At 33.4% G+C, this 288,358-nt stretch overlaps 4 protein-coding genes across 6 annotated transcripts; 2 read left to right on the top strand and 2 right to left on the bottom strand.

Annotated features, from left to right (window-relative positions):
• Positions 1 to 31,900: 31,900 nt before the first annotated feature.
• LOC143917218 (uncharacterized) lies at positions 31,901 to 34,324 on the top strand. The gene is made up of 3 exons (XM_077438702.1): positions 31,901 to 33,634; positions 33,724 to 34,166; positions 34,210 to 34,324. Exon 1 carries the CDS (start codon positions 31,935 to 31,937, stop codon positions 33,258 to 33,260), a length of 1,326 nt encoding a protein of 441 aa, XP_077294828.1. The 5' UTR covers positions 31,901 to 31,934; the 3' UTR covers positions 33,261 to 33,634; positions 33,724 to 34,166; positions 34,210 to 34,324.
• Positions 34,325 to 53,406: 19,082 nt separating this feature from the next.
• On the bottom strand, positions 53,407 to 82,843 carry Mmp1 (Matrix metalloproteinase 1). Of its 3 annotated transcripts, none has more exons than XM_077439078.1 (13): positions 82,571 to 82,843; positions 81,388 to 81,564; positions 62,896 to 63,025; positions 59,455 to 59,562; positions 59,156 to 59,324; positions 58,990 to 59,065; positions 58,316 to 58,525; positions 58,065 to 58,227; positions 57,790 to 57,993; positions 57,356 to 57,612; positions 57,113 to 57,269; positions 54,791 to 54,929; positions 53,407 to 53,543 (listed from the first exon to the last, which is right to left on the bottom strand). In XM_077439078.1, exons 2-12 carry the CDS (start codon positions 81,538 to 81,540, stop codon positions 54,805 to 54,807), a joined length of 1,752 nt encoding a protein of 583 aa, XP_077295204.1. In that variant the 5' UTR covers positions 81,541 to 81,564; positions 82,571 to 82,843; the 3' UTR covers positions 53,407 to 53,543; positions 54,791 to 54,804. The 3 variants fall into 3 exon arrangements, 2 of the variants coding, with proteins under 2 accessions (XP_077295204.1, XP_077295202.1); XR_013261059.1 differs by lacking the exon at positions 53,407 to 53,543 and adding an exon at positions 55,295 to 55,460 and having other exon boundaries at positions 54,578 to 54,929; XM_077439076.1 differs by lacking the exon at positions 53,407 to 53,543 and having other exon boundaries at positions 54,578 to 54,929.
• A 25,715-nt stretch (positions 82,844 to 108,558) lies between these two features.
• LOC143916843 (ankyrin repeat domain-containing protein 13C) lies at positions 108,559 to 117,888 on the top strand. Its single transcript, XM_077438092.1, has 3 exons — positions 108,559 to 108,705; positions 113,285 to 116,761; positions 117,010 to 117,888. The coding sequence occupies exon 2, from the start codon at positions 113,362 to 113,364 to the stop codon at positions 114,691 to 114,693; it is 1,332 nt and encodes a 443-aa protein (XP_077294218.1). The 5' UTR covers positions 108,559 to 108,705; positions 113,285 to 113,361; the 3' UTR covers positions 114,694 to 116,761; positions 117,010 to 117,888.
• A 3,739-nt stretch (positions 117,889 to 121,627) lies between these two features.
• Positions 121,628 to 276,654, bottom strand: LOC143917278 (cyclic nucleotide-gated channel alpha-3). Its single transcript, XM_077438761.1, is given in 18 exon segments — positions 121,628 to 122,450; positions 124,128 to 124,302; positions 124,452 to 124,648; positions 124,724 to 124,838; positions 125,705 to 125,872; positions 129,692 to 129,841; positions 131,296 to 131,396; positions 134,819 to 135,011; positions 145,364 to 145,378; positions 173,143 to 173,286; positions 175,593 to 176,090; positions 177,776 to 177,912; positions 179,358 to 179,380; positions 183,274 to 183,307; positions 185,657 to 185,770; positions 188,241 to 188,352; positions 266,735 to 266,813; positions 276,610 to 276,654. Coding segments are annotated over 18 exon segments (2,388 nt in total). The 3' UTR covers positions 121,628 to 122,362.
• Between the last annotated feature and the right edge of the window lie 11,704 nt (positions 276,655 to 288,358).

Raw genomic sequence — 288,358 nt, 5'->3', positions numbered from 1 at the left:
TAAACCCAGAAGCAGACATCGAGGAATTGAACACTGTAATTAGTTCGGTTCTAACCTCAACAGGTAAGAAACTAGGTGTATTCAGGAAACAGATTAAGCTAAGCAAAATTTCAGAGGAAACAAAAAACCTAATTAAGCATAAAAGGAAGTTAGATAAAGATAATAATAAGCAATAATACAATCTAGTAAATAAGGAAATTAAAAAGAGAATAGTCAGGGATGTCAGGGATTTTAACAGCAAGCTAATAGAAAATACCATTAAGAATAACCGTAGCCTGAAAAAGTGCAAGCAATATCTTTTCTTAGGCAAAAACCAAATGATCGCAATCAGATCAGAGAGTGGAGTAATAACTAGGAATAGAGAAGAGATCATAGACAGAGTTTATACGTTCTATGCAAAACTTTACGAGAACAACAACGGTCAATTTCCCGCTCCGGAATCGACACATGATCAAAGGGTTCCTGCAGTATTGCCTAGCGAAGTAGAGGCCGCGCTAAAAACTGCAAAGAACGGTAAAACCCCAGGGGAAGATAATATTCCCATTGACTTACTAAAATGTGGCGCCCCCCCCCTAATGAATATCTTAGCTAGGCTTTTCAGAAAATGCATCCAGAACCAAGCTATACCAGAAGGATGGAATAACGCAACTATCATTTTAATACACAAAAAAGGCGACAAAAGTGATATCAAGAACTACCGACCCATTAGTTTACTTTCAGTGGTCTACAAGCTCTTCACGAAGGTTATTACAGAAAGGCTGAAGAATATCCTCGACGAGAACCAACCTATAGAGCAGGCAGGGTTTAGGACAAATTTCAGCACAATGGACCACCTCCAAGTAGTTGGCGAACTAATCGAGCGCGCCAACGAATATCAACGGCCATTGTGCCTAGGTTTCGTCGATTATGAGAAAGCCTTCGATACAGTTAGCCATAATGCAGTACTTAACGCTCTACAAACACAGGGAGTGCCGGAACCCTATGTGGGACTGTTAGCTGCAATATATAAGAATGCCACAGCTTCGGTAAAAAAATTTTCAGGTACAGATAGATTTAGCATAGGAAAAGGAGTAAGACAAGGAGATACAATCTCGCCCAAGTTATTCAATGCGGTGCTTGAGGGAGTTTTCAGGAACTTGGATTGGGACACAGCCGGAGTAAGCATCAATGGTCGCTTTTTGAGTCACCTTCGGTTCGCAGACGATATAGTTTTAGTAGCTCGTGATACAGCTGACCTACTTATCAGACTAACCCAGCTGGACAGGGAAAGTAGAAAAGTAGGATTAAAAATTAACGTAGATAAGACTAAACTAATGTTCAATAGTTATTGCATGCCTGATAGCATCCCTTTAGATGATAAACCAGTAGAAGTAGTAAATAATTATTTATATTTAGGTCAAATAATTGACATTCCTGGTAGTAAAGATGAAGAGATAAAGAGACGTATGAAATTAGGATGGAGTGCATTTGGACGGATGAATGCTGTTTTAAAATCAAAAATGCCACTCTGCCTGAAGAAAAGGATCTTTGATCAATGCGTTTTGCCAGTGATGACGTATGGATGTGAAACTTGGACATTGAACGCCAAGATGCTAAATAAAATCCAATGCACTCAAAGAAGTATGGAAAGCTGTATGCTTGGCATAACGAGGAAAGACAGAAAGCGTAACACGTGGGTGAGAAGTATGACAAGGGTAGTGGACATAGTGGATAGAGTGAAGAGATTAAAATGGCAATGGGCGGGTCACGTAGCTAGGAGGATGGACGAAAGGTGGACAAAAGAAGTGTTTGAATGGTACCCGAGAGAAGGCAAAAGAGTAAAAGGAAGACCGCAAGGAAGATGGGTGAACGAAATTAGGAAAATGTGCTGAATGAGATTGATGAGTGTTGCGCAAAACAGAGACGAGTGGAAGCGTGTTGGAGAGGCCTTCATTCAGCAGTGGATGGCGAATGGCTGTAAATGATGATGATGATGATGATGATGATGATATATATATATATATATATATATATATATATATATATATATATATATATATATATATATATATACATATATATATATATATATATATATATATATATATATATATATATACATATATATATACATATATATATATATATATATATATATATATATATATATATATACATATATATATACATATATATATATATATATATATATATATATATATATATACATATATATATACATATATATATATATATATATATATATATATATATATATATATATATATATATATATATATATATATATATATATAATTGAATATCGGTTTGTCTGTCTGTCTTGTATAGGCTCCTAAGGCACTCAAACGATTACGATGGAACTTTCAGGATTTGTTGTATGCATGTCCGGGAAGCTTACTATGAAAAAAAAGCGGGAAAAAAACCTCTTATAATAATATTCGTAATTATGATTTTACCGACGCGAAAGTTTAAAGCGCCTTGTATAGTCAAGGAAATGTGTTCGTTGGTAACCACGTTACCAGTTGGTTTATAACGACACGGCTTTGAAGAGACGTTAGTTGAGCTCCAACCATCACTTGCGTTATTGTGGCATTGCAACGCATGCCGGGTTCAGCTAGTGAAATATAAATAAAAAGGTATTGAAAGAGGAACACGTGAGTAAGAAGCGTGATAAACGAAAATATTGTATGTGGCTAAATGGTAGTACATATGTATGTATTATATGTGTATATCAGGGCTTGTGGAGTCAGATCAAAATTTACCGACTCTGACTCCACCTCCAAATTCTGACTCCAACTTGAACGATTTAATAAAAGGGACTTTTCTTGCCAACGTATAAAATTATTAAGAATAAAAATAATAGTGATTTTCAACATATAAAAAATTAAAGGAATTAAAAAAAAACAATAAAAATTGACATGTAACCCAATTTATTGAATTACTGGTAATGAAATAGGTATATAAATAAAAAGGAAGTATAGTCATAGGATACGTGTTTGTATTTCATACACAAAATCAATTTAATAAAAATAAAGTAAAAAGTATTAGACGGAGGAAACGTTTTGGTCAGAACACATCAAAATATGGGCAATTCAACGGTTTTATTTATAATTTAATTAAAATTCTTGATTTCTATAAAGGAATAATTAAAATTTCGATTTGTTTAGTCGATTTACTTCACTAGAATTAGAGATTCTAGTTGACGCATACCGTAATATTTTTAATTAAAAAAGGAATCGGTTGATCGGTTGATTGAAGACTCCGACTCCGAATGCACTTGAAATGCTTCGATTCCACGACTCCATAGCCCTGGTATATATTCAACCTGTTTTGATAATAAAGTAGTGTTTTGCCATTTGGTATTTGATAGTTGCGTATACGAAATTAATTTTTCCAGACAATCCCCCCTTCCCCTCCCGCGCGATGCAAACGAACGACATATGTACATATGAATACTGAATGCGCATTAAAACGTCAGATGTCAAGCGGAAGCTGTCGAAATTTCCAAAACAACCGATAGGAATCGTCACTGCAACTTTTAATCTAAAGCGTTTCGTTTCACATCCTAGACTAATTCCCTCAAAAAAAAGTTAATACGCCTTCCTGGCCAATTTCAGACATCGATAAACAATTATTTTTACAGGACATCATAGAGAGATCTTAAATTTTATATATCAGAAAATTCGAGATGCACGACAGCTATGGTCAAACATTGTATAAAATATTGTAAGTATTATACAAGTATCAATTAACATCTATAGAGACATCTATGGTGATATTCGCAGCATTTTATACAATTCAGCGAAATTCGCGATGATGAAAACTCGAATTTTGCAAGATATAGGCCAATAGAGCCAATTTGTTGGAACCGTTTCAATGAAATGAGATAAATCGGCAAACTCTGATGGGAAACGATCGACCTGAAGTCCAATGTCTGGCTAGGGAATGAACCCGTGACCACTCAGTTTAAACTATTAGACGCTAACCATCTGCTGCTGGTAATATAACATAAAATTAAGGAAGAGAGAGCTGTCATCTGTCGGGATGAATTGAAGAAATTTTGTGAAATGAAAAGAGACTGTCAGTGAAAGAAAGTAGAGGTGTCCCGAAAAGAATATTTATGCACTTTTTTCTCGTTTATTTTTGATGATTGAAGAAGATACATTTTGTATACATCTACAAAAATTGCATAATGAAATTCCGAAATAAGATTTTTAGTATGGGAATGTATGTACGTACATAGAGGTGCATAAAATTGTAAACAAAGATTATAAACACGTTATCCTCAGTTTCATACGCACATTAAAATCTATTATTAAAACAAGACCATTGTTATTTCTAACAATGGTCTTGTTTTAATAATAGATTTTAATGTAACATAGAACTTTTTTTTAATTGATTAAAAATCAATGCATTATTACATATACATGTGATTTATATTTAGCCTTACGATTTAACGTTTCTAGAACACAAAAAACCGTGAAATAGATGTTTGTTTCTTTTAATCTGGGTTTTCTTGACGATGCATGTGACAGGTAAGTGAGGCAGTATTAATGTTTTGGTCGTGGTTTGTTCCGTATCCATCGATCCGATATCGACCAACGATTGTACGTGGGTCCCTTCCACGCCAGAAAAGAAAGAGAGTAGGGGCTTACGAGAGGGTAACGGAGGGGAGAAGGGACAGGGATGAAAATGCCTTGTGGGAAATACGCGGCCTCTTATCTACGTCGTAGAGTGCTTCGTAGCCGCGCCGCCAGGGTGGTGAAGCTCATCCCCAGAAGTGGACTCTGAGGAGCCCTCACTTCCTCACGCCCTCTCACTTGTCTTTCTTTTGGAGACGTGCTGCAGCCGGAAGAGTCCCAACCCCATACCTCCCCCACCTACTCGAAGCCTGTTTCGTTAATAATTGACCGTAATATGCAAAGACTTCGTCGTTGGCTTAAAGTCACCCAAAGAAAGTGTAATGTAGCTTCTCAGTAAATCGAACTGAAATTATAGCAATTAGTGTCCTTCTATCATAGTAGGTGCATTCTCAGAACACCACCAAAGTTTGTTAAATCGTGAAATTGTTTGACTCGGTGAACTAACTATGTTCATAGCTCGGTGACCGAGTTAATGCTAACCACCGATAGGTTCCTCATCAAATTGGCAAAACCATCCTGAACTAACTATTTGAATATGACTTCAAATTTATGATCTATAAATTTATATACCTATGCACAAGTTTAATACAATAGTAATTTCGAAATTATTATGGTATTAAGTTCTATGGTCGGCAACCCGTAATTGCATCATCATATATATAATATCGCTATATATAATATATATATGTATATATATATATATATATATATATATATATATATATATATACATATATATAATCACAGCTAAAACAATGCTAACAAAAGTGCGTATATAATACGAATATAATAACAAAAGAAAAAACTTCTATATATATTGTTTGCTACCAATGTTTCCTCTAGGCTTATATACGGCGCTAATTCTCTGAGCATTACCGCCATCTATTGAAAATTTCATTTAATTTTCTATTGGTGTTTTATATTGTTTATATGTAGGTAGGTAGGTGGTTTTTACCTTTTTTTCATATTAAACAATTAAATATACAAATTTAAAAAGTATTTGAAAATAATTTGACCGCGGGCGGATCGAATACAGGACCGACAAATTTCTTTTAATTTTTTTTATTTAATAACTTAATTGGCCAACACCCATGCGATGATATTTCATTGGGTACAACCCTAGTCTAATATATAATTTCGATATATAACAGTGGCGTTTTCATTCGTAAATCCGTGACGTCATCAAAAAACAAAGATAAAGTAAATATAAGTTTCTATGACGACTATATCGATATCGATTTCGATTCTGATTGGCAGTGTTTAATAAATACAAATGCTAAAAATGAAAAAGAAAATTACATCTGAAATCAACAATGCAAACTAAAAATTAGGAGGAAAGTGAAATTAGTTACATTGGTTGAAAATCATAATTCCAAATATTATGCGCGTGACATATGTATGTACGTAGAGAGTAGGAAAGTTTCACTTTCCCTCCAATTTCGATTTCTCATTCGGGAAGCATTTTACTACTCACCTCGCTCAACTAAACTTATATTGTGACATAATAACTTTGACATTAAAAAGTGTTTAAATAATTTTGGAATTCTAAAAAAAAACCACTCAAAGTATTTTACAAAGCAAGCAAACACGACAAAGATTTATCAAGAGATTCCTCTACATATAACTCATTATGTGAAATGTGATTAAAAAACAATTGCCTATACTTATTTAAGAAAACATAAATTTGTTTAATTCGTTTGTGATATATTATTAAATTAAAATTTCAATTGGAAATATACATTTGTAAGTTTGTCGCGGATAACAATAATGAACTATCAGGGGCGTCAATTACTATTTTATTATTAAACACTGAATATTATCGGTCAGGGTATTAGAATGATTCGCTCTTGTGAAGCGTGGGTACCTCATGTACCATTAAATTTAAGTAATTTCTACGTTATCAATAACCCCCAAAATGTTAGGGATCGTAATGTCGGTCTCGTGACCATTATTGTTGGATTATATGACCGTTTTATTTTCGTTGAAAAAAAAATAGCAGAGCGGAACACTTCGAATTGTACGACATAAAGGGGCATGACCGTCGTATTTATACGAAGTTGTAATTAAAGTATTAAAGTATTAATGATCGCACCACCGCGACCTTAGGCTAACGAAAGTCACCCTTCGCGGTTTAAGGGTTTAAGCCTTTAATGGCTTGCAGAGAAATTGTTTCAATTGATATGTTTTTTTAATCAACGAACGAAAGACATTATTTCATGACGATTGATTTCATACGCACGCTGAATTTGTACATAGGTACTGAATTGTCCACAAAACTGAATTGATTGATCAGTTAAAATCTTTGAAGTTATCATACATATATTATATATGCACATATGCTATAGATAAATGATACATGTGTCCTCATTTTTCGATAGAGCAATTAATACAAGATGGTAAAGACGAACTCCAATGTGTTTTGACGGGACAAAATAAAAAAAATAATAGTTGGTGTAAGATTATTGGTGGTGGTTTTTGGCTGGGCTTTTCTACGTGGTTTTTTCACAGTTCTTTATCGGATGGCTACTATTTAAGAGCTATCCAACTTCTCAATGAAATAGTTGCTGTTGTACCTGAATGTGATATTTTCTATCTCAGTGAGTGTAGATTACAATAGCCTAGTTATCTGTTAGCCTGCGCTCATAATTGGATGTTATGTATGTATGTGTGAATTTTTGATCTTCTCTTCCATTTGGGCCTCATGGGACCGTTTTGTGTTCCTGGCTGGTTCTTACATACAATATATTTTGTGCTGACCATTGATGCAAGACATTCCCGATTTTTCTTCTTACTGTTATATGATATATGTTTAGTGACTACTTCTATTATTGCTTGAAATTTTGCTGTTATTGTTTTTTGATGTGTTGTATGTATAAATCTGTATATTTTATATGTAATTAATATATTTTACGTTTATTTTCTATTTATTATTTTTAGTTATTTTCTAAGTCAGTTATTAGTTATTTTCTAAGTCAGGTCAGGTATTTTCTATTATAAATTCCTGTAATGCCACAATGGTCCAAACTTTAAATCAATAATATAGTTCATTTTAAAAAATGTATTTTTTTCTATGGGTTTTTGAACCACGTACAATGTATAGATATTTCATAAATGATGCTAGCATTAATTAAATTTGGAGCCTGTAAAATCATTCTAGAAACATTCAAAACGATAAACACACATACTTAAGTATATTATATGTATGTAGAATACAACGATCAACGTAATCCGGAAATCGAACGATTTACTTTACAGTCAAATAAACAAGTAGGTACATTAACAAAATTAAAAGAGGGTATAGGATTACAGAAAATAATGAGAAAGTTATATCGAGAAAAAAAAACCGTTTAATTAAATGAATTTATTCGATATCTATTAAATGAATTTCAGCAAGAATGATAATATGCTCATATATGTACATATGTATGTATGTACATACTTTGGAGTGTGTTACAGATGAATCGCGGGCTTAAGATAACTGAGGTATTTAGGTACGTGAGAAGTACAAAGGTATTCTGTTTTTATAATACATATAAGCTTTTAGATACATAGACACAAGCCTTCGCTTTTCTCCCGGTGATTAAGCGTACAGCACATACTAGAAGAGAAGAGTAAACAAAGAGCGACACGCGAAAAAAGCGTTTACAAGTCGCCGGTCGCAAAACAATAAATTTGACGGCCATAAAAGACCGTTAATGTGCTTTTATCGCCGGGAAAATCCGGGGCCCGACGGGGGCTCGCGAGGGGGTGGCGCTGGGAGATCGACCTCGTAGGGGAGGGAGGGGGTGGCGCTCAAAAAGCAGAGCGCCCGGTCGACTCAGGGATTCCCCTAATGCAAATGCCGCAATTCAAAAATTAACCTCCAAGGTGAAGGGCGAAAGGGATTCGAGATAAGGAGGATTCCTTTGATAATTTGCATCGAAATATTACATAAGAAAAAATGTTTCGCATTCTTCTTTTGAGTGAACACGACATAATAAATTGAAATATCAGGGGCTCTCAATCTATGTATTGTACATACAATCGTGTAAAATTTGGTTGGTGAACAGATTTTAGTGAATTAAGATGAAAAATAATACATTTTCAATTCACTATCTTTGAAAAACGGGCGTTAAAAAATAGAGAAAGGGACATGTTAGATGTGGTGCTGGAGGTGGATGCTGCGCATTCCATGAAAATCTCCATACCTAAAGAGCCAACAGTTTCACATAGACTCTTCACAACATATATAAATAAAATAAGAAATTGTTGACCAAACCGCGTAAAATGCTAAGTTTCAAAACGATCGGAGGACTGTAGGACAGATACTGAATCGTTAGCGAAGTGAAATATAGAAGAGTCTTCAAAAAGGATTCATTCCTACTTTTTTTCCATATTGCCAGGAAGGAAGAGGAGAGTCTAGAATAACTGGTAGTCATCGTAACACTAGAGAGAAGGCGAGCGAGAGGACGTTCTCCTAAAAGATGGTTAGATCAAATGAAAGAACAGACGGGATCGTCCCTAAACACTGCTTTCAAATTGGCACAGGATCGAGAGGAGTGGAGGCAGATCATTCACCGGATCCCAGATGATAAAAATGACCACAGCGCTCGACATAAGAGTAAACGAGAAAGAAGAAGCTTAAAATAATAATTAATTGAAAATAATCATACATCTATAAAAAAAATAAAAAAATGGTGTAACATACAGAATAAAAATACAATAAAATATAAATAGAGTGAAATAAAAAAGATACAAATATAAAAGAAAGTATTTAAATTCCTATTAAAGTGAGCACCGCATAAAAAAATAGTAAATATAAATAAAACAATGAATTTCTTCTTCACCTTAGCTCTAAAATTACTGATAAGAGTTAGAAAATACATCAGGGCAATCATCTGTACAGTCCTAAAGACGGCATTTCCGTGCAATTGTAGTATTAAATGAGTTATTATTAATTTTGTGGATAAAAAAGATTTGAGCATCTGGTTATCCGAGTATTGCTATTAAAATTAATGTCTACCGATACAGATTTATCAAAGGCACCATTAACTACCTTATATTATATAAGATTAGTAGATCAGAAACTTTTCTGCGATGAGACAAACTTATGATATTAAAATGGGAGAGTCTGTCTTTATATGTAGGTTGGCAACAAGAGCAGGCTTATGGGATAAATGAAGCAGAATAGTCTCTAAGCGATCTATGTATGTACATATATGTATGACTTTGTTAATAAGGAGACCATGTGACCGAAGCATACTACATATTGCTGCGAACTAGACTGTAATAGAGCAATATTAGCGTATGCGGATCCTTAAAGGGTTTCGCAATTCGGCAGATAAATCCCAACAGTTTGTATGATTTAGTGACTATGTAGTTAAGATGCTCATTAAATGACAGTTTGCGATCTATAACAACGCCCAAGTCTGTGACAGTTTTTTGCAATAAGTTCTACGTTGTTAATGTTATAAATGAAATTAATTAGATGATAAGACGAAAACACTCGTCTTAGAGGTCACACTTTCAGACTCAAAAAAGAAAAAAAATCGAATAAATTAGTCAGAGATTCCTTATTTTAAAACGGAGTGGTTACAGTTTGGAATATTCTTCCTAACAATGTAGTAAATTCTGAAAATCTTAATATTTTTAAAAATAAATTAGATGTCGTTCTTAAATTTAAAGGATTTTTGTAATTCTTCTTTTCCAAGATCTTGAAATATTACGCAAGCAGGGTTTCTCAACTAAGGCCGCAAAAATTTATTTTTAAGCAGTGTTTCTAAACCGGGCACAAAGAGTATCAAATAAATTTATTCGCATTTATGAAATTATCATGTAGATATGACCGACAATTTCAATACAGTAATTATTTTTGAAAACGCATTTGAAACTTATTGAAAAAATTGATTTTGCGCTGAATAGTCCATGCGCTGAATTGTCATTCGCCGAAAGGTCGGCGCCAAGTTGGTTTGCGCTGATTTGTCGTGCCACCGTTTTTACCATTATTTTTTCATATTAAACAATTAAATATAAATATTAAATAAAATATATTTAAAAGGTTTTTGAAAAAAATTCGACAGCGTGCGGATCGAACACCGAACTGACACATTTATTTAATTTTTTTTTATTTACTTTATTATAAAGTCCTCCAAATGCTTTATTTCTATTAAATCATACAAAATACTATATTGTGCATATGTAAGAAGTATTGTTGAGTTTGCATCCCAAGTTTGGAACCCAGAGTACTCTGGTGCAAGAGACAGATTGGAGCGCATCCAGAAGAGATTCTTGAGGTACATCGGCAGCCGTTTTGGATTATCCTATACATCCTATGAAGATTCTTGTAGGTGTCAGCATCTGCTTCCACTTGTCAAAAGAAGGGAGATAGCTGACATCTCAACAATTTTGAACATCTTTAACGGCTCGATCGACTGTCCTCAATTATTGACTCGACTATCGTTGCGTGTGCCAAATAGAATGACCAGATGTAATGAGCTCTTTTACATACCTAATATTTTTTCTAATTATGGAAGAAGCTCATTCATCTGGCGTGCAAGCTCTACCGTCAACACACTAATTTCTACAATTTCTATGTTTGACTTATTTCATATTAATGCTATACAAGCTAGAGTGATTATTGCAAATTTGTTTTTCGATGATAAATTTTATTGAAAATTTATGATTGTGATTATGAATTTTTATTTTGATGTATTTATTTTGTCTTTTTGTTTTTTTGTTATATATTATATTATTTTTATTATTTCATAATTTTTATCATATTATTATTCTTATTATTTTGATATTTTTATTATACTGTTATTTCTATTTTTTCTTTTTGTTTTCTCTAATTATCTTACTCTATTATTTTTATTTTTATTTTATTAATTGAAAAATCAACAGACAGGATGTACATAGATATGTATAAAAAAACAAATAGTAAATAAATAATATATGTAACATCCGAGTCCAATAATAGATTTTTACAAAAATGAAAAAGATAAATATGAGGAAAACAAATTAAAAAGTAAAGAATAAAGGCATGACAAAATATGTAGAACAATGCATAATTAAACTATAGTATTAAAATATTTGGAAAAGGTTATAAAATAGAATATAAGAAGAAATTGAAATTTACAAATATAAAACAAATGAAAAAGGTAAATACAAAATAAACAAATGAAAAGGAAAATAATGAAAGCTATAATATGATTAAATAGCACATTACATAACTAAACTAAAGTATAAAAATATTGGAAATATTGGAAAAATAGAATAGGAGAAGAAATGAATCAATCGGTCAAGATTCTCTTGATGTTAGACCTGAATTGATGTAGGGAAATACCGAATAGATCAACCTCATTCAGCTCTCCGTTAAACATACGATAAACGCGCTGCAGATAAAAATATTTTTGGGAATTAGTATTGAAAGGATCAAGTGAAAAGAGTGCAACGCGTCTAGAGTACCGAACTGGGATTCTGAAATTAACCTTATTCAGTAAATCAGAACAATCAAGGAAACCATTTATGAGCTTAAAGAAGAATATAGCATCAGTATGTCGTCGCCTGACAGAAAGATTGTTAAAAGAAAGGATTTTTAAAATGTCGGAAACAGTAGAATGGGTATAGGTAGGAAAAAGGTTATTATCATTTTTGTTTCTTATTTTAAATGTTTTAGCTTTTCTTTTTTTACCTATATGCGAAAATTATTAATGGTTTACTTAAAATAATTATGTTTTTTTACTATCAATCTATGTAACATAATAAACTGTAAATTTTCCAAATAAATAAATAACTAAATATGCCAACACCCATGCGATGATATTTCATCGGGTACAACACTAGTACGTACATATGTAGTTACATATGTATATAAAGACGAATGTTCGTTTGTTTGTTAGTTTTCCTCGATTTGAATTTACAGTTTTCAATTTAGAACTAACAAATTTGAAATACGTACAACAATTTTGTTATACCTCCACATAAAATTTTATTTTATTTTTTTAATTTCCATTCACCCGAGCGACGCAGAATAATTCGGCTACTACGAAATATATTATGATACAATATCGTTATAAGCAGGATAATAATCTAGCGATACAAATTTTTAAATTCAATATTTCAAATATACCATACCAACACTAGTATTCCAATAAATTTAAATAGAATAAAAGTATTCAAATAAATTTAATAAAATGTTTACTATTAGATTAGCCATGTTTAGGCGGTTTATATTACAAATACCGAACGAAGCCGGGTAAAACCACTAGTACTTATGTACATACGTATATACAATGAAAAGCTTTGACAAACATTTAAATTGACGCTTACACTATCAAAGGCTCCAACGGTGGTCCAAAATCGATTGGCGATCGAGAGTGGCAGGACAAGAGAGGCTTGGCGATGCAGTCCTTACGACAGGAGCGGAGTGTAGATGTGGATGTGTGTGTAGGGGGTGTTGGGGAGGTGGGTGGGCCGTCCCATTGAGGTGCGTGGTGATAGTGCGCATGCGCGCGCGCGCGCCCATTCACCGGCCCACGCAGAGCGCGCGCCCCCACAGCGACTGTTGACCCCGTCAATGGGGGCGCGCCGGCACACACACACACACACATACACCTGCACTACATACCACTCCAAACTCATTAGCACACCTCTCCTCTCGCCACCTGCATCGCATATGCATTCTCCTATACTGATCTTACACACGGCTTAATTCAATACCCCACGAGCATGAAAACACTTCAGTCCCAAAATAGCACTTAGTTACTCGTACATGTGCTTAACCCTTTGGCTGCTACGAGGTTTTTCAATGTCCAAGCGAAAAATGCTAACATTTGTAATTATTTTGAAAAAAAAAAAATATAATATTTTTTTTTACATACTTACTTCGCCGAACACTCGTAATTTTTATAATACTTTATATACATTTTTAAGAAGCAGTCGTGAACTCGTGCTCTCTCTTTCTGTCTTGCTTTTACATGCGTGCGTGCGAAAGAGATACCTACATATATACACTAAATAAGTTTTGACGATTGTTTTCCGAGGCTTTATTCTTTTCAATAATCTATTTTTAGATATCGATGTATCCTTACAACATGCGATATATTCGAAACAGGTAGCGGTCTCTCTCTCTTTCTTTCTTGGTTTTAATTGTGTACGTATGAGCGAGACACACAAGGATGCGAAGTTTCTAATAATCAAATAATTTTTCAACATGTATCATAAACATTTTGTATGCATTTCAGTTGCATTTGATTGATTGCATGAATTCGTGACGTCTCGTGACCTATATAATTGAAAGCGGATTTCTATTGTTTTTTGCCATTTATTTTAACTCTGCAAAATGATATCGGACAGTGAAAGTGATGAAAGCGAAATAATAGCTCCTCGCCGAGGAACTCGACAAATCAGCAGCTCTACTGATTCTGAAAATGAATTTATCGATAATAATCAATTCCCAAGTAATAACTCCTTATATGACATTGACAACGAACCCGAAATTTACTTTGATGATGAACCCGAAATTGAAGAGCTTTTATTTAAAAAATTGATAAATATTTATAAAGCTTGATTGAAAAATAAATATAAATACGTATATAAAAAAAATGTTTCGTGCCACTGATGCGCTGGTGGCTCAAAGAAAGTATTGAAATACGACAATTAATGACGTCAACAACGATCGTCGTAGCAATCTTCGCCGATTTCAAAACAACGATTTATCGTTGTTGTAGCAGTCAAAGGGTTAAGAGGGCTGGATACCTGAAACCTTAATTTTGTTGCCGTTCCTTTCTTCGATATATACATATATTGAGTGAATGCGACAGTTGCGCCTCGAAGTTTCGTATTCTCCAGTTTTCGAGGTTTTGTATTCTCCAGTTTTATCCTCTGTAACTGGACCAATTTCAAATAAAATTTCATCATCGATATGAGAAAGATATTTTCTATGTTTGTGTGCTCGTATTTTTTTAAAAATCAACCGTTAAATTACCACGCTGGACTCTTTTCATGGGGGTAAAAACGAGGCGATTTTATAGATGTTTGGTGGCTCCTAGCTCTTATAAAAAATAACTAATCAAAAAAATAAAAAAATGGAAACATACCTATGGTGGATATTCATAGCATATTAAAAAATGATTTCTCTAGTGCCATAATTGAGGAAGGGAGAAGTGTAATACGTTTGTATGGACAAGGCGCTGGTGTTCAGCCCTCTTAACTTGTCACTGTGCTTAACTTGTTTAGTGGCCAAGATTTAGGGAAAATACAAAAATTACAAAATAAAGCTATGAGAGGTATTTTGGATGTGGGTAGATTAAAAAGTATTAGAAGTATGTTAGATGAATTGGAATGGATGAGTATTAGAACTAGCTTAAATCTTAGCACATTGTCTTTTGTTTATAAGTTAGATCATAAGTACTTTAATGATTATACAATAAGGAATAGAGATATACATAGTTTTTATTCTAGAAATAAGGACAAATTAGTTGTAAGTAGAGTAAGAAAAAATAAGAAAGCTGGGGGTGTTTTTCACAGGGGTGTGCTCATGTATAATGCCCTCCCTGAGTGCATCAGGTCTTCTAAGACCATAGATACATTCTTGCGAGGTGCGAGGAGACACCTCTGTGAGGTACAGTACATAGAAGTTAAATATAAAATTTTAGAGTTACATAAGTTATTAAGATGTATTTTTTTTTTAAATTTGCTAATAGCTAAAATTGTATATTAATAAAATAGATATGTATTACTAACAAGCATACCGAGAGGTTGAATGAAAGATAAATTACTAATACAACCGGTAATTGGATTATTAGTCACATCACGATCGCTCAAAATACAATTTTTGCCATGAAAATCGCGAATATGGAATATTTGGCACTCGAGTTCTCGTTAGTATGATAGTTATCGTTAGTATGATGTATTTTTTGGCTGCCAGATGTTCCGTTAAAGAGATTTTAGTGACTTTTGGAAGAGCGTTTTGTGACCAATAATGACCGTACCAATACAACCATACTAATAAGCTTGTGAAGAGATTCGGTGAGTATAACACGGTGAATTTTGGGCTGTGGAGTCAGATCAAACCAGGGCCGTGGAGTCGGATACAAATTTACCGATTCTGACTCCAATATGAATGATTTTAGTAAGATCGACTTTTCTTGTCAAAGTATAAAATTGTTAGTACTAATAAACAATTCAAATCTGACAAAGTGAGAGGGTGGCGAAAAGGGAAGTAAATACGGCAACTTACCATTAGACGTCAAGATGTTCGAAATTGTAGCATATTTTAAACGTGCCTTATACGATTATTTTTCACCATCGAACTTGTTGACCAAAGCACACAAAATGGCAAAGTATCAAGACGATCAGAAGACTGTAGGAATAGATACTGAATCGATATCGAAGTGAAACATAGAATAGGCTTGAAAAAAATTAGCGATTTTCAAAATTAAAGGAATGAAATAAATCAACGTAACCCAATTTATTGAATTCTTGGTAATGAATAGATATAAATAATAACTTATTAGTGAAGTAAAAATATATATGAGAGATAATGAGAGCCTATAATGCAAATTAGCAAAATTTTGCTCTTATCTCAAAGACTTTCTAAGACGAAATTTTTTTAATCGATTTTATACGAGCCACAAGTTATGTATCTATAATATATAGCCGGATTGAAAAACAAGAGTTCTAGCTTTACGAAAATTTTACATAAGGCGTATTTTACATAAAATTTTACGTCACACTGAGTTGTAAATTTCATAAATTCAAAATTATATTTTGCATTGGAGATATTAAAAAATGTTTGAACGACTTTTATATTGCATCATTACTGTACATATTCTTATCATATTTACTATGACAAATTGCCCCAAATCGACACTTATGACCAAACATGAACACGTTTATGTACTACATACATATATAGACATTTATAAATTATAAATTAAAAAAGGTAGGTAGCCAATTTTCTGAGAAACCATTTCGATAATTGAATTAGATATATAAAGCGGCAAACTCTGATAGAAAACGATCGACTTGGAAATATCCAAATCTGACAAGCAGCATCGCATATATATATATATATATATATATATATATATATATATATATATATATATATATATATATATATATATATATATATATATATATATATATATATATATATTATTATATTTTGAATCATAAAACGTATCACTCTTTATAATCGAGGTCTACTGGGTTGGATTTTGGATTTGGAATATTATTGATTTTTACCCAGTTTTCAGGTGTAGGTTCTCTCAAATACCAGCACTGAAATTATTCAAATCTGACAAATCAGATAGGACTCAAGTCTTATGTTGGGTGATCATTTGTAGGCAATAGAAATAGCAAGATACTGTTGATTATTATGAGTTTGTTTTCACATTCTACAGAAAATATTCACGATGCAAATATGTGCTCTGGTAGGCAGGATTACGTCTATCTTGTATAACAGTCCTTCAAATTCAAAAACAAGTCATTAATTGTTTGGTCTTTGATGAATAATCCATCTAAATTACGTATAAATTTTACCTCGGAAAATGTATGTAGAATATAAATATTATATGTACCTACGTACATACAAGATCTTACCTAACGAATAACGGTTCTGCACGTGACTTCATTGTAAATTTAGAAAATTACACAATTCAATGTTGAAAAAACAAACAATATACACGTTTTTTTCGGAGAATAGCATGTAACAATATGTACGTATAGCTGTGACATATAATAGACACTCATCAGGTCGTTCTGACGCTGACATGTGTAGGCACATATAAAAGCGACAGATTGAAAGACATAGTATTATAGAAAAATCTACATATAGTATTGTAGAAAAATGACTATGCATTTTAAAAATACATATGTACATATATACAGTGTATGTACACAATAGATAGTCAATTTTGTACCTAATAGAATATGCATTATTTATCATGTAAGTTAAAATAAACGGATATGACCAACCCATGACTTTACCTATGTATTTGTGGAATATAAGAAGTGTCAAAAACGAAATTTAATAATGACGTACACATATGTATATATATATATATATATATATATATATATATATATATATATATATATATACATATATACATATACATATATATATATATATATATATATATATATATATATATATATATATATATATATATATATACATATATATATATATATATATATATATATATATATATATATATATATATATATATATATATATATATACATATACATATACATTGCTTGAGCTCTAATGTACATTTTAGACTTTCAGTAAGACAAAAACTTAACTCAATTTTTTACTAACCTCTTCTTGTTACTACTTAAAATTACTATATGTATTATAAGCTTAAAATATGAGGAAGATAGAAATAATTTAAAAGGTGATAACAAAATTATGAAATATTATTTAAAAAAAAATACTACTTCTGGTTAGCGAATTTTAACCAAAACCGTATAAATTTTAAGTTAGTACATAAAGAAAACAAATATTAATTTTTAGCTCATTACATTTAGTAGTGTGGAAAAAGTCGTGTTCTCACAATTAAAACAATCCCACTTCTGGTTTATCATTTTTTTTATTTACATGACATTTATGCAAAGATTATCTTGGTATTTTTTTTTGAGAAGAATACACTTATTATAAGGGTTGAAAAAAATAGTACAAGAAAACTTGAACAAGAGTAAACTGCCACTTCTGGTTGACGGAACTTCTTTCTATATTATTACTTGGTATTAAGCTAATACTTGTAGAAATTTCAGTCCAATATGCTGAAAGATTTCTTCGGAGAAAACCTCAAAAACCTCGAAACTCTGGAATTTAATTTGGGAATTTACAAAATACTATTGTATGAAATTTTTAAAATTACATATATTATATTATTTTATACCTACATACATATTATACCACTCTCGGTCAACCTAAAAATTCAGATCGTAACTATAAGCATTTCAGCTAAATAGTACTAAGTTTCAGTTTGATAGAACTAATAGTGCTCAAACTATCTCCAAAATACACAGATACATATGTACATACGTATGTATGTACATAAATACATACTAAAACACACACACACACGCACATTTTTTCTAAACCATGAAAACGTGATCAGTGATTGATTTCGAGTCCAAATCAGTCAAAATCTCGAATTCGAATTTCCGTGTATTACTATGTACATACATACATACATAGATATAGTAAAAAGCAATTATAATTTTAAGTACACTTTGACAGATGCAGTCATTCTACCCTCCATTATGGATAAAAATAAAAAAAAATACAATGTACTTAAATTTCATTGATAACGTTTCAATAGTTTTAGTGATAAGTTTAGCCAGCAGTATGGTTGCGTTTATGTTAAGCACCGGGAGGTTACCGGGTTCGATCCCGTGCTAATTTTTAATACTGCTGTTCAGACTTGGATATTTGTGACTCAAAATCTGTGATTTCAAAAATCATCTTACCCACTATGTCACAAATATCTGAATTAGATATTTATATAAAAAAATATGTTTATTCAGTCTAAATTCATAGATGTTTCTATGGATTAATTCATTAATTAATTAATTGTTAATTTCGTGTTATTCAGCCTCTCGAAATACAGCCGTTTATCTAATAAAAATATGCTACAATGTTTGTAATTAATTGTCTCGGAAGACGCATTTGGATCTGCCTGTTAAACCTTTCTGGTATATATTTATTTTTACATAGATATATACCAGGAAGGCTTGACAGGAAGACCCCAATGCGCCTTCCTGGGCAATTAATTACAAACAATGCAGAATTTTATTATTACATAAATCACTGTATTTCCATAAGCTGAAGAACACGAAATAACAATTAATTAATTAATTAATTACATAATTAATCCATTGTGACATCTATGGATTTAGATTTTTGTACACAATTTTTACAAATTATACACACAATAAATACAGAAGATTTGTGACTACAGGAAAGATGACTTTTTGCCAATTTTGAGGAACCGTTTTAACAACGATCAGATAAAATTGGCAAACTCCGGTAAGAAACGATCGATTTGAATTCACAAATACCCCCAAATCTAACCAGCAGTATGGCACTAACCACTTGTTGCTAAACATACACGCTACTATTAAGCCATACTGCTGGCTATCTATGTAAAATAAAATAAAAATATCTATGTAAAATAAAATTAAAAAAAATATATATATAATGTGACTAATGTTCTAAGCTGCTTCTGATTCTTTGAGTAGACACATATTGTCGAAGAATACTTTTAATAGTCGATACAAGTTTTGAATGTCGTAACAACATACATTATTTGTTAATCCAATTTATTTACCACCAGACAAACTCTATTTACCACCAGACAAACTTCACGGACAAGCTTAAACGACAATGTTATCTATGGAGTGGTCTGAGGACCGTAGTTAGTAGGAAGGGAACATGCACAAGCACCCACAGAGCACGGAGATAGTGAGTGGCACATAAAATTAAACGCGAAATTTGCAAGTGCACGGAATCGAATGTGCTAACTGGGTCCGATCACGCGAGATCTGCGGTGCAAACCGACCGCTGTCCGGTCGGTAAAGCGGTCGCTTTATAAAGGGCTTCGCTCGAAATTGCCCGGACTTACGCCGAAAAACCGCAAACCTGACCCTTCGGAAGAGAGGAGACATAAAGGAACGGAACTGGCTCCAATCTCCTTCTCCTGCGTCCCACGCTTCCTACCCTTTGACCTCGAGACCTTCGCGTGTCATCCGCAGACCTCTTTTTTACAATGGGTACTTTTATAAATTCAAACGAGATTTATTCTCCTTATATTATTTTCAAAGTGCGAGACGTAAATTATAAACGCAACCGCATAGTCAATTATTCTACGAAGAATTGTTTTATGACCTTAGATCTATGTACATACATATGTATGTACATACATATATAGTGAATAGCTGTTTGGGTTTTCATTTCGCATATTTGAATATATTTATTTGCCATTGCTTAATTATTCATTTATTACATGTATGGAAAAAGTTGAGAATAACATATTTTTTTTTAAAACAAGCTTCTATATTTTGTATATAAAATTAAGACAATATATGTATAAAAATATAGAGTAAAAAAAGAAAAAGTTATAGGCGTTTAAACAACCAAAATCTGATATAGCGGGAGGGTGGCGAAAAGGGAAAAAAATTATCGGAATAGTGTGGATAAATCCTGCAATGTGGACAATAGTCGTCACCGAGAAAATTAATGGAGTATTTTCAAACTGTCTATTACGATTATTTTTCACCATCGTAATGCGGACTTGATTTCCACATATGTATGTATATTGATAACCAAACCGAGCAAAATGGCTAAGTTTGAAAAATCTAAAGCGAAGTAAGAAGAGGCTAGTTACTGGTAATAAAAAAATGAATGTCTCGACGGGCGTACGGAAGAGGTGCACGGGTCGCGATGAGTGTCGGTACGCACACAGACAATGCAACCAAAAAGACGATCTAGGCTTTTCGATGCACCCCGGTTAATGTGCATACTTTAACCAAAACTTCCCATGTCAACGAGTTGAAAACAAAATAAAAAGATCGACCGATTCGTAAAGCGAGATGTCAGTATCACAAATGTCACAATGGCAGATGGGTCTGGCGTATTTGGCCATAACAAGCATATCGAATCAACATTATAATATAAACATTTTAACAAACACATTATTAAACATTTAACAAACCTATGAGTGAAGTAAAAATATATGAGAGATAATGATAACCTATAATGCAAATTTTATATCATATAGTAGGTGTTTAAATAATTAAAATCTGTCAAAGCGTGAGGGTGGCGAAAAAGCATTTTACCATTTTACATTATATCAAGTACCATTCAAGCACTTCTTTCGTCCATTATTTTAGCAACGTGATCCGCACATTTCCATTTCAATATATTCACTGTCTCCGCTATATCAACTACCCTTGTCATATTTCTTATCCACGTATTCCGTTTTCTAATTATTTTCATTACGCCCAGCATACAGCATTCCATACTTCTTTGAGTGCACCAATGATAATATTAATTAAATATTCATATAATATAAATATGCATATAAGTATATATACATATATGTATACATATAACCACAAAAATCAGAGTAGCTAAAGCTTACATTGAAGCTTATATTGAACTTAGTTGAACAATAGGGATACTAAAGGGGCCCTTTGTAAAGAAGATAGTAGTGATCCATATATTGTAATTTGCGAGGCAAGTTGGCAAGTTAAATTAAAAATAAAAAATCGATTCTGAACTAAAAAGAGGTAAGTAAAAAGTATTTCATACTTGGATCGGAAATATGTAGCAGTAAAAATATAGAAAAGAGTTTTGCTCGATAAAGAGGTGATTAGGGAGATTTATTTTCAACATATGTATGTACATAATATTTGGGAAGTGTGAAAATTTGTATTATTATGGGTGGAAAACCGTTCGTTCGAATGTATTCGATGGAGTGTGGCCTCATGTTGAGGACTTACATAATTGCTCGACTTCATTGGCTTTAAAGTGGGCTTGATAACAATAGGGAAATGAAAAATTTAAGACAACTAGTTTTCGAGAAAAATATGACAAATATAGATATACATACATACATACATATGTATATACCTATACAATATTAGCTTGTTTGATAGGATATATGTATGCATGTACTGTATTGCCATTTCTAATTAAAATTTTAAATACTTGACAAATACATCAATCTCTTTGTGGAAATCTGTAAAATTAGAAACAAATGTGTTTTCAAAGGGAATACATCAAAGTTCTAAGGAATACATCTCTGGATTGTGATAAATGTTTAATATTACAGTTATTCGAAATCAATTTGAATATAATTGGTTAGTTCGGATGCATACATACGTACATATACATATATGTATGTATGATAGAATTTTTGAAAAGCTTACTGTATGGGTTTCTTTCAACATTGGTACAACAGACTGACCCAAATATGAAAAGAAAAGAAAAGCAGTATTCAAGTATGGCCTTCTGCCACTTAAGTTGAGTGTGCTTAAATAATGGCGAGTCATCGAAAACGATTCTTATGCAAATTTTGCTGATTCAATTATATATTTTATTTCTCGTATGAAATTATACCGTCAGTTACAATTTGAACTAGAGAAAACGTTTGCGAAATTTATCGTGCTCAATGAAATTTTAAATTGCAGCTCGTAATCCAAAGCAATTTGAAACTGGGCGGTAAAATATCATTGTTGCTCGTTAGGATTTAAACGAGTTACGCATTCAACAGTTGAAAAATTATCATTTGAATATATTTTATAAGCGAACGCCACGCCGAATCCAATTACAAAATTTAAAAAGAGTACACGCATACAAATATACGACGACAGGATAATTTGAAATTGCGAGTATTAAACTATTGAAAGGCACGGGACATATATCTGTGTGTAAAGTAATTTAGGTCAGTTCGTTTACATATCATACGTATTGTATATTATGTATTGGTTTTCATACAATTCTAAGTTCAGATGACATGTCTGTAAATAGCATGAATAAAATAATGGAAAATATATTGTTCTTCATTTATTATCTAAAATCGTTTATGGAAATAAGTGAAACATCTGCAAATATATGTATACATCCGGTATATTAAAATTTTCAATTTGGATATTGAATTTCTGCGAAAGAGAAATTTCATATCGTGATGATTGAACCGAATTAGTGAGAAATGTATTTATAAATAGGTCAAGATTTACAGGGATCGGATTAAGTGGAAAGCGGATTATCCGGGAAAATCCAAGTCATGTACGAAATGACAAAAAGTATAATAATATGACACAGGAACATTATCTAAACAACTTTTATACAAATGTATGAATGTTGTAGGACAAGGGTTGTAGAACCGGTCGATTGCGAAGCAACATTTGGTCGATCTTAACATAGAGAATTTTGAAAACAATAAAAATTTTCATATTTTAAAATAAGATACAAAAAAATAGTTTCTTCTATTAGATGTAAAGTGTTTCAGAGAAGAAAATTTTTTTTGGAAGAAGTTGAAACTAAGGATTGTAATACCGGTATACCGGTTTACCGGTAAATACTTCGGTACCGGAAACTATTTCATCGCGAATTAAGTACATACATATGTACATATATAGGCATAAAATTGCATAATATTATATACAATGGTTTTGAAATTTTATGCAAGTTTGTATATTTTCAGTATAAAATGCGGCAATTTCAAACTGATAAATTTCAATTCAAACTGGCAACACAGACTAATCAAATCGTAATAAATGCGGCTAGACGGTTTGTTCATGTTTACGATCGAAACTTTGAAATGGTACAAACTTTAATTAAATAAATATGATTGGTTAAAAATAAAATTTATATTTTATTACAAAATTATTAATACATTTATATGAAATTATTTACGATTCAATCTAGGTTGTCGTTTTTTGAAAAAGAAACCACATACAGTTATCTACTCAACAAGAAAAACTTTTTTTTCATTTACCGGTAAATACCAGTATACCGGTAGTAGGAAAAATTATGGTTTATGTTATAGTAGGTTTATGAAATTTGACATTAAATTTTAATCCCTAGTTGAAACACATCACTAGGATTTGATGATTCACAATAGAGTAAGGTGGTTGAGCAAGGGATATGCTTTTGTTGAGTTTTGAGAGTTATTGCCTGAAATAAGAACATTTTTACTTGAGAGAAAGAATAATAATGTGGCCTAGCTTCAAAAAAGGAATGGCTTTTAAATCGAGCAATATTGGATCAATTTAACAAAAGGTTTACTGATTTTAATGAGCTTCAAAAAATTTAAAGTTTCTTATCATCACCTTTGAATATGAATGAAAATATTGTCTAAAGCTTGCAAAACCATCGCAATTATTTTTCCAATGAATTTGGGAAATTTTGAATTGCAAAACAACGTTATGTTGATACAATTGAAACTTTCTTATACATATATAAAATATTTTGAATCCAGAAAAATACTCATATATAAGGAAAATTTATAGTAAAAATAACGAAAATATAAAAATAATTTTTTTTCCGCAGTTGTTCATAGATATTTTTCCTTTTAAAATTAATATTTTTAACTTTTAAGAACTAAAAAAAGCATCAACAAAAATTCTTACAAATCTTACTTTATTATAAGTCGATCGCCATTAAAATTTATATGAAAAGTAGCTCCCAACCTTAGAAATGTTGGATATACATTTTTGTAATAAAAATTTGATAAATGTGTATACGAAAGTATACATAAATACATAGAAGTCAAACATTTGATTTTCGTCCCACGTATTTGTTTATATGTCTATTTGAGACCAATAAAAGATCCTTCAAATAGTACATAATTTAGATAAAATTCAATACTAGTGTCATACTAAAAGCCAAGTTTGTATTTTACATATACATAAAATGATCGAACAAACCGCTTTTTAAGATACATATTTTTATTAACCATCATTTTTCATCCATCAACTAAAATCACACACTAAAATGAATTTTGTTTAATCGAAATAATAACCAAGTAAATACACATGTAGCTATCATTTTTTCCAAAATATATAGATTCAGTTAAATCTCACTGACGAATTTCAAATACTTAACAAAAGACTAGACTTAAAAAAAAAAAGTCTAAAACGAGGGGATTTTAATCGGATAATGTATTATCAAGCGATGTCTGCATACCTGCAATATTACAAGAAAATATAGGCATAAAATTTCATTACAAAAATCCACTTATCAGTGAATTCAATTCAAATTAATTAAAGCCACTAAATAAACATTCTACTATAATAATACGTACATATTTTCATATCATATACTTTGAATCCCCACAAAAATACTCGGTATTGTTATGAAAGCTCCGCGTACTACGTGCATATTATGTAAACAAAAACATGAATCGATACATTCTCAGCCCTCTGACGATTTTTTCGACACTCGTCATGAGGCAATTTTCACAGAGTTTTCCCGAGGAATTTTCGGGCGCGTCGTGCTGGCGCAGTGGCGTCCGTCAGTCGAGTGCGTGCGCCAGTGCCGGCGCGGCGCATAGAGTGCGCCGGTGGGGGTATTTTCTTGGGGGGCGAATCTCTAGGTGGGCCGAGGGGTGGTTCAGGAGGGTCGAGGGGGGTTGGGGGTGCTCATGCGCGCGAGGGGTCCGCGGTCCGCTCGGGGGCATCCCTGCCCGACCCCTCCTCGAACATCTGATTGCGGGGCGCGGATTTGGGTCGAATGTGTCAGACGGGTTTTATGAGCGCGGCGACTGTCCGTCACACCGCTTCCGGTTCCGGTTCCGGTTCCGGATTTTCTCTTCGTGCATCCCCTACGAGCGTGCGAGTGCACCCCGGTGACTCGACTCATCTCGACCGCCTTCGATTTTTCGTACACGTGACCGAAAGAGAGAGAGAGATCGAGCGCGCGTGGGCGAGGTCGCGTATATCTGTCCTTCACTCCTTACGTTTATACAAATGTAAATAACATATAACGATTATACATACATACATTAGTTGAATAACCAGTCAAAAGCTATACGTAAGATGTATTGATGTAACACAATTTTTATTTTGACGTAGAATTACATATGTACACCGATTTGAAAGGGCGCGCTCATATTACCATAATTAACCTATGCTTCACCTGTATGGAATAACGCCTCGAGTATTAATCTTTCCAAGCTCCAAGTAATACAAAATAAATCCCTAAAAATAATTTATAATACACCTATATATACTAAATTGAAAAAACAGAATGCCATAAATAATATTCCGTTTGTAACAGACATTACTAACAAACTAACCAGTAGATTCTATGACAGAGTCGCTAATAACCATACTAACACACTTGTGAAGAGTCTCGGTGATTACAACAAAATGTCTATACCTTTCAGGTATAAACACGGATTACCTAAACACAATCTGCTTTAGGTCATCGACTTTAGAGAGTCTTTAATTAATATTATGTATTAGATGTATCATGAGCATTTATAAGAATTGTAAATAGGTTTTCGTGCTCTTTTTACTATTATGCTGTGCATTAACATTATAATAATATAATACTATGATTACTAACAAAATTAAATTAAAATTGTAAAATAGAAAATTATCAGTAAATCAGTACCTAGCTATTAAAATATATATATGTAAGATGTATTGTGAACATAATTTTGTAATAATAAAAATCATTTAAAAATCAAAATCAAAGGGCGTTTTTTAAGTGTCAAAGACCAAACTTGAGCAATTAATGTACATATATACAAGAGAACATACAACAACTAAAAATTATAAAAATAAATCTATTATAGTCGAATATATCTAACTTGAGGCTTACGTAAAATGTATATGCTATCGCATTCTCCCCCTACTCGACCCGCAATGACCAATCACATTTCGTTTCAGCTTCGCATTGCATTTTAGTCGAGAAATACGACGTTGTTCGTGCGTATAGCGGTTGGTAGAATTTGACTTTTATTTTTTGTTAGTTTTGAGTTCGTGTTTCGTATTTTGAAATATTTACATGAATAAAATTTTGATATAAAATACGCAAGTTGTTGATATTATTAATTATTTATAGAATACGTATCTACATATTTTATATTAATGAAAATTTATATTTTATACAAATGAAAAATATATCACACTTAAAAATGTCAATCTGTTATAAATACAAATAATATACACGAAAAAAAATTTCGCCTAATTTTTTTTAACTGAACCTATTCAATTAAGATAATATTTTATTTCTAATTAAATAATTACGTATGGGCGCAAATTTTTCCTTTTACCTCTGGCGAAAATAAAAATAATATTATTATAACAGGTACAATGAAAAAAATCAAAATCATGTTTTGAAAATTATCGAGCGCTCCCATTTCTTAGTATTTTATAAATGAAGCCCTAATAGTGAGCGAAAATTTTGAAGGTTTATTTAGCGTGTTGTCCAATACTAAATATGTATATACATATGTATCTTTTCATAAAAATATATATTTATGCACTAAAATATATACATATTTAGATATAAAAGATTCCTACTTAACAAATTATAATGAATTCGATTTTTTGTTATGTCTTCATGACTAAGCAACGAATTCGAATGAGGAGTTTGTGTTAAAAACGGGTTCAGAAAATATTTTTCTAAATCAAATGATACTTTTTAATGTACTTAAATCTTATATAAAATATTCAAAGAAAGAATATAGCTCATAAAAATAATTACAAAAAAGTAATTTGTAACAAAAATTTAACCAAATGAGAAAAAAAAAAGTTTCTGCCTTCAGAGTCATTCTGATTTTTTAGTTCTATCAGATAAAGCTCTTCAGTGTTTTTTGCGTTAAATATTTTTTCCGTATTTATATGTTATACTTTGTAAAATTTCGCCCATTTCCCAAGTATTTTTAAAAATCAATGCCTCCAAAAGGGTTGGAACAAATTGTAAATGTTGGAAAATTTGCTATACAGTATTAGTATGTAGCATACATGTGTCATTTCATTTCTCACCTGAAATTTCTCTAAACGTGTTTAGTTAATTAAGAAACCATCAATTGCATGTATATATATATATATATATATATATATATATATGTATGTTTCTACGAGTTTTATACGATAAAAGTAATTGTCAATGTCATGTTATGGAGAGCAAAACTTACATATGTATTATTAAAGACCTTGCATTGTATTATATTGTAATAATATAAGATAGTTAAATAAGAAATTAAAAAAAATATATTATAGTTAAATAATTACACGAATGCGACAGCAGCTCGATTCTCGTAGGTCTCTCGCTACATCAGATCGATTATATACAAATACTCGAAATCATCTATAAAATACTGAGTTAAAATACTGTACTCAGAAAGCATGTTAACAAGCCGTAGCATTGAGTAGAGCAAGAATGACGATTTATAACAATATTAGTGTGTTTGCTGATTTCCTAACAAGTTAAGTCCTGTCCAAATACGCTGTTGGCGAGATTTTGTGATTATTAAAACACATATCTAAATTGTTGTGACGGATCCAATACATCAGTATCATCCACCTCAGATCGGTTTGAAACTTTGCCATTTTGCACGGTTTTGGTCACCGATAGAAATTTAAATAAATATGTACATGTGTACATTCAAAGTTATGAATGTAATTTTGTATGAACTCCCGAAAAAATTGCTAATTTCAGTGACTAGACAACTGAACACATAACAAGAGAACACATTGATATTGAACGCACAACAACTAAACATGCGACTGTTGAACACAGCAACAAATGCACATAAGTGAACTCATGGTCGACTGAACACAACCCGCACTATCGTTGTCACTATTTAAACTTGCCGCTGTGTTCAACAGCCGTGTGTTCAGTTGTCATGGAACCACTAATTACAACAAGTAAATGCACAAGACGTTAGCGACAACGATAAAATAAATTAAACTGATATTTTCATTTACGTGAAAATCCTTTTTTATTAAATATGTATATATAAGTTTGGTGAAGTGATATAATCCCAGGGGACGAACTGTCATCGAGGTACATACATATAACATGAGTAATATGACAGTTTTCCACTCGCTTCACACCGCGTTGCATCGTGTCTGCAATGTCACTTTGCACGTATTCTAACATCGTGAAAAATTTTCACTTCCTCAAAATAATCTACATAAACATACATACATATGCATGTATATACCTATACAAAGTTATTTATTTAAGTTTAAATTTGGACTATTATGGCATTACAGCAGTCCATAATGTGCCACAATTGTCGAAAAAATACAGAGATGAGAAGAAGAAAAAAAATGTATGCAATGAAAAAAATACATTTATATACATAATCATAAAAAAAACAATAGAAATATTATAAAAGCAGAAAAAGTAAAAATAGCAAATAACAAATTACAATATACACATGTAACAAGAACCAGCCGTAAATACAAAACATATCTGCGAGACCCAAATGAAAGAGAGAAGGTAAAAATTCCATTCATACATCACGTCCAATTATTAAAATAACAATGAGCGCAGCCTACCAAACAAACAGGTTAGAATAATCTCCGATAACTTACGCTCACTGAGGTGAAAAACATCACATCCAGGCACAGCAGCAAAGATTTCATTAATAAATCGTATAGCTCTTGGAATAGGAGCCATCCGATAAAGAACTGTGCATGCAGAAGTACAACAATCAAATGATGATGTCTACCACGCACATAATTATTAGGGACATAAAGTCCCAACTGTTCCAGCGACAACCAGCATGACGTATGATATACATAGGTACATATTACCACGTAGTAGTTGGAGGACAAAACGAATTAATGAGAAGTTAGATCATCGGTTCAAATTCTTCATAGTGTTTAGGACAATTGAAGTTGAATCGATTAAATTTTATTTTTATTTATTATACACATACATACATAGATACTTAATACATTCAAAAGAGATATACATGTATGTATGTATGTAAATATATATCCTGCTGAATGTCAGCAAGTATGCAGATACCCCTCTTATTTTTTACATGGAATCCAAAGTGATGTTTACGAAGTGGGAAGCCTGTAAAATGCCTGATAAAATAAATGAAAGTGGGATGGATCGTGGTATTAAACTGAAACGCTTAGCTACTCGCTACTGGTGCATGTCAGAGCTCATTTCATCATTTGGATCTAAGCCAAAGGTGCTTGCGATATATACAATGTATGTATTTTTTCTTATGATATACGTTTTTAGCTCTGAATCCAATCAAGGAAGACAACATTTGCAACTAGCAATTGAATGTAATAGTCGATTATAGAAAATTTTGAAAAAAATTTCAATTTTATTGAAGAAAACTTTCAAGGAGTGAAGTCATCAATTGAAGATTAGCGTTGAATTATTTCACACCATTAGTATAGAAGTTTCGTTCTGATGGGTAGTTGACATTTCGAATTTAGACAGTGTCGTACTTTTTTTCGATGAATATGTCATAAAGACACCGGAATGATACGCTCCAAAGGCCAAAAACATCCAAAATTCGCATCTGATTATCTCGGGCCTCGGAGCTGAAATGAAATCGCTCACGTATTCCGTTTCTCGGTCGGTCCGTCCGTCCGTCCGCCGAATAAAATATTCAACAAAAGACCCCCAAATTTTCAAGAAAGGTACACGAGCTCCGACACAAGATGAAGGGGTTCGCGCCCAGTTTCCAAATTGCCCGGACGCATGTATTATTAATATTTTCGTGAATTTTCAACAATTAAAATCCTACGCGATAAATTCACCTAATATTTGACTTGCGGACGGAAATAAGCCAATTTATATGTGTGTATGCAACTTTTAATTTATTTTTTTTGAAAAAAAAAAGACGAAAAGAAGCCGGTTGATTTATTTCACAAAGTAATAAGAAAAGTTCAGAATTGCTTTTTGTTTTAAAGTCCATTAAAAACCGCAAGTGAATGCTTGAATTATTTTATGATAGAAAATGAATAGTTCGTTGAAACAATTCGATAATTTATTCGTTTAGAAAAACTTTTTTTTAGAATATAAAATGTATTCGAACAATGTGACTTCAACCGCATATAATATGTATTACTAGTGGTTTCACCCAGCTTCGCTCGGTATTTTTAATATAAACCGCTTAAACATAGCTAATCTAATAGTAAACATTATATTAAATTTATTTTAATATTCATTTGTTTTTTTATTAAATTTAAAATTACATATATACAAAGTCCCTTTCGAAATTATATATTACATGTATGTACATATGTATATGTATGTAGAATTGATTTTTAAACGAGCCGAGATAGAGTGTGTGTGGTATGCCTGGGAAAGACCGGATGCGTGTTGTTATGGTCACTTGTTGGAGGACAAGCCCGAAGAGCGTGTACAATAAATAGTTCTGACTTATTGATTAATTATGAGCGTGTACAATAAATAGTCCGGGATGCCTGAAGACATTTCGAGTGACAGCCAGAAGCGGTCAGACGACGACGCGGAGTTTTGACAGTTGAGGTTAGGACGCGCGCGCGATGACGAGAATGCGGAAGCCCGTGACGTCGGTGACGTCACGTCAGCGAACACGCCACACGACGATGATGATATCCAAGACGATAGCGCCAATGTCAGCGTCAGTTTTACGTCGGCTAACTGTCGTGGAGATGCAGAGGTTCGCGGACTTAGACGAAGATGATGACGACGACGATGAAGAGGAAGAAGAAGACGAAGTGCCATATTTTGACAGAGACAAATTCGAGACTTACGCGCCACGGTTTAAGGGGATTGGCGGTGTGCCAATCAGCCGGTGGATTGAGCACATGGAAGAATTTGCGAAGTTCTTCCACTGGACGCCCCTGGAGCAACTGGTCTACGGGAGAATATATTGCGTAGGAACAGCGAGAATGTTCCTGGATTCAGAAGGGATAATTATATCATGGACTATCCTTAAGCAGAAACTGATAGAAGAGTTCCAGTGGGATGACGAAGAGCTCGTCTTTGAAGAACGAGAAATGCTTGCACAAGCAGGGCCCATTGACTCCGATTCAAGTGGGGCCGGTGAAACACCAGACGACGAACCCAGGGTGACGGGGCCCGTGAGAAACCGTGAAAACCGAGAAAGACTGAGTTCACGATGCTACAATTGTGGTGGACGTGGTCATTTAGCAGCCGACTGTAGGTTTAAGACGAGAGGAACTCGTTGTTTCAATTGTAACGAGTTTGGGCACATATCAGCTCAATGTAACAGCACCAAAACAAAGACTGTCTTGACAATACAAGAAGAAATAAGAGAACCAGTCAGTATTCCAATACAAGAAGAAATAAGAGAACCAGTCAGTATTCTAACACAAGAGGACGAGGCGAACATGGCTGATGGAGATGTAAACATGGCCGATGTAAGTGTGAACAGTGATGGTTTGCACAGAAAAAGACCTTTGCAGCAACGGGCTTCACGAGAGATGTCTGCTCAAAGAGAACTCATTGTTTCCAATAATGAAGAGGACGATGCGAACATGGCTGATGGAGATGTAAACATGGCTGATGTAAGTGTGAACAGTGATGGTTTGCACAGAAAAAGACCTTTGCAGCAACGGGCTTCACGAGAGATGTCTGCTCAAAGAGAACTCATTGTTTCCAATGATGAAGAGGACGATGCGAACATGGCTGATGGAGGTGTGAACCTGGCTGATGGAAGTATGGACGGTGATGGTTTGCAAAGAGGAAGACTTTGGGACTACGGAGACATACCGTTTTCAAATACAGATGAACCACCCGATGATCAATTTGGAAAAGGATCTAAGGATTATAGTCATTTGAAGAATTCTGAAGATGAGAATAAAGAAAAGGAGAAACATAAAGACAAAGAGAAAGATATGGCTAAATCACAAGAAGGATTAAGGGACCCAGTCAAAATTTCAACACCAAAAGAGACTGTATTCACTTTCAAGCTCGGTCGTAGTCGGATTGATGTTAATTCAATGGAAAAGAAAATAGAACCATGGATTGATAAAAGACTTACTGGATGTATCAGTGAGCTAGAACCAATATGTGTTGACTTCATTTATGGTAAATTACTAGCAGAATATCTGTGGGGTGACGGCAGATTCCTCGGACAGTCACAGAGAATCGCCGAGGGCATTGGATAGAATTTAAGTTGCACCGATGGAAGTGAAGTGTGCGTTTGTGAATTAGAGAATAAGTGAAATGCCTGGAGGGTTTTTAGTTAAGCCTTACTTGTAATTTGATGATTGAAAAGTGTAATGTTTTATTGCTTATTCTAGTATTTTTGGGAAGTGCTTTGTATATTGAATCATGTTTTAATTTGGTTACATGCTTAGAAGAATATAAGATAACTGTATTGAAATGTAATTCTAGTAATGTTTTAAAATGTGATTGTTTCCGATGTAAAGATTTAACCTGTCATTGTAAAGGTATTGATTTTAATGTTTTATTGCTAATTCTAGTAATGTTTTGAAATGTGATTGTTTCCGATGTAAAGATTTAACCTGTCATAGTAAAGGTATTGATTTTAATGTTTTATTGCTAATTCTAGTAATGTTTTAAAATGTGATTGTTTCCGGTGTAAAGATTTAACCTGTCATTGTAAAGGTATTGATTTTAATGTTTTATTGCTAATTCTAGTAATGTTATAAAATGTGATTGTTTCCGATGTAAAGATTTAACTTGTCATTGTAAAGGTATTGATTTTAATGTTTTGTATTGCTTGACATAATTTTAAATTGTAATTGTGATGATTTATGTGTAACTTTAATTGTGATGTGTAACTTTATTGAAGATTGAATTATGTTGAAATGAAAAATTGATTTGTAGTGAAATGTGTAACGATTAATTTGTTATAATTGTAATTGTTATGTAAATTGTAAAATGATTGATGTATAAGTGTATTGAAATGTAGTTGTGATGATGATTGTAATTGTGATTTAAATTGTAATTGTGACAATTGAAAGCATGTTTAGAAGAATATAAGATGATTTTATGGAATGGAAGATTAAACATTGTTGAGGATGATAGAGGAAATGTTTTAAAAGAATGTAAGATGATACATTGTATAGAGTGGAAAATGAAATGTAAAAGAATGTGAGATGAAACATTGTTGAGGATGATAGAGGAAATGTTTTAAAAGAATGTAAGATGATACATTGTATAGAGTAGAAGATGAAATGTAAAAGAATGTGAGATGAAATGCTGTAAAAATATAAAAGACGAAGAATGTCATCCGAGGGCGAATGACAGTCAGGAATGACCGAATGTAGAATTGATTTTTAAACGAGCCGAGATAGAGTGTGTGTGGTATGCCTGGGAAAGACCGGATGCGTGTTGTTATGGTCACTTGTTGGAGGACAAGCCCGAAGAGCGTGTACAATAAATAGTTCTGACTTAATCTGCGCGTTTCACTTGGAATCCTTCACATCCGGATCCTATATGTATTTAGGATCAAACGTATTGCTAATGGATTATATACCCTAATTTACATATAAATTTGTATATATGTATGTATGTATGTATACAATATTCATTAAAAAAATGGCATGATTTTGTTCGTATAAAATGATATAGCCAAATAAAAATAAAATAAAATCGTTTCTACTTTCACATTGACGTAATACACTTAAATAAAGTAAAACACAATTTTGTAATAAAAGTGAACGACATTTCGATCGATGAAAGCAATTTTTTTCCAAATTTCTCAGTAACACATTAAAAATACATTACATTATTTCATTGAAAATACATAGGTCTTTGAGTTAATTTTCGTATTATTTTGTATACACTAATATTAAAATAAGATAATAATAAAAATAAAAATAAGAAATAAAAAACATAATTATAACTGGATCGGTAGCTTTTAGAATAATCCTTCATTTATTGTGAACATCTAATATATAATTTCCAAAGGGACTTTGTATGTAAAGTTTAAAGGTTTGGGTGGGAGCATCGAAAACAAATCGACGATATCGATATCGTTGAATATTATTTTTTTTCGATTCAAATAAATTTAATAAAAAAAGCAAATGAATGTTTACTATTAGATTGTTTTGCCATGTTGTTTATATTGTTTATATTACAAATACCGAGCGAAGCCGGCTAAAATCACCAGTGATATTATAAATGAACAATAAAAAACTTAATTATGATTAAAATATCATGTTGATCGCCGCAGCAGCCGACTATTTCAATTTTATTTGACCAAAAAGTGCAAAATGCAATATATTATTTCTGGAACACTGCAAATAAGTACGATATACATATATGTAGGTATTTATTACTTTTTACAGCTTTCTGAAATATAAGCGAGCTTAAAATTGCATTCTTACCATTTATTTTGAAAATTTTCCATTTATTTAAGTGCTTAAATAACAAAAAATAATTTCGAATGAGACTTTGTATGCAAGTATTGTTGGTTGGGAATTGGTTGGGAACTTCGTAAAAAAGAAAAAATTTCTATGACGAGTCGATTTTTTTTTTCGATTCAAATAAATTGTTTCTAAAGTAATTTCATCGAAATTGTTAAAGAAAGTACTTCCACTTCACGAGGGCGTATTTTAAAAACTCTAACGGGTTTTATATATTTATATATGTCTACAGAAATACATCCATTTTTATTTTTAGATCTATGATCAAACATCGTATGCACAAAAGTATTGTAAAAATATTTAAAATATCTATAAATAATTGTGTATACAGTAATATACAGACATCTATAGACAAATTCGATAATACTTATGTTCCGAGAAATAAATAAATTTGACAGAGTGGGTAGCATATTTATAATATCAGCAAATTCGAGATGCTAAAAATTCAAATAAACGAGAGACAGGAAAGGTTTTTTCGATGACTAACAGCCCCCCCCCCCCTTCTAAATATGTACACAAACGATAGATAGAAGACTAGATAGACACATGGGAAGAAATTACAAGTTTGAAACGACCGTGAGTGGATCGTAACGTTTTACCGTGGTGTGGTGTGCGGTGTGACAGGTAAGTTGCGCAGCCCGAGTTAATAAGTGACACTTTGTAAATGTTTGCTCGGAAATAAAACGCAACCAATAAACCGCCTTATTGGAAAACTGATTTACAAACAACCCTTACCGCTGTCGCAATCTTGTACTTCGATAAGGGACGAGTCGACCCGCCAACGGACCACTCCTCCCCCCCTCCCCCCTCTCCTCTCCCAACTCCCACAACCCGACCCCCCCTGGAGCGATGCTGTCGCAATCAGTCTTTTTTATGTCTCGAGAATCGGCCAATATATCGAAGTGTTTCAATAAAAAATAAATTTTACAATTTTTATATTAAAAAAGTCTTTTTATATACATATATATTGATTGCTGCTCTGCCCGTTGATATTACAATGGACGATTTTGTAAAAATTGCAACGTATATAATTACATGCGGTGAATAAAAATGAACGAAATCGATGAATAAATAACCAAGTTATAAACGTATGCATAGACTTTTTCCCATGTGTGTGCGAGCGCAAAACCGATTTGTATAATTCCGAAAATACCAGACATCATTAAATATGTGACATCATTTATATGGCTTCTTGTGTCATATTCATCCCCAATAAATTTTTGAAATTTTAGCTTTCATTTTAGAGGGGAGGAATGTGAATAGTCGAACCTTACGTAAAATGTATAAGCTATCGCATTCACCCCCACTCGACCCGCGATGGTCAATTATATTTCGATTCAGTTTCTCATTGAATTTTGGTCAAGAAATAAAAGTCGGTAGAATTTGACTTTTTTTTTTTTTTGAGTTTTGAGTTCGTGTTTTGAAATATTTACATTACATTAATAAAATTTTAACATATAAAAGTTGTTGATATTATTAATTTATTTGTGGAAAACGTATATATTTTATATTAATAGAAAATTATATTTTAGACGATAAAAGTATTATGTATATGGTTTAACTTAATTGCACTTAAGTTAAACCATATACACTTTGGTAAAAAATTGTACTGTTTGTTTTACAATTTTACAAAAATTGTGAATATACATAAATATAATTTCACTCAGGTTTAAATAGTTTACACTTGGTACATAAGTTATATTCGAACAGTTTGAACTAATTTTTGGACAATTTGCACTGAGATTTGGACAAATTTGCACTAATATTAGAAAATTTGCACTAAGATCTGGACAATTTTCACTAAAATTGTAATAGTTTGCAACATAGTCCATTTATTCTAATTTAAATTAAATTCATTCTAATTTTATAATCTTAGTGCAAATTGTCCAAATCTCAATGCAAAATGTTTAGTGGAAATTTTCTGAAACTTAATGTAAATTGTCCAAAAGTTAGTTTAAACTGTTCGAATATAAGTCTCATGTACCAAGTGTATACCATTTAAACCTAAGTGCAATTATATATTCCCCATACAATTTGCAATAATATTAGAAAATTAGCACTAAGATCTGGACAATTTCCACTAAACAATTTGCACTAAAATTTGAATAGTTTGCAACATATTCCATTTATTCTAATTTATATTAAATTCATTCTAATTTTGCATTGAATAACATTGTTATAATATTATATAGTAAAAAAGAAATAATTAAAAAAAAATGTTATAACACATTGTAAAAATGCGACAGCATACTCGGTTCTCGTATATACTCTCGACTATAGTTAAGTATAATCATTTTTATAAGACGACTTTTTCATATTATTTTTATGTTATTTCGATGTTAAAAAAAATCATTAATATTCAAATCAAGTCAAAATTCTATACGATTTTATATTCAGTAATATCATTATATATGTACGCTTTGATCGAGGGTTCGATCCAATATTGCTACTATTTTTGTCCTGGACGCATGCACGTACATATGTATGTATACTTGTAGGATTCTGAGGTTCAGGTATTTTTAGATACACGGACCGGACCGTGGCGAATTCTGAACGGACGACCAAAGTTACGAGTTAGTTCACTTTTGGGTCCGCGAAAACTAAAAAGAAAAACTAAAAAAAAGCCGTCAGAAATAACGAAAAATCGAACGCAACCGCTAGAATTTCATCGTCGATAAAGCGCGTCGTTACGCTCCGCAGAAAAAGGAAATTTCCCCTAAATATTATAGTCGGACGTCCATGCCAAATTTTTCGCAATTTTTCCGCATTTCCTACGAACGACTTCCGTTTGCGGATATCGTTTTTCAAAATAGACCACTCGGTCGAACACGTCTGCGAGTTCATTTGTCCAATACATGAGCGTAACTCAAGTGTGCAGACACTTCCGCCGAGAGTGTACGACTTCTCCAGCTGGAATGTACATACATATGTACAACAGGACGAATCAAAGGAAATTTTATCTATCTAATCATATTACATACATACATATACACTGAACTTTTTTTTGCAAAACATTCGTAAATATACCTTCACGTTATAAAAAAGAATCACATATATGAAGGACATATTTTTTTTATTACGACGAGTATCTGACTATCGATAGCGTTTATGGTCTGAGTGTTTGGGAGCCATGTAACTGTGTATAGGGAATTTTCCCTTTGGCAGGCCTTACGTAAAGACATACATATAATAAGCGCCGTTTGATCTAATCCGCGTTAACCAGCAACATAGCGCAGTAATTAGCATATACATAATGCTTTCAACTCAAGGGTTTTGGGTTAATTCTCTGGCCTGGTATTGCTGGCCACACATTGGATAATCGTTTTCTATGAGAGTTTGTCAATTTATCTGATTTTATTGCAGAAATGATTCCACCAAATGAGTAACCTATCCCCGATTCTCGCAAATTTGAGTTTCTATCATCTAGAATTGATGATTATAAATGTGCTACCCACCTACAAACTGTACGTATTTCTCGCAAAAATTTGTCCATAGATGTCTCTATGATATTTTAGTGTGGGCATGTAAAGGGGTTTCCGAGATCGCAGTGAAAGACGCCGCGAGTACTGGTAGTAGAGGTACATAGTTTATTGTTCTCGATCTGTTGACGAGCCAGCTCTGAATGAATCACGGAACAGATCCGGCGAGTATTTATATACAGCGTGTACTCTCAATACAGAGAGATCATTGGTCGATGGACCACGATACCTCATTGGCTTGTATACAGCTTGTTCATACGTCGAGGCCTTTTTGGCGCGAATGCGTGGTAAGTGATGGTAAACCAGCCAACCGCGAGTAACAATTACCCAATCTCTACATTACAATATTGTATACATATAATTGTACTTGTAATGTTTGTAATATCAAAATGAGGTTTACCTATCATAAAAATAAAAAATTAAATCCCCCACATCCCGATCCTACATTTATAAATATATATATATATATATATATATATATATATATATATATATATATATATATATATATATATATATATATATATATATATATATATATATATATATATATATATATATTCAACATGCATATAGGATTCAGCTAATGAACAATTGATGTAAGAATATATTCACTAGCATTGCTGCGCTCAAAAACGCCGTTTTCTTAATGTTTGGAAGCGACATGGACTGTAGTCGCGATTTGAGCCTGATTGATGTTCTTACAGAGACTGTTAACTTAATAACTTAATAGCAAGTGTGTATATTTTGGAATTCTAAAAATATTCAACATCTTCCACAAACATACATACATAGTCATTCATCATCCACTATTGAATGAAAGTCTTTCGAGCACACTTTCATTCGTCTTTGTTTTGAGCAACACTCCTCCATCTACACACATTTGTCCTATTGCGTCTACTTATCTCAATTAAGCCTTCTATTTACACCATTTTTTCAACCATTCGAGTTTATCTATTATATAATATAACCAGCGGCGTGGACTAGGACTAGTGGTTAGCATAATATGCTTTCGAGCAGAGTGATCACAGGTTCGAGTCCCACTAGAGTCTCGCTGCTGGCCAGACCTTGGTTTGTAACTTCAGGTCGATCGTTTCTTATCAGAGTTTACCAATTTTCATTGAAACGATTCCTGTAAAAAATTGCATCTCCTTTCCTATCTCTAATGCTAATATCAAATTATTCAACGTCTTGAGGCTCGCCAATTTGATTATAAAATGCTGCAAAATCTCTCCATATACATATGTTACTGTGGACGTTTGTATGAATTCGCATTGTATAAAATGCTTATGTATACTTGTAATGTATTATGTATACTTGTATTGTAATGTATCTGTATAAGTGCACTCGTCGCTTTGAAGCGATCTGTAAAGGCAAGTGTTCATGTTCTATGAAATAAAATAAAATATATACTACTAGTTTTGTAACCTGATCATTTTCATTTCAATCTTTGACACATTAGAAGTAATGTGTATAGTCAGGTAAAGTGATTACATTGCTTGAAGTGTCTGATTACCATAGGTCAATCCACTAATGGAACAAGTACATACGATAAAAGATACATTAAATAAAAGTTCATTTGACAGCGTAAGTATTATATTTAGCTTTACGTACTTTTATACATAAAAAAATGGCTATCTACTTCACTTATTGTACCATCGAGTGATTGAGACCTACCGAGAAGACCCACCCAACTTACACCGGCTTATTTCTGACAAAATATAGAATCGAGATTCTCTACATCACATACATACATATACATACATACGTGGGCATACGAGGCCAGACAATATGAGGTGAGAAAATACATAGTTGGGTTTTGCCCAGCCCCGGATGAAACTTTTTTCATCTGAGGCCCATTAAGATTGCTCGAGTTTTAGTTAGTATTCTGTGGGCAGAGGCGACCTTGGTCGGCCGGAGGGGGGGGGGGGGTGTGAGGAGGGGAGTGCTATCCTCCCAATGATTTATTAAAGATTAGCCGCGGGGGTTGCAAAAACCCCGTTTCTCGGCCCGGGGTTGGTTTTACGGTTCAGGTGATTCACGGGTCACATATTGAACTTGCCAGTGCTCAAATATTGACCCATCATCACACGCCAGAGTAGATCCCAATCAGAACCAATAAGCTAAAGCCACACACACACACACACACACACACATATGTATGTACATATTGATAATACATGATGTATGACTTGGTGATCAATCTGAGATGAAAAAGATTGCTATTATTTTAGCGACGAACTAAAGTAATTCTTTGATTTTTGTGATAAATATTTTAAAAACACAAAATGATGAGCATCTTTGAGTAGTAAAACACTTTCCATTAACAACACTGAGCAACAAAAATCATGTTTTTGGGTTACCGGACCGGAGATTAATCAACAGCTGAACCACTGAATTCAAATATGACCGATTTTTGTTAGTTCCCTCTTGTTTATGAAAAAAAGCGTAAAAAAAAAATCTATATACTTTTTGGCTTTTACGGTCTTTAATTCAAAATTTAGTATTTCTGTGTTCAAAGTAAGTATTTTAACCAATATTCAAATGTTTTTCCTATTTATTGTGATTTTTCATTGTCTTAAAATACTTATAATTAATTATCCAGCGAATTTTAGCAGTCAAAAATAAATATTTTTTCCGTGATATCCGTTTATTTCACCAGTTCATAAGAATTAGTTTTCTTTTTCAATTTTTTTTATCTAAATGTTCTAATTTAAGCAATAAATGATTTCGTACCCAAATATGTATTGTATAACAAATTTTCACATGACTAAAATTTAATGGCCAAAAATTTCTCCTAAAAGGGAATAAGTTATTTTGAAAACATTGTAAAAACGAAAGAACTCACCACTGTTTTATCTTAAACTGAACTAAGTTTTTCGCAGTATCTTCGTGTTTATATCAGGTCTTATATTTAGTAGACGACAAACATTCATTCCTCATTCCATCAAGTGATTACCAACCATTTGTCAACCAAAGATGCCCAAAGCTATTGAATTACACATGTAAACATATGCATATTATGTATACACGATAATATACAATCTGCCGCCCTCTCAGTTAAATTGAAAATATTTTGATGGTCTTGATTGAATAAAAAGTTCGTAAAGTCTTAAAAACAATAATATTTTATTATCAAACTTTAAAGAATAACATGACGTAAATGTATTGCAATACACATGATACTAACGGGGAAGAGTTTCTACTAAAATTAACTATGGGAGAATATCACATATCACAGTGTGCATACATACATACATACGTAGGGTAGCATATTTACTGTGCATACTTGCATACCTATATATGAATCTTTTAGATATAATAAACGGTGTAAAGGTTAAAAATCGCGAACGGGTCGCACAATTATCGGACGGCAAGTGGCAGGTTGACCCTAAAAACCCGAATGAGCCGTCGTCGGTCATTAATTATTTGATGAAATACGGCAGCCGGCCCCTGACATTCGTATTATTTATGAGCCGAGGAACATACTTGTCGGCAACATGTGCCCCCCCCCCCACTCCCTTCAACTTGATCCGGCCCTGGCGCCCGAGACGATAGAAACCAACTGGGACATCACCAGAAGGCCATTGGGAATTGCTGCCGAATCTTTTTCATTATTTTCCACAGCAGTGATTTATTTTCTCGGTGGGCATTATATGATATCAATAGATTATATGGTGAGACGATTTTATTTCTATGAGATTTTTTTAAGAATTTTAATTATCTATTACGATCGAAAAACACCTACATATGTATTGTTATGTGCCATGCTTATCAATGTAGTCGACTAACCAGTAGGGATAAGGCACCTGATTTTTTTTTCGCACACCTAATTTAATAATTAGCATCATTGATTTGTGGTACACCTAATTTAGCAAGTAACACCATTGATTTAGAGCACACCTTAAACACTGACTAGCCAACATTGTACGACACGTGTCTTCAACACTTCATTGTTTTAAAGAAAAGTACATAAACTCAAATTTAAGTTAGTCATCGCCATCGAGACTCCGAGAGTGGTAGTCGACACCATCGAGACTCCGAGAGTAGCAGTCAACACATTAGCAGCAAAAAAAAGTTAAATAGTGAAGCAAAGTTAAAGTGAAACAGTTCTACGTATCTCATTTAAATTCTCCGTTCCATAATTAAATTCTACCAATAAGATAAATGTAACGTTTTAATAATAATAATAAAGAAATCTTGGTTAATTAACCAAATAGTAAAAAAAAAGAAAAATTATTTAATCTTTCATTGGAACGTGACAGTATATACATAACTTAAAAGATTAGAGGTTTGACGCGTAACGGAAAAATTAAAACTAGAATAAATATCCTCGGTTTTTCAGTACTAAATGGAAAATTTGTAGTGAATTTAAAATCTGTTTGAAATAGATTATTCACTAGCCCAATGGCTAAGCCATTGTTTGCCAGTATATATGTACATAGTTCGATTCATATATGAAAATATATTGCCCTGTGTGACACCTATGGTATTGAACTTGTATTTACATAAATACATACATATATACATACATATCTACATACATATCTACATTTATAGATTACTAGTGGGTTTACCAGGCTTCGCTCGGTATTTGTAATATAAACAGCTTAAACATGGAAACATTTTTATTAAATTTATTTGAATCGAAATAAATTCAACGATATCGATATCGTCGTTATAGAAACATTTTCATAGGTTAATACAAACCTATGACTTATATTACAAGCACTGAGCGAAACCGGGTAAAACCACCAGTACTGTATAAATCAAACACGAGGAATTGACCACTTTAACAGTCGAAAAAAAAGTTTTGTGTTTAGAATCACTAGGTGGCGCATCGAGCTTACTTTACATAACTTCCCCAACACGAAAAGGGTTACATCGTTCAAATTGCATTTGTCTAACGTGTTCGAAACCGTGAAGGAAAATCGTTCTTTATTTTTTTTTCGAAATTATATGTCGAAGCCATACGTTTTGCTAGGGAAATTTTCCGCATCAATTTTCCGCGGGTAAATAGAAAAGGAGCGTCTCGCTGGAACGAGGTCGGACTGAAATGCGCTTCAGGGGACACATTGTTGGGGTGGTGGCAGCCAATCGATCGGGCCATTGTGGGTTATAATAACACTGTTGCAGAGGATCGAGATGGTCAAAACGAAAAGTAGAAAAAATAACAAACTAATACTGAAAAAAAAAAACAGCGAGAAAATCCTCGCGGTGGCTGTTCAACCCCATATAGCACGCGACCAGTGGCAACACGCCAAACCATTACCCAGGATTTCACATCATGCGAGACCCATTCATATCATTTAAACACACGTACATATCTGTAACCATGTGTGGCGCAACCGACATTGTATATAGTGCACTTTATTCTCACAACATCGACATATAAAATATAATATGGTCAGCCAGCCGGTAGTACATTATTTTAGTAACTGTCCTGGATTGGAACAGGCATGGCAGAAGTTGATACGTTTTTTTCGAATTTCTATAGCAACTGATTTGGACTTCATTTCTCACTCATAATATTTATTCCTTCCAGAATGTAAAAAAAATCAAAAGTAAATTATTATAACCGAGAATTTCAATACATGACGAATAGTTGAAATTTTTTTCGATTACAAAGTTTCAAATAAAAATATGTAGAAATCAAAATACTTTTCGTATTATATAGGTATGTATACTAGTGTTTTTACCCGGCTTAGCTCGATATTAGTAATATAAACCGCTTAAACAGGGCCAATCTAATAGTAAACGTTTTATTAAATTTATTTGAATAGTTTTATTTTATTTAAATTTATTTGAATATTCATTTGTTTTTCTACGAACCAACAATAATTATATACAGAGTCTCTTTCGAAATTATATATTAGATTATTAAATACTGAACATTATCAGAGAATTCCGGCAATATTCACACCATACATTACAAAACGATCTAATAAATATTTACCTAATGTATAAGGTTAATAAGGTTCAATTTTCAACACGTGGAAAATCGGCTTATTTTAGTTCGAGTATGCGCCGTATAGAGGGGGGTGTGTGCGCCGATGCCTGATAGTAAAGTAAGCGTTGAGGAAACACAGATTTAGGCGGAATATTGCCAAAATCGTTATAAAACCATTAAATGATAATTTCTATGCTACGAATTCAATTCAACACGTCTGAAAGCTACGTTCAGATATCGGTGTGGGTGTGTGCTTTGTATATATGTATGTACATACATACGTACATAAATACATATATATATATATACGAATTTCCCGATAGTATTACGGTCGGTTATGGTTTTTCCGATTCGATATGCCGCATACATTATACGGTGCTTAAGATATACATCTGAAGAAATATTTCGCGTAGGTTATGTGTGCTTGATCGATCGCGATTTGTGTGGGACGTGTGGGATGAAATGTCATGTTTGAGCATAGGTCCACATATAATGGAAAGATAGTGTGAGAAAGAAAGAAAATTGTTTATTTTATTTCACTCTATGAACAAAAAGATTCAGTATAGTACATATATGCACATAGACACATGTAAGTAAGAAATGATAAATACTTAAAAGTTATATACATAAATGGTAAGAAAATTACCAAGCTTTAATTATTACTACATAATTATTACTACATATATCTATATTGTATTTGATTTTTGATTGAAATCATGGTTATATTAAATATATAATATGTACATTCATACATGATCGCTTTTATAATATTTTAACTAGTTTAAGAATGGTGAAATTTAAGTCACATCATACTTATACAATTATCCTATAAAAAATCATACATTCAATGGGAAATGTCAATTTATCATGGTGAAATATATTTATATTAGCTGTATTAAGATGCAATTTATACTAATTTACGATTTAATATCATTTATAAATACATATAACATTATGAAGCTTAGTTCAGTCGTGTGAAACGAAGTGAAGTCGGAAAATTTTCATGGAATCCAATTGGAATATTTACACTTATTTCACAAGCAAATGTTTTTATTCAAATATGTATAATGAAAATTATCTTTATAAGTAAAAAAAATCTTTTTTTGTTTTTCAAATAATATGGAAATTTTAAAGAAAATAAAACATATTCATATGCACCTGAATGAGCAACATGAAACATTTATACATTAAGAAAGTATTTTGTTGGAATACAATCTCAAAATGCCTTTAGAAAAAATGTTTTTCCCGAAAAAACGCTCGAAAAACTTCAACATTTAAATTATTATTTTTATTATACAGCTTCATGCTATATTCTATAATTAATAATTTGCAAATATTTCAATTAATTACACGGAAAAACTCACAATTTCCTCATCACATTTTCGTGACAAAAAAGATTGCTATCAAATTTTTTAAAGTAAACAAAAAAAACAAAACAATTGAAAATCAACAAATATAATAAAGCAAATAAACAATTCACTGTTCGTTATTCTTTAGGAGCCATGTTGCTCAAGCGGTGGCCATTTTTAGTGACCCCAACAGACATACATACATATATGTATATACACACACATAAACACTCCGACGTACATATACGCCAATGACCGAAACCATAAAAATCCTTTATTAAAAACCCTAACCCTTAAAGTTTCTTAGCCTACACTCAACATAGACGTGGGTTGGTGTACCTGGCAGGTTTTCTTAACCTGCATTCTACATACAAATTGTCATAGCTTTCAACGTTCAACGGGCGATTCCATTATATTACATACATTAAATCCGATCTGAAATCTACATACATACAAATTTTGGACACACGACAAATGTAGATTGACATAATGCAATAGTTTTTCACGGCTAATATAGTTTGTTCGACCATAAAATTGAGCATGGCTCCATAATAAGTCAATCCATCCAACCGTCGAGATGTTACATACAGGTTGAAAATATGAAGCCATCAAATATTCTTAAATGGTAAACAGTAAAATAATTCGAATTCAAGTGCAATTATGATATGAGACTCCAATGTATTCCAAAAACCGATGTTTTTATACATGGAAAACACTATTTTCAAATGGTTAGTTTCTAATGTTTCGAATATGACGGTTATTTACAGGTTTTTTACGTTTATTTCGCAATACTACTAACAAACTGTAAGTCACCAGGTCATTATTATCATCGTCGTGGTTTTATTCGATTTTGAAATAATATCATGGGTTGTGTTTAGTTTGAAAATCAAAGAAAATGTTGTGTTTTTCACATCAATGTTTGCGATAAAATAACATTAGGCGAAAGAAAATTCGGGGTTTTTCGTCGAACGTGTCTCATCGCGGATGTTTACGAGCGGGGTGAGTGTTTCCCACGCATGTATAGAGTAAAATTACGCTATGGAAATGTGTAGGATAGCGGAATTTGATCGATTTGTACGAGGAAAATGGTAGTTTTTCGCGTATCGGTTTTCGGAACGGAGCGTATTTTGGCGGTTGATTTTTTTAAGGGGACAACGGTGGGGGGGGGGGCGGGGAAACGAGTCGTACCTGGCAATCTTGGCAGGAGTGTATGACGGAGAAGGTCTGCCCGCAGTCGTATCTGGTGAGGATGTGGTCGAGATCGTTGGTGGACTTGGCGGCGACGGCGTCGACCTCGAGCAGGGGGCGTAGAGCCAGGACACAGCGGGAGCCGCCGCCGAGCGCGTCCCGGCGAGCCCCCGCGTCCAGGGCGAGCAACAACGCGCGCTCGCGGCAGTGCGGCAGGCGGGCGCGCCGCAGGGCCTCCCCGCCCCCCGGCTTGCACCACTCGCGCACCGCGTGCTCGCGTTCGTGCTCGAGCTCGCGCTCCTGGTCGAGGCCGGCCGCCGTGCCGAGACCCGCACCCCCGGCCGACTGGGGCTTGAGGTCGCACGCGCTCAGCCACGGGTTGATGAGAGCGAGCGGGTCGTCGGGGGGCGGGTCGGCGCCAGCCAGGCCCACCAAGCCCACCAGGGGGCTCGCCAGCGCCAGCGCCATCGCCATCGCCATCGTCGTCGCCAGTAGAAGCCGTGGCTGTGGCTGCAGCTGCACCCGAGGCCCGGTGTGAGCACGAGTCCGCGTCCGTGTCGGGGTGGTTTCCCGGGTCCGGGTCCGCTCCGCTCGGCCCCGCGACCCCCGCCCCCGCACTCGCACCCGCGCCACCGGCACCGGCAGCAGCAGCAGCGGCGGGGCGCGCATGGCGGGCCGCGCGCATGCTGCCGCCCGCCGCCGTCACCCGCGGCGCGCGCGGCGCCCGCCACACCGCGCCACGACCATCGCCCGCCCGACCCGCCGACCACACGTTACGTAATGCCGCCACCGCCACCGCCACCGCCTCCACCTCCACCTCCGCCCCACGCGCACGCGCACCGCCCCGCGCGCCTCCTCCTCACCCCTCCACACCCCTCCACACCCACACGCCCTCTCGCCGCCGCGACCCCGCCGCTCTACCACCGACTCCCTGCCCGCCCCAACGCGCTCCAACGCCGGCCAGCTACCGCTCCGCCTACCTCCGTACCTCTTCTCTTCGCCTCCTCCCTCGAACCAAACTCACTCACCAAAACAAACCAGCTCTTTTCCAGCTTTTCCGGCTGGAAAATTTACATCCACGACAAAAATATATACATACACCCTCCAAATATCCAATCTCTCTTTTTATATTTCGTTTAAAATTTTATTTTATTCGAAATATATATTTTATTTATTTAGCTAGCTAAAGGGGGCTTTCTTCAAGATGCGTGATCTCCTCTGAAATAGAGATTTCTTTCAATCTTGACCTAAGGATGAGAATTCTACACTGCTACGTTCTATCAGTACTTCTTTATGGGGTCGAATCCTGGCGAACCATGAACAGAGAAAAAGCTGGCAGCATTTAGCAAAATGTGGTGTTTCAGGAGAATGTTGAGGATCCCCTGGGTGGACAGAGTCCGAAATGAAGAAGTATTGACACGAATGAAAAGAAAACGAGAGTTATTAAGAGGGCTGGACAGCAGCGCCTTGTCCATACAAACGTATTATACTTCTCCCTTCCTCAATTATGGCACTAGAGAAACTATTTTTTAATATGCTATGGTTATCCATCATTGGGGTGCATCTATCGTTTTATTTTTTTGATGAATTATTTTTTATAGGAGCTAGGAGCCGCCAAACATCTATAAAATCGCCTCTTTTTTACACCCACGAAACGAGTCCAACGTGCTTATTTAACGGTCGATTTAAAAAAAAAAACGCCGATAGATGCACAGAAAGTATCTTTCTCATACCGATAATGAAACTTTTTTAAAATTGGTCCAGTTTTGGAGGAGAAAATAGGAGAATACGAAACCTCGATTTTGTCAATTTAAAATACGTTTTATCTGGTCGAAGCGCAACTGTCGCATTCACTCAATATATATATCGAAGAAAGGAACGGTAACAAAATTAAGGTTTCGGGTGTACAGCCCTCGGGTGTAAGCGTCGTGAAGCGCAGAAAACTCGAATACCTGGGTCATGTGATGAGAGATCCGAAATATGAAATCATGCAGCTCATATTGTAGGGGAAAATACAAGGGAAAAGAAGCGTTGGAGAGGACGCATCTCATGGATGGGCAATCTCCGTGGATGGTACCAATGTGACTCCACAACACTTTTCAGGGCAACCATGGATAGAGAGAAGATATATGGCATGATATCCAACCTCCTACGAGGAGAGGAATAATAAAGAAGAAGAAGAAAGGGGGCTAAAGACGCTCCGGAATTCCGGAGAGGTTTATCATGAGTAGGGTTGCCAGATGGTATCCAAAAGGAGGACATGTCCTCCTTTTCCATGTTTTGTCCTCCCGTCCTCCCTTACCTACTGTAAGTCCTCCTTTCGGGCGGGACTTATTTATGATGATTTAGTTTCGTGCATTGAGTTCTTGAGCATCAGAGGTGTCGAGATTGACGATGTTAAGCTTCTTCTTCTTCTTTTTTATTCCTCTCCTCGTAGGAGGTTGGATATCATGACATATATCTTCTCTCTATCCATGGTTGCCCTGAAAAGTGTTGTGGAGTCACATTGGTACCATCCACGGAGATTGCCCATCCATGAGATGCGTCTTCTACCAACGCTTCTTTTCCCTTGCACTTTCCCCGGCAATATGAGCTGAATGATTTCATATGTATGATGTTAAGCTACACGATCAATTTTGTAACTTGATTTCATTTCTTAAATCGAAATCGGATGAAGATGAAGCATATTATGTATTGAAGTTGCACGAGCAGTGGACAATCTACTTCAAAAGTGTTAAAAACATTTAATGTTTCTCAGAACTGCTCAAGATCTGCGAGTTTTATTTTTGTATAAGCGCACATAATGCAAATGTGGAAAGAGTTTTTTCACTAATTAATAGTCAGTGGAGCAAAGAGAGGAATAGACTAAGTGTGCAGTCAGTTAAATCTTTAATTCTTACTCAATACAACTTCAAAAACATGACATGTGAAGATTTTTATAATCATTTGTTAAAAAACCAAGAATGTCTTTCCAAAATTGGCAGCTCAGCTAAATATGATTAAAATAATATAAAAAATTTGTTTAATTTCTGAATGTCCTCCTTTTTTTACAGAAAATCCTCCCTTTTAGACCCATCTGCCTTCCTTTATCAAATTATCATCTGGCAACCCTAATCATGAGTAGTCACCGGACCCAGAAGGTGCCGCGTATTGTTCAAAGGTTGTAAATGCATTGTTAAAGGTTTGCCGAACCTTTTTTACAAAGGATTTACAACAATGGAACAATGGATAGCACTGTGACTATCCGGTGTCTAATCATGAGGCGACCCATGTTGACGCCGACCGTAACGTGTAGTAAGCCCGCTTTAAGGTCTGTTCATACCTATCTATGTTTTAAGTTTTGAGTGAGATTAACTTTAACGTTAATGCCCGATTCACCAGATGCACAAATCTTTTTTATCCACCAATTTGTCAAAGCAACACTTCTTTCAATAGTGCAATCATTCGAATATGCCGTATTTACGATAGCTTAGATCAGCGGTTTCCAAACTTTATGCTACTACGCCTCCCTAAAAAAATTTTTTTTTTCCGCGCCTCCCTACCTTTTATTTTTTAATAGTTATAATAATAAAGACACGTTTTAAATACCTTTATTTAAAAAAAAATACTGAACACTACAATAGACAGAATAATAAAAAGGTTTTGCTATAACATAAATTTATACGAACATCTATATTTACTTTTATATTAAATTACTAATAAAACTACGTCTAACACATCAAAATTTAGTGCGAAGGATGTTGTTGTTTATTGGCACAAAGTTTATCAAATCTTGGGGGGCAATATGGAGAGTGCCACTCGTAACTCTTTTTCGACTATTAACCTGGCTCGATATTTGGTTTTCATTGCAGCTAGTGCCGAAAAGCCCGTTTCGAATAAATAAGACGTTACAAACGGTAGAAGCACTTGCATTGCTTTGCAATACAAAGATTCATACTATCCACTTAGATTCATCCAAATTTTAATAATGGTTTAATTTTGAAACTTTTGTTTTAGTGAGCTATCGCATGATAATTCTATCAATTTTTCTTTTTCGATGGTTGTCAGCTCGAATTCGTCTTCTTCATTGTAGTTAAATGGATTCTGTATCCACAAAAATTTTGAGAAATCAAGGTCTTTGAAATAATTGGAAAAATGCAGCACTAAACCATCCAAGTGGTCAATAAAAAGATTTTTACTTGCTTCAATATTGACTGTGGCCTAGAAATCTTTGGAAAGTGAAAACATATCCAACTCATTCTTTTGTAAATTTGATTTCCATAACTTCAACTTTTTAATGAAAGCTTTTACTTTGTCTTTTTGAACAAGTGGATGTATTTGTGATTCCTGCATTGCTTTATTTAAACCGCTCAATTTTCCAAAAATTTCAACCAAATAGGCAAGTTCATGTCTCTTCATGTTGGTTTTCTTCGAGAAAGGTTGCTAAAATGTGTATATAAAAATGAAAGAAAAACAAAAATAAATATTCATGCATTGAATTTTACTGTTAAGCTACGATATGAAGTTTTATTTATTTGTAGATATTATGGTATGAAAATTATTTTTTTATTAAAAAGTTTTGGCGCCTCCCCTGGCAATAGTCCGCGCCTCCCCAGGGAGGCGCGCCTCCCAGTTTGGAAACCGCTTGCTTAGATGATTGTCCTGACCTCTTTAGTGACTCTTTTAGTATTTTTAGGACAAAGGTGAAGAAAATAATATGTGGTTGATTTGCTTCTTCACCTTCATTGTCTTTCCTTTTCTTTTTTACTTTATCTGTTTCTTTTTTTTTAAATCTTGATGTTTTTTAATTTTACTTTTTTATATCACCATGTGGTGCTCATTGTAAATGGAATATTCTATTTTTATTTATGTTTATAATTATTTTTTGTCACACTATACAACTTTCTTTTTATATTTTATTCTGTATGTATGCCTATTTAAATTAATAAATAAGTAAATAAAATAAATATCCAGCACGACCCGTATCCTGCAGGTGTCATGCAAGTGCGGATAGTATTTTTTTGTACATTATATGGACGTATTCATACTCCATTGGCGCATGCGCATTTACGCATTCATGCGCGTCCATATACATATAATGTACCAAAGAATACTATTCGCACTTGCATGACAACTGCAAGATATGAGTCGTACTGGATAGGTATGAACAAACCTTTAAAGGTCAAGGAATTTGACTCTTAAAGCCCTCAACATGAGGCCACCCCCTCCCAACGAATGCAGTCTAAGAGACCCTTTCTTTGGAGAACGAGACGGTTGTTCATGAATATCGCATAAGAACAACCGCATATCACTGTTATATAAAAAAAAACAGAGAGAAGATCAAAATTCCACTTAAAGATCACATTTAATTATGAAAATAATTATGAGCGCGGACTACCAGACAAATATGTTAAAATAATATCCGATAATCTACGCTCACTAAGGTGGAAAATATCGCATTCAGGCTCAGCAGAATCGATTTCATTGAGAAGTCGAATCTAATCTATAATTTGTATAATTATATATTTGAAATAATAATTTCATTTGTTTTAGATTTTTAGGTCGTTCGAATTGTACGATTATTTGCAAATTAAAATTCTAAGTATACCATCTCTCCTTCAATTCAGAGCTTTTCTTCTCGTTTAAAATTTATTTTTGAAAGTTGTTTTGGCGTCATTGTTATGTAATGTAATATTTTTTTGAGTAAATAAAAATAATTATTCTTATTATTAAGCTATGATTTATGTATAATATGCAGTATAAAAAATAAATATCTACCAGAAGTATTCCTTCCATGTTTTCCCGTATAAATGAAATATTTGTAAATTTAATTTCTAGTCCTTTTTTGTTTTGTTTCATATTTGGTCGAAATCTTTCTTTTCGGTAAGTATGAATTTATTTACAATACTCAGGAGAGACATTTCCGATGGACACGAGGGCTTTTTCAATTATAATAACTAAAGCCCGGATAACGACGTGGGCGAATATTTTTTCCGTCCAAACGTCAGTTTTGTAGTGCATGGGTGCGCCGCTAGGTGGTGTGCGGAAAATGGGATGAGTTTTCCAAACACGTCAAATTCCTTCCATGTCCAAATGTTCTTGTGTGTACCTGGACGAAATAATTAAAATGTATACATTTCTAAATGTGTTGAATTGTAAATTGAGTTGTGTATTTTCATACATACAGATGTATAGGTACATTGAAAAATATAATAAAATAAAAAATGATAATAATTCTGTAAAATTTTATTTTTATAAAAATAACTTTGTCAATGTCTGTACAATATACAAAATTGCTTTAAAAAAATTCGCTTATGTCACACGCACATTCTCAAAACTACCTTATAATATAAAGTATAGTAAAACACGTCAATCAGTCATACACACAATTCATTACAATATTAAGATATAAATATTAATTTTTACTCATTTTTCACATACGCAGTATAGAATAAAATGTATCATTAACTCAGCTATGCCCTCAAAATATCATTATACATATATCAACATACATATAATGAAATAAGCAATTGGAAATGTATAAATACTATTATTGTACATGTAATAAGGTCAGAACAGTATACATAAACATATGCATATAAAGGTATAATAATGTTTACTCATGCTATTAAAATTTTGCATTATAGGACAACAGGGCTATCTGAGAAAAGATGTAACAAAAAAAAAATTTTTTTTAAAGAAAAAGGTTATATAAATATTCGCATAAAAAATTAATATTAAAAAGGGATACACATTTGTATACAATCAATATGTCACATTTTAAATTTAACTAGATAGTCTCATCATTATTATTCTTAACACTATTTGTGGAAACGAGCCATATGCTGAAAGTTCTGAATGAGATCACCGTCCCAGAATTTCTGAAAACTAATTTCATATTGTTCCCGATCCATACGAAACTTCCAGCTGACTTCGTTACCACTTAGGCACATTTGATTTTTCGACAGGGACGGACTTAGATTAGTGCTGCTTGTTATTGCTCATACAAATTCAGAGGCACTTTTCATTAAAAAAAAGTATATATGTATATATACAAATATATATATATATAAATATAATATAAGGAACTATCTTTACAAACGTTGCTTTCAAAAAGAATAAAATAAATAAAATATATTTTTTCGTTACATATTAATTTGTTAAATATAATAATAATATTTTCACGTATTTATTGGCTACTTATATGTATGTATATAAAAAGGTCTATTGAAAACAGAACATTATTTTAGCGTCACGGAAGACTTAAGCCTGTCACTGCCTATCACACTATCACGACAACTTATGCATAGTTACGAATTGTCTTAAAGATCACAGCATGAAAAGTCAAGGGCTCACTATTTTGTGATTCTTCAGATGACGATTTTCGATGAGACATAGAGAACAACACTGAATATCAGCACTGATAGTCCCGTTCGAGAGTTGGAGCCAGAACTTTTGCCGGTGGACCGGGGAGAATCCCTTTCATCTGTGCCACCTGAACATATAAATTAATTAATAAAATAATCATAAACAAATATGTGTGGATTTGTTACAAATTTACAGTGTTAAAAGTGCTTGCTATGTGTATACATTAATTAAAATATACATATATAGTGTAAGTACTTATTGCATCAAATTTTACTAATATATATATATATAAATATATATATATATATATATATATATATATATATATATATATATATATATATATATATATATATATATATATATATATAATACCAACTAATATACATATGTATATACATGTACATACATATATAACACAAACTAAGTGAAAAGAAAAGTGTACAAAATATAAGTATTAATAGAAAGACAAACAAGAAAACAACCACATACATAGAGTGTTCAGACTGTACAGGATTCCTGTCCCCTTTTTGGTCACTCAGTGTAGTTTTTGGTGAATTAATAAATACTATAAATTAATGTGCATGTGTAAACTAAATTTAAATAAATAAAAAAGTGCTGGTCTATGGTTTAGTTTCCTCTGAATTAGCATTGGACACTGCAAAATCATAAAACTTTAATCAGTTTTTATGGTAAATCGCTACTGATCAAAAATATAATTCCATATTCAATAAAAATATACCTATACTATAAATTTATTTTAATCGAATTGATGCTGATCCAATCAAATTATTAAACAAACAAACATATAAAAAATAATTAAATTGTTATTTACTTTTACATGCAGTGTTCAAAATCAATTTAAGTGTTTATCCAAAATGAACAGTCTTTTAAACCATGCGACATTAAAACTAAGTATTATTACTCCCATTACTGTGTGTTGTATGCAAATTGTGTAAAAATGTGTATAAGTATGTTATGAAACAAATATTTTACTTAAATATAAAAGTGTTAGTTTCCATATACCGTATATATAGTGAGATGTATAAAGCCATGCGATAAGCAACGAATATAAAACTTATAAAAACGGTGAAACCAAAAGATAAAACGCACGACGTACAATGAACATATACAGCGCGAGAAGTTGCCTAAGCCACCGAGGTTTTTTCATCGTTTCGATGAAAACCGGAATTTGGGGGCTGATTTGGCATCTAAAAAAACAACAACAATGAACAAACAAAACAAAAAAACTGCTGTGACGGTTTCATCACTTGTTCATACATTGTGCGTTAAACGTACTGAATTGAATACAAATAATAAATAATGTAGTATCTATTTACATACAATATGTGTGTATGTATGTACATACACGAATTAAATTTTGATTCAGACAATGTGTGAACAATATGAACGTTAAGGGATGAAACTCTCGATACAAAAATTGTGGTGTTTTGATTTAATTATGCAAATCAATCAGCTAAATACTAAAGAATTCAAAACACAACGTTCATGCTGAAAATCATAATGTTGGTTCTTAAAAATTTCAGATATATGTATGTATCAAATCAGAAAATGAGAACAGTCTAACGATATTTTATAAATTAAATTTGTTGAAATCTGAATTTTTTAAGATATATTGTTATATTAGGATGCAGATTGCTTGGGATGTATTTAGTAAACCCTCATTAGTATTCCAATGGTGATTTAATTCATTTGCCGCTTTCAAGATGTTAGGGTAAAATGAGAAATGATTAAAATTATAAAAATAAAGTAATAAATCGAGATTCACTTTCAAATTAGAAGGATAAAAAGATTGACCATAATGTTTGATGTGTTGAGATTATGTTCCTGGAAAAAAAGTATTTAAGCAGTATATTTACAGCGGGTAATAAATTGATTGTTTACAACTTTATAAGGAGTTGTGTTATTTTAGTCGGAGCTAGCTTAGCGCTTGAATTTGTATCTTTAATGAAAAAAAATGTACTAATTTGATTTTAGTTGTTGCGATTCCCTGAACTAGCTCCGATTACAATTATTAGATAAAATTTTCCTCCACAAATTTGTATCAAATATTTAAAGTTTTTGGTTAACTTATAAAATTATTTAATTTGATATAAACATATATATATTTCACAATTAACAATTAACAAACAAATAAAATAACATACACAAAATTTAACATTCATACCAAACAAACAAGATGTAAAAAATATAAACAACTAAATTAGAACATGAAAGGATAATGGAAATTTGGCATTTATGAAAAATTAGCGATCAATGTTGACATAAAAGAATCCCAATCAATCCCACCTGCATCGAAGACAATATCTGTAATGTCAGAATCTTCATCTGGCGATGGATAAGCTTTTTGTGAGGACAAACCTCCGATCGTCCCTGATGGTGCTGATTTACAACCAAACCACCAAAATCCGCTGGAACGGGGGAATGCTGGATCAGCTGCATCTACCTGTTAACAATAAATGTATAATATAAACATATTTTCAAAACATGCGATAATATTTAAATCGATCGAATTCAAATAAATATGCTTACACTGAATGTTCTATCATTAAATCTGTAATATGCTCCGTCTTTGAAGAAATATGTATAACCGTTAGTGTAATGTAAAGCAGCATCAATATGATCAGGAACTCCTTCCCAGTTGGATAAAGGTTTAGGATAAGTACTCTTCACTGGAGGCCTTTGGGCAGGATCGAATCTCCAAAACTTGGATCCTTTGTAGAAGTAAATTTTACCATTTCCGGACCACACAAGAGCGGCGTCAACATTGTCAGGAATTCCAGTGAAACCTGAAATTAACAGTTAAGAGTTAATTTATTGTATGAAACTAGATAGAAACCAAAATATTTAATCTAGTATTCATTTTATAAATTGAAGGATGATTTTGTCACCGTAATAATGAACGACTTGTATTAAAGTAAAAAAACTTTATGTGCTGTGAATATATTTAAATACATGTAAATTACCATCGCTGATGTCTTTAGGATATTCTCCATCCAACCTGGTTCCTTCGAATCTCCAGTATTTAGATCCTTTGAAGAAATATGTTTTTCCATTTTTATACGTAAAGGCAGCATCAATGTGTCCCGGTAAGCTCAACCAAGTCTTTGAAATCAATCGTGGATATCCTGGTGCAACTCCATCTTCAGTCAACTTATAATAATAATCACCTGAAATCAAAATTAAACTTACAATCCAATCTCACTTGTGATCTTTGCAATGTATTTTTTAAAAAGTTTACCTTTGAAAGCATAGGTAACTCCTTCAGCACTATTGAAAAGTGTGTCTATTTTTGAATCTTTACACAGTCTCTCATCTTCCGTACCAGGGCTTTTTGCGGGAAAATTTGGAACCGGATTTCCCGGGCCACCTGAGGGAAAATCCGACTTTCTACCATATAAAGCCTAAACATAAAAAAAATACGTTAATAAAATTGTCTACTTCATAAGTATACATATGTGTATAAATATGTTAAAATTGTGAATGCAGTACCTGAATTCCTTGAATGTCATCACTGTCTAGTTGGAAAGAGGGATCAAATCCCCGGTAGAATGGAGCCATAAGTGCTGATTTCACATCACTGTGACTAAGACCGAGTGAGTGTCCGAACTCGTGAGCTGCAACTTGGAAGAGGTTTGTACCACGGTATGAATTAACACTCCATTGTTCAGCATCGTCAAAATGTGCATCACCACCATAAACCTATAAAATAAATTAATTTCATTTTATTTGGAGAGTTTTAAAATCTTTAGATGTACATACATACATATATATACAGTGATGAAATGTCAAAGAGAAATCAAAATTGCCACACAGCAATTCAACTGTAATTTATAGTATTATATGCACAGTAACTACTTCATGTGAATATTTGTCAAATTTGCTGACTATCGAAAAGAATTGAATAAAAAATTATATTTTTATTTTGTGGATTTCGCATGTCAGTGGACAAAACATAATGACAGGAAACACATACACAATAGTTGGTAGGTAACCCTTTATATTCCGTGGTAATGGCCTATTTGTACGTATGTCAACGTAGCTATGTTGAGCCGAATAAATTAAATTGAAACCACGTGATTTTATGTAACATACATACATAAATTTAAAAAAAAATCTCGATTAATATTCAATATAAAAGAAATATCACAAAAAAAAGTACTCACAGGGAAGTAAGCGTGAGCTAAAGTGCCTCCTGGTCCATCAAATGGATCACCATCACCGTGTTCACCTTTTTCGAATCTAATACAAAATAATACAAAAATTATATATATATAAAAAATAGAGGACTAATATCACAATTACAATCAAAGCAACTAAGACAATGTTTACCTAATTTCAATGTGAACCTGGCCCGTTCTCATATGAGTGAAAGTCAAGTCGGTGTATCCGCTCCACACATTGAAAGCTTTAGATACGACATCATCGACTTCTTGTTTGGTCAAAAGGCGGGGATATTTAGATATTTTGTATTTCAAATTTTTCACACGCCATCTTGATCCTGATAAATGAGATATTTATTTATGTGTTATTTAAATTTTACAAACTTTTTCATTAATTAACATTTCATAGGCATGAAGTTATTAAATTAAATTATTTTATATATGAATGAAATAAAATTTATTTTATACCTTGAAGAGCGTATCTTTTCGATCTTGAAGAGGATCCAAATCCAACTTTATCTTTCACCCCGCAACGAGGCAATGCCATAAGCTCAGTTGTTTCTTGATCCAAAGAACCTGTAAATAATTATATTTTGTATTTTGATTAAATTATACTATATTGATTTTTTTTATACAATTGTTTGCATTTAAAAAGTCTTTAAATAAATTATTTTTATGAACTGCAAAAGAAAAAGCCTAGTTTTAATTTACTTAAATATACATATCTACGAACATATGTATGTTTGTATAATTGAACAAATTTATATTATAATATGTTTTTGCTACAGAAATCTTATGTTTTTATGATTTTTCAGAACATATAATACATACATATATATATATATATATATATATATATATATATATATCATCATCATCATCATCATTTACAGCCATTCGCCATCCACTGCTGGATGAAGGCCTCTCCAACACGCTTCCACTCGTCTCTGTTTTGCGCAACACTCATCCATCTCATTCCGCACATTTTCCTAATTTCGTTCACCCATCTTCCTTGCGGTCTTCCTTTTACTCTTTTGCCTTCTCTCGGGTACCATTCAAGCACTTCTTTTGTCCACCTGTCGTCCATCCTCCTAGCTACGTGACCCGCCCATTGCCATTTCAATCTCTTCACTCTATTCACTATGTCCACTACCCTTGTCATATTTCTCACCCACGTGTTCCGCTTCCTGTCTTTCCTCGTTATGCCAAGCATACAGCGTTCCATACTTCTTTGAGTGCATTGGATTTTATTTTGCATCTTGGCGTTCAGTGTCCAAGTTTCACATCCATACGTCATCACTGGCAAAACGCATTGATCAAAGATCCTTTTCTTCAGGCAGAGTGGCATTTTTGATTTAAAAACAGCATTCATCCGTCCAAATGCACTCCACCCTAATTTCATACGTCTCTTTATCTCTTCATTTTTACTACCAGACATGTCAATTATTTGACCTAAATATAAATAACTATTTACTACTTCTACTGGTTTATCATCTAAGGGGATGCTATCAGGCATGCAATAACTATTGAACATTAGTTTAGTCTTATCTACGTTAATTTTTAATCCTACTTTTCTACTTTCCCTATCCAGCTGTGTTAGTCTGATAAGTAGGTCAGCTGAATCACGAGCTACTAAAACTATATCGTCTGCGAACCGAAGGTGACTCAAAAAGCGACCATTGATGCTTACTCCGGCTGTATCCCAATCCAATTTCCTGAAAACTCCCTCAAGCACCGCATTGAATAACTTGGGCGAGATTGTATCTCCTTGTCTTACTCCTTTTCCTATGCTAAATCTATCTGTACCTGAAAAAATTTTAACCGAAGCTGTGGCATTCTTATATATTGCAGCTAACAGTCCCACATAGGGTTCCGGCACTCCCTGTGTTTTTAGAGCGTTAAGTACTGCATTATGACTAACTGTATCGAAGGCTTTCTCATAATCGACGAAACCTAGGCACAATGGCCGTTGATATTCGTTGGCGCGCTCGATTAGTTCGCCAACTACTTGGAGGTGGTCCATTGTGCTGAAATTTGCCCTAAACCCTGCCTGCTCTATAGGTTGGTTCTCGTCGAGGATATTCTTCAGCCTTTCTGTAATAACCTTCGTGAAGAGCTTGTAGACCGCTGAAAGTAGACTAATGGGTCGGTAGTTCTTGATATCGCTTTTGTCGCCTTTTTTGTGTATTAAAATGATAGTTGCGTTATTCCATCCTTCTGGTATAGCTTGGTTCTGGATGCATTTGCTGAAAAGCCTAGCTAAGATATTAATTAGGGGGGGGCCGCCACATTTTAGTAAGTCAATGGGAATATTATCTTCCCCTGGGGTTTTACCATTCTTTGCAGTTTTTAGCGCGGCCTCTACTTCGCTAGGCAATACTGCAGGAACCCTTTGGCCGTGTATCGATTCCAGAGTGGGGAATTGGCCGTTGTCGTTCTCGTATAGTTTTGCATAGAACGTGTAAACTCTGTCTATGATTTCTTCTCTATTCCTAATTATTACTCCGCTCTCTGATCTGATTGCGATCATTTGGTTTTTGCCTAAGAAAAGATCCTGTTTGCACTTTTTCAGGCTACGGTTATTCTTAATGGTATTTTCTATTAGCTTGCTATTAAAATCCCTGACATCCCTGACTATTCTCTTCTTAATTTCCTTATTTACTAGATTGTATTCTTGCTTATTATTATCCCTATCTAAATTCCTTTTATGCTTAATTAGGTTTTTTGTTTCCGCTGAAATTTTGCTTAATTTAATCTGTTTCCTGAATCCACCTAATTTCTTACCTGTTGAGGTTAGAACCGAACTAATTACAGTGTTCAATTCCTCGATGTCTGCTTCTGGGTTTAATTTCCCGTATCGATTTCCAAGTTCGAGTTCGAATTCCTTTTTCCTAGACCTTAGTTGAGCGAAATCTGGAGAGTTACTGCATCCTTTTATTAATTTCCTACGTTCGCAATTTATATTAATGGCCATCTTGGCACGGACTAATCTGTGATCGCTACCTATATCTACTTTACTTAAAACACTATATATATATATATATATATATATATATATATATATATATATATATATAGATATATATATATATATATATATATATATATATATATATATATATATATATATATATATATATATATATATATACATATACATATATATATATATATATATATATATATATATATATATATATATATATATATATATATATCCCAAAGAATAAGATAATAATTAAGATACGTATATACATATATGTGGAAACTTTTGACTTTGTTACATAAATTATTACGATAATTTAATTTATTCATAATGGGTTGTACATATTAAGTCGTTTATAATAAGTCCTTAGCAACTAATAGATAGTATTTAATATTTGTATATATATATAATCTTTGCTAAGTTGGATATACATATCTACTATTTTTATCATAGATAAAATTAATTTAAATCACAATTTCATAAAAAAAATGACTCTATGTTGAGCTAATATTCAAAAACTCCTATTAAAATATTGATGAATCATAAAAACGTGATAAGAAATAAGTGTAATAAAAAAATTACACACTATTGTATAAAACAAAACAAAAAAAAATTATCATCAATACACAATTCAACCAGTTTCATGTAAATGTCGACGAGCAGCAACAATTATCCTATTAAATGCTGCACTTTCACAAGGTCACCATTGATGGTTACCACGAGCGTGCATGGCCCTTCCTTCCGACACCATTAGCATAATTATTGACTATCGATCTATTATACGGTGGCAACTACACGAATCTCACTTGATGGATTAGTGTCGAATGAGTGTGTCCAATTCATTTCATCAATATCCCACCTCCTTCACATTTTATTTTTTGTTCAATATAAATATTTGTCTCATATATTTCTTAAACACAAACCTGTCACATTAACACCAGCGAAACTTTGAAATTCTGAGATAGCTTTGACCAAGGCATCTGCATCCATTAATGCTCCACTTGACGGATTGCGAACGTTAGGATTTAGGTAACCAAATTGTGACAGGTACATCTAAAAGGAAAGAAAAAAACACAGTCAATATTTGTTAAGGTGCGTTAAGTAGTCAACAGCTGTTGGTAATAGCACGTAAAAATAATATATATGAAAATCGTATTGTCGATTAATGCAGGCATTTCCTTGATGCTGAATCACAGTACGCCTAGTAAATGAATCACGTTCTTAGATAAAAAAAAAACAGATGAGCTGTCTATATTGGCATATGTTTGATAATTTCTTTCAACGGATGTATGATAGATAACTTGGTAAAGACCTAAACGAATGACTCATATTTTAATTTATTATTTTTATTAACAGTTGATAACTATCTAAAAGTTATCGTAATTGAATTGATAATCCATTACAGTTACAAACCATATTATGGGTACTACTTCAGCAAATGTATGAGAATAATTGTTTTATTATAAACAATCACATGGTAAAGTCATCGCCGATCATGGGAACGGAAGTTATCCCGAATCGGGACGTTTTTGCGGTGACTTCAGTCATCAATTCCGAAGTTAATTACAATACATAATATTCGAATGTTGTGTCTGTCATTCAGCCAGACAAGTGTACAGTCCTAAAGGTTGTCGAACTGATTGAATGATTCATCGGATATTTTTTACTCGGCGACAACCGTTTGAATCATTTGCGGTGGTCATTAATAGGTGTTCCTGTGTATCTATTCCTGAACTTTGATGATTTTTGGTGTCGGTACGAACACTCGAATAAAGGAAAGAATGTCAACAAACACTTTAGGCACGTACGAAATTACTACGAAGGCCTTGACAAGGCTGTGACGATCCATTACAGCTAGATGAAGACGTATTAACATGCGGGACGATTCGTCCATCGATACGTCGACGCCATTTTAAATGTCCGATTGCCGTGTTTGGATTCGGACGAAAAATATTCATCCCTTCAGACAATAAACTTTGAATTTTACTCATCGAATATGTCCAGTCAAACTACAGCTACAATTTTATTTGATTTAATAGATTTTTAAATTCAAAGGTCATCGTATAATATTTACCTAATTGATTTGGTCTATAGTTCATAGTTGCTCATTTGAATTTTAAAATTAAAAAATATATAAGTGGATAGTTAGTAGCAGTTATGTAATCAATATATTAAAAAATAGTTTTTTTTTTATTTATTTTTAACTTAAATTCAAGTGGCTTTTTGACTTTTTTGACAGACGAATTTCTGTTCCCCCACCAATTTTGATATCTTTTTTAAATTTATAATAATTAATCTAACATTTTTGTTGAATCGTAGGGTATTGTCTATTATCAATATAATCGGTTTATTTATTTAATCGATCAGCTGAATCTTGAAAAAAAAAATGTATTTAAAATGTCACGCCACACGTCGAATGTTAAATTTGACAGGAAGTTGTCAAGTTTGACGTTTGCCGCTCGAACAAGTAGTAAATAAAGCATTTTACGCCCATTACCTGATCGAAATAATTTCACCGAAACCCTTACCACGATGGGAAATCGATTTAAAATTGGTATTCGTACTACGGGCGACGCTATAAAGTCATAAAAATAACGTGTTTTATTGTACACTACAAAGATAGAATAATAACGACAGAATGCAGAAATGTCTGTATAGATTATATTTTGTGGGAATGCATTTGTTTGTCATGCTTTCCCGATTGTTGACACATTTTATGTGTCGTATTTGTATTATACATATATATGAATTAGCATAATTTTTTTTAGAAATTCAGAAAAAGCGTCACGTCGTAGTATCACGTGCCAAATCGATTAAAAAACGATTGATATTGCGTTGATAGGAAGTCTTTGTTCTTCAGTTACACATGCAACATGGAATATTTAGTCGGGTTTGCGTCGATGCAATGACGACAAAGGAGGCACGCATGTCATCAATAATTATTGAGAACAATAAACAAGTTTATGAAAAATACATCAGAATTTATTAATGTTAACTTCGGAATGCTTGTTTTACGACCCATCGGCAGTGGAGAATTTCAAACAGGTCAATTCTATCCGAATCTTGGATTTCAATAATATCCAGAGGCAATTTTGATTAAGCAATTATATCGCCGATTAAAAAATCACAATTATTATAATTAAATTGACATCGCGATTGTGTGTTAATGCGATATTACGAATATTATCGGCGATCGATGACTGTCTGAATGATAAGGAAGTAAATTGTATGAAGGTGAAAACGTTAGTGTAAATTTATATTATTAAGTCTCTTCGTTGTTCGTGTCGTCCGCAATTAATATTAAAATTTTGATGTGGCAAGTATTATAAACACAAACAATACACGTCTGAAATTATTAAACAGTTTCAGCGGGGGAAGAGTGGGGGTTGTTTGTGAATTGAGAATTTGTTAAATTTTCCGTTGAAATATCGATTATTAATGGCCGGTCGGAATAATTCGAACCACGTGTGAATGCAAATCGTGTACACAAGCCTAAACGGTTAAACAACAATGCGAGATTTGTTTATATTCCGAGTGCAAGGTGCGGGCAATGGCCACTCGGCCTGAACAGCAAATCCCGCTGATGCGAAATAAACGAATAAACGCGGGAAATAATAATAATGAATAATAAAAAAAAGGGAAGGCAACATGCGAGATGCAAGACGAGCACAATGCATTCGAAACCGAAAGTGAGCAAGATAAATAAGAGCAAGAGGGAGGGAACGAGACATGCTCCGGTGTTGATGCACGAACAATGGCCCTGTCTTTACATACAAAACACCCGAAAAATTTGCACAGGCCCTGCTGATCGCGGAGATAGCGTACGCCATTATTTTTTTTATTTTTATTCGGGGTACGCAACGGAATTTGGAATATTAATTTTTCGATAGTGAAATTCGACGGACAATACGCTCGAGTGCTGTTAGCGGTTTGTTTTGTATTTTTTAAGAATCTCAATACTGTTGGCGGTGAACTCAGAAAGTTCAATGTATTGTTTTAACGCGTGTTTCATAATATTCTTTTGCGAACGCGCGAGGGCTGTATATTTCGCTCTTACGACCTGCGCGAAAGTGGACTATGCACGGGGATCGTGAAATTTGAATTTTTGACAGTTCTATCATATTGTTTCATGCGCATATAAACATATCAATAAATGTATTACATGCATACATAACACATTTATGCACTTTTTCAAAAACTATCTAACCCAAATAAAAAGCATACATTTTAAATCCAATTATATATAATTTACGCAATTATATATATGTATATGTACATATGTATATGTATATAGATACAAACATTAAATATTTATAAACAAAAGAATATTTTTTAGACTACATATATTTGAAATTTAAATCTTGAAAATAATATTCAGGGATGCCTTTGCTCCTTACAAAGTCGATGCACTCTCTGCATCTTTCAGTGTCCATATTTATATGGATGACACTTGTCTTTTTATTTACATAAAAATTCAACGTTCTACATGGAGAGCGACGCATGTTAATGTCCCTTTTCGTCCATTGTCACACTATGAGGAACAATGACACTGAAATGCACTCGGGATAAGATTCATACGGAGAATCCTCCTCTTTTGCGAGAAGTGTTCCTTTTTATCTCGCACAATCGCCATTTTATTTTTCACGGGGCGTTATGGTAATGCTGCATCGGCCGCGGTGCATTTTTCCCATCATCGCGACGATGACGAGAATACGAATCGGTTCGCAAAAATGCATCCCAGATTTGTGCATTCGTCACGTGATCGTCGTTAAATCATGTAATCGAAGTGTACGTAACCGCAAACATCGACATTTTGAATTTTGAGATTTTTTTTCACGCCAGAAGAAAAGGGATCGCGCTTTCGTTTCGTCGCTACGGATTTTTTTCTTCAGATTTTGACCTTCAGATGCGGAAATTAACACGATTAATCATTTGCTCTACTTTCGTGACCCTTTAATGCGGAAGCCGGCGAAATATAATGAAACTTTGGTAAGATTAAGCTGAATGTGACGCAAGTTGCGGTCAATTTGACCGCAAATGTATGACAATATGTAAAGAGTGATCGTCCCGTCAAAATTGACGTTATGTCGCTTGTAAATAATTAAAATCACATGTTAATCAAGAATCTAAAAAATAAATAATCCACACATTGTGTAATGTACATTTTTAACGTAAATAAACTTTACCAATGTAAGATAAGCACATTCCATCGATCAATGAGTATTTTAATTTTGATAATTAAGCGAAATTCCTTCGTGACAGACTACAATAAACAATAATAACTGACATTGATTAACAATAAATTTGACTTTTGTTCTCATTTTATATATAGATGCAGCATAAATTATTTTCAGTTGAATTCACCATGAACTTAAATTGAGTCATAATTAAAACGCTCGGGTATGTTAGAATTGGATGACGCGAGTCCAAAGTTGATGCACTAAGATTATTGACGATTTAAATGATTTGAGTGATTTATGTTGCATCTGCAAGCCCCGAGACAAGAACATTAATAGTGTCGGCACCACTTTGAAGAAAACGCCCGTAGAAGTCGTCAACCTTTGACAAGTCAAAGCCAATGCCAAGTGCGTTTGGCAACGGTGTCCTTCAAAAATGGCTGTTGTGCAATCGCATACCTATCATTATTTATTGTTTTTGTGTGTTTTAGCACTGCGGTCGTTGTTACGATGATGACCGCCAGCTTCCGGCGTCATCACCAATTCAGCCTGCCACTCCCGGAAGTGACCTTCTCGACACTTCGTGTCACGCAAATCACTGGAATCACCACTGTAGCAAATAATTATGAATAAATCATCGGCGCATCGACCACTTTTTATAAAGGAGTTTCATCTGAAACGTCGCAGACGTCGAGATTTAGATGGAAAATCACGAATACAATTTAAATATTCTATGGCAAGTACATATGTATGTACATATTAAGGATATTATATTACCCTCATATTAAGGCCTTAAATACGTTTCATGTATGTACAAACAACATGACATTTAAATTAAATTTCGGTAAATAAGTATCACCGAAATAAATGCGAGTGTTTGTTCTCGAACATATTTGTGCGACTCGGCGAGTTATACGCAAACAAGCGTTATAAATTTGCTAATAGGTTCAATATACTCGTTTTAACCCTATATTTAACTATACATTTATTCTTATAGTATTGAATAAAAATACCGACGTCAATATAATAATTTTGACTGTTTTAATTTAGTCAATTGATTTTCCTTGATTTTTAATGCATGTATTAACATTTGGAGTTTCCTCCTGAAGGCCCTTTCGACCCTAAGTGCTCGCATGCACCGCACATCCCCGCGTCATTGTAGTTATGCCACTGAGATGAGAGTAAATGATAGTGAATAAAATAGCTTTAATGTTTAATTGAGTTGCAAATGGGTAGTAGAGAGCTGCGTATGGATGGCTAGCTGTCATCGCTTCGATATGACACAATATTCTGATATAAACTTTAATGATTAAACTCCATTAGCTTCATGTTGGAATCAATAGCAACTTCAATGTTACCTAACCCCCCCGTATGTCGGTAAAACATTAAAGCGACCGAAGAGTGGAAGTGGTTGAAAATCAGATCATAAATTTTTGACGGGCAGAAATTTCATTGAATTAACAGAGTGAAGCTAATAAAAAGCTTGTAAACAAGGTATTATTTGGCGAATAATATCAGAATTCAAAATGTGTACAAACATAGTATTGGTGTTGCTGGATCATACATTTATATTATTCAAATCAAATTATACCTATACACGATTTCTATCATTGAAAATTGGAGCGATTGAAACGAAAGTGGGTGCTAACGATCAAATTATACAATAACATCGGATAGTTTTATGCACAGTGTTTCCAAAACACCGATTCGACTTTGTGTAAGTTGAACACTACACAGTTGAAACTATCGCGTGACTCTCAAAATCAAATATTCAGTTCGCAAATCATTCCACCGAAAACCGAGTGTATTAAACACCTGTTGCCCGTCACCGAAAGGGTTAAAACGGCGCCGCACGCTCCGAGTCTCAACACCGTTTTTCTCGCCGTACTTAAATCATTCACGAAAAGTGTACATACACACATACACACACACATATGTACATACAATATATTGGAGATAATATATATTCGAACATTGGCGAGTGACACGTTTTGCGGTCGAGAGGGTTCGAATTCCCTGGCATTCAGTAACCCCGTACGGGCCCACCCGTGAAAGCCTTAAAACGGCGCTCACGTTGTGCCTTTTCCACTCGGCATCGGCATAATAAACATGTCAGAATGTTGTGACCATCATCGTGGTTTAAGTGCATATAGGTACATAATATAGTGGCCGAAACGGCAAATAAAAGTGCCAATGTTAAAACAAGGTCGGACAGAAACCAGCACGTTCCGAGAAAATCATCAATTGCGGGTCAAATTTGTATGGGAAAAGTCAGATGCTGTGGCACAATGTACAAAATATACAAAAGAAATTCACCCGGTCTATAGTAGTTGTACGTTTGTATTTTGAAGTTTAAAGCGATTAATATCAGTGCACAGGATCAGATATTAAGTAAGGTAACGGTTTATATGTACATATGATATGATACTAGCATTGAAGTGAATTGTGCATATGATACTAGAATTGATAAATTGTAAAACTGCATTGAATGAAGGTCAAAAAAATCGCTTAGATGTATGTTATGTATATAAATAATAACGATATGTTTTTTTTTTAATTCAAATAAATATTAAAAGAAAGTACATAAATATATATCATATAATATATCAATAGTTAAACCTACATAGGTATATACAGTACGATAAGGAAACGTTGAAACGAGCGATTGTGGATAAGAAAAAGTTTTGAAGTGATTGAAATTTTCACTGTTTCTATATTTTAAAATAGCCTTTTATCGAAGGGAGATTAATTTGAAACGTGGTAATCTCGTTTGACCTCGATCGATCGCAACAAAACGTGCTTTTCAAAATGATTATTAGTCATTTGCGAAGACACACGTTTGCTGTCGCCAAGAAGGGCATCTTGTGGCGTCATTAGCGCCACCAGTTTGTAGCTAATTACAAGTAAAAGTGCTATAGAAGGTTCGAATTTGGTTTTATGTAATGTCAAAATACTCTAAACTATTAAACAATGATAAAATTGGAATAAAAAGCAGGGCTGTGGAGTCGAAGTCGGACCGTTTCAAGTGGAGTCGGAGTCGGAGACGTTAAAAATCAACCAAATTCGAATAATTTTTAATAATATTATTAATTAATATGTTTTATTAAAGTATGCGTCTACTATAAAGTCTAATTTTATTGAAGCAAACCGACTAATAAATTGAAATTTAACAATTTATTTATAAAAATCGTGAATTTAAATTACATTATAAATAAAATGGATGAATTAAACCGATGTTTCCTTCGTATCATACTTTTTTATTTAATTGATTTTTTTGTGTATGAAATTCATACACATATGATATAATTCATATACCTATTTCATTACCAATAATTCAATAAATTGGGTAAAATTTCAATTTATTTTTAGTGATTATTTTAATTCCTTTAATCTTTTATATGTTGAATATTGCTTTTATTTTCATTAGTAACAATTTTATATGCAAGAAAAGTCGATCTTATTAAAATCATTCAAGTTGGAGTCAGAGTCGGTAAATTTTGATCCGATTCCACAGCCCCGCTAAAAGGGTACGAAAAATACATTCAGAACAGTAACTAATCCTTTAAAACAATTTAGATACGGCAACTTTAAAGTGGGTATATTCCACACTTGGTTTGATTCATAAGTGATTCAAAGCTTGTTTGAGGAAAATACACTGAATATTGCGGAGAACGTTTGTCAACTTGCGGTCTAAATAGGACATCTTCATTAACTTGTTATTTTTGCATACGTGCGACAACATTTAAAAGTGTTTGCCCACTTAGATCATGAGGATGTTTGAACCCTTTATTAGGAATCGCTAATTCATTCCCGGATTTGCAATTTGCGAGAAAGATTCGTGCGCGAATCGTTCATATCGCGTGAACACAACGTCGAAAAGTTTTGAATGAAATTCATAGTTCGAAAGTATCGGATTAAATTGAATCAGGCGTTGTTCAAACAAAACTGAACTATCATTAAAACATAATCTACTTTGAATGTTAAAATTATACCTATCCGTCCCTGAACTAGCGGTTGGGATGACCGAAGCGATTTTGTATCGAAATTTCCTTAATCGCTTTTCATACAAGGCTGTGAATTAAAATAATTAGTATACATAGTTACTGTTCCAGTGCAGTGCAGTAGTGTTGTTATTATAGCTAAAATAAACATGGTCTAATCGAATTCCATGAATATCCACGTTCATACGGCGCTTCCGAACGACACTTGTGACATCATTATATCGCTATTCGCCATTATGTGATAGTGGATATACACGATAAAAATAAACAAACAGAAAAATCTTCACTGTTTGGTGATTCATTCCGTGTCTCTCCTTGGAACGAAACTATGCGCTCAAATACGAGATTTTTAGCTGTAGTAAAATAACCAGTTTTGCCAAACAGCATCGAAAGAAATTGTAATAGGATGCATGAGGTCATGACTCACACGCGTGCCCTGACTTTTTTAAATGACGTAATTTGATTTTTTATCGAACAACTAATGCATCACATCAGTAATCGTACGCCAGCTACAAATTCAATAGAACCGTTCTAAGAAATTTTGCTTGCACGGATATTAAAATGTATGCATACATATTTTATTACCAAAAAAATAATAAATGCATTAAATACGAGTTTATTCACCCTTGCTACTAATAGTTGTGCAAAGTCTAGTAAACCTAGCAACGTGTGTTTGATGCTATCGCTTTCGAGCTAAGCAGGAAACTCACTATTAAATACAGTAAGCTCTACATAGTTATTTGACTGAAAGCTTGATGTATTTCAATTGAAGTGTTCCGTCAAAATGACAGTTCTGCTGTAATAAGAATTTAGAATTGAGCAAATTGCCGAAAGATATTAACATATTATTGACAATTTGACAATGAATGGAATTGTATTATATCCAAACGGTAATTATACGATACAAGTGTACTCGGACCGAGTTTGACAGTGGTCAAAATTTGACATGTCTGACAGTGATCCCATATTTGAAGAAATGCAGGAGAAAATTGTTGAAATAATAACATCGTACGAATTAAAGATGACACGAAGACACGCCTATCACAGTTGTAGTCTACCTAGGCGTTCCATGCCGCACTTTTGGGTTCTCACCATAAAGGCGCAGACACACAGTGGTACGCGGCACGTATTTTTTTAGAGAGTTTTAAATGTAAATAAAATATATAAAAAAAAAAAACGCTAGCACGCCTGATCTATGCTATGACCAGGTCAAAGCTCACTCCCTAGATTGTTTTCTGTGATATATTATCATTGTATTGACATGGCTTGACAGTAATCAATAGCAGATATCCCATATCTGAAGAAATGTAGGAGAAACTTGTCGAAATAATAAAATTGTACGAATTAAAAATGACATGAAGACACGCCTTTTACAGTTGGAGTCTATAAGGGCGTAGCACGTTTTTTTTTAGATAGTTTTGTACACGTGACAAAAACGCTAACGCGCCTGATCTATGAATGCCAGGTCAAAACTCACACCTGGAGTGTTTTTAATGATATTTTACTTATATTAACAGTTATCGATAACGGCGATTCTCATATCTGAAGAAATGTAGAAGAAAGTTGTCGAAATAATAATATCGTATGAATTAGCAATGACATGAGGATGCGCCCATCCCAGCTGGAGTCTACTTAGGCATGGCGTGCCGTGCGATTCACTGTGTCTGCGCCTTTAGTGTTTCGTGCATCATGGATGATGAAAGGAACAGGAAAGCTCTCTTAAAGTTTGAAGAAAAAAAACATTCGGAATTTGAAGATGCTTTTCGCTGCTTTTATATCGAAGCTCATTGATAAAACAGATGGAGGAGAAGTCAAAACTGAGATGGGTGCGACTTGTTCACGATCCGTCGAATCGACCTTCATCATCAGCAGGCTGATGATCTCGAGTGCTTTAGCCAGCGGGCAAAAAGAAAAATAATCCGATTCAGAATTTTATTTAAATTTAAACTCCTTGACCCGACAAGATATAAAACTACGCATACATATGTTTACATATTGTTGTTATGTTTATTGATTGGCGCCCGCATTTTTAGCGAATCATTTAATAACCAGTTAAGAGAGGTCGGCTTCGCCGTACAAGGATAGACCGTCTGACTCACAGAAGCGATTTTAAGACAAGTGTACCAGTCATCTGATTTCCAGGAAATCAAGCAGCGGTCAATTGGGACGATCTTCTGCATTTTCGCACGGCAACTGGTCGCGAACCTGTCTGTCATACAATTCTATAAACCCACGTTTCTCAGAAGAGCGATCCTAGTATGGCACGAGTGAGTGTAGTAATAGTGTAAATATTTCATTCATAAGAAGAGACCGGCAACCGGAACAGAGTCGTTCACTACGATGAATCACTCTACAAATTGATAGTCTAATGAAAAAGTCGTTTTCTACATAATGTCTAAATTATCACCGTGTGTAATCTTTAACACATATAACGATTGCTTTTCAGGCATGGCTAATTCTAGTAGCGCTGATAAGCGAAAAAATATTTAATTAATATATCAAGTGGGTTACACGATATTTTGTAAACGTCTCGAGAAGACTTAACGGTAATCTGCACATATTATATAATATAATGAAGATTGCATATTTTTTCAAAATAATAAAATGAGAGTAAAAGTTGGTACGCGGCACATGTTTTTTTAAGTTAGTTTTGCACATGAAAAAACCCTGGCATGTTTAGTCTGTACCCTCGCAATCCTTTCCAAAACTCATCTCCTGGAGTATTTTATGTGATATATTTTCTTTGTATTGACAATGATTGATAGCGGTAATTCCCATATCTGAAGAAATGTAGAATAAACTTGTCGATATAATAAGATTATACGAATTAACATTCACGTTAAGACACGTCTATTACAGCTGGAGTCTACCTCAGCGTGCAGTGCTGTAGTTTTGAGTTTGTTCTCACCATAAGGGAGCAAAAACACGAAGGAGTACGTGGTACGTGTTTTTTTATTATGTAGAAGCACATGAAAAAAAATCTGGCATGTCTAGTCTGTACCGTCGCGATTTTTTCCAAAAGTCACCTCCTAGAGTGGTTCCTATGATATTTTATCCTTTTATTGAATAGGAAAAGTGATCGATAGCGTTGATTCCCATATCTGAAGAAATGCAGAAGAAACTTGTCGAAATAAAATCAATTGGAAATTAAGTTTTGATATATTGATAGTATTGCTTCATGTTAAGACTCGACATCAACAATTATTTTTAACATGCTGAAAGAAATCTCCCACAAACATTTAGCAATGATTTTATTGTGTTGCTAGCAAATTTTCCTCGCTTTTAGATTTGTTAGAAGCCTCCATTCAATCCACTGATGCTGAAGTTACGCATCAGATCTAACATCGCCCCTAATTGAAAATCTAAGTGTCAGTTGTTGTTATGGTTTTTTTTTTACAAATAATTTACTATAGAAAATCAACAGAAGGTCAAGATCAACTTCGATCATGCGAAAAGCTATAATTACTATCTACACAATAGTGGCACATCCCGGATAATGGAAGTATGGCGTGTACCTCGATTATTGTAAAGTGTGGACATCAAATCGACAAAAACTATACATGTATAGATTTTCAGATACATATTACCGATCGAAAAAATATTACCAATGACAACATGAAAAAAAAGGCACAGAAATTCTCAACGATACACATTTCCGATACTGAGAGGCGTATGTTACGCCCCTTTGCAAATTTTATTTCAGAGTGATTCATCGCATGTTACAAAGATTCAAGGGAAATGATTCCTTGACCTGATCTTCGTCATCATGAGTATCATTCCCACATGCACACTGCACATTCATCGATCGATCTATGTTTTTTGAATTTACAGCGAGATTTCTGACGCTCGTTAAACGGCGTGTATCGTCATCTCGGATGTTTGCCGTTCGAATTTTCTTTTTCTCGGGACTCGTACATGTTTTTTGGGATGCAATTTATGACATGCCATTTGAAGATGGTCTCGATTTCAACGGTGTTGTTGTTTTTTTTTTTGTTGAGATTTATCTGCGCGATATCGACGATACACGTGTCTCATTATTATAACAGAGTGCGACATATCCATAATATGTGTAATACAATAGGTGCAATTTATTGAAAGTGTAATTGAATGCATTATTAACCTACATGTATGGTACGAAACTTGTTTTTAAATTAATTACAAATACCTATACATAAATAACAATAAAAATAAGTGACTTGCGACGCATTTATTATAAGGTTACAGCGCACTATGCGATGCGCACACGAATCAATTTCACTTTCAAATTCAATATTATAGGTGTATTATACATATATATGTACAAGATCATAATTAAAACAATTCGAAGAAACGGTATTTGTGAAGAGACGCAAAACGAAACACAAATATTTCTCTGTATTCGAAATATCAGTGACCTTTTTCCACGGGTCGATGAGGTGGTTCCGATTAAAAAAAATAGCCAAACACGCACAATGTCGTCTAAAAGTGCGATCGATACCTCAAAATTGTACTAAAACTAATTTCTTAAATAAAGAAACGGATTTTAAAGCCCAAAACCGGGCAGGGAATAGTAACAGTGTGGACGGCAGGGTTCACCGTTCAAGGGTTAAATCGATAGCGCGGGAAAATGGGTCGTGGAAATATGTATGTAAACAACAACGCCAAATGGAACAATAATAATAAATAATAGTCGAGCACGTCAGTCAAAATGTTACATTGGATTAATTGCATGCGTTACCATCTGTTGATTGTATATAGCTAGTCTGTGCTATCGTGGATAATGTCAAATGCAATATTATTAACAATGGAAAGGACATTCAAGTACCTATAGTTCGAATTATTTAAAATGCTTGAAAGATGCATGCGCTTTTATCACGGTCAAACTACGTATAATTTCGATCATAATTAGTTAATACAATAAAAATACTTGCAAAATTAAATGAATGAAATTGTGTATGAAAATGAAAATTGTGTATGAAAACGATCCAATCCACATATATGTATGTAGAAGTAAGCTAGTACTATTATTTAATTGTTTGTTTCCAAATTGTATTGTACAAAAACATTCATGAAAATGAGGCTTTCCTTCTTGAAAAATTTAATTGCATATTTTTTAATCGTATCCTTTAAAATTATAACCTTCACATTTTAACTGATAGTTCACAGAATCAATATCTTACTACAAATCGCCAAATTTTATTTAACTTTATAACTACAAATTCATTTCGAACATGAAATACACTAAAATATATGTTTTAACTGTAATATTATGATCAAAAAACGTACATTTACCTAATCTCACATAAATCAATATAAAAGATCTAACTTTATTTATTCTACATAAAATCAAACAAACCCAATACGATTCGCAGTGAGTTTTTCACAATTTATGCACCAACGTCTGAAGGAAACGAGCACATTTCTACCATATGCCACAATCGATATCTTATAATAGCCAAAGCCTAACTTTAGAACACCGAAACAAAAATCCCTTCGAAGATTACATACAAATGAATGCTAATAAGATTCAACAAACGCAATTATTATTATTATACATACACAAGCTATACGAATAAACAAAGATCGAGGAAAAAAAACCCATGTACTTGCATAATATGTTTGCTCATAGTTAGCACTAGTCACACAACAACCTGAGCAATAATTCACACAATCGACATTAATCGAAATGCGCAATTTATCATAATTAAAAAGTGCGAACGTGGATGCATCTCGACTTTATACCTGTATACATACATACATACGTCCATCTCTCACCGTTTATGACCCACCATCATCTTCATGCGGTACCAATCGGCGAACACTTTTATGGTTCGCCGACACGAAACCTAACAGACGAAAATTTGGCGAAGGCTTTCCCTAAGCGTTTTTGTTTCTCAACCCACTTAACATATCCCTATCTCCATTTCCATCTCCTTTCCTAGGTCGGCCAGGTGGAATGGCGTGTGTCACGCGAACCCCACCATATGGAACAAACCCCCATACGCCACCACATAACCTCGTCATTCTACGTTGAAATATATGCTATGAAATTTGCATTGCGATGGACGACATTAAGGCGAAGGATCGATCCGTCTAATCGTCGGCAACAAACTCTAAAGTTCACCTAATTAACGCGAAACGACTGAGCATGAATCACGAAGAAGTTAAACTGTGTTACGACAAAACACAGACATGATTCATATAAACTATCAACCGGCTAAATTATCAATGCGCAGCAGGTTAAAGAGCTATCAATTGCTTAGATAACAATTCGAAATGATAAAACGAGTTATATATCAATATATGAAAATTTCAACAGATTCTATGGGGCTTCAATTTGAGAATCTAGTAATGCTATTGTATTCAGAAATGCTTTGTATAAGTCTAAAAGGCGATTAGAAATCTAGTATACATAATGTTTAGTTTGCAGAACTTATTTTAATGAGGATTTTGTAGGGCAAATATGAGCCTATCAGTTGTTATCGTCTTAATCTAATTTTTATCTCAACAATGTTAACTTTGCAGTTTTCTTGTCATTTAAGATGTGTGTGGGTGCAAACATATAAAAGTCGCGCTATCGATTATTAACTCACTTTAAGGATTAAATTTGTACTTGGCAAATACGCGCTTATCACCCTATGTATTTGTCTTACAAAAAAAAAGATCAAACACGTTCAAATTCATATTTATTAAGTCATTATCACGTGGTAATAACGCGACCGGAAATCTTGCGTAGTGCTATATTATTGCCGGAAATACGCACCTGTAATGCGTCAACCGTAGTATCAAGGGTTACTGTCGCAGAATGACCTTAAAATTTTCATTGTTAAAATTATATAAGCGTACGAGCAAATGTGGATTTCAAATATTCGTTTCCATTGTGCATACCTAATTTTCAAAAGAAATTAAATTTGACATTACTGTCGAACGATGCGTACAATTGTTTCGTGTGTGCGTTATCATCAGTCTTACAGTACCTACTATAATACAAACGGAGTTAAAATATTGCGAAACGTTTATCTTTATTTTTTGGTCCTTATCAGTGTTTGTTTTATCTTTCGTAAACGCTTTTGATTGTGTATTTTCAGAGTAAAAACGTGTTTAAAAAATTAAAACGGTTCACTAATCGAAGTAGCATTTCTTTATAATAAAAGTTTACTACTTTAATTTATTTATATGTTACAGTCGAAGTATGTTTTCAGTTGTAATATACATATGTATCCTAACTGCTGTCATTCATATTCGAATACAATTCAACTAGTAAATTATATCTCTACAAGTGCAAATACACTTTCAGCAATGTACGCCAGTTGTAATAATATAACAGTTGAATTTTGACAGCTCTCATGATTTTACGAACACTTTAGAATTCAATAAAGCGTTAATATTTGCTGGATATTACGAATAAAAGTAATGAGTACGATACTTTAAGAATGTGTTCAAAACAAAAATGTGACTTTCCAACTCAATTTATGTACTAGTCGAGTGACGTTTTCACGAAAACCTGACCTCTTCATTTAACCTGGAAACAACTTATAGTTCAATTGTATTTTCAGTTGTAATATATTTTGACCATTTGGAATGTAATTCGCTATTTGAATCAACATAGGTGGGTTAGACGGAATATATTCCGTCTAGTCAAAACATGTTACAACTGCAAATACACTTCATCCTTAACTGTAGTTGGTACCAGGTTAGATGGAATATATTCCAACTAGTCAAAATATATTACAACCGGAAGATACACTTCAAATATAACATACATACAAATCTGTTAAAGTTTCGATAATCAATCTAATACGATTGAATTTGAATGTTCAAAAAAAATATATATATAGTGAAAGAAAAAAAAACTTTAAATTTGATAAGCTTAAAAGGTTCGTTTCACAAGTGCTAGACACTGATTCCAAGTTAACCGCTCAGTAATAAATCGGCTGCGTCATTGTACCACATATGATTAAAACGATTTGAATACGTCGTCATTGAACCAGAACATCTCGTAACAGCCACAACAGTATTACATCACAATCATCGTAAAGTATAAGTGTAGGTATGTAATTTCGCGTAAAACGTCAATGACAGACACGAGATGCGACAGTTCGTCCGGCGATTCACAACTTAATCGCTACACTCTGAGAAAATTCCATTGCTGATTTTACCGTCGATTTGTCGAATTACGACAGCTGGCTATTTTTATTGTGATCTATCTGCGCGTTCAAATCTCCGCTACGGTCGCGGTCCATCGGTTTTCGTCGATGGCGCCAAAAGGGAACTGTTTCCAGCTCAGTGGATTATTGGGTCAAGTTGCATCAGATGTGACAGGTGTGTCTTCATATGCAATGGATGCTTCCTGGACACTTCAGGTGTCATAATTATTTCAGAACCCATGAAAATAATGAAGAAAATCGACACCTTTAACGAATTCATCAATTTTGAACCCACATAGGAGGCAATTTTCGAAGTGTTTGCAAAAGTTTGAGTTCGAAATCTGAAATTCTTTCAACCGGAAGTGATTTTAGCGAGCGAGACGAACCTTCAGCAGCTTACAGAACGGTCCACGCTGAATAGTGATTGCGTTTGATACGATCGCTGATGGCGGAGACGACATTTAACCAAGGCGAGATTGTGGTCAAAAGTCAGTGGACTATTCGGCTTTAATGACGTCATCGGATCCAGCAGCTGGTAAGCTGTCAGTGACTCGCCAATGACACTGCCGTGACGTCAAGGTGATTCGATACGTGTTTAGCCTACCTATCAGGTACAAAAGCAAACGAACTCGAACTCGAACTATTACTATTAAATTAAATCGAATCTAAAGTGGAATAAAGATGTGGTTTTCGATAGTAATTTTACGTTAAAAAAAATCTGGTCCAAAAACATTGGGATCGATTCGATCTCTCATAAATATTCAGTAAGGCTCGAAAGGCAAGGTCAAAGTTTTCTCGATACTTTTACGATTCTTTGTTGTGTGCCTTTTCAAATAATCAGTTCCTTTAATTATATTACATTGTATCCGATTTATATTATGCTATTTATGAACGATCCGATCCGGTGCATGGCATTCTATGAGCAATCAAGGTAAAAAGAAATGATGGCATGCAATCTTGTTTGAATGACAAATTTATTACCGGACACAGGAGAACAAGAAAAAATGTGCATACAAAGTTTATGATGCATTTCAGATGCATCAAACCGATTGTTGCAAACGAAAGGAAAATCTACGAGCACACGTATCGTTCGTGCTATAAACTTTATAGACGTGTTGAGTTAGCCTTTGATAAGTTTAAATATGCACAACGTCATGTCCTTTTGTTTGACGATCATTATTATTCAATTTCCAATATTAACACCATCAAGTATTAAATTTTTATATAAAATTAGACTGGCGAAACTTTGAGAAAAGATTTTATGCTTTTTCATAATCGACAAAAAACAACCAACATACATATATTTTAAATAAAAAAATTATATATTATAAAACATAAATATGCAAATTAGCAACGAGCCGTCCAAACAAAAAGAAACTTACTTCAATGATAGCTAACCAACGTATGTACATATATCAGTAAAATATCAAAGCGATCTGAAGACTGGTTCAAAATCAGATGAAAAATTTTAACGAGCAGGAATTTCATGAAACTAACAAAGACAAGCTAATAAAAGGCTTATTAAAAATAATCTATCAAATAATGCATCAAATTCAATGTTGATACAATTTAAAATTGAGATAAAATTTTAAACTAACGCTTTTATATAAAATAATATAGAGAAGTTACACGTAGTTAGTATAGTTGTAAGATATACAATAAAGTTTAGAACACGAAATTGAAGAATATATCGATATATTTGATATAAAACGAACGATCGTATACAGAAAATATTGCATAACTAACTTTAGAATCTGATATTTATGTATTATATATTTGATTTTGTACGAACGTATAATTTTAATGTATTTTTTATGAATAAGCAAAATTTTAAATCTCATCAAATATAATATTATTATAACATATTTCGATGGAATTTTATTCAACACCGCATTGATACGGTTTATCGTATTTATTATGCGATGCGTATGCGTATTTTTCAAATTACAATTGTATATGTACATTTTAATATCGCCATTGACGTAGCTCAATTTGAGTCATACAATAGAATCTCATTTTTTTTATTATTACCGGAGCGACTGAACGATTTTCATACATATTACAAATTTTTTTTTTTTTTTGAAAAGTTATCGAAGAAATAATAAACTCACCATGGCTTGAGTGTCTGTAGTAACCGGTGCAGAGTTAACCATGTATGGCAAACACAATATTAAAGCGACCCTCATAACTGCCAAAGGACACCTCGACCGTGTCCTCCACATCTTCTGGGTCTCCTCTTTCGACTCTCGTCTGTGATCGGCCATCGTCTACTATGTAGTACTGTCTACCTGAAAAAAACGACGAAACTCAATTATCTAACGATTTCTCGCCGATTCGTTTATTTTCGATCGCCATTTGTCGCAACGATCAATTGCGACAAATGCACCGATTTACCAAACCGTTTCGATCTATTTGTCGTGTCGTCGTATCCCCCACTGTCCCAGCGATTATCAACGGACACACGACTTCGAAATCGATTACGATACTACATTATGCAAATTCGTACCGTTTTGTGGAAAGAAATTTCGCAAATATGTTTAAAAAAAAATGTAGCTACCAAAAAATTTTACGGCGATGTATAGAGAAAGCTATACTAACATTTCAGAAATTTATTTATTTTATTTATTTCCCTTAAAGAGAACAATGAAAATTTTCAGAAGAAATAATCAAATCAATAACCACAGTAAAATATATTGAATGATTGCATAAGTTGGTGCCCGTTCAATCAACAACCATAGAATAGGAAAGCTTTAAAATTATATATGTATTAGATCGGTGATTCATTTTAACACGCTCGCCATCACATCATCAAAAAGTACGTGTTTTTTTTTATATAATATAATGTTTTTTAACTTAAAATTAAATTTTCATTTTCACTTATATATTTGACGATATGCTCACGAGTGCAAACAAACGAATCAATTTAATACAAATTCATTGATCACTAGTTAATTTTTTGTTCCATTCTCATCATATATAAACATATGTGAGTCATAATTTATAATTCATTTGATTAAAAATCCTAATAAATAAATATAAAAAAAATAATTGAAACCATCGAAACGTCTATGTTGTTATCTATTTTTATCAATTAATGAACAATTTCTCTTATCTGTTTTAATACAGTTGTCAGGTGAGTTATATTTGAATTAAAAAAATATATATATATATAAGAATATACATTTTATATAAAAAAAAATAGTCGAAAAGTGGACTTTTCAAAAGTATATAATTGGAGATTGGAACAAAAAAAAAACACTTAAGCTAAAATTAATATGGAACAAAAACACTTACTTAATACAAATATATCACAGATGTGTTAAGTATAAAAAAAATCACAACTGAAACGACGACGCGCGGTTGATTTTTCGAAGCACTTGCACAACTTTATCTAATTTCAAAAACCAAAACGAACTTGCGCTACCCTCTTCGGTCGGCCCTTATTCAATATAATTAAATTATAATCAAAATCGAAGCGAAAAGGCGACCGTTACGATAGCGGGTGCGAAATTGCAGTGTTGGCGGCCAACCTGCACGCTCAACTCGCGAGCGCCACTGTGACTGAATGACGGAAAGACCGTGGTCTGTGTTTTATACTTCCGACACACCAATGCGTACATTCACACACACTCACCCAACACACGTGTCGTATATATGTATGTACATACGTATGTACGTGTTTGGGTCTGATTCTCCGAGAAAAAGACTACGATGGAAGACATGGAAATTTTTCCAAGAGCCGGAAAAATAGACGAATTTTCAATCGGGATGAATTCTCTATAGACTTCTATTATTTTGAGGTGCAATACTTACCTAGCATTAATAACAATATCGAACATACATATAATTGCATTTTTTTTCTTTATACATACATACATGTGTATATAGGAGCACTGCGTATTTTCCACGAATGAATAGCACTATTGTTTAATTTTAATCAATTGAAAAAGGGACGTTATTTTTTCAACAATTTTCTTCTACCAAACTATAATACTAAAAGCTTTTCATATGAGAAAAAGAAAGTAAATATACTTATTTAACCATTTAACTATGTATTTAATGACTAAGCTATATGTACGTACAACATGAAAATATCATGAAAAAGTATCAATAATTTAAATAACTTAATTATCTATGTATATATTATGTATATGTATAAGAAAATGTATTAATTTCAATCAATTGAAAAAGGGACGTAACTTTTTCAACAATTCTCTTCTACCAAACTTTAATACTAAAAGCTTTTCATATGAGGAAAAAGAAAGTATACTTATTTAAACATTTATGTATTTAATGACTGTAAGTTATACGTACATACATTGTTCATAGCTACAAAATATTGTATTATAACTTTTTGCCTTTCATTTACCTACAATATCTACATTTTTTCAACATGAAAATATCATTAAAAAGTATTAATAAGTAAAATAACTTAAAATGTATATACCCTTCAGGTATAAACATATGTAGATTACCTGAATACATTCTGAGTTAGATCATTGACTTTAGAGTCTTTAGTTACTATAATATTGTGTATAAAATGTATTATAATGTGTTATAAGGAGTATAAATAGGTGTTTGAGCTATTTTTCCTATTATGCTGTACATTAACATTAGAATAATATAATGCTATAATTACTAACAAAAAATAAATTAAAATATAAAATGATCAGTAGTTCAGTAGCTATTAAAAAAAAAAAAAAAAAATATATATATATATATATATATATATATATATATATATATATATATATATACATTTATATATATATTTTATACATTAACTTATCTCATTTAAAAGTGAATTTATTGACATTATGGATATACAATACAGCTGGAGTTGGATATGGATATACAATACAGCTACTTTTTTATAGATAAAATACGCACGCATGGAGTTAGTTAATACATAAAAAGCGTTATTTCCATCTTTAAGTCCTTAAATATTTACATTCAATGTACAAATAACATATATAAAATGTCACGAATAATGAAAATCTAAAAACATTTTGAATAAAAAAAAACTGCTATGCCTTATCTAGAACAGGCACAATAAGATAGTATAAGCTAGTTTCATTGAAAATAAAGTCACTGTTGGATAACGTCCAATATTTTCCAGCAGGGTGTGACAATACCAGGAAGGGCTCGAGCGAGCCTTTGAATGTCCTCAAATGCTAATTCGAAATTTGCACGACTTCTCGTTAAAAACTCGAAAAGAAGCTAATTAGCAAATAAACACGAGGCGCTCTCCTGCGGCCATCATTATGTGTATGCGGTGTTTAAACAATAAACAAAGGACATTATTCATCATTTTTTCACCGAGAAATAAGGATGTTTAAATGCGGAAAATGCGCAAGTTGAAGGACCTGCCCTCCGACGATTGCAGCGCTCTGAAATTTCAGCACATTTATCTATCGAAGTTTAATCTAACAAATATTATGTGTATCGCACGCAAGATGTGTACCTTTGATTTAACCTCGGGCTATTGAATATTTCCACGTTTTAGTACTGAGAAACGATTTTATCCCACATGCAAAGCATACGTCTACTGAAAACTACATATATACATAGAAAAATTCAACTTTCCTAGAACGTAATAGCTATATAATGGGTTCACACAGGAGGCTCATCACAAAACTACATACATATGTACATATGTACCAACAAACAAACGATCCTCTATGCACACATCGATTCCCATCTTTGATCAAGAAAAGACATTAAATGATATATTAGATTTTATTATTCATCATTAATGGGGATTTCCATCCGAGAATTTTCATACATGCATATATGTATTATGCTTAAAAACTTGAACTGCATATTCTGAGAATGCATTTGTGACGTAAAAAGTGGATCAAACTTGAGTAGCACGATTGATTATACTTATACATATACAGGACGTCCTTTAATATTATTACATCCACGTACATATATTAAACGAAAATATTATTTTTTTAATATAGTGTATCTTTTTAACAATAACGTAAAAAAACTAACAGGATAAATTCAACATGTTCCAGAAATTTTCCTTTTCACAGTTTGAATTATACTAGAAATCTGTTGAGTTAAATTTATTACACTACGTTTTCTAGAATAAACAATCTTTTAATACTCAAGTATAGTAATGTATGTATGTACGTATAGTCGTGCAAAGATTTGCCGACATAAATGCTCTATTAGCAGTAGTAATCTGAAAAGTACTTATTAATTGGTTTGAATCCAATTGAGTGTTATCTTATGATATAGAGACGTGCCAAATATGTATTATTGTGTAATAAAAATCATCACTGAATCCTAAGTGAAAGGTCATCCGTCATAAATATAAGTTCCTAGTATTATTACCTCGTAGAATATGAATAAAAATTTATCTAGAACTAGGATTGTGAAATTATAATTGATCTATTTTTAAGAAAACATAAATCATCATTTTCTTTTCATCTCAAACACCCCCCCCCCCCCCCCTTTAATCAGTGGTAACGAATCGATCATGCCAAATATGGAAATTCCGAAACTTTGGATTATTTAGTGAGTCACAGGATAAAATTTGATTAGTTTTTAGTCGTTTATTATTTGTAAGGAAACCCCCCGATGTTTCTCAATTCATTTCAAAGGAAATTGTCTCGGCGCAAGTGGAGCTCGTGATGCGAATTTTAATTCGGCGCCTTTCGCAAAAATGCGGTAAAAAGGAATTCCTCGAGCACTTTCGGGCGCTCGTCATGCACTTTAAAATTGTCACAAAGAATGGCACTCGATTTGCATTTCAAAAAAAAGTGCATATGTATCATCGAACGACACCGGTGAATTCAACTGAGGAAGACTTTGTTTTAAGATTGGAGGTACTATGGCTTCCTGTGATTCAACGTCGATTCCTAGTATCGAAAGTGTGAAAATCCCCAAATATGTAAATACAATAGTATAATCAATATACGGACGCAAAAAAAAGTAAAGACATATATCACTCACATACGTACATATTATATATACACATGCATTTTCCTGTGAGATCTAGTTAATTCTTATTATTTTTATCAATTTTCTTCGAATCGTCAACCGCTTGTTAGCTTCGAAAATTTAACACTTCATCAAGCGAAGGCTTGTCATATGCATGTATGTATAGGTACATATGTGGGTATATAGAAAACCGGAATATAAGGAAAACTAAAGCGCAAAAGACCTAAAAATAGATCATATCAAACTGGAAATTTGCTATTCTTATTTTTTTAAGATCAATTGCGTTCAAACTTCTACATGTTGTGAGAATTTTTAGAAGAAATTAAGCTCTGCCCAGATTATATAAATTAAAACTTTTGATTTGTGAAAATTAGGTATATGTTTAAAGCCGTGCGTTGTTTAACGCCTAAGCTTGTCTCCCAATGAACCAAACAAACAACAATATGTATACATAAATTTTGAAAAAAGAAAAAAAACCAATGTTGAAACTTCTTTTCATTGCCAACTACACATGTATATTTACAAATATGTGGTTGGTAATGTATTTACATGTGTATACATTAGATTAGGAATACCCAGAAAGCTCAAGTTGTGGTTTTAATTTATATTTGGGAAATTCTATTGGGTTAAGGACGTCGTAAAAATTATCTAGATATTTAAGGCATCACAAACTGATATAAATCGGAAAGTCGGGTAAAATCAATAATATTTTATTTATTACATTGAGCAACAAAAAAAAAGATATCGGAGCGAAAACTAATCAATCTTTACTAAATTTGACCAACCAAAATCCAATATATGACAATAATTTTTATTGGTTTATTGTTGCTTATGAAAAATGCACAATTTTTACAGTTTTTTCGCTTTTGCAGTCATTAACTCAAAATATAGTATTTCTGTGCCAAAAGAGAGTATTAAAATCAATAGTCAGATGCTTTTGCTATTGATTGTGAATTTTTTATTCCTCTAAAGTACATTAAAATTAGAATAATATAATACTATGATTACTAACAAAATTAAATGAAAATTGTAAAATAGAAAATGATTACTAGATCAGTAGCTATTAAAATAGATATAAGATGTATTGTGAACATAATTTAGTAATAATAAAAAGCATTTAAAAATCAAAATATAATTTTTTTGTCTGTCAAATTATATTTCTATGATGTATCATGAGAACCATTTTTGTATTATACATAATATAAATAAAAAATATGATTTCTATAAGGAAATCAAATTTAAATTCATAAGATAATTTAATCGAAATCAATCAATAATTTTGAGCCATTAGTACACCGACTCACAAGCTTGCATAATTTGATTCGTGTAGGTTAATCAAAAGGTTACTAAAGGTACAAAGGTACAAAAAGTGCATTTTATACAAACACTTCACTATAATTGAATCACACTAAAAAAATGGGCGTTTCCTTCAACACCAAATTAGGAAACATTTTTTTTCGTCGTCATACACTTAAATGATAAGATAACAATGTGTCTCAATACGTTTCCATCATTTTTATACAAATATTGAATGCGTCGTTTTTGACGGCATGTACGAAATAGTAATTATTGCCAGGTTACCTATGTACGCTATCGGTCATCAAAACTCTAGTCAATGTCAATATCATTAGGACAGCATTGTATTTGCCTATCAGATTCGATGGACAGATTACCGTGAAAACACACTATGTACAAATTCCACCGGAATATTTATGACCTTTTGTATAACACATACAAGTTTTACAACACAAAGTAAAATTACATAACATATGACGAAATAATTTAGATTAAATCTTATATATTGTATATGAAAATTTTCTCATACATAGTTGTAAGATGCGTCCAATGTTTTCACGCAGTTGATGCAACGAAATATGAAATGCAACCACTTAACGACTAATTAGACCGGAAAGGGCGAACGATTGCGATGTTTCGATACCAATGTCACTGTTAATCGATTGTTTACGTTACGATAAAAATGTTTCTCACGATTGAGGAAACTCGGAAGATTTTTTTCATTGCTATACGGTTTTCTTCCAATTGTTTTCCGATCGGTCTATGAAAGAGGTGGCCTGCTGCCAGAGAATTTCCTCGCTCTTCCGCTTTTGCTGTTGTTGTGGTCACAAAGAAAATCGATCGCGTGTCGCAATCGAATTTGAATAAATCAATGTCGACCATGTTGCATTTTCCGTTGCGGTGATGAAAATCGTGGAAAATGCATGCGGCGCGAGCGCACACGAATCGATAACGACAAAGCTCACATTGTGCAAATCGAACCTTGGTGTAATTAGGCCGACCCGTCAACACAATATACATACAAACCTAAATTATAACATGTCACAGTCGATGTAGTGTACGTTCAATCAAAACATTCCAACATAATGCTCGCCATTTAATCATCTTGTATATTTACATCTTAAAATTGTCCCATCTACGATATTTTCATCTTTATTTCTGTTAAGATTTTTTCCGTAGCTCCTTATCCATAGCTCAGAGTTACAATTCGATTGCTTTATTTCTCTGAAAGTAAGTAGAGGGGATAAACGTGTATGGAATATGGCTGTTGATAGATTTAAAGCGGAATCTGTAAAACAGGCTGTAATTCAAGCGCTGCACGGTCGATCGTTCGTCAATGCTTTAATCCTGACATATGGTCTTGATACTGAAATATATAGTTATATTACTATTCAGTGAAAAAAATAAATAAATGAAAACGATTTCGTCAGTATGGTATAAGCCATGCTTTATTTTGTCAGGGTGCTTTATTCAAATCACAAACATTTTATTTAATCATCACTTTCGATCAGAGTTTATACACATCTTAGTGGGCGTAGATTATTTTAGCTTATCTGTCTGATAGCCTGCGCTCATCCCTATTTTCATAATTGAATGTGATGTATGAGTGGAATTTCGATCTTCTCTCTTTTATTTGGGCCTCGCAGAGCTGTTTTGTATTTGCAGCTGGCTCTTACATCACACATAACACACACATTACGCAACGTGTCCATATAAAATGTACTCAAGAATATTTTTCATAGTTGTTAACGAACCTTTTCTTGTTTGATCTCTCCCAGTTATTTAAAGCATTATATATGATACACACTTTCATCGATTTAAGTTCAAGTTTCATATTTTTATGATTTAATAAAAATTGGAACATGGAGTAATTTTTAATATTTTATTACAGTTAGTCATACGTATAAACTAAAGACCTACTTTCGTAGTGTTTTCATTAGAATCACTGTATTACGTAGTGTGCCACATTTTTGTGCGTCGTTTCAGTTTAGTTATGTTTTATATGTATAATATTATAAATTGAGAGAGTTGCTGTTCGTTGAACGATTTTCCACACAAATTTATGGCATTCTAAATGTGTATTCAGTTCGTAAACATATGTTATTCAGATAAAGCCCAAATGTAATGTCATTTATTTATTTTAAAAACAGAAAAAAAAGAATTACAACGTTCATAATATTGACACGAAAAAAGTTTCTAAAAATTTATAACAAGAATGAAAATAAAAATAAAAACAAACAAGAAAAGCATTGAATAATATATGTAGACATGGGGTGTACATATGTATGTAAGTATTTGTATGGGATACTAAGAAAGATGATCAAACAATAGAAATTTAAAACAGGAAAATGATTAATATGAGGGGGAATATTGTGAAAAGAAGAATCACAGGAATAGTTGGTAGAACAGGGATTAATGTAAAATTATGAAGGCTTACAAAGGGATCTGATTGGATAGGATCTTAATAAATGAGGACTATTTTTATTATAGATTTTATTGATTTCGGTGATGGAGGCAGATGTTGCTTATTCCATGGAACTGAAAAGTTTGAGTGGAAAAAGTATTCATTCTTACTTTGGCCATATTGCCAAGAAAAATGTGATGAATATCAAGAAGCTGGTAGTTATCCAGGAACGTAATTTAAAGTTTTTCTATTGAAAGTTGGCTATTTAGACCACTTTTTTTGGAAGAAGCTTCTGATCGACATGCTTAAACTTGTTGCAGTTTCTACTGACCTAAACTTTTAGCAACGAATAATTGATTTGATTAAGATTCATAGTAATTCAAATGACATCTATGGGGGCGAAATGCTCTCCTCAAAGTCCTCAAATGAGTCTGGAGAGGCTAGTAGTCACCGGAACACCGGAACGGGGGAGGACAGTCTCCCACAAGATGGTCAGATCAAATCAAAGAATTGTCGGAATCGTCCTTAAACACTGTATTTAACTTGGTACAGAGCCAGATCGTCTACCAGTACCCAGATCACAGGAATATCCACGAAGCTCAGCATTGAGCAATACGAAAAGAACAATTGATTTGATTGATAAAATGCACCAATGGAATTTTATAGCAATTATCAAACATAAACATAAAAATTTGTAGAAAATGCAAAACGATTCTTAGAAATTGTCATCATGAATAATGGATGCATTTCGTTCATTTTTGTGAATGCAGGAAAATTTTTAAGAAATCCTTCGCCTTTTGTCAAGGTGTAAAATAATACACCTTACATACATTTGTACATACAAGCAGTGCGTCAATTTCGTTTGAAATATTATTGATAATTATCTTTTATTCATTTATTTACCTTGGCAAGGGTTTTTGCCTAAATGCTAAACGTGCATGCAAATAAAACACACATAAGCGTATTGTTATTGATGCTATATTAATTTGTATCGTATCATCATTATCATCATCATCATCGTCCGTGGTCATCGCTCCACTAAACAAAGGCCATTTGCATTCGTTTTTTGCCCTGATGCATTCGCCGTGAACTTTTTACTGTCGCTCGATCTGAAGGTCTGGTCTCATTCAAACCCCGTTTTTAATAATTGCAATTTTCCTCTTTCATTAAAACATAATTTCGTAATTATATGGATTAAACGCCTCACATATTGATTAAAAACACACACGAGGTTTATGACGAATTTCCACCTAATCAGATTTCCCCGAATTGTGTGAGGGTTGTGTTATAGTGGAGTCGCACGACCCCAATTCCCATCGGCCTTCAACAAAGTTGACCTCTCAAATGAGTCAACCCTTAGCATGCATTTGTTAGTACTCGGAAACTGGCGAGTATCGCTCGAAGGGGTGAATTCGCCGAAAGGATAACGTCATTGTCAATAATTGTGTCATGGCTTGAGGACTGCCATGATGGGTGACGGAATTGTTGAATATACCCTACACCGATGAATATACATACATACGTAGGCTATGTTATCATAACTACTGGAGTATTCTAGATCCAACCATGATATACATTCATATGTATGTAGTAGTATTATATTAAGGGTCACGATTCTTCGATAGAATTCGCTAATTGCTAACTACATACGTATTTATGGCGCATCTAGTATAGACGCATAATCTATTATATAAAATAAATTTACATCGATTGAAATGTTGTATTATGAATATTTGATACGTTCATAGAGATGTCTCATATAATATAATATGAGCCCTTAGGCCAAAGATATATTTCATCTTTTTGTGCAGGTTGATTATAAGCGTTGACGTTAAACGACCATTAAATTAGATTAGATGCAAACATTTTTGATGAGATCAGTATTGATAGAAAAATAAGGATACAATTCATAACGGACTGAAGCTTGCCTGGTTTTTTTACATTACACATATTTATTTATAAATGACTGAAGAACGTATACAACATATTTGTCCGTTTATTTACTAGGAAAATTTGCTTTTGTTAGACCTACATACATATGTACATACATATATACCTTTCAATTTGATTCTTATGGTTTTGATATTTAATCAAGATAGTTAGGATAAATCCAGGATAAAAAATTTAACCCAATTGATCAGCTATCATAATAATGCGAAGTTTATACCTCTAATTTATAATGAAATAAAATGCTAAAACTTCAAAATTTGTCCCGAATAAATGACTAACCCAATTAATTGATAGCTAGAAATTTATTGAAACATTATACATTTTCGAATATACCGAATAAAATAATACACATTCCATTTAGTACCAAAAGCTATATAGTATGCTCAAACTTTTGCACAGTATGTACTAGAGGCAGTTTAAAGTTGCAAGTACGTACTACAGCGAATGGATTAAAGTATTTGAATGAATTTATGTATATTCATATGTATGTTGAAAGCTTGTATGTTATTTAAAAAGCCTGTGGGGGAATAGTATACTGTTAGTAATTCGATCATTACATCAACACCAATACGTGTATTCGAAATTTAAGAGATGATGTACGATATATAACAATAAACAAATAATTATTGATTAAAAAACATAATTGAGTCCCTAGCTATGTACTTTTTATTATACTCATAAAAAAACCTCTTTTATCTTGTTTAAATTTCATAGTATTCCACACATTTTTTATAATCAATCAGTCCAACATTCAATAAACTTTATTTAATCTTCGGAACCATTAAATCAATTCCTATATTTATATATACGACATTTTTCTGTCTGATTTGATCATGTTGGTGGCTCTACTTTACTTCCTTCCCCCCCGTCAGCGTGTTTAAGACAGTACCGTCATTTTATTCCATTCACATACGAATTGTACACACTGTGTTGTACCTTTTTCTATAATTCGTTATATCCAGGGCCATAGCGTGGGGGAGGGGGGGGGGGGCAGATGATCTCGGGCGCAAGATTGAGGGGGTGCCAAAACGTGATTGTTAATATCGGGGATATTTTTACATGATTTTTAAATATTGATTATTTTCTGAAATTTTGCAATTTATATTTATTTGAAATGTAGATGAGGGCCATTCGCCCCCACCTATTATGAAAATGGCAATATTTTCCTTTAAATTAAATTTATTTGTTGTTAGCGTGATAGCCAGCAGTATAGCTTTGTGGCTGTTTAATACTAACCACCGAAAGCCTCCCAGGTTAAAGCACAAGATTGACCTCGATTGAACAGAATTTATTCGGAGTATTTCTGAAGTGTTGCTGGTTAGACTGTTGACTCCAAATCGATCGTTTACTGTCAGAGTTTTCCAATTTTTCTAAACTTCATTGTTGAAACGGTTCCTCGTCAAATTGGCAAAATCATCCTACCATACAAAATCATCACTATTTGAATACGATTTCAAATTTATAATCTATCAGTGGCGTTCCGTCCATGGATGCTGTGGATGCTGCACATCCCTTAAAATTTACGTCATAATTATTTTCATACCGTTTGTTTTCTGAATTTCTTAATTTTATTTCTGTTTCATTTATTTTTGATTACGTGATTATGATATATACGATTTTTTGTCTGATTGATTGATTGAAAATTTACATAAACAAGCATCCCCGTTTAAAGGCCAAAGCCGACACACTGCGCGGCCGGTGCTCGTTTCACATCAAACTCGGATACCATGGATGCTGAAGTTCTCTACAAATCTTATACGCATGCGCACAAGTGAGCTTTCACTCTTGCGTATGCGCATGAGTAAGACGACTCTACAGTCGTCTCGCTCACGCGACACTTGCTAAAGCTGTGCCTTGGAAGCAAAATCTCCTTTTGCATATGTATGGATTTGATTCGATTTTTATGTATGGACTATGCTTATACATATATGGACTTTCGCTTGATTCGTTGATTGATATTTCGTACGTTAAGTTCTAAGTTATTTACTTTTATTATTTTATTGTAATTTATTACGTCCTAAATTATTATTTATTATGGCCCTAAATATAGATAACCAAAGTAGGATTTATCGCTGTTGTTAGTAATAATTGCAATTGTTTAATTAAAAATGTACTAAAAAGGACATTTGGTTCTCTACCATATAATGAAAAAGAGAATTATTGTTGAGAGCCCAAAACCCAAACCAATATTGAATATTGGTGTGGGTTTATATATGTATATATAATAAAAAACGAAAACATATCAAAGACATTTTAAGTTTCATATTTCATTTTCACACAACTTAGATACATTGATGTCGATATAATATATTAAAAAAAATCTTATACCTATAGATAAATTTAAGGAAAAATTCACTCATTTAAAAATGGTGGTCAACGTAAAACGACGTACATACGTATGTACACATGTAATTGCATTGGTAAGTTTTCCGATTGAAAAACTATAGCGTGTGGCAAAATGGCGGAATTTCCACCAAACCTCCGATCGGAACTCGCGGCGAAACCGAGCTCGACCGTAACGATTGCCTATTCGCAGAAAAGCTCAAATCTGACCAGAATTTTTAATCAAGACCCACGCATCAACGAGGTTTCGCAATAGTGGGGATTTTTACAGCTGCATTATCGGGCGTTTCGATTCCAGGTAACGAGGCTAATTGAATTTCTCGGATAAAGCACGCGCTTTCGAAGAATTTTAATATAACGATATCGTCGAATCGTATGATATGTTCGATTGAATATTGTGACACTGGCAACGCTTAATTGTGAATCAATATTATTATTGCTGTACAGTGACTTATCGAAAACACCGGATCATGTTTATTCAATGAAAAGTCGGATGTGATTATCCGAAGTTTTCCTGTTGGCTTATCCTATGAGGCATCACTTCACATTATAAATATTGACTATCGATGATATATTTGATTTTTATCAAATTTATCGATTCAAAATAGGCAAATAAACTACCATATATGTACATACATATGTACTTAAATATATATCGTTCAGTTCAGGAAGGCCTATTAAAAAAACAACCATATGCATTTTTTCTATGTAAATCGAAAAAAACAGTTTAGACAAAATAATGTACATATATGGAATAGTATATATGTATATGTATGTATGTTACAGTCAAAGTTTTCACTCAGACTCGTTCATGAACATACTAGTTTCTTCATACAATAGCTATTGGTTTTAGTTTAAGTGCTTACAGTCAAAAGCTATCTTTAAATAGACACACCAGGTCGAAACTTCTGAGCTATCAAAACCTTTGAGATGTTAAAGCGCCAAGTATTTGAAATAGGAAATCCTATGGAAACTGCATTATCACATTGTTTTAATTTCCTTTTCCGATGTTTATTCTCTAGAGAATAAACGAGATGATCATTAGGGTGATTTTCCTTCGAGGCGTTATGGCTGTTGTTAACTTCGCAGAAAAACTTTTTATTACTGCCTTCTTGTATTCAAATTTATTTTTATTTGCCATTGCCCTAATGACCATCCGTTCTATGAAGGGATCTACCCCGGGTCGACCCGGGCAGAAACCCTAGCATAGATGCACTGAATCGTACGGCACGGCTTGCCTAGATGTGACGGGCGTATCCCCATGTCAGTGTTAATTAGTACGATCTTATTATTTCGACAAGTTTCTCCTACATTTCTTTGAATATGGGAATCACCGTTATCGATCGCGGTCAAACCAAGGATAAACTATCAATACAAGGATAAAACATCACCGAAAACACGCCGGGTTTGATCTGGACTGCCATAATTTAGATCAGGCATGCTGGAATTTTTTTGCATGTAAAAAACTACAGAAAGCTACTAAACAAAAAGCCACGTACCGTGTGCCATTCTGTGTGTCTGCTGCATTTAAACTTATGCCTAATAGTTTGTACATGAAAAAACTAGTTCGTTTTGTCAATTTGTTTTATTTTGAACATGAAAAGTAGCAAGATTGGATCGTATATTTATTTTATTTATTTAGCTAATTTAATACAACTTTCTATTTTTAACCAAATACATACATTCTTAATTACCTAACTCTTAAACTTTATATATACTAAATTTACATCCTCACTCTACCTATGTACATACAACTAAATTGTTCTTATTTCTAGCATAATAACAATGGATATCACTATTTCTTATTGTATTATATAATAATACACTTTAGGAATGGCGCTTTAGGAATTCCTGTTATGCCACAATGGTCTGTTTACAATAAAATAAATAAATAATCCTTAAAATGAACAAACTAGTATGTTCATGAGCGAATGAAATATAACATACATACATATCCATATTTAATAACAATATTATGGACATATGTAGTGTTGGCAGAAAATATAGCCATCTATCTTATTTCGGTGATTTGACCTTTTTGAAAGTTCAACATATTTTTGAATATTTTATGGACCATTTTGAGTGTTAGAAATCACGCATCAATACTTGCATTGTGTAATGAATGACTGTAAAGTCAATTTTGCTATTGCAAACTTAAATTTTAATAATAATGGAAAAATAATATGAGCCAACTAGAAACTTTTTTTACTTTTCATCGAGACTGAATCCTTTAGAAAAGTTGCATAGATAATATGTATGCAATCATAAGAAAAACAAGACACTGTAATCAATCTATTAATCAATTCATATTTCAGTCACGTTAATCAATGGGCATGGTCATCGCTCGGGAAGTGCTGGCTAAGAGCGGAAAACACGATATTTGGAGCAGGAAATTTTCATTCTGAATAACCGCAAAAATAAATCACAATGGATTAATCACGATAATTTTTCGCATATCGAAAAAAAAAATCGGCACGTGTTTTGAAACTCAAAAGATTTCAAACGAAATTTCCGACAATCATTCATTGCAGGGTATACCTACTCTAATGTTTAGTCATCGATGAATATTATAACAAAAACGTTGACTGTTTCCTTATATGGCAATCAAAATTCAAAACAATTATGGTGTAAGATACACCTGTCAGATATGATAACGATTACTAACTTACTATGCCAAAGTGCAATATTAAAAATCTAAATCGTAAAAATTGTAAACAGAAAATTCTACATCGCTATCTACATATGCACATTTGTGACGCACTTTTCTATGAGTTCCACTTCCGCTGCATGGATATACATACTTATGTATAAGTATGTACATACATAATTTGGAAATTATCCTGATTAAAATTTAGAAGATTTTATAGATATCGACAGGAAATAGACACACAGTCATGGTTAAATCAATATTAATTCATCATTGTTACCATTTCAGTTAAAGGGCATAATCTATTTGTATGAAAGTGAAAAGATAATTTTTTCGTGACTAACTCACAGTTCAAACAGATAATAATTTTTTAGTGTTTATGTAGTTCGATTTAAATTTCAATTCATTAAATTAATATAAAATATTCCATTGCTTTATATACACACATTTATGATACAAACGATATAAATTTATATGATCAATATATATAAATATTTTAAAGTCATTCCACAATTCTTGGAACATTTTATTATACAGGAATGATCGTATAACTTGGGAGCAACACGGTATATTTTGAATAGACATCGGTTAAGTGCACATTTTGCATGCGAGTAGTCAGAGCTTTTGTCGGAATGGCATTTTAACCTAAAATCGATTCTTCAAATCTCGGTGATTAATTTGTACAAATTTTCCGGCATGCAATTTTAAAGTGCACATTGTGTGTAAATTGGCAGAAAGTCAAAATAAAAATTATCGTTCATGAAGAGAGAGAGCAAGACCTCCCGTATGGCGAAGGCGATAACGAGATATCGTTTGTAAGAAGCGAGGGGGAAGAGAGAGAGGGACCGATTTGAATACATTAATCTGGTCAATGGCCGCGAGCTGGGAGCAATAATAAATCTTATGGCCAAAAGGCGCGGCGTGCACGCCGTCACTCATCCTATTGTACGGTAATGGCGAGCTTTTCGATGCCACTTTTGGTTTGCAATTTATTTATTTTCAATCGCTAAAACATAAATTTGATATCCTGCAATCGGTTCGTAATTAGGGTATCACTTTTCCTCCAAAGTATTATTCAAAATGGATTTAAAAAAACGCTTCTACATTGGGAATACCTCAGGTATTGAATAAGGAAAATTGAATTCAGTAAAAAATATTACATTATATCAATCTTATATGTATTATATGAAACAAATACCGTTTGTTATGAGTGTGTAATTTGTCGTTAAAGGAGCCGTTATATTTGAAAGTCCACTTTTCTTCATTTCGAGAAATATCATACATATCTGCTAATTGTAAATAGGTTTTTGAGCTCTTTTTCCTATTACGCTGTACATATCAACATTATAATACTATGATTACTAACAAAATTAATTTAAAATTGTAAAATAGAAAATGATCAGTAGATCAGTAGATATTAAAATAGATATAAGATGTATTGTGAACATAACTTAGTAATAATAAAAAGCATTTAAAAATCAAATGGATATCTCCTAAGACATTAAATATAATATTTTGTTTTTTTACAATATTTAAAAATACTGGTGGCCTGTAATACTTTTATTCTGCTTGTTCAAGATTCTGGACATATCAAATGAAAATAAGTGATAGAAATTTGTGAATAAGGTCAAACAGAAACATTTTTTTTGGAATTGAAAATTAGATTTCCGCCACTTCCAAATATAACGGCTCAAATATTTAAATAAATTCAATATTATTTATTCGAATACATTTAATAAAAGCAAATGAATATTATCAATTAGATTTACTATTAAACGGTTTATATTACAAATATCGGGCGTAGCCAGTTGGACCTACTTATATTATATTTAATATATAATAATTAAATCTACCTTTATAAAAGTTGCAGACCATATCAGGGGGGGAAGCTGTTATGGGCCTCAATTTTAAACTCAATCTTCGAATTTGTCTCCCCTTTTGAATTTTCAAAAATGGAAAGAAGGGGGCTCAAACATATGTATGTATCAGTCATGGGCCTTGTATTTCGTCTGAGAGACCCTGAAGAGCTGTATACTATTTTTTCTCATGATGCCGTATTTATCCCACAATTCGTACTGGTAAAAGGGCGTAACCCAACATTTTTACAATAATAGCTAATACATTTTCAATGCACACATATTTGATTTTTGTATGTTAAATTGAATTGAATTTGATAGCAGTATTGTTGGCGAGGTATACACATTAATCGTCTTTGATGACTTTTTATAAGGCTTATTGTATTTAAATGGTCAGTCAATCGTTCACCTTTTTGGACATTAAAATAAAAAAAAATTGTTAGTAATATATAAAAATGATCAGTTAGTATTAACAACTCTTTGTATCCTTTTGTCAGCATGTTTGAGATCAGTTAATAAATTAAATGGTTTGTACTTTATTTAAATCATCTTTAATTTGTATAAAATGGTTAGTTTTTAAATTACATAGACAGCGATTCAAATGAGCTTTTAAGATAATCGGAAAACATGAAAACGAAGTTCAAATACATGAAATAATATTAGAAAGGAATTTGAAGCTAAATAATTATAAGACGCAAATATCTAATTATTAAACAGTATTTTGAGACCAGTTTTATGAACACTTTGTGACCATTTTTTTTAATTTTGTTACTGACTGTTATTGTATTTGGTAACTGACCAAAAAAGTTGTTGCCTTTTTTTTTACTAACCTCTTCTTACTTTAACTTACGATCACTATTAAGGAAAAATTTTGGCTTAATAGTGATCGTAAGTTCGTAAGCGATCATTTTCATACTTTGCCATTTTGCTCATTTTGGTCATCGATATAATTGGAAATGTCATCCGCCATTACGATGGTGAAAAAATATCGTATTAGACACGTTTGAAAATACTTCCTTGTATTTCTCCCTGACGTTTATTAATACATACAGAGTTATTCCGTTGCCTTTTGCTAACCTACAATAAACTAATAGAACTAACCAAATGTTCTTTAAATTAGTTTATGAGCACTAGATTACATTTCAGGGAAAACAATTTCAAATTTACAGAAATTATTCAAAGTTAGAGTGCCATTCTATCGAAAGAGAATCTTAGAAGTGAGTAAAAATGGCAACAGAAACGGGTCTGCTCTTGAAAAAATTTTAATTCCACAATAGTATGAAAATTTTTAAGTCACTCGCCCAATATTTTACTATAAACTTGAATTTCCAGCAAAAAATCGTTGATTTCCACAGTTTTTTACTGCTTCGGTACACACACACGTACTGTGAATCGTTTAGCTGCAAACGCTTTGAACAAAGACTTTGGAATGCAATATTCAGCAAAAAATCTCCGAACGCTGCGTTCAAGAAAATATCAATGAAATTTACTTCCATACTTTCGAGACACCTGGTGCATATTGGAATATTGGAGTAATGACCGAAGAATGCTGGAGTAATGACCGAGATTCGGACACACTTCGGGAGGCTCATTATCGAAAACAGGAGTATGGTTTTATGATAAGCTCTGTGATGTTAAATGATCGGTTCGCACAGGCTTTCGCGGAGCAATCTCTCATCATAATTTATTTATGAGGCAATTATTACTTGCGCAAAAATTCAAATCGCGTGCTTATTGAACGCGTTGTTCTTTTTTGTCGAGTGCGCCGCATTTGATCACTTGCACTCTCCGATGCTCCGACACGATACTTTTTTCGGCGCATTTGCATAATTTTCCCATTTCTGGGGGTCGGGCTCGGCCACACCCGACAAAAATCTCAATTCGGAATTTTGAAAAAGGAAAAAAAATGATAAACAAATGTCGAAGAGATTGTTGATGTTGCACAAGCCTCAGAGGGCCGATGATGTTTCGAATTTAAGAGGCGCCCATACTCGGACATTGGCATCCATCACTAACAAATATCCTTTAGTCACGTACTTATGTACTTACTTGCTTACTCACGTACTTGTTTGTATATCATTTTTAAACATACTGAATGTCGTCTAATTTCGATTCAAAACAGAGTGATTATTATTCTTTGAAATCGGTACTAGAATTTGTACCCTTACTTATGATATATGTATGTACCTAGATATAGTGGTGTAGTGCTAAATAAAAAAGAACCAGGTCGGTGTCTAATTTTTATGAACCCCCCCCCCCCCCCCGCTTTTTTCTTTACTAAAAAAAAGTTGTATCCTAATATTGGTAGTTGAAATATTTATAAAAAAAAATTAAATAATAATTAACAAATATTCTTACTTATTGAAATTATGATGTATTTTTTATATTTCATAAAAACTTCCATGATGCAACCTCTTCAACAACTTTGATTTTGCAAAACTCGTGTTTGTGTATCAACAGCAACATTTGCTTTTAGCAATGCTAAAACCATGTACATATGTATGTCAAAAAACATGTATATCATGTGAATTTAGAGATGACTATTCATTTAAGCTGAGTTCCCTCATTTTATCTATCCTCAAGTGCGTATGGTCAATAGTTCAAAGAATGTTTTCTTTCGAAGTTTTGTGTGGTTTTAGATAAAAAAAATCTAATAAAGTTCATTAAACGTCTTTTAAGTTTTGAATGTGCTCAGATTACTATTCTATTGTGGTCATCGAGTGTTAGAACGAGACTCTGCTCACAATATTTGGAATACAAAATTTTATATGAAATTTTAGTCAAAATATTTTTTAACTGTACTCGAAAAACAATGTTTATTGAATCAAAGTGCCAGGGCGGCGACCTGGCTCAAAAAGAAGTACCAGGTCGATGACATGGCCCGACTACACCACTGCCTACATATGTATATATGATACTAATGTTTTTACACGGCTTCGCTCAGTGTTTGTAATATAAACCGCTTAAATATGGCCAATCCAATGGTAAAAATTTAGACTTATACATAAGTTTTTACATATTGTACATAAATCAAATTCAGATATTTGTGACAGCGGGTAGGATGATTTTTGTCAATTTGAGGAACCGTTTCATGATGAAAATCAGATAAATTGGCAAACTCTGGTAAGAAACGATCGACTTGGAGTCACAAATATTCAAGTCAAAACCAGCAGTATTAAAGGGGTGCACCTCACGGGATCGAATTAGAAATGCACGAAAAACCAAATATCGGAAGGCAAAGATCCAAAATCGAAAGATCAAAAAAAAAAGGGTGCATGGTAAACGGTGCATACTCACGTACATCGTCACTTAATTTGCGCGAGCAGGATACAACAGGAACAAGAGGAACAGGTTTTTCCTCCCGTATTGATGTGCGCGCGCAGAATATGGGAGGAAAAGCCTGTTACTCTTGTTCCTGTTGTATCCTGCTCGCGCAAATTAAGTGAGTATGTACCATTTACCATGCACCCTTTTTTTATCTTTCGATTTTCGATCTTTGCCTTCCGATATTTGGTTTTTCGTGCATTTCTAATTCGATCCCGTGGGGTAGACCCGCATTAAAGATTAGCACGGGATCGAACCCAGTAATTTCTCGGTGCTAAACATAAACGCAGTCACCGAGCCATATGTTTCCAATCTATCCTCATTATGTTGAGCGTAGAGACTTCGATACTTTTTTTAGTGTATTGGACTTTGTATAACATTTTGGGGTGACCGTAAAAAAGTCTACAGTGAAAAATTTGAAAATGTTCGTTTACCATGCATACCTACATATGAAAAACGGTTAGTATATATATCAGTGGCGTGCAGTTAAACTCTCTCTCCCCCCGTCGTATATCCTCACTTAATTTGCGCGAGCAGAATACAACAAGAACAAGAGGAACAGGCTTTTCTTGCCGTATCCTGCGCGCGCACATTAAACAAGGCTGTATGACAAAAATAAAGATAATTTCACCGCATGCCACTGATATATATGTTTACCATGCACCCTTTTTTATCTTTCGACTTAAGATCTTTCGATTTTTGATCTTTGCCTTCCGATATTTACTTTTTCGTCCTATTTGTACTTTCGGTGCCGTGAGGTAGACCCAACATTTTGGTGTAAAATGTCCAAGTTTCACATCCATACGTTATCACTTACAAAAAACATTGATCAAAGTAATGAAATCAATGAATAGTGAAAAATGGGTAGAAAATCTTATAGAATTAGACATGCTATTTATTGTTATTTGATATTATACAATACGCATCTTACCTATTGATTACTTGATGTATGAGTATATGTAGTCTGGAAATCATTTGAAAATTGAGATGATTCCCGTCGACGAAAAAAAATGTGATCTTATTATGTTTTTATCTGTGAACAAATCTATCATGTCATTAATATCCAAGTCATTAATTGGAATTTAATTAATATGCATATTATAATTTTGGTTATACAAACTTTTCACTTGAAGGTTCGTTGTTTTCGTTCGACTAGTGAAGAAAAATAAACAAAAGAAAAGAAATTCAACTCAATATATGTATTTTCAAAAAATAATATTTAAAATAATAATAGGTTAACGTAACATGAATTGCAAAATTTGAAGAATGATTTGATATTTTTGTCTTAAAAAAGGTGTGTAACTAAAGTGTTAACCCAACTGAATTTTACCCGATGATTTTAGGTTCATATACATACATACGTATAATAAATATCACATGGTTAATCATCATGATTTGCATATTATGCTTTGAATTTTCGAACACGTATGTACATATATACGTTGGTAAATTTTAATATTAAGTATTGATAAATCCGTAATAAATACACTATATTTGAGATTGACGAATTTCGAATATGATTCGATTTCACATTACGAGGTTTGGGCCATATGACGCGGTTTTTATATTCACCCAATCGATTTTTGCACTTATTGCATGATTTGCTGAAAAAAAAGACACAAACTGGTAAATGCGCTTTCGGAAGCTTGCAAAACGGAAACTAATCGATTTGTAAAATATGCGATCCACATTTTTCGCACAAAAAATCGGCAACTTTGTAAACAACATGTTTTGAATCGAATCAAAATGTATGTACATAGTTGTTTGTGTACATAAATAAAAGTACAGTAAAACAGTCTTTAGTTTTTTTAAGAACATTTTAATTTAGCTTTTGAAATTTAGTGATAGTTTGTACCATTGAAAATTTTTGGCGTAAAAAATGTTATTGAACGTTGAAAGTTTGAATGGTCGAATTTTGTTTAACTTATGTAAAATATATTTAAAAAAATTGTATTGCAACGAATTGAAAATTTGCACACACATTTTCGTTTCTTTTGTTATTGCTATCCATCGAAGGTCATTATATAATATTATTAAAACTTACATACATTCATTTTGATGCATTTCTTTAGCTTCAAACTGTCATTGACTTCTTATGTTTTGATCAATATCACACACAACTTTAATCTCTTATCTTCGTGATTATATTATAGTATTCTAAGAAGAGTTGAGTAACTGCATAGCTGCTTATCTTATTTAAGTCACACGCAGTCTGTACATAGTATGTGTAATCTTGTCACTCGTACGCAGCGCAAAAACTTCATTGGAAATGCATTATTATGAGTACGAAGGGATGTGCGTGCAATTAATTGAATCATGAATCAACTTTGTGGTTTTCTTTGTATTCGCCGTTGCGGTTGTAATCAAACGACAGTGAAAATGAAAGTCATGAATGGACAAAGAGAAAGGGTTCAAGAAATTATGCATAAAAAATTTTAGTAACCTTGTCCTTAAAAATTAATTCCGTATGACAAGACAGCACCATAGTTCCTCATGATAATGATAATTTTATTCACTCATGGAATTTTTGTATTGTATTAAAATTATGAGTTTTGCAGAACTTCAATCTGTAAAACTATTACTCGCCTTTAAACAAGATATAAACGAAAATTTCCAATTGGAAGGGTTCCAAAGACTTGTAGTCTAGTTTTTCTAATCTTTGTTGTGGGGACAATGACTATATGGACGAAAACACACCGAGTGGTTCGTGTTTTTTTTTTTAGATACTTTTAAACATGCGAAAAAAACGCAGTACCCCTAGCCCATATATCCACATATTTACATGGTACACATTCCTAAAAATCACCCCCTGGAGTGTTTTCGGTGAAATTTTATCCTTGCTTGTCAGTGATCGATAACGGTGAATCCAGTATTTGAAAAAATGTAGGTGAAACTTGTTGCATATGGATATGCAAACACGTGCGATCTCCCAAACATATACATTCTGCACGTGCAACTACACCCGAATTCGGTTTGGGTAACAACACCCACTGTTTACAAGCCAGGGACGTAACGTCCCATACCACTCAGTGTATTTTTGCCCTATGTGTACGAATGTAGATGTATTATTAACAGGTTGTGGAGTCGGAGTTGGATTCATTAAGTTGTCCTTTTTTGGTTGGAGTCGGAGTCGTTAAAAATGCGAGATACTCCGACTTTAAATCACATTATTTTTTTTACTAAATAATTGTACATACATATATGAATTGAAATAAATGTGACAGTTACGCGACATAACGCTCCCGAACCTACCGCTCAAACGACACAACGCGCACGACATAACGCTCACGCGAAAAAACACCAATGGATAAAACGCTCACGAGACTTGGTTTGATAAAACGATCACAGATAAAACGCTCATTGGTTTATCTAATACTATATATTTTATTTATTAATCTGTGATAGGATAATGTGTTGATTCGTCACGACACATTTTAATGAATTTTGCGTTTTTGTTTAAAAAATTTACACGTTTAAAAAATTGCGTTTTTGTACGTACGAATAGTTTCGTGATCGTTTTATCGCGTGGGCGTTATGTCGTGAACATTGTCTCGTTGAGTGTTATGTCCTTGAGCGTTTTGTCGTAAGACCAAATGTGACTCACAAATACGCAATGTATGCAGATCTGAATACGGTGCTTCTCTCTTTGTCTTTTCTCGGTTGAATTGAGGAGAGAGCTGATCTTTGACATAACCGTTCCACCAAATAAATACACATATTTTCCAATTTTCTTACATGTTTGTATAGTTTATATATACATATGTACATTTGAGATATTATTTATTTGAATGTCAAAAACAGTACAATAATTTTCATAATAAAATGATTTTCAAAAACCAACAAGGAAGTATAAAATTTGGTGGGCTTGATCGATAAAATCTTTCCACCTATGCTGTAGTTACATACATATTTAAAACATCAAATAATTTCTCATGGGATTACATTGACCTATGTATGATGTGTGTTTAATGTTATTAGTTATTTATTAATGTATGTATTAGTCATTTTGTGTAAAAAAAATAATAAATGCATAAATTAGAACGATTCTTCGAAAATCATCATTCTCAATAGCGGAATCAGGTCGTTTTACAAGAACATTTCGTACACAAACAATATGATTTACGCACGTCCTGAGCCTCGCTCCAGGAAAAAGTTCACCGCAAAATATCAAATTCAAATAAAAAAGAAAATCCAACCAAAAATGAATGTGTGATTAATGATTGCGACCGCACACACCAATTTATTAAAATTCGGAAACCGATTCAACGAATTGCTTTCAACAATTGGAAATAATTTGTCACGTTAATATTTATACAGTGGGCAAATAAAAACAATAGGAAGATGAGTGTCTTTCCAAATTTGTTTGAATTTTTTCCCTACAGCTGACTAAAATCTTAAAATAAACTACGAATTTACATAGGATAAATATTCGTATTAAAAACAAAGTTGGTTAATCGCGATATGTAATCAATACAGTTAAGGGCTAGGAAATTTATACATTTATCACAATATTAACACTTAATGAATCAGTCTTAATCAATTTTATTTATTTATCTTCTTCTTCTTCTTTTTTATTCCTCTCCTCGTAGGAGGTTGGATATCGTGATATATTTATTTATCTTAGTTTATTTATTTACTCTACAATATTTTTTTCCCGCAAAATTACTTTCATAATGTACAATATAAATAAAAGAAGTACGTTTTATTGAATTCTTCTAAATTGATGAGAAAAAAAGATGAGCATAAATATGTCATGGGCAGTGGCGAATCAGATAAATGGGGGGTCCCAGGCGCATTTGAAATTTGGGGCCCCCACTTCAGTAAAAAAATGCTATCATCGTTTTTTACCCTGCTTTTCAGTATATGGTTTTTCATTAGGATTTTAAAAAACTATATTTTATTTATTTATTTACTATATGTACTTGAAACACTTTTTTATTTTTAATAAAAAAAAACAGTTTTTGGAATAAAATAGGTACTTATATACAAAATAAAAGAGGTGGAACCATAATCGCATAATATAAAATTATAATTTATTAAAAATATTGTTGCGTAGGGGTGGGTGGAGGATCCAAGTAAAAGGCCAAAGTCGTGTCACAGCATTTATTGGTGATTAAGGAGATACACGCACTGGCAATGCTCCGTCCAGAATGTCTTGATATCGCCTAAGAACCGCTTTATAACGGATAGGCCGCTCGGGGCATCTTCGACGTCCGGTTATTTCCCTATTGTTTAGGCATGTACCCGGATATGTATTCCCACGACACTCAGTCCCACGGTATCGGTCACTTCTGAGAAAGGACCAATAGCGGCCAATTCGGTGGCCATTGTTTAGCTTACATGCACTTAGTCTAGAGATAATCCTTGAAACCAATTATAACGGTCACACAATCTCTGGGATGCTACTCGGCCTAATCCGATTGTACTTACTCGGCGGTGTTCGTAACAATATTTAAAGGCAACCAAAGAAATTAATACAAAACAAAGACTTGAATTAAGCATCAATTTTTCTAAAATTGTAATTATACAATTTTTCAAATTAAGTGAGGATCAAATTGTAAAATTTAAAATAAAATAACAGATTGAACACAATAATGTGTTCAATCTTATGTTTCTGTACCAATCTTCAATGTTAATCTAAATAATAAGCTTAGCTAGTAACCAAGTCGAACAAACCATATGAAACAAATAAATTATCACTTGAAATTATGATCAAATTTACGAAATTGACAAATTGACATAAATACAGATAAGGTAAATTTCAAAACTTACGAACGTATTGTGGACAATTATAATAATTTGTGAGTTGTAAATTTTTACAGCAAATTTACAGGGCGCACATATTTTCAATGTATAATATGATAAACCGCTGTACATGGGGCTATCGGCTATGCGGCCTCTTCAAAAGTATTATAAATAAATAATAAAATATTCTGCAATGTTTTTTCAATGTATGTTTGTATATTATAAATGGTTTATCTTTTGAATAATTATATTTTATTATTATTTGTAATTAATTAAACTGTAAATTTTCTAAAAATAAATAAATAAATTATACGACAGCGACTATTGTTTAGGCAGGTGAGTGATATTAAATTTTCCAGGGTTTCATTTGAAAAAAAAATGCATTCATTATAATTCCATATGGTCAATGACTGTCATGTGTAATATTTCCCTATTAATTTTATTGTTGCTACTAACTGAATATTTAATCGATTAAATTATTTGAAGAAGAGTCATTTAAAATATCAATATTGCTGACCACAAAATTGTTTATGCTTATTGCGGTTGTGGTATAGTATTGATTAAATTTAATCGTAAATGTTAAAATGCGGAATGAGTAAAATGTTTCTTATTATTTTTAAACGTGAATCACAACCAAGGCAATATTTATACGAAATTATATTTTTCAAAGTCATAAGGTTGTATGACATTTTGATAAATCAATCGAAGTATACAAATGTGAGGTTTCATATTTCGAAATATCGAGGTGCATTGGTCGTGTTTATTTGGCAGCGCGGTGTCGTGTTGTTGTGTTGTGTTGCGCGTCATGCGTCGAGCCGTGGCGTGTGGGGCGTGTGGGGCGCGCGGGTAGCCAAGGGGCCTCCGCCCCCCGCCGCCTGCGCCCCCGACACCGTACCCGCTTCGTCGACAGGTGACATAACCTAAATCGCACGCTCCTATTAGCGCTACGCCCCAGCCGTCCATCCACCTAGCATCCAACCCTCGAAGTGACACCAACCTTTAACCCGCCAGCTGGCATCCTAAAAATCATACCTACCAACCCATTTTACGTCGGCAGTAACATGACAGGCAACTACTTTTTTTGGATGATTTTTGGTCATTTTTAGCAACATGCACTTATTGCTTGACATGTTTTTGAACAAAAGATTCAAATCATGAGACAGTACATATATATTTATTTTTAAGATTGAGCAATTTTTATTGGAAATCTTTATCCATATGGATTTTTAATCTTCTATTTATATCTTTTGAATACTTAAAATTTACTTGTATCTATTGCATATTTTTCAATAATTACATAAAAAATAACATTTAAAATAAAGAGGAATGTATATTTATGTATAAGCAAATATATCTTTCTAGTCATTTTTAAAGGCTTTTTTTGTCGATTTTGAAAATATTACAAAGTCGGTGTAGTACTTCGTGTGAAGTACACATCAATATGATTTTTTTTACAAGGCTATTTTATGTTTTACATTTACATTTAGTGGCCATTAGCCTTATATTTTTGACTTTCCGCCACCCACTCGTTTTTTTTTTGAATCACTACTTAAATAAATACTTATTTCATTTTACAAAAATACATATGAGATATTAGCAAAACCGACATTGACTCAAACCATTGTCATATTAGGGGGTACAAATACAATTTCTGAAGAAGAAATAAAGAGACGTATGAAATCATGATGGAGTGCATTTGGATGAAAGAATGTGGTTTTTAAATCAAAAATGCCACTTTGCCTGAATAAAAAAATCTTCGATCAATGTGTTTTGCCAGTGATGACATATGGATGTGAAACTTGGACATTGAACACCAAGTTGCTACATAAAATCCAATGCACTCAAATAAGTATGGAACGTTGTATGCTTGGCATAACGAGAAAATACAGGAAACGCAATACGTGGGTGAGAAGTACATACATAAGATATGAGTAGTGGATAGAGTGAAGAGATTGAAATGGCAATGGGCGGGCCACGTGGCTAGAAGAATGTACGAAAGGTGGACAAATGAATCACTAGAATGGTACCCGAGAGAATGCAAAAGGGTAAAAGGAAAACCGCAAGGAAGATGGGTAGACGAAATTATGAGAATGTGTGGGGTGAGATGGATGAGAGTTTCGCAAAACAGAGACGAGCGGAAACGTGTTGGTGAGGCTTTCATCCAGTATTGGATGGTGAACGGCTGTAGATGATGATACATACATACATATGTACGGGCTTTTTGATTTTACTAGTATTTAATGCTTTGGAATTAAAAAGCAAGCTCAGAATTTGTTACCGGGTATAGATCTACGTGCCAATTATCTTGTTATTGAATTCTCAGAGGCAATCAGCGTTAGCAATCACAACACTGATGTGAGAAGAATCCTGCAACATATGTACATAATTTGTATTGATATTGAAATAGTGATTTTGAGAAAGTTACGGGCAATCATATTTCAAAACTTTTTAGTTTCATACTTACCTGTTCGTGCACTTGAACTTTTAGCATGCTTATTTTTGCTTACAATATTCCTCTTATCAATTTCGATGGGAATTTTCCTTAAAATATAATATAATGCTTATCATGTTGAAAATTTGATTTGAAACGTGTTTGTTTTCGTACTATTAAATTCCTAGAATAAATACAATTCAAAGAATTTTGGACATATTAAATGGTAGAGTACGTACACACACACGTGTATTGTGGGGGTGATTATCTAGACTAGTGGTCATCAATCAGCGGTTCCATAGCCTTTGTATATTAAAGTGCCATTACCAATATCTTCAAAATATAAAACAACCCTCAAATTTTATTCCGACTTCAAAATGCAAGTACAGTGTACTCTCGATAATCCATTATTATCCATTATTATGAACTGACGTATCAATTTTTGATATTGTTTCTATTGCCAATATCTGCATCACTATTATTTGAAAACCCAGATTATTTGAATCGCGATCAAACCACTCAATGTTCTCCCAATGAACATTTTCAAAGCATTTTAAATTTTTACTTACCTCAATCTCTCACAGTGCGATAAATCTATTTTCAAGTCAGTAAGAATTTCTCTCCACAATCGAATCAGTGCTATTGGTTTAACTTTCGACCGAGATTTGCTATTCCGTGTATTGCAGGAATTGATCTTTTCCAGGAAGTTATCTTCCTCAGCAAGGGTTATGAAAATCCATTTCAGTGATGATATTGTTGCGTAGGGGTGGGTTCAGGATCCAAATGAAAGGCCAAAGTCGCTTCACAGCATTTATTCAACGATTCAAGAGGTTCACACGGATCCACTGCTCACTCCAGAATAATCTGATCTACCGTGTGCACCTCCTTATAAAGGACAAGTTGCCCAGCACAGCTTCCTCGATTCAATAATGTGTCTATTGTCTAGGCACTTAGAGGTCTACCCTGGCGAGTCTATTGTCTACACATGCACTCGCCCAGGTCTGTGAAAACTCCAGCGTATCCTTTGTTCGGGCACTTACTGAGTCCCGTTAGATTAATCCAGGTTCTCTATTGTTTACCCACGAATGCACTTAGACAGTGGATACTCTCTCTCTCATGTTCCCACAATACAATATGACATTTTAGTCCATGGGTTGAATTGGACTTGTAATATTAGGCGATAAAAATTTAACTATCACAAAACCGTCGTTTGTTTTTAATATGTGTAGTTTCATTAGGATGACAAGTAGCATTATCTATTAACAATAATGCTTTCTGTAGTAACTTTTACTTTTAAAAAATCTCTTACATACTTTAGGAACCAATCTTCGAAGATCTCTCCATCCATCCATGCTACTTTTTGGTTATAATAATCAATATGAAGGTTTTTTATTTATGTCCCTTTAAATGACAGACTCATATTCTTATTGAAAAATAAAGAAATTAAAAATAATTTAAATTTTTTTTCAAGCACGGATAATCCTCAAACAGTACACTACACATGTACATATGTATGTGTATGCATTGTTTTGATGGATGCAAGCATTATGAGTCAACTTTGTCATAGATTCTGTCACCGTTTCTATATTTTATTGCTTTCTCTAGAATTTTAAGAGTGATTGATTCTATTAGTCATATTTCAAATGAATCATTATTCAGATCTGCTGTATTTCAAAGATTCAAAATTTGGGTCAAGTGTAAGTTGCATAACTGAGAAAATATATTGCAATTTTTGTACAAGATATTCAGACCCACATGTAAGAGGCTAAAATTTATATTGTTGCGTAGGGGTGGGTTCAGGATCCAAATGAAAGGCTAAAGTCGCTTCACGGCAATTATTCAATGATTCAGGAGCTCCACACGTAACTAACGCTCACTCCAGAATAAACTAATCTCCCGTGTGTACCTCCCTATAAAGCACAAGTTGCACAGCATAGCTTCCCCGATCTATGTATTAATATGTCTAGTGTCTAGGTACGTAGTCTAGCCTGGCGAGTCTTTTGTTTACTCATGCAATCGCCCAGGTCAGAGAGAACTTAGCGTATCCTTTGTCTGGGCACTTAGTCTAGCCTAATCCAGGGGTCTCTATTGTTCACCCACGAATGCATTTAGACAGTGGATATTCTCTCTCATGTTCCCACGTTACATTGATTAGCCTAATTCGGGGGTGTCTATTGTTCACCCTCGAATTCATTTAGACAGTGGATACTCTATCTCATGTTCCCACATTACAATATAAAACCGAATAAAATGTGAATTAATTGATGTATTGATTAAATATTTCTAAAATAATGTACTGCGGTGATTATGAATTTTCAATATTTGCGAATTTTTCCTATTCAAAAAAGGTTTCCGACCACTAATCTAGACTGTGATGTTCAATGTTGATGTAATTATTTGGTCCTTGAATCCTAAATTCTTAGAATAAAAACTGCTTAATAGAACTTAGGTAGAATCGATTCCGAAGCAGTTATTGTTTATGTCCTGAGGGCGGTTATTATATGTATGTATAAAAATTGATCTGTTATTTAGAATTCTGCGATAGTTTCTAGAATACGAAATTTTTAGAATAAAAAACAGCCATTGACATGCACAGACTCCTTATCATTATTATTTAACGTCCTTAGGGTAATAATTATTTACAGATATGGCTGTTATACACTTATTATTGTAGAAGGTCATAATATTGTATATCGAATTTTGTATTTGCAATATTATTCATAGAATTCTTAGTACTTACCAAATGACTCGCAAATGTAATGTTAAACGATCTCTGACATGTTTAAAACATTTTAAATATTTAATTAAATAGTGAAATATTTATTATATATTTTTTTTTAATTGTTTTTTTACCGCCTAATATAGAAAACATGGCCCAAATGAAATTTTTCACTGATAAAAATTGGGTCTTTTATCGATTGATTAAAATCAATAAATTGAATTGTTTATCAATATTTGTATATACTTATATATTTGTCATATTGTGTGCACTCTGTGTGATAAATAGTAAACTTTGTTCAGTTGAAATCTTATTAAAGTGTGTTTATTTCTGTTCCAGCCGTCAACATGTTTTTGAATTGAACGAATATTATTTGGATGATGATAAATTTCTGAAAAGTATTTCGAAGTTCAAACATGGCCGAACCAAGTAATGGCGACGAAGAAGATAGTTACCCTTTGCACGAAGCCGTATTCCGAGGTGATATCAAGCAGCTGTCGGCGTTGTTGAGGAAGAATGATGTGGGGAAGAAGGATAAGCATGGAAATACGACGTTACATCTCGCCGTCATGTTGGGTAGGAAGGAGTGCGCTCAAATATTGCTGGCTCACGGAGCGCCGGTCAAGGTCAAAAATTTGTTGGGCTGGTCGCCTTTAGCCGAGGCTATCAGCTATGGAGATAGGCAGACGATCTCTTCACTCGTCAGGAAGTTGAAACAGCAAGCGCGCGAGCAGATGGAGGAGCGACGACCGAATCTAGTACAAGCGTTGAAACAAATTCAAGATTTTTACATGGAGTTGAAGTGGGATTTTCAATCTTGGGTACCGTTGGTATCTCGCATTCTGCCTTCGGACATATGTAAAATATACAAATCGGGGTCTAGCATCCGTTTGGATACAACGTTGGTTGACTTCTCCGATATGAAGTGGGAGCGAGGCGACATATCATTCGTTTTCAAAGGTGACGAAATACCGAGCAAGTCTTTAACAGTATTGGACAATAAATTTAAAGTATACCAAAGAGTTCGTTACGAAGAAACTGAATTAGAAATAGAAGACGAAGTCGACATACTGATGTCGAGTGATATTTTGGCAGCTCAAATGTCAACTAAAAGCATCTCCTTTACTCGGGCTCAGTCCGGATGGTTTTTTAGAGAAGATCGGAGAGAGACTGTCGCGGGACAATTCCAAAGTGATCTGTATTGTATTAACGGTCTGGTGTTAGAATCACGCAAACGAAGGGAACATTTGTCGACGGACGATCTGCAGAAAAACAAGGCCCTGATGGAAAGCTTAACTAAGGGAAATACCCAGGGGCTCGATTCAAACGGAGAGCCCGTTCGAAGAAGCTCTCTCAATCCACCGCCTGAATGTGGAACGACGTGGATAGATTATTTAAACGCGCCTGCTGGAAGATACGTAGGATTAGGCAGGGAATTAGTATACAAAGAGTCGACGAAGAATTTCCGCGCCACTGTGGCGATGAGTAATGATTTTCCGTTGAGCGTAGATATGCTGCTGAATGTACTAGAGGTGATTGCTCCGTTCAAACACTTCTCTAAATTGAGGGAATTCGTCGCATTGAAACTGCCGAGTGGATTTCCCGTCAAGATTGATATACCGATTCTACCGACGGTCACGGCGAAGATCACCTTTCAAGAGTTCGAGTTCCGCGAAGGCATAACTGCAGATATGTTTCAGATTCCGCCGGATTATGAAGAGGATCCATTCCGTTTTCCTGACTTATGACGCTTTGATATACTAACACTGTTTGAAGTTGGCGAGCGGCAGCGTTGGAGATGGGAAGCGTCTCGCGGACGGCACGGTAAGAAGAAGACTCTCCGTCCACTGCCTGTATCTTCCACGGGAACTGTGTCAATAGAGTTTCCGATGCTTTTCGGTCTGGGAAGCTCTTATTCTAGCCACTGCGTGTTATACGTAGAGTAAAAATAGTCTCTTCATCGTTGTAAACGGTACTATGAGATTTTCAGGCTTTAAATACATATTAAGATTACATTTTATACCAGAGAATTATTTTTCTTGTTCGCTAATCGTGCCGTAAAACGCGCGACACATTCAAAATATCAAAATTCCATCGTATTTTTTTTAAACATACTCAAGTATAATATGTAGTGACATGTCACCATAGTCTATTATTTTTAAATTGAATTCATGATATGCACTTCTTCACTTTATATACATACATTTCATCACATTAGTTTATCTTTAGAGGCTTTTCAAATCCATTTTCGTATGCGGAAAATAATAATTTGATCTTTTTGTAGTACAATATCAATCGCATTGAATTTCCTCCACACTGGCATATGCTATGATGTTCATCTGCACGAAATTAGCAAATTGTATATTTTTATTTGTATATAATTATCATATTGCATAGAAAGTTAATTTAATCTTATTATAATCTTTTCATTTTCGTTTAAGACATGTTTCCGATTCGAAAATAAAACATTCCATTATTTAACGTCTCTTGTGAGGTAATCATCAATTTGAAAATCGCTGAATCGTGCAGATGTTGTAATTTCATCTCTTTGAATACATACTGGTAAATAAACCGAGTTCAGTTTATGTTTTAATGAATCGTCTGCCGATGGTTTGGTTCAGATTCCGGTATGCTTTCATCGTTACCGGTTCAATTTTTTTGTTTAATTCTAATAATGAGTTGATTGCCTGTTGTAAGTATATTTATTTTATTATGCCACTGTTGATAGTCATAGTACTGTTAGTTTTCATTAATTTATCATATTTCCTAACAGTATTCTTTGGTCACAATTGTTTTTGCATGCTGTCATTCCTTGGACACCGTCCGTGTGTTTGCGTCGGTGACAGTGTTAGTATTATATTATCATTTCGCGTCTATGTTAGAATTTAATGCTCCAGGGTGTATTGTTTTCTTAAAAAAAAATTTTCAGTGATTTATATGATATTTTATAGCGAAGAGTTCCTTTTTTTATTCACTGGTTGATGTCAACTATTTGTTGTTCGTAATGGTCGATTCGTTCCTCTACAGTTGAATGTGAATGAATATTACTCCTGTCACATTGATAGGTTTTATTGTGTGTGGATATATTGTCATGACACTGTAACTATGAGTATGATGTAACTGTCCTGCGGATCATTTTGATATTAGATTTTTTTTTATCTAAATATAATTTGAATAATGATTAATGTTCGACTAATCTTAAAATCACGTGCGAATCTATTTGATATTAATTTAACGATATTTGAAAATCATTGTTTTTCTCTAGGACTCACTAGTATCAGAAAATATTGAGGATATATTAGGAACTTTCTTTCATATGAAAAACTAATTAACCTCGACTTAGATATTAATAAATTTTACTTAAAAAAAAAATATATGTATATGTATTTGACTGTGACTTTCATTAGAAAGTTGTCGATGAGTTGTAGTGAATGAATTATACAGTTGAAACACAAATGGATGAAACTTCAGCTCTATAAATTATATGTATTTAAATTATTGTCATTGTTGCACCTCATCTCTGTTTTATTATGTCTGTGGAAGCTGTTTTTATTATTTTTTTGTGTTGTATTATTTATGAAGAATTTTTTATTATACAGACTTATAATTACTGATATAATTCTATTATTTTGTTTGAAATGCAATTTGTTTTTGTTTTGAGGTATTTTTTCCACAGAAATGAAATGTTTTGTATTAAATTTTATGCACTTTCAAATTTTGTTCTATAATACCTTTTTGTTAGTTGCCATTTAGTTGTGATGCCATTTACATAGGTTTTTGTTTTTAATTCATCTATAAATAATTTTTTGGCGAGGAGTTTTATTACCTGAGGGGCTCGGCAGTAAATAATGGTAAACGCCAAAATATTTAGTGTAAAAATGGTTATGAGACTTTTATAAAAGATATTCGTAAATTGTTCCAAATTCTCTCAAGATGGCAGTGAAATCTCAGATTATTCCTACCATCATTTATAGCCGCAAACAACGTAAACAATATTTTTAAAACGTTTCTTTCTTACTATCTCAAAAATTGACATATGTCGCTTACCATTATTTGCTGCCGAGCCCCTCACCTAGTCTGAGCAAATTGCAATGTAATTTTATTTTAATAGTGAAATTCATTTTTCCATATGTGATTTTAATGAGAAGCTATTTTACGTTATAAAGTGACACTTTACAATTTTTTTTGTAGTTTAATTATTGTAAATTAGTTATGGTTAAAATTTTCATACATATGGGTCAAACGATCGTTAGCAAAATGTATTGAATTGTTGGTGATATGATTCGGTTGACTCAATGATTGTTTTTTAAATTTGTCGATGAGCTTTTTCTATTGAACGGAAAGTTGTTTTGGCTTTATGCGAATATAAGAGTGCTGTTGGATTTGCTGTATGTCAAGTTTTGCTAAAGGTCTCTATCGTACCCATTTGTACAGAGCTGTAGTGTTGGTATTTTGTATCCGAATGACTGAATGACTATCTTCTTATAAATTAAATGTAGTGCACTGACTATAAGAATTGTTTTTGGTTGTAAAAATCATACATATGATATACATATTATTATAGATCAAGTCAATGTTGTCTACCTATAAATTATACAGTTTTTATACAGTCTTTTGACTCTAAATGAAATGAATTATTGTATGTATTTATCTTTCTCTGATTGAAAATACGTTAGTGCACTTGTGTTAAAGAATATTTATTAGTAATTTTTATTGATATCAAAATACCTTAATGTTCTGGACAAAATTGATGTTTCAATGTCAAATAAACTTATAATATAATATCTACAAGGTAAAATTCTAGATGCATAATCAGTCCTCACTCTGCAGCATGTATGTATGATATATCTATTATACTAATATACAAAAGATTAATATATGTTTGAAGTAATTGGTAGAAAATTAGAAATTTATTGTAAAATAAATGTTATTCTATATTTGTGAATGATTGTTTCATTTAACCATGGTCAATTAAAGATGTATTGAACGTTGCGCTTGGGAATCACTGAAAGAAAAATTATCAATTAATATAAAACCTTTAAAAAATGAAAGACATTACCGTATGTTTAGCAATTATTTATTAATTTCATATTAAATATTTACAATTTGACATAAAGTTAATTTCAGTTTCAGAATATGTTACAGATGACAATGATGATGATTAATAATAATAATTTCTCACTATTCATATCAATTTATTTCTTTTTAAGAAAGATCATTGGTAAATAATATGAAATAATATCAAAACTGTGCACATACATACACATTATGCAGTTGAAAATATCTAAAATTATTCCAAGACCTAAATAAATTATTACTTTATTCAAAATAATTGTATATTAATTTTGAAATACACACTTATAAGTGGAAGAAAATAAATCAACACGTATTGTAAGCATATGTATGTATGTATATGTATATGTATGAGCATAAATTTTGTTGTTTTCTGTACAAATTCTGTTTCATGGAATTGGAATAATAAATTTGTCGAAAAAAAGAGATAACATTGCTAAATAATTTCTGATATATTATACACATTTAATATTCCTTATTTTGGCGAACATATTTAAAAATGATAAGTCCATTCACATATCAATATACATGTCAATAAAATATATAGAATACATACAAATGTTTTTTTTCTCTTCATTAAAATCTTTTTCATTTGTAAAAAAAGACAACAGATAGAATCTATCCTCATTTTTCACTAATATTTTTTTTATGGTGAAGATTTGGCAGTAATATTTTGGTTATCTTAAAATTTAACGAAGACTCCTATCTATATGTTCTTTGACACTATGTGGAAGCGTACGGCCTCGGAATACACTAGACATACTCAAACTGATTTTCAAATTGGATTAATTTACAGTTGTTCTCATCGCAATATAACAATATATTCAATAAGTGAGCCCCCTCGGAAGAAAAAAAAGGGGAAGGCGTGTGAAATGCTGAATAAAGTTGCGCTCGGCGAACGTCACAGAGAAAACCGTGCCTCGCTATTGATACTGGCTTTAAAAAATGATATGATTTTACACTTGATCAATGGCTATCTCATAAACAGCCACGAAAATCTACCATCCTTCAATCAAACCTGTCGTAAAATAAATATTTACATAGTATCATCCTCTACGCAATGTTAAATTACATGTAAGTGTATTTATATTATAGTGGCATTCATAAATTGTCACATATGTATCTCAACCCGTTATAAAAACGTCTCAATTGGTTCCGGTCTGTAAGGATGTTTTAAATTTTAAAAGGACAATTCATAAAGTTGTCGCCGTGTCGATGCGAGAATTAACCGATAATCTGCTATTAAGTTATTAAGTTAAAAGACACATTAATTATTTATCTAGCAGTCCGTGTAGAATTAGAGAGACCCTGTATACTTGAGATATTAAGCGCTGTCGGTGTCTTTAACAATATTTCGTTATGTATATTTGTGTTGTGGTGTTCTCGTGACGTGTCGTCCGAGCCAGCAACAGTGTTTCTGTCAGAAGATTTTGTTTTTGGTCCCTTGCTGCAATTTCACATACCTTTTGATCGGTTCATTTGTACAAATGTGAGAGTAATCATAAAATTTGACATACAATACAGTACATGGTCACGGCTTAGCCGAAAGTATAACATATTTACATATAATCGTTTTTATATATATTATATATATATATATATATATATATAATCACATTAGCTCAAATGTAAGACGTATTCCCTTACAATTGTATAATTTGTATTCTGTGGAAATATAGGCCATATATTTTACTACATTTTTATGAATTTTGTGGCCGACATAGTCTTGTAGATATATATTATTTTGATTTATTGATTCAAACGGATAATGGTATTGTAATTCCCTAATATTCTTACTGCATACTAATTTTTTCATAGCTAATCTTCCTCTATCACAGCATTGATATAACATTTAAAGTTTTTAAATATACTATTTGATATAAAACTTGTATTATATATGTATGTTCAAATCAGAATACAAAATCTACAAGACTATTCGAACGCTTCATATTATCAAATAGTATAATATAATAATAATATATATATATATATATATATATATATATATATATATATATATATATATATATATATATATATATATATATATATATATATATAATTAGAAAAAAAAATATGTAGGGGGGGAAGTGTAAATATTGAAAAGGTATAATTGACTGTACAATGAGGAATTCCTTTTGAGCATGCAATTTTAAAATGTTCAAACTTCACTTAATATACCGTTATATATTCTACTTTGTGTATAAATATATAATATCGTTCTGTCTATTTGTAAATTAGCAAAACGAGGTGTTTTTCTTTTTTTTTTATATATGTGTATATAATAAGTATATCATTATGTGAAAATTTGTGTGCAAGATTTGGTTAACAATTCTATTGAATAGATGTTTTTGTACTAAAACTAGTGTAAAAAATCTATAGATAATAATAACAAATAAAACATCAGTGGCACTTTAAAATTGAAACGTCCTGTTGAGGGTGAGGAAGGGATAAAATATGACGATATTGTAGCGGAGCCACTGATGTACTCTACCGAGAAATCGAATGCAAGTTTCTTACATTTGAGCTATCGGAAACAAATCGGTCGGTGAAAGAAAGTTCAGAGCCACATAAACACTGAAAGCTTGCAGATCCACCATTGCCATAGAACCAAACAACAACACATTAATTGGAATTTGATCAATCATTTCGTTTATTGACATAAATATAGTTTCATTTCGTAATCAAAAAAGACATGTATCTGTCTTCATTTCGTACCACAGCCGCACAAATTTTAATAAGAATATATATGTATATATATTTTGATAATAATAATAATAATAATAATATATATGTAAATATATTTTTAAAGCACATGCATTGTGAGAATGCTCAATTGGAAATTACTCATAATAATTTTTTTTCGAATTACAATTCATAAATCTCTTACATGTTAAATATGGTACGTTTAATATTTACACGTCTTAAAACTTTTGTTAGAGTTAGTTTTATTTTTTTCTCTTCCCTTGAAACTGGATGTAATACACATTCGTTGATTAGCACTTTGATATAGCATAAACTAATTTAAAGTAAAATACATTCAGTTGAACAATTTACAGTGGATATAAATCTATAGCCTACAACTACAGCAAATGAAATTTGAATTGACATTTTCATATGTGCGAATAATAATTTAAAAAATACCAATATGTATGCATAATACCGATGCGGTGCAAACGATCGACAAGCGCCAGACAGACTGGACCACAGCATAACGACACGTGTACCTTATGCGTGCGCACTGCTCGCACTTACACTAAGCGAAATCTACCCGAAGTCCCGACATACCTACCCTGTATACGTTCTGTGCTCCTGATACTTTAGTTCCGAATTTTGCCTTATGAAACTCGCCAGAAAGATCCAACTCAATTTTAATAATTACCATTTTAATCATTGCATCTGTGCACATCGAAACGTCATCTGATGTGCAATCTATCATTCGTGAAGTCGAGAATTGCGTTTAAAGCAGCCATCCAGTTAATCTGTGGTTCAGTCTGTCTGGCGATTGTCGATCGTTTGCACCAAACCCACATAATACATGTACGGTGGAAAACTGAATCTATTATATTATAAATTAGAAAATGTGTTGATAATTTGCTAAGTGAAGACAGAAGAGCAAGGCTTGAAATATATATGTAGTATTATGTAGCTTTCAATACTTGTCATTCCTGATGTGTGAATTATCAGCCATTGAAAATAATGAAATCTCTCAGCGCTTAGAACGACAGAATGTGTTTTACATATTAGGTTATTGATTCACAACCGATAATACATATAATATATACTTCTTACAGAACTATGCTATTAATCAATTTACTTTGCAGATCCATTTTCGTTTTGTCGGTAAAAAATGAACACTTTGCTGCGTCCGATAAATATTTTTAAGTAGTGGCGCTTGGTGAAAGCTAGTTAGTTCGTCACCTCAATTCTATAATTACAATAGTAAAAATGTGCTTTTTCTAAGGTTCACTTTTATTTTTTCACATATAAACACTAAATAAACATTAATGTTCCAATATCTGTCGATAGGAGTGCGTGTAGTTCACAATTTTTTCATTATTTATATATTATATGTATATATATATATTCATTAACTAAGCACATTGCAGACAACCAACGGTGTGACTCGACGGTTCGATGGTGACAATTGCACACTCGGATGATTCTCGGCGAACGCTCCTAGTCTCTGGCGTGTTAAATCAACGATGGAAGGTGAGAATGAATCTGATGTTGGTAAGATTTGTGTATCTTTGGTCGTCGGCAATGGATGATTGGCCGCCGGGCGAACGCCTACACGACACAGTACTGAAGGTAGGCGGGCGCCGCCGACAGCGAACTCCGCTGTTAAATGATACTCTCTCGATTGCGTTCGTTGTCTTCCATTGAACTGCCCGATTGACTGCCGCATAGCTGCATTTCAATCTCAGCCATTCTAAAAAAATATATTCAAACAGTATTAGAATTTTTTGTATACAACGGAATAGCTAATTATTAGGTGCGGCAAAAGTTCCTTTACAAGTATTTTTTTATATAACTTATGAACAAGATACAACAAATAAAAAAAATCGCCTTGAATTAACAGTATTATTTGTTATTTTTTTTTACATTATGTCCAATACACTACATCAGGTAAGTGTGATTCTTTAATATATACATAAATATGATCTTTAACCCTTTGTGTGCTGACGTTTTTTCTGTTGAAAGCCCGCCACGCTGAAAATTTCCAACTAGAATTATTTAGAAATCCAATAGAAAGCAGGTATAAAATTGTAGCTAATCCAAACAAACCCTAGATAATTACCGCCTAGGATTTCGAGTTTTGTAAAGGTGTGTTTAATCTCTTTAATATATCTTGCAACAATATAAAATAAACAAAAGAAGTCTATTAATGATTGTATTTTTCTAAAACTAGTTCCATTTTCTTCATTGTTGTTAAAATGTAATGCTCACAATCTGAATGCCAAGCCACAATTTAAAATACTCAGCAGATAGGGATTTCCATCGAGAAATTCTGCTATGGTTATAAATTCGGAAATTCCGGTGTAAACCAGTCTTTATAAACATTGGCACGGATTACACAACCCATGTTCAATGCTACCTGGAAAGGCTTAGCGTGTAGTATTCTTTTTTATTTTTTACATACTCAAAAAATAACACTTATCGGCGTATTTAAGGCTGATGGACTTCTTGGCAAAACGCCGATCGACGTTGGTCAGCATTCAAAGGGTTAATATCATTTTCTAGTGATATCATTCGAGTTCTTCTTTATCTCCAACTGATTCTATGCCAGGTTTAGCACGAGGACTCACCGTTGAGGACTTTTAGGTTGGTCCTCACCGTTAATACGAGAAGAATAGATGAAAGGTGGACAAAAGAAGTGCTAGAACGGTACCCAAGAGAATGTAAAATGGTAGTAGGCCACAAGGAAGATGGGTAGACGACATTGGGAAAATGTGTGGGGTGAGATGGATGAGAGTTGCGCAAAAAAGAGACGTAAGTGTGTGTCTGTAGATCATGATTATTAAATTATTGATGCAGTTTTAAAGTCTTCAGAATTTAAAACTGCATCATACTTAATACTTAAATACCTTGTGCAAATTTTGCCATAGCAAGATTATAAATTTGATGTGTTTTGCAATCGTATATAGTTTCACACTTAAATAAAACTCGAACGTTAAATTCATAAAATAAAAATGGAAAACAATTCAAAATCAAAAAGAATGAAAATTTTTAAAAATAATATAGGGATTTTTGATTTATTTTTAAAATATAATATTTCCCATCATAAGGTTTTATATGTAGATTCATTGTATATTTTAATATTAAGAATGCATTATATTATATAATATGTACATATATAGATGAGCTACATATATTTTGTTGACACGTTCGGTCCATAGTAAGTGGTGTTGAATTTATAATGGAATATTTTATCAGACTGTCTGGATTTAAAAGCAAAAATGAAACCTTAAGAATACCAAATCGATGTCGAATGGTAAAATGATCAAATCCATTGTAAAACGTCTTGAACTCATAAAAAAGTCATACTTATCTTTGTATGCCAGCCGTTACTAGCATACGATGCCTATTTATAGGGGGAACAACAAACCTTTGCTTCATTTCCCACTCTTGCTGGTTTAATCTGACGGACATGGATGCATTCACCGATTCAATAGTTTGCAACCTGTCTTTGAGCTTTTTCATCTCTGACTCGAGCGCCTCCCGCGAGCCGAGCAACGGCGTCTCGCCGGATCCGGCCAACTGTGATATCGAATCGCACTGACCTGGAAATGCAAAACAAATCAATGAGTGTGCGAATTTCTGCACACGGTCGGACGGTCCTATGCGTAAAACGAACGTCATACATTTGGTCTTCTTCACAATTTTCGGGCTATCGAAGCGTACTATTTTGTCATGGACACTCAAGACTCACCGGTTCGTATGGCATGACCTGCGCTGTGGTGGCTGGTGACACGAGATCTACCACCGGAAGAACGAGCACTCGACGCTGGAGACATGGGAGAACCTGGCGATAGACCGCCTATTCCTCCGATACTCCCGTCTCGACCACTTTGACTTACGCCTTGCATCCTGGACAGAAGGCCTCTAGACATAGGACTAGCAGTTCGACTGAAATATAGATGTCGTATTCATCTCCACACATATATCTCAACTGCAGAAAATATATATCATTATGATCATTACCTAAAAATAGAATGTTCTCTGTAAGGCATCCCGGATGCAACGAGCATTTCCTCAATGGGAACTTTCCCTAAAGATTCTATTAATCCTGGCGTGGAATGATACCTTCCCATTGCAACTGTAAGCAACAACTCAAATAATGTCTTACAATAACAATAAGACCCTACTACATATATTATACTGAGGCTAGATAATATAGTCGACTTCCAAAATATAAAATTACCGAATTTTAATATGTTTTATGAACAATTTTGTGTAATGGATGTAGTTTTTATATTAAATGTGATATTTTGTAGTGTATCTATTCAATTAAAACCATTTTTGTGACTTTTCTTCTATAGAAGAATGTCTAAGAAATAATTAAATAACAATATATTTCACTGTGCAAACATTTGTATGTATATTTTTATTAATAAATAAAGACTATATCGAAAAATATAAATTTAATTTAATTCAAATGTAATTATATTATTACTTTCACAAAACAAAGATCAAAATTTCTCCATGTCATTTATTATTTGGTACTTATTACATTGAATAACTCTTCATTTTATGCGTTGACAATGTTTGAATTAATATTGACAGAATATTGAATATTAAAATATATAATATTATATATGTTCCTCTTAAATTTCATTATGTAATGAGTAGATTCTAATTTCAATATTGATTTGACAGAAATATCTTCTAAATATTGGTCCATTAAATCAGGATTTAACTGTATTAGTGTGTGAGTATTAGGTAGTATTAAATTTTGGGAATCGACCACTAATAAATATTCCAAATAATTTATTCTACTGCGCACTATATTGGTAAAAGCATGCTACAAATATCATAAATAACTACATGTGAAGAAGACCATTTTAAAGATAGAGAAACAAAAGCATTTAATAGTATAGTAATTATGTAAATGGTTAAAATTCATATAGACATTCAATTCAGAAGTAAGATAGAGTAAAATATATGCATATGACTAAAATGTACCTTTTTCTATAGGCGATTTCTTATATCTTTCCAGTCTTTTGACGGCTATGGACTCTAGCCGCAGCCTCGCAGCAGGATATTCCTTCAGAACATCCCACATATCCTTTTTGCTGAGTACGAACAAGTCAGAATATCCGACCGACTTTACGGACGCCGTCCTTCTATTCCCTGCGCAACAGTATATAATTAAGAAAGCGGGTTCTACAAGCTCAAGCTGCACAATATGTGAAAGAGATTGTCAGGTGTATTATAAAAAATGCATGAGTCATACAAAAAATGTTTAAAACAATACTTGGGTCTAATCAAGAGAGGGTCGGTGCTAAAAGCTTGAGGAGGTAACGATGCACACTTGTTTCAATAGAACACATGTGCACATATAATATGTATAATAGATCTCGTTACAAAACACACATATACATATAATATCTATGTTTAAATACTCGATTTCGGGAAATAAAACATGCATTTTTTACACAACTTTCCTACGCACTATCAAATTAAATGCAAGTCAAGTGAATTTGGATAATTTAAAATTTTAATTCAATCAAAATTATTTCATAGCATTTAAAGCATAGTGGAATTATTTGTTAGAAAAATATGTACAGTTTTTATTTATTATTTAAATTGTATAACCCCTCCTTATTTTTAAGTAACGATTTACATATATTGATAATTTCAATATGTCGATACATTTTTCTATACATAAGATAGGAGTTATATGTTGTAATTAAATTATTTAAATATATCAACTAAGTAGAAATATATAATTAATTAAATTTTTATTTAATATAAAATACACAAAAGCATAAAATTTTATAAAAATTAATTGAAATGTATTTAAATTTTATGGAAGTTAAAATCTGATGTTTTGAAAATAACACCCAAATTCATTGTTTCAAAATTTATATAAATATATTTTTCATAATAACAGTACAAGATAATTTTGAATTCTTTGAATCGGGTGTTATTTAAAAACATGTGCTGTTTTAGAAAAGATAACACTATTATCAATTAGTCATTGCTGATAGCATATTTATATAATTTTTTTTTTTAATAAAGCGTTATACAATTCTGAAACAATATGTATTAAATCAATGTTTATTGAAGAGATTTAATTCAATTTTAAATCTAGTACATATGCACAGCAAAGATTAAGTAATTAATAAGAATAAAAAAAATACCATGGTATTACCATGCACGAAGATGTCACGCCAGGGTTACTAATGCAAAAAGCTTTCATCAATCAAGGGAATCAGATATTATATTAGAAAGCCAAAAAATATAAGTAATAAAATAAAATATGAAGAAAAAAATATATATATAATATAAGAAGGATATTTATTAATATATAAATATAATTTAATAAGAAGGAAATATTTGACACTACGTAGTTTTATTATTTGGAAAATTGTTTAGTTGTTTTCGAGTGACAAAAAGCCACTAATTGATCAATCTACTCTACACGGCAAAATAAATCCAAACGGAAAAAGCGATCACAATCACAGTTGTTACTAAATAAACGGGACAACACGTTTACGCTTTAATTTCACGTACAAAAACAATTGTAAAAATGTAGTAAGAGACTGTTACAGGAGTTTATTCGCTTTTTATATGTGGTGCCTTGAATTGTCTCAAATAACTTACAATACATAGAAGAATGCGTACACGTCTCACATACACACAATTAACTATATACCCAATGTACTATTTGCTTATTGTACCTGTGTCGCTTTTTATACCAACGCACACATAAAATATTTTATTTGTATAGTTCTCCTATATTTACATTTTATGTTTCTGTTTTATTAACTTTTTGATATGGCGGTCAGATGTTCCCCTTTGGGAGGACCTGTGCGGCCCCTCTATCTCGAATATTGTTCCCTTCGAGCTCTTTGTCCTTTTTCATCCCTTTGAACATTTCTTTATTATTTCTTTTTTGTTTATTCGCATTTTTTTTTTGCAAGAATTTTTCAAGAGTATAAGTGAAAAATCTCTATTGTACTAACATTTTCTTCACATAAAATAATATGTATTTAAGCCAATGTACATAAAAAAAATCGTACAAAGAATTTAATATATGTATATGTACATATGTATATGTATATTAAAAACGTATAATAAATCATATTTTTAGAGAAAACCAAGGCTATAGAGTCCGAATCGGAGTTACTAACCCATCAATACCCAATGTATGCACATTTTAAACACACTGTTTCTTTATTTTTTATCATGTTTCTTTATTTTTTCTTATGTTTAGTCCAAATTGAGAAAAGGTCTGATATTTGACAAATCCATTACGCCAAATGTTTATATTTTATTACATAGTTTCATGGATGTATTCAATAAAAAAGTTTAATTAAAAGTTAATGATTTAAATCAGCTAATTTTATATGCGCTACCCTACATTTGCGCTCTAGAGCAGTGGTTTGTTACTTTTTTGAGCACAGAGTCAAATTCACAAATTTTAACTACATATATTATTTTATAAAATCAATAAATGAACTAGTTCTAAAATTGAATTTTATGTAAATTTTAGCCTCCTGCTATAATATATCTGAATATTTTGAAATCTGTTAGCAAATTTTATTGATCTGTACAAATATTAAAATATTATAGCGTGGACGTGTAGTTTCCGAGATCGGAATGAAAGACGCAGCAGTGTGGTAGAGTGAGTTTGTTGTTGTTCCGTCGACCAGCCAGCCCCGAATGTATTCTCAACAAAGAGAGTACATTGGTCGAAGAATCGCAAGATCTCAGTGGCTGTTGTATACAGCTTGTTCATACGTCGAGACCTTTTGTGGCGGGAATGTACGATCAGGTGATTAGTGATGGTAAATCAGTGGTCCAAGAGCACCAACTACTTTATCAATACGTTTTCTCAGTTATACAATTTAAGCTTGACCTCATTTTTAGAGCTTTTAAATTATAATACATATATAATACGACTAATAGTTGATCTTTTAGAAAATACACCTAATACAAAAACTAAGAAAAGTATGTTCGAGGATCATTGTTTATTTTTATTGTTGGGTAAAGAAGAAATGACGCCGAGAGCCGTATTTTAACAAGCAAAGAGCCGCATGCGGCTCAGGAGCCATCAGATCTCAACCACTGCTCTAGAGATATTCGAAAATTAACCCAATAGGAGCAAAAAATAACTAATCGGACTCGGACTGTGGGAAAATTTCAGAGTTGGAGTCGTCGTACTTTTTTTATTATTACATACCTCCTTTACGTTTCACTTACGATTACAATTCAGGAAAAAGTATGCCTCTTATCCGATCGTTTTCATACGTTGCCATATTGCTCATTTTGGTCATCAATATAAGTAAATGGATCCTCCGCCATTACGATGGTGCAAAAATATCGTGTAAGACGCGAATGAAATTTGAATTTCTGAAAAGTGACCTACGTCTATCCAGTTCTTAGTTTTAAACATAGATGGCGGTAGTAAAATAAAATTATTGGTATTTTTATTCAAAATAATAATTTAACGACTCTATATCCCCGGAAAAATGTCTCATATGTGTGTGTGTGTGTATGTAAAAGGGTGATATTACATGTCTGATTTCGTGCGAGAGACTGAAATTATGTACATCACGTGTACGCATATCTTCTACGTTACAAAACACAATAAAATAAAAAGAGCACTCCGAAAGGCATTCCATACGAAATTCGGGTTATGCAAAGATGGACAGACAGATAGATATACAATAGCATAGAGCGGCCGACGAGGAAAAACGCAATTCGAAATAGAAGAACAAACGACAAAATACGAAAGTAAAATAAACAACGAAAACAAATACTCTCATACGTAGAGCAAATATAATATATGTATGTAATATATAATCGTAAAAATGTCAATCGATATATGTATATATATATAATATATATGTATAATAATAATAATAATAATTAATTAAGTAAAAAAGTAAACTGATGGTGGTGGTGTCGACATTGGCGTGGCGTCTCGTGCCCGATATTTACCAAGTTGTTTACCTGCCGTGCCCATGTTTAATATTGAAATCTCGCCGAAATACGAGCCCGCGTTCAGGGTTGCCAACACGGTCTTGCCGTTATCGCCCATCACCTGCAGCCTGCCCCTGTTCACTATGTACATCTCCTTACCCACTTCACCTGCAACCAACAATCACACCCACATCAGTCGAGTCGACCCACTCGTCGTCACTCCGGACACAAAGTTATGGCTACATCACGAGCCTGCCAAAATAAAGGCAAACGAGTGCTCCGACCTGGGGTCACCTCACCGCCCCCTAATCTACCGGGTTTGGTGCAAAAGATCGACAAGCGCCAGACAGACTGAACCACAGATTAACTGCATGGCTGCTTTAAACGCAATTCTCGACTTCACGAGTGATATATTGCACATCAGATGACGAGTAACCTTTCGATGTGCACAGATGCAATTATTAAAATGGTAATTATTAAAATTGAGTTGGATCTTTCTGGCGAGTTTAATAAGGCAAAATTCGGAACTAAAGTATCAGAAGCACAGAACGTATACAGGGTAGGTATGTCGGGACTTCGGGTAGATTTCGCTTAGTGTAAGTGCGAGCAGTGCGCACGCATAAGGTACACGTGTCGTTAATCTGTGGTTCAGTCTGTCTGGCGCTTGTCGATCGTTTGCACCGCATCGAATCTACCGTACCCGTACAGATAAATGTTATTATATTAATAAAAGTGGCTTAAGGCGTCATATTGTTGTCAAGTGACGATTGTCCACAGACAATCCTAAATAATTTTAGCATCGGTCGTATTTGATGCTTGATAAAAAATTCTCTCTTTGTTTATATTACTCACAAGATGGGCAAGTATCGGTGAAAATTGTACAATGCATTCAAAAACACACAGCATGGAATACATTTTTATAAGTAAATTGATCCGATTGTATTCCGAGCATTGTAGCGTATTTATAGAGACGTACCGCGTAATATTGACAACAATTATTTATTTGTAAGGGCCCTTCTACTATTATTACATTTCTCTGTACCCGTACCATTACTCTTTGTCTCTTTGCTAACTAAAAATTTCACCCTAAGACCCAGGCCACACAGAGCGACTTGCGAGTGACTAGCGAGCGACTTGGTTGAAGGCGACTAGACTAATACCTATTTACTCTCTACATAATTTTAAATTAAATATCAATAAGAAACAATATGTATGACATTTAAATAAAAAATAATCTTTTTTATTTTATCAAAAAGGTTTTTGTGTCCATCATACACAATATGAAAATTCAATTCATTGTTTGGGAGGTTCAATTATGACTGTTCTTATAATAGGATTTCGTACAAATATATAAGCAATATGTAGTATATATGTGTATGTAGATAAATATGCATTTTGGTTTCATAATTAATGTATGGAACTTTGTAGTCAACCTGGAATTTTTCTCATAAATAATATTTATATTTAAATTAAGATAAATCTATAAGAAAAATTGAGTATGTAATGTTGAAATAATGGAATCATTAGCCATATTAATGTTTTGGACAACCTTTTTAAATCTAAAAATACCATAAAAATTAGTTAAGTGAAAGCTTTTCAAATATAATAAGACTGTTTATTACCTTTTCTGCAAATGTAATCTCCAGGTGAGAACAGCACTGGCCTCAATTTCAGCACAAGCTCGCACAAAAATCCTGCTTCAGTATTCTGAAAGATCTCCACCCTGCATATAAATAGAGAAAATAAATAAATAACCCAACCTGTACAAAAACGAAATTAAATATTCAATTCCGCAATTGGAATTCCATTTTCGCAGCAAGAGCATAAAGTTGTGTCGCAGAACTCTATCGCAACTCTATGGTTCAGTGCAATTTTCCGATTAAAACGTTTATCGAATCACAATGGAGTTTCAATGCTCGGATACGTACGGTGCATATTTTTGAGCAACGAATTTCACGGATAAAAGAACCTCTCGAACCAATTATTTTATAAAGAACACTCGAGCTAATATATATGTAGTTTCAGAACAACGGATTTTAATCAATACCCAAACGCACACACAAACACATATAAAACACAGACTTTGCATAGAGAAGCACAGTCTTGAGTAAATTTAATTTACTCGAGTGTTTGATGTGTTAACCTTCTCCAGGGTTGGCCGTGTTTGATATATACATACATAAATACGTAGAAGTCAGTCACAGCCACCCGATCTTGATCGTATCTGTGATGGAAGTGCAATTGTGTTTCTCAAAGAGTTTAATAAAACGCGATATGCAAAGTAAACTTCATACGTACCGTATACGTATTGGAAATTTCCAACAGTTTCCACAAAAGCTCGATATACACTGGGAATATATTATGATGTGGATATATAATATGTATATATGTACATATATTGCACATGGGGTACGGTCTCTAACAAAATTCTAGGAATAGAGTTTAAAAGGGTTTGAATAGAGCGGGATTTCCCGGCAGGTTCGCAGATGATTAGGAGGGATTTTCAACGTGTATACGAGTCGGAGAAAATCCGCGTGAAATTGATCTTCCCGAACGTTCGATACTGAAATTCAATATGCTATTCAAGAAAAGTGAATATACATGAAATTCAGCGTTTTTTATAATATAAACAAATGCAAATTACAAGGTGGCGTAGTTCATTGGAAATTTTGAATAATGTATGTACATATGAAGTTTCATCTGCTGTTTTGTTTTGTTGATTTGATTTATTGTTATGTATCATCTATAAAGAGTGTATACATATATGTATGTACATACAAGTATATTTACAAAAATTTTATCAGAGCATGTTTCATAGCAACAAATGAAATTCTAATAATAACTGAAATGTACTAATATTCTGATATCTGATATTCTCTAATACTTCCTCCACATTTAGTATACGTATTATTATGTAATACGAGTATATGGAGCTTTCTTGCATTTGTGAATATTAAAAGCTAAATTTAAACTTGACTTTACGTGAATTTGTAATGTCGAGACGAAAACGCATTCCAGGTAAAATTTAAAGGAGCGTTCTTACGAAGGCGAATGTAATTTCGCTATGCTTACTCGTATACGTTTATTCGAGAAAATTACATTCATGTACATACGTTTATTTACATATGTATGAGTAATACAGGTTATTACTTTATTTTTACTGCTATTAAACTGAATTTTTTTTAAATAATTTGAAATTTTCTGAATTTAAGGAACAACTATATTTATTAATCAAATATTTACCAATATGTGGTACAAATCATTTATTGATGTACATATATAACCAGCAACATTTGTATATAGCTTAGTGGTTAGCGTATAATGCTTTCATCTGCGGTCGTGGGTTCATTCCCTGGCCCAGTGTTGCTGGCCAGACCTTGGATATATGTGACTCCAGGTCAATCATTTCCTATCAGAGTTTGCCAATTTATCTGATTTCATTGAAGCGGCTCTATAAAATTGGCAAACTTTTACTATCATTCGCAAATTTGAGTTTATTATAAACTTCATAGCATGTAGGATTTGCTGATATTATAAATGCTACCCACTCTTGTATGTATTTCTTGACATATTGGTATTATCGAATTTGCCATTGATGTCTCTATGATACTGTATATATTATACATAATCGTTAATCAACATTTGTAATTGGTCAGGAAAGCGCATTAGGGCTTACCTGTTAATCCTTCCTAGTATATATACATATATAAAAAGTGTTTTAATTACAGGTTTGTTTTTCGAATAAGTAACACTTTTTTCAATGCCAGTTAATTTGACAATTGACAGCTGAATTGTGCTCAATTTGTTTTGCCATTTCAGTACGAATAGACTAACGCCAGAACAACGCTTGCGAAATTTGCCAATTTATTTCAAAAATTGTGGTTCAGTTCGCGAAACTTACCGTGCTTTACGTGAATTTTACGGTCGTGAATTAGCTTCCAAGATCGTATGACTTAACACCTTTGGGCTATTTTCTGTGAATATGTGTGAAGTCGCTAGTCTACGCCGATAAACTAGAGACGATGGACGACTTGGAAGCCAACATTCGCCGCGTTATTGCCGATATATGGCCCCAGCTGTGATCGAAAATTTGACTTCCAGATTGTGCTTTATTTGAACCAACCGCGGCGCTTATATGCCCGATATCATATTTAAACACTAATGGCATAACATTGTCTTCCAATAAGCTAATACCATGGCAATTACCAATTATGTGTTTTATTTCATTTTAAAGATCTACACATCTAAAAAAACACCCCTTGCATACATAAATATCTATATAACAATATAAAAGTGTGTAAGTGTGTGTCTCGAATAGGCTCCTAAACTACTGAACCGATTACTATGGAACTTTCAGGATTTGTTGTATGCATGTCCGGGAAGATTACTGTGAAAAAAAAAACGGGAAAAAACCTCTTAATAATAATATTCGTAATTACGATTTTACTGACGCGAAGTAAAGCTATCCCGTCCCGCCTTCAACGCATCACGCCGCGAGTGTGACAATAATCGCGCCACGCCTACCTCGCACTCGAATGTACTGACTATTCAGGGCTGTACCACAAACACACAGCAGATGGCCCACGTCAACAAATATATCTTTGTATACCTACATATATATAAAATTGAATGTCTGTGGAACGGGAACGAGAACGAAAACGGGAACGGGAACGAGAACGGAAATGGGAATTGCACGCGTTATTGTGGCATTGCAACGCATGCCGGGTTCAGCTATATGTATGTACATATATAAAAATATGTACTATGTGTTTATTTATTGCGCAATCGGCACTGAACGTATTTTTTTTAATATTCAGATTGATAATTATAAATAATATATAGGTACATATAAATAGTCTATACTTTTTCATCATATGTACTTCATCAAAGGCAAGGAAAATAGTATGGTGTTGTATTGAAATATTTAGCCCAAATGATAAGAGTGATGAAATTTTGTCCAAATTGCTAGTTGAGAAAAAAATCGACAAATATTATACACATATGTATGTTACAGTCAAAATGTATTACCAGTTGTAATATATTTTGACTAGTTAAAATATGTTTGTAAAATATGATTGATTGAATAAAAAAAAACGATAAATTCGTTTAATTCGTTTAATGAAATATATAAAAAAAGTATTTTACCTTTTTAATGTGTCCAAATGAACGTTAATAGCTATTTCGGCTTTAAGCTTATCGGGAAGGCAACTGACAGCTCTCTCCTCATCGGAACACTTCTGCATCAACCAAAGATAGTCGAACCATTTGATGACCTTGACTTGAAGATGTGAAGGCACTCGTCTCATCCGCATATACGTCTTTACACCGTCTAACTTGGCTGAAATCAAACGAAAAAAAATACAATTTTTTGCAACGAGAAGATATATTGAAACGCGAAGACGTACATAAATGTGACGTATTATATTAATATAAAAACGATAGAAAAAGTTTAACGTCGCCCACATATAATAATAAATAACAGTTGAGAATGAATTGATTTTACGTAATGCGCATTTTTGCAAAGTTCTAGTCGCCGAAATGGCTCATATATTTTATTCGGCGAAATTTTCCACCATGAATTGCTCCACTTGGGGTAATTTTTATGCCCACCTGGCTGTCACTAGCACGTCTGCGTGATTTAAAACCTCTCGGCTCTGGTCACCGTATACGAGAGTCATAAACGATTAATGGGCAGGTATGTATGTGTATGTAGATAGATCCCAAAAGTTGAAATTTGAAACCATTAAGAACGAAATGCTTGGAATGTGAGTGCGATCGGTCGCATTGATGACCGAATATTCCGCGTCCGTGTCGACGATAAAACTCGATGCAAAACGCATTTCCGATGATAAAATGGCGTTGCAGCGAACGAATGACTTTATGGACCTTGGGTCTTTTACGAGAATGTCGCTGGAAGAGATTGCACTCGCGCGTCGTAAAGTTGCTTCTTAAACTTCTAATGAAAGTATACCGTTCTACGTATGTGCTGGTATATATGTACGGGTATTTTATTTTTCAATTACTTTACGGTTTTATATTTTGAAATCGTTCAATTCAGGATGAAACTTTTATCGTTTTATACGAAACAAATATGAATATATGAGCCGTTATATTTGAAAGTGGCAAAAGTCCACTTTTCTTCATTTCGAGAAATATTTTGGAAAACATTAAATATAATGTTTTACGTTTAACAATATTTAAAAATACTGGTGGCCTGCTTATTCTGCTTTTCTGGACATATCGAATTAAAATAATTCATACTAATTTGTGAATTAAGTCAAACAGAAATGGTGGTTTTGGAACGGAAAATTGGACTTGTCAAATAATGGACATGTTCGGTAGTAAAAAAGAAGAAAAAAAGAGACGTATGAAATTAAGACGGAGTGCATTTGAACGAATAAATTTTGTTCGGACGAATAAATGTTGAACGAATAAATGTTGTTAGTACGAACAAAACAAAAATACCACTCTACCTGAAGAAAAAGATCTTCGTTCCAGTGATGACGTATGGATACGAAACTAAGATATTGAATGCCAAGATGCTACACAAAGTCTAATGCACTCAAAGAAGTATGGAATGCTGTATGCTCGGCATAATGAGGAAAGGCAGGAAGCGGAACACGGGGGTGAGAAGTATAACAAGAGTAGTCGAAATAGTGGAGTAAAGAGATTGAAATGGCAATGAGCGGGTTTGAATATAATTTCTGATTAAACTTGTCTCTTTTTATGTGCCAAATGTTAAAATGTACATAATGAAGTTGACATTTTTTTCTAAATTAAAGTGCATCGAGAAACTTTGTAAAAATTGCACTCAAGCTTATTTGAGATATATGCAAATTTTCATTAATCCTAGTTTCCATTATATGTATGTACATACATATTGCGTTAGTAAGAAGTACCGACGAGTCTTAATAACAAAATGGAAGATTAAATACAAATATACTATTTTGTATGATTAACTATGAGTACTATGACGTAGGCACGAGTCGTAATATGTAATAACGAGAGTTCGACTCGTTTCGATTCAGCGGTCATAAAGATAATAATGGTTCACTTTATGACTGAAATAAATTACGGATTTCTGTATCGGAAGTTACGTTTCTCGCGTACTTCTATCCCCCACCCCCAAGTTCTCCCTGTTTCATCGTATCTCCATTAATTACCAACGCCCTCCGGACGATCTCTCGATTGACTCCTCCGCAGATTTAGTTTCCACTCTGTTTTCTTTGTCAACTTGTGACGTTCGCGCATTTGGTAGATAGTTGGAGCTAGTCATGTGAACATCGTTAAATTTGCGCTATATAAACGCTGAGTGTGCTCGTCGATGTCTTAGCCAATAGCCACATTTCGTAGGATATATTCAATGATAAATATTAAAACTGACTTCAATGAATGAGTGTATGGATGTATGTAAATGGTTATTTCGAACATTGCGATCGTGAATACGGATTATCTGGTACTCAAGCTCTCGTTAGTATGATATTTCACGTGGGTACATCTCGATAGATGGAATTTTCGGGTGCCAGATGTTCCGTGGTCGAGATTTTATAATCACCAAACCAAATATAGATATGTAAAAGAATGGACGTAAAATCAATCTTAAGTAAATTTATATAAGTTTAATACCATAGATGTCGCTTAGGGACATTCTGAATATGGAATCGTGGGAAAATATGAAATTGGCTCTATCGGCCATGGCACCTTTCCAAAGTATTAAAAAAATAAATAAAAATCAGCAATCTTCATATATAATTATTATTCAATACGTTTTAAAGTTCAAAGAAGTTTAACCCATTTAACCCATAGCACGAAGAAGGGATTAAAGAATAATACATTACATTTTAGTATGTAGTCAACATTGTAAATACAATCAACTTGTGATGGTTAAAATATTGCAATCGTAACTTAGATAGTTTTATGTAAAAGAACTGCGATCAACTTTGACTATCTTAAAATGCGTATAAAAATTCAATTGATTGTCGATGCTATAGGATTGAAAAATAAATTGTCCTACATATTTCATCAATCAAAATTAGGGGATTTCATGGATATTTTTATTCATTTCACCATTGTTTACCAGCAGAGAGGTCGAAACCGGTCCGGAATCAAGTAATTATTAGATTTATATACTTTGCTGGCAAAATCTGAATGGTTATTAAATCCAAATCGACATTCTCCTATTAGGTTTCACCATTTTATCTTGACTGTCGTGACTAATCTAATATAATCAGCTTCCTTTCTCCCTCTTCGTTTCAGGCAAATTGGTCACAAATCCGAATTTGTTGATTGTTAAATGTGTACATATACATACATATGTACATTGTAGAATGTGCTAAGAATTGTTTAATACTTAAGTTTAGTCATAGGTGTCGCTTTGGGTCAACCTATGATAAAAATTAAATATTTGTATATAAAAAACAAATTACAACTATTGGTCTCCAATACATTTAAAACATGCCCAATCGAATTTGAGCCAGAAAAGGGTAGGTTGTATTTGTTATTCCTCACAGCTTTATCCATATTTGAGACAACGTACAACCAAAGGTACTAAAATTCAATTTTAAATAAAAAAAACCCACTTGATACGGTATTAAAAATACATAAATAATCAAACCCAGTTGTGGGCAATAGGCATTTCCCAGCCCCAAAAGCCGATACATAGCTACATACATACATACATACATACATACATGAAAACTCACACGCACACACATATGTATGTATAAGCGCGCACGTGAGCGTAAAATGCGGTCTGCAGAAGGAATAAAAGGTTTTTCAATTTCCTTGGTCGACGGAGGCTCGTAAATATTTACGGTCCAGAGGGCTGATGCGACCGAGAGGGAGTTAACAGTCCAAGGGCAGAATTCACCCGTCACTCCCTGTTTCGCAGATTGAACTTGACGAACGATCGGCCAACTCATCACACTGAGTGCACTCTCTGAAACGACCGGCGATGCATCTCCACGAACTTTGAAAATAAATCATAAAAATTCCTAGAGCTTTGTCATTTTATCTCACCCCCCCCTCCCCCTCCAATCCTTGAAATCCATAAATGTGGGATTTTCAGCGTTCGTCGATTTCTCCTTGGAAAAAACTCTGAAAGGGTGGATATGAGTATGTGAGGGAGAAAGGATGGAGGTATGTGGGAAATTTATGATCTACCCCCTCGAGACTGGAACCGTTTCGTACGTCAAAGGGTGTGAACCTCGAAATTAATCGCACCGGCGGGGCACCACTAGCGCCGTTCCGACAAATTATTTTTAAGATGTCTATATTGCGTCGGAGACCAGCCTCGACGTGGTGGTGATCCTCGTGAGACTGCTGATGATCGAATGCTGCAATTGCTTTGTTTTCTCATACAGCTTGTTCATGTTTCTAGCGGCGATTCAAGGTAGACCAAATGATTGCGCAAAGTTAATATAAAAAAATAGTATCTGTCTATTATTTTAAAACAAATTTAACAGTTTATATGTACATATGTATATGTATTCAGAAGAGAAGAGGACTTAGCTTGGAATAATCAGCTAGAAGCGTTTTTTTCATATATTATATGTAGATCAAATGTTTATGAAAAAAAGCCATATACAAACTACCTGCATATACATATACCTACATATGTATTTTATATGAAGTTTAATTCTATATAGCAAGCATATATCAATGGTTAGCACGTAATGCTTTCAATTGTGTGGTCATGGGTTCTATCACGTACATATGCTACTGGCCAGACCTTGGATATGTGACTGCAAGGTATGTAGATCGTTTCCTTTCAGAATTTGCCTACGAATCCGATTTATTGAAACGGTTCCAACAAATTGGCAACCATGTCCTATCCCTTTCGCAAAAATTCGAGTTATTCGCATGAAAATGCTGCAAAATTTTGTCCATAGATGTCTCTGCGGCTGTTAATCATTTGACTACAGATGTCGTGTATACCTGTTTAAATAATCTATATATATATATATATATATATATATATATACATATATATAAAAATGAATGTCTGTGTGTGTGTCTCGAATAGGCTCCCAAACCACTGAACCGATTACGTTGGAACTTTCAGGATTTGCTGTATGCATGTCCAGGAAGATTACCGTGTTAAAAAACAGGAACGGAAACGGGAAAAACGGGGATGAGTGTGATTGCAACGCTATAATTTCAAATGTTTTCGCGACGGGACCAACGTATTCGCTGCCTGCGTTTTTCCGACAAATGGGAACGGGAACGAGAACGGGAACGGGAACGGGATAGGGAACGGGAACGGGATAGGGAACGGGAACGGGAATTACATGCGTTATTGTGGCGCAACGCATGCCGGGTTCAGCTAGTTATATATATATATATATATATATATATATATATATATATATATATATATATATATATATATATATATATATATATATATATAAAGGAACGCGATGTATATTTTTGGGTATGTGGTGAATGCGTGGACAAGTATGGAGATTTGAAAAAACAAATTTTGTAATACTAGGAGTATATGTTGTGCATAGGGATGTGGCGTGACGACCGATCGTGTCAAGGAGATGCAGGGAAGTAGGGTAGCGGGGATGTGGGAACCGGAGCATTTGACATGTGCTCCTGATATTGAGCACCTCAGTTGGAATGGGCGTAGGGAGCGTATACACATAGACACATCCACGAAGGAACACACACATAAATTCATCATTTCGACGTGGGCGAACGGTGAGCGTTTAATGAGCGCACTAAAATTTTTACTATTAATACGCGCACGCGCCTATAAATTAAATTATACTTTATTTATATATAACATATAACTTTATTTTAATTCGTCTATCAATTCCTTTCCGAAGCCACCCGTTGAAATCAACGGGCACAACACTAGTTAATAAATAATTCTTAGTATGTACCTACATATATAGTACACTTGTCTCATTTGAGCAATCTGTTAGGTGAGTGTGCACAATTGATTGAATTAATAAAATAAAAATATGGACACAACCATCTGTTCCTAAATGCAGAGCATCGTAACCTGGTAACCGCGGAACTTGTAGTAGCGTAAGCATCGTTTTGATCTAACGCGAGCGAGCAAGATCGCGTGTGAGGGAGAAAACCGATGTTAGTTAACGTTTTGTCACCTATGTATGTAGGGACTAGCTAGCGACTGCCTAGCGATAAAGTACATATGTATGTTTATTTTATGTAGGTAGCTGACAAACTCTACGAGTCGTAAACAGCGTGTTTCGCGAATACCAAAAGGTTGTGTAGCTCTGCCCTAATGTACATATATGTGACGTATGTATCTGAAAAGCAGCAATTTACAAGATCTATTCATTTTATACAGCAGATCACCGAAACGTATCAAGCAGAACCGTTTTCTTGACCATTGTGGAAATATACACGCATGACGTCATAGTAGTAGCGAGTACACCCGTACTGACGAAAGTGCTGTCATGTGCATATGAATATATTCAGAAACGTCATATTGTGACAATATTGACTCGATGATACTACACAAGCAATATTGCGCCGTATCGTCGCGCTCTGTAATGTATATGTCAGCCGATTTTGCCTTGCACTCGCCCAAAATATGCAGGAACGTGCTGTATTCTATGGTATGAACATAACTGAACGTATATCAGCCTTAAATTCTATAAACAAAAATGAATATTAGTAATGAATATTTTTTAGTAAAAATAGTTTCAATACTATACCAATACATACATATGTATGTACATATTATGTACGTTGAGACAAATTTTAACACCATATTAAGCATTGTTGCCACATGTGAAAATAATCACATATAAAACATGCGACATGTAAGTGTTCATTCGTACGTGGACCAGACCAGGCAAAGGAAATTCAGCTAATAATTCTGGTATTCGATTTATAGGTCGGCACCTAAACGGTTAACGTGCGCCTATGCGATCGGTTCGCTTAATATGATTGTGGATGCGGTGCTTGTTAATGGCCCCCAATGTGTCGTGTCGACAATGGCGCTTTTGCGGCATTTTAATTAAGCGGAATATAATTAATTGAATAATCAACCGGAAACCATTATGATACAAACCACCCGCCTCCCACTAACCTCACAATGAAAGCACAATTTACCGACGCGTGGCTTAGACGGAAACATTATATGCACACGCATATTAGATTTGAATATTAGTTATCCACTCGCTATTATGATCATCAGTATGATAGTGTTGTAACATCCTCTCCTTACATATAACCAGCAGCGTGGACTAGTGGTTAGCATATTATGCTTTAGAACGGAGTGGTCACGGTTCGATTCCCACTAGTAGCTGTTAGCCAGACCTTGGTTTGTGACTCCAGGTGGATCGTTTCCTATCAGACTATGCCAATTTTTATGATTTTCATCGAACTGGTTCCTGTAAATTGGCATTTCTTTTCCAATCTCTCTTGTAAATCTCAAGTAATTTAGCGTCTTGAGCTTCGACAATTTCTATATATCATATGTATATGCTTCAAAAATCTCTTGATGGTTGTTACTGTGGATTTGAATTCGCATTGTATAAAGTGGTTGTATTGTTTGTATTATTGTATTGTACACTCGTCGCTTTGGAGCTTTTCTATAAAGGAGAGTTCGAATTAAATAAAAAAAATATCAATTATTACATGTTTAAGAAAAAACATACAATAATACCTAATATATATAATGTATAATACCCAAATTGTGTCTGTATAATATCCAAAGTATTATACAGACACAATTATTTAATGTATTGAATTATTTTCAAAAATTTAAGCCATACTTGTAAGTCTTCTATATATTTTACGTAATTTGTATATGGTTGATTATAAAGAGGAAAATATCGTGATGATATCCATAAATATATTTTTAAATGGCGTAGTTCATTTTTCTTCATTTCGAGAAATATCTCGCAAAACATTAAATATAATGTTTTACATTTAAAAATATTTAAAATACTGGTGGCCTGTTATACGTTTATTCTGCTTTTCCGAGTTTCTGGACACATATAATTAAAAGTAGTCATAATAATTTGTGAATTAAGTCAAACAGAAATAGTGGTTTTGGAACTGAAAATTGGACTTCCGCCACTTTTTAATATAATGTACATACATATGTACATAATTCCCTCGAGTCACGACGTAGAAAATATTTGGGGAAGATTTCTTAAAGTTACTGGCATTATAATTATACAATATAATATATAATTGAAATAAATAGGTTTTTAATTAAATGTTTTATTCCTATTGTGCTGTACATTAATTAACCTTAAAATAATATAATACTATTATTACTAAAATAAAATAAAATAATACTACAATGACTAACAAAAAATAAAATAAAATTGTAAAATAGAAATTGACCAGAAGATCAGTAGCTATTAAAATAAATGCATTGTGAACATTTTAGTAATAATAAAAAGCATTTAAAAATCAATAATATAATTTAATTTTTTTTTAAATCAGAATACGAAACAAGCAAGCGCATGAAAATAAATCCGCATAAAATGAAACCGTGTAATCCGAGAGATCATTGTTCATCTTTACTTAGAAATTGTTATCAGCTATATGATGTTTTCCACTATTGAACTTCAAAAACGGGCTAAATATATATTATATGAATAAAAGAAACTCCAAAATACTAGAACAGTAAATACAATATACATACACATGTACATATATATGTATACAAAAAAGTCCAGTGTCGCTACGAATGGTACTATTTTTAGAGTTGTCAATACGTATCCCATTATCACACCATATGCGATCGCATTCCATATATCGCAGAGATGCGAAACATTCGAAACACGTTCACACATTTACATAATACGATTTGTTTTAATATTTGCGTGTAAACAGGGTGAGAGCGTACCCCTACTAAGCGGTCTTTACATTATGGATACATCCGCATTGCGATTCCGACTGGGGGTCCTACGGACAACCCCTACTTCTTCTGCCTCTCATCTCCCTCGAATGCCACCTACCCTCGACAGAGGACCATTAATGTTTCAGGGTCCCGGATTTCGGAGCTGGACCCTCCGTCCGAGGAGTCCGCAGACACCTCGTCCCATCAAAAATGTATGGGAGCTCGCGGACGACCGCGACTTTTACAAGACGCCACCGAGGATTGAAAAAGGCGGGGTAGGGGGTGGGCGAGGGGACGGGATGCTGCGGGAGCGTGTTAACTAAGAAATGAAGGCTTTTATCGTGCCGTTTGTTAAATAAATGAGGCTCGTTTTAAAGCTGCCGCATCGGCAGCTTTGAACGAGCGACGAATGACGATCTTAAAAGGTTAATTTTTTTTTGAGTGTGTATATAAACATTTCGGATGAATCGACGAAAGTGAAAAGAGGAAAAACCGTAAGCGAGTTTTAGCGAAAATATGAAAGGATGATTGCTGTTCGAATTATGTATCTTTCAATTGAGTGGGATTATTTGTAACTTTTATTGAGAATTTAAGTACGCATTTGGTATACATGTATCTAATTGCAAATTACTGGGAATAGGGGCTGTTTTTGCGCTTAGAGAGACATTTAGACACGTTTGATCAACAACATAGCTCAGTGATTTCAACTGGGGGGGGGGGGGGCAGTCATGGATTCAATCCCTAGCCCGGTGTTGCTGGCCGATCTTGCATATGTATATGTATTCATATATGACTCTAGGTTGATCGTTTTCTATCAATTTATTTTTAATTTGCCAATTTACCTGATTTCGTTGTTGAAACGGTTCCACCAAATTGGCAACCTATTTCTGTTTCCATTTTCTAGAATTTCGATTTTTTTGATTATAATAAATAAGGGTACCCACCTAAACAAAAATTGCTGTAAGTATATCGAATTTGTTCATATGTAGCTATTGTAAAAATATAATTTTATTTTTAATGTAAAAATTGGTTTACATGTAATAAAATAAATCAAAAATCTAAACGTACGCTCAATACTACACCTAGTTTCATTAGATATTTATTTATTTATACAGGTATACAACCGTTTTTGATAATAGAACATTTATGGTCGACATTGTATTATTCAAGGCCTTACATGACATACATAAGTATTATTCAAGGCCTATTACAAACATCAAACATTAAAATCATCACTGATACATTATGGACTAAGTTTTGCAGCATTTTTAAATATCATCAAATTATGAAATGCTGTAAACTCAAATTTTACGAGAAATAGGACAGGATTGCCAATTTGTTGGAACCATTTCCGATGATATCAGATAAATTGGAAAATTCTGAAAGGAAACGCTCTACCTTAGAGTCACATACCCAAAGTTATAGATAGAACCCATGACCACACAATGAAAGCATTACACGGTGATCTTAAATCGAGTTCCTTTTTTTTTGAAACAGCCTATGTGTACCTGCATTTTCATACAATAAATAAACAAGTATATTATTAATATATAATGATTAATTTCTGAAGATTAATTAAATTCCTTTTTGATTTTTTCCTCACTATTCCAATAGTCGCAATCTGTTCCACATACTCTGAATTAATTTATTAGAATTCCGAAAACAGCCACGAATTCTGATATGGACCATATGCCGAGAACATATGTATGTACATATATTACAGATATCAGTACGGACAGTATAAGGAACACCTTTATAGGGGAAGCACGCATATATACGCGATTGCTTAGCAATCTTGCAACAATCTTTGAACCTTTTGCGGAGGAGAAAACGCGAGGGATGATCACTTATGAAATTGCCATCTGCGTCCGGAACCACTTTCAATCGATCGAACTGAACGAGAGCTCGTCTTTGAGCTGATATCAGCTCCACAGATCACGCCATTGCAAAGTGCTACTTTTCCACATATGTGCATACATATGCTTTTAACGAGTGTGTGCTGATTTAACCCGTCCGGGCGTTAAATGCCTCGACAGGGTTAACGGCCGAGTCGCGAGCACTAATTCCACAAGCTGGCTTCATTGTCAGCTTTAACGTATTATGTATGTATGTATGTATATGTATGTGTGTATTTTCATACATTCATTTTGAGCATGACGTGGGGGCACTAGTAACGCCATTTCGACTCGCTTTTACGTTTCACTTTCGCATGATCGAACGCTGAAAAGATTTCCGATAAATCACTATAAGCCTGATACTGTGTTCGTTCCGATTAAGCATTTTCCGCGGAAAATCCTCTTTGGGACGGGCTTTCCCGTTCCGACTCGGAATAAACTCTGGGTTTCAATGGAGAATCGGTGACGTCATGGCTATTGTGAAGTGAAGTTCTGAACATCTTTTAAAACTAGCACACCCTTTGGCAGTGTATTTCAAACTTTTTTTCAACGGCGAGAAGCCTTTTTGTTTAGTTTATCGATTTTTTTAAGAAAAGGTATTCGTATTTTTGTTTGAACAGTTTTAGAACAAAATTCAATAGTTTACTTATTTCATTATTAATTACAGTTTAATGATTGTTACTATTCGAAGCCGTAATATAATTTCATTGTACAAAATTTTGCTTAGTTACATTTTATTAATAAAAATAATATTTGTTACATGACACTTGGACATCTCATTTCAATCCTCGGATTTAATTTATGCACAGCCGTAAACAGATGTAAAAAATGCTTTTGACTGGAAATACTCGGATATTTGAAACGGCCACTACCATCATTGCATCTTACTACAAATTCCTCTATTGTTCAAACCTACTTTTTCTTCCTTGAATTGCTCTTATTAAAAAATATTTAACTGTCTCTTTTACGCAAATCAGTGTTTCGAGAGTAGTGGTTTCGTCTCGCTGTTTTTATCGTTTCCGTATCTGTTTTATTCCTTTTTGGTTTTTATTTTAAATGAAGAGCATCTTTTTTTATTGAAAAATGCCAAAACACACAAATTGAGTGAAGGGAACAGGGCTTTGATTATTTTAATACATTTTCAAGGGTCAGGATAAATATATTTTTTTAAATAACTAAGACTATCGTTTTGTGTTCTAATCCAAACAACATTAAAAGGATATAGTGAGCTTGATTCTACAAAAAATCGATCAAAAACGGGTAGAATAAGGGAGAGAACCATTATTAAGATCTCATTTAAACAACTTTATCTTTCAAAACCCCCAAAAAGGACATACTGAGCTAGCTGGAAAAGTGAAAATGGAATGAAATTTAAAATTTTCTTAGCAAATCATAAGAAAACACCTGATTAAAGTTGGATTACGGAGTTGCAGGGTCAGAAAGTTTGTACACGGCTGTAAATATGTACATGCATATCTATGTTTATCATGTACATAATGAGAATTGTATATGGTAAAATTATCATCATCATCACATCATCAACATCCATCACAGTACATCTGATATCATCATCATCATCACTTACATCCATTCACCATCCACTGCTGAATGGAAGCATGCTGAAGGCCTCTCCAAAATGCTTCCATTCGACTGTTTTATGCAACTCTCATCTATCTCTTCCTTGCGGCATTTCTTTCACCCTTTTACATTCTCTGGGGTACCATTCTAGCACTTCTTTTGTACTCCTTTGGTCCAATCTTCTAGTCACGCGACCTGCTCATTGTCATTTCAATCTCTTCACTCGCTCTACTTACATACATATATAAACTACACCTGTCATATTTCTCATCCACTTATTCCGAATTCCGTTTCCTATCTCTACAGTTATATACATACGTACATATACAGAGTAAAATATTTTGATCCTTCCAACTTGCTTCAGTGTAAAATAAAGCGCTATTCAATAGACATCAAAACTATATATAAAATATGCATAATAATATTACGAATGATTCTGAATATGAATTGGGTGTATAGTTCAGTGAACCGCTTCAAATTTTAATTATGATTTCACACATATAAGAACCCAAAAGAACCGAATCAGTGATTCGAACAACATTAGCACGCAAAAGGTTAGCACATCTGCATCCGAGCGAATCCAAACACGAAACGCAAGACGGCTCAAAAGCGTCACTCTCCAACATCATCTGTCAGACTGTAACGTTTGCAATGATCAAAGAAGTTTTCAGAATTGCTACAAACACACACACCGTGCATTCATACATATGCGAATTGATTAAACACAATATAACCGACGATGGAAGAACACGAAGAGAATAGATCGCTCTCGTATATCACGTCAGAATTTCTCAAATTATTTTAACGGGAACACACTTACATACAATTGAAAGTGGAATATACATATAATTGAAATTTATTTTTAAAAGTATTCAATAAGTATACGGAACTTTAATTTAAATGAATACTATTTTTTCTAAATAAATACTGTTCACTTAGCACAGCTTAACTTTATTTCCAATACTGATACGTCAAATACCATGCACTTAAATTTAGAACATTTTGATATATGTACATACAGAGTATCATAAACGTTAGAATTTTTGAGAAAATTTAGAAGAAAGATGATATAATTTTGTTTAAAACTGAGATGGAAAGGGTTGTCGTTTAATCTTTACCTTACGTCTATTGGGAAAAACTTCACTTGCTTGTGAAGCAAGTGAATGAATAATTTCTTAATTCAAGAAAATTATTCATTTTCTTCTATCTATGACACAATATGAATTAATCTATAATATACATATGTACATATATCGCAGGTCACTAATAAACAAATAAACTTTCAGTTTGATAAAAAAGGAGGCCATAGACACAAACGTACATAATTGGAAATATAACGTTGCCAGTAAAACACATAAGGTGTGATTTAGTAATTTTAAAATGCAAATAAATAAATTCCAGTGATATTTTTTTCATGTATTTGTTATGTATGTATTTGTTTAAATGTTGGAATACTTTATTTAATGTTGAATACATTGAATTAAAGTTGATTAATTTGTTTTTCCTGCGACATATTAGTTAAGAGAGTAAATTATTATTATGAAAGTGAAAATGGCCAAAATTGAAGTATATATCCCGAGTCTGACTGTTGGCCAGGGGTCGATCGTTTCTTATCAGAGTTTTCCAATTTTTCTGATTTTCTTTGAAACGGTTCCTGTGAAATTGGCATTTCCTTTCATCTAATTTCCTATTTCTCTTGCTAATTAGTTATTAAGCGTCTTGATTTGATTATAAAATACTGCAAAAATTTCTCCATAGATATCACTGTGGATGTTTGTTTGAATTCGCATTTTATAAAATGCATATATGTATGTATATTAAATTGATTGATTGACTGACTGTATGTCGCTTTGGAGCGTCTGTAAAGGTGAGTCTTCGTTTTCTATGAAATAAAATAAAATTATTGTATTTTTTCTATCTAAGTTCTAAGTATCTAAGTTCATTTGCATGAAGAATGTGCCCCAAAAAGTGTATCAATTAACCAAGCGATGATCAATATATGTATCATATTTACATATGTAGGTATTATGTACGTTATAATAATGAGTCGGGGAAGATTGTTATTGTTTGTCATCGGCACGTTTTCAGCACTTAATAGGTTAACCATCCGGTAACCACTGTCAAGTATAACTTATGAATATGCAAAAATTAATTAACGCACAAAGTGGCGCATTGTAGTCGTGCCGCTATTAAACGTGTTAATTATTCATCAAAGCTCCTCGAGGTATGGCGACACACATTAACCAATGATATAAGTGTTGAAAGGCACATTGAGATTATTTAGTTTATTTTTATTTACTGTTTGCTGTATTTATTAGAACTAACTGGGTAGAAGATGCAAACAAAAAAGTAAAACTTTGAAAATTCTTATAGCCTCTGAGCTACATATGTACATATGAATGGATTTATATATATGTATATATATATATATATATATATATATATATATATATATATATATATATATATATATATATATATATATATATATATATGTACATATGTATATTCAAATCCCTTTCGTACTTTTCTCATATCCTAGTAGTCCCTTGGGTAATGAAATAAACTAAATAGCGTACAACTTTATTATATTCTCGCTGAAATCGGCAATGAAACCCCACATTCTTATTTTCATATTAAAGTAAATACAAGGAGTGAACCAAGTTCTATATTTTTTTAAATACAAATATTTAGTAAGTAAATATACATATGTAGGCAACTCTGGAAATAATGTGAAGAAAATAAATTTTATTTATCGTAGTATCGCACACATAAAAACCATAAAAATGCATAGTGGATGTTGTAAAATGATACCATGACGTAGTAATACGAGTTAAATGATGAAACTGTACGACTGCTACGAATATTTTTTCTACGAAGAAAGAATTGTATGCATTTAATAAATGTTTATTCACTATTTTGAAGACTTTCAAAACCACCTGTTGGCATGCTGCCCGAAGCAGCAATCAGTCTTTAGGGATTTCAAAAACTTTCGAATCGTTATCTATGACGCACGACGAGAAAATCCTCGAGGAAAAGCTTCTTTCAAAAGCTTTTCACCGCCGAAAATGTACCTGCGGATTTGGGAGAAGATTATCTGCGGAGATAAAATTACCAATTCGAACGAATCATTTGTTATCGGAATCAACCCGTGGCTTTACAACGGGGCCCTTACCGAGAAGCTTTTTCATTATTCAAAATTAATCAGCGCATTACTTAATCAACCGTCAAGAGTTCGAAATTAAACTTTTAATTTTTTCATCGCATTTTTCCCCATTTTCGTTGATGATTTTATATTTTATTTCGCTTTTAATAAAATTATTTCATTCATTATACACTGATTAAAACCGCCGCTTCCTACTTCCCCCATCGAGTCGTTTTTCCACCCCCCCTCCTCTTTATTTTTATTATTTTGCGTCCCCTGCCCCTCGCTTCGCCTCTTCGTGAGTTGAATTCTAATTCAGCCATCCGATCCCCCTTCCAGTGTGTCCGAATTTCCCCGGGAAAAAACTTATTATTTCTAGCTGTCGTTTTCTTAAATTAGACCTCCCCGTTTCGCACAATGTGCTTGAGTAGAATTTACATATAATCTCGGACGATAGAATTATTGGGGCAACTTCCACGACCCATTTTTTCTAGGAACGGGGGGAAAAACCGCACATGGAATATTTACAGACCGTTGAATTTCGATGGCACGGCAAATTTACGATTATAGTATTCGATGCGAATTGGAGAGCCTTCCCCTTATGCTATTTCATTATTAAATTCCGATAAATTTTTTACTCGCCCCTGCTGTACAACAACAATACGATGACTTCTCGGTCTACATTCGACGATCATTATTTCTCATAAAGCACATATGAGCCGTTGTATTTATTTATTTTTATTACATTTTATACCAGGAAGGCCTTACAGGTAAACCCCAATGCGCCTTCCTGGCCAATTACAAACAACACAGCATTTTTATTATATTATTTAAGCCGCTTAATTACGAGACATCTATGAACTGTACATACATTTTATTGTACATTAATCATACTTAAATAGTGGTGACTTAGTAGGTGGGAAATATTTTAAGCCAATTTTTAATCGGGAACCGTTTCAACAATGAAATCAGAGAAAATTGTCAAACTCTGATAGGAAACGATTGACCTGGAGTCACAAATATCCAGGTCTGACCAACAGCACTACATATATACTCAGAAAAATTATTTTCAATCGAAGTCAGCTCATGGGATCGAACCCGGCGCCTCTCGACTCTAAGCAGAAGCTTAACTACCGAGCTATGCTGCTGGCAAGCTTGTTAATATGAACCATTATATTTGTAAGTGGCGTAAGTCCATTTTCCTTCATTTCGAGAAATATCTCGCAAAACATTAAACAAAATAATTTGCGTTTTAAAATATTAAAAATACTGGTGGCTTTCAACAATTTGATTCTTCTAGAGATTCTAGACACATCGAATTAAAAGAGTGAGAACGATTTGTTAATTGGGTCAAACTGAACTAGTATTTTTGGAATTGAAAATTGGACTTCCGCCACTTTCAAATAGAATGGCTCATATTTACAAGCTTGCAGCACATCACTATCAACTTCCGATTGAATTGAATAAGATGGCTGTATACGATGGCTGTATACGATGGTTGAATAAGATGGCTGTATACTTCGAATCATTCGCATACCTACTATAATTAGCAAAAACGAATAAGGTAACGAAATAAGACCACTTTCAAATATGTATAGCGGATCATATATCGAATCGAGTGAATCATAAGTAATGTCTAAATATGCATAGCACACGAGTATAAAACACTTGAGTGTGTTTCTATGTAAGGTTCAGGTGTTAAAGGTTTATTATGTAATGAATATAAAACGGGGTATGTGTGTATGTATGTATGTACAATGTAAATATGTATACTATATAAGCAAACAGTATACATATACATACTTCAATGTCTTGAATAGTAAATCTTTTTAAAAGGGTTGTATGTTTACATATAACATAAAAACGATAATGTCGAATTGAATTCAAAATAGCGATTTTATTACATATCAAATAGACTGTATGTTTGTTTTGTGACTTACATATTTGCCACATATGTACATACATAGGTTTGAAAGCAACTGAAAGGAATTCAATATGTGTTTTCCCGGAAATGTCGATTGTTTATTTTCTAATGGTTATTTATTTAAACTGCTTTTAGAGTGAATGAATGTACGTGTAGTTTATTCGGGATTAGTATATTTAAATCCTGTTCTAAAATTTAATGAGCCGAAATGAACGAATCGAAACAATCCCTTTTTATTAGCAACAACTCTCTTTAGATAAAGATGGTACATCACAAATCACATCCATTTACTAAGTCTAGTATTATTTTTGAATCGATGATGTGTTCAATGAGAACATTGTTCGAGTGATGATGATGTATATAAAAAATGATAAAATAGTAATGATATTATTATTTCACATAGACAATTACAAAAAAAACCCGAGATTCTTTCAAAGAAATTTGAGAGGAAAAATTTTTCGTAAAAGTTCGATGCTAAGTAACAATAAGCCCGCAAACAAAAGTCGACAACGATTGATTCTACGGCGATAGTAAATTCCGTCAATATTTTATATTGTGTAAAAATTCTTTGTACGCGATCAATCAAGCGTAGTTATTTCAAAGCGAGAGCGAAAATTTCAAACAAACGATCTCGTTCTAGATGGTATCGAATTAATTAAAGATGAAGGCGATATGATCCTTTTAAAACACCTGTCGATAGATCGCCAGACGAAAACCAGTCAAACGATTTTGTCACTTTGTCAACGAAAAATATCCTTTTGACACCCTGCGAACGCGCGTGTACGCATCGGAGACACAATGTCGAACGAAATCCAAAAATCACTTCGGTCTTCGTTTTTCACGTCGACGACGGGAAAAATTCCGGAAAAGCGGATGAAAATAACCGAGCTATCGCTATCCCTCGCATTCCATTCACGTCGAGACGTCACAACTTATCGGCACACATCATTCTTTCTTTTCTGCCGCGTCGTATTATATTCAAATTCGATTTTTGCCCACGTCTAAAAGGTTACTTTCACAGTACGTTGGGATCCGTCCGTCCGTCCGTCCATCCGTTCCTTCCAGCTTCCGCCGTTCGGATTTTCATCGAAGCTCGTCGTTATTCATGTTCATTTAATCGGTCGATTTTGCGAATAAAATTGAACCCCACCATACCCCCCCCCCCCCCGACCACGTCCACGTCTTCCTTTGACGTTAAACGAAAAGTAATTGATATGTATGGTGTGACGTTATAACTAGGGTTAGGGAAGCGCGTAATGCATTGTGAGTTTTTCCTGGAATTCGGAAAGTTGAAATAGAGTGAAACGTTAAAATTATAGTGAAAATTTCTTTCGAAAAGTATTTTTGCTATTTACGAAAGGAATGATATAATTTCCCGTTTGCTTTCTCGAGTGAAAATTAAGAATAATGATTTAATGTTTAGTTTGAGTATGGACTGGTAGGTTTATTTATATAATTTTGCAATATAATTTATTTATTTGCAATATATTTAATTTAATATATAATTTATTTATATAATTTAGAAGTATACATACACTCGCACACATACTAAGGTAAATGACAATAGAGATGTCGTCACGTAGACAGGATTGGTCGTTAAAAAGGCAAGGCTCCACCCACGTCAACACATACAAAAACTGGGAATAGTGTGGTGACCACTGCATTAACACAACCACCGAGCTATACTGATAAGCCATCAGGCAACATAATTTAGTAATAATAAAAAGCATTTAAAAATCAAAAATATTTACTTTTTAAATAATTAAAAAAAGTTGAAACGTCTAAGAGATCAATTAAAATTTGATTCAATTCAAAGGCTATAAACAGATTGTAATGCCATACCAGATGAAAAATTCGACCATTTCCAAAGCCTACATGGAAACAATTCGAAAAATTCCTTCCCTTTCACCGAGCACAAATAAATATACACATACATACATACATATAGATTTAATATAAATTCAAGTATAGCTTACGCAAGCATACCGAAATTCGTATTAAGCGCTGTCGACGCGTGTAAATACAATTAAATGTGAGTCGAATATAAGAAAAAATGGTACAAAGCATTTTAATACTTCGTTGGACTGGTATAGTTAGCCAGCTACATAGATTTCAGACGACGATAAAAGAAGTGGATGTTCCCGGCCGTTAGTTTGGGTTTGTTTTAACCGGGAGAAATATGCCGCCGACAATAGGGGCTGTGTTTCAGTTTGCGGACAATTTAACCCGACCCACCCTCTACTCTATCCTCTCCTGCCTCACTCTCCACATCCATTCTCCTCTTTGGGAGGTTCTCAGCGACGAAACGGAAAGGGGTATCGGGGAGGTAAAGTGAGCGGTTCAAAATTACAAGACGACGTTTGGGCTTTTGCTATCCGCGGGCGTTTTCTTCGCGGATTTATTATGCGGGAATCTTTTGAATTTTTTCCACAATAAACTCTTTGTAAACTGTTCGATTTATTTGGCTTTCTTTTTAAGAATGTCTAAGCCAGTGGCCGGGGGCTTATGTCACTCAAAAATATGTCAAGTTTACCTACAAGGCATGTACATATCTACATACATACAAACATACGTCAACTTTAACTACAGACATCCATATTTATGAAATACGGGTTTGCTGATCGTTTACATATGTATACTAAATTTGAGACTATATTACACAATGTTGACGCTCATATCTACATATGTACATATATTTCAAAATACATACTATGCCCAGCTTTATTTGAATGAATAAAAGTTGGGAAACAAGTAAGAAATTGAACTTTTTCTGAAAATGTTGAAGTCTATGATCTAACCATGAAATGTAAAATAAATTTGATGATTCTAAATTGAAAAGGTTGAATTTAAAAACAACTAAATATTCAACGTTTTATGTGTAAATATGTATGTACATACATATGGACATATTTGGAGATTCATACAATACATATGTTTTATCCAAAATGTTTCAATTTCAAAACCTAATAAGTACAAAAATATATACTCTATCGATTTTTATGACGTATTCAAAGAATTAAATAATATAATATTAATTAAATAACATAAAGAATTATTGAATAATATTAAAACTATTATAATTTGACTAAAATGAACTGGTCATATAAACGTTTTGAAAAATGAGTACAATGCGATTGAGTGAAAATTTAATTTGAACTTCATGACTGGAATTTAATTTGAAATTAAAGATTGATTGGTTTATATTAATATACATATATAATTAATCATGCATGATATTTTATGATTAACCGGATACTGAGAACAGTTGGGTACGTTTCGCTAAAGGGAAAAATAAAATTAGAACCATTTTAAAGGCCTCATAAATAATTATGATTTCATCAACATGCTACCAGACTGGATTATATCAATTTATTTCCACTAAAGTCCCAATCATGATTAACGTATTGTAGCGTGCACGTGTATAGGGGTTTCCGAGATAAGAGTGAAAGACGCAGTAGTAGTGATAGAAGTAGTTTATTGTTCTTGCTCCGTCGGCCTGCCAGCTCTGAATTAATGCATGGACCAAAACCGCCTAGTATTTATACCCAGCGTGAACCTTTAACACAGAGAGGTCATTGGTTGATGGGACGCGAAACCTTATTGGCTGCTGTATACAGCGTGTTCATAAGTCGAGGCCTTTTCGGGTGATCAGTGGTCAACGAGCGCCAATTATCTAATCTCTACGTTACAGTATTTTTTAGATTGAAGAATCCATAACGAGCAAACCGAATTAAACATTTTCAAATAGCAAAGCAATTTAATTTGCACCACAACAATAATATTGATTTTAGTCAGCTTTGAACTTTGAATGTACACATATATCATATGTATGTGTCTCTTTTTGGTGGCACCATTCGCAAGCTATCAATCTTTGAAATGGCGAAATACAAACAATAACGTACCATCCGAATTCGAATGAAATTTATAGCGGATAACATGTCAGTTCAATATGTTACAACATGATGTACGAGTGCATCGAACAATTTCGTATACTGAATAAGATTTCTTTATTAGATAGAAGCCACGAAATAAAAATCAAAAATCAATTCGATGATATGAATAACAGCATTGTACTTAATTTAATCAAACTAAACTAAAAGGTACTACCGGAAACTTCAATATCGGTTAGTATGTACATATTTATCGATATCTGGTAAGTTAGTTTTTACAATTTTGACCACGTTCAAAGGTTCATTTATACTAGCACAGCACATACCGGCAACTGCAAACAGCAGTACAAACAATATTCTTGATTACAATATATACGGTCATATTTATATGTTCCATAATATGCACATGGCGTATGTGTAACAGCAGCAACCCACACGATCTATTCCTATTATACAGCAATAAATGTCACCGAAACATATCAAGTAGAATCGGTTTTCTTTAGCCACCGTGGAAATATTCACGCATAACATGACGTCATATTGGCGAGTGCACCTTTACTAACAAAAGTGCTATCATAGGCATATGCATATTTTCAGAAACGTCACACTGACAATATTGACTCGATCATATTTTATTTTATTTTATTTATTACAATCGAACATATACACTCGCCTTTACAGATCGCTTCACAGCGATGAATATGCGAATTCATACAAACATCAACCACAGTGACATTTATGTAGAAATTTTTGCATAATTTTATTATAAAAATAGGCGAAACTCAAGACGATGCATAATTTGAGATTTGAAAGAGATATTGGAAAGGAAATGCCAATTTACAGGAACCGTTTCAATGAAAATCAGAAAAACTGGCAAACTCTGACAGGAAAAGATCGACCTGGAGTCACAAATCAAAGTCCGGCCAACAGCTACTAGTGAGAATCGAACCGTGACTACTCCGCTCAAAAGCATAATATTTTGATTTCATTTTATTTTATTTGGAAAACCAACAGTCTTAAATCAAAAACAGAAAAATAACATATCACATTTCAGAAGACCAGTTATATGTAGCTTTCCGCGGTAGACATAAAATAAAGGATAAACATACTCGTAGTCACACATAAAATTTGGAAATTAACAAAAGAAAAACAGAGAACTTAAACAATTAAATATAAATATAAAATTTCACAATTAGTAAGATTATTCAAAAAATGTCTTTACTATTGCTCGCCTTGCTTGCTCATGCGTATTATAAAAAATATCAAGGTTATGGTCGCTCGCTAATTAATTAAATGTTTTATTTGCTCGCCACAGAAAAGAGTTCTGCCTGTAATTAGTGCTCGCACGTGGAATAATTGAAATTGGGGCATAGGTACGCGACGATTTGCTCGGAATTTTAAAAGATAGTTTAGATAGGAGTAACGGACTATCGATTAAACCGGTTACTATTTTCATGAGATATGTAATATCTGCTATTTCTCTTCTATGCTCGAGTGGAAGAATGTGATGTTTTTTGCATAAATCTAAGTAATTATTGGAATGATATATGTACATATATCTTTAGTGCGATAACATAGGTAGCGTATAAATTTAATTTGAATGTTCTCAAGGTGGAATATCTCAGATTCCACACTTGAGACGTGTATTCTAAATTATGTACTTACATAGAACGAAGGCACAATATAATATTTTGATGGATTTTAAACATTTGAAATCTTTAGAAAGACGTAGGATAAAACCTAATGACCGAAGCGCCTTCGAGACGATATAGTCGATGTAAGTACGAATCATGGAGTACACCTAGGTCACGAATTACCGTGTTTCTTTGCAGGCGTTCTCCCTTTAGGATATAATCGTTCATTAGGGGATTACGTTTTCGACTGAAGGTGACAACACTGCACTTAGTGGGATTGAGCTCCAGGTGATTAAGGGTGCAGTATTTCTCTTGATTAATGAGATCAGTTTGAAGAGCCTTAAAATCTTCAGGAGATGCAAGGGCCGTAAAGATTTTCATGCCATCAGCGTAGCAAAGTAATTTAGAATGAGTGAGACAGGTACTGATGTCATTAATGAAAATTAAGAAGAGCGAGGGCCCGAGCAAAGGACCTTGGGGTACTCCACTAGGTATTTTAACTCAGCCAGAAACATAATGGTTAATAACAACTGCTTGAGAGTGGTTGTCAATATAAGAAGAAAAAACATATGCTAACCATTAGTCCACACTGCTATTGTATCTACAACGCAAGCTATATCGTACCGTATCTTCGCGTTAATTGATGTATATGTAAGCCGATTTTGGCTTGCACTCGTCCAAAACAAATAATATGAACGTGTCGAAAACGAGTGATGCTGTATAGTATGAATAGACGACGTCTTTTTCGTGCAGTGGTGTGCCAAGCTGTTAACCTCAAAGCATAGCGCACACACACACAGATATTCTGAGAACTTCGACCATGCATGTTTGCGCAACGAGCGAGTGCACACTGCACACTCTATCGCTCGGTTATTTATTCATCGATTTCGTTCATCTTTTCTATTCGTCAAATTTAAACAGTCATTGTAATATATGTGGGACAGGTTTGTGTTTACGCCTGTTATGAAATACGTTCACCCATCACTCATTGTAAAGGTCAATGAGGCGAATTGATCACGAAAGTTTAATTAGACACTCGAAGGTGGTCCCCAGTGATACACCTAGACAATCGAAGGTGATCCTTAGAGATGGTGACCGGTAAAATGCACTCGAAATAGCTGCACTCTCGAGACATCCAAACTTTCAAAGATACTCAAGGAGAACTAACGCAATAGAATTTCACAAAAAAGCGTCAAGGGGTATTTGTATATTATCCGAGGGTGCCAACCTTTTTTGTGTAATTCTATTGCGAAAGTTATTTTAGAGCGCATTTGAAAATTATGACTTCTCGAAACTGCGCTACTATTCAGTGCAATTTCGTACATCTTTACGGGAACCCACAGAGACACACCTATACACTAAAGATGCTCTTCATAGACACATCTATGAATTCACGTTTGTCTGCTGATAAGGAGCGGACCTCTTGACGTACAGCTCAAATCACCGAGGAAGCATCGAGCCGTCGGCAGTTCACCTCACTGAGCAAAACAGGAGAGTTATAAATTCATTTAAATAAATGATATACAAGAAAGGAAGAGAAGCATTTCATTCAATCAATCCGGATCCCTAAAATATGTACATAGTCCTTCGAACCGAACTACAAACCCAAACAATATGTATATATGTACATATGTATATACAGAAGGTGAGGCTTACATGATTACCACATGACCAGGATGACCGTTGACAAAACGAGCTTTTGGAGGGGTAGCACCAGACGGCGCTGCACGTCACATGAATGGAGGCAGAGGTGCAGCGAACGAACCACGTGGCGGGTCACTAGGCCACGCGGCTATATATAGCCCACCGTGGCCCATATTGATCGCTCGCATGCGCCACTCCGGGCTATATTTAGCCTGCGAGGGATGGGGCGGGAAACTGCACCACCCCGTCGACCCCACCTCGTGGTTGCAACCCTGCGTCATCTTAACGGGCTTTGTTATACGATGCTAACTAGGTAGAGTGTCCGCTCAGTGACGAAACGCGATAGTGCTGCACTATGGCCTCTCTTTGCGCCACGTTAACCCTTTGAGTGTCGTCATTGTCGATCCGCCTTCTCGTCCGTTGCACATTCTCTACCAGAACAAATCTAACGTATTGTAAAATATAAGCTCCCAATGCGAAGGCGAGCTGATTTTATTTCTATTTCCGTACATGATATTGAACATTTTAAAAGCATTTCCGCTACTTTATTTTCATTTTATCATCGAATGTACATACATACATATGTAGTACCTTTTACTGTATTATGTTTGTTTGTCCCCATATAAATTTGCGATATTATTTTAGCAACTAATGAAAGTCAAAGGTGGTTTTATGTATGGTAGAGGAAGAAAAGATCTTAATTGTATCTTAAGTCTTAGACTCCTCTTCTTATATTATATATGTGCGAACTCAGGTAACAGTATGTTATATGAGATGAAACATTCCATACTACACTTCTGGTAGTCAGGGTCGTAAACGCTCCTTAAGATGAAATGTGTTTATGTAATGTACATATATATTTTTCCATGATAAATAAAAAACATACATGTAATAATAAAAACAAATGAATATTTACTATTAAATTCGCCATGTTTAAGCTGTTTATATTACAAATACTGATTGAAGCCGGGTAAAACAACTAGTCTAATATATAATTTGGAAAGCGACTTTATATATATGTATGTATGTAAGGTTTAGGTGGTATAATCCGTGACGTATCGTAAAAATCTTACTTTCTATGAAGACGACATCAATATCGATTTCGATACAGTTATCGATTTCGATTCCTTTTTCAGTTCCTGTTCCGGATGGTTTCGTATCCGGATTCCTTTTTCAGTTTCGGATCCAGATAACTTTTTCAGTTCTGGATCCTGATTCCTTTTTCAGTTCCAGATCAGGATCCATTTTCAGCCATTTTTAAGCGGTTTATATTACAAATACCGAGCTAAATCGGGTCAAACCACTAGTTTGATAGGATGGTTTTGCCATTTATTTATGAATAACCGTTTCAACAATGAAATCAGGTAAATTGGCAAACTCTGATAGGAAACAATTGACTCACATCGAGTCACAAATATAAGTTTGACCAGCAGTAATAAAGAAATATTCGGACTAAATTATTTTCGACCGAGGTCAACCCAGGGCTTGAACTCGGGAACCTCTGGGTGGATAGCATTAACGCAACCATAGAGCTATGTTCATTAAGCCGAAGTGAAAAATCATTATAGACCTAATAAAATAGTTGAAAAATTGGATTTATTATAAAAAACGATGTATTAAAAAAAATCGTCAATTTTTTTGTCGATATGAATCGGTTGGTTGGAGGTACAGGACATTGTTTAAAATCTATGATTTTTTTTTATTTACCGGTCCCTATATATGAAGAAAGTGCATCGTTTGAAATCTAAAATTTGGATTTTTCGCTTCGACCTAATGTACAATATGAACAAAATATTTCACTTGCAATGCAGGATATTTTTTTAAATTACATTTTTTTAATTTAATTTAATTCAAAATATTTTACCTGGAAGTTAAATACCGAATTTTTAATTTTAAACAAAAACAAGAAGAGTCGTGTAAATAATTCAAATTATGAAACAAAATAAACCACGAGAAAAACTTCCTTTGGGCTTTATGTAGGTTATATTACAGTCACTATACGTTAACAAGGACTTACTTGGATTATTCTAGCCTCAGACTTAGGTCTTGGGTTTTGGGTAGATGAAAATGTCCTAATAGAATATATTAGACGAGGGGTGGTGGCCTCATCGGAGGGTCTTGAGGACTACACGTGTGGGTCGAGGTGACTCCTCAAAGCTGCCACTTAAGCTTGGGTCTTATCATTCGAGACGTGCTGTGCTTTTCTTCTACCTTGTGTTGGTTGAATTGCAATTTATTTCGCGGTAAAGTTTTACCTGCATGCGCAGTTAGCGTTGATTTACTTTTGAGCAGATACAATTAACGCTAATTGTATAAATTCTCCACAAAGACCTGAGTCTTTAATATTAAATATTATTACAACACAGGCCGTCTGTCTCAGTTGGAAACGCTGAACAATATTATCATAGCGGGAAACTGTAATATAATCACATTAACGAACGGTCGCAAATAGTCACGTACTTCGCGAATCGCACGTAGTGTGTGTACAGGTGACGATTCACATTCAATATTCTACGTTTCTCCGATGCACTATAAATGCATTGCTTACGAACTCCTAGATTTAATTTATGGAGAATCGACAATTATAAATAAATTGCAACAATATATGTATTTATATAGTTACACACACACACACACACACACATATATATATATATATATATATATATATATATATATATATGTATGTACATAGGTGAACATTTTCACAGGGATCAAAAAACGTGTAGAGAATATAATATCCGGGAAATTGCGCGAATTTGCTTAGATTAACAATTATATTTTAATCAAAATCAAATCCATTTTTCATATTTATTTATTTACACTTAAAGGTCTTTCAAACATACCTCAGGTTAAGTAGGCATTGATATGGGTTTATTAATTTTATTATGAGCCTTTTTTTCTGTTTGTGAAATTAAATCAAATGTCTTTAATAAGGAATTCAAGAAAATATGGAAAATAATAAACAAGCAGTATAATTTAGTGGTTGCGTTAATGATTACGACCGAGAGGTTGTCGGATTCGATGCCATAGGTTGACTTTGATTGAAAATAATTTATTCCGAGTATTATCAGGAGTACTGATGGTAAGATTTGGATGTTTGTGACTCCAAGTCGACCGTTTCTAATCAGAGTTTGCCAATTTAATTGATTTCATTGTTAAAATCGATTCCTCATCAAATTGGCAAAAACCATCCAACCCAATATGCCACCACTGTTTGAATATGATTTAAAAATTTAATTATGTACAAGTTTAATACAATAGATGTTGCTTAGGGACAACCCGATAACGATATCTTGGGAAAATATAGAATTGGGTCCATCGGCTATGCCACCTTTCCCAAGTATAAATAAATAAATATTAAAAGAAATTATTTAATATATAGTTCGATTCGTAGAATCCGTGACGTCATCAAAAAAATTTATATGGCAACGATATCGATATCGAAATTGATTCCGATTTCCGATAGTTCCAGATGCGATTTCAGTTCCAATTTCAGTTTCGGATCTGGATTCCTGTTCCAGTTCTGGTACTGGATTACGATTTGCGATTCCGATTTCAGCTCCGGCTCCCGGTTCCTTATTCAGTTCCGATTTCCGATTCCGATTTCGGTTCCAATTCCCGATTCCGATTTCTGATTGGCTGACGTAAAATATATTTTTATGTAAATTAAATTAGCCATGTTTAAGCGTTTTACAAATACTGAGCGAAGTTGGGTAAAACCACTAGTTTAATATATTAGTGAATTAAAAAAATAATATCAGAAGTTTTTAATACTAATTATATATGAGAAGAGAGTAAATGAGACTGAAATTTATTGTTTTAACACTGTTTTAATGAGTTGCAAAGGGGGGTGATAGAAAGAGACGTATGATAAGCGAGTTGTCATCGTTTCGATCTGTCACAAAATTCCGACGTAAATCTTAATGAGTTCGTTAATGATTAAACTCCTCTAGATTCATGTCGGAGACATTAGCTTACTTGAATGCTAGCTAACCCATGATGTCGGTAAGATATCAAAGCGACCTGTGTGGTTCAGATCAGACCACAATTTTTGACTAACAGAGCAAAGCAAATTAAAATAATAACAAAGTAAAAAGAAGTAATAATATAAATGAAGGGAGAAACGCAAGACCAAGAAGAAGGAAAAGATTGTGCGGTGTCAATTTTGTGATGCCAATATTGTGTCAAGAGTTGTGGTGTCAATTGTAGTGTTAATTTTGTATAAAACATCTATTAAATCAGATAAAATTCGATTCAGTTTGCACACTTACAATTGAGTTGAGCAGATTACAAACATCAATTTATGAATATAAAAATATAGAATAAATACACGTTATTTTTATGAGATTACTTATAAAATGTAAAATCTATTCAATTTTTGTATTATCATATACACATACCTTGTGCCCAATTACATCACACCTACCACACATACACACACACACACACACACACAAACAAAATAAATAAGATCTCACACCTAGATTCATTTCAACATCCACCCTAGCCGATCCGATAGATGCCACACATGTAAAGAGGATGAGGTGCAGAATTCGATCTGCAACCGAGGGTTGGTAAACAGAGCAGCACACTGTCAATATTGTGGATTGGTCGCAAACTTCTACCGCACGTATCGAAAACAAACAGAATTTAATCGATCGGAGACAACGCGTTTCGTTTATGGTAATTAACACCACACAGGTATGAGATGAACGTCTGAAGTGGATACCGACTCCACATATGTATAGTTTACATACATAAATGAATATATGTATGTAAACGCGTCGTATGTACTCCAAACAATAATGGAATTTTCGAGTACGCGGCGAATAACGACGTATACGCTACCGCGTATGAGCCAGAAGGTAATAGCATCAAAATCTAATTAGGCAATGAAAGGGTTAATAAAGGGAATTGTTGCGAATTTACAGAACGAATTGTGGAGCGGCTTAAAACCGAAACAAATTTAACCGATTCGACACCTTGAATTGGGTACGGTCCAAATTTCAGTTGAACCGTCATCCATATTTAATGAGATAAAACATCCCGAATCTGCACCTGTCATGTTTAAACCTAGAAAGAAGCAGGAACAAATTCCAACGTTAATCAAATATAATACATTGGGGTAATTTAGGGAAGTTTCCACGACTTTATTTTGGTGGGGTTGGTATATTTTGCACGGTGAGGTTCGTGTATAATGCAATATATCTAATGTATACAATGTATGTATGTACATATGTATGAAGATACTAGGTGCACATTTTGTGGCAGACAAAGGCAGCCAGTGTAAAACAAAAGGCCGCAGCTTCTGCAGTGGCGTCCGTGCACAACAAAAAGGCGATGAAATTGCGAAAAAAGATGAAATTTATTTTCACTGAATCGCGTCTGGTCAGTGCATCACGTGACGTCTTTTTGTGGCCGATTGAATCAATGGAATCAGACATCCTCAACTGCGCTCGTTAATTATTTAATTGATTGACTGATCATCAACTCAATTCGAGTTGCAAAGCAATTTCTATGAGCCTTAACTTTTTTATTGAACTACATATGAATCATATCGTTTATGAGATAATAAAACTTTATTCTGTGTCAAGTTTCTTTTATTACGTATTCTCCTACCAAATGAAAACCAATTTTTATCTTAAACATATAAACAGTCAACCTTTCAATAATGCGCTAGATCTGTTTCGCAATAAAACAAATAAAAAGAAATAGCAGGGAAATCCCTTTTCCTAAAAAAGGGAAATTTAAAGAAAACATTATATTTGAAACATATTTTTACCTACATATGTATATATATATATATACCAGCAAGGCCTAACAGGTAAATTTTAACAAATTATCATAGGTACATATATGGATATTTTTTGATAAAATTACATTTTCGGAGCAATATATATTTTTTAATATAAATCTTCAAATTTTGAGATGCTGTAAAACTGAAAATTTGCGAGACATTAATGGACAATTTTGCAGCATTTCTATACGAATCAGCGAAATTCGAGATGCTAAAAATTCGAAAATTGCGAGAAATGGATAAAAGTTGAAGGTTGCCAATTTGTTAAACCGTTTCAATGAAAATTAAATTAAATGGAAAATTCTGATAGGAAACGATCGATCTGGAGTCACAAACTAAGGTCTGGCCAGCAGAAACCAGTGGGACTTGAATCCGTGGCCACTATGTTCGAAAGGATATACATATGCTAACCATTAATCCACGTTGCTGGTTGATATAGATATTACGCCCTCTAACATTACATATTATTTTTAAAATTATTTTCTACTCTTTTCGTACATTTAGCCAATAAAATATCTCAATGGTTAACGTATAATGCTAACCACTTGAGGGGTCACGGGCTTGAGTCCTAGCCCGGTGTTGCTGGTTTCCGATCGGAGTTGGTCAATTTCTCTAATTTCATCGTTGAAACGGTTCCTATTAAATTGGCTACCTAACCTAATGTTTCACCATTATTTGAATTAAATTTAAAATTTGTAATAATATTATAAATTTTAATAAATAAAACGTAGTGGCATAATGGTACCTACATATATGTATATAAAAAAAATCTAATACATTTTTTTCTGAACCAATCCAAAGCGTTATAGAATAGTTAATCGTATAGGCAATTTGATATTATCGCATAATGAAAACTAATTAACGCTGTAGTTTTAAAAATCAACAGTGGCGTCTCAGCAAGTGATGAAATAGCTAGGAGAATTAGTTTATGTTATAAGCAAAATGAATTAGTAGAATTAAACAAAGCATCTATCAAAGCGAATTGGTAATTAACGCTAAGATCTAATTACAAAATACAAGTGATTTTATCTTACAAAGGCGCATTTTACAAATTATATAGGGCGAGTTTTAATATACGGGAAAAAATATGCATTGCAACTAATGTATTAATGATCAATAATTGTAAACATCTTATGTATACATATATTGGATACATTGGATAGTTAATTGAACGTCCACAGCTCGGCACCACGTGGCACGGAAAAGACTATTTCATTTCACACCATACAGCACCGCTCGTTTTCTACACGTTCATGCTTATTTTGGACGAGTGCAAAGGAAAATCGGTTTGTATATACACCATGAAGCGCGACGATACGGCGTAATATTACTTGCGTCGAATCGTCGAGTCAACATAGTCACAATATGACATTTCCGAAAATAATCATATGCACATGGCAACGCTTCCGTTAGCACGGGTGCACTCACCATTATGACGTAATGCGTGAAAATTTCCCCTATCGCTGAAGAAAACCGGTTCTGCTTGATACACATGCTGTATAATATGAATAGATCAAAATAATATGAATAGATCAATCAAATAGGTTACGTTATATAAACATTACGGAACGTAAGTTTACGCGACTCTGAGCTGTGTTAGTATAAGCTATGTATTATACATGCGATTTTACCCCGTGTGAAGCCAGATCCTTTCACCAGCTGTAATATATGTTAATATTCAACAATAAATAGAAGAAAAAATAATTTTCACCATCGAAAGAAAAAAATGAAATATCTGGAAAAGCGAGGAGGGAAAATTTAGAAAGCAGCTCACCGCACTCGCCCCAAGGTCTGGATAAACTCATCAGCTTAAAGGCCACATGCAAATTCGAAATGGAGGCTCTGGTCTTCCAATGATTAAACATTATCTTGTTTGCACGTAGTATCGAACAAGCAGCGGTTCGTAAACTTCGAAAAACAAAAAAAAAAAAAAAAACTCACCAACCAACAAGAAAATTCCCGCAGAACCATAAAGAGCGCATTGTATTCAAAGTGCCTGCAATAAAACCGATTTTACGTCAACCACACAGCCAGACCCGCATACATATATTTATATTTAAGGGATCAACTTTGCTCGCGAACCGTAGTTTGACCTCTTCTGGTTTGCTGCACCGTCGCTTTTTTGACGCGGCACTTTTCCATATTGTTGTGTTGCACAAAGACCCCGACCCACCCTTTGTCAGTCTGCGGACCACAGTTTGATGAACCTGGCCAGTGCCGTTAAAGCAAATGAACTCGATAATTGTTTCGCCGCACTTATGTACTACATACACATATTGCTTAGAGCGTTATGCCAACGAGAACTCTAATGGGACTTGAAACTCTCTCAATTCCAGGGCTTCGGCAAAGTCGAATGCTTTTGTCCGAAGTTCATCCACCTCCCAGTGGGTGATTGCGGCCGTTTCGCGTACGAGTGAACCAAGTCCGCGAGCCGTGCGTTTCCGGTTTGGTGCGCTCTTTCGCTATTAAAATATCGTATATTCGAGTCGTACGATTTATCGCGATGTACGGCGAAATATTGCCTTTTATGGTTCTTTTTACGTCTCCGAATTTACATACTCGGATGTATAATACAACCTTTACGCTGCCGCAATTTCGCCACTTTTATGCGATAACGCTTACGTAAACCCGAACCGGGCGTATTAAATGCGTAACAACTTCGGCGCGAAGGCGAAGCGCACACAAACCTTGCAGGATTTAGAGGGTTAAAACAATTTGACGCTAACTGCAATTTTCAAACTTGAATCTATCTAAGTGCCGTTTGTGTTCTGAACATTTACAAGTCGCATTAAGAACGTATTAAGTTGTAATATACCTATGTACTATTTGGAAAGTGATACGAGAGATTTTTAGTGCCCGATTTCGTTCGGAGCGAACTCCTATTTCATTCCGTGAAGATTCTATTTTCTTTGATTTCCCTTTCGATCGTGCTCTCGTAAAATTTCTTTAGCGAGCGCGGATGCGGAAGGGATGCGTTCTCGGAAATTGGCAGTAGGGCGCTTCCGGTTTAACTGGGCGATTGTTTGTATTCGTTCAATAGAAAACGCTACCTAGGCAATAATTGGGAACTTTCATGAAAGATTTTCAATAATAGGATTTCAGCGGAGATACCGCGAATTGTCATCCATTATCAATTACGTAGACGGAGGAGAGAAAATGGACCAGGTTCAGCGTAAAAGTTATAAACGAGCCCAACGGAAGTAAGTATATAAATTCCATCTACAAATACAAAACGGATCATAAGTTATTGAATGAATTTGTTTTATACTGAAAATTGTACGATAAATTTAATAGTACATACTATAATCGTGAATAATGAAGGTGCATACATATGTATGTACATACATACATACATACGTATCTTACGTATCTTATAATAAAGAACTCGTATTTGGAAATAACACCATAAACAATTATATACATATGTACGTCTCTTAAGTTCATCAACGATAGCGACGACTTGAAACTTCTCTGTAATGTCACAATGGCAAAAAAACCAACAGTCTTAAATCAAAACAGAACAAATAATAAAATACATTACAAAAGACCAATTATAGGTTTCCGCTGGTAGTAATAAACTAAAGGACAAACATACACGTAGTCATAAATATCATATTTCAATTATTATTATTTTTTAATTTCCTTTTCTTTTCAAACATTTATTACGCCAGCGCGTTTTAAAAATGTTGGCTGTATAGCATTTGAATTCTCATATGAATTTCCCAATCCAAAACAGATATTATATACCGATAATACATGTACATATGTATATGTACAGACATGTGATCTCAGATTTCAGCTGAGAATACACATTGTCGCATACAACGCATTGTCTTGAAATGATAATATAACCATCAACACACATTAATTATACACACATACGTACATATTTAATGTAATACCATCCGTACGAAACCATCGCATCGGCCGCATTGAATGGGTTAAATGAGCCCTTAATGGAATGATTGACGCATATCCTCGTGGGGCTTTCCCGGGCTTTCAACTAGTACCACCGATTTTAGTTGCACCGATACAACTGAAGCACTACCTCCAATCAAACGTCCAATTTGGAATTGAAACAATGGATTAGACATTGACGACACAATAGGACCAAATTAAATATGTATGTATGTATACATGTGTACATATACTGGATCCAAAATAGAATATCCCCGCCGTACTGTGTTAATTGTACACAAATTGAACGAAAACACTTCACAGCGTACGCAGACAATATGGAATAATTCTTGCATGAGAAGGCGAGCTTTATGATATTAATCCAAAAATAGAAATACATATTACAGCTTATGTTACAACTATGATATTATTAAATGGATTAAAATTGTAGTATATAGGTTGCTAAATATATCTGAGATTAGGAAATAAAGAGATGACGAGATAGGATGGAGTGGATTTGGGTGAATGAACGCCGTTTTTTTTAATCAAAAATGCTACTTTGCCTGAAGAAAAATATCTTCAATGTGTTTTGTCAGTGATGACGTAAAATTGGACGCTAATATGATATATGTACAAAATCCAATGTACTCAAATTATGGAATGCTATATGCTGTGCATAATGAGAAGAGATCCGAAATGGAATACATGGGTGAGAAGTATTACGAGGGTAGTGGATATGGTAGAGAAAGAGAGTAAAAATATTTATGCACTCTGTGACGAACGATGAAAATAAAACATAGATCAGTGGTTGGAGTTTAATGCTTTCGATTGTGTGGTCACGGGTTCCAACCCTGGCTTTGTTGCTGGCCAGACCTTGGATATGTGACTCCAAGATCGATTGATTACTTTCAGAATTTGCCAACTGATTTCATTGGAAACGGTTCCAAAAATTTGACTATCCTGTCCTATTTCTCACAAAATTTGATTTTACAGCATCTCACAATTTGTTGATAGGTGTCTCTATGATGATTGTTATATTTGATCATCGATGTTTGTAAGTGGCCTTTAATAATAATTATGTACAATGTTGACAAAATATGTCTTGTTAATAAAAATAGAGTATACATATATCTTATATCTGTATATAAATATCTTTATTCCACTGAGAAATTCATACCCAGTCACGAATCATTTTTAACCCCTTCCAATTACATTTGAGAAAAACTGTGAATGCAGAGTAATACATGTATTATGTATTATTCAATAATAAAAAAATCTAAATTGTAATATATATCTTTATTAGCCCGCACTCTTCACTTGTTAAATTAATGATAATAGCAAGCATAGAATTAATGAATGATTTTATAACAATCCATTTTTCATCTTACGATCAATGTATGTATGTATGTATGAATGTATGTATGTATATACATACATACATAATATCCATGTTTATTTTAACAGTATCATAAAAGCATAATAGGGTGCATAAGTGCCAGATATTTTCCTAACTTGAAATTATAACAATTTCATTTTAGTATAATATTTCATTCAATATACGACTATATATGTACATAAATTTGCATAAAAACCGAGCTGCCACACTTTTTTTACTATTCAAACGCTCCCCAATAAAATATACCGAGATGAATGGATACATATGTTGAAAAGGGGGATGATTTTTTTTTTTTTTTTTAATATCATACCAGAATTTCACATTATTCAAAAGCGAAAAAATACTCGGGGAAACTTTTATAACGCACTCACACGGGCGGGTTCGTTCGCGCGTAATATCTAAATACATATATTATATAGGCAATAAAATTTAGCGACAAGTTTTTATACCCCTACGTACTACGTATGTATGTATGTACATATATTAAATTATTTCAGTCGAAGAAATAAATAAATAAATGCAAACGTATGTACGTTTTCTCGGAATTGAAATTCGCAGGCCCTTTTTATGTATGTATGTATGTGAGTACATATGTACGTATATATATGTATGTAGATGGTCTGAGGAATTTCTTAATTATATTTTAGTATCAAAAACGCGCTTCGTATGCGACATTATTATTACACTTATTTCCAGAAAATGTATTCATCAAAGAGCGTCGCATTTAATGACACGTTTATGACTCAATAGCTTTCCACGCGATATATGTATAGGTATATGTATATTATACTTATACAATATGCCTCTAATATGTACATAGTTATGAACCTTTTCACGACTTCATAAAACCTAACTATGTGTATGTACATATGTATATCTATCTCCCCATATATATATATATATGAGAAAAACCATCATGAGCAGAAAACTTCCTTTTAGTTTTTACTTTTCCATTATATACATATGTACATACATATATTTACATATGTAGAAACGCCTAACTCGGTAAACTTTTTCTAAAAATTCTAAGGGATGAATGTCACCTTCCAGAACTTCTGCTTAGCCTAAAACTTTGGGTACCTAGAAAGCTGAGAGAATCTCGCTCCAGAACTCTGTTTCTGTCAATTTGGGCCAGAACAGTGCTTGATGACTCACCCCTTTCAAGAGCCATTTGATTGCTTAACCTGCTGTTTGAGGGTCTTGATGTTTTTATTACTGCATCTTAAAATTCTTTTTTTTTTAAAATATTATTTATGTTGTCTTCATTTTGTTATTTTATTATTTAACCCAGAGCCCCACCCGTCCATATGTGCGAGTTATGCAAATCACACAGCGGTCGAATTTCTGGAGGCGGCCGTCCATGAACCAAAAAAAATCCCCTTTCATTATTACTAAATGTGAAACAAAAATCTAAAACACGAACAATAGTAACAATAGCACTTTTTTTCTACATGTTTTCCCGAATATTATCATGGTCGCCTTTTGTATTGGTTTGTATTTTGTACTGAAAAACAATTATCGAATGCAAACAAGGGTGTGACCGCGAACAAGAAAAGTGAGCGTGTTCGGTGCAGTAAATTTTGTTTATGATGTAAAATTAGTTCGAAGCTTACAATATTTGAACGCCACTCGGATGATCTTATGACTGCCTTACAAATCTAATATCAATGAATAGCTACGAAATTTTCAGTTTTCAGTTTTCTTCGGTCTTTCCTCGGGAATTGTCGGAAGATATTTTTAAATAATAATAATGTATTTAATTTTATAATATCCTTTTCATATAATAATGTTACATATGAGATAGTTTAAAAAAAAAATAGGAATGAAAAATATATTTGACACAGGCGGCCGAGTTTCGGTATGAACACATTACAGGGCCGAGGCGAGCCTGATTTAGCATAATGTGTATTTACTGTATGAATACATACAGGGCCGTCGAGAGGAAACCCGGGCCCTGGGAAACATTCATTCCGGGCCCTATGATAAATAATATGATAATATGAACTAAAAAAAGATCTTTTAAATATATTTTTAATTTGCGAAAAATCTATCAGAACTATTAGAAAAATACCTTATGTTAGTTACTATTTTTAAAATAATTGAATAAGAAAGTATGATATAACAGGTGTGATTTCACATGGATACAAAGAATGCGTGGATCGAAAAATAATAAACATCTGTGTGTGTGTGTGTGCGTATGTTTCCATATGTTTATTAGTGGTGCTACCCGGCTTTGCGCGGTTCCACTTTTGACGATTTCTTCCGTTTAATCACGGATATAACAAAAGTATGTAACTTAAGATGGAAATTCAGTCTAGTAATGAGAATACCGAAAAGAAATAATATTATTTAACAACCGACCAATCACAAACGTCTTTGACCAATCCACCCAATAAAACTAATAAGAAACGACTTTGGCGACAGCCAATCATAAACCAATTACAGACGCCGTTCCCGGTTTTATATATAAGTATGTGTTTTTCCTCGGTAATTGGCCATATACCAGGAAAGCGCATTGGGTTTACCTGTAAGGCTTCCTGGTATAAATATAAAAATAAATAAAATATGTAATGTTGCTTTCATACTAATAGCCATTAAACACATTTAAATAAAACATTACGAATTTCTTTGTGACTATTTCATGCGATTAAGTTCAATATTTGGATCAAAAGGTGACCGTACATTTGTGGGCTTATTTACGTGTTTCCAACGTCAAACGAGCACACGCGCTAAGCCTCTTAAAGCCGTCCGCAAAACCGAGATTTCTCAAGTGGGTACATCGCATAAACATTATAAATTGACTACACTGTTCAATGCACGTACCTTGAAACTCCTTTCTGGCAGTGCTGACGGAAGTAACGATGTTCGCCACGTGGCCAAGAACGGTGGCGAACAGCAAAAGACCAAACAGCAGCTGGGCTATGACGAATATGTACTCGCCTTTACTCCTAGGTCTTGGCAAGTCACCTGAAAATTCCGTAATTTTTCTTTTATAAAATAAAACAGCACTCTTTCAACGGAGCTAATCTCGTATTTGCATATTCTTATATCGAACGAAACAGCTTTATTAGACCTTATATATGTACATATGTTGTAAGCATATGTATCTAAATATATACATAGCTCGGAGAGAGCATTATAATATTTTATACATGCGCATAAAAATATATGTACAATATATGTACATATATACGAATGCTGATTTGCATGCGAATGGTGTTTATATGTGTATGCTAAACTTTTGATATTTGCGAAAATTCGAATTTCAAATAAAAGCTTCGTATATTCACACGAACTGTATTTGTATAACATATTGTATGCATATGTATGTTTGTGTGTTTGGTTTTGAGTTAAATTGATTGTGACCGACGATAATAATTAATGTTGTGAACTAAGTTTTAATTAACAATAAGCCTTTACGATCTATTATTATTCAGTGATGCTCAATCAATAAATCGACGTTGGCACGGATAAATAGATTAATTGATGTTTATGGAAGTTTAAATTAACCCTATGTTATAACTTGCATAAACACGAGCGAAACTATCTACTATCGAAAGCTGTTATTTCAAAGGCATACGGTCAATTTGAAAATTAAACACGGTTGAACAATTTCGATACGAAAATAGAAACGAGAGTCGAATTTGAGTTAGAGTTTTAATACGAAGGTGGTAAAATCAATGTGTAAAAAAAATGTCCGTTTTTAAAACAAAAAGGCAATAAATTCATGCGGTTTTAATGATTCATAAAATTTGAATTATATAATATAATTATCATATAATGAATTCATGACTGAAATAATTCATAACACATTATTATATTTGACAAAAACCGAAACAAAGAATGTCGAGAATACGTCAAAGCAAAAGGAAAACTCTTATATATTCAAAATAAACGGAAAGTTTGAGATGCTAAAAAACCAATTTATGCCGAGTCGGAAGTGTTATAAAATTATATACCAATAGGACCAATCTTCTGTTTTATGAATACAATTTATTTTCGTCAAAAAAAAATTCCGATTCCATTCTGCGCGTCCATATTAATATCGAGTATTCGCATTTAAAACTTTCGAGTATGAAATTGTAATAGCGAAAAGTTATAATGGAATTTATAGATTATGGAAAATACAAAATAGTTTTCCGTCGGTATGAATGTAATCCATAAAGGGAAGGTACTCGAGGCTTTCACGATATTGCCTATATTATAATGATGCTATAATATTATATTGAAAATAACTGACAATAGACGCTAAAATCGTAGAAAGCTTAGAATATACCTTTATACAAAATAAAGCACATACATATGAATTCCACTAAAATAAAGCTGACACAATCAAGAATATTAATAAAACTAGCTACATATATTAGGTAAGTTTGAGCCAAAATAGTCGTAGATGAATTCGGGTGCATGTTATAAAATATTAATTGAATCGTATTTATTATTTAATACTAAATTTATTATAAAACTAAAAATATGCATATATATATATATATATATATATATATATATATATATATATATATATATATATATATATATATATATATATATATATGTACATACATATGTATATATGTATGTACAACAGGCTGGAGGAAAAATCCTAATTTTGAATTTTTATCGATGGACCTAATGGAAAATTTTATCGATTTAAGACAATGTCCTGTGCTCCAACCTATAGATTTATCTCGAAAAACATTTCGAAAAAGTAGATATTTTCATATATCTCTTTTTCAAGAGCACTTTCAATTTTTTTACTATTAAAAAAAGTTTATTTGGTTCGATTATTGTAAGTTTTGACTGATGAACGACAATTCAAAGTTGCCGTTTTGCTCGCGAGTCCCCATAAAAAGCGCACTGCGGTGTTTTTGTGTGGAAGCGTTATTTTTACTCCATAAATCATCATTTTTTTTCATGATCCCTTGATTATTTTAAAAATAAAATTCGAGATAAATCGATTGGTTCGAGATAAATCGAAGGTAATTGTTTAAAACAATGATTTGTTTTATTTAACGTTCCCTTGATACGACATAAGGTTTTCCACTAGGTCCATCGTTGAATGTCTATAATTCACATGCTTAGATCCGGTCTTATGTACAATATATTGATATATAACAAGCCTAATATTGATTTTAATAGCTTTTACTTTAGTCTACTACATACATATATATATATATATGTATAATAAATGATATATGTATAATAGAAACAGTAATAATCACTGAAAATTGATTTTAAAACAATTATAAAGATTTAAATCGAAGATAACTCACCTATAGTGGTTAAAGCGAGTGTGCACCAATAGTAGCTCTGGAGATACTGTTTGACAACATCAGCCGACTCTGTGTCGTGATAGACCCAATTCTTGCTGCCGAAACCGTTGTTCTTGTATATGATGTGGTACAAGCAGCCGTTCCAGTGGAATATGACTAGCAGATAGTGTATGAGACTGGTCGACCTGAACAGGTTCGGATAGTTGGTGTGCCTCTCGGTGCGGTCCATGAATGCCCAGAACCTATAGATCTTGACCAGTCGAAACGAGCGCAGTATCGAGTTGAAGCCGATGGACAGGTAGAGGAAGTCTAATGGCAGCAGGCACAGGCAGTCTATGTAGAACGTGGTCGAGTTCATGTAGTGATTCCTCAGCTTTCCAGAGTCCGTCTGGAGCACGCCGTCTTCTAGGTAGCCAGTTCGGAAGTGGAAGATTATGTCGGCCAAGTACAGGAAGTCGGACAGGTAGTCGAGACAGAACCACACTATTAAGGTCTCACCTGAGGATGAAAACGGACAGTGAAATTTTTTTGAACAGACAAAAATGACATCTTTACAATATCATATGAGCAAGTAAACTCGATAAGGTATATGAAATGAATCGCTATTGACGTAGAACTGACTATAAACATAGATAAAGTAAAACGTAATAAGTACTATAAATGAAACTATCATTGATTTCAATGTTTTTGAAATTAAAACGAATCTTTGTAAGTTAGCCACATTTAAAAGATATTTGAAAGACTTTAGTTACACAATGTGACGTCATATACTTTTATAATTTTTTCCCTCAACATATACATATGTATATGTACATACATACGTGTACAAATAAAGCCTTCTAATTTAAACCATCTAATGATCGTTATGAAATAATATATAAGTTCACGTATACACATACATACATATGTTTGTATATACCTGCAAGAGCTTACGTACATTTTGTGAAGTTTTTCATATTACGTGCAAAAAATCCCCAGAAGCGGAAAATCCATCTTATAAACTTTTTCCAATTATCTCCGTTTTTCAGTTGGAAAAGAACTACGACGGTGCTAATGCGAGATTACTATTCAACGTTTAAATCGACTCTTTCTACTTGAGTGAAACTATTTGAATGTTTCGAAGCTCTTTTAATGCACCAAAGCGGAAAATCATCTCGTTCGGGCGAAAATCCACACTCCGTATACGGAATTAGTGTGAAGCACAAAAAATCTTATTCGGATTTTTCGATTCACACACCCATCGAGTAAAATCGCACGGCTCTTTTCGAAGAATACTGATTTATATATTTTTGCGTTGCCTTTTTGCGATATATTTCCCCGCGAGTGCGCCGTAATTAGTTTGGTAATCCGTTTAGAAAAACCATCCATTGTTTCGTGGGAAAACTCGCTTCGTCCAGTGAATTTTTCCGAACTTAAAACTGGTGCTTATCGTGTATAAAAATTTCTTAATTAAAATACGTACCTAACTGACTGTAAATGACATTTTAACAATTCTTTTCAATTCTTTTGACAAACGTGACAAAAGAATTGAAAAGAAAAGTACAACGTTTCAATTATACATATTCAAATCAATTATTCATCATATTAAAATCGTTAGTTTATGTACGCTTAGTAAATTCATTAAATAGGTATACATTAATACAAGTTTTTCACTTTCCTAACTAACGTAAATTGTATAGTACCGAATGGATTCGACGTAGTCTAAGTAAATTTTTTTTACGACAGCAATTCGTTGGTAAAAGTTGGGTCATCATATTAGCATATTTTTAAACAACGTGCCTATTAATTGTCGGAGTTTCGAGCGTATTAAATTTCAACACGGCGTTGCGAAAAGGTAAATGAAAATCGACACAAACTTTTCTGTTATAAATTAATCCAACTTTTCCTATTTTCGCACCTAAAAGATTTTCCGCGCATCTGCTAGTGAGGTTTTCACGGTTCAATTCTCTGTCCGTTTCGTATCAATGGATAGTTACTCGTCAACGGCAGAAATACGTAGAGTTTTTGAGAGATTAGAGCTGGTACTCGCTTCACGGATGAGAAAACATCGTGAATTTTTCCATAAAAAAAACACATCACGATAACAGTTTTAGCCCAGAGAAGACCTTTTTCGACGTGAGCTTGAAATATTTTACGCTCATTTTAACATCTTCAAAGGGAAAAAGTATATTTTGAATAATTACCGTTTATTTCTTGGAAGGCAAACCGGTAGATGATCACCCAAAAATTATAGAGGAAGGCTAGCGACACAACCATGGACCAATAGTAGCAGAGCCGTCCAGCAGGGTCAAACACGAAAGACCATGATGGACCGAATCTTCTACCTGGTGTGGAGCTACGGCGTTTACTGAAAAGAAAAAAAATAATGGTTAATTTATATTCTCTCTACACTGATTGTATTCTATACTTCTCAAAATGAATTATTTTCATCTATTTTACGACTAACGTCTACGAGACTTTGTGTCTCTGTATACACCTACTTACATACATACATATAAACAGTGGGTCACATACGACGAAATTTAACAATCGCCTTTGTTGTTGTGGGAAAGGCGATGGTGAGGTTGTTTTGATCAAAGTCTCCGCTTACCTGGAATTATTTATGGTAGGAGGATCCTCTCTAAAACGGTCCCTAACGACTTTAAGTCCCCGTCCTAATTACAGGCCCTTCCGTGCATTATTCAAAGCGGTTGATAATTCGCTTTGGGCTCCTCAAACCCTCTTCCTTACAATCTTACGCGAGTCCTCTGTGATTTTTTTTGCGTCGCTTTCCCTTTCGACTTACGGTGTGATCGTGCTGTCTCAGACCGGAAGCTTACGACCTGGCGACATTTGCATCCGGCAAGGAGTTACGCCTTTCATTCCGCAATAAAAAGAGGAGGTTTTAAGATGTTTTTCTGATTTTAAAATGAGTTGAAAAGCTCGCTTTGTAAATATATCTACTTTTAATGCTAAATACCTTTTTTTTAAATGATCTCCATATTTTGCACAGATAAATACGAAGCGAAGAGCGAAGAGAGTAGACGCAGTAAATCGAAAAGTAGCGAGACTTTTAATTTTAATTATATCCTGTATTATGTATACATACATACATATGTATAAAAGTAATCAACGAAGGTAAAACATACTATGTAGATACCACATTTTCTTACTATATATGAACATAAATACATACATATGAAACGTTATAATTGAAAGTGGCATTAGCCCACTTCTCTTCATTTCGACAAATATCTCGCGAAACATTAAATATAATGTTTTGCATTTAACAATATTTAAAAATACTGGTGGGCCTGTTAAACGTTTATTCAACTTTTCCGAGATTCTGGATATATCGAATTAAAACATGTAAGTGATAAAAAATTGCGTATTAAGTTGTACAGAAATAGTGTCTTTTGAACTGAAAATTGGACTTCCATCACTTTCAAATATAACGGCTCATCATATATAATATATAGTTATTCTGTGTGTCTGTGTGTCTGTGTAAGATAACGGTTCGACATACATATGTAACGTCGCAGCTAAAACACTGCCAACTAAACGTACGAATATATATGTAATAAAGAAAGAAAAACTTTATATATACTGTTTGTTACCAATGTGTCCTCTAGGGCCTAGAGTCTAGGCTAATAGAATAGAGAAACTTTTTTTTTCTATTGGTGTTTTATATTGTTTATTTGTCTGTAGGTACGTACATACATAGATAGTTTTTACCATTTTTTTTTCATATTAAGCAATTAAATATATTTTTTTATTTCCATTCACTTGAGCGACGCAGAATAATTCGGCTACTACGAAATATATTGTGATACAATATCGTTACAAGCAGGATAGTAATCTAGCGATTCAAATTTTTAAATATAAATAATATTATTTATTAAATAATATTTCTAATAAATATATCATTTTAAATTTAGCACAAGATACTTGATTTGTATAAAACCGAAAAAAATCATCTAAATTCCTTACTGTATGTAACGGCTACATTTTAGACAATTGATAATTAATAGCATGGATAATTGCATGTAGCAGATTCTTCGATCAATATTCATATACACACAGCGAGATTAAAAAAATATCGTATTGAAAATAAAATCAAAAGACCTGTTGAAATATTCAGGCGCATTAATTCGACGTCTGAAAACGGATACCCCGAGATCAAAGAATAAGATAAAAAAAATCAATTTAAGATTCAATATTCATAAGCGATTCAGGCGATTCGGAAAAGTAAATTATAAATACACCCATCTCCCGTGTACCCTTCTTCAGAAACGATACGGCATAAAATGATAAACACAGCAGTAAGAGGCCAACCGGGGCTGGGGGAGGGGAGGGGTAAAAATGCTTTTTTTTTTATTCTTTTATATATAATTTTTTCCGTCGCTCGACCGGCCGGTGAATATTTGAAATCCTCTTGTAACACAATGACTCAATTTACATAGAAATAAATGTGTCAAATTTGTCACCGAATGCTTCCGTCTCGTTTTGCGAACGACACCCTTCTCGGTCACACGCGCTCGAAACGCCGCGAGAATCTCGACTCAATCAACAGGGTTTTGTTTGCTCATCCATTAAGGGGAGGGGCGAGGGGTTGAAAATTCTATCCCATTTTTATCTCCCCGCAAAGGTTTTCCGGGTCGCTTTTTTGTGACAGGACAGACGGCCGATATTCGATTTCAATAGAACGAATGGATAGGAAGGGGTTGAAAATGACAGGCAAAAGTGGTAGGGGAGGTGGGGGGGGGAGGTGGAGTAAAAATCAAACTGCTTATCTTTCGGTTGAGTTTCATTGAAATTCATCGAGTTCGATTCGCAATTTAATCGAGCATCGAGGTCGCACCATTCGATACTGGCGATGAAAATATACTTGAAAAGTAAAGCTTTTCGTGAAACCAAACGTTTTGATTATGATTTTTTTTACTAAAAAGGCATTGATACACTCTAATGGGACCCCATTAGTTCGTTGGAACTGGCCAAATTCGTGTCTGACCGAGCAGTTTTTCTTACAGGCCAGTTTAGGTCAGGCCGAGTTCATTCAGATCAGGCTAAATTAATTAGCGGAATTGACCCAACTGTTAAATGATTTGCAACTGCAAATGATTCAATTGGGCTCACAATCCATAATGGTGAGTTTCATTCCGGTCGTTCGATCAACCTGATCGTATGAACAGATCAAGCTAAAACTAATTGCATCCGATCATTTTTTTCTTGGTCGGATGCAATTTCATCAGACGGATAGAGGGGTTTTTTTTTTAATTTGATTTTTGAATAAGCCGTTTGATAGGTATATATTTTCTCTATTATTACAAAAAAAAATAGTACTTGAATGCTATATAATATTGGATTGTACATGTGATTTCTTCCCAATAATGTAGCTAATAGGTTCTAGGTAATAAAAGTCACCGTTGAAATTTGATGCATAAAGTGAAATATGTATATGTACCATACGACACTCTCTATATAGGAGATGTGATACAAAATTAAGATTGTCAAAACTTTTAATTAATTTAATAACTTTGTGTTTACGAGTCAGACGACGCAATTTGATATTGTTGTACGCAAAGGGGTTAATTTTGAGTTTTACAACCTAAATATAGCAAGTAAAATCTATGTAGGCGTGTGGAAATTATTATATGTATACAAACATACATATTACAATACGTATGTTAGTAATAACATAGAAAGAAAACTTGTAAACTTATGTTTTTGAATAAATTTGAAAAGTCAAAAACGTTCTAAAACAAAACCATTAGAAGTATAGATATAACTATCGAATATTTTGAGTGTAGAAATTTACAATTTTATTGTTACAAAATTAAAATCTGGCAATAAAAATGTGTTTATAAATACTTTTTAAAGTGTAACGTTTATCGGCCCGGCAAAATAGCCCTATTTCCATACATATTAGGTATTTATCACAACATTATATACGAATACCCATCTCTAGAACATTTCACCCTGCAAATAAAAAGAGTGCCTCTCTCTAAAATAGCTCGCACGAAAGATTCGGTATTCGCTCGGCAAATTAAACGTTAAATGGGTTGCCAGTAACAAAAATAAAATTTGACAAAAATAAATACCGACTCTAACAACCAAATCTTAAAGGAATAGGCCAACTCTAACTTAACCTAACCTATACTAACCTTTAAATAAAATGGCTGCTAAGATATTACGATGTGTGGATCATGAAAATAGTAGGAATGGACAGTAGTGGGGCTATCATCCAACTGTCAAAAATTATTATTTCACTGATGTGGGCCAGTGAAAATGTAATTGGATATGATTTCACTGAATTATATTTCATTGGAAACGCGTTTGACGTTTGATTTTCTGAGCGAAAGCCGTTTCTGTCGTGCGAGTTATTTTAGAGATTTTAATTTGACATTAAATCCCGTTTTAACATTTGTAGTGTAATTTATTTTACAGCCGTGCCAAAAATATTATCCCATTTTTAAATAACGATATGTTGATCTTGGCATACTTTTTAGGGGTGACTTCAAATTTTCGACTAATATTTCAGATATGTGCTGTAGAGCAATGCTCAATACTTCCAAGAACCAAGCAAAATTAATGTTGCTTTATTGTTCGCTTGTCCGGAGCATATTAGAGTTTGGGTCTGTAATTTGGAGTCCCATTGAAATTAAATTCTCTCTCTTGATAGAAAACGTTGAAAAAAAGTTTCTTAGATGTCTTTATATGAGGAAATATAAATATTACCCCTATTTACATCCCACTGACTTTTTACAAGTTATGCTAGGCTTTGACTCACTATCTTCGAGAAGAATTATTGCCATTTCCAAATATTTATTTGGAGTATTAAAGGCAGTAGAATTGACAACCCTTCGATTTTATTGGAATTTAATTTTTCGGCGCCCGAATGTGATAGAGCTTTGCGTCATAATTTACTTTTCCAACCTATTACTGCGAAAACGTCTGCTTTTAATAACTCGTCTCTTGTAAAGGCTTTCCGGTTCCTTATGGTGATAGATGAACATTTGGACCTGTTCAATTGTCATGTTGATGAGCTGGTCAGTTTCATGAGATTCGACACAAGTATATTTGAATGAGATGAATGATTGGTCATTTTTATTGTTCTCTTCTTTGTTACTTTCTTTTTTTTGTAAGACTGGTGTGACACTTTGAGACAACCTGTCAGATCACATTGGTCATATTATTGTTATTATTATTATAAAAATAATAAATAAATATGTACATGCCATAGCTCGCCATTTACTTGCCATTTTAATTAATAAATTGAACAGATCTCTGCAGCCGGATTAAAATTTCACGCTTTTTATAATGCGTCGAACCCTCGTCTTAGTTCAGACTCCATTCCGAGAATTTTATAAACGTCGATTTAATCCAAACAAAACGGCGAACGGAAGAGCAGACTCAATTAGGGGCGCATTAAAAGGGAAGAAGCGCTCACTCTCACCGACTCGATACAATGAAATGCGACTTGTTCGAGAAAATTGCAAAAGTTAAAAGAGCTCTCTCGGGCGGTCCCGATAAGAGAATGCACTGCAGACGGTCGGATTTGACTTTCAAAAGATTGGGGCAAGTGCATCAAAAGGCGATTCTGGAGAAGTTCTCGTGTACGGTTAAGTAAGTGTCCGGCCGACAGGATAGACGGGAAAACTTTGCCTGTCGCATGAATTATTTAACAGCTACAGGCAGACACTTGACGTCGCCGATCTTAGCGAGACAAACTTCCACTGGTTCACACGGTTGGGGGACAAAAAATTTTTTGATAAACTTGATGGACAAGAGAAAGTTGGAGACAATGAACGCGAAAGGGTGGGCAGACACGTGTTGATTCCGAGCAAAAAATAAAATGCCCACTGCCATACTGAATCGAATCCCTTTTCAGGATACAAAAAAAGACACCCATTGTGAGTGCGCAGAAGCTGAAAAACGGGCTTTGAATTGAATTTGGATATTAATAAAATGGTCCTTTTATTTACCACATGAATTCATCCTCTAAGCCGATGAATTTTAGTTTTGGCCAAATATGAGAGAAAAACGATAATAAAAAATATTAATTTAATGCTCGCATTGTTCATTATTTCCAAGTTCCAGTTGAAAAAAAAAAAATGTCCTTTATCAGTTATCAGAATATTTTTTCTCATACTTATACTAATCATTACGCATTTTTAAGTAGTGTTTATCAAGTATTAATTTGTAATTCTACTGATTATGTAGCATTAAATTTTTAAAATAACATTGAATCAAAGTGGAATTTTAAAGAAGTGTAGGTGTTCGTATATTGCAAAGATGTGATTGTTATTACGCACGAACATTCTAAATAAAATAATTAAAAAGGTGAAGATTATTATTTGCAGGTTTAAGTAAAATTTAATTTGTAAATTGGAAAATATAAGCAGCTTTTATCTGTTTTCCAAGTATTTTTTGAATTCGTCTCATAATCATAATAAACTGAATTGCTTTTGTCAATTAGCTCACAGAGTGCCAAAAAGTTTCTAATTACTTTCAGTACCATGTTTAAGTTTCACAATACTACATTTTGTAAAAATAATCTACATACATATATAAAACTCAAATTACGTATGTACATATGTATGTATGTATCCAATAGGCTCCTTTACGACTCTATGAATCTTCACTGAATTTGGCACGATTTCTTTGAAATATAAAGAATATATCCGTGTAATTAGCTATTTATTTATGATGATCTGACTCTATCTTAAGAAAAAAAGTTTCAAAACGATCGGAAGACTGTAGGAATTTTAGCTCAATCGTTTTCGAAGTGAAGCATAAAAGAGCCTTGTAAAAAGAATACACATTACAAAGAGTTGTTTATTAAAAATAAAAATAAAACTATTGAATAATTTCAAATATGTTACTGTTATTATCATTACTGTAATTTAATTTGATTATTAAGAACTAGTGTTTTTACCCGGCTTCGTTCGGTATTTGTAATATAAACCGCTTCAACATAACATTTCATTAAATTTATTAAACATTTTATTAAATTTATTTGAATAGTTTTATTTTATTTAAATTTATTTGAATATTCATTTGTTCAATGACGTCACGGATTTAGGAACCAACAATATTTACACACAAAGTCTCTTTCGAAATTACATATTAGATTGATAATTTTAAATTTATTATTAAAAAAAGAACAAATGAGTAAATTTTGAAAAAAAATTTCGATGCGTCGAAGCATTTACTTATTGAAATGCATCGAGAAGAACGAGTCAAAATGCTGGATAAGCCAGATTTAAGGTAGGCATGTAATGTATGTACATATGTGTTTTGTTTCATAAAATTATCAATTGGTGCATGTATTATTAAGTTTGTATTTTTTGAAACATTGCAAAACGACAACATGTTTTTTGGTTCATATTTATCTGTCATCATATATTTGCAGACAAAAAATTAACTAAAGAAACTACTACATGAAGTAATCAAGATCTATACACAGGACTATTTTAATTGTAAATATCAATGTTTAAATTACCCCCTTACAACCAATACTTACTAATCTCCCATCGACTAAAAGTTCAAGCAACTTCAGACAAACGTACCTATTTATTTTACATTTTTTTTATAAATACTATACAACACGTAATCAGTCCACAATCGCTTAAAGTCTATCTTCACAGAGTCCCAAGCAACGCCGGGTAAAACCCGCTAGTTTATAATAAGTCGAGAATAAAATATGGGGACATAATTTCCGTTCTCCGACACGTATGTACGTCGACTATTTGCGGTGAGTCTTCGCGAATCACAGAAATATTGCACAAATCCCCTCTGGAAATATGCGGAAAAGCGCGTAAAAATCTACAGAATTTTCTGTTCATTTTTGCGCGCCACGCCCGTATATCAGGATAAGGTTATTAAAGTGTCGAACGGCGGGGAGAGAGCCTCGAATATCCTGTCTTTTCAGCGTCTTTTCTTTTCATACGAAAACTGCGGTGTCTATTTATCTCGCAGGTAGACGCGCGAGCTTTAACACTCCCAACGTACATACATATACGTGTGTATGGGAGTGGAATCTGGGGGTGGGGGCTTAAAAGGGGAGGGTCGGGTGTACTCACTTGTCGTGGGGCAGGGGCGGTAGGTGATTCGGGGGCCCCGGGGTGTTGGCCGGAGCCCCCAGGAGGGGCGCTTCGCCACTGCTCGCCATCGCCAGACTTGTGGCCAATTTTAACCTGAAACGTGAAAATTATTAATAAATGTTTACTCGCGAGAAGGCAAATAGCCGAAATCCTATTTACAATGTACATTGTACAAACATACGTATGCACTAGCTTTACGTACGTGGATTCGTACATACATTCTACGCTTTCTAACTTAATATCAGAATTCTTAAAATGTTGGAAATAGTATTAAGAGCTTTTATATGTTTTAAATTCCATTGGGTAGACTTTTAATGGATAGAAAACAAATAAGTGTATCATATTTTTGTATTATAGATATTCCTAACTTGTATTAGTATTGTAAATATTTTACATACATATGTATAGGTATATTGAGTACTTTTTTCCAAGGAAGAAAATAAGCTCATTATAATATTTCAAATGGTGATATTGAAATACGCCTTCTTAGATAGTTGATAGTAAGCTTTGCATTTTTCATTTCAGCGAAATATTGGCAGGTTATTAATAGACAACAATTAATACTGTTATCTGTTTTCAGTATTATGTTTACTGAAATCAATATCTAATATAAAAAATACGAAGCAGTTGAATTATTAAATATCGCGTGGTGGTTGCCTTAGTAATGCTAACCACCGAAAGGTTGCTGGGTTCGATCCTGTGACCTCGATTTAAAATAAATGATTCCGTGTGCTATGGGTAGTGATGCTAGTCATACTTGAATATTTGTGACTCAAAGTCGATCATTTCCAATCAGAGTTTGCCAATTTATTGGATTTAATTGTTCAAAAACACCAGCCTACTCACTATGTCACCACTATTTGAATATGATTGAAAAATTTTTATATTATATGTACAAATTCAATACCATAGATGTCACCCAGGGGCAACCCGTAATTACATCATGGGAAAATATAAATTTACTATATTTATTTATTTATTAAAATTCAGAATATGACTTCTTCAGACTTTGATTAAAATTCAGACTTTGATTTTCAACATTTAATCTAACACGGATTGTAGCCTGACTGCAATTTTTTTCCGACTCCCAATTCATTTCCGAAAACAACTCTCAAATTCCGCTGCGTCTGCTAGCCCGAGAATGAATCTGATTTTGGCTATAACTTAAATTTCAATAATTTTATCTCCATCACATGTTTTACCAAATTCATCATTTATACCTATGTATGTACATATATATTGACTAAAGGCTATTTATATATTCACTTTCAGTGACATAACTTCATTTCCCTCCATAATTCTTTATAAGTTTCCAGACATTTTTTTTGCACTGCAATCATTTCTAATAAATATCCACAATTGAATAAAGATGTTCTGGGAATGTGGGAAGATTTATACGGTGGAGTTGCAGTCACTAGATTTTTTCCATATTTGAAGAAATTTATTAGAAACTTATCAAAATAATGAGATCGTACGAATTAACATTGCATGAAGACACGCCTAGCACACCTGTAGTCCACCGCCGTACTTTCGAGTGTAGTCTTACCATTAAGTTGATATTTAGTTCAATTTGTACCATATGGATGGAAGTACATACACCCAAACATAAAAAATTTACACACGTATACTTAGAACCAGAGGTTAACAGAGCACAGTCGCACGGTGGGACAAAGCGTCAAATTTTTCTTGGCGAAATTTGCAATCCGTCACTCTGACCCCGACGTGCGGGGAGGGTGCGTCGACCTTCGAATGAAGAATGGACGATAATTTTTCACGAGCTCATATCCACCGAAGGGAGGACGTTCACCGGTGAACGAGCAAATCCGTTCGCAGACGAGTCGAGTGCGCCAATCTTCAGCTTTGATCTATTGCCAATAAATCTTACCGGCAGTCGAACAAATCAGGCTCAATTAAGCGGCCGATCTTGCGTGACAAATTAATAGTCAGCCATTCTGCGAATCACGATAGTGAACCAAGTCTAGTGCCTACACACAATGCGTCCGCACTAGCCGAGTAAATAAATCAACTCCTACACACATATGTACGTATTATACCTAAACATTATATGTATTATATATAAGGGACAGACAGGTTTGCCATAGTGCGATTTATTCGATAACGTATGAACGTATTCAAATTAACGTCAACCTGCCATTATCATCCTCGAGAATTTTGATCTATTATGACGGAGGAGTGCTTCCACGGGAGAGAGAAAAAAGTTCGCCGAGGAAAATTATTCGGCGATTTTCCGTGGATTTTCGCGCCACTTACTACCTACTTGTGTGTTGTACTTTGAATTTTGCCAGCTTAATCCAAAAGCGCGCCTTCGAAGCCCCGTGGCTTTGACCCAAATCTGCGAGATCAACGTTATAATAAGCCTTTGCCGTAAAAGTTGACTGTAACGAAATCTTCATTATATCAATTACCGGATATAATACTTTGAGGGGGAGCCTCTGAGAAGTGTTTCGCCGCGTAAAATAATTTAAAACAGCCGTTGAAAGAAATATGATACGTCGGCGGCTGAAATCGAATGTGACTTAAAAGTGCAGAGTTTGATTTTTACCTTCCTCTGAGGTCTCTTCTTCTGGCCCTTCTCGACAAGTCCAACTCGGATCCCAGCGACGCTCGTGATCTGTTTAAATGGTTCTGGCTCCTCCTCCTCATTGACAGCACATCTAAAAAGGAATAAAAGGAATCCTTGAATTAAACTGTTTTTTGTTGTTGTTAAAAGCACACTTTACAGAACGCTCAAATGCAACGAGTGAACCTTACAGATCAAGAAATATCAAATATAAATACATAATATACCCGGCTTCGCTTGGTATTTGTAATATAAACCGCTTAAACATGGCTAATCTAATAGTAAACATTTTATTAAATTTATTTGAAAATTCATTTTTTTTATATATTAAATTTAACGTCACGGATTCTACGAACCAAAACTTACATACATACATACAAAGTCTCTTTCGAAATTATATATTAGATCAAACTAGATAAACTAGTGTTGTGCCCGTTGATTTTGGAAAGGAATTGATACACGAATTAAAATATATAAATATAATGTAAGGAAATAGTCACGCGCACATATTAATAGTAGAATATTGAGTGCGCACATTATATACACATTCACCGATCCAACCCGTTCACCCATTCAAAATGATGAATGAATGTGTGGGTATGTGTATATGCTCCCGCGCAGCGCATCTGACACTGACGACACCCGTTCCAAGTTAGGTGTTCAATATCTGGAGCAAATTTCAGACACTCACACTTTCCCGCTACCCCGTTTTCCCACGTCTCTCCGACACGATCGGTCGACATGCCACATTTTTATAGCGAATGCTTGAAATGCACCCATTGGTCAGAATGTACCGTCGTTGCTCTAATTGGTCAAACGTCTAATTAGTCCCGTGGACTACTTCACGCTGATTGGTTGTGCGCCTCGTTCGTTTGTATTTATTTTATTAAATATCTCTAAGTACAACAGATACTCCGTGCATTCTAAAATTTGTATTTTTGAAATCTCCATACTGGTCGACGCGTACGCCACATACACACATACGTGCATACATCTCGTCCGTTTTTATATATAACTATACATAATTATTATGTATGTATATCTAAATATACTGTTTAGAATGGTCAAACATAACCATTCTAAACAGTATATAAGCAAATACAATCAACATCCAAAGAAACATCTACAGACAGTTTTGTAGCATTTATAGAAAGCTGCGAAAAATCGAGATGATGAATTTTTTGCGAAATAAAACAGGGATGCCAATTTGTAGGAACCATTTCAATGAAAATCAGATAAATTAGCAAACTGTCATAGGAAACGATCGACCTGGAGTCACAAACTAAGGTCTGGCCAGCAGCAACCAGCAGTGGGACTCGAATCCGTGACCACTAATTTCGAAAGCATTATATACTAACCATTCGTTCATGCTGCTGGTTGTAAAAGAAAATGAAAATATCAGAGATATCGCCATACAAAAACTCTATTATACTTCTGGAAACATTCAAAACATTAGAATTATACCTATGTACATACGTACATATGTATGTATAGCCAATTTGAAAGGTTGGAAGATGCCGAGATAAAAAAATGTCTAAATTTGAGAATTATCTATGAATTAGAACGCAAAATGTTTTTTTTTTGTATTATTATATAAAGGTTTTACATATGTATATCATTTATTTATTTATTTATTTAATAGTTTTGGACCATTGTGGCATTACAGGAAGAACCTAATGCGCCACAATGGCCTACATTTGAAAAATATATAAAAACATGATATAAAAACAAGTAAACTGTAAATAAAGGAAAAAAGCAAAAGCAGAAAACATGGTAAAATAAAATAATAAAAAAAAAGTAACAAAAGGAAAATAATACATCATTCAGAGAGAAAAAAAAAATAACAAAAGTGTAAAAATTAAAAATAAAATCCATAAATCCCATTCTTTGTTTACACTGAGCAAAATTAAAATAGTATATAAAAATGTACAAAAGAGAAAGAAAAAATAAAATAAAATAAAACAAAATATGAATAAAAAATAAAATCACAGCGAGGCCCAAATGGAAGAGAGTAGATTAAGATTCCACTCATTCATCACATTCAAATTAAGAAAGTAATGAAGAGCGCAGGTTACCAGATAAATATGTTAAGATAATATCCGACAATCTACGCTCCCCAAGGTGGAAAATATCACATTCAGGGACAGCAGCAACGATTTCATTGAGAAGTCGAATAGCTCTTGGAATAGGAGCCATTCGAAAAAGAACTGTGCGAGCAGCAGGTACAACCATTAAATGATGATGTCTACCACGCACATAATTATTAGGGACATAAAGTCCCAACTGTTCCAGCAACAACGGGCATGACGTATTACCACGCAATAGCTGGAGAACGAAACGAATTAACGAGAAGTTTCTCCGAAGTTCAAGGGAATTATACCCAAGCATGCCCAAAAGGAAAGGAGTAGGATAGAGATATGGGTAGTACCCATACTCTTTCTTATAAAGAAAACGAAGAAATGCTTTTTGCACTTTTTCTATAATAAGAGAGTAGTTTGCTTCATGCGGATTCCACACAATTGAATTATACTCTAGCTTACTTCTAACAAGCGAGTTGAAAAGCAAGCGAGAAGACAAGGGGTTGGAGAATAATCTAGCATATTTCAAGACAAATCCAAGTCGACGAAAGGAAACGTCAGCGATTGTCTTGATGTGGTTGTGAAAGGTGAATTGAGGATCAAAAGTGATACCCAAGTCGACCATTGATTCCACGCGCTTCAACAATACGGATCCAATGGAATATCCGTGACAATAGAGCGAATTCGCACGTCCATAACTCATAATAGCACATTTACTAGTATTCAGTTCAAGCCCTAAACTGGAACTGAACTCTAAAACAGCGTTAATATCAGCTTGAAGGAGAGAGGCTTGCCTCTCATCCTTAACAGCAAAGAATAGTTTAACGTCGTCAGCAAACAAGAGACATGAAGCATTGCGTAGTACTTTTGGGAGGTTATTAATGACTATTGTAAATAGTAAAGGGCCTAAGGTCATATATCATTGTATCAAAATCTGTCCAGCAGCACCGCTGGTTCAGGGCTTGAACCCATGACCAGTCGATAAGTTGTTAGCATTGTACTCTAACTACTGATCTATGCTGCTGGTAAGCGCTTAATACTCGATTCGGTTCACATTTATACGATTGAGTAGTTGAATTTCAGACGTATTTCAAAGCGCAGTGTGAAGTTGCACGCGATTGGAATCTGATGCGCTTTCCAGATTGAGGGTCTGAAATAGTTTTCAGCTGAACTCGGGCCGTCTCTCTCACCCGCGCTACCAATATGTGTAGTTTTGGTGAACTTTTCGTCCGGCACCGACAGTATAATCCAATTGTGCAATCACGTGTCCGGATATATGTACAGTCCGGAACACAAAAGTTCCGCTCGCGTGTATCGCGAACAGCACCGGGACCAACTTTCGGACGGTGGATTTTGAATTATTAATCCCAGCAACCAATAACGAACTGAGTCTTCTTCCATAAAGAGAGTTTCCAAGTTTGTTCGCTTCGGTGCCGAATAGACTCCAGCTTTTCCAGCATTGAAATATCGGCGAAACTTTTACTTTTCACTTTAAGAGCGTACAGCATTATTATTTTCCACGGATATCATAATCAAAGAATTGCGAACACATTTGTTAATTAATTTCTTGATTCATTACATGTTTTATTAATATCTATGGTCGATCTGGGTGTCACTTTTGATCCTCAACTCATCTTTCACAACTCGGATTTGTCTTGAGATACGTATGTTAGGTGATTCTCCAACTCTTTGTCTTCTCACTTGTGAGAAGCAAGCTAGAGTATATGTAATGCGATTGTCTGGAATTCGCAAGAATCAAATTACTCTCTAATGATTGAGAAAGTGCAAAAGGCATTTCTTCGTTACCTACATATATAGGAAAGAGTATGGATATTACCCATATCTCTACCTTTTGGGTATAATTCCCCTAAAATTCGGAGAAACTTTTTATCATTTCGTTTTGTTCTCCAGCTTCTACACGGTCCCTTCTACGTCATGCCCGTCGTTGCTGAAACAGTTGGTACTTTATTTCCCTAATAATTATGTATGTGCGTGGTAGACACAATCATTCGATTGTTATACCTCCTGCTCGCACAGTTCTTTATCAAATAGCTCCTATTCTAAGAGTTATCTGACTTCTCAATGAAATCGATGTTGCTGAGCCTGAATGTGATCATTTCCACCTTAGTGAGCGTAGATTATCGCAGATTATTTTAACCTATCTGTCTGGTGGCCTTCGCTCATCTTTATTTTTATAATTTTATGTGATGTATGAGTGAAGAATTATGATCTTCTCTCTTCTATTTGGGCCTCGCAGGGCTGGTTCTGATGTATTGGTGCTGGCTGTAAATGCAAGTAATTCCATACTGTGTATTCTTATTAGGTCTATTGCTTTTAATGATTATTTATAAATTTATTTTTGTTTGTATAATTTATTTTTCTCTTCTTTATTATATTTTCGACCATTGTCGCGCATTTGGGATTCCTGTAATGCCACGATGTTCCAAACTTAAATAAATAAATAAATAATCTAGAATTAACATTTCAATTTTGCATGATTTTATTTTCTAGTCTACATAGTACGTGAACGTATCTGCCGAGTAATGCGGAAGATGTGCACATCTTTTTGTTGTCCGAAGAAAAGCTCGATATATTCTGTCTGTTTCTTTTTTTTTTTGAGTGGGACTTTTGCAATATCTGGCAACATAAATTTGCACGTACAATACACCATAGCGTTACTAAGGCTCTATTCCTCGGACGGATGTGTGGATATTTCCTTACAAACATCGGCAACATTTCCACCAGATACTTCCACGTCCCATTAATCCACGAATGCAAAAGTGGTCCTACACTTTGAACGCTGGTGCTTGATTTTTTTTTTGGCTTTTCTTTTCATCTTGTGTTTTTCGAGCACTTCAGGATTCCGCAGATTCTCGAAGAAACATGTTTTTTTGGCGTTTGCGCGCGTGTATGTGTGTCTCAGCTTTGTATTGATCTATTATGTGATAAAAGTTCCTCTTCATATTGCTGGCTGTGCCGGATAAATTCGTGATAATCTTTCGAGTGCCGCTCCAAACGTACAAGGAAGGAAAAAAGGAAATGCGAAAATATGGTGACGTCGATGAGGGCAACAACAACGGAAAAAAGAAAACATCAATAATAGACCTCTTTAATAAACTTGGACTAAGCGTAGATGCGAAAAAAAGATATTTCTTTGCACGAATGAAGACTCCAAATGGCATGAAAAAATGACGACGAAAAATAACATTCATTTCGGTGGATATTATTCGCCGATAATTTCTAAATACATTCTTTTCGACCGAACAAAACAAAAATAAAGATAAAAAACGTATGCATGTGAGAATATCTTCTATTTTCGTTTATTCGTAAATCCGTATATAATAAATCATTGATTGCGAGTTCAAATAAGAAATCAGTGATTAAGATAGTTTCGAATAATCTATCTTATCTATCTATCAAACAATCATTTGAACTTTCAAAAACTAATCATATTTTCAAAGGAAAAATACTGAAATGTAATATGTACATATGTACATATGTACATATGTAAATTCAAAAGTTGATTGGCTGAATATAATTTTAAAATATGCCTACAATAGACCGCAATCTTGCCCTAAACAAATATACATAATATAAACAAAAATAAATTCCAACATATGAAACATTTTACAATTTCCGCAGCGTATATACATGCATATATACATGTGTTTATTCCCATTTCCAATAAACATTTATATAAATAAATATTTATTCAAAGAAAATATACCGACACACATACAAAACAGACTGGACATTAGCGACGAACCTTTCGATTCAAACGACATTATTTTCAGCGAAAATTTCAAATATCGCACTTTACCGTCCGATTCGCCGAAAATCACCGGGCATTTTTCCCCAACACTGGATGCCGTTCTCTCCCGTTCACTCTTTCTCAACGGCTTCGTATACGAGACATTAGAGGACGATGGCAGGGAGGGTGGCCCCGAGGGGGGGGGGGTGATTCTGGGGGCAGAAGGACGCGAATGAAGGACGTCAGGGGGTGGGCAGGTGGGGTAGGGCGTGCAAAAACGTTCCGAAACGTTGAGCCGGCACTTGGGCAGGTCTTGGGCAGGTCTCGGGCCTGCTACTGTAATTAGCGAGGCCTTCGAGCTTTTGGGCCCGCCGAGGATAACTGGGGCGGAAAGCTCGTTTTCGATTTTCCACCTGCGATTAAGCTCTCGCGTCTCAAACAACTGTAGTTTTTACAGAGCGAAAAAAAGAAAAGCGGACGCGTCTTTGTTAGCAGTTAAGCGGCGTGAAAAAATGGAGCGCTTTTTTTCCGACGGCGTAACGGTGTGCTTATGTATGTAGTAGGTTTTTAATAACGGCAATTTCGACGATAAAGTTACTATGTATGTATGTATGTAAGTCAAAATCATTCCGTACGAGCGATGTTTTTGAGTAAATATGGGCAAATGCGAATTTGCTTAACGCCGAATGTACATATTAAGCAAATTCGTATAAAAACCTCGCGGTGCGAAGTCGATACATTTCAGAATGCTTTCGTGCTTTAGCCCTACAGTGCGTGATTTTTACTTTATTTATGTACGTAGATGATGTTTTGTGATCATGCAAAAATTCGAACTCGAGATTTTGACTGATTCGAACTCAGAATCGATCACTGATCACGTTTTTATGATCTAGAAAAAATGTGTGTGTGTGTCTCAGTGCTTTTTTTTGAACACCGTTAGTCCTATCAAACTGAAACTTAGTATCGGTTTCTGAAATTCTTATCGATGCGACGTTAATTTTTTTTTAATTTTTAAGTTGAACGAAAATGGTACCTCCCCTTATTTTGAATGAACATATATTATTACCTTGATTATAAATATAATTTCTTGAACTTTTATTTTGGAACGAACTGTGTGTTATTCGTGTATTGCATCGAACGCCGAAAATTTACTTTTAACTGCCAAATTTTACGGTAAAACAGCGCTTAAATCTACCAACTAACGTCTCAAATCGTATGATTTGGTTAATTCGAATATAAATCAACGCGCAAATTGTCAAATACATATAATACTTGCTATACGAAAATACTAAGCAAAAAAGCCGTTGTTTCATATATGAATCACCGCGTACTGTAGTTAGGGCGGGTGAGTTATGGAGTATGGTTGTAAACTGAGAAAATGAAGATTGAATTTCGTCATAGTTTTTGAAATTATTGAATCTTTGTAAACTTCTTCTTCCAATGCCGAATCCGTATTCAGACGTAGGCGATTACCATGGGCTGACATCAAGAAGCTGGAGAACCGTTTTGTTCCTCCGGTAACAGCATACTCCAAAGGACTCTATCCTGACCATGCTTACTACTAATAGCGTCCACGTTTCGCATCCGTACAGCAACATCGACCATACATAAGTGTTGTAGACTACTATGTAAAGGTAGGTCTTTGTAAGCTGTCACACGTTTGATTGTATTCTTACTGTGACAACGCAAACAGACAGAGAAGTACGGGGCCCGTGTGTGTTTTTTAAGATTTTAACTCTAGCTAGCACGCCTGATCTATGCTATGACACCCAAGTCAAAAACCACCTTCTGGAGTGTTTACGGTGATATTTTATACTTGTATTGACATATGTACATATGTTTGACATTGATTCTATATTTGAAGAAACGAAGCAGAAAATTGTCAAAATTAAAAAATCGTAAAAGCCCTTCTCAGCTGAAAGCAACGAGCACATGCATGGCGTACAATATATTGTGCTTGCGTCTTAAGAGTTTCGAACAAAGTTTCAATGTAATATGATCAATTGTATTAGTTATCCTGAAAATACACATTTTATAAAAAGCGCATAAATAATATCATGGATTCCGGTCTCCGTGACGAGCCGGAATGTTAAATTACAGAAAACGCAAATATCGGAAGGCAAAGATCGAAAATCGAAAGATCTTAAGTCAAAAGATCAAAAAAAAAGGGTGCATGGTAAACGGTACATACTCACGTACATACTCACTTAATTTGCGCGAGCAGGATACAACAGGAACAAGAGGAACAGGCTTTTCCTCCCGTATTAATGTGCGCGCGCAAAATACGGGAGGAAAAGCCTGTTCCTCTTGTTCCTGTTGTACCCTGCTCGCGCAAATTAAGTGAGTATGTACCGTTTACTATGCACCCTTTTTTTTTTTGATCTTTCGACTTAAGATCTTTCGATTTTCGATCGTTGCCTTCCGATATTTGTGTTTTCTGTAATTTAACATTCTGGCTCGTCACGTAGACCCCATGGTTCATACTGGATACAAATAAATGAAAATCTCAAATTTATAATTTCTCAAGGACACTATTGATGTTCTGTACGTAGGCAATTCAGGTAATGAAACGTAAAGGAGGTTTGTAAAAAAAGGTTTGATTTACATATCGTATAATTTGTTAGATTGTTAAAATGGTAATATGTATACATAGTTGTATCAGTATAAAGTTACTATTGTGATAATTACATAATATATCAGTGTAAGCATACATATACATATAATATGTACATAGGTATTGTACTTTGAAAAATCATTAATCACGCGACGTTAAATAGGCGCAGATTACTAGCGAATGTATTCGAAAAAAAACGTAAAAAAAAATAAAAAGGAAATGATTCTTCTCATTAGTGGGTTACTGGAAACCGCATAGCCGGAAGGTGAACGTCCGGGCGTCCGCACGGCAAATTCGCACAAAAAACGCGTGCGTATAAGATCTATTTTTCCGTGCGCTATGAAGCTCGTTAAGCGCGCTCCACACATTCACGGTTTTCAGATATCGCGCGCGGGAAATCCAAACAAACTGGGAATAAAGCTTTTTACCTTTGACGTTTTGTCGCCGAGCCAATTTCATTATAATGCTATTTAAGGTAGGCGAAAGCGAGTTCCTTTCATCTTCCGCGAATGATTGCTGGAATGAACTCACGCAAAAATCCACTCTGAGAGGATTTCGCCCTCAGATCAACTCATTTATTATACCTATCGTCTATACATGTAATTAAAATCAATATTTATAAATTTAATACTATGCACCAAATTAAAACAGCCACTCCAAAAATTGTCATATAATAGATGCTATATTCTACCATTGTTCATACATATACTATATTTCCTTCTAGAGCAGCGGCTCCCAACCTGTGGTACGCGGTTGATGGTTGGTGGTACGCGAAAATAAATCAGTAATGGCGGACATGCAAGAATGAATGATTTACAATCATAAATAGAAATATTTTTTATGTAATTAATAAAAATTATCTTAATTTACCAAAGTTGACGTCAATGTGTACAGTCGATGACCGAAAATCCGGCAATTAATACCGTTTTATGAAAGACAAAAATAGAAATAGATTGAATGCAACAAAATAATACCCGTAAATAAAAAAATAAATAAAATAGTCTGTCTATTAACCACAATGATGTTGGTTTTAACTTACATATGTTGCTAAGAAAGTCTGAAATATTATAACATAACGTCGCTTACTATAAATGTGAAAATTTATTTTAATATAAATATCGAATTGTATGACAAGATCTGTTCAATCTAAATCTAAATTTGAAATTCATTTGTCAAAATTTCAAAATTACAGTCAGTGGTTATTTTTTACTTTATCTGTGTACGTAGTAACAATATGAGATTGAGATAATATGAGACAATACTATTGTTATTGGATCATGTAAAAGTTCGACTTTGAGATTTTGAATGATTTGAACGCTGATCATGTTTTCATGGTTTTTTTTTTAATGTGTGTTTGTGTATTTCGAGCACTGTTAATCGTATCAAACCGAAACGACTAAATCAGTTGCTGATTTTTTTTTTTTTGATTTTAGGTTCACCGCCAGTTATACCTCCCCTAATACGTCTTCTGTTTAAAAAAAAATACAGAATCACAAATATGAAAAACCACAAGCAATACAAGAGAGACACTAGATTTGTCAGCAGCTATTAATATGGTTGAAATAATGTTCGGCGAATCGTATGCAGCTTGCTGATAATATAGTTGGAAAAATAATTTGATTGCTCTGTCGATTATATTTGTATTTTTTGTACTATTCTATGAAAGAGATAAAAAAAAGGGGGGGGAGGCACCAAGATTATATATTTTTTCAAAACTAGTAGGGCTAGTAGCAATAAGTTTGGAAACCACTGCTCTAGAGAATCGAGCTTTCTATGTTTCTCTCTGAAGCCTTTCGGTGTATTGAGCTGAAATTTCATATCTATATATTTCAGCTTGATATCAAGTAGAAAACTAAATTTATTGAAGATCCATCAAAGGCAGTTTTTTTATAAAAATATTGACACTAATTCATGAATTGAGCAAATTTTGACATTACTATGAAATAATCGATTTCTCAAATTTGGTGTATCATCTATATTGGCTTTTAATAATAAAAGCCAGATGATCATCTATCATTCGATTCTAAATAGTCATAGCTATACGTATGTTAATATACACAAATTATTTCGTATACATCACTATGATGTACCCGAAATAATATAATAATACAATTACAGATTCGTAAAACAAAATGGATCAAACCTTGAACTCATCCTTTCAACGAGTATATGTACTTTGCGCGATAATTGAATCAATATGAAAATTTTCTCTTATTTATTCATTTATTTCACAGCAATATTCAAATGTTTTGCAATTAATTTCAAAAAAATAATACAATAAATGCGCACTTAAATATATACACAACCTGGACGAAGCGGCAGTATAAAATTCAACACGTCGAAAAAATAAACATTTCGAAATTGGTCAATGCAAATGGGTTTCGCGCGGTGCGTTGATGGCACGTTCTTTTTGCCGCATTTTCATATATAAAATATGTAACGTGTAACATTGCACGCGTGTCACATTCATAACACACGCACACACATATTACACAACTACGTAAATATATCTGTTTTCTTTTTTTTTCTCTTTTCGTGTAATTGAGTTGTTCGTCACAGAGTCCCCGCGAGATTTGTGCCGAAATGTCGACAGAGCAAACACGACGAGCTCTTCTGTGTGCTCGTGCAGCGTTTATTCAAACATTGACATTGACGTGCCCACAAACCGTGCACAAACTGCACTACGTACAGTTTGCACATCCACAGTGTGATCCTGCGGGTTCAATGTGCATCTTTCCTCTTTAAATATTTGCATCAAATGATATGTCGTGATCAGAAATCGGCGGATAAGTTGCTTTTGCCCACAAAAATAGGTTAACAATAGAATCATTTTTTGTGGGCCATTCCGCCGATTTCCGGCCATGATCGTTCACGTGTGTGTTTTTCAGTGAAATTTTTCATTTCAATATTTTCATATCTTCTTAAAAAAGGCGAGCAAACGAATATGAATAGGACCTGTAATATAGCAAGAAATATAGCTCGGTGGTTGCGTTAATAGTTAACACGAGAGGTTCCCGAGTTCAAGCCCAAGTTTGGTCTCGATTGAAAATAATTTATTCGGAGTATTTCTGTAGTACTGCTGGTCAGACTTGGATATATTTTTGACTTCAAGTTGATAATTTTCTATAAGAGTTTGCCAATTTATGTAATTTCATTGTTGAAACGGTTCCTCAGCAAATAAGAAAAAAACATCCTACCTGTAATCTGTTATCACTATTGATTATACATATGTATGTATATGTAATTTAAAATTTATAATCTATAAATTTATATATGTATTGTTATGTACCACAATAATCAAATTCACTTTCTCACATTCATATACATGAGTAACAAGTCCATTAAAATTCCTGTAAAGGGATAGTCAGATAAGACAGGAGTGCCGAACTTTGCCCAACCCAAAAGATACAGATCATGATTCGATCACATAAGTAAGTCATCACCATCGAGACTCCGAGAGTGGTAGTCATTAATATCGACCCCGCAAGTGACGGTCAGCACAGCAGCAGAACAAAGTGAACCAAAGTTAATTACTGAAACAAAGTTGTACGTATCTCATTTTAAATTCATCATCGTTCCATAATTAAATCTGTAGTTTTCGAATATATCTACCAATAACAATTGTAAATGTAACGTTTTTATGATAATAAAGAAATCTTGGTTTGTTAACCAAGTAATTTAAAAAATATATAAACATGACGGTATGTACAAGTTTAATTCCATAGGTTTTACGTTTAATACCACTAGTGTAAATAAATGTATGTATAGGTATGTATGTATTTACTAACTGAATTACCCGATTCACGGTCATTTTGTCACCGTGAACATTTCACCGCGTGACTTTTTCACCGTGGGGACTTTTTAACGTGCGATTTTTTCGCCGTACGACCCCTTCGTCTATGTTTACAAAATGTATATATATATATATATATATATATATATATATATATATATATATATATATATATATACATATATATATATATATATATATATATATATATATATATATATGTATATGTAATTACATTATACTATAAACGACTCGCTAAGATAAAGACGTACATAATATTAACAGAAAATTATATAGTCTCTAATTACATTCATATTGTCGTTTCTAAGGATGTGTGGCGATGAACGTAATAACAGCATGTAATTAGAATGTAATATAACTATATATGTACATATTTTATAGACGCATATATTAAAAGCCTAAGTTTATATACATACACTCAATATACATGTATATTAACTGTATGTATAATATTTAAAATTAGATTTACTTAAAAATATTTTATTAAAAAGATTTATGAAGATGCGAATATAAAAAAAACGCTCAAGTTTATTAGCTCCATTAGGTAAAGTCACGTTCGAATATAATGCGATCCTTATAAAAACATTAATTAATAACTATGTACTTAATAATTTGCTTTATTTTTATTTAAATGGCCATTAGTTGGAGTACTCTTCTCTCAGTCAATGTTTGAACGATTAATTGATTTATTCATGTTTAAATGCACCCATCAAACGCTGGAGCGAAAAAATAGTATATTGCTGATAAATTGAACCAATATTTAGGCACGTTAAATGCGTATACAATATAGATTAACAGGCTCTCGTTAGAGTATCGGTTATTGTTCCGATATTCCAACGCTTTCATAAGAAGCGAACGTTCCGAAATTTTAGCGCGACATAAATAAACAGTTTAAAACGTTCGCGAGCCCTCATTTGGCAACCGATAAACTCGGTAAATAAACGCTAAATGCGAAAATAGCTTCCGTTCAATTTTTGATTGTTATCGAAGCGATGATTTAATGCGCCATTACGCCTACTTTTCCACGAGATACAGACAAAAATCACCGTTCAACTTTATTTACAGATAGGCGAATTTAAAATCTGCGAAAAATTGAACTCGCGAATTTCACAAGTGGAATGTTTGAATGTCAAAATATAATATTATATGATAGTCGTTGGAATGGAAACTGAATTTGCCGCATCTATCGGAACCGAGGGGAAGTTCGCTCGGATAAGTTTCAACAAGGTGATAACGTGTCTACAATGAGCATCTTCATTTACTCCTACGTATAATACAATTTGATATACTATCTTTATTTCACTTCAGTAGTATTTGCAAAAGAATAACTTTAAATCTCGATTCCAATTGGCGGAAAAGCTCGACTCATATTGGTCAGAATATCCAACCAATAGAAATTGCGTATTTAAATCTGTTCAACTGCAAACAACTGTGACGTGTAATATATGCAAGTACTTCATGGTCATTTCACTTTATGTTTGTTTATGTTTGATTTGAATAGTCAATTGAAATTATGTACGTACATATATACATATGTACGTACATTTCAAAGAAAATTGAACGAAAGCCAAAAATTAACATTTTATAACGCGTATAGAACTCTATATGAAACGTATTGTGGAAAAAAATGAAACAATGTACATTGAAATTGTAAACGCGGTGATGGCGAGACACAAAGCAAACGTTATTTCCCGCCAAAACTGACTTCCGTCCGCGAGCTGTATTATTTTCAGTTACAAAATGGCGTTAACACAGCGCAAATATAATTGCGAGAGTGTGTTTACATTTCAAATTTCATTTTTTTTTTAAATGGCATACCCCAATGTTTGAAGGCTAGCTTTATACGTGATCGTGAAAAATTCTCGCTTTTGATATGTGTGTGTGTGTGTGTATTTTCAAGACCGCATGAGTAAAGAAAATGTTCAATGCGGCGAGTTTATTAATTTGCATTATTAAGGTTATTACTTGCATGTTATCATATTTATTCAAAAGAATTATAATATTCCAATTTTTAGGAATAAAAATTCACCTTCAGGGTCTGAAAATGTACTTTAATGTTAAATAAATTCCATTTTTTGTTAAATTGTAACGAAATTTCAAGATTTCCGTGAAATTATCTTGTTCAATTAGTGTGTACAAATATTGTATTTTTATCTCGTTTTGAAATAATGATACACTGATTTTAAATTTTTTTAAAGTATCGTAAGATATTTTACGATCTTTATAATTAAATAAAATATGAACAAATCGTGTAATATCTTTTCAAAATAATATATCATAGCCAAAGCTAAAAACACTGAAAAATAGTCCAACGTAATATTAGAACGAAAGCACATATATAATAAAATAAAAATAGTACTAAAATCTATTTTTTAAAACTTTTAATCGAATTATATAAGGAAATATATGCTGAATATCTTATTATTTTATTTCATGTGTACATACATCAAATGTACCATGACAGGAATTACTCCAAGGCGAGACATATGGTTAGATTATTTTTGTATATACATATGTAAGTACTAACAATTTTTCGAACATAACATTACAATACAATAGAGACAACTATGAATAGTCAACAAATTTTTAGATTCACAGAAAATTTGCAAGAAATACTTAATGTGGGTTGCATTTATAAGATTCAACAAATTCAAAATGATAATAACTCGAATTTGCGAGAAACTGATGGGAACTGATACCGATTTATTAGATCCGTCACAACAATTAAGCTACAAAAATCGGAAAATTCTAATAATAATAAACACAGACGGTCGATCTGTGTTTTAATAACCACAAGATCTCGCCAGCAGCGTATTTAGACAATAGCTCTAAAAATGCACTACGCTATGGATATACATATGTACATATATACATACATATATGCATAAATTGAAAAAGTTATTCATTCATAATATAATTTATACACGAATTGTAAAAATAATAGTCAATAATAGGTCTTTCTCTCTGCCTATACGTATGTATGTATCTCATTATTGATAAACAAGATGAATTACCTACGAGCTTTTCTTTAAATGGTCACAAACAGCTTAACAAATATGTGCATATAAAGTTGCCCCAATTCTCGATCTTAACTTAACCCAGATATTTCATTGGTTATCTAGGCTTGCTTGCGATAATAATGCACATCGTTCACTTGTCTGTTCTCTCAAGGTGCGGTCTGCCCCTGAGACTTCAACAGTGTCAATATTGTATTGGAGTAAAAGAGAGTAAATAACAATATAATTCGAAGGTCTGTTTGTTAAACTCGTATGTTGAACCCTTTGGTCGGATGAGTACATTCTTTTCTTAGTTATTCGCCATGGAAGAGGAGATTCCACAGGAGAAACAAGGCGAGAGTTTTATATGCGCATACAATGTAAATATATCGTACCTCAGAGAATATTTTACACAGCCGTATTGCGTTAATACTTATCAATAGAGGTGTGAGGAGTGAAGATAGGACATTATGGTGTGAAGTGGCCTTTATATTGTGGGGTGGATTGAGTGCCTTTTGATAAAAATGACATATTTACACTCCATTAATTTTTCCGATTCATTCGCTTCTTGTAACAAGTGTATTTTTAAATACCAAATACTGAGAATTCTCGGAACGTGCTGTTGAATTAAATATATAAAATAAATTAATTTAAGCATAGTATATACATATGTATATGTATATAAGCATCGGCTGGTTTGTATAATAACTTGATAGAAATTAAATTCGAACCATTTTAATATTTTTTTGAAAAGTTGAAAAAGTTAGGCACGCTTATACGTTTCACTGCATATGTGTTGTAAAAAAGTGATATGAATTATGGGCGGCAAGTTTTGGATTTGGGCCAAAAGTAAATAGAATTTCCACCACATTTTCCGCCGTATGTGTGTGTTTAAAAAATATACATATGTATATATTCCGTCGTTTGAGTGAGTGAGGACGATTTCTAACAAACCTTCTGAAGGCTTTGACGGACTCGTCATCTGGTAATAGAATATGTATTGACAGCGCGTATCATCCCACGTTGCGGGAAATTAAAAGTGTCGCTCGAAAAGAACCACAAAAGAAAATCGTGTCATTTGAAAAATATAAAACGTGGGTTTGGAAAGGCACGGAATAAAAAAATGTCGAAAAGACGGTCTATAATATATTATTCAGTGCCGTGAATTGGCAGACGAATTGTATAAAAATTCTTGGGAGGACCGTCGAACCCTTTCAATGACACTTGACAGTGGATCCAAGATCCTTAAATGAATATTAGATACGATTGACGAGCAGTGGAGTCGTTATATAAGCAAAGGCACGATTCGACAATGGCAAAGATTTTACTTAAATACACATCTATGCCTAAGGCTTGGTTCTTATACTAATATTATTGAAATAATTTTCGACATCATTATTCGTTTTGAATGATAATTTATTTTTGGTGGAAATAATTTTCGTATCACAATTCTTAATGTCTTATAAGAAAATTTGAATAAACTCGATACATATATAGATATCGAATCCTAATTACGATATTCATATCGTAGTGTTGGATTGTAGGACTTCAGTAACATATACCATATATTCAGTAACATACATATATGTACATATAACCAGTAGGATAGACTAATGCTTATGCTTTGGACAAAGTGGTCACGGTTTCAAATACCACTGGTTTCTGCTGACCAGACCTTGGATTTGTGACTCCTGGTCGATCTTTTCCTATCAGAGTTTGCCAATTTATCTGATTTTCATAGAAACGGTTCCAACAAATTGGCAACCTTACACATTTTCTAGCAAAATCTCGAATTTTCAGCAATCTGAATTTCACTGAATTGTATTTACAAATTTGACCATAAATGCCTCTGTGGATGTTAATTGATATGTATTCACTGAATTTCGCTGAATTGTTTAAAATGCTACAAATTTACAAATTTGACCATATATATGTATCTTTGTGGATATTAATTGATATGTATTTATGTACTTTGTATAATACTAATAATATTTGTATCTAATGTACAATGTTTCTGGCCAGGAAGGCGCATTGGGGTTACCAACAGATATAAATTATTATTTTATCTTTAATTTATACCTTCCCGGTATAAATTAAAAATAAAATAAAAATATCTTATTCTTTGAGACTCCAATGAAGGTACTTCTTGTTCAGTTCTTCAGTTACGGCATTTAATCACTTTACTGTATGTATCTCAACTCCTCACTACTGTTATCCATGTACCTTACATACATATGTACATATGTAGTTATATGTAACTACACTGTATACTCGACCCTATTATTGCAAAACGCTATTCTGTTTGAGTTAAGAATAGCAGCTATATATCAAGAAGAAAGTGCATATATACATATCTACCTTTATACAATACTGTTTGATTTATTTTGCTTCTCACCGTAATGGGGTACAAAAGACAAGTTTTAAAAACCGAAAGAAAGAACTGCGCACAAAGCAACGACTCTGTGATGCACGAAACGAACCTTTAGATTCTTTGAACAATCACAAACCAAAGTGCAACATTTTTATTTATTTTTATTACATACATATATGAGCCGTTATATTTGAAGGTGACGGAAGTTCAATTTTCAGTTCCAAAAATCCTATTTCTGTTTGACCTAATTCACAAATTGTTATTTTATTTCATTTCATTTATTTATTTCATCTTATTTTATTTCATTTATTTATTTTTACGTACATATGTACATACATTATTTTTACGTACATAAGAAGGCCTAACATTGCAGCATTTTGATTACATAAATCGTTGAATTTGGAGATACTGGAAAACGCGAAATGAACGAGACATCTATGGATTTAAACTTGTACATAATTCATATTAAAATAGTGGTGACACAGTGGGCATGATGGTTTTTAGTCAATTTGATGGAGGAACGGTTTCAACATTGAAATCATATAAATTGGCAAACACTTATAAGAAAGGGAACGACTTACAAATTTGATTTTTGAGTCACAAATATCCAAGTCTGACCAGCAGCATTTAAGATTAGACAGAAAATTAAAAATTAGACTAAAATTATATTTGAAGAGGTATTTCTAACAGCACACCAGAAGGTATCCAAGTAAACAAAACATAAATACGTATAGCACATAAATACGGAACGAAATTGCATGCTCCGCAAACATACGAGTGGTACGTCGTGTTTATTTTATTTGAACTACCCGCTATGATTGGAAAAATAAATCATAGCGATTACAGCTGCATCGTACTCTTGCTTAGGGTGTAGAAACATCCCCTACTTCCCACCCACGTAGATACTTCATCCTGTTCGTACAGGTCCTGTATACATATACATATGTACGTATTCTTTGTAGTACAAAAGTACATATGTTTAATATTATAAGATGCATATGTGCTCTCGTTATGATTTGTTATTCAATTTAATGTTCCACAATACTCAACATTCTGTGTTCCATGTTTCGTTGCAGAGGGTCTCGGCGGGATTGTTCCTCTAATTTTAAGGATTCCCTTTGTCGCATCATCAACGCCGCTTTTGTCGAATACCATCCGCATTCTGTGAAATCATTAAGCGCCTTTTGTCGACGAAGTCCCGTAGTTCGCGTTTCAGCTAATACTCAACTGTCGGTTCCACCTCTCATATAACAATTTGGAAGCTGGGTTTTGCACTCCGCTCATTTTTATTTCACGCTCGACCTGGCTTTAAAATACCAGAAGCTATGTCTGGAATTCAGTTTTTACATTCATTCTAGAACGGCTTGTATTTTTCGGGTCAGAATTTTAATACGGTTTTGGTCATTCGGGTTTATATTACACAGGTAAGAATTTTTGCTAAACGGTCAGAATTTATATTAAGTGGTGAGAGTATAAACGCTCAGAACCAATATTAGATGGTCAGAATTTATATTTAAATGGTCAGAATTTTGTTGACACGTGGTCAGAATAAATGGTTTCGGTTGGTTTTCGTTGTAACGCCAAATATATCCCATTTATAACCAATTTAAAACAATAACAGTTCATACGAGATTTCATTAAGCTGTAAAGAGAGTGCAGGAATCGCCAAAATTCGAGTATTTACCCAGCATAACCTACAATGTCGAAACCGTTTTCAGAAATGAATTATATATTACATATTTTTATAACATACGTATGAATGTACATATGTATATCTTTAAATGTGATGCAATAATTAAAAAATTGTATTTAAAGCATATTTTTATAGTAATTTTTCTATTAAATTTTATTTTTCTGACTGGTGACATTTCAATAACTGTCAAAAAGATACCAAAAACATATTATTTTGAACTTGTGTTTGCATATTTTGTCGTTATGAATACTTATTTTATATATTATCACCATTCATCATAAATTTTACTTATAATTTTTTAATATTTTTTTGTTCGGATCATCCTACATTGTTATTATGACCACTTAACAATTTTATTCTGACCACTTAACATTTTTATTCTGAATCATATAATTCTAACCAAAATGGTAATAATATTCTGACCAAGTCTCGAATTTTATTCTAACCACAAGGTGATTTAAATTCTGACCATTTAATTTGTTGCCTTCCAGAATTGTAATGGACTATGTTGAACATACGAACTACAAAGAACTTTATTTAAAGTTTGAAATGCTAGATTGCAACTACATTCACACGATCTACCCAATATCATATCGAAACATACAGAGATGGAAGTATGTGTTGTAAAAAAATATTGAAAAAAAATGGTTTCGGCTAACGATATCAAAGAGAGTCGATGGCTTCTCGTTGCGTTTCTCTTTACATTTTGGTAATATTTTATTTCATGTCGACAGGGAGATGACACTGATGAATACTAGTGAGATATTATTCCCACGTGCACTTTTTCCGATTTGGATAGTGTCCTTCTTTGCACACCCGGTTGACTCCCTATGTTTCCCTCGCGCGTTCAGCTTTATCCGATTATATGTTCGATATATTTTGTAAATAGAATAATTTATATGCATTTATTTAATACGAGTGGTGACGGATAATAACCAGGAGATTCTGTGACAGAATCACTAATAATTGATTTCTGAAGAGTCTCGGTGATTACAACAAGATGTCTTTACTAATCAGGTACAAACACAGATTACCTAAATACAACATGTTTTAGATCGTCGACTTTAAATAGTATAAAATGGAAAAATTCGGAATTCTCGACAGGGTGGACCCTCTAGGCTCGGAAGCGAGACTCGGTCGACCCGCTCCTTCCTGTCATTGGTTGCACTTTGCGAGTACTCTAGTATTGATGTGCCCTGAATTAACTCGACTTTTACCTGATGAAATACTCTGCCGACATATACTGCCGGGTTCGCATATAATTTCGGACGGTTGGGCAGCGTACGGAAATATTCCACATATTGCGAATGAAATATACACGCATTCATTTGTGGTTCAATACAAAATTGACGCCTCATCTTTCTTTTCACACGCATCCACATATTTTCCACATTTTGCGTATGTATCATTTGGATCCACGAAATTATAACTACTTTTACCGGAATTCGGAATATTTCCAAGTTAGATAGAGAGGTCAGATTTTCATGAAAACGTCACTCGACTGATAAAATGATTTGGAAAGTCACATTTTTGTTTTGAACACATTCTTAGAGTTATCGTAATATAATACGATACTCACTACCATAATCCGTAATACCTTAAGACATTATTGAATTCTAAAGCATCTGTAGAAACATCAGAGATGTCAAAACTCAACTGTTATTTATATTTATATTACAACTGGCGCAAATTGTTGAAAGTGTTGTTGCGCCTGTAGAGATATAATTTACTATTTGAATTGAATTCGAATATGAATGACTTGAAACGTTAGTTGGAATATACTGATAATACACTTCGACTGTAACATATACAATCAAATATAATAATCAAGAAAAATAATATAGACATTTAAAACTCACGATACACGATAAATAAAATACACGAAAATACACGATAATATAGGCATTTAAAACTCAAGCCAAAAATTGTATGCCAAATAGAATACATTTTTCAATTTTTCAACAGAATTTAAATCATAATCGTTAAGCATTAAAGCAAACGCTCAACAGACGACTATTACATATACATATGTATATTGTATGTATGTTGATAACATATCCTGGGTTCCGGGTTGGCTCCCACCGAGGCCGCACAATATTAAATGTGCCATCGCCATAATTGCGGAATGGTGTGGTGGTTTTTTAAAACCTTATAAGTGGGGTTGACACGTGTTGTGTCTGACACGATTTCAATTTAGTGAAGCGGCCCTGCATAACAATGCGGCCCTGTGGCGGCTACCGGGTGTTCCGCGAGTCCTAAGGTCCTACACCCTAGTTTTATTAGGGTCGGAAGGTCGCCTCACGGTTGTTTGCGCCATTAGCCGATATCTCGCGACACGCGTGAAGCCATTAAATTTGAATATGTTTGCGGAACTTACACGGTACACCGTCATCATAACTTTCCGGAGATGACGTACGCCACTGGACAGGGGCCCACCCTTCTTCCCTGCTCGCTGACGAAAAGAATGTCAATGTTGTCTTTGGCACTCTCGTGTCAAAATCGCACCCTCGAAACCTTTTCGGTAGAAAACCCTACAAAATTATGTGGAAATTACCATAAATATTTGTTATTCGTTATTTTTACGTAGGCCTACATACATTCGTGAACATACATATTATGAAGGTACATATCATACATATATTATATTTGCCAGCAGCATAGCTCGGTCATTAAGCTTCTGCTTAGATCGAGAGACGCCGGGTTCGATCCCATGAGCTGATCTCGATTGAAAATAATTTTTCTGAGTATATCTGTAGTGCTGCTGGTCAGACCTGGATATTTGTGACTCCAGGTCGATCGTTTTCTATCAGAGTTTGCCAATCTGATTTCATTGTTGAAATGGCTCCCGATTAAAATTTGGCTAAAATCCTTCCTACCTTATATGTCACCACTATTTGAGAATTATTATGTACAATAAAATGTATGTACAATTCGTAGATGTCTCGTTAATTTGCGAGTTATCAGTGTCTCGTAATTCAGCGACTTGTATAATAAAAATGCTGTATTGTTTGTAATTGGCCAGGAAGGCGCATTGGGATTTACCTGTAAGGCCTTAATGGTATAAAATAAAATAATAAATAAAATATTATTATATCTATACATTAGCGGTGGATGTTTCACTATAGTTTTGTATAGCAACATTATTTATGTATATTTTTTAATATTACCAGTGGCCTTGATGCACACATTTTTTTCATAAAAAGTGAATTTTTGAAATCCATAAAGTCGAACGATCACTCATCGAACTCGATTACTGCAGCCGCCTATTGTTATTTCGTCTCTGAAGAGGTGTAAACGCGAACTCGAACTCAAATTATGAACTGCACAATATATGGTAATGTTGAAGGAAATTACAAAAAAACAAAAAACAAATTAAATATAATAAAATAATAGACTGCGCATGTGCATAGTCTTTAAATTAGCTTTTTATATAATTGTTTAATCGTGCGACTTGTATTAAGCTCAAAACAAAATTATGCTAAAAATATATCAAATTTTGTATCGTAAATGACTGTAATAAAATAAACTATTGTTAATTCCAATGAAGTTTATAAAAAAAAATGTACACGATAATAGTGATAAACGATTAATTCATTTTTTTTTATAATAGTAATATTTTGACCTGTATTATTAGCTGTAAGTCAATTTTCATTTTACGTGCTGGATCAATTCAGCCAAAAAAGTAAAAATGTCAGAAAATACAAAAAAGGAAAATATACATGGGCGCTAAATCCTGTATGATTACTTTTACAATTTTTATTTTCCCTACTTAATTTGATTTTGTTTTCTTACAAAACACATCCAACGCGTAATAAAAGATTTTACTTTAATTTACTTTCAAGAGACTTTATTTTCATTGTCATATTTTTTTTTGTTAGAACATACATATATGTACATATGTAAATATGTATGTATGTATATGTACGTACTAGGTATTGTATTACCGGTTTACCAATTTATCGCCAAAATTTCTCTATCGGTAATTACCAGAAATTACTTTGCATTAATTATAAAACTGCATTAAAATTGATACAAATGCCGTATTGTAGATTAGTTAGTCTGGAATTTGTTTATTTTCAATATTAGATGTCCAATATGACTATAATTTTGAACGAGATGAAAAGAATATTTATTTATTTATTTATTGAATTATCAACAGGCCTCAGATGTAGAAATTCATAAAAAAAAAAGAATAAATATAACAAAATAACATTTGAGCCCCAATTATAGATTTTTACAAAATACATAATATATCTACATAGTACATATAGACAAACAAATGAAAAAGAAAAGAATAAAAACTAAAATATGACTAAATAAGACAATGCATAATTAAACATAATGTGATATAATATAATTGGATAAACATAAAGCGATATAATATAATTTGATAAAGAATATATAATAGAAATAGAAATGGATTAATCAATTAAAACTCTCCTGATGGCAGTCCTGAATTGATGTAAGGAAATACCGAATAGATCAACGTCATTCAGCTCCCCGTTAAACATACGATAAACACACTGCAGATAAGAATATTTTTGGGTATTAGTATTGAAAGGATTAAGTGAAAAGAGTGCAACGTGTCTAGAATACCTAACTGGGATCTTGACCTTATTCAGTTAATCAGAACAATTATGGAAACCATTTATGAGCTGAAAGAAGAATGTAGCATCAATAAGTCGTCGCTTGACAGAAAGATTGTAAAAAGATAGGATTTTTGAAATATCGGGAACAGTAGAAAAAGCATAGGTAGGAAAAAGGTAGCGTAAGGATTTAATAAATTTAAGTTGGATTTTCTCAATACAATTAATATGGGATAAATAAAAAGGTGACCAGATAATTGAGGCAAATTCAAGGTGAGACCTTTCAAAGGAAAAATAAAGTAATTAATTAATATGAATTCTCTCATATATTTCATCATATATCTCTTTTGTTTTGAATTTTTGTACAGTGGTAACATAGAAACAGTAACTCATTATAATAAGTTATAGCGAGTAGCATGATTTCTACCAGTTTGATAGTTCTTTGGTAGTATCACTGATGCATTCTGAGTGGCTACACTTATGAATGCATAAGAGTGGCAACACAGATCGACGAGAGTCGTGATAAATGCTATCAGACGGTTGTTCAATTATTGTTTTTTAATTATTATATTTATATGACATTAATAAACCTGGGATTTATTTTAAATTATATACAATTTGATCTAGGTTAAAGTTTTTAGGAAAAGTAACCACATACAGTCATCTACATAATATGTTTCATTCACCGCTAAAAATCGGTAAACCGATAATGGGAGAAATAACTTTAAATTAATTTAACGCTAAATTACAATTTTTAGTTTATTGTATAATATATTTATAAACACAGGTAGAATTTACTTAGGTTAAAATATATATATATTTTTTTTGATATCTGAAAGTTCTTCAAAACATTCCTAATACAAATTTAAAGCTATCAATAGCTTTAATAAAATTGCTTAGCAGATAATACTGAATGAATTATCATAGAAAAGATTTAAAATATACATAGATTTAGCTTTTTTGTAATCACCCAGTGCGACTCTTATCAGATTTGCGACTCAGGGCCTGATTCCGGATTTAGCGAACGCTTTATCCCGTGCGGCCGTTATTTATTCATTTAAAATTGATGCTTTTTTTTCCTTCACGCCATCCCCATGCACTACCACCCCTTCGCCCTATTTCTTCCGCCACACGAATTTAGAAGTGAATAATAGAAGGGCTAGGAAGAGTAGAAGAGCGAAGCCTTAGATTCGGGAAAGAGGCCTCGAGAAAAGCGTCCCTTATTGCATTAAGGGTTGTTTTACAAAGTGAATTACTGCCGGCGAAACCGATGGCACCCCCTTGCAGAATGCAATTTGAGAATTTGCGTGAAAGAATCCACGAAGGATTTGAATTTCCGATTTTTTATCACGCGGTAAATTATATTTAATTGCGAAATTTCGCGCCTTCTTTTGTCGCCTCGCTTGGAATGTGAGCTTCTCCTGTGAAATTTCATCGTTAAGTTTCGCGTCGAGTGGCTTCTTTACATACAAATTAAACGAACCTTCCTTGCGCAAATTTCGGGCTTTTTGTATACATTATGTATTTGTATAATGCAAATAAATAATTCATATCGTTAATTGAATAAATATGCCATTGCCTGTTTTCGCTAAAACTATTCCGTAAAGCTAATACTATTTTATTCTACCATTTATACAAACATGTTTGTGTGTGTGTGTCGAAAAGTTTAACGTTCGGAATATTTTCCCAACATAAACGTCGACTATACTTACGTATGTATGTAGCTTTAAACTATGTTTGTGGATTTAGATATTTTATATCTTATGTAATTTTAGATTTCATTCACGTTTTGCAAAATTCGATCTGATGGATGAATTTATGTGTAAATTATGTAAAAGATAAATGATTGACTTTTACATGAGTTTATATGTAATGTACTCAAAAAATTTAAAAACCAAACTATAACCTGTTTAGTGTGTGATTTATGTTATACGCGCGCTCACATCCTGTGGGAAGTAAGTGATTCATGGCTTGTTTCGAAATATTCATGTATGAAAGTTTGCCAAAGTTGAAAAACAGAACTTAATTTAAGAACCACCCGTTAGGTTACATTATCGAAATTCCCGCCGGAGTAGCCTGTCACATTTCGGACACTTTTGGGTCAGAGGTTGTTTACGAAGGCTTCGCGTGCTCAAGATTAATTGATAGTCTTCGAAGAACAAATATTATTTATTTTTTAAATATACGTATGTTCTGAAAGCTATTTTATATATGCATAATTCAATTCCATTTCACATTTTAATTTATTACTGAAACCAAATGGGTAATCTCTAGTTTTAATGCATGGACTATACCCTCGTAAAATGACAGTACTCATTCTAAATTCAATCAAAATTTGATTCAGGAAACTATTCCATCCATAAAGTTTCGTATTCACATAAACTGGGAAAATCTTAGATTAGGAAGTTTTGCAAAAATGAAAATGCCCGGAGTTGCTGTTTAACAGAGATTCATTTATTTCATCGTCGTTCCCATTGTCTCCTACATTTGTGAACATCAATGGAATTTAACAAAAGCTAAATTTATTACGGTCATTTACGTACAAAATTTCGGGAGTTTTTTGCATAGCTTTGACGCAATACTGCGGACTGATTATATGTATATGTGTTGGTAAATCACCAAGCCAAAAAAATATATTTTTACGAAGCGTCAGTTTTTCACTATTCAACAATATGTATAATATTGTTTTCTATGCCAGATATTATCTTCAATTTATATAAACATTAAAGTTGACTTTTCGGGTCATACGATTGCCGATTATACGATTACCGATTATATGTACACTGCCGATTATACGTCAAAATAATGCATTATACACTAAAGATGAGTTAATTTTTATTAGTACTGTTACGTACACCGCGGATTAAGCGAATAGAATCCCAGAGTTTGTGTGACCGTTCAAGGATTATCTGCAAACTAAGTGCTTGCACTTAGCGGCGATAGCATCCCCGTGCGACCATTATAATTGGTTTCAAGGATTATATCTAGACTCTAAGTGCATGTAGGCTAAACAATGACCGTTATTAGTCCCTTCTCAGAACTGACCCATACCGTGTGACCGAATGTCGTGGGAATACATATCCGAATACGTGACTATACAAAAGGTAAACAGATTAGACTTCCTGAGAGATCTACCCCTTATAAGGCGGTACGTAGGCGATATCACGTCATTCTGGACTGAGCACTGCCAGTGCGTGTGGAGGATCCAAGTAAAAGGCCAAAGTGTGAAACGACTTTGGCCTTTTACTTGGATCCTCCACCCACCCCTACGCAACAATACTTATGCAGGTTTTTTTTCATTTTTAATTCCGCTTAGCATATAAAAATAATGATAGTACTTATATAAAAATGGTTCCATATTATAAAGTATGCATTTCCAAGACAACATTATTTAATACCAATAGAGAGGTCGTGGGTTCAACTCCCGTCCAAAAATGCTGCTGGCGAGATCTTGTGGTAATTAAAATACAGATCGACCGTCTCCTGTTAGAATATTCCGACTTTTTTAGCTTAATTGTTGGTACGGATCGAATAAATCGGTATCCTTCCTCTCAGTTTCTCGCAAATTCGAGTTATTTACATTTCGAATTTGTTGAATGTCTTTATGAACTTTATATTTCAAAAATTGTTGGTACTTACATACATACATATTGTTATGTACCCCGCTTATCACTCTAGTTCCCACAATATCAAATGTACTTTTCACACGCTCATATACGTGAATAACAAAACTATAAAAATTCCTGTAATAGGATATTCAGATAACACAGGAATGTGCCCAGCCCATAAGATAACAAATCATTTATATAGATCGCCATTCGATCGCATTAGTCAGTCTTCACCATCGACTCCGAGAGAGCAGTCTTCACCATCGACTCCGAGAGAGCAGTCATCAACATCGACTCCGCAGTGACGGACAGTCATCAACATCGACTCCGCAGTGACGGACAGTCATCATCATCGACTCTGAGAGCGACAGTCGTCATCATCAAAACTCCGAGAACGCGTCCGCAAATAACGATCAGCACAGCAGCAGAATAAAGTGAACGAAAGTTAAAGTTATAGTGAAATAGTTCTACGTGTCTCCTATTATAAAAGTCATCGTTCCATAATATATCGCTTTTCGAATATATCTATAGTATAAGATAAATGTAACATTTTAATAATAATAAAGAAACTTGGTTGGTTAACCAAGTAGTAAATAAAAATTAAATAAATATTTTCCTGGAACGTGACAATATGTATAAAAATAATCTAACAAAATATATCGCCTTGTGATAATTTCTGTCATGGCACAAATGATGTATGCAATTAAAAAAATCAGATGTGAATATAAGAAGGATAAAACGTTGTGTTGATAAGAATTTAACTTACCGATACAAGTTTCAATTCGATACGACTAACGGTGTTCAAAAAGTCACACACACACAAAATACACAGCCACACATACTAACACACACACACACATAAGCACAAATAAAGCCAAACACACAGTCACACACACATATTTTTTCTAAATCAGGAAAACGTGATCAGTGATCGATTCTGAGCTAGAATCAGTCAAAATCTCGAGTTTGAATTTTCGCATGATCACAAAACTTCATCCATTGTTACTACGTACATATATAAAGTAAAAAACTAAAATAAACATGTGCATTTTCGTGTCTGGGCGACAATGTCGGCGTGTGCCATCGTATTTGTAAATGGCATTCTTAGTGTGCCTTCGTGTGGAACAACATAGTGTACTGATGTATTTGTGTGCAATTATCCGAGTGTACTGTCCCATCTTTGTGGATATATGTACAGGTATATTGTATGAGTTTTTCTAGAGGGCATTTGAAAGTGTGGATCTATTGAGAGTGCGGACCTCATTTTGTGGATTTTCCGGTCGCCTAAAAAAACATGTTGATTTTTTACAAAAATGTATACTTCTATCTGTGCTTGGCCGTTCATCCGAATAATTGACTATAAAAGATTCCTTGGAACATCCCGTGTAATAAAACATTTTTCTTAGAACCGGTGTGGTTAATCTTAGACCTTTCTTTTTATATGTATTTGAATATTATGAATGTGCAAGTCTGGCCCTATTCAGGCCTGATTAATAACTGCGGCGCTAGTTGTTCGGAAGTCGTCACGGTTTCTCGCCGGGCATTAGCGCCAGCTTCTAACTACAAACAAACTTCTAATAGAAATGCATTAATCTTGCCAGGACCGGACTAGAGCCTGCCGGGTACATTTGTCACGTCGCCCTGAGACCATTTTAGAAACACTTGTCAGACGCGAAAGTGTCTCCGTCTGTAAAAACAGAAGACGGGAGCTAAGCACTCAATTATTATCACTCATGTACTTTTTAGTCACTTTTTACTTTATCTATTGTATGTAACGTAGTAACAGTAGATGAAGTTTTGTGATCATGCAAAAATTCTAACTCGAGATTTTGACTGATTCGAGCTCAGAATCGATCACTGATCACGTTTTCATGATCTAGAAAATATATGTGTTTGTGTGTCTGTGTGTCTTTGGGGATTTTTTGAACACCGTTATCGAACTCAAACTTGGTATCGGTAACTGAAATTATTATCGATATGACGTAACATTTTTAAGTTGACCGGAAGTGGTACCTCCCCTTATAGTTCTCCTCTTTTTTTTTAAGTTTTTGAATTCAAGTATCTCCCAAACCGCTAACCAAACCAGACTGAATTTTTTACATATAGGAATTATAAATTTTATACAACCGGAAGTACTACTTTCACTTAAGTGAATCGAGGTTTTTTATATTTTTCTCAGAAACCTTTTTGTTTATTGTACTAAAATGTCATATCTAAAAGTATAAGCTTAATCCCAAGTTATGTATAAAATTTGTTGAGCATCCGTCAACCGGGAGTGGCAGTTTACTCTTGTTTGATTTTTCTTCCACTATTTTTTTCGACCCCTTAAACATGATGCTCTTCACGAAAAAATTCAAGTACAATTCTTGTTTTTAATTTCCATTAAAATGCAAGAACACTGTCAGCGTCATTCACATAAGAGATGTTTCTTGATAGTGCCAGGAAGGCAACATAAGGTATGTATGTATTTTATACACAGTTTCGATATTTATATTCTTCGGTTCGGAATCGATGTTTCCGACGTGAATGTTCGCAGATATTAATACCTTTGGGACATGGCAAATATACCACGGTCATCTCGGAGTATAAACATTCGTCAGGTGTTAGCATAGCGAATCCAATAACAATGTACCGGTCAATTAACAGAGCAAACGTGCTCGTCCGCCGTAATGGATATTCTCCGACCAAAACTGTTACCCATCCCTAGCCATTGTTCGTCTTTGACTACATTATGGTTATTCATACATTTACTGAAATTATTTTATTTTATTTTATCATACAAAAAACTTTTTCAGTTTGAGATCATACACACATGCATACATCAATTGATTTTTTTATTCTAGTAGGAAGTACGTATTGTAAAAATTATATATAATATATATAGAAAGAAACCGCAAAAAAGAATTCTCACAAAGGTATTTTATCTGGCAAATTATTTTATTAAATAGAAAACAAATAAAATAATTATCAGAAAAGCTTCACTTGAACCATCGATTGCATCCACATCACAATGAATTCCTATAGTGTTGGCATCATATGAATGTATGTATGTAAGTACCAACGAATGGAATATTACTACAATGGACATGATCTCCAGTTTAAAACAATAACGGGCAACCCTCGAACCCCACTAGGTACACATGTACCGACAACCCCCTGCTTTCGAATACGCAAACACAAGCGATAATATATAGGCATAAATTCACACGCATTCACCAACCAATAAACGTCCGTAGATATTTTATGGTAACCAGAGGTGTACCAACTAAAAGTATAATACTATCATGCATCCATTTCAAATTTCTGAAAAGCTTCGCGACCCCATTCCTAAGACCGAATCTCTCTGAGAGAAGCCATATACATACATGTGTATATGGTTCACAAGGCTCTGTACCTTAGTATGAAGTACGTCCCCTCGAGATGGGTAGTCTCGACACTGACTCGTTGTCTTTTGATAAGTGCCAAGTGGGACGAGCCCTTCTGGTACATTTGTGTTCCTTTGTAGCCCGCTGATTGCCGGGATACATTTGAAGATCTCTGGATACGACAATACCGCACAACTCTGACGAATCGCTAACGCAATCTGAGAAAATTGATGTCTTTGATTGGAACAAAGCTGAAAGATACAACACTCGATGGATCAAAGTATTATAGCAATTATATTTTTCGTACTGCACGTAAACATCAGTACGAAAAGTATTCTTAGGTACATTATATATGGACTCATTCATATGTTCTGTAATATGTACGTGGCGTAACAACAATAACAGCAACAACAGCAGTCGACAGAATCTGTTCATATTATACAGCGGTAGATATCACCCCCACGCATAAAGCAAACCGGTTTTATTTGGCCAGTGTGGAAATATTCGCGCACGACGTAACGTCATAGTAGCGAGTGCACGCGTAATTACAAAAGTGCGCATGCGCATATGAATATTTTCAAAAACATCATATTGTGAATATTGAATTGACGATACGACGCAAGCAATTTTGCGCCGTGTCGTCGCGCTCTATAATATATGTATATGTAAGCGGAGTTTGTCTTTGTCTAAACAGCGCATGTTCCAGTCTGAACATACACCGCTGTATAGTATGAACGTAAATTGTCTTTTCCATACACCGCTGTGCCGTTCTGTTGTCTTTCAGTGTTGAATAGTATGAATATACCTTTATTCGTTTTGATATAGAACCGCGTCAATTTACGAGAGCGCACCTCGACTAGAAAATATACGAGTACATATGTATATATGAAGTCTTTCGAATAGCTTTAATAATAACAATTTATAAGAATTAATTAATTAATTAGTAAGCTTCGTGGTTTACAGCATTACGCTTAAGCTATGCAATAAATGTATGAATGATTTTAATAAACGAAATAATCGGTAATTCCAATAATATTCATAACGAAAGTGCAAACAATTGTAATAACGATGAAATAGTTAAATCCGATAGCCGATCTATTTTTATTTCCGTACGAAACTAAGGCCATAAACAATTCAACATTAAAACATAGCAGGCGAATCCATTTCGGTTCATTGATTTTTCTTGATGAAGTACATATACATATATGTATGTACGTATATACGTGCATATATGTACGTATGTACGTATATACGCACATATATGTAAATATATGCACGTATATACGTATGTATATACGTATATACATACGTATATACGTATATATATATATATATATATATATATATATATATATATATATATATATGTATATACGTATATATGTACATATATGTACGTATTATATAATGAAACTCCAAAAACGTAGATTCTGATTCGTCAAACGATATGAAAACGTACAAACAATAGAAATAATAGCCAAAAAGCCATATAGATTTCATTATACATTATTCGATAGAGTAATTGCCTTTTATATTGTGTTTACTATCTCTATGAATTCATTCCAATGCACGACTGTTACGATATACATATGTATATATATATATTATATATATATTAGAAGAAATTCTACGAGATCTGCTGAATTAGATGCGATGCACACACGCACGCTATAAGATTGGGGTTGTAAATATGTAGGTGGAGAGGAGGCGATGTCTGTTCGTTTGTATCCCACCCCCTTGAATTTCCCGTACTCCCCTTTTTCTGCAGGATAAGAAATAAATTCTCGCTATGGGACATTTCAAATTTATTGAGTGGGACGAGAGCTTTGCAGCCGAGTATCCTCTGCTGACTCTTTTTGGCTTGGAAACGAACGAAAGCCAGGCGACATTCGCTGGGTGTTATTTAAATTTAATTCCGAGTTGAATTTGAATGCGCTTCTCATTTCTCAAAGCAGCTCTCGAACGGGAGCGAGAGCCTTTTAGAGACAGATATAACAATTTAATATACTGATTCGTCGAAATCGGAATCGCAGTGGAGTTCAATGCAGGACTATAAATGGATTTGAAGGAAATGCATTACGGATAGGTAACAACTTATATATGTATATATGTACATTTCAAATGCCTTGCACACCTGTGCGCACAGCTCTGACAAAGGAAAATAACACTTCATATGTGATTTTATTTTCAGAGGAAGTGATTACGTATGTATCATAAAGCAGAATATGAATATGTATATATGTAATTTTTTTCAGCTTATTGATTTTTATCTTAAGCTGACAGACTTACGCTAAATTAATTTCTACAAATAATATTTAAATAAGTAAACCTAATCAGAAAGTAATACATTGGATTCTAGAACTGAACTTACACGATTCACAAACACGTTTGAAATTATTCAATTGTTTATTTATTCTATCCTAACAACGCAGGTGGAGACGCGAAAACACTTGTAATTATTACGTTGCAATGCCACTCATTCCCGTTTTTTTCATTTCCGATTTTTTTTACAGAAACCATCGCGGACAAACACACAATAACTCCTGTAAGTTTCATCGCAATCGGAACGCATACGTGACGCATAAGTAGTAACGCATAAGTAGGAACGCATACGTGACAAACAGACAAACATTGATTTTTATATATATACATATATAGATTTACGTAATATGGTAGTTTTTCCCCATTTTAATATGCTCAAACTCCTTTAAAGACAGATTATACTGGCGTATCGCCCGTCTCCCTATTTTGGAAATATAATTAGGATGTTACGTGGAAGAGGTATAATGTATAAAATCAATTAGAGGTAAGAGATACTTAAATAAGAGCTTATTAAAAGGATTCTACCCTCTTAATAAGCTTGTGCCCTTTAAAAGAGCTTTATAGAACTGAATGTTCAGAACGAATTCATAACCAAAAGGCTGTCGATTGTAACAATTTTCTTTTGAAAAAAATCCTTCTGTAGTTCTCCGTGAGCTATTCTTCTCCGCCATTTTAGAAATTATTTGGCAATATTTAAAAATTGACAAGGAAAGGAGTTTTATCCATTCAAAAGTCTCATTTAATTTAAGAAAAATGTTCCTATCCAAAATTCATTATATAAGCCGCTATAACTGAAAGTGCCAAAAGTCCACTTTTCATAATTTCCGAATATCTCGCAAAACATTAAATATAATGTTTTGAATTTAATAATATTTAAGCATATTGGTGGCCTATAATACGTGTAATGCTTCTGGACATATACAAAAAATTGTGAATTAAGTCAAAATGAAATATGTAAGTATTTTTGGAGCAGAAAACTGGACTTCCGCCACATTCAAATTTAATATAACGGCTTATATTTTCTAAGCTTGCAGCACATCACTATCAATATATATTTATGGCCGTATCCCTCTTCGAATCATTCGCGTACAAACTATAAATAGCAACAATGAATAAGGGAACGAAAGTATATATATATGTACATACAATGGGGAAGTATTATATTCTTCAACTTCACGAAGCCGATAATGTTTGCCGGAACGTGAAGAAGTAAGGCTTGAAATCAAGTACGCTACTTTAAGAAGTTGGAAGGATCAACACCAATGGCTTCACCTGCCAAGGAAGCGAGAAGAGAAGTACATAAAATGAACGTAATTGGTTTAGTTCAAAGGAGGGGAAAGGATGCGCACCAGAGACGCAAACTCGAACCTTGCTAAATATACGAATGTATGTATAATATAACAACCACCTTAAACATACTATTGTTATTCAAATAAAAAAATCGTGATTGAAGATACCCCAACAATGCTCAAAATATTTTTAAGATGAAATATGTATAAATATCATTTGTATGTGTGTAAAAAAAGTTCAAAGTCTGTAAAAATAAATTACAATTAAAATCCTTTGTAATATTTTTTTAGCGATGTTCGAGGAAGAGAGGTCTGTCACGTGCACGTGTACCCACTCTGGTACACGTGAACATAACAGGCACACCTGATTCTACCTTAAAGTGGGGGCGCAGACTCGCCATGGGCCCCTCTTGACACACATCCCGGGGCCCACCACCCCCTACACACACCTTTCTTCCACCCCCGAGGCCTCCTCTCTAGGCTCTATTTATAACTTCAAAGCGTTAAATGCGGGCATCGCAAACACGGTCCTCTCACAAATAAAATAACAATCACTCCGACGCGATGACGCTAATGAGTGCTGATTCTACAGAAAGGGAGGTGGATGGATGGAGAGGGAGAGGAGAACTTGTCCGATGTTGCCATTCATCAAAATTCTTAATTGACACTTAATTTCCTGTATTAGCAGATGGCGTTAGAAGAACGGACAAGCGAAGAGGCAGAAGGGACAAAAGAGGACAACGCAATGACGTGGACGCGCGTCGTAAATAACAATCCTTTTTTGCTAAAATAGCAAATTAATTTAAAGCATTACGCATAAATTGAGATCATTTTGCCATTAATCTAGGATCCCTCCTTGTCTTCAAATTTTAAACGACCTTTTTGACATTTGCACAATATCTATTGGAAGATTTTTTTCGTAAATTGCAATATGCAAAATTGAAAATATAACAGAAAAAATATAAAATTATGCAGAAAAAATACATAATACATTAAAAAACAATAGCAGCGAAAGTTCAAACATTAGTATACAACATATAATAATAACACCGTTCGACACGAAAAATGGTTCAGAGACGAGATATGACTATTTATCCACAAGAATAGTCGAAATATGATTTTTCTAAGTGGAATTTTATTTTATTCTTATATAAAGACAATTCAATATATTATCCCTAGTAAACATGTTTCAATAGAAAAAACTCAATATAAAGTAGTATTAACAGTGGGAAAAAATCCCAAGTGAAAATACGTACTTTTGACTTTTGATTTGAACTGGACGACTACTTAGAGAGATTTGAAAGCAGAAAAGTACTACAAATAAAAGATAAAATACTTGACTATAGATTCCAATATTTTTTTTGAACATAAAATTGACAGATTTTGAGACATCGACCGAACAACACCAAGATATAGAAAAATCGCGCGATTTAAAAAACACATATATATCTCCGAATCTCGAGCCAATCAACATTTTTTTATTGCCAGATTCGTGTTCACTCACTGGGCATAGATCTATATGAAAAGTAATATCTCCTCTCTGAACCAAAAAAAAAAGTCGTCATTTGCCAAACAGTGTAATTAAATATACGGAGAAAAATTGAAAATGTCTTGCATCTACGGCCAGCACGAATATATAAGAACCAGCCGTAAAATACAAAACAACCCGAGATGCCCGAATAGAAGAGAAAATATCAAAATTCACTCATACATCCGATTATGAAAATAATGATGATCGCAGACCACCAGACAAATAGGTTAAAATAATCACTGATAACCTATCCTCACTGTGGTGGAAAATATCACATTCAGGAAAGGCCGCAACGATTTCATTAAGAAGTCGGATAGCTCTTGGAATAGGAGCCATCCGATAAAGAAATGTGTAGGCAAGAGATACAAACAACCATTAAACGTGCCGTTATATTTGAAAGTGGCGGAAGTACAATTGTAGTTTCCAATAACACTATTAAAATCATTTCTTTTACGATATATCCAGAATCTCGGAAAATCAGAATAAACGTATTACGAGCCACCAGTATTTTCAAATATTGTTAAACGCAAAAGATTATATTTAATTCTTAGTGTAATATAACGACTAAAATGATGTCTGATGATCGTAAAATGATGCACATAATTATTAGGGACATAAAGTCCCTACTGTTCCAGCAACGATGGACATGACGTATTACCACGTAGAAGTAGGATCAAAATTAATTTTAAAACTAAAATTTAACGTGACGATTAAAATTTTAATATTGAAGTTGAATTTAATTATTTAAGAAATGATTTAAACTTTTCTAATCAAATATGACATAAATTTGACAAAAGGTTTAATATTTATAGTATGAATTTTCTCTTTATGGGTGATTTTAATTTTTCAAGCAATATTTCATATAAAATTTACATATATACATACATATGTATGTACATATCATCATCATCTACAGCAATTTGCCATCCACTGCTGGATGAAGGCCTCTCCAACACGCTTTCACTCGTCTCTGTTTTGCGCAACTCTCATCCATCTCACTCCAATCATATTCCTAATTTCGTCTACCCATCTTCCCTCTGGTCGTCCTTTTACTCTTTTCATTCTCTCTGGTTTTAAGATTTATTTTGTCCACCTTTCTTTCATTATTCTAGCAACGTGGCTCGCCTATTGCCATTTCAATCTGTTCACTCTATCCACTATATCTACAACCCTTGTCATGCTTCTCACCCACGTATTCTGTTTCCTGCCTTTCCTCGTTATGCCAAGCATACAGCGTTCCGTACTTCTTTGAGTGCATTGGACTTTGTGTAGCAACTTGGCGTTCAGTGTCCAAGTTTCATATCAATACGTCATCACTGGCAAAACAAATTGATCGAAGATTTTTTTCTTCAGGCAAAACGGCATTTTTTATTTAAAAACCGCACTCTATACTAATTTTATACGACTCTTTATTCATTCTCCTTTGCTACCGGACATGTCAATTATTTTACCTAAATATAAATAATTATTTAATACTTCTACTATTTAATCATCCAATGAAATGCTATCAGGCATGCAATAACTATTGAACTTTAGTTTAGTCTTATCTACGCTAATTTTTGATCCTTTTCTCCTACTTTCCCTGTTCAGCTGTGTTATTCTGTTAATTAAGTCAACTGGATCGCGAGCTATTGAAACTATATCGTCTGACGAATGTTTAATATATGTAAGTTTTTTTTCTACAGAGAAAATCTAAAATCTAGTGGTGTACAATAAATAAAACGGAATTGCTATAAAAATTTATTTTATAATATTTCAAATAACATTTATTATTTTAATAATTATGTTTGCATTTAAAAATAAATGCTAATTTATTAGATTTTTTCATAATTTTATTACTGCATGCCTAAATTAATATTTCTGTAGATATATTATAGTTATATTGATGGAAAATTTAATATAAACGTATATTTTTCAAAGGATCAATTTTAGAACAGCATACAAAAGTTTCTTTTGTCAGTAACGCAAAGACGGGACGAATTGAGATGAATGTCGTAAATTCTCAATGTCGTACATTGAGAAGAGTTTGCCGGTAGCACGACACGGTCCCGCATGAAAAATACAGATACATATATTTTCGGTTTCAATAAACCGGCAAAGCGCAAAGATAAAAAGTTTCCAGAGTTTCGTCCGACAATCGATCAAACCGGTACCGAAGCTCCTCCGATCCGAGCTCAACAAGTAGCATCCCGAGCATCCCTCTCGTCCCACCCCCGCGCCAGTTTTCCCACCTTTTTCCCGCAAAAATGAAAAACACACGACCAGCTGCATCCCACGGATGATATCATATATCCCACACGCGACAAATGATCCGAGGCTTGCTTTTTTGAAGTCTAGGGATTTATCTGGCTCGGCCGTATCGATCCCGGGTCCCCTCAGGGCCGTCACAGGCCGCGAAGTATGGGGTGGTTTCGGTATTTATGCGGTCGCCGATATCACCCCGTATTGATTTCCCATTAAGCTGCTTATACCCAATTATTACAGGCCGGTGCAGGCCCGCCCGAGGCGTTAAAACGGCGTGGAGGCGTTGTTTGTCCCGAAGCTTCCTGTTAGCTGCTATATTTCATACAAATAGGTATACAGAGAGAGAGAGCTAGCCATCCATTAGCACCAAAGCTCCAGCACCTTGTACGTATAAATCTATATTCACGAAAACGACGGTCGCACTAAAGTATCCTGCATATACATACATACATAATATACAGAAATATTCTCGAAAAAATCTTAAAATTCTAGAGACACGACTTGAATTTCTCAGAATGGTTTATTGTTGCGTTCTTCTTTTCTTAAAGTTTTATTATATACATATATACCTATACTACATAGTGATTTGCCTATTGATATACAAACGGGTACTTTTGGAGAGGAATTGATAATTGAAGAATGTTAGTTGAAGAATTGATTTCTCTCAATCAGTGACGTAGTATAATAAATATATAAAATATCTGAATTCGATTCGTTGAATAAAAAAAACACATCGAAATCACAGAAAGAACAACCAAGTTATAGGTATACGTGGGATTGAACGCGTTCCGCGATTGTGTTTGTGCACCCATATGTGACAGAAAGATAGACAACTAAGTTTTTAGTTTATTTTATTTTTACATAGATATATACCAGAAAAACCTAACAGGTAAACCCCAATGCGCCTTCCTATCCAACTACAATCATTGCAGCATTTTTTTATTACAAAATCGCTGAATTTTGAGATGCTAAAGAACACAAAATTAACAATTAATTAATTAATTAATCCATAGAGACATCTATGGAATTAGACTTGTAAATATTTTTTTACATATTGTACATAAATCAAATTCAGATATTGGTGACATGGTGGATTGGATGGTTTTTGCCAATTTGATAGAGGAACCGTTGTTACAGACCTAGACATTCAATTACACAACAATAAGAACTAATAAATTATTATACAGATGTGAAATAAGAGTATACATATTTGTACTTGTCTAAGAGTAGCATATTCACTTTCAAGCATACATAGTTGCTTCATCATGCTAATCTCTTTAGCAGTTTTGCCATGTAATGCATTATTTTGAGAAAGGTTTTTCTCCGGTGGTTTTCCGATGCTTTTTAAAAAGGAATAAGAGATTGAATGTAATGTTATGTTCGATCGATTTTGTATTTCACCATTACCATCCAGATTAGGAACAAAAAAAGTACTCAAAGAAATTATCGCAATATCAAAATGTAATTTTCCTTGAATATTTGTATTTCAAAACTTAAATAAACAAGTAAGGCAAATTTTAATTAATTAATTTTATAGAAAAATATTTGGATTTTCCAAAGAAGATAAAATTATAGTGAATAAGTATTGTATATAACATAAGAAACTACATTACAGAAAAATACACTAATGCATATGTTATGCAACAACAATCTTTAAAATAAGCAAAAATTATAACGAAAATCTTAATTCAGAAAATAGCATATCATTGCTGCAGTATGCTCCATTGAACGTCTGGAGTAGTCTTTACATCCATTGGAACACACGCGAGCTTCCCAACCAATAAGTGGTAGCGTGTACAAATGGATCTATGTACATATGTACAACCCGTATATTCAATTTACACACACACATCTTAACATATATATATATATATATATATATATATATATATATATATATATATATATATATATATATATATATATATATATATATATATATATATATATATATATATATATATATATATATAGTATATATAGTACGTAGCGAGAGATTGAAGATCCATTTGTTCCGTCGTCGCTGATTGTTGTATTGTTTTGCTAATTTACTCCGTCTTTATTTGCATTAGCATAGTAGGTACAGCTTCGATGATTGTGCACGTCTATATCTGCTCCATGTACATCAGTACATATGTATGTATGTATGTACGTAGCTCAGTGTGCCTGTCAAGCCGTAATATTTATTCAAAAGGGGTTCGTATGTTTGCCTGAATCGGAAAAGTGTCACTTGAAATGTAAACATGCAAAACATGCCGAGAACATGACACACTATGGTATCAAAGTGAAAAGCGGTTCAATTTTTTTAACATATTGAGATAGAACTATGTCTAGGTGCGATATTTATTTATTTATTCACAAATTTGCCATAGTGACTTTACAGATCAACTCCAAGTCGTCACTATGGCTAATGAAAATTTGTCACTTTTAAAATTACTATAAATCCAACATATGTACGTACATATATCGTAGAATAGAGGTAGAATGACAATTTGTCAATATACAAAGTTTTACTAAAAATGTATGAAGTCATTCATGATCGTAATAAATGACATTATTACTTAATCAGGGCTGTGGAGTCAGAATCAGAGTCGTAAAAAACAACCGACTACGATTCTTATTATTTTATTTAATTAATAGTATAATATTAAGGTATGCCATATAGTTTCCAATTTTATTTAAATACTTCCACTAATAAATTTAAATTTATAAAATTTATGAGTTTAAATTAAATTATAATTAAAATTTAATTTAAAGTCATTAATTAATTCAATAAAGTCATTTAATTTATGTTCATTGAATTATATATATATATATATATATATATATATATATATATATATATATATATATATATATATATCTGACTCCACAGCCCTGATTAAGTAATAATGTCATTTATTACGATCATGAATGACTTCATACATTTTTAGTAAAACTTTGTATATAGACAAATTGTCATTCTACCTCTATTCTACGATATATGTACGTACATATGTTGGATTTATAGTAATTTTAAGAGTGACAAATTTTCATTATATTCATCATCGTATATTTTGTGGCCAAAACCGATAATTTCCTCCCTCATACATTTTTACTTTCATTTTTTTATTAAATTTCTTTTTTGATATATGATATTTACAAACGTTGCACACTATGAATGTATTTATTTTTGTATTTACACCTATTTAATTAACAATAATTCAATATACATATAAGGTTAAATATCAATTTTTAGAAAGTTTTAATTCCTTTAATTTTTTTATATTTTGCAAAACGCTATTATTTCTATTAGAACCATTTATACGTTGGCAAATATAGTTGATCTTATTAAAATCGCTTAGGTCGGAATTGGAGTCGGAGTCTATTTATAAGGTAAAGTCAGAGTTGGAAACTGAGTCGCAGTCGGTAATTATTAAAGCGACTCCACACAGCCCTGATTCTAATTGTATTTACTACGAAAATGTACAAGCAATTTGTGATAACGATCAAGTAAATTAATTTTATTATAATACATTTTTGTTATATTTCAGTGCAAATCAATCCTTGATCATGTTTTAATGGTTTTTAATGTGTGTCACACTGAAACTTTATTGTATCGCTTAATGATATTGCTATTTTATTTCAAAATTTTAAGTCGACCCAAAGTGTTACCCACAATTATATAGGTATAATATTAATACATAGGTCACTTGTTTCTTTAAATCTTTTAAGCCAATCAATTGAGTGAAAAATTTATCACAATACATGTGATAATATTTTAGAAAAAGTATTATTTAAATATTTTCCTTGAAAAGTCTTAAGAGCTTACAAATAAAAATGTTTAATCACAATGAACGAATCGACTTCATTCTAAATTCGTCATCGGCTTTTTTCAAATGAACCACATATGTATGCATGTATGTACATATAATATACATATGCATATTTTAGGGGAAATTTATACGGATATTTGGCACTCTAACAGCAATCCGATGACGTGACTAGAAACGTAGCGTCACGTCCACGGGAAGTGAAATGACTAATGCGCAAACTTTCGACTTCCGATAGCTTTCGGAAAAGCGAACCTTCGCTAACGACCGGCACGTTCAAATTGGACTTTAAATTGTTTTACAGGTTGAGCGCCGCTGAAACGCGCCGTGATTTGTGTACTTAAAATATTCAACGCATAAGCCAGGGCGGTGCAACGCACATGGCCCGAGGGGCAGCTGCACGCCGCCCCACTACATTATTTTAATATTTAATGCACTATGACGCCTCTGGAAGATTAGTGGCACGCTTCAGCCACTTCAGACAATATTCAACGGCTTAGTTACCAACTAGTCGTACAAGTTTTATGAGGGGTTTTGAAACGTATTTTAAAAAATCATGGATATAGTGGTACATACTAATAACATTGGGCAACAAAAAAAACTACCGGAGCGTAAACTAATCAATCTCTACTAAATTTGACTCACTGAATCCAAAAATGATAATTTTGTTGGCTTTTTTTCGTTTATGAGATATGAACGTTTAAAAATATACGCAATTTTACAGATTCTCGGCTTGTGCAGTATTTAACTCATAATCTAGCATTGCTGTACCAAAAGTGAGTATTGGAATCAATAGTCAAATGTTTTTTTCTATTTATAGAGATTTTCATTTCTTTAAAATACTTGTGATTAAATTTACGCGAATTTTAAAATTCAGAAATATACTTTTTATCCATATTATTTCGTTAATTTTTCATTTTACTACGTTTATAAGGATTGATACAAAATCTCAATATATATATTTTTTTCATCTAAACGTACCAATTTGAGTGGTAAATGATTATAGATTAAGCTAAAAATGCTGCTGTTGATGAAGAATGAAAAGGACATCATTGGATCTTACTCGCTCACGCTCAATTATGAGTGATGAGCCTCGCCTAGAACATTTTATATTGTAATTTAAAATCATTTACCACTTGAATTAGTACGTTAAGATAAAATAAAAAAATAAACAGATTGAAAAACAACCCTTATAAACTTAGTAAAATATAGAACTGGTCCAATAAATTTAGTATAGCTCGTGAAAAAAAAATAGTAAAAAATATATTGTATATATCTGTGAATTTGCTAAATAAACAATTATTCATATTAAATTAATTCATTTTCATTAATTATTCATATGTATTGCTTTAAAACATTAAATATGAATAATTCATTCCAATACTCAATTTCGACTAGATTGCAAAAGTTAAAATCTGTGAAAATTACGCATTTTTTGAAATGCCTTATCTCATGAACGAGAAAAAACCTTTTTGTACTCCAATTCAAAGTTTCCGCTCCGGTCAGTAAAAGTGTGATTTTTTTTGTTCAGTGTTATCAATTTAATACGATATTTATATTAAAATGAAATAATTGTACATATTCGATGTACATACATTATATATTCGGTTCTAATCGCATTGGGCTTTATGTATTGAGGTTTTCTTGGTAAAGTTGATACAATATTATAATATAATATGTATGTATGTACAAGGTATATTGTAGTACATGCGATGTACCAAACTTTTGATTAGGAAATTTTCACATATTATACATAGCTTAAAGCGTTAATCGACATAGCAGAATGCATCGAATGCAACGACCGCGTCGACACGTCACGTAACGATTCAGTTTATTATTAAAACATTCAATTTCACTGACGAGTTTGCGGAAACCGCGCTAGCAGATATTTTGGAATTTCGCGCTGCGGAATTTCAATATTAGCGGGCGCGACGACGCGTGCGTTAATTTAGAAATTTGACTTTGCTCCCGCATTGTTTATAATTTCAAAGTTATTATTACTTTCGCCGAGTATTATATTATATAAGATATTCAGAACGAGCTACTTTGTAGGCAACCGACAAGTCGTTAGCGTAATGTATGTTCGGTCTATTCGACGCTTCGAATCGGAGCAGAGCATTCTATTGTGGAAAAGTTGTTTACACAACGTGCGTACGGATAAAAACAAATTCGAAACTATTATGGGAACAATGAGAATTTCCAAAGTATCCTCAAAGGCAGTTGTGAAATTTTCAGTATAAAAATAACTTCTGATATGTCAGCTATTTGATTTTATGCCGACGCGATTTTCTTACGCACGTAAATCTTATAATAAATATAGTGAGAGACATTTATTTTTATTTGTTTGTTTGAGGAACTCACAGATTTATATACGAAAATTACGATGAACGGAACAGGATATTGCTTGCAAGCCGGAAGCATTTCAATGTTGTTTTTGAACAATAAAAAGACCATAAATGATTTACATATACATATATGATTTACTCACAATGAGCCGTAAACAGATACGTTTTGTTTTTAATAAAACTTCATTCAAAGGCCATTAACACAGTGTGTGTATTTTTAATCCTCCAAAAATCATAAAAAAAGCATTAGTTAAAAGATTTAGTTTCAAAATTGTATTCATGGATACCATAACCAACACATATCCAACATATTTATAAATTAGTTTAAAAAATGGTTAAATTCTATGGTTTGACTTTTTTTCCAAACACGATCGATAATATTCTAAAATAATGATATTGAAATTGACCGGCTTTTTGTCGAGCAGCATATGTATGTACATGTTTCTCAAATTGAATCTTCCATTCAAATAAATTATACAGTTATCTGTAAGATATGTAGTTCTCGTCTCGTGTAAATATAATATATTGAAATGTTTATAAATTTTATACAAAATTGAATATAGTAAGCATCACAGTTTGAGAAATATGATAATTTATACGGTTATACACATCGATAAAGAAGCTGTATTCTAATTTTGGATGTAATCTATAGAAAGGTTTTAGAGTTATGCTTAATTTACAGAACCTATTACTTTTACTGTTATTTTGCGAAAAATACGCGGACTCTCATGAAGAGTTTTCCGAAAACTCAGACGGTTAATAATGAGTTAAGTTAGAAAGATGGTTTAAATTAGGTATATATAGGATCTACTCTAAACGTATGCAAAGCCGCGTAAATCGATTTAAAAATGGAAATTTTCTTTAAATTCATCTCGCATTCTTTTAACGTTGTCCTTACGATAATAAAGAGATAACAATCAACTCGAAATTAAATAAACAAAAACGATGAAGACGACTAAAGAAAAACTCGGCTTTTCATAGAACTTATCTACCGCGTAAAACGAAAAATGAATGTATCACACTTTTCAGTACCTGGCCCTATCCAATAAATTCATATTTAAATCGGAAGTAAAGCACATTCCACGTACAAAAATAATTGTCCCTTTTTAAATCCAACTCCGTTTAGAAAGCAAAAGGAAAACGTGGGAGAAAAACTTTTCCCAAGGACACAACAATACGTGAATCCGTGTAGGATAGTTTTTCCAATTTGATGAAGAAATGCTTCAACAATGAAATCAGATAAATTGGCGAACCCTGATAGGAAACGATCGGCTTAGAATCACAAATATCCAATGACTTTTTTTTAATTCCGTATGTCTAGAATCTGGTAAAAGCAGAATAAACGTATAACAGGCCGCCAATATTTTGAAATATTGTAAAACGCAAAACATTATACATAATGATTTGCGAGATATTTCTCGAAATAAAGAAAACGTGGACCTACGCCACTTATGCCGTGAAATATAACGGCAAATGTTATAATTTTATTATGTAGAGATTATACAGTTTTGCTTACAAAAAAAATTTTATTTAATCTCATTGATTTAAATACTGATTTAAGTCACACACAAATAAATTTTTAAAATTAACTTACAATTTTCCACATACGTATTATAATTTTTTGGAAAATCATATTATATAGATATATTTACATATGTACATAGACTAATACGATTTAGGTTCATAAATGATACAATATAATGCTCTATTTCTTAAATACTTTGAAATCTCATCCAATGTCTAACAAACAACCACATAAAATCAAACGTTTATACAGTGTACGTATAATACATATTACAATGAACCCAAATCCAATTTTACACTATACAGAAAAAGGAAAATGGGTTTACAATCACAGCAATCTCTCCCCCGACTTGGTTCGAATAATAAATTAATTAATTTCCCGTTTGATGTATGTACACTCTCGTGTTCCACGAAATATTCGACCATACTTCACATGCGATACGGCGCTGACACGTCATTAGCGAACATCGTTATTTTGAGGTCAATTTCGGATCACAATATTCCGATATCGGAGGATAATTAATACCGAAAGTGGTTTTGCTACGACCGCGACCGAACAATTTGCATACGCGTTTCGCACAGCCCCGAACCGTTTTTAAAACGTGCCACTCACCCCTTTGCCCGGGGCGATCGTCTAGTCACACCGGTCACCTGCACGCCCCTGTGCTCACATGCGGATAATGTTTCGTATAAATTCATCATAATGTGACACGTATGTACATATGTACATACATATGTATTCCTTTGTTGTCTGGCGTATACCACCATCCACACTTTGTAATTTCAATATTGATTTGTATTCGGGTGTACTTTATTTGTTACTTGCTGCAGGTGGATATATTTGAACGAATCGTAATATTTTTTATATGAAAAGGTTCACCAATATTTTATTTTTTATTCTTATTTTATTTTATTTCATAGAACATGAACACTCGCCTTTACAGATCGCTCCAAAGCGAAATCAATATATATAAACATTTTATACGATGCGAATTCGTACAAACATCCACGGTGACATCTATGGAGAATTTTTCGAAGCATTTTTATAATCACATTGGCGAACCTCAAGACGCTGAATAACTTGAGATTAGCAAGTGAGATAGGAAATGAAAAGCCAATTTAACAGGAATTGTTTCAATGAATATCAGAAAAATAATAATATCTCTGATAAGAAACGATCTCTGATAATAATATATCTGACAAGAAATGACCAAAGTCTGGCCAGCAACGGGACTTATGTGAGACTCGAACTCGAGACCACTCTGCTCGAAAGCATAATATGCTAACCACTAGTCCACGATCGCGAAATGTTCGAGCTTTAAAAAAAGAATGTGATAAAAGAGCAAATATTTTTTATAGAAATACTCTTGATTACAATCTACATAAATATGAATATTCAATATTATAAATAGGGGTTTCACCATCGAGATAAAATTGATTGACATAAATAATTATTATTTGATTAATGGAGCTTTTACGATATTAAAAGATACAACTTTTTACAAAAACTTATGTAAGTATTTGTGCAAATAATTATTTTCTACTTTTATGAACTGAACCAGCAGCATAGACTTGTGATTAGCACATAATGCTTTCGAACAAAGTGGTCACAAGTTCGAACCCACCAGTTGCTGATGGTCAGACCTCAGATATGGGACCAAGTAGATCGTTTCTTATCAGAGTTTGCCAATTTATCTGATTTTCATTGAAACGGTTCCAACAAATTAGCAACTTTTACCCATTTTCTTGAAAAACTTCGAGTTTTTCAGCATCTAGAATTTCGCTGATTTGTATAAATACTGCACATTTTTCCATAAATTTCAATTGATGTTTGTATTTGTCTTGTATAATACTAACAATACTTCTGTATGTACAATATTTTACCATAGATGTCGCGTTTAATATAAATATAAAGGTGTATACTTGTATCAGTTCGCCGTCGTTCGTTGTCGATCGATGACGCATTCGCACCGTTATTAGCTCTTCCATAAATAATATTTAATTAAAGTACCTAAACGGTCTAAAAAACACAAAAAAATAAAAAAAATAAAAAGATCTGTCAATCAAAGTTTGTTCCTGTTGTGCTATTTTTAATTCGTACTTATAAAATATATTCATAATAATTTCAAAAAATATAAATTCAAGTTTCAAGTGGGTAGTCCATACATTCTCGTTCGCAGAGTGAATTTCATAGATTGTCAACCTTTAGTTCAATTCAATTTGGCAATCATGCAGTGTTGTGCATCTTGTGAAACGCAATTTTCTAATGGAGTTCAATGTGCTAATTGTAAAAGGCATTACGATTTTAATTGTGCCAAAATTACTGAAGGCGGCTACAATAAATTGGGAGCTACTAAAAGGGCTACATGGAAGTGTCCACGATGCCGTAATCCACAAAGTCCTCAGTCTTTGACCGAGTCACCTTCGCCGTCATTGGGTACACTACTTACGGAGATCCTGGATATCAAACGTAACATATCATGCCTGCCGTCGCTTGCAGAGGACATAAAAACGATAAAAACTGATATTAGCGACCTCAAAGCTACTTGTGAATTTAACAGTTCAAAGATTATTGAGGCCGAAAATAGGATAAGTGCAGTAGAGGATAAAGTTAAAGACATCGAGTCACTTAAGAATATTGTTGATGTATTACAAAATAAAATCGCAAGCAATGAACAGAGATTAAGGCTCAACAATGTTGAAATAAAAGGAATCCCTTGTAAAAATAATGAAAACGTCTTTAATATTTTTGACTCGATCTCCAAAACTGTAAATTGCAATATTCCAAAATCAGAAATTAATTATATCACTAGAGTTCCCACCCGCACTTCGGATAAACTACTTGTAGTGAGCTTCATCAATAGATATATTAAAGAAGACTTTGTTGCGACTACCCGTAAACACAAGAATCTCACAGTTAATGATATAGGTGTTGGTGTTGATAATACCAAAATCTACATAAATGATCAATTAACCATTGCCAATAAGCAACTTTTGACCAAAACAAAATCCTATGCTAAAGATAAGGGGTTTCAATACGTCTGGGTAAGAAATTCAAACATACTTTTAAGAAAAAACTCCACTTCAAAGATTCTACACATAAAGACTTTGGACGACCTAAAAAAGATTATATAAATATTTTTTCAATGAATAAGCAATCAATTCTAATTTTTTATTTATATTTTTCTTACCTTCTCTTTTATGTGACAATTATATTTACCGATCCTGTTATTCTCTTCTCTATATTTTATATCTACATTTCTTACTTTATTTTTTACTGTATTTTCCACCATATTTTTTACTATATTTTCACTTTTATTAATAATAATTATTTGAATATAAATATTATTATCAAAGAATATACACTAACTAATTCCATATTTTATTTTGCTTATACTTATTTCAATTCAATTGCTATCATCAATAATTGTTGTTTGATAATTGATTCTATATCTTCATTTATAATTACATATACTTGTACATGCAATTACATTTTTTACTGTAATTTCTTCCATACTTTTTGCTCTATTTATAACTATAGTTTCACTTCTATTATTGATTATTGTCTTAATATTAATATTATTGTTAAAGAATATAAACTGGTTAATTCCATTTTTCACTTTGTTAATATATGTTCAGATTCATTTACTACCATCAATGATTATTATTTGAACAATAGTTCTATATCTTTGTTTATAATTATTGATGCATGCTCATTTGTATACATATGTCTATGCTTACCTACGCATGTAGGCTTATACGTCTATCTTTATGCACTCTATCAATTCTACCCATATATTATGGTTTTTGTTTTCTTTATTAATTATTGGTTCTTTCTTATATTTCTGAACGCACTTTATTTTCAATTCTATCATCAATTGTCATCTAAATCATTGTTTATTATTATATTATGAACAAATACTTGCCAAAAAACTATATAATTCGCTTTATTAATTTTATTTTAACTCAATTGGTATCACGAGTGATGGTTTGCTCGGTAATTCCGTATCGCTTCTATGGATGCAAGTATGTATGTGTATATTTATATTCATATACACATAACTGCTGATATTTATGCTTCTAGATATCTACACGTCTATCACTACGTACTCATCAATTGCCAATTCTATTTACGTTTTACAATTTATCTTATTTTTATTACATTGCTATATTTTATTCTGTGTACTTTCCATGTTCCTTATTTCCATGTGCTTTATTTTCCTACTCTATTAATACGTTTCATTTTTATGTTTGCATACATATTGACATGTGTATTTTCGTGTATAATTGTATGTACATATGTGTGTATGTGTTTATATGCATTTGTATATGCACATATATATATGTGTGTGAGTACCTTTTTATTATTTTTCTGAGACCACTTAATGGATTCTATTAATTTATATTATCAAAATGTACGTGGTCTCCGTACAAAAACTGATATTTTTTTACGAAATATAAACATGTCCAATTATGATATTATTTTGCTTACTGAAACTTGGTTGATGGACACTATAAGTGATCAGGAACTCTTTGATGAAAGATATATAGTGTGGCGAAGAGATCGTAATTATGTTAGCTTAAACCAAATACGTGGTGGTGGTTGCCTTGTGGCAACTAAGCGTGAACTTGGAGTTGTTTCACGTCCAGAGTGGCACTCTTCTGCGGAGGATATCTGGATATCTCTCACTTTACGCAGCACCACTAATCATCGCAACCTTCTCAAATTTCATATATGTGTATTGTATTTATGTTCTGAGAACATAGGTAATTCTTTTAATACTCAACTTACTAATTTTCTTGAAAACATGTCTACTATTTCAACTAACTACCCGGATGATAGATTTTTAATTGTTGGAGATTTCAATCTAAGTAACATCCAATGGTCCCAGGATATCTCCAGAGGAGGACTTATACCTATCAATTCGTTAAGAAGCACCGAAATGACTCTTATTGATGCATTACATTTTTGTAATTTTAAACAATATAATGGAGTACTTAACTTATTCGGCCGTATTCTTGATCTAGTTTTATCAAATGAACATTTGGTAGTAGATGCCTGTCTAGATCCTCTCGTTCCTGAGGATCCTTATCATAAATCTCTGTTAATTACTGCTGATCTAACTTTTTATCGATCACTTAAATCTAAACCTTATACTAGATTCCTTTTTGATCTTGGTAACTATAACGAGATTCAAAATGAATTAAACTCTGTTTCTTGGTCTTATTTACATACTGTTTCTCTTGATGATGCTGTAAATTCATTTTATAATCTTATATATAATTTAAGGGATAAATATATCCCACAGAAACATGTTCAAAGTAGAAAATTTCCCGCTTGGTATACTGCACCCCTAAAAAAAGTCCTGAAGGAAAAGTACAAATTTTTTAAGAAATTCAAAAATTATAACAACCTGGCTGACCATCATACCTTTGTACTATTACGCAATCGGGCAAAAACTTTAGAGAAAGAATGTTTCAAAAATTATATGACTTTAGTAGAAAACGACATTTCCTTGAATCCCAAAGCATTCTGGTCCTACATTAAATCAAGGAACAAAAACAACGTCCTACCTCATATTCTGTATCATGGTGACATTACTGCTGATACGGGGGTGGACATTTGTAATTTGTTTTCTTCCTTCTTTTACTCGACGTTCCTTAAACCGGTCTCTAATCAATCGACTTCCTCTTATCCCTTACCAACCAACGTCTGTTCTGTCACATCTTCCTCTGAAATTGGATCAATTGAAATTCGAAGTGAAAAAGTATTAAATATTTTGAAATCAACTGATATTCATAAAACAGCAGGCCCAGATTTAATTTCTCCAATTTTTATCTCAAAATGTGCTGAAAGCCTAACTTTACCACTAACCATTATCTATAAAAGATCTATTAGTGAGGGCCTTGTACCTTGTATCTGGAAATCAGCATTCATATCTCCTGTACATAAGAAAGGAAAAAAAAACGAAATTTCCAATTACAGGCCTATATCAAAGCTATGTATATTTGCTAAGATATTAGAAAAATTAGTGTACGACCAACTTTTTCCAGCTATCTCGCAATCTCTTAGTATGCAACAACATGGTTTTCAGAAAGGACGCTCAGTTACAACAAATTTACTACTATTTAATGATTTCGTTACTAATGCCATGAACGATCGGTCTCAGGTTGATACTATATATACAGATTATAGTAAGGCATTTGACAAGATTGATCACGATATTCTCCTTGAAAAACTTTTACAGATCGGTATTCATGGTGATCTCTATAGATGGTTCACCTCATACATTACGCGTCGATCACAGGCTGTCTCATTAAATGGATTTATATCGAAATGGATGAATATTCCTTCTGGTGTTCCACAAGGCTCCCTCTTGGGACCTCTATTATTCAATATTTTCATCTTCGATATTGAAAAATGTTTTCAGAATTCAAATGTACTATTATTTGCTGATGATATGAAGATTTTCAAGAGAATAGACAACCGAAATGATGCTTTGGCCCTACAAGATGATTTGTTCAGACTAGAGGCTTATTGCAGCATAAATAAGTTGGAAATTAATGTAGCAAAATGCTCCTGCATAACCTTCACCAGAAAACTATGTCCAGTTGACTTTCCTCATTCAATTAACGGACATAGACTCACAAGGGTATCGGAAATTAGGGATTTGGGAGTCTTTTTAAACTCTGATCTATCCTTTAGTAAACATATTGACAATGTTGTAGCTCGAGCGTCGAAGGCCCTCGGGTTCGTCATCCGGTCCTCCAAATGCTTTACTTCTATAAAATCATACAAAATACTATATTGTGCATACGTAAGAAGTATTGTTGAGTTTGCATCCCAAGTTTGGAACCCAGATTACTCTGGTGCAAGAGACAGATTGGAGCGCATTCAGAAGAGATTCCTGAGGTACGTCAGTAGCCGTTTTGGATTAACCTATACTTCCTATGAAGATGCTTGTAGGTGTCAGCATCTACTTCCTCTTGTCAAAAGAAGGGAGATAGCTGACATCTCAACAATTTTGAACATCCTTAACGGCTCGATTGACTGTCCTCAATTATTAAGCAGACTATCATTGCGTGTACCAAATAGAATGACTAGATGTAATGAGCTCCTTTACATACCTAATACTTTTTCTAATTATGGAAGAAGCTCATTCATCTGGCGTGCAAGCTCCACCGTCAACACACTAATCTTAACAATTTCTATGTTTGACTTATTTAATATTAATGCTATACAAGCTAGAGTAATTATTGCAAATTTGTTTTTCGATGATTAATTTTAATGAAAGTTTATGATTATGATTATGAATTTTTATTTTGATGTATTTATTTTGTCTTTTTGTTTTTTGTTATATATTATATTTTTTATATTATTTCATAATTTTTATCATATTATTATTCTTATTATTCTGATATTTTTATTATACTGTTATTTCTATTTTTTTTCTTTTTTTGTTTTCTTTAACTATCTTACTCTATTATCATTTTTGTTTCTTATTTTAAATGTTTGAGCTTTTCTTTTTTTACCTATATGTGAAAATTATTAATGGTTTACTTAACATAATTATATTTTTTTTTACTATCAATCTAATAAACTGTAAACTGTAAATTTTCCAAATAAATAAAATAAAATAAAAAATAAATTCTTAATCTGTATACCACACTCGTCGCTTTGAAGCAATCTATTGTGACAAGTGTTCATGATTGATTAAAAATAAAATTAAAAAATAATTAAATATTAAATTACAGATTGCTGTATCTAAATTTCTGTAATATAAAAATACTAATTTTTTATGTTATTTTATCAAAATAAAATAGCTTAGTCTTTCTAAAATCTATCGTATATAATACATGTTTTTATGGCTGCATTATGAGTTTTCCGGAATATGTGAAATATTCTTAATTTATACAAAGTATTCTTCTAAGAATGTATACATCATATGTACTCAATTTATACCTATATAAAACTCGAATTTCATATTTTTGTTGATAAATTGTGGTTAAAAAGCAAAATATGTACGGCCGTAGTTATACATAATGGATCCAACCAATATGAATATTTATTTTGACATCCGCAATTTCATGAATATTTTTTCAATAGGTGTGTTATTATTGCTTTTGTTTACTGTAACTAAATTGCTCTATTGGGCAAAAATATTTACAATTATCAAATATTAAAATCGTAAATACATATTTGAGTTTTCTTATAATCATTTAAGTAATATTATCGAGTTAGTACATATGTACATATAAGGAAATGTTTTAAATGCGAGCTTCTCGTAGATACTATTGTAATGGAACGCAAAGGTCAACAAGTAAGATTGTCGACATTTGTATCCTTTAGTCAGTGTAAGATTGTGATAAATAACACTAATTTCTAAGAAAAGTCGTGTATTGTAGGCTGATATGTATGTATACCCATACGGCCAAGTGGTTCAAAGGTCGACTAACCAGTTGCAGAAAGTAGCGATATAAGATTACGAAAACCGTTAAGGAAATGGAAACAGTGTCCAGAGTTGACATCAGATACCGTACTTTGATATTCATCTGTTTCAGACGCCGAAACAATATTAAACAGGCGAGCAATTTAGGTTTGAACGTGACGTGAAAGTGGAATAAGATTGAGCGCCTTCTTAAGGTGGGATTGTATGTATTTACCTTCTACTATTTTGTAATTGTATATCAAAAACACGTCGAAGTTGTGTTTTGAACAATCTCGTTACTTGTTTTCAGTCGGATTTGAGGACAATGGAGAAATCGGCCACCTGTAGCTCCTGTGGAATCGGCCCTTGTTTCGAGGCCAAGGAAGAGCCATTCATCTCGTTTTGAATTGGTACGATGTTGTTGTTGTGTTTGCACATCAACACACCGGGCGTTAGAGATTAGCCCAAAGAGGGAGAAAGAAAGCAGAAGAAATGAAAGGAGACAAGGAAAGAGATTGAACAAAAACAAGAAAAAATAAATAAATAAGGAAGCTAACCTTATTACATTGCGATGGATGGGGTGCGAAATTGAAACGCAAACAAACCTGAACAACTTGCCAATATAATATTCATAACTTATTGCTGCTTCCATTATTACATTCCCCTTTTTTTATTATCACACAAACTTCAATTCGCGAATATTCTTCATCTATTGTCATCCACGATGGAACGATCCACTTACATACGACACAACACAACAAACATCAAAGATTTAACGAAGAAAAATGTACCCAAGTTAATTTATAGACCGCATTCCATAAAGCGTTTCAACTACATATAAATATATACATTCTGCACGTTTTGAATATTAATTTCTGGCAATTTCACTTGTATTGAAACAATTTGGGACAAACTTGACCTCTCCGATGACCATCTACTACCGAATCCGGATAACGAGGTCCCGAGATGTGAGATTAAATCCGACCCACGTCAATCCCAACACTATATCGATAAGAAACCGACCCCTATAATACGTTATAGATTTCCAACCGCTGAAAAAATAAATAAAGATACGTAGTATACACGCCCAGCTTTCGAAAATGTTCTAAAAAGTAAAGGTGCGTGACTTTGAAACGTTCAATTAACGTGCGATTGTTCAGGTTGATCGGAAAAGGATTGGAATTCATCATTTTCCGGTCAGTAAGTCACCCCATTATCCGTGAGCGATGATAATGTCTAAAACCGCGCCTCGGGGCGGACGGTACAAAGAAACCTCCGACTCTCTCCCTCTAAATCCTCCCACCACGAAAAATAAAAACGAACTGAGGATAATACCCGTTAAAAGTAACGTTTCCGCCCAGCTCGGCCCCTTTTAGTCCGCTTTTAGTCGAAATCTTTCTTTTTATGTTACGAGTGTATGTAAGTTGGCTGAAATTGGTTTTGTATCGATTTTTAATTTGGATTAGAAGCTATTGTAAATAGCATGTATGTATGTAGACAATAGGGTACTATAGTAATTCATCAATTCTGATGTCAATTTGTCAATTTCAATCTTGATATATAATTTCAAAAGAGACTTTGTATGTAAGTATGTAAGAAAATATGTAATTTTGGTTGGGAACTTCGTAAACAAAACAAAGTTTCTATGACGAAAATTCAATTGGTTGAATATTATATTTTTTTCGATTCAAACAAATTTAATAAAAAAACAAATGAATATTTACTATATGATTCGCCAAGTTTACGCTGTTTATATGACAAATACTGAATGAAGACGGATAAAACAACTTATAATTATATTATAATTATTTACATCCGAAAAGCACATTTGAACAGAGTAACGTCGAAAAAGGGCTCATGGAAAAAGGCAAAGTTTTACCCCGTGACGTTAATTAAAGGAGAGCGGGTGTTGCAAAAAATCGTTATGCAAGAGCGGACGTTTGATGTTTGTGGCAGCCCTGAAAGCTCGCTTTGACAGATCCGGGCCGATCGTTAGGGGCCGGTGATTAATTGACCGGAGAAAGGCGACTCCTCGAAGATGAACAGAACAGCATCCACTTCATCATCAAGCAGCTCATCTATGTACTACAGGGATCTTTCATGAGAAATTACGTATTGCTGTATTTTTTCATAATCTCTAAGTGTACAAGCATAAGCGTTTCGCTGCATCGCTGCAACTAGCGCGATGACGTCATAAGGGTGCAGTGACGTCACGCCACCCTATCCCAGCCACCCCTTTGGTTCCGAAAGCCCACCCTCGCCTCGCCAAAGTCAACAGCCCCGAAGCTCACTTCACACTGAACACACGTGTGTATTAATTGAACAAACACTGTGCTGTTCTTATCTGTACAGTGCCAGTTCCGCGATACTCGTTTTCTGCATGGAAAAATAATTATTCGTAAAAAAATCCACTTTTTGATTAACCCAAGGACTTGTGTGATGGTATCGAGTATTTGGTTGTTTTCACTTATTTGGTAGATACATATGTAGGTATGTATTAAAGTTCGATTACAGCAGTACATATCAATTGCACGTAAACAGCAGGACGAAAAATATTCTTTAGTACATTCTATACGGAAACATTCATATGTTCCGTAATATGTACGTGGTGCATACGTTACAGCAGTAACCGACACGATATATTAATAGTACATACATATATAGCAGTACACGTCACCAAAACGTATCAAGCAGAACCGAATTTCTTTGGCAGTTGTGGAAATATTCACGTATGACGTGACGTCAAGTGGTAAATCCACCCGTAATAGCGAATGTGCTGTCATGAGAACATGAATATTTCCGGAAACGTCATATTGCGACAATATTGACTCAATGATACGACGCAAGTAATATTGCGCCATATCATCGCGCTCTGAAATGTATGTATTACAGTGAGAGCATATTTCAAGTTAAAATATATTTTCACTAGTAAAAATGTATTAAAAAATGAATTTACAACGTTTAACTCTATACATTTAAGCCTAACAACCCAATCTTAAAAGAATAGGGCCAACCCTTACTTAACCTAACCTATCCTAACCCTTAAATAATACCAGCCCTAACAATCTAATTTTAAATTAATAAAACCAACCCTGAAAATGTAACTGGTTATGATTTCACTGAAACGTTCACTTATTAATTATTAATTAATTATTAATTACGAAACTAATTTCACTGTGACATATGCATATGTAAGCCGACTTTGCCTTACACCCGCCCAAACATGTATGAACGTGCCGAAAACGTGCGGTGCTGTATAGTATGAATAGAAGTAGTCTTTTCCATGCCGTGTTGTGCCGAACGGATCTTAAGATGTTCAAACATAGGTGAGGTTCAATAGAATGGTCTAGAACTTAAAGGTCATAAAATGGAAGACTCTCAAAACTACATATGTACCTTCTCATACATATGTACATATATCATTGTTTAAATTGAAACATCCAAACCTCTATGCTATTATGTATGTGTTATTATTATAAAATTTATAAATTTTCTGCAATCTCTACAATCATATTCCGTATGCCTAAATCTTAATCTAAAAAGAAGAGCATTATGATTGTATTTGAGATATGTTATAAAAATGATTTTAATCATAATTATACTGTCCATCAAGAATTTAATAATGAAATTTCCTTCTCTCTGTCACGAAACCACAAACAGTCCCCATAGCAACTATGTACATATTGAATTCCATTGTCATTATCTGCTAATATATATGTACATATATCATACATTCCATTGATTGAATATAGATTATTATTCAATAATTACATAGTATTTTAAATTAAACAATAGTTTTATTTTAATTACACGGATATAAACAGGCTTTTTGTAAAATTATCGTCAAACAATTGAAACCAAACTGAATCTGATTCAAAATTAAAAAAAAGTCTAAAATCAAAGAAAATTTTTTGATAGTTATACATATTTTGTACGTATGTATGTATATACGACATTTTATGCTATATAGGTCCGTAGCGGGAAAGCAAAAGCTTTCCAATTTCACTCCATTCTGATGTACACACATTAACTGATGCATTGGAAAAGCTTGTGTCTACATTAGCTTTGCATGTCATAGTTTGTCGTCGTGCGGTTGACAACTCTATTATGCACCGCCTCTGTAGAGTAACAGCATCTCCACGACCGACCAATCTCCAAACTAAACCAACTTGTGACTGCTCAGTTGCATACAGAATATAACCAAACATTGGATATAAGCCGCACGATCAAAGTTCGGATACAAAATGACACATTGCATATTAACATGTAAGCTATGTATATAATTACAAACTGCGGTTTACATGAAGTACTGGTGTAGGAGTATAATATGTATTGAAACATTTATAGTAAATCAATTTAAGTTTATAGTAAATCAAATCAATTCTTGTTAAATTTAAGTTGATAAATTTGTCCTAAACAATGAATGGATATCGTTTTGTCTGATGGAGCTTACATGAGACATTTTTTAGCATTTGCATTCCAAGACCCTCTTGTACGACATAAAAGCAAACCCATTAAATTTAATGAGGGTAAACAAGAATATTTTGATGCTGTTGTTGCGTGCTCTTACTAAATTTTATAAGTTTGCTTTTGCAAAAAAGTTTCGTGAAGTTGTGAACTTCGAAACACATGGTACGGCAAAAGTCCCTTTATATATATATATAGTATATACATATATAAATATGTAACTTATATGTATGAGCCGTTATATTCAAAAGTAGCGGAGGTCAAATTTTCAGTTCAAAAAACACTATTTCTGTTTGACTTAAATCCACTTCAGTTCGATATGTTCAGAATCTAAGAAAAGCAGAATAAACATATTACAGGCCACGAGTCTTTAAATATTGTCAAACGCAAAACATTAGATTAATTATAACAATTATAACGGCTCATATGTATGTAACGATTTCAATTATAACGGCTAATATGTATGTACATATGTACGTATCTTCAACTGATTTTTATATGTTTATATCTTCAACTGATGTTAATATTAAAAAATATCCAAAATTTTCTGCGCGTCTTGACAATCGGTAAATTATTTTTCAGAAGAAAAATTACAGATTTGATGCATTCTTAAATCGTATATGATTTCATGATTAAATACAATTGAAGATATTCAAATACGATCTTCAAATCTCATATTGGTCCATTTACTAATAATATTCGGTAAAAAAAAATACCCTTTATTCGAATACGAATATTCTTTATTCATTCACTTTGGTGCTTTGGCCAGGGTATGAAATTTTTGTACTCTATTTTTTATCTCTAGTTTTTCTGCATATGCTTCTATGTTCTCAAATATTGAATATTTTATCCGTTCATTATATCTTAAGTATTCTTTTGAAGCTCTAAACTTCAAATGCTTCAATTTTATTCATAAAATAAAACAAGAGGATATCTCATCTTGTCTGACAAAAATATAATATTATATTTACAATACGTTTTCAGTACAATACGCATCGCAACACTCCAGTGAGCATTAAGTCAATTGAAAATATCGATTAATAGTCGGCCGAGCATCGCAGAGTGGAGATTATTTCCACAAACTTTTCCGAATTGAAAAAGTTTTTCTTTTTCGAATAGTTTCGACCGACTGCAAATCCTTTATCTGGACCCGGACTTAGCAACAATGGGATGTGTTTATCTACCTCTTTGTCAATGCTGAAATATACCATATGTTAACAATTCTGTATTGAAATATTTTATTCACAACGGCTGAAATTTTCGAACAATAATTAAAAAAAATAAAAATGCATTTCCGAAAGAAATAAATAATCTATTATTTGAAATTGACAGGCACGTTTTCATTTTATAAAAAGGCTCTGCACAAAACATTCATTCCATTCAGTTTATTCACAGTAATTGGTAACTCGTAGTTATAATTCCCGTATGTGCATGCGATGACATGCACAGTGCAAATTTATACGAATGAAAAAAACGTGTTCATCCGCTAAATAAATACAATATTATGTAAATATAAAACCATAACTACATATATATGTACTTACAAATGAATTGAATACATTGTATATTTACTAAATACATAGATCGGCTGGGTTCTCTAGCTCGACACGCTTCAGCATCCCCATTTTCGTCGACTCACGTATACAAAGACGAGCCACAATACCAAACCGTTTCAAAATTTGTTGAAATTTCAGACTATCGTGTAAATTGACGGTGTAGACGACTCGAGGACAAACTTTAGCACAGGTCACGTATGTATGTGTGCATGTGCATGTCAATTTCGAGATCGACCACTAGACTCGATTAACGCGCGGCCGGCGCCCTGGGGTGGCCGACTAATTGAATCGCAATGTGATGACAAGGGAATGGGGGATGATGAGGTGGAGAACCGGTGGGTGGTTATGGGAGCGAGAAATTCCATTCTGTGCACCGGAGGGTGGCCAACGCCCTTTTTAATTAGACCGGGAGACGTGGTCCAAGTTGAGAAAGAGATTATCAACAATGTCCAAAGTGAAACGTGTAAACTACCACTCTCGACGGCAAAATTGCTAGGGTAGGGTGTTGAATTAATATGCGAAAATGGCGCACTCTCCTCAAGTGGGAAAGTGCATTCAAAGAAAATGACATCTTCAAGGTAACCTTGCCCTAAGCTTAAGTTAATAGAAAATGTTATCAATAGAAAAAAAATATTTATATCATCAATACCTACTATTTAATTAGAATCTACATTTTTTTTCCACTTCAGCATTTGAATATAATAAATGAAATACATATGTATGTACAATTCAAAGCTTACACAAATCAAAAATATATAGTATGTGGGCATAAAATGACAGTTTTAAAGAAATTTTTAGCATCTATGGCAAAATGCTAAAACTACGCACCTCTAATTATAATTTATGATTTACAAATCAGACTTATCTCTTTTGAAAGTTGTAAAGTTGCCGTCAAAATTATACGTCGTAAAACTTAATATATATTTATTTGTGATATATTCTGACGGAGACCATTCGTCTTTTATTTAAAAGGACATTCATTTATTTCAGCACTTTGTCCTTTGGATTTATTTATTTTGTAAAATTGCCTGTATGTCATTTATTTTGTGCAATTGGTTTTAAACTTTTAAATATTTCATAGATAAACACGTTCCTTTCAAAAATATTTAAATAATGCATAATATATTTGATTATTTAAAATCCTATATCAGTATGCTAATATTTCATAATAAATGATATAAAATTTTTTAGTTGTAATGAAATGAACAATTCTTGTCCTTTATTTTCTACAAAAAAATATGGTCATAATAGCTATACCACAATACGATAAAAATGTCCTAAAAATGTGGGATTACCTCTAGTTAATGAACAATAAAAATAAAAAATATATATTTGGGATGGTGATGATGGTAACTATGGCCAGTTTCAAAAAAATGTATGAAGAAGATGGTGATAACCTAGAAATGAACGACTCTTTATAAAATAGCAACTCTGATATTTTCATTTCCAAAAGAAATCTTACTCTTAAGCACAATAAGTGAATCCAATTCGACCCTAATATATGAGCCCTTATTTTTGAGGTGACGTTCAATTTCAAAACACATTTTTTGTTTGACTTAATTCACAAATTGTTATCACTTCTTTTAATTCGATATTTCCAGAATCTCGGAGAAGCAGAGTAAACGTATTACAGGCCACCAGTATTTTTAAATATTGTTAAACGCAAAACATTATAGTTTTACGAAATATTTCTTGATATGAAGAAGAATGGACTTATGCCATTTTCAAATATAACGGCTCATACATATATAGATATACTAAAAAATAATATAAATCGCAATTGGATTAAAAAATATATACATTTTAAGAGAACCGTGCTTAGCAAATTAAATTAATTCAACGTATTAAATGAAACCATTAATCAATTCAAATACGAACAGTTAATACTATGTACATAGTACAAAATTTAATTAATTTCTATTCCAGAACCATTTCAATATATCTTTAAATAATTCCTGCGCCATTTATTATAACGTTTACCTTGAACCTGAAATCGCTTCGCAAAGAAAGTGAAAAATTAAAGCAATTTAGCGTTTTTAAGTATAATCAACTTTCGCTGAAGAATGTTTGCCAATGGTCGGCCTGTAATTAACCCTTACCGCCGGGCACTTAGCGCCTCTTGAACAAGAGGGGCAGATAGGAATCTTAATGGTACTCCCGGCTCGAGTGATTGCTCCTGTGCCAGCATAAGAAAAAGAACTTTCAAGAATCTATTATCGACTCCATTAGATATGCAATCGAACCGTGGCATGAACGTTATGACATCCACTAACCCTTTCCGACCTTCGACTTTTATAATCGACTCTCAGTACAATCGAGAAGAAAAAATAGCACCATAGAACGTATAGCGATATAATTTCAAACACGCTTTTGAAGTTTACATTGTACGTTTATGTAGTATGTTTGTTTATGTAGTTTCAAAATTAATCGTCGATCATATTTAACGAGTTATTGCGTTGTGAAATTGTAAAACCCTTATCAAACGATCGATCGACGGGTCTCTTCATAAGAATACTTAAGTTTAACCGTTTATTTGAACCAAGTTTGCTTTTAAGTTAATATTCACGAAGGAGAACTTAATCCAAGGAAGTGAGGTGCACTTACAAAGTTCGCGTTATCTTAAAAATTCTATAACAAGATTACACCAGTGTGTATTAGATAAACTATATAAAGTGCAGTCTAAAATAATTGTATCGGAATATTGCTATCTGGTTACAAACACTATATAAACTGTTACATTTATTTTACGAAATAATGGATATGAAATATAGTATTTTTCAAACGCAAATACACTCGTAAGATTCAAGTACGTAGATTCCGATTCCATCTGGAGTTGAAATCGTGCGTTCGAATTCCAAGTTTGAACGAGCAATCGATACTTCGCGACTTTTATTTCGAACGAATTGGTAAAAAGTGCACTTTCAAAAGTTGCAATGGCGTCATAATCTTTCGCTTGTTGCCAAAGACTGAAATGCGTGCACTCATCCCGTTCAAAAAGAATTTAAATTTAAAGTTTATTATTTGCCCAGTCGACATAGCAATGAACTGGCTACGAAACGAACGTTACAGTTCGATTCCCGACATGGTCGAAAGGTGTATTCAGCGATATCATAAATTGCTTTCAAGTTGCATCTCACATTTAATAATCCGTACTTTTGCAATAGCTATCAAAAGCGAACTTCTTCTATATTTGTATGTGTTACAGTTGAAGTGTATTTGTAATGTATTTCGACAAGTTGGAATGTATTTCGTCTAACCGACGTAAGTTGATTCATATAGCTAATTACATTCCAACTGTTCAAAGTATATCACTACTGAAAATACAGTTCAGCTATAATTTGGTATCAGGTTAGACGGAGAGGTTGGGTTTTCGTGAAAACATCACTCGACTAGTAAATTGAACTGGAAAGTCACATTTTTGTTTTGAACACATTCTTAAAGTTATCGCAATACAGCACTAATTATCTATATTCGTAATACGTAGCAAATATTAACGCATTATTGAATTCTAAATTATTCGTCATAGCATCAGAGTTGTCAAAAATCAACTGTTATTTTACAACTGGCGTATATTCTTGAAAGTGTATTTGCGTTTGTAGATACATAATTTACTATTTGAATTATATAAGAATATGAATAACCTAAACGCCAGTTGGAATGTATTACAACTGAAAATACACTTCAACTGTAACATATGCACTTTTTAACAATTCTGCTTTGATTTAATTCATTATTGTCATATAACCTACACTAAAACGGCAATATTAAAATATAAAATAGATTATTCTAGAGAAGAAATTTGCTGTAAAAATGTATCTAACATTTAAATGTTTTTATGTATGTCTTTAATTTAAATGTTTGACATATAAACAGTAAATACATATATAGGATCCATTAAAATGTCCATTCTACAAAATAATAAAATCGCTCACGTATTTCATTATGCGTAATATGTAGTACATATATGCATATGTCAAATTTCGAATGCCAAAATAAACTGACCATTTAACTTCAGTACTGACCGTTAAATGTAATACCCTGACCAATTTTAATATATACGCATACAAAGCCAACCATGTATTATAATAGTTGACCAATTAAAAACAACCCGTTATGTATGGAGTTTGAATAGGATTAAAGCCAAGTACCACAATATATACTACACTTTAATATTTTTTTATTGAACTCATAAAATTCAATAGACCGTTTTACGGTATATTTATGTATGTGCATACAGTGCACTTTTATACAGAATAGACATAAAATCTCAACATTTTGCCCCCATGTAATATTACATATATACGTATAACATGCAATTGCAATTTTATAAACCGCCGTTAGGGAAAATGATATGTTAAGGGCTTGTGACCTTTTTATCGAGGCTAATGTCCTCAAGCACACCATTTCACCTAGTAATACAGTTCGCAAGGGTACATTCAAACTTACACGCGTTTCCCAACAGGAAGAAGAAAAAATAACATAAAGAGAGCAAGACGAGCCTTGATCGAATAAATTGTGCAAAGTATACATTTTACAATGGACATTTATGCCCCGCCATGAAAATATATCGTTCGATAAAGTTGTCTAAGCCGATTTTTACGACCCGCCCTGCATCAACCTCGAATATAAAATTTGGTCCATAAGGCGCTCGTCTTCTTTTCAGAGTTTCAGACCGATCACAATAAACGTTAGGGGCCGGGAGAGGCCGTACATATGAACATCGGTGCGAGTTTAATTTTTAAACGAATCGAATGGTATAACGGGATTGGGGTAGGAGGGAAGTAATGTACGATTTGCGGTTTTATCGTGCGTCAGTTTCGACTAGTTAGGGACCATTAAGGGTTTCTAATCCGGCGCCAGATTTAGACCGATTCGGCCCTAGACCAATTTGTGTCGACAAAAACAACCGCAAATCTCCAACAGCCGGTAAACCCTTAACTAAATATAGTTACAATGACTTAACGACACGTCCCGTGTAAAGGGAAGTGATTTTTTTACAGAAAAAATATACTGGGATTTATTACACGCACTTTTAATTAGGCTGCTTTCCATTTTAATAAAAAAAATTGATTCTTATAATTTTCAAATTAAAATATGTAAGCCTCTTAGTCTTTATTTTTCTTTTGCTGATAAAATTGTAAAAAAAATACTGCGACTAGATTAAAATAACGTACTGAGAATTTCTTAAGGAAATTGAAATTAATTTATTTCATCATTGTTATTACTTCGTGAACATAGATTTTAATTTACAACCGTTTCGAATACTAAGAAGTCACCAGATTAACCGACTATTATTTTCTACGAAATGTTTAATTCGTATTGCGGATATGCTCGTAAGAATAAACGCAGTTCTACGACAAAAAAAATTCGGATGTGAGCAACCCATGACTTTATTTATGTATTCGTCTAATGGGATATCTGGTGATCCCCATTGAATTGTATGGAGTCAAGACATGGACGGTTAAAAAGTGAGAAAGATATGTACATGTCAACTGACAGTTTTGGAGAGACTACAATATGTAGGAAAGCGGCTATTTTCTATTTGGCTATATTGCTATAAATAATTTGAAAAATGGAGGACCTAGTAGTCACTGGAACACTAGAAGGAAAGCGAGCGAGAGAATGGTCTTCCATATGATGGTAAGACCAAATTGAAGAACTGACGGAATCATCCCTAAATGCTGCTGTTAACTTGGCACAGGATTAAGAGGAGTGGAGGTGGATCGTAAACTAGATTGTAGATGATATTAATGACCAAGACGCTCAGCATTGAGCAAACGAGGAAGAAGAAGAACATCACCATAATATTTTGTTAACAATTTAGTTTTGTTTATCAATTAGCGTTTTCTGCAGAAGACAGAAGAGAAATAGAAAAGCTTCAACATTTTCAGCAGGTAAATTGAAATGGGTTTTAAGTAATGTTAATTTTGAATCTTCTGGATAATTTAATTTACATTAGCAAAAAGTAAGTAAGAAACGTTAAGGTAATTAGTAGGATGATCATCATACATATGCAGTGAATCTGAAAAACTCAACTTACAGAACTAGCCTAGTTATATTAAACTTCCTTAAAACCCATTTCAATTTTCTATGCTACGTGTTATCTACATATATATTTATATAAAATTGAATGTCTGTCTGTGTGTCTCGTATAGGCGCCTAAACCACTGAACCGATTACGATGGAACTTTCAGAATTTGGTGTATGCATGTCCGGAAAGATTACTGTGAAAAAAAAAATCACCCAAAAACGGGAAAAACGGAAATGAGTGTCATTGCAACGCAATAATTTCAAGTATATTCGCTGCCTGCGTTTTTCCGACAAATGGGAACGGGAATTGCATGCGTTATTGGAACGCATGCCGGGTTCAGCTAGTTGTTATTATAAAATATTTCTCTAAACTATATTTACATAAATCTTTAAAAACACGAAGGAAAGTTTAATTCAACATTTTTCTGATTACTACATCGTACATACCTATACATATGAAGTTGGAAAACTACTCACGAATGAGGATAATTCTTATAAATTCAAAAACTTACCAAGGATCGCTCCAATTGAGAAAGTTAAATGATGCGAATTTACATTTTGGAAAGTTTGAAGTTAGCATTTTGCATAGTTTTAGTCTCAAAATGGTTTAGACGTCGTCACGGGCTACCAACGCCGTTGATTCCATCACACTGGATTAGAGCGAGAGGAAATCAGAATTCCAACACAGTGGCGAGGATTAAAACAATACCTTATATACCCGCCTTTTATCATTCATATTTATTGTGGTGCCGTTTTTCGAAAGACGACTAATAGCGGCATAAAATGAGTGTACAAATATGCTAATTGAGACCGGATGGGAGGTGGCGGTAGGGGGGTTGCTGGGAGGTTCCCACTTACACAAAGACTGGAAGAAGACAAATTTTTAAGTCAAAGTCCTTAACCCTGCACCTTGATAAGCGCCAAAGTTTGTGGTTCACGGGGATTTTCCGGAATTTACCCGAAAAACAAAGGGAAAGCGTACACAACTTTTCGTCGACTGTGACAGGTCACGCACCAAGACCCAACGATACTATTCTAACCGTTCGCGTCCTTAAAATATAATATATAAATAATACACACATTGAGTTAACCATCCTACCTACTATGTCACTACTATTTGTATATTATTTAAAAAATGAATATACATATGTATAAAAATACAATCAATGTTGTTCAGGGGTAAACCGAAAATGGCATCATGGAAAAATTGGGTCCATCGGCTATGCCACTTTTCCGAAGTATTAAATTAAAAAATATATATTATATTATATGTACGCCTTTGAAATGTGTTACTGGAGGCAGATGCTGAACATTCCATGTACCGCAAGACGCACGAATATCTCTATCCTCAAAGAGCTGACAGTTTCAGAGAGGCTCTCTACAACGTGTAGAAAAAGGATTCTTCCCTACTTTGGCCATATTGTCAGGTAGGATATGGAGAGTCTAGAGAATCTGGTAGTCACCGGAACAGTAGAGGACGGTCTTTCATAGGACATTCAGATCAAATTAAAGAATTCACGGGATCGTCCCTAAACGCTGATTTCAACTTGGGACATGACCAGGAGGAGTGAAGGTGGATCATCCACTGCATTCTAGATGATTGAAATGACCAATATTGAGCAAACGAAAAAGAAGAAAAATTTCAAGAAAAGCGGCTCAATGTAAGTAGGTAAAAAAATGATTGCAAGGATCCTACACCACCAACAAAACTATCAAGTTGAATAATAAATAAAGCAAAAATCCAAGCTGACAAAATACATCAAACCCTTCTGTGGCGCGTGTGAATATTGACTCCACGACAATCCAATCGTTTATAAATCGACGGCAACATGTGTTATGCGGGATAAAAACGTATCATGTTGCTAGTTAGATATAAAGTCGATGTTGATCTGCCGCGACTACCTTCGGACAGTCAAAAAAAAAAGGTTGCGTGTCCCTGGGGTGACGTATCAATTTCGTGAATAAGAGATGTGTCGGCTACTTTCGATTGATTTGGCCGCTCGTGATAAGCCGTCCCAAAATTATTGAGCAGGTGAGTTATTTCCCAAAGGAGTTGTCCCACAAATTCTCATCAAACCTAACAAATAATATCAGGAAAATATATACATACAATGCAGTATATATGTACCTACAATATACAAACGTAAGCGAATATCCATATTTTTAAAAAATCAAAAGTTTTGAAAATGACATTTGGACAAATTAGTTACAAAATACATTTCTTACGAATGACTGAGGCTAGGAACTTTTGCAAAAAGCATTTTTGAATTAAAATTTGTCTTCAAATCGGGTCCATCGTTTTGAAACACTCTCTATATATGGATAATTACCATGGGGTGATCACTGTACATGGAATATTATATTTTTATTTGTATTTATTATTTTTTTGTCTCACTATACTGCTTTCTTGTTTATATGTATGTATATTATTCTGTATGTGTGCCAATTTAAATACATAAATAAATAAATAGATAATATGACAAAATATAATATTTATACTGAGCTATCACTGTATGTAATCTTTGCACATAAAAATTTATGTTTATTTGCTATGTAAATTCAATTTTCAATTTACATCATTTACACCGTAGAGTGCAAACTTCATAATTTTCCAAATAATTTGTATTACTTTTTTCCGACCAATGAAATACCAGATTAATCCAATTTTAAAATTTAAAGATAAATTGATTTGAATAATTATTCTGAACACATTTTCAAGTATTTGCGTGTCAAAAGCGACATTCAATTCAGGCTCATGCCGGATAAAGGATGACACGGTTTCCCGCAATTCAGTATAGAAATTTCCCGACGGTTTTCCGCGATGTATTTTAACTCGATTATTATTCCACATTCGACGTACACATATAGTGTTCAATAAATAATGAAACGATTTTTTACCCACACATTTTTAAGCTTCGTAATAATGACTAACACGATCTACATACATATGTACATATGATCCGCTATATTTGAAAGTGGCCAATTTTCAGTTTTAAAAGGACTATTTCCGTTTGACTAAATTCACAAATTGCTATCACTTATTTTAATTGGATACGTCCAAAATCTCGGAAAAGCAGAGTAAACGTATTAAAGGCCACCAGTATTTAAAAATATTGTTAAACGCAGAACATTATATTTAATATTTTGCGAAATATTTCTCGAAATGAAGAAAAGTGGATGTGTGCCAATTTCAAATACATATAACGACTCATATATGTAATGACTTTGAAAAATATTCACGTGACGAATTTCCCCTCTCAAAGCATAATATTGTAGTCTCCTCGTATAAAAACGCAAATTTCACATTTTGAATGCGAATTGTAAATTACACCATGCATAAAAGTCGTGTTTTGTGCAAACCGTGTGTCCTCTCGAACATTTGACGACTCTCAGGCAAGTATTTTACAATGTTGCATAATGAAGTGTATTCCATATGAGATGTTTACACGAGCACGTACATACATACATACATACGTATTTATGTACGAATCTCTGTCTCGATATTTCATATATGAAAAATGTGAGAGATATTACCGTAATATACAATATGTAATAATATTCCACTCGTCGGTGGCGGTGTTCGTTGCTTCTTTAATAATTTCATTTTTAACCCTTAACTTTGTTGTTGGTATTGATTTTGGACTTTGCAAACATTATTCAAACGCGCTCATTTTGAATTTAATTAATTTGAAAATAATTTGTCGTGAAATTGAAGATAGGCTTTAGTCGTATCTTTCAAAGAAAAACTTTTCGAGGTTTAATAAAGCTTTCATAATTTTGGCAATATTGTTCTTTAATTTGAGGAAATTTCCCTAAACTTCTTCTCTTGCATTGTTTTCTTACATTTCGAATATTTGAAATTCAGTTTTTAATTCAAAATAAATATAATTTCTTTATAAAATTAAAACCCTGCAATCGTATACAACATGAATGGAATGGATTAATCATTGAACTGAATATTTTTTCAAGATTTAACTAATAATCAAGATAAAGCTGCTAGTCTGATATTTCAACACAATCGCTATTTTTTCTTAAATATATTGCGTAGCATTTCAAATATAAAAAATCAGACTCGTATGAATGCGTCTCGGCTTTGTTTTCAAAGAATCCTATATATGTAATATCTACATATTTATGTATGTATTTACATTAGATCGGAGCGAAACACGCGAATTTCGGATTTTCATCTATGGATCTAATAGAAAACTTTAGTCGTATCAAGGTAACGTTAAACAATCAATCATATTAACTAATCGATTTATCTCGACAAAAATTTTAGAAAAGTAGGTTTTTTTCATATATCTCTTTTTAGAGAATGGTTTCGATTTTTTTGCTATTTAAAAAGAATAAACACTCAATATTCACACATTCAAGTTTATTCGGATCGATCATGATAAGTTTTGACTGGTAAACGAGAATTCAAAGTCGAAGTTTCACTAAAATATCCCCATACAAAGCACGCCGCGCTCGCAATGTGTTTGTATGACGGATGCGCTATTTTCAAAAAATCGTAATTTTTTTCGTGTTCCCGTGATTATTTTGAAAATAAAAGTCGTTAAGATCTGAAATAAGCTTAACATGAGATATTAACTATTCTCAAAAAGGATAAATATGAAAAAAACCAACTTTTTCGAAATTTTAGTCGAGATTAATCGATTGGTCATTGAAAACTTGAGATTAAACGATTGGTCATCGAAAAATCATTGTTTAAAATCAATAATTTTGTTTTATTTAACGTTAATTGGAAGAAAGTTTTCCACTGGGTCAATCGATGTTCAATCGAAAATTCACATTTTTCATTCCGACATATATATATATATATATATATATATATATATATATATATATATATATATATATATATATATATATATATATATATACATATATGTACATGCCGATAAACACATATGTATATACACAGTGTCTTTGAAATGTTTTTATTCCCCAGTGGTTTCTCGTTTGCTTTCTAGAGCGAAAAGAATGCAAAGTAGAAAAGGATAATGATTTTGGTGGATAAGTTGGATTTTGACGATGGTAATATTGTCTCAACAACTACCGTCAGATAAAACCAAAAAACGATTTCAATATTATAAAATCTTACCAGCGGCAAAAGACATCCTTCTTTACTATCGAGAAAATTATTCTTTATATTTATTTAATTTACGATTCCTCAATTGATAAACAACCACTGATCCAATAAGCTGCCAATAAACGATAACATATTTAACATGCAATAGATAATTTTTTGACCGTTGTATTTTTTGCATCAGCATGAGTTTTAAATTAACAAAACGTCAAATATAATAGAACACAACACTAACATAAAATTTTTATAGTGAGCGTATGTACATATGTATACATTTGTACATATATGTAACTAGGCGAAAAACATATCAAAAACATGCCATCAAATGTCAAAATTGAATTTGAGGTTATGCGCAGCGATGACAGGTGTCAGGCCGATAAAGCGGCGATCTGTCCGTTCGAATTCAAGTTATCAATATAATAAAAACGCTGTGAATCTACACGTCGAAAACGTATATTGAAAGCGTTTGTAATTTATGATGGATTATTTCAATGGAGGCTAACGCAACGCAACGCCAACGTGCTTCGCTGTCGCTTTTCCGATATTTCAATTCAGACTTCAAAAGGAAAACGTGCAGATTAAACACACACACACACACAAATACGAACACGCACACCGCTTCCAGATAATTGATACGACATCATAATAAAAGGGTAGAGGAGGGATGAGGATAAGACGTTGGGAATCTTTTGCCGGTCGACTACATTCGAAATTTTATTTGCGCTACGAAAATAAGGCAGACATCTTAACGAATAAATTATGTAAACTACTTCCACGTCTCCTCGTTCTGCGGCTAAATGTCTTATTTTATTCGTCTTCTTCTTATTTTTTCGTACTTCCATTTCGTGTGTCCGTCTCTGTCGTTAAAGAACCGCGCCCCTAGCCCTCTTTCTCTCTCGCTTCATTTTTTTCGTCATTTTAATCTGAGCCCCGCTGAAAATGCATTATGAAATATGTCACGTGTTTTCCAGCAAAGAATCGCCCTCGAGACACAAACTCGCATCCCTCTTTATCTCTCACTCTCTTGTCCAGATTAAAAGCCATCCCCTTAGCTTGTTTATTTTTCCCCTCTAACCGAAAAACATCAAATATTCACACTGTGATGTTTTAATTTTGAATGAAACAAGTCGGAATTTACTACAGAAATAAGTTTCACCAATATAACCGAATCATAAAATAAAACAAAAATTGTGACACATTTCTATTTTCGTTATTTGGGAAAAATCGACATCAAACTTTAGACCATTAATCTGCGTGAATTTGAACGTTAAATATAATACAATACATGAAAACGATCAGACCTCATGTACAAAAGTTAGTTAGTTAGTTTTAGTTTGTAAATGAGATCGGAAAGAGAAACGTCAAAAAAGTGGCGCTACAATCGGTGCTTTGGTCATAGAACGAATACACTATATCATTTTTATAAATATATTTTACCATTCATTATATAACCTATTAGTGAAATAAAAATATATATGAGAGATAATGAGATCCTATAATGCAAATTTTATAATTTATAATGTGAAAAAAATAAAGTTATAGGCATTTAAACAATTAAAATCTATCAAAACGAGTGGGAGGCGGAAAATTACCCAAACGTAGTCGAGAGCTTTTATCGAGTCGAGATTTTTTGAATTTTTAAACATGTTACTATTATATTATCTCCATTGGAGGCCAAACCTCGCAAAATGGCAAAGTTTCAAAGCGATTGGAAGAGTTTAAGGAAGGGAATGCGTAACGTTGTACAGAAACTAATAAAAACCTTGTAAAAAAACAAACAAACAAAACCTATCACATTCACAAAATATTACTTATATAAAATGTATGTACAAATCGCTTATTATACCTATATTAAACAATCTAAACTTTATTGTAAATAAAATAACTGAACAACTTATGGTTCCATTGGGCAATCAAGGTAACGGCAATCAATATATTTTCTTTCATTGTTTTAATAAAAACTATATGTTTAATCACCTTAAAAATATAGTAGTATAAGTTTTATTTTAAATGCATATATTATACATACATATGTATGTACGTATGATATAGGGACATCTTTCGATTTAGCGTTGCACATCATTATTTTCTGTTATTTCAACTCGAATCATCAACTTATTTATATTATAATGAACCCATCAGCTGACATATTATACTTATATATTTAACGAAATTATCTATTTTGCAAGGCCGCGTAAGTTCAGACATGTACATATATATATTACTAGTTGTTTTACCCGGATTCGCTCAGTATTTGTAATATAAACAGCTTAAAAATGGCGAATCTAATAGTAAATATTCTTTTTTTTTTTTAATAAATTTATTTAAATCGAAAAAAATATAATATTCAACCAATTGAATTGTTGTCATAGAAACTTTGTATTGTTTACGAAGTTCTCAAACAAAGATACTTACATACATACATACTAACATACAAAGTCTCTTTCGAAATTATATATTAGATATATGCAAATGAAAAGATCATCGCACCGTTGCAAAAACAAATAGAGAGAGTAGTTATCACACAGCGATGGAGAAAACTTTGTAAAAATAAACTGCAATGTTTCACCTAATAAGTTCGCAACTTGCACACAGCCAGTTGGCAACTCAAAACTCAAAAACCCGACAATAATGGTCAACTTCAGACGTTTAGAACAGTTGCCAAGATCAGAAACAACAGGTTGCACTCAACGGAGTCAGTTTCACCGCTGCGCTAGTGTTCTTCAGACAAACTTCGTAGACTAAATAAAATATGAATATCACCTCGAGTGAAGTTTTATTTGAAAACAAAAACGAAACTTTAATTAACTACATACATATGTGTACATACATACAAAAAAGTCAGTCGGCCCGTCGCTGTCAAACGGCAAATTAATATAGTGTACGGCCCTGGAAAGGTTCGCCGCTTCTGGTTCGCGTGCAGGGGCGTGCCGGCGGGGTAATATAAACTCGTCAAAACGCGTTACTTATCACCTATTAATTTCCCATAACGAAAATTACGCGTAGGAAGGAAATTCGATGCCTCGAAACGCGACGTACGCTCCCGGCCCAAATTAGGTCGGTTGGGCCCTTTGACAAACACCCCGCATCCAAGTCATTTCCATAAATTTATACACAATATTAAATGTTAAAATTAGGGATGCTTCTGAGTAAATAACACACGTAACAATATATGTATACATATATTGTTATATTACACACATGTATTATGTATATTGCTAGCACCCTAGGGAGTGATCTGGATTAATCACTATGTATGATTTTTTATTCATTTGATACTTATATAATAAATTATCATGATCTACAAAAAGTTTTAAAATTATTTGATTTTCACTTTTTCACTGAGACATTTAACATTAAATTTATTTTTATTTTAATAGTTGAATTTGTTATGTAAGAAAATTGTCACTTTTCATCGATTTAATTTAAACTGTTTTATAATATGTATATTTTAGAATAGTTTATTATAATTGGATAAAATTGAAATTTGTGTTAGAAAACTAGTTCATCTATTAAAATAATAAAAAATGATTGAATGTAAAACACCGTTAGAAGAAGTGAAAATCAAATCATGTTAGAAATGTTGTCTTATGTATGTATGTAAGTAAATCGTAGATTATGATAATGTATTATATTATTATCAAATGAATGAAAAATCATCTTAATTCAACAAAGGTTACATCGATTTTTAAATATATTCCGATTCGGCAAAGCTTTCAAAATCAAACATGTATGTACATATGTATTCAGCTTTGATTCAAACAGTTAATATAGTCACATGTAATATTGGACAACACAAGTCGTGAGTTCGTGATATTTTTGTGCAAGTACGATTCAATAGATACCAAAAAAGTTATATTTATTACTTAGTAATATTTACAAAGGATAAAGTACACCCAACAAATATCATACATACAGCATCGCTATAGGCTAGTGGCTAACGTGTAATGTTTTCAACTGAGTACTCTCGAGTTTATTCCCTGACCCGGGGCTGCTGGCCAGACTTTGAATATGTGACTCCAGGTCGATAGTTTCCTATCGAAGTTTTTCAATTTATCTGATTTCATTGAAAAGATTTCAAAAAATTTGTCCAATTTCTCTTGAAATTCGATTTTTCACCATCTCGAATTTGCTGATTTACAAAATTTTGCAAAAATTTTTGTCAAATTCATCCATAGATATCTATATGTTTATCGATGATTATAATTGGCCAGGAAGGCGCATGTATATATACAACGATATAAGTAAAAAAAATACGCAAAGGCGATCTATTTTAAAATATTAATTTAACAAGTCAACGCGTAAAGCTAACCATTCATTGCTCATCAAATTATAATTGGATATACGATACATATTTGATAATAATATATGTACGTAATTGTGTATAATAATAATCATGTGATGTTTGCTCATTATTTGCATCTCCGTATGAGACGTATTGTTAACCATTGCTTATACCAAACATATTAAATTTCAACATACCATAATAATAACGTTGTATTTTAAGAATATTTGCTTTTGTACTAATAATAATTTTGGCAATTGTTTGTATAGTACATATATATGTTACAGTAGAAGTGTATTTTCAGTTGTAATATGTATATTCCAACTGACGTTGTCAGTCATTCATATTCGAATACAATTCAACTACGTGGTACATTATAATTCTACAAGCGCAAATATACTTTTAACAATGTGCGCCAGTTGTAATATGTATAGGTATAACAGTTGCATTTTGAAGGCTCTGACGCTTTTAGGAATGCTTTAAAATTCCATAATACGTTAATATTTTCTAGGTATTACGAATAAAGGTAATGAGTACCGTATTACGATTGCTCTAAGAATGTGTTAAAAACAAAAATGTGACTTTCCAACTCTATTTACTAATCGAGTGACATTTTCACGATAACCGAACCTCTCCATCTAACCTGATACCAACTTATAGTTCAACTGTATTTTCAACTATTATATATTTTATCCAGTTGGAATGTAATTTGCCATATGAATCAATCAACGTGTGTTATACGGAATATATTCTAACTAGTCAAAATATATTACAACTAAAAATACACTCCAAATATAACGGTAGTTGGTACCAGGTTAGATGGAATATATTCCAACTGGTCACTGTATATTACGTACACTTCAACTGTACAACATACTATATGTTTACTAATATATGAAAAGGAGAGTGAGTTTGAGAACTAAAGCTAATGTAGTACGAGTATACTAATACAGAGTACACTGTATACCGATACAACCTTTTGTATATATTTAGGAACGTATTTTACAAAGTATGCATACAAGCCACTGCATGTACATATATGTACATACTAAAGCGAGGGAAACTTTCAATATGTAAGATCGTTCGGTTTTATGGGAAAATATGCGATTGATTAAGCACGCACGGGACCCGGTAGCTTCGTGCTTCCTTTGATCCCAGTTTACGGGGTGTTTTTTTTTTCACCGCTGAAAGGGGAAAAGCAATAATTCGCAGTATTGCAAAAGTTTTTCCCGGCACGGCGTACGACGGTGGCGTCTTCGCGAAAATGGAAAATAGCAATTTCACGGACGTTTTCCGACGAAGCGGTGAAAAATTCCGCAGCGCACGCAAACGAGCGTTAAGACGTGTTTTATGAAATCTCAATGGTTTCGACGATTCGAGTGCTCGAAAGGAAATAAATCACTATTACAGCAGTACTTCTTCTAACCAGTAAATTTTCAAGATTATCATTTAATCATCTTTTGCATCCAATCATCATCTATTACTGGATATAGACCTTTTCAACACGCTTCCATTCTTCACACTTGTGGCCTTCCTTGCACTCTCTTGAGCACCATTTGAATACTTATATCATCCATTTTTCATTCACTTATCTTGTTCATCTCACTTTTGGCTTTCCTTGCACCCTTTTACACTCTTTTGGGTATGATTCAAACAATTTTCTTACCGACCTATAATCCATTATTCTCACCCATTTCCATTTCAATCTATTGATTATAATATTTCAGCTCTAGTAATATATATAACTCATTTTTTTACATTCTATAAATGTAGATTACCAAAATATAAGTTATTTCCTTTATAAAGTTATGCGAAATACAATAAACTATACTATAAATACTAACAAGAATATTAATGTGTAAAGTAGATAACGATCACTGACAATAAAAAGCTTTATAAATAAAATATCAAATCTATCTATCACCTCGTTATAATAATCATACAACGTTTAACGTAAAATGCTAGTAGCAAGAATGGCGTAACTCATTGAGTAAACCAGATACTTCAAGCTTTGGCGTAACTCATTGCTTTCCAATCTCTCTTTTGAATATCTCAAGTTATTCAGCGTCTTGAGGTCCACCAATTTCTACAATAAAATGCTGCAAAAATATCTACATAGATGTCACTGTGGATGATATTGTATAAAAATGCTTGTATTATTGTATCTGTATTAGTACACTCGTCACTCTGGAACGATATGTAGTAAATGCGAGTTGAAATGTCCGATTGAAATAAAAAATAAAATAAAATATATAAAAGGTCACTTGAATAAATCTTACAAGAGATATACGTATATATGTGTATTTATAGTCAAAAACTCGATTTACAAAAAGTACCGCGTTTTTACTACACACATCATTACTGCTAAAACACGTTGATTGAAAAAGTCCTTCTTCATTCATTCATTCATTCATTCAAAAACAACATTTATTTGCCCAAACTCTAGATTTGACCCAAATATATGTACATACATATGTATGCATGTACTCCTTTTACTGGGCTATGCATTGTGTATAGTACATGATGCAATCAGCCATGCAATATTTAATCATCCAATATCATAGGTATCGTTACATAGTACCTACTCGTAATTTAATGTAACGGTTTAACGGTTATATAACGCTTCCCCTAATTTACCTAACGTGACGTTTCACGCCGTGAATATTCTATCACTCACCGGATGTGAACCCAGGCCCGTTGGGTGCAGTGCTGAAAGGGCCGCTGACCACCGATATCTCTTCCAGCTCGTGTGACCCCTGAAATTTACGAAAAAATTATTAATCAAATTCAATAACAACGTGCAGTATATACCTATGTATACATAAGACGGGTCACGTTAACACTTGCCGCAGTGTGATGGATAGCGAGTGACCAGGACTTATATCTATTTTATTTCTCCAAATATACTGAATGCAGGGTAATCACTCTTCTTTTACTTGCTACAAATTTGAGATTTTCTAATACACAGCAATAATATATATCGTTGAATAGTGCAAGACAGACGAATTGCAAAATATTCGTCAAATTTATACAATAGGTTGATGTAATAAATTAAATCATTTTTAATGCCAACGATGTTCACATAGCAAATCTATGAACATAATTAACCTTCGGTAAACCAGCTACATATGTACCTCAGTGGTAAGCATGTAATACTTTCAACTGAGTGATCATGGGTCCTTTCCCTGATCCAGTGTTGGTGGCCAGAACTTGAACAAATGTATATACATATGTACATATGTGAATACAGGTCGAGCCTTCCATATCCGAGTTTAATTTATCTGATTTTATCACAGTTTTAATTTCGAAACAGTTCCACCAAAGAGGGAAACCTTTCATATCTCTCACAAATTCGAGAGTATAATATCTCAAATTTGCTAGACAGGCCTTTCTGGTACATATGTATATACATACACACATATAAAATAATAAACAGTAACTCTGGTTTAATATTTTCATTTCCACAAAAAATATTAAGCACGGATATATGTATATACATATGTACATACGTTAAATATAATAGTTATACATTTAAACACAAATGCGAATATACATATTTTGGCTTCGAAGGCTTTAAATAACTAAGTACCTATACACCATTCCTCGAATAGATTAAAGCTTAATTTGAGGATTTTAAATATGTAAATAAAATAGCTGAAAAATAAATAAAACAAATAAATAAACTAAAATAGCCACACATAAAATAGCTGAAGAATCCACAAATCAGGCACATTCTAAAATGTATCCTGCATTATTTAGGTTACATTATAGTAAAAAAATAAATATTATATATACGTATATATTTTGGATCAATCAGTAATTGAGAATTTTGTCCATAGAAAATAGCAGCACAATAGATTCGAAGACTCCGAAGGACATCCATCAAAAGCCGCCGATTGTCAATATGTGAGAAATTAATAGCCGTTCGTCAACAAGAAGAAACTGTATTCGCGAAATCGCTATATCGACAACGATCGAGGCCGATGCATAATAGGTTCGGCTATTTTTAGCCAGAACTTTACGAGGTTAGGTTAAGTTTGGCAGAAGCGGAAAAAAAAGCGCACGACGGCCTCCTTCCGCACGGTTCAAGGTTAACCCCCACCCTCCCTGCCTCCCCCAACTTCCCACCACTCGGAAAACCCTTTGGCCTTCCCAAATTTCCAACCCCCTCCCCTCCCCTTGGTGCGGTGATGTAGAACATTAAATTAGAAGGGAGTGACGCGTGAAGCGGGGCAGATGTGGCGCAGGGCCGCCGCTAATTGTAGGAATTGTCGCAAAATGAGGCGAAAACAATAGTTCGTTTTTGGGGGTACGTACAGTCGCAATTTCGAGACGATTCATATTGTAATTCTCTGCGAGCCGATGAAGAAAATCCGCCCCCCGACTTTGAGGAAAATAGACGCCATTGTTGCCGTCACGAAAATCATCGAGTCGAAGTTCGAGTCGGCTCCGTGTCCGACGTCCAGATGAATTCTCTGTGGACTATGCAAATCAAGGCATTAGATACATTTACGAGAAATATGCGTAGAGGGTTATCAAGAATAGTTTAAAATTTAAAAAAAAGTATTTAAAAATTAAGAAATTATTTAAATCTATATTAACTGAATATTATTTGTATTATAATGTACGTAAAACGCGTTCTTAGAGCACAATCAATGGTGATATATTATTTCCATAAGAGCCAATTAATTACGGCAGCATTTGAAAGTTTACCGAAAATATAAAAATAATAATCCTTTATAATTGTATTATCTAATATATAATTTCGAAAGAGACTTTGTATGTATGTGTGTATGTATGTTTTGGTTCTTAGATTCCGTGAAGTTAAATTTAATACAAAAAAACAAATGAATATTCAAATAAATTTAAATAAAATAGAACTATTCAAATAAATTTAATAAAATGTTTACTATTAGATTAGCCATGTTTAAGCGGCTTACATTACAAATACCGAGCGATGCCGCATAAATCCACTAGTACTTAAAAGGGTTTTAAATCGTTCCAAAACTTATTAACAGTCTTTGTATGCTAAGACACCGTGAAAAAGTACAAAAAGTCTGATGGTTCGGAATTGAAAGCAGTAGATTTGCATAGCGGAAAAACATACTTTCCCGGCATTTTTGAGCCCAACCCAAGAGCTTTTACAAAGCGCGTTTAAGTTACAATATCATGAAATATTTTTTTTACTTTATTTCAATTGAACATGTGCATTCACTCGCCTTTACAGATCACTCGAAAGAGACGAGTGTACTAATACAGATGCAATACAATAATACAATTAATACAAGCATCTTTATAAATTGCGAGTTAATACAAATATCATACACAGCGACATCTATGGGGACATTTCTATACAGAATTTTATTATAGAAATTGGCGAACCTCAAGACACTGAATAGCTTGAGATTTGTAAGAAAGATTGGAAAGGAAATGCCAATTTACAGGAACCATTTCAATGAAAATCAGAAAAATAGGCGAACTCTGAAAGGAAACGATCGACCTGGAGTCACAAACCAAGGTCTGGCTAACAGCTATAGGTGGGAATCGAACCGTAACTACTTTGCTTGAAAGCATAATTTAATAGTCCACACTGCTGATAAAATATATGTTTATCATATTTTGTGGTCATAGAAAACTGTGGATTTATAATAAACTTAGAAACAAATTTGTATACTGACAGGTTTCCAGGGTCGATCTCGTGAGTTGACCTCGATTGAAAAGAATTTATTCCAAGTATTATATGTAGTGCAAATAGTGGTGACATAATGGGTAGGATGGGTGTTTAGGCAATGTAATGGAAGAACCGTTTCGACAACGAAATCAGAAAAATTGGAAAACTCTGATAGGAAACGATCGACTTGGAGTTACAAATATCTAAGTCTGACCAGCAATATTACAGATAACTCAATAAATTATTTAACTCGTTTAACTCAAAAAATTCAATCGAGGTCAACTCACGGGATCGAACCCGGTGACCTCTTGGTGGTAGGCAAAAGCCCAACCACCGAGCCATGCTGCTGGCTAGATATATGTAGATTTGCAGATTTTCGTTTCAAAAGATAGAACTTTCAAACTTTTATCGATCCTATATAATTTTACTAATAATCATTCAAATATTTATACTATTTTGAAAAGTTTCCATTTTAACCTTTTAAAAATTAAAATATGTAGAAACAAAGCTGGATTAATAACTCAGCTTAGCTAAATCATGGAAACAATTTCATTTTGCTTTGAGAACGCGATACATAATCTTTTCAATGTTTTGGGATGTTTATCAAATTAACTGAAAGACCGCATACGGCTCGCGAACCATTCGTTGCCGACCCGTGCGCTATGCGGTTCTTGTCGAAAATTTTCATTTGTATAATTTAATCAAAGCGCTAATGAGAACAACGGTTCTTCTCATCCCACTTGAAGTTTTTAAACCGGATATTATCCCCGGTTGTGATACACAAATTAAACGTTCAATTACGTCAAGTCGAGAGCGAATAATAATATCGCAGTGTCCGAGTTAAATCATAATTGGATTAAGACAATCGAGCAATTCATTTGAGCTATCGCTTTGTTGCAGCTGAATCGTATTATTAATTTGTATTACTTTACTCCCTCACTACGAAAACAAACTCGACCATTTTATTTTGAAATGAGTAAGCAGATAATTGCTATTCAATGGCGGCGAACGAATTTCGCGGGCTTAATTCATAAATTAAAACTTAAAACCGAGTCTGGAGGGAGTGGATTAAGACCACCTAATTACCAATTCTTACCGTGACCCCTTTTAAGCTAAGATTCGAGCCAAAATTTGCACCTCCTTAGCAGATTTCGAGTCGACCGCTTATAGGACTTATCTGATAAACTGTGTTATTAATTTAACAAAATTCTTCCATTAGCGTGCGAATTATATTAAAATATACTGCGGTCCGATGTGAATATTGAAGTTTGTAAAGGATTTTCTAGTACTTTTACCTCACCTTTCATCCCCACTGCGTAATTTATACATCAAATCTCTCGACGCTGACATTTTAAATGTTAATTTCACGCGGGTCGTTTGCATCTCCAGTGTGGTGTTGTGCGTCAGAGTTTTCCCGGAAAATTTGCGCATTTTCACCTACAGCATTCGAAAGCGGAGAAATTGACGTTCTTAGACAGCTTCTTCCACGGGGGAAAATTAAGCGGAAATTCAAACACACTAACTGTTGCTTTATATTCATAATATTTATCGTTTTATTTTCCATATATTATCTTTTCCGGAGAATTTCTGACGAGAGGGGAGTAATTATTATGCACCATACTTGAAATAAGTTGTTCGTAAAATTTATACACATAATAAATATATTTGAGAGATGAAGAAGCACTAGAGGAATTGAGAAGCACGTGAAAAGACGCATCTGTTAACATTTGTAGAACGTAAACCGCAAGGAACAAGGATACCTCAGAAGTGCGGCTAAGCACCGGAAACACAAAATAGAAGACGTAGAATATATACATATGTACATACATATGTAAATAATGCCGATGTTTCAAAATTTTAAGTGGAAAAGCTTAAATTATAACCATTCTTTATTACAATGCTCATTCCGGCAAATATTTTTCATTCGTCTTTCCAAATATATGTAGATCGAAATTAAATCAGCAATACATATTCTATACGTACATACGTACATATTCAATAATAAAACGAAAAACAAGAGGACTTTTACATATCTAGTAATAAAAAAAAAACATCTCAAATACTTTAATAGAAAACTACGTTCTTAAGTACCACTTTAAAAGGGTATTTTTTTGGTACCAATTAGCCTCAGATATTGAATACCGTAGAATATATACATACATATATTACTAAATATATCTAAATAGATATCTCTACCTTCGATGCAATAGGGTTACATCTTGAACAAATGGCGAAGCCTGCCAAAATTGGATTTGTCGATTTTGCAAAAATGCAAAGATGCTACCAAAAAAGACCTCTCCTACTCTGCATTTGAGGTTCTTATAAAAATAAATAAATTCAGTTTTTTTTTCTATAATAACATATTTTGCATATTTTAATACATATTTTGAACATCGACATGTAGCCTCGTTGCAATTTACATATTATATATACATACATATGTACATATTATATTAGGATTATAAAATATTTCGACATATTGAAGACAATATTGAATAGAATCAAAGCGAAAGTAGCAGACGATACCCCATGAATAGTCTAAGCCAACTCCAATGGTATTACGAACCTACATATATGTACACATATTATATAAAATATGTACATTATAAGCTGAAAAAGTTTTGCAAATTTGCAGAACTTTCGAAAAATCATAAAATAATATCGAAATCTTTATTTATTTCTTCTTTACATACATATGTTCAACAAGCACCACGTATGTATTTTATTCAAATTATAAAACTGTGCAGTTTCTGTTTACACTACTTTGAAACTTTTTACAGTAAAAACATGCGACTTTTTAAATTTATGTTGTGCACTTTATAGATAATAATGGCTATATTCGAAAACTAATGTTTTATTTATAAGAGCATAGTGAAATAGTTATTATAAATAAAAGAGACAAAGGCTGCCATACGTCCCGGTATACTGGGACATGTACCGGTTTATGAGTCTATATCCAAATTTTTAAGTGAAATAATAAATGCTAAGATATACTTCCCACTTTAGAATGTTCATTAACATAAGTGATAGATATAAATTAACAGCAAATTATAAAAATATGAAGAGAGCAGATAGAATTTTCCAGTAACAGCCGGATCAGCTAGAATACATATCTTTCAATAAACTTTAAATGGTTAAAAGCTTTTTAATATCTTCAATGGGTAAGGACAGACTAAATGGTTTAAGTGTATTTTTAATTGAGGCAAGGCAACACAGTTCTTATATTAAAGAGCATAAAAGGAATAATTAACGTCTTAGCCTCCTTAAAGGCAATGATTATACATTTTCAATATAAAAAACTTCAGTAATTATGTTCCTGTGTTTGCATCGTATTAAAAACCAATAAACGCTTACAAATGTTTTTAATTTGTTTTTTTTTTCATCATATGTAGTTTACATTATTCATATGCGTATTATATATATATTAAAAAAAATGCATATACATTTGTCAAACCTTAATAAAAAAAATTTTCACTTGCGGCGTTGAATTTTATTTTCGTTATTGTTGCATCTAAAGATAAATCGATTAAAATTTATTCTTTTATTTCAAAATATACCAATTGAAGAGTTTTTCCTGAGCACAACTAACCCTCTGCACGCCACTGATAATAAATAATAAGTATTTAAAACAACAGTTCACATTTTAAAAATTTACATATACACATTTTAATTTTTTTTTAAATATTAATACCCCCCTCCTCCCCTAAAAAAACAAGCTGATCAAAATCCCTCCCTGGAAAAAACCGAAATGAAGACCCTGTTATAATCCATAGATGTTTAGTCTCAACATCTTGCGAGTTAATAATATGTAAATAAAACTGCAAATTCGATGCTTCGTATCGTGAGTTTTTCAATTCTGCATATATACATACATATGTTTGCCGTTTGCCTTAAACTATTGGCACATATCATTTTAGTATCAAATACTTGTTATTTTTAATATTTTCCATTCTAACGAGTAATTATTTTCCTCGATAGTATGGAAAATTTACATCACCTACATATACATAATTTCACTAATAAACCACTGCCCACGCACAAAACTATACCTCACAAATCTTAAAATATACGACTAATAAAAGTTCAAGTTGTCGCAAATGCTCACTTCAACAACTTCAGAATACTCACACGACTGAGAAGAAAATTCCCACGAATTTACCGTTCAACCCTTCGAGCTTTTTTGGAAACAAGCTGAAACTAAGCACGACGACGTATAATATGTACGCTTATCTAAAAACGGGCCCAGACTCGAGAAGAGAATCCTCACGACTCGCGTGTCGACGATTAAGCACGCCTGTCACAGAGGACGTCACGGGCCCGCGCGCGCACAAACCCATGAATATCAAATGTGACGAAGAGTCCGTATAAAATACATGTTATTTTTAATAACTTCTTCTCATAAATATATCAAATGTAAATGCGGATTTTCCTCGCCCCCTTGAACGGTGGGGAGGGGGAGGGCGAGTGACCCTCCACACTCGCAGACGGTCGGGGGATGCGTCTCGTCGCAATATAAATGTAAATATACGAACGCGAGAATGCTGGAGAGGGCCGGGGGGTGTGAGGATGTGGGTCGGGGGATGGGGGGGGGGGGGTGGAAGGAAAACAGTCGTGACAATCGTCCGATTAATTAAATGTTAATAGTCGCGATCTGTCCCTGGGAAAACGGGCGTAGCGATGGCCGTAAACGAGCAAGGGCGGCTCGTTCTGACGAAAAAGCGCCTTATCCTGTGTTCGATAAAAGCCTGCCCCTTGTGCAAACACACCCTTAACGATATCCCTATCGGGATATATGATATATACAAGGTGCATCAAAACTCTCTTCTCATCTTTTTTTATATTAAAATAAATTTAATTTTTCCCATAGTGCCAACGAGGTAGCTTCAAATAGTTATTATCTTTGGCTAGATCCTAGTGCATTCCTATTAGGGGCGTTACGCTTCAATTCATTGGAGTCTCGCCGTTTTATGTTTCTGGGAAAGCACTTTTTTAAGCTATTAAATGGGATAGAACGTAATCCTGAGGTTCTTAATGAATTTAAGTTTTATGCACCTAGTAAGTTCAGGGACCTGAGGGGACAGGGATTGAACTAATTAGATAATTAGCTAACAATTAATTAGAAACACTCTTTTTAAATAAAATAGTAAAAAGTATTCCGATTTGTCAAAAACTACTTTTTTAACTTGAATTTTGAGATGTAATAAATAAATTAAAAATTAAAGCTCATTATTTGATTTTTTACATTACATATGTGTCTTTTCATGGAGTTTTCATTATCACTCTCAATGTTTCCTGTGATTTTATTCGAAGTCTACTTCTACGGATTTTTTCCTAGAGCTTTTTTACATCTTACTGTTAAAACTTGCTCGTAATTGTTGATAGTGTATAAATTGTAGTAATAATGGAGTAGTTTTAATACCATGAAATCTCTGAAGCTCATATTGTCAATGATTCTCCCACTGCATTTTTTTCTAGATCTGGAGGCATATGGTCCTCGTGTAAGCCTTACCTTGTTCACATACATATGTAAAAAGTGCGACAAAAGCCCTTTTACAACTTACATATTTATATATGATATAACTTATGAACGAAAAGTAAAAATTAAAAAAATTAAGTCGGAAATTAAAACTTATTGCTTGGTATTTTACGAAAAAATATATTTAAAAAATGCGTGCTTTAATACTACGTTTTTTTCGTGAAATGTTCCATATGCTTTGTTAATATTCCCTGTGATATCATTCGAAAACGTCATATTTTCAACTGATCCATATTGTTCAAACTTGCCCAATAGGACATACATATGTAAATCATTGATGTTGATGGAGCAGTTCTAATACCGTAAAATCTCTTAAATCCTACTTACGTATATAACGACAGATCGATTATAAGATTACGAATTTTGTACGTTCTGCAATCTTGTATGATAACCACGACGATACATAAATGAATATTGGAAAAAAGCAATAATAATTAAATAATATACATAGGAACTTTTGCCGCACCTTGTATACACACAGAGACGAACACATATATATGTATATAATATGATATATCGATAAAAATAAAGTCATTTTTAGAACCAACCGGATAGAGCGGATGTTTTTACAACGACCGTTTTTACGATTAGCCTATTTTAAGGTCTTTCTTCTTTGCATACTCAAGTAGATGAGTAGGTACATACATATATGTAGTACACAAGGAACCTATAAATATTAATAAGCCCGACGGGAATAGAAGATCCTTAGGGGAATAAACGTCCTCATATATTCCAATTTGGTGTAAGTATTTTTAACGCGTTTGTTGAAATTGATTATCGCAAGGGAAAATTTTACGGTGAGATCGGATCTTTTATGTATTTGGGATCTTGAATGAATGCCATGCAATTGGTTTTCTTTTACGTTTCCTCAGATCAGACAGTGAATTGTTGCTTTATTTAAGTTTATATTTGATTCAAATTCTATTAAAATACAGTAAGCTCGCTATATGAATATTTAATTTTAATGTAGCAATTATAGACATAATGAAAATTATTTAAATTGAGTGCTTAGCTTAAGTCGTTATAAAATTTATCGTATTTCTAATGGGATTGAGCGAAATTAAAAGAACAGCAATTGATACTTGCGTAAGCCTATTTAAGTGTAATTGAAAACCGTGGAGTTTTTCTCGAAGCCGTTCATAACCAGTGGTGTTCGTTTACATAATTACTTTATCTATGTACGTAGTAACAATAGATGAAGTTTTGTTTTTACGTTGAAATTCAAATTATAAATATACTAAGCTTGCTAAAATGATATTATAAACAATAATTTCGTAAGTCGATCGAAGAGTCATAGTATTTCTCACCATTTTTGGTAGTTGTAGTTGTTGTTGAATTATCTCACGAGCGCCTCAACACTTTCATCTTCCATGACGGACTCAACCGCCATCCCCATAACACTTTTGGAATTGAATCCACACCAATAGATCTCTGAAAAGAATAAAATACAAAATCGTTAAAAAAAATATGCATGTATAATGCGAATTTACAACATCTAGTCTAATATATAATTTCTAAAGAGACTTTGTATGTTTGTAAATATTTTTGGTTGAGAACTTCGAAAACAAAACAAAGTTTCTATGACGACGATTCGATATTCATTTTTTTTATTCAAATAAATTTAATAAAAAAGAAATGATTATTTACTATTAGATTCGCCATGTTTAAGCTGTTTATATTACAAACACTGGACGAAGCCGGGTAAAACAACTAGTAACCAATACATACAATAAGGCCAATCTAACTTTGTACTTTTAGGGATATATGTAAAATGACCATAAAAAATATTTATCAACCCTTAATGATGAAAAATAGACATATATCTAATATATAATTTCGAAAGAGACTTTGTATGTAAGTATGTATGTATGTATGTATATATCTTTGGTTGGGAATTTCGTAAACAAGTCAAAATTTCTATGACGAGTCGATTTTTTTTTTCGATTCAAATAAATTTAATAAAAAAAAACAAATGATTATTTACTATTAGATTCGCCATGTTTACGCTGTTTATATTACAAATACTGAGCGAATCTGGGTAAAACAACTAGTATTTTATATATGTAAGTGCAGACGGGTATTTCAACAAGAAGCGTACGATTTGAAATGTCAAATTGTATTACTTTATTCACCATTTTATGTATGTGTGTATTGTATTTGTATTTTTTTATTTTATTTTTTACATAGATATATGCCGGGAAGGCTTGCCAGGGAGACCCCAATGCGCCTTCCTAGACAATTATTTACAAAGAATGCAGCATTTTTATTTCATAAATCACTGTATTTCGAGAGGCTGAAGAACACGAAATAAACAATTAATTAATTAATTCATTGAGACATCTATGGATTTAGACTTGTACATATATTTTACAAATTGTGCATACATTAAATACAGAACATTTGTTACACCAGGTAGGATGATTTTTTTTTTTTGCCAATTTTGGCAAACTCTGATAAGAAACGATCGACCTGGAATCACAAACCAAGGTCTGGCCAGCAGCAGGACACAATTGGGACTTGAACCCGTGACCGCTCTGCTCGAACGCATTATATGCTAATCACTAGTTTACGCCGTTGATTAAGTTTGTTTTTCTGTCTCTATTTCATAATGGAATAAATAAAACATTGATAAGCATATTTCTTTATAAATTTATAAAAAAAAATACTGTACGTGAAATGAATATAAATTTTCCCTGAACTTCAACTTTAGACGTCACCGATATCAAGAATTATTTATGTATACGACTTGCAGCCGTCGCATCAAATATTTCAGAATACCCGATCCATTGAAAAAAAAGTTTATGCATCGCTGACGTGGTTCGAATCGCCGCCAGGGGCGATCAAAAATCGATCAAGGAAATATGGAAAGCGGCCGTTGCGGATATTGCCCTACAAATCCAATAATACGGCTCGATTTCGCCAAATGAAATATCGTCACGTCACGAAATTTTGATTTTCCGACGCGACTAATTGCGACCGACCCACTCCTCCTCCACCTCCCCCTTGCCGAAAGCCTCCCACTGATCCACCCTTGTCCCTTTCGTCGAAGGCTCCGCTGTACCGAGAAATTTCCGGCAGACTTTTCCGAATTTTTCCGACGAGCGCCGGTTATTATAGCGTCGATTGTATTCGTTCCAATATTGAAACGCGAGAATGATTGATTGGGCGCGTTATTTAAATGGCATTCGAATTGCGATTGCTCGAACAAATCGTTCGGCACAAAAGTGAACCATGTCCACTTGACAGTTCAACGATTACATTCAAGTATCTGTATATATTATATTTTATAGAACGGTCAAAGAAGAAAATTGGATAAAAGCATCGACGAAAAAAAGAACGGATCGGCGACAGAATCGGCTTAGCTCGGAAATCATAAATTAATCAAATTCTACTATAGTTACTACATACAGCGATAAGATATGCAATTGTTTGTACTATTGTGTATATCATTAGAACTGCTGTCGGCATATATACATACATAGTAACACTTCGTGACGCACTTGGTTAGGAAAATTGTTTACTCTGGTATTTTAGTAGATATTGATATTTTAGTGGACTTTATATTGCAGACTCAATTTTCCTTAATGAAACTAGCCCATGTAAGTACTTTTATGATATTCGCAATGTCATAAATAATTTTGTGTATTGTAAGATACAATATAAAAGTAAATTTATTAAATCAAGAGAAACTACAGTAACTTATAATATTTATACTAGTGTTGTGCCCGTTGATTTCAACGGGTGGTTTCGGAAAGGCATTGATACACGAATTAAAATAAAGTTATATTTTATATATATAAATATAATGTAAGGTAATTTATAGACGTGCGCGCGCACGTATTAAAAAAAAATTGAGTGGACGCATTACACGCCACCGATCCAACCTGTTCACCCATTCGAAATTATGAATGAATGTGTGTGTGTTTATCTTCGTGGATGTGTGTATGTGTGTACGCTCCCGCGCAACCCATGTGATACTGAGGTCACCCGTCGCTCGGTCTAACGTCGCTCGGCGCTCAATATCAGGAGCACATATCAGACGCTCAGGCCCCCACTTCCCCGCCAGCCCGCTTTCCTGCATTCCCGCGTCTCCTCGTCACGCCTCATCTTTATAGCGGATGCTTAAAATGCACCCATTGGTCAGGATTTATTGTCGTTGCTCTAATTGGTCAAACGTTTTAGTCCACGTGGACCACTTCACGCTGATTGGTTGTGTGCCTCGTTCGCGTGTATGTATTGTATTAAATATATCTAGGCACAACATATACTCCTGAAATTCTAAAATTTGTATTTTTGAAATCTCCATATTGGTCGAGGCGTCCGCCATATACATCGCGTCCGTTTTTATATAATTATATAACTAGTGTTGCATCTGACGACATATCATCGCATGAGTGTTGGTATATTAATTTATTATATAATAATAAAAATTAAAAGAAATGTATCGTCGGTCATGTATTCGATCCCCACGCGGTCGAATTTTTTTCAAATACCTTTTAAATATATTTATATTTAATTATTTAATATGAAAAAATTGTAAAAACTACTCATCTACATATGTACATGTAAACAATATAAAACACCAATAGAAAAATTAATTAATTAATTAAATAATTGTTCAATAGATGGCGGTAAATTCTGTGCCAAGAGGATACATTGTATATATGTAGAGAAGTTTTTGTATTCGTACATATGTATATAAATTTTGTATTGTATTCGTATATACATTTTGGCAGTGGTTTAGCTGTGACGTAGATACATATGTATGTCGAATCAAAACGACTATTATAGTACGGCGAGCGTTATCTCGAATAGACAAACGGACAGATGGAATAGCGATATAATATTTATGATTATTATTTTATAATAACCTTGCCAATTTTAATATAATGTTTAGTAATCTTAGTTCAATTATACAAAACTATTCAATAGGTATATCAAATAATTATTTCATAATTCAATCATGGTCTGCGAAATTCAATCAAGTAATCCAATTAGGTAATTGCAAGCAATTAGGCCATTTATTACATCCCCTTCCTCCTTTCACATAATAAATCAATACCAAAATTTATTAATTAAATTTTTTTTAGTGATCGAAACATCGAAGTATCTAGAATATATGTAGAACTAGATCATATATGTGTACACACACACACTTCCAAATATGGTAGCGTATAAAGTCAGCCAATAACGACATCACAATATATTCAATCACACTAATTCAGATTAACGCTCGAGCCGTAAACATAAATAAGCGCCCGTTCATAAATCGAGTTATAAAAATTATAGCTGAATCGACTCTACGCGAAATGAATCTTAAAGTCACACAACCCTCAGAGGACGTGTCAACATAGTATTATAGAATCGACATGAAGCTTTTTTTTTTCTTTTGCGACCAGAAACCGTGCAACTTAAGGGTGGTTGCAAACACTCGACCCTGGGGGTGGCGGTGGGCGAGATGGGGCTCAGAATTCAGGGTTTTAAATTATTTTTTGGGACGTTTATGACCGGCCGCGGCGACGTTTAATGTTCCCGAGTGGGTGGTGCGAAAGACCGGAAGGAAAACGGAGCTCGCGGACTCGAGTTTACGACCCCTGGCCCGTTTCCCAGCATCGGACCGGACTCGGATTATTCGCTTTTTTATGCGTTTCGATAACGACATCACAGGACGGTGTGAGCGCGCGATAGTCGTAACAATAGAGTACGAGGACGGTGGACGTCTTCACCTGACCTAACCTAAATCTGATCAATTTGCCGATTTCCGATCGATAAATACACGAGTACATGGTTATCCGTGTGATATTGACAAGCGACACGACACACACACACACACACACTCGATAAAACTTCACTTTGACGTTTGACACTATTCGGGAGTCGTACATAGGCTTGGTATTAAATCGACTTGCCGGAAAAAAAAGAAAAGTAAAAAGCTGGAAAAAATCCCACGTCGGTGTCAAAAAACCGCTCCATCACTCTTGAACGGAAAAGTTTTGCCGGGTTACACTTGCGTATTAATTTTTATTGAGCACTTGAATAACTCAAATAATAATAGACAGTCGAAAAACACACAAATTTTATTATAATACGTTGAAAAAAAATTTGTCAATATATTAAATGTACTTTAAAGCGCACAATTAAATTATCGTAATCATCCTAAGCCATTCACCATCTACATACATATGTACTTCTAAAATGCTCCATATTTTAATCCATCTGACTTAGCAGACCTTTTTTGGCCGATTGCCAATATCGAAATAAAAATACTTTCGGAAAGCCGCAAAATTATTCAAATATACGATTTTACTTTTTCATTTGTCATTTGTTATCAATGTATTGTCAATAGTAAAATTCCTCGGAACTTTTGAAACGGTGGTTCTTTTTTCTTTCCACTTGAAAACGTTCTACTGTATTTAAAATGACAAAATAAATACCTGTTTAAATCAATACTTTTGCAACGAGGTGGTTGAAAAGCTTGTCAAATATGTTTCTTTGATTTAAATATAAAATAAAATTTTCTTCAATAGTAGATTAACAAAACACATATGACTGATTGTTTTATATAAAATTTTAATTATAAAAAAATCCTACGTAAGAATTTACAAACATATTTATATGTACATTGGATAAGGTGCAGAAAACTAGGTGACTTTACCGGTGAGGGCCCACAGGTTGAGTATCACAGATCTGACTTTGCACATTTTTCTTCGCCAACCCAATGCTCTCGTGGACTACGTCGCTTCAATTTCCCTGTTTCATTTCAATTCCAATCTTCCAGCCACCTATTATCTTTTCAATATCTTCTTTCACTCTACCGTGTAAGTTACTTTGGTCATACTTTCATCCATATGCTTCGATTCCTTCTTTCTTCGTTACACAAAATATACACATTGACTAAAAACACTCGAACGTATGTAAGTTACTAGTATATGAACACTACATATGTACATACTGTTCTGAGTCCATTGAGCCTGATTCAAAATTCTACATAGAACTCGGCACCCAAGCATCACATTCATACATATGTATGCATGTCCATATCTGTGGGGTGCCGTGACTTTTAAAACAAGGGAAATATTTTTTGTTAATTATATTAATCCGTCTTGAGTGATGAGTATAATTTTTCATTTTTGTATCTACAGAAATATCCTAAGTAGTCTACTATTCTTTATAACACCTTTGTATTAAAAACTTATTATTCTGAATGATTTGTTGGACAATCGATTGAGAATGCAATATCCCATGGCCTCGTAATGTTTTTTCCGAGAGCTGTGATTTTTTCTGAGAGAATCGCTTCGGCAGCCGAGTCCCTTGCCATATTTGTACCATAAGTTCTGTATATTTTAAATCAGGATTTTTTGTATAAATATGTGTGTTACTTTAACAAATAAAAATGTTTGATAGACAAAATTCTTGAAGAGATAAAATGTGTATACATAAAAATTCGCCAGTGTCGCGAAAATGACAGAATTGAAACGGTGAGTCCGTGCAAGCGAACAACGCGGCGGACCATATCATAACAATTCCCTCGGACTACTACCTCATATAGAGCCGATTCCGGTTTCTGAACTTCACTCATCTGAGTTAAAAATATCAATATAGACAACGATTTGAATTTATTGTAGTTAAATTATTGAAAAATTTTAGGTAAAAGATTTTAGGCCTATTCCCTTTAGTCCAATGACGGCACGCCACTGATATTTATGTATACATGTACATGTGTATTACTGTCAACGCACATTGATTGAAAACCTTTATTTACAAATACAACAAAATATGGTTTTAATTTTATTTTAGTGAAAATCATATAATTTTTATGTACATATGTATATAAAATATCATTGTATACAGTATTCTTTTCCAAGATTCGTATGTATATATATATATATATATATATATATATATATATATTCTGTATATGAAACCTATAAAAATGAACCTATAAAACGTTGAAAAGTCACACAACTAAGATACTGTTCTCGTATATGTACATATTTACATATAATAAATACAATGTACCAAGTAAACGTATGCAACAATTTAATAACGCGCCGCATAAGAACAATATTGCGTTTCTGAACAGCACACAATAACTACATAAGTGTTTAACTTTTTTACAATCCTGAACAGAAGAGCTTTTTTACTTTGTTATTTTTATTTTTATTTTTTACTTTTTTTTTTTTACATATTCAAAAGGAAACACTCAATTTTATACTGAAAAAATAAATAAAACCACTCCTTCGTATCATAACACTGAAACAACTTTTATATTTACATATCCTGGGAAATGCACGACCTTGGATGACTCCCAACATTCATAAAGACATAATTTTTGATAGAAAAATTTAACAAAAATTGAATAATGCCTGGAAGAAAATCAAACTTGTTGACGGAAACGGTGATGCGAGCCGAAATTGTAACATCGGCCGTTATCAGCCAAAGGAGGCAGTACGGAACGATTCGATTCGATTTTTTTTTATACACATTTCGTACAAATCGTGGAGGAAGAGTTCGAGAGTGAGGCGGACACACACATTAAGATTCAAATATGAGGGTTCGTCTTCTTTCTTTCCGCCTCCATTCCCCGAGCCGCTCGTATTATAAGACTCGGTGTGGATTGGAAAACTTTTCTATATCCCCCCCGGACGCATATTCGACCTTCGCGCACTCTCGCATCCGCCGTATTAAAGATTGATAATAATTCGCCCTTTTTGTTTGGCGAGACCACGAACCCAGCGCCGAGTACCCCTTCTCGTCGACGAAGACACATAAAACTCGGAGCCTCGAAAAAAGCCCAACTCCGGGGAGATGAACTTTTGGCAACGCGCCACCAGAAAGCTTCGCCTGAGTGGGCGGTGGGCGGTGGGAGTTGGAAGAGAGGCGCCAGAATCTGAAGCAAGGGCGGAAAGGGTTGATGCCAGAAGTCGCCCCCTAGCTCCCCCCCCCCCCCGCACCTCGTGCCATCTGAGCGGGGAGGGGGGGGATAGGAGGCTCTCTGAGCCGGACTGCGCCCCCGCACCGAGTACATTTATCTAAGCGTGTTCCTTAATTTATCAGATGGTCTGGGCGTATTAGTCCAAAGAAACTTTGCCATTATCAACTTATTAGAAGAACTGCGCCTAAAGATAATTAAGCTCGCATCTCTCGACAGAAATTACTCGATACGTGATTTCTTTAGTTGAATATCAATTTCTATTATATTCCGTTTGGCAAACAAATCGCTTCGAAAGTTCGATGTTTGACACATAAACATATGTATATATATTTGTACATATTTATTAGATTGGATTTTTCTATTGTATTAACATTACATATACATATATTTGGTGTGATCATACGTTCCGTTTTGGTCGAGACAGTTCCGTTTTTTACATGCTCTGCGTTCGTCGTTTTGGTTAAATTGTAAATTTGTGCCGTTTTGTCTGTCCGTTCTCTGATTATTTTCGATATAGGTTTTATTTCCATATTTTTCCTTGTTTTTCCAAATCATCTTGCTTCCCAAGAACAAATATTAAAAAATATTTTATCTATTTATTCATTTTAAAGTAATATTTAAATATTTTGTTACATGATTACATAAACATGTTTCAGAAAAAAAATAACTTTGTGCTATTATTTTCATCATGGCTATTTTTTAAATAACTGTAAAATACAATACGGTATTATGTTTAATTTTTAATTTTGTTTTATTTTCTTCTTTTAAAGCAATGTACGTTAAATGGTGAAAAATTGTTTCTAAGCAAAATATCTTTTTTAACTATCTATTTTACATATCGAAACGAAAATATATTTTTTAAATTATCAGAAAAATCAGTTTCAGAAAAAATATCAGCCTGCAGACATTGATTATTAATCTATTTTTTTTATCTTGTTTCTAATTTCCTTTTATACAAGAATTGTACGTACTGAAAACAAATTATAATTCTCTTACAATATTAAATCTTATAAACTATTGGGATTTATTTGCCGAGTTGCGAAGCCCTTTAAGAATCCCCATACTCTGATTCTACTCTATTACAGTTTAGTTCGTAGTAATATGGAGTATGCCTCAATCATATGGTCTCCCTATTACCAAACTCACATTGAGCACTTAGAAACAATCCAGAAGCGTTTTTTGCGCCATTTATCCTATAAGACTGGTCTTAAAAAACTGTTACCATCTTATAATGACAGACTTTCTTTTTTCCATATTGCAAGTTTGTCTCAGCGTAGAAGGGTTTCTGATTTGTTAATTTTATATAAGATTGCTAATGGTATTCTTGACACGTCTGTTTTAAGCGAGATTAATTTTAACGTTAATGCCCGATTCACCAGATGCACAAATCTTTTTTATCCACCTATTTGTCAAAGCAACACCTCTTTCAATAGTGCAATCGTTCGTATATGCCGTATTTACGATAGCTTAGATGATTGTCCTGACCTCTTTAGAGACTCTTTTAGTATTTTTAGGACAAAGGTGAAGAAAATAATATGTGGTTGATTTGCTTTTTCACCCTTATAGTCTTTCTTTTTCTTTTTTACTTTATCTGTTTCTTTTCTTTTTTTTAAAATCTTGATGTTTTTGTAATTTTACTTTTTTATATCACCATGTGGTGCTCACTGTAAATGGAATATTATATTTTTATTTATGTTTATTATTATTTTTTGTCTCATTATACAACTTTCTTTTTATATTTTATTCTGTATGTGTGCCTATTTAAATAAAATAAAAAAATAAAATAAAATTAATGGTTATTTGAGGGAAAATTATAACATTGGACGTGCAATACATTTTTATACAGCGGGGGGGGGGGCGCTCAAATTATTTGCGGAGCGTCCCGGTTTGAATTCTGAGAAATATGTATGGTCACCCTATATATAGCTAGGTAGGTATAGTTGCTAGGTAGCATAATAACTAGCTGGTTCGTTGTTTTGCTCGTCCGCTATTTGGATGCTTTTTTCGTAAATATTGTCGGTTAATGGTGTCGTGCTTTGCATATTGTGTAGAGTTATTGGTGTTGCTTTAATTTTTGATTAAAATTTTTGCAATTGTGATTAAATACAGTGGTTAAACTGATTTCTAAGGTTATATTTTAAAGATAATTTTCACTTGAAAAAAAAAAAAAAAAAGAAGAAAAAAAAAAAAAAAAAAAAAAGTTCTTTTGTTTCTTCAAATAATATTCGTTTGGCAACGAACGTGATCAAACTGATTTCTGAAATTATATATTAACTCTCGAACCCAGAGCATATTTACAATATTACAGCATAATGCAACATTGTTAAACAAAAAACTATTTATTTCATACATATTTTTGTGCGAAATTTTGAGAATATTCTCTTATTTAAATTATAAATTGTGACGCTAATAACTAATAATACTTAACAATGATTTGCTATAAATGCAAAAGTGTTGTGTTGTTGACTAATTATGTGCTGTGCGAGCTTTGTGAAGAACCTTTCCACCATGATTGTGTGGGGATTTCGGAAACAAAATACAAAAAAATGACGTCAAAGAATAAGGAAAAATGGCGATGCGTTTCTTGCCGTATCCATCCTAACCCCCTTCCGCCGTCTCAGTCCTCATCACTAATGCTCAGTTCTCAAGATTCAGTCATCAGTCCTCAGCCATCTTTATTTGATATACTTAATGAAATTAAATGCTTTCGAGCAGACTTTAATACCATGAAAAATGAGTTTGAAAACATAAAATCTGTAATCACAGACATAAACAATAAATTATTCACAATAGAGGCTAAGTCTGATGAATTTGATGGGAGACTAACCACTGCTGAAAAGAAAATTTCCTGCTTTTCTGATGTAAATAAAGGTTTAATTGAGGCGCAAAATACTATTGTTGAACTGAAACAAGAAAACAATCTGCAAGATCAATTCTCTAGAAAAAACAATGTAGAAATATCCGGCATACCTATGAAAAAGGGTGAAAATCTAGTGTCTATATTATATGACTTATGTGCTGTCGTGGGTCACAAATTGTGCGAAACAGATATTGACACCATACACCGTGTGCGGCCGTACCCGTCCCAGGGCGTTGCAGGTTCACAGCAACAGCAACAGCGAGAGGGCAACAGCGATGTGAGTGTGCGCACGTCATCAGTGGTCGTACGGTTCACTCAGCGCCGTCGTAAGGACCTGCTGATGGCGGCCGTGCGCGCCCGCCGCGGCATCACCACCAACGACATCAATATTCCAGGCCCGCCCACCACCCTATACGTAACGGATCACCTTACACCAACGAATAAATTATTATTGAAGCGAGCACGCCAATTGAAAACTGAATATAACTACGCCTACTTGTGGGTTAAAGATTGCAAGATCATGATTAGAAAAAGTGCGAGCTCCAATATCATACAAATCTCAAAAGAATCAGATCTTTGCAAAATCAAATGACTAAGTGCAATATTAAATTTTAATAACCTAATAATTATCTATGCATTTATTGTCTACTGGTCTGCATCACATATTATAATGTATGTGCAAACAATTATGTACGTATGGCTATATAATTTATTATTTTTATTATTACTATATAACTATGCTATTTACATATATTTTACTCATAAACTAAAAAAGGTACGAGTTCGTTTTTATATTTGTGTCCATGTATACCTTTGCATTTCAACTGGTATCACCAAGGATGGTTTGCTTAATAATTCCATATCTTTATCTGTGTATGCAGTTATGTGTATGTTTATATGCATATATCTATTTTCATTTATGCATATGGATATTTATATTTATATCAGTACGTGCTCTATCTACTTCCTTTTTTACAATGTCTTCTAATCGTCTTGTCATTTATTATCAAAATGTCAGAGGTCTCCGAACTAAATCTGACTCTTTTCTTCAAAATGTATTAGTTAATAATTATGATATTATCTGTCTATCAGAAACTTGGCTAAATGACTCATTCAATAATAGTGAGTTTTTTGATGCCAGATATCAGGTGTTTCGACGTGACAGAGATTATTCTCTTCATAACCAAATATTTGGTGGTGGTGTAATCATAGCTGTGAAAAATAATCTACCCTCTGTCATTCAAAATAATTGGTTAACTTCCACAGAAGACCTTTGGATTACTATTACCACTAAATTTT

The sequence above is a fragment of the Arctopsyche grandis genome, chromosome 9 (assembly GCF_051622035.1).
Source record: "Arctopsyche grandis isolate Sample6627 chromosome 9, ASM5162203v2, whole genome shotgun sequence".
Taxonomy (NCBI): Eukaryota; Metazoa; Arthropoda; class Insecta; order Trichoptera; family Hydropsychidae; genus Arctopsyche; species Arctopsyche grandis.
This window is presented reverse-complemented; position numbering and strand designations above follow the sequence as displayed.

Bases quoted from the DNA above. Each gene is read 5' to 3' on its own strand.
- Mmp1 (XM_077439078.1), bottom strand. From the start codon at position 81,540: ATGGCCGATCACAGACGAGAGTCGAAAGAGGAGACCCAGAAGATGTGG. The intron at 63,026-81,387 runs GTGAGTTTATTA...CTTTCCTTTTAG, and splicing joins CTACAGACACTCAAGCCATG to ATGTACCTGTCACAATTTGG. The intron at 58,228-58,315 runs GTACTGCATTCA...TTTTATGTTTAG, and splicing joins ATGACATTCAAGGAATTCAG to GCTTTATATGGTAGAAAGTC.
- LOC143917218 (XM_077438702.1), top strand. From the start codon at position 31,935: ATGGAAGAATTTGCGAAGTTCTTCCACTGGACGCCCCTGGAGCAACTG.
- LOC143916843 (XM_077438092.1), top strand. From the start codon at position 113,362: ATGGCCGAACCAAGTAATGGCGACGAAGAAGATAGTTACCCTTTGCAC.